This window comes from Notamacropus eugenii, chromosome 3 (genome assembly GCF_028372415.1).
Source record: "Notamacropus eugenii isolate mMacEug1 chromosome 3, mMacEug1.pri_v2, whole genome shotgun sequence".
Lineage (NCBI taxonomy): Eukaryota > Metazoa > Chordata > Mammalia > Diprotodontia > Macropodidae > Notamacropus > Notamacropus eugenii.
The window spans coordinates 288,679,237-288,938,338 of NC_092874.1; the positions used below are offsets into that span (position 1 = coordinate 288,679,237).

The 259,102-nt window shown below is 42.0% G+C and overlaps 2 protein-coding genes, 1 long non-coding RNA gene and 1 pseudogene across 7 annotated transcripts; 3 read left to right on the plus strand and 1 right to left on the minus strand.

The window, feature by feature from the left end:
• The first annotated feature begins 12,618 nt into the window (after positions 1-12,618).
• TCP11L2 (t-complex 11 like 2) lies at positions 12,619-62,487 on the plus strand. Of its 4 annotated transcripts, none has more exons than XM_072655816.1 (11): positions 12,632-12,774; positions 17,808-17,912; positions 26,190-26,379; positions 31,569-31,704; positions 32,950-33,070; positions 37,002-37,222; positions 40,354-40,490; positions 52,752-52,939; positions 54,547-54,728; positions 56,941-57,110; positions 62,037-62,487. In XM_072655816.1, the coding sequence occupies exons 3-11, from the start codon at positions 26,223-26,225 to the stop codon at positions 62,105-62,107; spliced, it is 1,383 nt and encodes a 460-aa protein (XP_072511917.1). In that variant the 5' UTR covers positions 12,632-12,774; positions 17,808-17,912; positions 26,190-26,222; the 3' UTR covers positions 62,108-62,487. The 4 variants fall into 4 exon arrangements, with proteins under 4 accessions (XP_072511918.1, XP_072511916.1, XP_072511917.1 ...); XM_072655814.1 differs by lacking the exon at positions 62,037-62,487 and adding an exon at positions 59,207-59,672 and having other exon boundaries at positions 12,639-12,774; XM_072655817.1 differs by lacking the exon at positions 17,808-17,912 and having other exon boundaries at positions 12,619-12,774.
• A 249-nt stretch (positions 62,488-62,736) lies between these two features.
• LOC140531545 (uncharacterized) lies at positions 62,737-64,385 on the plus strand. The gene is made up of 2 exons (XR_011976368.1): positions 62,737-62,819; positions 63,833-64,385. It is a non-coding gene; the product is annotated as an uncharacterized lncRNA (long non-coding RNA).
• A 1,544-nt stretch (positions 64,386-65,929) lies between these two features.
• POLR3B (RNA polymerase III subunit B) lies at positions 65,930-218,719 on the plus strand. 2 transcript variants are annotated; one of them, XM_072655818.1, is made up of 29 exons: positions 65,930-66,126; positions 69,914-69,946; positions 71,358-71,414; positions 71,505-71,569; positions 72,167-72,242; positions 78,711-78,811; positions 80,625-80,716; positions 82,437-82,554; positions 83,996-84,104; positions 104,776-104,898; positions 108,020-108,139; positions 112,248-112,382; positions 141,856-142,017; positions 149,247-149,447; positions 149,939-150,101; positions 150,966-151,119; positions 152,981-153,055; positions 155,545-155,643; positions 163,274-163,363; positions 165,080-165,207; positions 173,047-173,256; positions 176,308-176,466; positions 177,805-177,922; positions 179,515-179,657; positions 195,303-195,406; positions 204,109-204,275; positions 206,112-206,225; positions 209,064-209,237; positions 217,724-218,719. In XM_072655818.1, the coding sequence occupies exons 1-29, from the start codon at positions 66,055-66,057 to the stop codon at positions 217,851-217,853; spliced, it is 3,492 nt and encodes a 1,163-aa protein (XP_072511919.1). In that variant the 5' UTR covers positions 65,930-66,054; the 3' UTR covers positions 217,854-218,719. The 2 variants fall into 2 exon arrangements, with proteins under 2 accessions (XP_072511919.1, XP_072511920.1); XM_072655819.1 differs by lacking the exon at positions 163,274-163,363.
• Positions 118,699-128,429, minus strand: LOC140531107 (ubiquitin-conjugating enzyme E2 D3 pseudogene; annotated as a pseudogene).
• Positions 218,720-259,102: the final 40,383 nt, after the last annotated feature.

Sequence of the window (259,102 nt, forward strand, 5' to 3'; positions counted from 1 at the left end):
TTCTGATTATATAATCCTCTGATAATATCGTTTGCACACTTCTGCTGCATAATTTTGCATTGAAAATATCATGAAACCCACTCACACCCACCAAGGGCCTCTCCACTGCCATTTAGATGAATTTAATTCCTTGGAGAATGCTGACTAGTCACATGACCTCTCTAGAAGATGAAGGAGCCACGAGGTGGCACAGTGGATAGAATGTTAGATCCAGTCAGGAAGGGGTGAGTCTTTTTGGGGGGGAGGGGGGGAGGCAAGGGGACAAATGACTTACCTAGGGTCTCATATAGCTAGTGTCTGAGATTGGATTTGAACTCAGGTCCTCCTGACTCCAGGACTGGTGTTCTATTCACCGTGCCACCTAGTTGCCCCATGGCTGAGTCTTAATAAATGATAACTAGCTGGTTGACTGAATGTCTGGATTTATGTAAAATACAAATTAGGAATAAATTATTCCCTTTGCACACACATTCATGATCAGATTCTCCTTATAACAATTTCCCTCTCTTGTGCATTCAAATTAATTTATTTATAAAAAATTGGTATCAACAGAAATTTCCAGGAGTAACTCAGTTGTAGGGTCTTATTTGCCCTCAGTGTAAACAGCCTTTTCATTATATATAAGGACTTGAAGGTTCTTGAATTTCTTTATGAAAAAGAAGATAGTGTGATGTGGCAGGGGCCAGAGCCATCCTTGGTCTCAGAAGTAACTTAGGCAAGATTTGCCTCTTTTAGGATTAAAATATCCCAATTCTGTCCTCCTTTCCCCCCCCCTTTCCTCCCCTCTCTTCCCCCTTTCCTTTCTCTTCTCTCCCTTTCCCTTCCTTTTCCTTTCTCTACTTCTTTCCTCTCTTCCATTTCTCCCTTTACCTCTCTGCTCCCCCTCCCCTCTCCTTTCTTCTTTTTCTTCATCTTTCCTCTCCCCTCCATTTCTCCACTCCTCTCACCTCTCTCTTCTCCTCTCCCCTCTCTTCTCCTCTCTCCTCTGCTTCACTTTTTCTTTCTTCTCCTCTCCTTTTCTCTCCTCTCTTACCCTCTCCTCTTCTCTCCCCTCTCCTCTATTCTCATCTTCTTCCTTTTCTCTTCTTTCTTCCCCATCTTCTCTTTACCCCTCCCCTCCTTTTCTCTCCCCTCTTCTCATTTTCCTTATTCTCCCCTGCCCTGTTCTCCACTCCCTCTCTTTCTTTCTCCTTCCAGCTACTACGAAAACTACAGATGTGAACATTGGCAACGCCCATAATCTTAGGAAAACTGGCAGCATTCCATTCCCCTTGCTTTCCGGTAGATGGAGTCATCTGGACACATGGTCCAGGAATCCTTCCAAAACACAAAGGAATGTTTTCACAAATACTTTGGGTACTGATATTGGTGTGCATGGCTGTTGACACACCAGTCAAGCTAATTAGATAATAGCCAATAAGTAATGTTTTACATGTGATGCCACATGAATAGTGGAAGACTGAAAAAGACCCATCTGGGCTCCATTCATAGTCCAGTCAATGTCTAATCTTGGGATCACTTGCCATTTATACCACTACCTCTGAAGAAGAACACCGAGTTCTGCCCATGTTGAGTGTATCCTGGGAGCAAGTGATACAAACACTGGAAATATTAAAGGTCCTTCACATGTGATCAGCTGTCTGCCCTGGGGACATTTAGCCTGCAGAAGAGCTGTCTTCAAGTATTTTAAAGACCGTCTTATGGAAAAGGACTTGTTCTGCTTAGTCTGGAGGGCAGAAGCAGGCTTATGCTAGGACCATACTTCTCCTTCCCATCACTTTTCCCAGAAATGAGGATTAGTTTTCCCTAAAAGGTAACAAAGCTTCTCCTGGGACTTGTTTGGTGGCTGACCCAGTTGTCTGGTTATCTAAGGATATAAAAAGTCCCGACCATGTGGAGTAAGGGCCCCCCCAACCTGATGGATGTCTGAAAACCACTCTGGACATCATACCATGCTCTGTTGGCCAGATCAGGTTTCCTATGGAAATGAGGGAAGGTGAATGCTTTGCTGCATATCTTTGCAGCGCTGATTTCTTTTTTAAAACTTCAATGTCTTGCAAGTGCCTCGTCATCTCAACATCAAATCTGAACTCACTTTAAGTCCACCCTTAATAAAGACCAAGGGAGAAAACTGAGAAGACGCAAATGGAGGCTTGATGTTAGGAAAAATTTCCTAATAATGAAAATTATCCCAAAGTAAAGTGAGACATCTTAAACAGGGGAAGGAAACCTGCAGACTCAAGGCCACATGTGGCCTTCTAGGTCCTTGGGTTTAGCCTTTTGATGGAGTCCAAGTTTTATAGAAGAAATCCTTTTATTAAGGGGATTTGTTCTGTAAACTTTGGGTTCGGTCAAAGGGCCACTTGAGGATGTAGGGGGCCACATATGACCTTGAGGCCACAGGTTCCCCACCCCTGGACTAGATGATCCAGATCAAGTGGTCCTTTGTTATATCTCAGGAAGTCTGAATTTGGAGGGGGGAAAAGTACATTTCTTTACTTTCACACTGACCTCTGTCTGAAATGAAACAATCTCTTTGATTTTTTAACACACTTATTCTGAGAAGGGAACCACAGACTTCAGGAGATGACCAAAGGGGTCCAGGCCCCAGAAAAGGGCAGATGATTGTCTAAGTCCCAAGCAACACTAAATATAATAAGCCTGTGTTCTTCTAGTTCAGGATTCCTGCTGGAAAATTAGTTATTTAGGTTTAGGAGGAATGATCAGATTCTAGTCTGCCACCTTTGTTTTACAGAGGGGACACTGAGTACTAGAGAGGGGAAGAGTCTCCCCCAAGGTCATCCCACTTAGTTTGGGATAGTTTACTTCCCCTGGCTTCCAGTTCTAGACTCTTGGCCCTAAACCAAACCTCCTGTTAGGTTAGGTTAAGCCCCCAAATACTTAAGACAAAAGCAACTTTGTTTTGTAGCCCCAAAAGGATCCCTAGTAGTTGAAAGGGAAGAGAAGATTTGAATTTTAATTCTTTTTCTTTTTTTTCTATTAGGGTCAATATATTTGTCCAAAAATGGATGAGGTCACCAAGACCAGGAAAGAAGCTTCGGTTGCCCCAGGGCGTGGTGAGGTCACAGGACTCCTCAGATCATCAAGCTTTGCCAGTTCTCTCCAGCCTCAAAATACCAACATAGCAAGAGAGAAGTTTTCTGGGCTGTCTTTCAGGCCCCCATTGTCTTTGATCCTGCCTCCTGCTTTCTCAAGCCTGCACTTACAACTCACTTTGTGACCGAGGTAAGTGCCCACATGGCACCTTGGTTTGGAAGTGGTGCTTATCTCTGTGTGTGTGTGTGTGTGTGTGTGTGTGTGTGTGTGTGTGTGTGTGTGTGTGTGTGTATACAGGGTTGGACTGGAGTTCAGGCCTAGAAGAAGGTGTGACCAGCTGGCTAGAGCTTTCCACAAGTGAGGAGGGTATAGTGGAAACCTGGCCCTGTCTCCAACTTTTAGAAAATTGCTTGATCACTGAGCTACATGCACCTCACAGAGAAACACCAAAAACAGAGCCTGCCCACAAGGTCTAGTTAATGTTTGATTTTTCAGGACGTGGTGATGTAATTGCTGAAGGAGCCAGATCATGGGCAGGTCCTTTCTTATTGCCTGGTGACAGTTCCCTGCTCATTGGACCTTCCTAGAATCATAGATTTCAACCTATGGGGAGGGGACTTTATAAATTATTTAGTTCAAATCTGCACTCACTCCATATGAGGACACTGAGGCTGGCCCAAGGTCACCTACATAGCAAAGAGAAAAACTAGGATTTGAACCCACCTCCCAACTCCAAATATAGTTTTCTGTCCTGGTCTGGGGTTGCCCATTCTGTTGTTACTGGTTGATGTCAGTGGAGGGGCCTGCCCCAACAGCCTTCCCTGCACTGATAAAATCACAGGATCAGCCCCAAAGCAAACTCTCAGCCTCTGTCTTTGTCTCTGCCTCTTTTCTCTCTCTGTCTCTGAAGCTCTGACTCTGTCTCTTTCTAAACTACGTATACATCCTATACATATACGTGTGTATGTATATATGTGTGTGTTTATATATGCATATATGTATGTACATTTGCATGTATTCATAAACAGGTATGGTTTCTCAAAGTATCAAAGGTAGGAGCTGAATTGTTACAATAATTTCATTTAATACACAATTATATCTATAATAATTTCATATTTGCATTCCTCTTCTGACAAAAGCAGACTAGATGAGAATCAGATTTCTCAGTGTGGGAAAGTAAGTGTAGACTCTCCCTCCCCATGCAGATCAATAACAAAAGAATAGTAGCGTATGATATGATAGGAAACAATGCAACACTACATAACACAACATAAGAGCATAGATTTGTATGTTGCATAACATAATAAAATATGAATTGATATAAAATATCATGAAATATAATATAGCGAATATATTTACATACAGGTACATTTGTATGTTTATATAATTTGTTATATTTACATGTTTATATTATATTTATATACATGTATATTCATATACATAGACTACGATAATGTAGATGCATATACAGCCAAGTACTGTATTATATTTTATGTAATAAAATGTATTACAGTACAGAATAGTACTATATGATATACTAGGATATCACATAATATCTAATATTAAATCAACAGAATTAGTATAATAGAAGACTTCCATTTCTACTTTTGCTAGCCATTAGCTGTGGGTTACCATAGATAACTTATTTCTCTCCCTCCCCCACTCCCCCCCGTCTGGTACTCCCAGGCTACCCTATCAGATTACATGTTCCAGTGGAATCACTGACCTACGTCATTGGAGAAAGATTCCAAATCGGGACTTCTCCAAGTGAATGAAATCTCAGATCTGAAAAAAATCAAACAATAACCCAACAAATATAAATAAAAAGTTGCTGGTTGTTTTATAGGACAATTGTAGAAAAAGCACCCTGCAGATCTTAAAGAAGGAATTTTATGATTTTTGTATTCCTTTATTAAGTCCTAAAAGTGGCTAGAGAGCAGGCCATCAGGCTAGGAAGCTGGGGTGCTAGCTGGCATATGGTGTGACCCTGGGCAAGTCAGAGATCTAGGTGACTCTAACACTGAAGGTGGCAGAGAGAATTCTTGAATTGGCAGAGGGAATGTCCTCCCCAATCTTAATAAAATAACAGGCCCAGTCCTTATCCCCTCTCCAAAGCCTCATTGCACCTAAAGGTGAGCCTGTATTCTTGGCGTCTTGGCTAAGTGAGTCAGCAAGTCCTGGCAAGTCCTTCCAAACCAGAAAGTCTCCCAGGATGGGCTGGGAAATAAAGTCTACCTCTATCTTCTGAGATCCGTTCTTCTGGACTAATTTTCAGCTTCGCCATTGAGTGAGCCTGTCACCCCACAGTCATTTCTGTCTCTTACCATTTGGGGAGGTACCCATTTAATGGGTTGTGAGGTGAAAGCATATTGAGTTTCTAAAATCTTTAGCTTCATGTATAGTGCCCATGTCGGATAATTCATCACCTTGCTTGACCTGGCAATATAAATGACTCATATTCACCTACTCCGATGACCAAAATTCCACCTGACTTACTGATCTGTCAGTTCCTGGTACTATAGTTAGTTAACAGAGGAAGTAATTAAATCATTGTATCTGTCAACATTCTCAGTATTTTGTTTTGTCTTCATTGGAATCCTATGATCAGCCGGCCTGTGGAATCTGGAGGATTTTTTTTTTCATAATCTAAATGTGGGCAGGTGATGATAGAGAGGAAAGAACTCTGACTGTGAATACTGAAGACCTGGATTCAGATCCTACCCCCTGATACTTGTTACCTATGTGACCTTGGAAAAGTCACTGCAGTTTTCAGCACCAGCATTTCCTATCTGTAAAATGAGGAGGTTGGACTAGGTGGCTTCTGAGATCCCTGTCCAGCTTTACATTTGTAATCCCATTAATCTCTCTGTGCCTCAGTTTCCTCATCTTTAAGATGAGGGGGTTGAATTACATGACCTCTGAGGTCCCTTCCTGTTCTCCATCTATGATCCTGCAGTTCCAGGATCACAGAAGCCTTTTCTCTAGAGTTCTGACTGATTAGTAGAATTTTCATTTGGAGAAAAAAGAAATAGGTCAGCAGGTCAAGGTGATGTTCTCTGAGGTTATTTCCAGGCTCTGCTACAGACTAGCTGCATAACCTTTGCCCAATCAATCATCGGATCAGCAAGCGTTTATTAACTGTCTACAGTGTTCAGGGTTCTGTGCTAGAGACTGGGCATACAATAGAAAATGAAACAGTCTTTAATGTCTTCTGCATCTCACTTTCCTGTAAAATGATGTAAAGAAAAAATCACTGGAGAGGGAGCATAGCCCAAGAGAGTCTGTGAACTTGGAAGGAGAAAAAAAAATTGCATCTATATTTTCAACAATCTTTGGGGTCCTTTATTGCCCTGTGTATTTAATTTTGTTCATTTAAAATCATTATTTTGAGGAAGGGTTTGGAAGTTTCCTCAGACTGCCAGAGGAGTCCAGGACACAAATGAAGGTTAACCCCACCCCTAGTCCAAAGGGACAGGGGACTGAGCTTCAGCTCAATTGAACAAGAATTAATAAGTCCCTAAGATGTGCCAGCCATGTCCTAGGTGATGAAGACACAAAAATAAAAAAATGAACTTGTCTTTTCCTGCAAGAAACTCACATTCTAACGGGAGCAGGAGAAGTGTAAACAATGTATACATAGATGAATAAATACAAGGTAGTCTCTGGGTTAGGGGAGGGTGCTAGCAACCAGGGAAGGAGGAAATCATACAAAAAGACTCATGCTGTCTTGAACATGCACTTGCATGAGGACCACTGGCAAATCACGGGACCCGTTCAGCACTTGATCTAAGCAGTTCTGGACAGAGTTTCATGTATGGGGTATTTGAGCTGGTTGTATGTCCCTGGGCACATCATTTACTCTCTGTGCCCCAAGCAGCTTTCTGAGACCATAAGTCAGTTACTGAGAAGCTGCTGATTTGGGTCAGTGGTTAGTGAATGGCTTCCCCAAAGAGAGTGCCCCTCACAGGTCTGGCGAAAAGATTAAAAAAATCCCTTCTAGCTCAAATACATTTAGCCAAGACTGAGTAGAATAGAAGTAACATTAGGTAACTTTACCTAGCACATCAGGTTTTGAAAAGAGCTTTTACAAATGTCTTCTAATTTGATCCTCCCAAGAACGCTGGGAGGTAAATGCTATTATTATCCCTATTTTACCAATTGAGGCTGAGAAAAGTTGTTGTTATTTAGTAGTTTGACTCTTGGGGACCCCATTTGGGGTTTTCTTGGCAAAGATACTAGAGTACTTTGCCACTTTCTTCTCCAGCTCATTTTACAGATGAGGAAACAAAGGCATAGAGGGCTGAATGACTTGCCCAGGGTGACAGAGCTGGTAAGCCTCTGAGACTGGATTTGAACTCAGGTTCTCCTGATTCCAGGGCTGAGCTAGTAAATGTCTGGGGCAGGATTTATAGGAGAAGCAGAACAGGGTTGGACTTTTGAGGCACCTTCCATCTCTACATCTATGACACTTTGAGGTTATCTTAATTTCTCCAAATATGCACGGATAAACACACCAGCCCTTCCATCTGATCTAAGCGCAATCGTAACAAGAAAATCTATTATTTAATATATAAAATATTTATAAAACATGTAAAATATAATATATAAATATATACTATATTATCTATAAATATATGTAACATAGAACATATAACATATTTTAGATATTGCTTGTATATTAAATAGATATAAAATATAATAATAAAAAGTGTTGTCATCTATGGAAACAAACATTCCTCACATGGATGCATTCATGTTTCTATAAGGGGAGGGGGGCCTTCCCACAAGTAATTCACTACAAATAAGACACTGTAATTAGTGAAATGCTACTTTCCAATGGTAGGGAGAGGAGGAATATCTCCCTTCCCCACACCCACATGTGAGGCTGAAGGCAAACTGTCCACATGCTGCCCTCCACAAAATGGGTTATTTGAAATGAACCAGCTGTTTCAGCCACTCAAAGAGATTTTCAGTGCCAAGAACACTGGAGGAAAGAAAGGTATTTTCACAAATAAAATGCCTCAAATTTGAACATGGGGTACACCTAAAAGAAAAGGAAAGAAATAAGCACCTATTTCCTTAAAGCAGAATCAAGCACGAAAATATTTTGTGCCCCCTATGTGCCAGGTACTTTGCAAATAGGGTTAAGTGACTGCCTTAGGGTCACACAGCTAATAACTAAAGTATTGTGTTAAATACGTTTTTTATAAATATCCTGTTTGATCTTCACGACAATTGGGAGGTAAGTGCAATTATGACCCTCATTTTATGGTTGAGGAAACTGAGGCCAACAGAGATTAAGGGACTTGCCTAAAGTCACCTAGCTTGTAAGTATGTAGGGCTGGATTTGAACCTCAGGTCTTCCTGACCTTAGGTACAAGGCTCTATCCACTTTATCATCCATCTAGCTGGATCTGGGGGAATTACCCATCATGCCCTGATGCATATACTGAATGTGTTTTGCCCATGTGCAAATCTGGTTGTACATTTATGGGGAGATGTATGCTTGCAAACCCATAATCGATTGACTCTTTGAATGTGGGCATACAGTATGTGTGGTATATATATGTGTATACACATAGAAGTGTAGTGTGGTGGGGTGGGGAGGAGCTGTTCAGGATGAACAGAGCACTGATTTGGGATCCAGAGAACCTGAATTCAAATTAAGCCTTGGCTGCTTTCTAGCTCCATGATATGGATTTGGGGTTGGACAGCCTGGGGTCAGATCCTAACTCTTCTACTCAGGAGCTGAAAAGGACCTCAGAAGACACCTGGTTTGGTTCCACCCCTCCATTTTATGAATGAGGAAACCAGAGTGAAGTGACTAACCCAGAATCTTCTATTTCATAAGGGCAAGAGACAACATTTGAATCAGTGGTCTCTCACTCTCGTGTCAGGGCTTTTCCCACTGTCCACGTCGACTAGACTTTCTTACTGGGTACACTGGGATTGAAGAGGACTGGTTTCAAATCCTGAGTTTTATACTTTCTCCCTGTGTGACCTTGGATAAGTCAGCTAATAATTTTTCAAATAAAAGTAAGGGAGGACGGAAGGCAGGGCATTCAGAGTGTAAAAGGTTTAGAATGATCCCACTTTAAAATTTGCTCTTCAGTCATATCTGACTCTTTGTGACCCTATTGGGGTTTTCTTGGCAAAGATACTAGAGTGGTTTTGATAAGGGCTGGAAGTGGGGTGTGGTGAGACTCCCACAAAGACCAGGGAACCAGGGGCAGGTCGCCTAGAGAAGAATTCATGAACTCAAGCATTGAGTCAAGGTAAAGATTTATTTCGCTTTTCAGTGGGCAAGAGTTCTTAGAGAACCTGCAACCTTAAAGGGTTACAGGAAAAGTTTATATAGGATATTTTATAGGAAACTGCCAAATATGCTAACTAGGTGTTTTGGAGTGGGATTAGGAAGGGGTTAAGGAGTGGTCAGTTCTTAAAAGAACATGTACTTTTGGTATCTATTGTGCAGGTATTTTACCCAAAGTTCATCAGGAAATAGCCCAAGAGGGGAGGGGGTACCTGGAGGTGTGGTTTTAAGCCTGAAATGTCACTAAATCAACTAGCCATCAGGGCTGGCTCAGATATACCAGGTTGCTCTCATCAATGTCTTGTTAGACAGGATAAATGTAATGGAGTATAGGTATGTCTAAGTCTAGGATACATATGATTGGTCAGTGAGTAGTAAATGTCATTATGACCCAGTGCACATCCCGTTCAGCCAGTATACAGCTGGTTCAAACTAATCAATTCTATAGGTGCATCTGGCTGCTGTATCAGGAAGGGAGATAATGATAGGGCAGGCTGTGTCCTTGGGTTGGGAAGAAACTGCCTGGGATAGTGTTTTGAGGCTAGGGAGAAATGTGATTTTTAAAGAGAAATGTGATTTTAGAATTGGGGACCAAGCACATGTACCCAAGCACCCCATCAGTTTTTCATTACCTTCTCCAGCTCATCCAGGAAACAGAGGCAAATAGGGTTAAGTGACTTGCCCAGGGTCACACAGCTATTAGGTGTCTGAGGCCAAATTTGAACTCAGGTCTTCCTGTCTTCATTCCTGGTACACTATCCACTGCAGCACCACCTAGCTGCCATCCCACTTTAAAATAGTTCCTTCTCTGTGGATGTCCCAGTTTTAAAATACACAGAAGACTTTTAAAAAACTGGTACAAAATCTTACAGGTAATATTTTAAGAAAGAAAAATAATGCTTCTGCCTTCCCTCTGAACTGATTTCCAATTTACCCAGTATATGACCAGGATGGACATAGTTGTTTGCATGATGTCTCCCTAGTAGACTGGGAGCCACTTGAGGGCTTGATTTTTACTTTTCATTGTATGCCCAGCACTTAGCACAGTGCAAAGCCCTCCAGTATCTTTGCCAAGAAAACCTGGGGTCAACAAAGAGTCAAATAGGACTGAACCACAACAAATACATAACCGCTCCATTTATTACCTGTCAGTCTGTCACATTAGAATTGCAGTACTTTTGCAAAGCACTTTACATACATTATCTGATTTGGTTCTTTTGAGGTAGGTGTTATTATTGTCTATCTATCATTTATTAGATTAGGAAATGGAGACTGTGAAAGGTTCAGTGAATGGCCGGAGTTCAATCATTATCTATCCTGGGTGTGACTCAAACACAGGCTTCTCGATTTCAGGTGCAGGATTCTATCCAGTATATCACACTGCCTTTATGGCTAGAGGGTTGGGACTTGGAATAAGAAAGCTCTGGGAGCAAATCTTGTCATTGTGATCCTGAGCAAACCATTCACCTTCTAAAGTCTCAGTTTCCTCAAAGATAAAATTAGGATGATTCTTTTAAAAGTTCTACCTCATTTATAGTGAGGGTCAAATGAAATGAGAGATATAATGTGCTTTGCAAATCTTAAAGTGCTGTTTACATGTCATCCAATATTATTAAAATGTACACACAAGGCACCAGACCAACAAGGAAATAATACAGACATTTACACGGAGCTAATGCAGCTGTTGGAGTGCAACACACCGCGTGCATACATATACACACACATGCATCACACACACATCTCACATGCACACATATCACACACACACACACACACACACACACACACACACCCCAAAACAAGGCAACAGGCTAACAGAGAGCTAAGGCAGCTATTGGCACAGACACACTTCATGACACAGAAATCCAGGATGCTCTGTATACACACCATCCAGACACAAGACCAGCTCAAGGGACTGAAAGCGAACTAAAACAGCTGTTGGCATACTGGTGCCTAACATGGTTCTTGTGAAGCCCAAATCAGAAAACAGAGGTAATTCCCCATCCCACTTCCCCATCGCTGCACCACCACCCCGCCCCCTAAAAAACCCCACTTCTTTCCTTGTAAAGGTGGAGTACTATGGGTGTGGAAGGTTGCACATACTGTCAGATCCTGTGGATGGGCTGGCTGGTTTTTACGAACCGATCCTTTTTTGCCCCCCTTTTCTCATTCATTGTTACTAGGGATGGTTAGCTGGGTAGGGGGAAGCCTGGAAAGAAATAATCAGAAATGGATGTAACATAAAAAAGGATCTTTTTAAAGAAAAGACAGCCCCAAATTTTAAAATGCGCCCGTAAAGCAGGGTTTTCAAGCCTCATCTATGCAGCGATGTATCCTGAGCTGAATTTCTTTGAATAGAGGGAAACATTCCCTAAGTGTTTATACCATGTGCCAGCCACTACCCCAGTCCCTTCACAAATAGGATCTCCTCGCTCTAGTCTACCACCAGCTTCCTTTCTGTGGGCTGCGTTGCTTTGTGTCTGTGTGGTGGTGTCTACACAGCGCACCGAGTTTCTGAGTGTGCAATGACTGCCAAGTTTTATTAGCCTTCTTTTCGTAGATCGTGCTGTTGCTGTGTCTGTTGTGAATCTACACAACCTAGCACTGGGTTTCTGAGAATGCGGGGACTCTGCAAACAGATGAATTTTGGTAGCTGCGTGGACATCTAGCGGGTTGTGTGTCTACACACAGTGCGCTGGGCTCCCGGGCGTGCGTGCAGCGTCCTCAGGCCGACAGCAGCAGGGGATTCCTCTGGTCAGTTGCGTTGTGTTGGAGTCTAAGCAGAGCATGCGCGCGCAGGGTTGGCCCCACCTTCCACTCCTCAGCGGGGGCTCGCCAGCGTGCTCGCGCCCTAGGAGAAAGAGCGCACGCACAGGCCCCGCCCCCGCCTGCCCTGGCCCCGCCCCCGCCTCTCCGTCTCGGAGGACAGCGAGCAGTTCCGTAAACACATCTCTCTCCTCCCCAGCCCGGCTCGGACCGTACCACTTTTTGCCCGCGGGGAGAGTCCGCTCTCGTAGCCCTCTGCCGTCGAGGCCTCGAGGCCCACACTCCGGCCCTGCGCCGTCCTTTGTGGGTGTATGTTCTTGGCAGCGCCGCTTGGGCCTCACGTGGGGAGGGCGTCCAGGGGAGGGCGGGCCACGGGATGGGTCCCCCGGGCCCACACTCCCCCCCGGGGGCCGGGCGTGATGGGCGACGCCCTGGCTGGCTGCGCTGTCCCTCTGGGCCCTTTAAATACCGCGTGGGGCCGGGGGGAGGTTGGAGGGGGCTGGCTAGCGGCGCTGCGGGAGGGCCGTCCGGCAGGCCAGCGGCGAGCAGAGTGGAACCCAGCCGTGGCAGGACCGGCACGGACCGGACGGCACAGGACGGGACGGGAAGAGAGGCTGCCTCTCTCTACGCCCGGCTCGGTGGGTAGCCCACGGCTACGCACGGTAGGGGCGGGCAGCCAGCCTGCCTGAGGTTGGCATGGGCCATAGACTCCTTCTCGTTCCGCCCTCCTCCCATCCACAGGGATCCCGAGCCCCCCACTTAAGCCTTGGCTTTATTTCGGGGACGGGAAGGGAGGCAGCCTCCGCTTCGTGCCCGGGGACCTTCCCCGGTGCGTGTCTCACTTGTTTGTCCCCGAACCGCCGTCCCGCGTGGAAGCGGTGGGGAAGGAGAGGGGGCACTTGTGGGCGGCCCGGGATAAGCTGGCACCCCCGTCCCGAGTGGGAGCCCGGGTGCCTGGGGTTGTTTACGTCCGTGCTGGGCAGGTGCCAGCGTGTGCGCTCCGAACCAGCTTCCAAAAATACTCCTCGCGGAGGAGACAAGGGCAGGACTGGGGGCCCGGGGCACTTGTCAACCCCCACCCTAGGCCCCCCACATTGGGCATGCGGCACTTGCCTTTTTTCCCCAGATCGCGCTCCTGACCTGTCCACTCACCCTCCTTCCTTCCTGACTCCCCCATCCCTCCCAGAACTGGACAGGAGGCAGTTGTCCCTCCACCCCTCTCCTGACCTGTCCACTCTCCCTCTTCTCTTCTCGACCCTCCCCTCGGACTGGGCGGGGGGCACTAGTCACCCATTCGCCCCCTTCCTTCTCGAGTCTCTGATTCCCAGCTGTGGCCCCCCTCCCTCCAGAAACCCGAGCCTGAGCTTTGTGGGAGAAGGATGTGGGTTGTGGGAGATGGATGGATGTCTCTGTTTTGGGTTGGTTGCCTGGGCTTTCTCGGAGACGCCGCCTCTACCTCCGGTTCCTCTCCTCCCTCGGTTTTGTTTTGACAGGAAACGTGCTGCTTACAGGAGGGGAGGGGAGAGCAGGAGTCCAGAGCCCTAGGGTGGCTACGATCATTCAAGGCCACCTTCTCATTTTACACAGAGTTCAGGCAGGGGCAGGATTGGAACCTAGGATTCGAAACCCGATGTGCTTTCCAGCGCACCATCCTGTGGGGCTCCTGTGAGCTCTGAAATTGCATGGGAGGTCTGTAAATGAGGCAGTAATAGCTGCCTCTTGGGGAAGGACGATGGGACCCAGAACTGAAGGGAGGGCTGCCGTTTGTTGCAGCTGCCTAATTGCAGGGAGTGAGAGCTGGTACTCCCTGCACCTCCTTTCCCTTAGAAAGACTGGTGCCTTTCCATTAGAGAGGCTCTGAGCAGTCCCCCGAGGGACCTGACACACTTAGAGAAAGAGAAACCAGAGAAATACCAGGCTTCCTTCCTCATGTTCTCCCCGAGTCCCCAACTTGAAACTCCTGGTTTCCTCCGGGTTCTGAGAGGCTGCGTTTTTGTATGTGTTAACTAAGAGGATGGTTTTAGGATCTGGGTTTGAATCCTGTTAGTGACTTGACTTCTCTACCTGGGCCTCAGTTTCTTCTGTAAACATGGGATTGCACTGCTAGATGGTCTCTAAGGTCCCATCTGGTTCTAAATCCTGTGAGTATTTAAACCTGTTTCTTTTGTCAAATGAGGGGATTGGACTAGATAATCTCTTGAGACCCTTCCAGCACTAAATCTCATGATTTTGAATAATAACATCTTTTGGATCCAATACCAGTTTTCAATACCTGCCTACTCTTTCCTCCCTTTTGTAAGAATTACTTTTTGTTCACTTGTGTTTGACTCTTTGTGATCCTATTTAGGGTTTTCTTACTAAAGATACTGGAATGTTTTGCCATTTCCTTCTCCAGCTCATTTTCAGATGAGGAAACTGAGCAAACAGGGTTAAGTGACTTGCCCAGGGTCACACAGCTAGGAGATGCCTGAGGCTGGATTTGAACTCATATCTTCCTGGTTCCAGGCCTGGGTGCCCTATCCACTGTGTCACCTAGCTGCCACAAGAATTACTCTGCAGCTAATTCAGTATGTTAGTGGGTCCCCCATTAGGAGTTTCAGCAGCTCAGAATAGGACCAACGTGGAAGTAAATCTGTATGTGCTTGTGCTGAACCCTGGAAAAAAGGATTGTTAATAGGTAGGTGCTAGAAAAATAATAGGAAGTTGGAACAGTATGTTAGAATGTTAGGTTGGAGCTTTTCAAAGAGTCTCGCTTTCTAGAAATTGACCTCATTGATAGGGTCTAATCTAGCAGAGAATCCTACACAGTGATCAGAAGTATGAATTTCTCTACAGAGAATCCCTACAGTGATTATCCCCTTGGGCCAGGTGTTTAGCCCATTGGTGCCACCACTATATTGGTCTGGACTGAATGTAGAATGAGCAGTTTCTCCTACTTTCAGCACCCCGCTACCTTGCTGTCCCAAGTGCCTCGAGTCTTTTCGTGATCTGCGCCCAGGCATGACCCATGTCACAAAAATCGTTTTCTCTGTAACCCTGCCTCTGACCATTGTGCTTATGTTGTGAGTAGAGAGAAGTTGCTAAACAGGTCTTAAAGGTGGGCTCTAGGCCTGTTTTGCCCGTTCTGCTATTTACTAGCCGTATGACCTTGTATAAATAATTTCATCCCTCTTGGCCTCTGTTTCTTCCTCTGTAAAATGAGGTGGGGGAGGGGTGATTTCAGGAGTCCCTCTCAGTTCTAAATCCTATTATCTTGTGCAGTGACCTGCCCCAAGGCCATTAGTGGCCAGATAACACCTGTCTTCAGCCTTCTGGGTCATGTCTTTTGTCTTTCTCCTTCCCTTTCTTCCAAGCTTGTTTAAGCTGTGTAAGTCACACATCCAGTTCACTACAAGGTGTTAAAAACTGATAAGAGCTAGGACATTTGCATTTTAACTGGATACTGAAAAGTTATGACTTAAAAGATTAATTATCCTGTAACCATGGGTAAGTCACTTCCCCTTTGGATTGAGTAGTGCTTTCATCTGTAAAATGAGAGATCTGGACTCCATGACTTTTGAATTCCAACTCCAGAGTCTTGATCCCAGGATTGCATCATTTATCTGGGAGGATTCCTAAATGGAATAATTGTTTGGCTTCTCTAGTCAGCTGCTGGCGTGTTTCCTGTTTCCTTCTTTACATAGTGTTAGAGGACTTAGTCTTGGCATGTTTGTTTGATGTCATGTTGTAGTGCAGTGGTATCCATGTTACCACATTTGATGCCCAGGTTGTCAGGAACAGGTCAAAACAGAACTGTGAGAGGCTGGAGGATCTCCATGGAAGGACACCCGGGCCAGAGGAGCTTGATTGAACTAACCGAGGATGTTTAACTTGGAAAAGAGAAGATTTCAGGAACACTCGCAATAGCATGGTTCTATGAAGGATTGTCACATGGAAGGGTTTAGTTCAACTCCTTATGTACGTCCCCAAGGATCAGTGGGTAGAGGTGTGTTCATGGAGATAATTGAGGCTTAAAGTAAAGAACCATTGCTGCTGTGTTTTTTTTAAAAAAACAAAAACATTTAATTTTATTGTTATATTTTGGTTTACCTCATCTTAATTTCTGAATATATCCCTGGATAGAACAGCATCCCTCTCCAAAAAAGAGCTGTCTCTTATAATAAAAAGTAACAAAGAAAGAAGAGAGGGTGAATATGTTCAGCAAAACTAACCCACAGATCAAAGAAATCTGACATTTGTGTTACATTCCACACCTGTAATTCCCAACTTCTGGGAAGAAAAAAAGAGATGGAGATATATTCTCACATTTCTTTTTTTGAGGTCAAACTTGGTCATTATCAATCAACAATAATTTATTAATTGACTCTTTGTGCCCGCACCTTGCTAGGAGGTAGCAACATGTCTAGGGAGAGATACAACGATCCCCTCAGAACGATATAAAGAAAAAATGGAAACAATCTCTACTCTCAAGGAATTTCCATTTACCAGGCAAAACCTCTTTAAGCTGAGAAGTAGAATGGGGAACCTTGAGAATTAATGAGGTGCCCTTTACTGTAGAGCTCCAAGTTCTTGGAAGACTGGGGCTGGTTAGTTTCTTCATATCCTCAGCACTTAGCACAGCTATTCGTGTTTAATAATAAGTGCTTGTTGACTGATTGTTTATAATGAATACACTTGACCCCTTGAAGAAATATGAGAATGTTAACTCCCTCCCTTCTTTGTAGCACTAAAGGATGATGGGTGTGGAACACTGTATAAGATGTCAGATCTGGTTTCATCTGTTGACTAATTTTGTTGAACTGATTTCCTCTCACCCCTTTCTTTTTAATTCTGAAAAGAGGGCAGGAAGGAACAACTGGATGACTTTGTGGATTGTATTCCATGAAGAAGGGAATCCCCTTTCTTCTCTGGGTTAAGCTAAATGCATGTCCCTTTTTTATATGATCTCTTTGGGGTACAGACCTAGTAGTAGTATTGCTGGATCAATGGGTATGTATAGTTTGATTACCCTTTGGGCATAGTTCCATATTGCTCTCTAGAATGGTTTGATCAGTTCACAAGTTTACCAACGATACATTAGGCCCCAGTTTTCCCACATCTTCTCCAACATTTATCATTTTCCTTTTCTGTCCTATTTAGGCTAAATACTTCTCAAGAGGCCTTCCAGTGCTGAGATTCTGTGATTGAGACAGATTAGCCTTTTGATCACCCATAGAAGGTATTGGGCTACCAGGAGTTAGAGCAGGGCCTCTTACTTCAGCAGTTCAGAATTCAGTAGTGATTACTGTTACCAGACCAGGAGGCCTGGCCACATTTTACCTTTCTTTGGCCTGAAAGACTGAGGATGATCCATTTTTCAAGACAGTCTTCATTCATAAGCCAGCTCTAAGCACTTGAAGTTACTTCTCCCTGCAGAAATAAAATTTAGGCTGTAACACTCAGTAGCCTCCATAATGTGTGGAAGAGTCATTAACTTTTAGGGTCCTGCTGATTTGGTCATCAGGAAGTGCCCAATCAAATTTTCACATCCATTTCTTGACCTTTAAGATGACAAAGGATCCTACTGGGCTGGACCAAAGGGACAGTATTGTAATTCAGGATTTATTGTCAGAGAGAGGAGACTCCACTAGGAAAAATGTTTCTGTAACAGCTTTTCCTTTTCTTTGACCAGTGGTCTGGTGTAGTGTGTTGCTTGAGGTGATCTCCTGGCTCAGTAATGACTCTGAGACCTTCCTTCTGACCAGTAGTGGTGCTGAGTTCCAGTCTTCTCATACAGGTAGGCCAGAAAAATCACTCTGAAAAAACTCTCTTTTTTTGCCTGCTATCTAGAGCTAGAGGGATTCTTCCAGGTCAGCTAGTCCCACCCCTACATTTTATGAGCTTTTGACTTAGCCAAGGTCACAGAGGTCTCACCATGGGCCCAGAGTTCTAGGGTAGCAAGGACTTTGGAGATCACCAGTGAAGCCCAGAGAGGAGTAGGTTCATAGTCTTAGAACTCAAAGGTCACCCTCAGGAGTCACTGAGTACATCTTTGTCTTTTTTCGGGGGATGACACTTCAGTCCATAGAGGGGAAGCAGCTAGGGAGTAAATAGGGCTGGGCTCTGAGCCCAGGCCTCTGACTCTGACTCTCGGGCTGTTCCCACAACACCATCTTGTCTCCAGCTGTACATACAGTAAAGGTAATCTGTGTATACCAGGCCTTATCACTCAGAAAAACATGTCACTGAGAGGCTTTGCACCAATAAAACGGACTTTTAAAAAGTCTCAAAATTCTTTGGTGGGGGAGGGGGGATTTCCAAAATTCCTAAGAAAGCATTCATTTACTCTGAAGTTGACAGAGGTGCAATAGATTGTTGTAGAAGCCTGAGTGCCCATTGACAGTGTTTGGTTTTGATTTTTACAAAAACAAGATTTTAGGATGAAACTTTTTTCTGTAGAGGAGCCCAGGACTGGAGCTGCTTAGATTGGTTGGTATAGTAGAAGGAGCATTGAATTTGGAGTATTTGAGGTACAGTGTTACTGACCCGGTATTCTGGGTCAGAAGATTTGGGTTCAAATCTTGACTCTGCTACCAGCTACTATATCACCTTGGGCAAGTCACTTTTCCATATATCTCTAGTTCCTTTTCTGTAAGATGAGGGGGTTGAACTAGATGCCTCTGAGTGTCCTTCCAGCTCTAAGTCTATGATACTATGAAGTGGCTTAGCTTTTCTGGGCCTCAGTTTCTCCATTTGTAAAATGAGGGGATTGGACTAGATGCCTCTAAGGCCTCTTTCAGTCTAAGTCTGTGATCCTATGAAATGGCTTAACTTCTCTGGGCCTCAGTTTCCCTATCTGTAAAATGAGGGGGTTGGACTAGATGGTTCCTAAGGTCTCTTCCAGCTCAATGTATTTGATCCCATGAACCCTGCAACTTTCTAACTGTATCACTCTGGGCAGGTTACTTCCCCTGTTTGAGCCTCAGTTTCCTCACAGGTGAAATGGTGTGGTTAAAGTTGGTGACATCTCTTAGTTTCCTTCTAACTCTTGGTCAGTCTACCCAGTGATAAATCCATGATTCTCTTATGAGCTATACATAACTGAGAAGGCCTGGGGACAGGACTGAGTAATCAGTGTGGGAAAGAAAAGTGGGTGAAGAAGGAATGAATGAATAAGAATTGATTAAGCACCTGCTCTGTGCCTGGCACCACGCCAAGCTCTGGGGATACAAAAAGGCAAAAAATTATCCCTGCCCTCAAGGAGCTCAGTCTAATTACGGAGGTAGCATGCAAACGAATGTACAGGAAATAAACAATGTATAGGAGAAATAGGAAGTAATGGAAAGAGAAGGAGCTAGAATTAAGGGAAGGCTTCCAGTAAAAGATGGGATTTTCATTGGCACTGATAGGAAGAGGTCCATACTGGAATAAAGGATAGAGAGGGTTCCAGGCCTGACAGCCTGCCAGAGAGAATACCCAGAGCTGAGAATTGGAGTTGTTTAAGGACCAGCCAGGAGGCTGGTGTCGCTGGATCCGAGAGTGTGTGTTGAGGAGGAAGGTCTAAGAAGACCGAAAAAGTAGGAGGAGGCTCCATTATGAAGGGCATCGAATGTCCAACAGCATTTTATACTTGATCCTGGAGGGAATATGGTAGGGAGTTCACGTTATAGTAGAGCAAGTTAATGTATAAGGGAAGTTTTAGCTACAAGTCACAAGGAAAGGCCCTGTGGTCCTTAGAATATGGCAATAAAACAGATGACCTCAATGGTATCTTACGCACGGTACTTAAGCAAATTGGGAGTTATGAAATCATACTCTATAAGTAAAAACGGGATGTCCTGAATAATAATAGATGGAGTGTTCAGAAGTGATTATTTATCATCCATAAAGACAGCTTAGACAGTTTTTCAGCATGGAAGTAAAGTGATGGTGTTGGACTCAGTGACCTCTGAGGTCCCTTTCAGCTCTGAATATAGGATTTAGGTCTTCTTGGACACTGCCTGGTATAGACTTGATGTAAAGTGTATCTAAAAACCATCCAATGGGCCCTCCATTGATTTAGTCCCATGGCAAATGCATCTGAGACCAATAAAGGGTCCAGAACTGCAGAAGAGGAGGCTGGGATGTGTGTGAGTAATAGTATAAGGCTTATAGTGATGATGAGTTACTCCATGCTATTCCCTGGAAAAGAACAATCCATTTTTTCAAAGGCCAGTATTCTCCCAGTGATGCTCTCTATCTAGGAATCATGAAACATCACAGTCTCAGAAGAATAAGAATTGTGGGCAATCCATTGGATTGTGCAAGGGGAAAAATAATATTTTCAGAAGCAAACTTTCAGATCTTTAATAAGAGGCATCATGAGGGGTGGTAGGGAGAGAGCCAATCCCAGAGACAGCAAGACTTGAGTTTAGATCAGGCTGTGTATCCTTGGCAAGTAAGGTAAACTCAGTTACGGAGCCAGTGCTGATCTGCGTTGGTAGAGGGAGTTTCCTCATTGGGAATTCCTTATGCCAGTGAAATCACAGGACTTGTCCAATTAAAAAAATTAATATAAAAGTGTCAAAAGAAAAAAAAATTCTCAGACCAAGAAACTTGGATACTGGAGTGAAGTTTTTTATTCTAGAACTAGTGGTTTGTCTGAAACACAGGATCTTAGCTTGTAGAATTAGAGTCACAACCTTGAAAGTCTTTGTTACAGTCATTAGAAGATGTGCTTTGATTGAAACAAGGCCAACAGTGATTTGATGGATGATCAAAGACTTGAAAGAGAATTGGCAGGTCCCAGTGGGTAAAAATAATAGCTAGCATTTACCTGGTGTTTCAGAGTTTACAGAGTACTCAACAATCATCATCCCAATTGATCTCACCCTGACCCTGTGAGGTAGAAGCCACTGTTATTCCCATTTTCCAGATGAGCAAATCTGTGACTGTAATGAGAAGAATCATTGACTTTTGACCTTCATTCATAATTGAGCTCCAGTGAACCGTGGGGAATATAAAAGACAGTGGATTTGGATTTGAAGGACCAGGGTTCACTGTCTCTCTCCATTACTTATGCCCCTTGTGACCTTGGGCAAACTCTAACATCATCAGTCTCTATTTTCCGATCTGTAAAATGAGGGGTTGGTCTAGATGGTCTTTCCAGATTTAGATCTGTGGTCCTTCCTGAACCTCAGTTTCCTCATCTGCAAAGTGAAGAGACTAATTGGCCTCTGAAGTTCCTTCCAACCTTAGCTCTGTGAGCCTATGAATGATTGTCACTATTTATGATTTCATACTACATGCAAGGGCGGTTAGGGGGTGCCATAGTGCGTCTGGCCTGGAGTCAGGAAGACTCATCTTCTTGAGGTAAAATGTGGCCTCAGACACTTCCTACCTGGGTGACCCTGGGCAAGTCACTTAAACCTGTTGGCCTCAAGTTTCCTCATCTGTAAAATGAACTGCAGAAGGAAATGGCAAACTGCCCCAGTATCTCTGCCAAAAAAACCCCAAATGGGGTCACAAAAAGTCAGACACAACTAAACAAGTCACTTCACCCTGTCTACCTCAGTCTCCTCATCTGTAAAATGAGCTGGAGAAGGAAATGACAAACTTCTCTAGTATCTCTGCCAAGGAAACCCCAAATGGGGTCATGAAGAGTCAGACACAATTGAACAGCAGGAGTTGTCTGAAAATAGGACAGCCTGCCTTGGGAGAAAGGGTTCCGTTTCTCTGGAGGTGGAGGTGGGATGACATTATAGGAGGGGCTTCTTGATTGGATATGGATTGGCCCAGTTGACTTCTGGGATTCTTTCCATCTCTGAGAATTTCTGAAAAGGATCAAACGAATTTTCCTGGTCCCACCATGTTTTTACTTTCCTTATATTTCCAGGTCTTAGCCAGTGGTAGGCATATCGTAGACACTGGGTAAATGGTTCTTGACTGACTGATATATTGCCCCCTGAGGTTTTGTCTCATTTGATTCCCAAATACTATGGGATATTATGCTTTAATAACATGAATGCTTCCTTCCCACAGAAGCTCAATGGCTGCCTTTTCTCAGTCCCTCCAATTTGGGACTGGCTGGCTCTAACTCTTCAGCCTCCATCACAGATCACTCATGTTGCTCAGTTCAAAACTCTCTTCCCTTGGGATTTCTCCCCCACCTCTGACCTTGGCTTTTCCCCTCCCCTTCTTCCTGTTTTAGCTCCTTTTCCCCCCATAAAGTCTCTTTTTTAGAAGACAAACTTAGCAACATCAAGAGACAACAAATTGCAATGTACAAAGGAGAGAAAGTTGATTTCTGTTACGTCCAGCTTTTTATAAAAAACTATATATTAATTGGCTGGTGTGTGTATACATGTGGGTATACGAGCATTTATTAAGCACCTCTTGTGATTTATCACTGTGCTAAATGCTTACAAAGATCTCATTCGTGGGAATCTCTTCTGCTAGACGATACATATTTGTTATGAGGGTTTCTTTTTATTTTCTGATTGCTCATTGGTGGGCAGTGAGAGGGAGAGATAATAAATGCTTGTAAGAGTAAATAAATTTTTAAAAGATGAAAGGGAGGAAGATACATGAAATTGAATCCAGCAGGGAGTTCCAGTGCTGGCCTGCCTCCCTGTGTCCCCTTCTGACCTCATTCTGCTCTCTTCTGGGTTTTTAAGATGCTCTTTTTCCTTTCTTGAACCACTGTCACTGCCCACCCTGTTCCTGCTTCCCTAGCACGCCCTCTCCCCATACATCCACTCCTCTCCTGGGGTGGTTCCTTGTCCTTTTCCCACCCAGGGCTTCCTTGTGCATCTTTCCAAGGTCTCCTTCATAGCTACAGAGAAAATGCCCCTGTGTGTTTTCAGAGCCCTTCCTACAGGCTTTTCTTAAGTTTTGCTTATCACTGATATTCAGGATAGGAATTGGCCCTGTGATTTCACTGGAAGAGAGGACCTACCAGATAAGGAAACCCCTTCTACCTGTGCAGGTTGCCACCTTCTCTGCAACTTCTGTTTTCAGAGAGCTGGGGCACCCAGAGGAAAGTGACGTGCTCACGTTACACAGCCAGACTATGTCATGGGCAGGACAGAAATCTAGCTCTCCCTGACTCATGCCAGACAATAATAGTAACCCAATTCAGCAAGCATTCATTAAACATCCACTATGAATCTTAAAACAAGGATTGCTGTATGCTTAACACTGGGAATACAAAGAAAACCAAAAAAGGTAGATAGTGCCTGCCCTCAAGGAGCTTAGATTCTAAGAGAGGAAACAATAAAAGAAGATACAGAAAAAATGCATGGTAACTAGAGACATTAGCAGTGGGGAGCTTTATGCAGCTCCAGCTGAGTCTCGAAGGAATCACCCATCATGGAATGACAAACCATTCCAGTATCTTTGCCAAGAAAACCCCAAATGGGATCACTGAGTCAGACATGATTGAGACGACTGAACAGTTTAGCTAAAATGACATGATAGCGTCAGGATTCAAACCATCTCGACAGGCTTGGGACATTGAACAGAATAAAATAATGAAGTTCATTAAGGATAAATGGCAAATGTTGGACTTGGGTTTAAAAACTCAACAAGCCAGGTACAAGACGAGGCAAGGTGTGAGTGGATGGCAATTTTGTCTGGAAAAGATCAGAGGGCATTCTTTGATTAAAGCCTGAGTGGACAGTATGACAAGGTAGCCAAGATAGCAAATTCAATCCTGGACCCCATTAAGGGAGCCACGGAGACCAGGGGTTAGGGAGGTCATTGCCCTGCTGAACTCTCTTCTGGTCAGAGCATGTTGGAGCATTGGGTTGTGTTCTGACCGTGATGGTTTATGCTGAACAAAGATTCTTGGAAGGACTGAGGTGCTCAGCCTGTGGATGGGAAGTCTTAGGGAGCTTACTGGCCCACTCCAAGTATTTGAAGAGCTGTTTTATGGAAGAAAGATTGGCCCCAGTGGCCATGAGTAGGACCAAAGGGTAGAAGGTACAAAGAGGTAAATTTAGGCTGGATAGCATGGGGCAGGGGAGAGGAGAATTTCCTCATGATGAGAGGTATCCAAAGGTTGTGGAATGGGCTGCCCAGAGAAGTGTTGGCTTCTCCCCTCATGGGGCATTTCAAGCAGAGGTGAGAGGACCATTTTTCAGGGATCTTGTCAAGAGGATGCCCATTCAGAGATTGGACTAGATGATCCTCTGAGGTCCTTTCCAACTCTGAGACGTTGAGTCATTGGAACTGAGAACTCTCTGGAACATCCCCATTTGACAGATCATGTCAGAAGGTCAAAGAATTTAGAACTGGAAGGGAGAGGGACCTGAGGGATCAGCTAATACTGAGACTCAGAAATGGGAATTTGTTCAAGGTTACATTGGTAGTAAGTAGCAGAGCTGAGATTTGAACTCAGGTCTTTGAATTTCAAGTTCAAAACTCTGCCATATTATACAGTCCTCTCTGCTGATTTTACAGAAGAAGAAACTGAGGCTCCAGTGCAGTGTCCCAAATCTGCCTCCCGGGGGGGTAGTAGAATTCTATCTTCTTTCCACTCTTCTGTTCTGAGTTTTTACCAAGATGGTAGACAAAGCCCACTAGACATTGAAACCACTCTATCCTAACTATCTCCTGCCTAGGAATAGATGTTAATTAAAATGCTAATATTTCATTTATTACACAGTAAAAGTGAGACTTAGGGCAGGGGCATTTAGAGGGCTCTAACTGCATGTCTTTTTCCTGTAGAAACAACTGAGTTTAGCATTTAGTTAGTAAGAACAATGAGTTCCAATCATAAGCTGCCAGATGCTTCTCTTCCTCTTTCCCTCATATTGCCCACCCAACAGAGCTGATTCATTGACTGGCCCTGCTTAGCAGGGGTCTTCCCAGGGCTAGATTTGCCATTTTTCAGGTTGATCAGTGTAAGGGTGTTTATGTCCACTCCATACCATGGACCTCCTCATAAAACCAGAGCCTCGGAGGCCTTGCAATGCTTTCATTTACAGATGAGGAAAAAGAGTCACCCAGGTGATCTGTCACAGGGGCAGATTTGAACTCAGGTCCTGTGAGTCTATTACACTACACTTTCTCCTTGTATCCTGAAGCCCAAGGTGTCATTGCCCTCAAATACATTTCTGGGACTTGTCCAGAGCACTTACTGATATTGAGATCCTGGACGAGTCACCAAACCTCAGTTTCCTCATCTGCAAAATGGGGTTAAGAATTGCCCCCCCCAACCCTCAGGATTGTTGCAAGAATCAGGTAAGATAAGGTATGAGTCCTTTTGGAAATATTAAAGCATCATATAAGTGAGAGCTGTTGCTTTGGAGGTTGTTCTTATTGCAGAGGGCCCGTGGATGTTCACCTGGGTTGCTCAGCTCTGTCCCAGAGTACATTCACTGGTCAGCTGAGAAATCTCACCTTGCTTGAAATCCTTCGAAACAGAAGAGCCCCATTTGCTTTAACATAGGTGGTGTAATGGATAGAGTACTGGGCCTGGAGTCAGAAAGATCTGAGTTCAGATGTGACCTCAGATACTTCCTAGATGTGTGACCCTAGGCAAGTCACTTCACCCTGTTTGCCTCAGTTTCCTCATCTCTAAAATGAGTTGGAGAAGGAAATGGCAAACTCAGACACTTATAAGCAGTGTGACCCTGGACAAGTCACTTCACTCTGTTTGCCTTAGTTTCCTCATCTGTAAAATGATCTGGAGAAGGAAATGTCAGGCCTCTCCAGCATCTCTGCCAAGAAAACCCCAAATGGGGTCATGAGGAGTTGAACACAACTGAAAACTACTAAACAATAACAGGATTGTGGACTTTAGAGGGGACCACTGAGTCTCACCCCCTCATTTGGTAAATGAGGAAACTGAGTCACAGAGAAGTTAAACCACTTGCCAGGGTCACATAGGTAGATTTGAACCCAGGTCTTCCTGACTCCAGCTCCAAAACTCTGTAGTTCTGTCTCCAGGCAGGGGCGGTGGGCTCCACAATCTTTCCAGGGTCCCTTCTAGCCTTAGGTTCTCTAGCCATCAAGCTTTGCTAGACTCATTTTTCTATTATTCACTCCCTTTGCCCCCAAAAAACTGATTTGGGGGCTTTTGTCTGTGCAGGTGTCTCCATTTACTCTAAGACAGTGAAACAAAATGCCCTTTAATGATGAGAAGCGCTCAGTGAACGATGACCCCACAAGCGATTCAGACTCTTCAAGGATGTCAGAGAGCGCGGCTTCCCTCAGTGACTACGAGTGTTCTCGGCAGAGTTTCACAAGCGACTCCTCAAGCAAGTCCAGCTCTCCAGCCTGTAAGCAAATGGAGAAATCATTGGCCTTGGTCCCATCAAGCCTCCGTTGTACAGAGAGAGACCCCGAGGCCAAAGCCCACTCTCTTGTCATAGGAGGAAACAGGTCCAGAGCGAGGAAGGTCGCCTAGCTAGTAAATATAGGCCAAATACAGAGAGGGCCTCACTGGAATTATCCCCCCCTTTCCCAGCAACACTGTCCAAATGAGAGCAGCCACTTCAGTCACTCAGCTGACAGTAAGCACCTACTGTGTGCCAAGCTATACACTAACACTGGGGATATAAAGAGGCAAAAGACAGTTCCTGCTGTCATGAAGCTTATAGTCTGATGGGGGAAACGCCATACAAACAGCTGTCAATCAGTAAACATTTATTAAGTGCCGTTTGTGTGCCAGGCACTGTGCTAAACACTGGGGGTGCAAAGAGGCTAAAGACAGTCCCTACTCTCAGGAAACTCATAGTCTAATGGGGGAGACACCATACAAACAACTCTTGATCAGTAAACATTCAGTACCTACTGTGTGCCAGGGACAAAAGACAGCCTCTGCCCTCAAACATGCAAACAGGTATATACAAAGTAAGCTCTATGCAAATAGACTAGAATTAACTAAGAGAGGGAAAGCATAAAGTCCTTCCCATGAGGCACGTGACCTGGTGGCCAAATTCTCTGTAAAGGGGAAGCTGCTCCGGGAGCAAATTAATGTTTGTGCATTTTTTCCCCTTTGGTGAGATTTTTGAGTGTCTTTGAGTTGCATTGCCCAGAGCAGTGGTCCAGCCAGGAAGTGAAGTAACCAGAAGGTTTTCCTGGTGGTTTCAAAAATGGTTACATATCACCCCAGAGAGGCCCCAGCAAATGGAATCGGTTCAGTCAGCCTCACCAGCAGCAGCAGCAATTGTTTATTCCAAATTTCTGATTCCATCAGTGTAGGAGGTGATCCCCCAATCCTCAAGCCTGAAAGATTTGCTTGGGGCTTTGAGGGATCAAGCAACTTACCCAGGCTCACCCAGCCAGTAATGGGACTTGAACTCAGGTCTTTTTGACTCTGAAACTGGTTGTCTACTCACTGTTTACCACACTGCTTCTCAGCAGCAGTAGTATTAATGTCAGCATTAGCTGCTGACATTTATATAGTTCTCTTAGGCAAGTGGAGTGCTTCAGCTACATTATCTCATTTATCACTGGCTATAAGAAACAATTGAAAGAAAGTAATTTCTTGGGTGTCAGCTAACAAGGGTTTAATCATTTGTTTTTTCTTATTTATTTTTATTTGTTTATTTTGTTATTTCTTTTTAGTATTCATTTAAAAAATATTTTTAATATTTTAATTTAAAATTTTAAATATTTAATATTTTGAGTTCCATATTCTTTACCTTCCCCCTCTCCTCCCCATTGCAGGATGATATATCAGTTTAACATGTGAAGTCATGCAAAAGATATTCCCATATTGGCCATCCAAAAAGTATTTATTAAGTGCTTATTATGAGCTAGGCATCCAACTAAATGCTGGGGAGACAGAAAAAGGCGAAAACATGCTTCCTGCCTTCAAGGAGCTTACAGTTTGATGGGGGAGAAAACATGCAAGTGAATCCTATGTACATCCATAGACATATAGACAGTGTGAATGGAAGGAGGTCTCAGAGAGAGGACACCTTTTGTCCATCTTTATATGTTGTTAGGTCCTGAGGCTCATACACCATTGATTGGAGCCCAAAGAGATCTCTCAGGCCCTTCCTAGTCCTCATTTCACTGATCTGAAAACTCTGGCCTAGAATGGTTCAGGAGTCAAAGTATCACAAAGAAAAATGCCTTGAGATTCCAAAGAAAATTCTGAAAGAAAATTGAGACTGAGTATCCTAGACTTAGAAACCATAGAGGTGATTAAGACCAGTTCTTACATTTTACAGCAAATGAAGGCCCCAGTACCCGCTTAGCATGTAGAGCTGAAAGCGACCTTGGACATCATTTAGTCTAACCCACTCACAGTAAAGATGAGGCCCAGGGATGGGAAGTGATTTGCCTTACATCACTGTGAAGGAGTTTATTGACTGAGGCAAGATTGGAAACCAGGTCCTTTGACTTTGTCCCTCCAGAAAGTGCTTCATTAGCCGTAGAGTTTAGTCATTCAGGGGCTGTTATTTCCCTCTTATGGACCTTCTCTTTACCAATGCAGATCATGACTGCTGCAGGCCTGCATAGACAGTTTCATGAGTTTGTGTAGCTAAAAAAGGCATTCTCTGATCATTGCCACTCTGATGAGAAGGCTCAAGACTGAGCCGGCAGCTTCCTGTGTAGGAGTCGACAGCCTAGCTCAGCTACGTTGCACGTCCTCCCTTGTGAAATCAGACTTTAGGTGGTTAGCCTGAGACGATTAACTTTATTGGTATTTGGGGAAGGCCAATTTCAGCTCTTTAACACATAGACTTAAAAGCTGTCAACAAAACAGCTGAATAAATGTAAGGAAAATAAAAATTTTGGACTTAAACACCCAAAAGAGAGCATTTCTATAAACAAGTCATAACATAAAAAGATTCTATGAATCTCTGTTTCATGCCACTTGCTTTCAAATAAATGTGTGAGATACGGAATAAGACTTTATGTAAAACCTTTAACATTTAACAAAGTAGCCCCAAATAAAGCATGGTGATATCAGGGTATGCCTTGTTCTCCTGGTTCGGTTCCCTTCTCTCTGCATCAGTTCTTAGAGATCTTCCCAATCTCCTCTGAAAGTGTCTACTTTGTCATTTCTTATGGAGCAATAATACGTTATTGGTATGGTATATCATATTCTTATACCCCATATAGGATAGGGAAATATGGAAAATCCTTAAATGAATTCATACCACTTAAAACAGTGGGACCAGAACTACATATATGTGGCAACTAAATTGAAAATCCATACTCCATTTTCCAAAATTCGTGTATCACATAAAATATATGTATATAATTTGATACATGGAGATAGGCATATTATATTGCATATGATATATAGCATAATATATATATAACTATATACTTTTATATAGAGAAATAAAATTTGATATACCATACTATCCATGGTATAGCATTTTCATACAGCATAATTTGTATGTATATATAATTTGATATACATATATATAAAGAGAATTTGATATATCATACTCTACATGATACATTATCTTCATATAGTATACTTTGTACATGTATACATTTGATATTTAGAGAAATAGAATTTGACGTATTAGGTTGTTTAGGATATAATCATATAGCATAATTTGTGTATGTACCTATATACTTTGAGATATATGTATTTGTGTGTGTATATATATATATATATATATAATGTAATTTGATGCACTACACATGGTATATTCATATACCATAATATATAGAGATTATATGTCACATGCATCATGTTCTTATACTTTAATTTGTATGTATGTGCATGTGTATGCATACATATATATCTTGTTATAATAATATACTATAATGTGTGTGTGTGTAGCCATACCCCAATAAGATAATCACTCATCAAGTTCTATTAATTTTTTTATTTTTGCCGCTCTGAAAAGAGCTACTCTAAGCATTTTTGTATGTATGGTACTTTTTTTTTTTGCTTCAATCTCTTTGGGGATAAGTCTATATGATAAATTATATTGTCAGTAATTGTCAATAATAGAAATAAGTATTACTAATAATTATACTGTTGACAGTTTATATTATTACTACCACCGTGTAAATGATTGTCCTGCTTCTTCTTTATTTTGCTTCCTATCAGCTCGTTTGAGTCCTTCTAGCTTTTCCTTCTTTTCCTCATTTCTTATGGCTCGGTGATATTCCTTTACCTGCAGAGACTGCAGCTTTTTCAACCATTCTCCGTTAAATATATGGGCACCTACTTTATTATCAGTTTTTTTCCAAAACTTTTTTTTAGCCCATCCAAAGTAATAAAACAAAATTTAAATGAATAAAAAATCTAGTTTTATCATTTCCAAGCTCAATAAAGCAACATGTTACATAGTGGTAATCTCTTCCTTTTTTGATGTGACTCCCCAGCACTTATGTGTTTGGCACATAACAATTACTTAACTAGGTGACACAGTGGATAGAGTGTTGGACTTGGAGTCAAGAAGACCTGAGCTCAAAACTTGCCTCTGATACTTCCTAGTTGTGTGACTTATGGCAAGTCACTTAATCCTGTTTGCCTCAGTTTCCTCATTTGGAAAATTATCTGGTGAATGATCTTCACCAAGAAAACTCCAAAGGGGGGGGTCACGAAGAGTTGAACATGGCTGAAACAAATGAACAACAATAACAAAATACTTAATAAAGGTTTTTTCATTCATTCATGCATTCATTCCTTCATGGCTAGTCTTGGAATCAAAAAGACTAGGTTAAGTTTCCCCTGTGATACTTAGTAGCCATGTGCTTCCCTCCCAGCTCAGTTATCTTGTAGCTAACATGTGTATACTTTGTATCTATTTTTTGTACATATGTTTCTTTTCCACCAGTAAGAATATTAGCTCCTGAACAAAAGGACTATTTCCTCTTTGTCTTTGTAGCCCTGGTCCCCTGCCCAGTACTTTCATAAATTCTTGTGGATTGACTGATTGATTCAACCTCTGAATTGCATTGGTACAGGGAATTTCCACACTAGAAGTTCCCTACGTTGATGCAAACACAAGTTTAGGACACGTAAGAGAGATCAATCATTCAACAATCATTTCATTAAGTAATTATTAGACTCAGGCATTGGGCTAATAAGATAAAAAAAAATCCCTGCCCTCAAGAAATTTACATTTAGATGAAAGAGAAATACAGTACAAAGTATTATGTGAAGTTCACGGTGTAGGCAGCTAGGGACACAGCCCTAGATCTGGAGTCAGGAAGACCAGAATTCAAATCTGGCTTCGGACATTTAGTAGCTATGTGACCCTGGGCAAGTCACTTAACCTCCGTTTGACTCAGTTTCCTCAACTATAAAATGAGGGTCCTAATAGCACCTGTCTCCTGGGGTGGTTATGAGGATCAAACGAGATTATATTTGTGAAGCTCTTAGCATGTGTTAAGTGCCCAGTACATGCTTGTTATTATTTTAAAGAAGAAAGATTTCAGTCAGAATATAAGTGGTATCAGAATGTGGGAGGGTCAGGTGTGAGGTCACTACTCTCTAGAAGTGAGGCTCTGATTCATCTTGGACTTTTTGCCCCTTTAGCTACAAGCCCGCCCAGAGTGGTTACGTTTGATGAAGTAATGGCTGCTGCCAGGAATATCTCCAACATGACTCTGGCTCATGAGATCGCTGTCAATGAGAACTTTCACGTCCAACAGGGAGCCCTGCCAGAGAATAGGTGAGTTGGATGTGTGTCTGTGTCAGAAGCAAGTCACAGCAGAGGCCTTAAGTCCGAAGCTGGGCCCTGGATTCAGTTCCATGGTCATCGGGAATCCTCTCCCACTTGGGGACGTTTGATTCCATGAGAGGATGAGCTGCTTGCTTGCTTATGTCAGTGGTCAGATGTTTTGGTATGGGTGAGATTGGCTGCAGAGACTGGGAACTAAGTTCAGTACTGGGTGGCAGTGGAATATAGTGGATAGATTATTGGAGCAGGAGTCAGGAAGCCCTGGGAACAAATCCTGCCGCAGACACTTATTATTATTAACTGTGACCCTAGGGGAAAATCCCTTCTCTGCTTCAGTTTCCTCCTTTGTGAAATAAGAAGGTTGGGCCGCATGGCCTCTTGGTTCCCCTCTAGCCTCAAGAAAAATACCCACGGCAACCATTTCTGCATTGCTTTGATGTCTGCAAAGTGCTGTATACTATTATCTCACTTGAAGTTTTCAGCCACCTTATGAGGCTGCCTTCACAAGTATTGTGAGCCTCATTTTACAAGTGGGAAAACTGTGGCTCAGACAGGATCCTAGCTCTAGAACTGGGAGGGATCTTAGTGACCATCTAGTCAGACCCCCACGTTGTACAAAATAAGGAGACTGAGCAAGGGAAAGTAAGTGACTTCCTCAAGGTGTTATACAAGGAATACGTGTCAGTCAAGATTGGAACCCAGATCTCTGTGGCTCCCCAAAGCCTCAAGAACTACACTGCCTCCATGGCAAGGAGCAATTGCTTACTGCGACTGAATAAGGCATGATACCTTCAGATACACTGGTGGTTATAAGGAAAATTCTTTGGGGAGATGAATTTTCATCTCTCTTGGCACAGTTGATTATTTTATCTTTTTTCTTTCCCTTGTTAAGATTGTGAAATGTGCCAAGGGGAGAGGCAGAACTTGATGAGTGTTTTGTTGGATAGCCTATAGACTCTAGGCTTAGGAACACCTCCTCCAAGGAAATACCCCCCCCCCCCCCCCCCCAGTTTTGAGGGCAGGGCTGAAGCCATGGCAGCTTGCTGCCTTCCCACAGGAAGCCTCTGATTGGGGACTGGGCTGATTCAAACAGGTGCTGACACCTCTGAGCTGAGCTTGGCAAGCAGATGGGCATCCTCAGGGACCAGAGTCTCCTTTGGCTCAGGTTTGGAATTCTGGCCTTTGGGAAAGGTCAGTTTAGCCGATTCTCACACAGTGATCACTTCTTCCTCGTAGCCTGGCGGGTCGAGTCAAGCATATTGTTCACCAGGCTTTCTGGGACCACCTGGAGGCGGAACTCAATGAAGATCCTCCCGAATATGAACACGCCATCAAACTGTTTGAAGAAATAAGAGAGGCAAGTTGATAGTACTCTCTGTCCCTGTCCAACCCCATGATCAGCTCTCTCTCTCTCTCTCTCTCTCTCTCCTCCTGCTTCGCTGTCCTTCCCTCTCTCTTTTTTCTCACTCTCTTTCCCTCCATTCTTCTCTCTTTCCCTTCCTTTCTCATTTTATTTTCCCTCTCTTTCTCTCCTCTTTCCCTCCCTTTCCCTCCTCTCCCTTTTCTGTCCTTCCCTTCCTCTCTTTCCTTTCTCTCTCATCTCCCTGTATCTTTCTCTCCCTCTTCTTTCTTTTTTCCTCTCTTCCTCTCTCTTTTCTCTTCCTTTCTTTTTTCTCTCTTTGTCTCTCTGTCTCTTTCTCCCTTTTTCCCTTTTCTCTTTCCCCCCTTCTTCTCTTTATTTTTCTATTCCTTCATTTCTCTTTTTGTCTCTTTTTCTCTCCTCTCTCTGGCTTTCCCTCTCTCTCCCTCCCTACCTCTCCCTCTCCTTTTTCCTCCCTTGTTCTCTTTTTCTCTCCCTCCTTCCCTCTTTCTCCCCCTTCCTCTTATTCTCTCTCACTTTGTCTTCTTTTATTTTTGAAACTAACCAGTTGGATTAAGAGTCAGAGGATTTGAACTCCATCTCTGTCATTTACTGCCTACAAGTCTTTTCCCCTCCTTGGGCCTCAGTTTCCCTATCTGTAAAATGAAGGCATTGGACTAATTGGTCTCTGAGGTCCCTCCCAACCCTGGATCTGAGATCCTAAGTCACTTCCTATCTCTAGGTCTCAGTTTCCTTAGCTATGAAATGAGAAAGATGGAGTTGGCAACTTCTGAGGCCCCTTCCAGCTCTAAGACTGTTACCCACCCATCAGAGACTTTATTTTTGCTCCACATGGCAAAACTAGAAAGGAAATGTTGCTGCTTTTCATTTCTTCTCCCTCGCTCACCACCTCTCTTTTTCTCCCTTCTGGTCCTCACTTAGAGGTACCAGAAGCTTAACATATATAGTTCTTTAAAGTAGTGTTTCCCAGTCTCTACGTTGCAGACCCCTGGAGAGCCACAGAGTTATGGCAAAGGCTCGTCAAATCTATTTGACACCTTGCAGCATCATCCATCTATCCATCCATCCATTCATTCATCCATCCATCCATCCATTCATCCATCCATCTATTCATCCATCCATACATACATATATATCCACTTATCACACATATAATACGTGACTCCTATGTGTCTGTCAGTCTCTGTACTAGTTGCAAGGGATAAAAATTGAAACAAAAGCAACTTCTATCCTCAAGGAGCTTACATTTTATTAGGGAAAAAAACATATCCCCGTCCCGCCCAAAAGCAGGTACAAAGTAGACAGAAGAAGAGGCAAAGTGTCATTGTGATCTTTAGTTAGCAACTGTATCTTTTGACTTTGTGTTGTGTTCCTGTTTTTTGTTTTGGAGTGGAGTTTTGGCCCTCTGAATCTATCAGTGTGAACAGTTCCTTCCACTCATGGGTAACTCCTGCATTACTCAGAGCCTTCAAGGGGTCCTGAGAGGCTCAGACCTTGGAAGTGCCCTGCAGGCAGCAGGCAGGCCCACTGGCTCAGAACTCCAGAGCTGGAAGGGACCTCAGGAGCCATCTAGTCTAATGGATCCTGCTCCTAGAGAAACTTCCATTTGGTGGCACCTCAGATTCCAAACAAACACTGTTTGGAACCAAGACTTTTTGATTCCATGACCAGCCCTCTAGTACCATGCTGTAGATGACTGTAGATTGAATCAATCAACAAGCATTCAGTCCCTACCATGTGCCCTGCACTGGGCCAAGAGCTGGGGATATAAAGAGAGGTAAAAAGCACAACACAGTTTTTGCCCTCAAAGTGCTTATGTTCTAATGGGGGGAGACATAAATGGATACATACAAGATACATGGTGATAGGTATCAGTCAGGTAACTCATTATGTCTCAAAGGAAGGAAAATTGGAGAAGGAGAGAGTACCAGCTGCGGAATCTGCATCTCTTCTGTGGATTCCTCCAACCTGGTTTGTTGTGACTGCTACATAAATTATCCCATTTTCTGTCATAGCTTTAGAGCTGAAAGGGGCCATCTAATCTAGCCTCCTTATTTTACAGATTGAGGAAACTGAGGCTCAGGGTGGTGTAATTGACTACCCATGATCACACAGCTGGGAAATAACTGGACTGTTGTGAGAGGCAGTGTAGTGCAGTGGGTAAAGAGTCAGCCATAGGACCAGGAGCACCAGGGTTCAGTCCTGCCTTGGACATGTACTGACTGTGTTACCTTAGACAAGTCACTTCCTCTTTATGATCCTGTTTCCTCCTGTGAACAGTGGAGACAATCATTACACTTACCTCCCAGGATTTTAGTCAAGCTACAGAGAGATGACAGAAATAAAGTGTTTTTCAATCAGTAAAGTTCTACGAAATATCAGTTATCATAATCCCTATTTTATCTGTAAAGTGACTTTCCCAGGGTCATGCAGGTAGTAAATGCCATAGCCAAGGCATGTGACCCAAGGTCTGCCCTATACCCATTGAATAACATTGCCTTAGGAAACTACCTTGGTAGAAGAGGCTTGGCCTATCTGCCGTTCTCAGGACACCATGCCCTACAACCTGCCCTTCTGCTTCTGCCAGCTTATCTGCAAAGGTTTTGAAATGGTGCCAGGAACTCTGGGTGATCTGAGCCCTGCTGCTTTTAGGCCTGCTATATTGGGAATTTGCTGCAGGGAAAGCGTTTTAGTTCAGGAGAGAGGGGGGGAAGGGAAGAAAGATAGGAAGAGAAGAAAGGGAAGAGGTCTAGGGAGAGGAAGAGGAAGATGAAAGAGAGGGAGAGGAAAAAAGAAAAGGGATAGAGAGAGGAGCAGGGAGGAGAGATAAGAAAAGGAAGTAGGATCAGGACAGTGCCTTCTTTTGGAAGCTTTGGTACCCAAGGCCCTCCAGTCTGCTCCATAACTGGTTCCATCAGGACTGCTTACACCTGGAGTGAGCTGGCTCCCATGGGTACAGAGCTTTTCCCCCTTGGTACAAACCTGTGGTTTCACTGGTGTACAGTACTCCCAGGAAGGAATGCAGGTTCAGTGCAGATCAGCCCCATCTTTGCAACTCAATGTGAGGTAGTGAGGTCGACTTGGCCCCTTGCCTATAGGCTGTTTCACAGCTTCAGAGCTCCCCATCCAGCAGGGACCTCAGAGCCTGTCCCCTTACCAAGTCTCAGAAAGGCAAAGTAACCATAGAATTTAAGTGATTCAAGATCTATATCTAGAAGGCCTTGGAGGCCAACTAGTCCAACCGTCTGATTTCACAAATGGGGAAACTGAGGCCCAGGTGGTTGTAAGTGACTTGTCCCAGGTCACACAGGTGATAAATGGAAGAGGAGGATGTGAACCTTTTTCTTCAGTTGCCAAACCTGTCATTCTTCCTGCCTCCAGCTCCCACAGCTGGCATCCAGATGCCAATCACTTCGCAAACATTTATTAAACACACTCTGTGGGATAGGCACCGTACAAGGTGGGGGAAGAATGAAATAACCTCCCCGGAGAAGAGCAGACATCCCATCCTGACTGAGAGAGCCTGTCCCTTCACCAGACTGCACTGCCTCTTCTATTGTTTAATTGTTTTTTAATTTTCAACTTGACCAATGCTAGCACATTGAGCATTTCTATGTGCAAAGAATTGTTATTGTTATTATGCAAAGAGCAAAAAAAGCAGAGTGTACATGAAACCACAAATTTCCATTACATACTGATTTTTTTAAAGTAGGGTATACCACTTGCAGCATGTTAGTTCCAAGGTTGTCCCATTTGTCTCTCTCTCTGAACTTCCTTCTGTTCTATGTACATTTCTTTCTGTGTCATTTTCATTGCTTTGTTTAATTTAGGGAAAACCACTCACCCCTCAACCCTTAAATTCTCTTACCTGGGGTTTTCTCTTGCCTCTCTCCTCCCTCCCCCATAGACTCTTCTCTCTTTTCTGACTCCTGGTGGAAACCGACTCCGGACCCAGATCAGTGAAGTTCTGGATTCTGACCTTATCCGGCAGCAAGCTGAGCACAACGCTGTGGATATCCAGGGACTGGCCAGTTATGTCATCAGTACCATGGGTAAACTGTGTGCTCCTGTCCGGGATGATGACATCAAGGAACTCAGAGCCACTGGCAATATTGTGGAGCTCCTGAGGTTGGTGGTGGTGAGATTCTGTTCTGAGTACTGACCGTGTGCCAGGGTCCCATCCTCTCCTCTGGAAGATTAGGGAATTGTCCCTGTCCTCTGTCTAAGCTGACATTGTTCTGTTCCACTTGGATGGAACTCTTTCTTTCCAGCAAAGATTGTTGTTGATTGACTTTGTGACCCCCAAATGAGGTTTTCCGGGCAAAGACACTGGAATGATTCGCCATTTCTGTCTCCAGCCCATATTATCCTGTATTTATTTTCTATAAGCTCGTTTATGGATGTGCTGTCTCTTCTAACAGACCATAAGCCCTTGACGGCAGGAATCATTGGAACAGAAATTTTGAGCTGAAAGGAAACTCTCGCTCTAACTACTTCATCTTCCTCATTTTTCTGATGACAAAACTGAGGCCCAGAGAGGCCCATGACTTATCATAAGATTGTCGATTTAGAGTTGGAAGGGAATTTGGAGAGTCCCAGGGTGGGGTTGAATGACTTGTCCAAAGTCATACAGGCTGTATCAAAGGTGGAATTTGAGGCGAGGTCCCCTGACTCCAGAGGCAGGGCTCTTTCCACTGAAATATCCTGTTTTTGTCTTAATATTCACAGTGTCTAGGATAGTGGTGGGCATACAGGAGTGCTAAGTAAATGTTTATTGATTGATTTCAAAGGAGGAGGTAGTGGTGGGAAAGCCCCTCATACATCTCTCATCTTCAGATAGGCCCATACCATGGGTTCCCATTCTCCCCCACCCAACTACAAAGTCTCACCCAGTGCAAGGGCTAGAAGGGACGAAGTCTAACTTCAGAGGAGTCAACTGAGCCCCAGAGTGAAGTGACTTCCCCAAGTCACCTAGCAGACACATGCGTAGGCCCCAGCTTGAACCCAGGTCTTCTGACCATGAGTCTGTGTCTTGGCCCACTTAATGATGGCTGTTTGTTAAGTGACTTGAGATCTGAGTTTTAGAATGCTTGATCCAAGGGATCTGACTACATACAGAATACTTCACATGGGTAATGCATGGCCCCTTTTCCTTTCTATTTCAGTGTAAATGGAAGAGAATAGAAGCAGTATGCCAAGGAACCAGTTAGGCCCCTTGCTGATTTCTAGAGAAAAGTCTTAATTTGTTCTTAAAAAAAAAAAGTTTGGGAGCAGCTATAGGTGGTGCAGTGAGTAGAGCACTGGCTGGAGTCAGGAGGACCTGAGTTCAAATCTAACCTCAGACGCTTGACCTTTGGCAGGTCACCCATCCCCAATTGCCTTGCCTTGCCCCCTCAAAACAAAACAAAAAGTTTTCTTGATGCTTTTTTTTTTTTTAAACTCATCCTAATGGTCTGTCTATGGATGAGAATTACCCAAGATGGGTCTGCAGGGATAAACTCCAATCTGCATCGTTGGAGGAATTAGTCAGTCAACAAGCATTTCTCAGGTGTGAAATACTGGGAATTCAAAGAAAGGCCAGAAAAAAGTATCCCTGCTTCAGAGTGCTTACATTCTAATGAGAGAAAGAACCCATAGATAACTAGGTCCATACAAGATGCAAGCAGACTAGATGGAAAGCACTCAGGAAGGGGAAAAGACACTGGAATTGACAAGCTCTCATATTTTTTGGAGCTTATCAGCTCCCCTTCCACCACCACTCTACCACCACATAAAGCCATCTTTTGTACCAGATGGCACAGTTGGAAACAGGATGAAACAGTGGCTAGGACAATGGTTCTGGGAGTCAGGAAGGCCCAAGACATTCCTCTGTAATCCTGGCCAAGTCTGTTCACTTCTCTCCACCTTGTTTTTCTCATCTGTAAGATGGGAGGGTAGTCTCTAAGGTTCATCGTAGCTCTAAATCTGAGATCTTATGGAAAAAGAGTTGTTGAACAAATCAATATATTGGGCATGTACAACAACATCTAATTACTCCTTCCCCCTTTATCTTTATTTATTCATTTATGTGGTCTAATTCCTTTCTATGACTTGATGGAATGACTCACCTAGATATTTTATATCTTAAAACATTTCAAGGTATTTTAAAGTATAGAATACTTGTAGTCAATATGCTTACTTAGTACTTACATTTTGTATTTACATATAAAATATTTGATATTTGTATTTTATACTTAAGTATAAAATACTTATGCTGACATTCTTATAGTTGACGTACTTAATTTTTATATTTTATGCTTAAGTACAAAATACTTTTGTTTTATACTTAATATACTCAATACTTACATCCTGTAAATAAATATTTTACATATAAAATACTTTTAAATACCTAATACTTAAGGATATGTAATATATAATATAAAAATACTTCATACTTAAGTATAAACTGCTGAAAATACAATTTAACAATAAAACATTCATTATTAGTAAAAATTAATTTTAAATAAGATAGTATTTTATAATACTTTTAAATACCTGTTGGAATATATTGCCATAGAATTCTTTGGAGAATTGCTTCATTTTACTGGGCCAGATGTCATTTATACATTTTAAACATTGGTTTCTTTTTCTTTTAAAAAAATTTATTATATCTTTTGTCTTCATAGCAGTTTCATTTGCAAACATATCCTTCCCTCCCCCCTAACCTAGAGAACCATGCATATAGCAGCAAATAAAAAAGGGGAAAAAAGTCAGTTCAGCAAACCAAAGTGTCCGCCATGTCTGACGGCATGGTCAGTGTTCCACATCCAGAGTCTCTTTTGGCAAGAGGAAAAGGAGGACATTCCCTTCTGTCTTCGTCAAGGCCAACTTGGATCGTTATAATTACCCAGCACTCAGTTTTGATTAGTTTATTGCTGTCCTCCTCCCTCCCATTTAAGCTGTAGTTGTTTGTCATGCCTTATTTTCCTAGATCTTCCTTCTCTTTTTCTCTCTCCTTTCTCTCTCTCTCCCTCTCTCTCTCCTTCTCTCTCTCTCTCTTTCTCTCTCTTTTTCTCTCACATATATATGTGTGTGTGGATGCATATGTGTTTGTATATGTATATATACACATATGTGTGTAAGTATGTGTATAATATATTTTCCCCACATCTCCATCAGCCCATGCAATTTGGAAACCGAATTTCTTAAGCCAGGGCTTTGGTTTTTGCTTCTCCTTTTCCCCTTCCCTCTCTAACTCATTCTCATTCTGATTTTTAAAGACAAATATTCCATGTACTGGACCTCATGAAGATCGACATGGTCAATTTCACCATCAAGAGCCTCCGACCCCATCTTCAACGCCAGTTGGTGGACTATGAAAGGACAAAATTCCAGGAAATCTTAGAAGAGACTCCCAGTAAGTCCAGTGTTCGTGTATTGCCTCTTAAATCAGAGAAGTTAGCCATTTTCACTTGCTTGCCTCAGGAACGCGTGCCCCTGAAGGTTTTGTTGTCTCTAACTCTGATTTTGTGTGTCTGTCTCTGTCTGTGCCTCTGTCGATGTCTCCTTATCTTCCTTGCCATCTGTCTTTGGCTCTTCTCTGTCTTTCTTTGTCTTTGTGAATCTGTGTCTCTGTACAGATCTTTCTCTGTGGCTTTCTGTCTCTGTGTATGTGTCTCTACCTCTGTGAGCATGTCTTTTTCTGTGTGCCTGTATGTGTCCCTTTTTGTCTCTTTTTTACTGTCTCTGTGGCCCTCTATTTGTCTCTGTCCCTTGTGTGTGTGTATGTGTGTGTGTGTATGTGTCTCTGTGTATGTGTGAATCTCTGTGTCTCTTTTATCTCTCTGTCTCTCTCTGTCTTTTTGTCTCTGTCTCTAACTCAGTCTCTTTGGAACAAATATTTTTCTGTCTCCAGAATCTGAATCATTCTCTTGGTAACTTTTTTGGTTTCACTTACTAAGACTTGGCCAAAAACGTTTGTTTTCAAAGTTCAGCTCCAGGCCCTATGTAGTGTGATGGTGAGAGTTATGTGCCTGGGTTTGGATCTCAGTTATGTGACCTTGAGTCAGTCACTTATCTCCTAGAAGCTTTCTTGGTAAAATGAGGAAGATGATGCCTACGTGACCTGCCTTCTGAGGCTGTCATGGGGAGCAAAGGAGACCACAGGATGCTAGGGTGAGAGCGGAAAGGCCTGTCCTGGTGGGCAGGCACTGTGCTGAGCCTGGAAGTAAGAAGGACAGAAAGGGAGCTGCCAGGGTCCTGAAGCTTATCAACAGATAAATATGTGTGGTGTTATTTGAGGGCCTTTCCTTCTGTCTTTGCCTTCTGTGGAGAATGTGCCTAGCACTATTATTGCTGGATCAGTGTCCACAAGGTTTAGTGACTTTTCCAGTAGAAGTAAAAGATATCCAGGGACGGTGGGAAGATTGGAAGATCTAGGTTCAAATGCCTCCTCTGTCATTTACCAGCTAGGTGACCTTGAGGAGTCACTAAAGCCCTCTTGAGCATCGTTTCCTCATCTTGGAAATGAGGGAATTACCCTAGATGGGATTCTTGGAGGCTGTCTTCAGTTCTAGATCTGTGGTCCCTGTTCCAAACTATTCTCCAGAATAACCATCGGTATTGAATTTTGGGATGACACAAAGCTGGGAGGGATAGTTAATCTATTGTCTTGCACAACCAACCTTGGAAAAGTTGTCAACAATCCCAAAGAAAGGTGATGCAGTTTAATGGGGATGTGGCAGACCAAGGTTGAACAGCTCAATGGAGGTGGACCAAGTCAAAGAAAGCTAGCTTAGCAGCCATTCAAGAGATAAGAGATGGAGGGCACGAATGGACTGCAAATACACCCAGAAGGAATCACATCATGGTGGGCCCCAATAGGAAAAACTGAGCATCCCAGACAAGGGAGCTGAACCCCTTCCCTTCCCCATCAGACCCTCATCTAGAACACTTAGCTCAGTTCTGCTGGCCACCTCTTAAGAAAGGAATGGAGAAAACAGAGAAAAGCCTGCAGCCTGTGGCCAGGATAGCTCACAATGAGGAGTCATGTGGTGTGAACCTCCAGAAGGACCTGGGGATATTTGAACTGCAGAGAGGAGATTCCTTATTGAGGAAATCCAGCTCTCCCTTTCCGCTGGTTGGATCTCAGGGACAATCAAAATGTACACTGAATGTGAGTGCATATGAGCATGCTCTCTGTCCAGAAGTCCCTTACAAAGTGCAGAGGAGAGCTCTAGGTTATATCCATCAGGGTTGGAGCTGGTGCTAGTTTTTATTTGTATGTATGTGTTTGTATGTGTATTTTTTCTCCCTTTTAAAAAAAGGAAAAGCAGGCCAAGCAACTTAGTTTCTAAGAATTAACTTTTGCTCAAAGTCACCTCTTAATGTTCTGACCAACTGTTGCCCCTTGCTTGGTCTAATATGTGCCTCAGTCAAGACAGACATAGATGGCCAGATGTGCTTTTACTCCATTTCCACCAAGACAAAACAATTTTTCCTAAGGAATTAAGTCCCCTTTGTTTAAGTCTGGAAGACTCGAGGACTTACTTAGCTCTGCAACTGAGCTCCAGAAGTCTGCTTGATGGGAAACCATTGGTTTGTGGAGGTTTGTAACTGTATTTCCATAAAGTGATTTTCTTTGTAGTTCTATTTTATTTATTTAAAAATATTCTTCTGAGAAGGGGTCTGTGTGATTAGCTAGCATTGATATAGCAGTTTGAGTTTTTTAAAGTGCTTTATACTTACTGTTGTGCAGCAGAAAGTACCAGACCTGGAGTCAGGAAGACTCATCTTCCTGACTTCAAATACAGCCTCAGACATTTACTAGGTATGTGACCCTGGGCAAGTCATTTAACCGTTTGCCTCAGTTACTCATTTCTAAAATGAATCAGAGAAGGAAATAGCAAACCACTCCAGGATCTCTGCCAAGAAAACCCCAAATAGGGTCACACAGAGTGAGATACTACTAAACAATCGCAAATTACGTTTATTGTCTCATTCGATCCACACAGCAATCCTTTGAGGCAGATGCTATTACTACCCGCATTTTACAGATGAAGGAACTGAGGCAGAGAAAGGTTAAATGATCCTCCTAGGATGATGCCACCAAGAAAAGATGAGGAGCCCCTGGCTTCCAGCTGCAGGGGAACTCGGAGTTTGGAATCATAGAAATGGGACCCAGATTCAGGCTGTGCCACTTACTTCTTGCGTGGTTGTTCTTTCTGAGTTTGTTTCAGTTTCTGAAGCAAAGTGCCTATAAAATAACAAGTCTGGAGCAGAAGGGCCTCTAAGGTCCCTTCCTGGTCTAAATCTATGACCATGGGATCCTTGTCTGACCCTCTTATTTTACGCAGGAGGAAACTGAGGCCCAGAGAGGTTAAGTCACTTGCACCGAGTCACACAGGTGGGGAAGAGCAGAGCAGAAAATTCAGACCACAAGCATTGAGATGCTCACGAGGAAGCTGGGCTCAAGGTGGTGCTTGCGGAGTTTGATCTGCTCCAAGGAAAGGAAGACTTTTATTTGGCTCAAAGATTTTGTTTCCTTGACTTATGGTTGTGGTTGTGGGCCTGGAAGGGAGTTCAGAGATCATTTGCTTTAAGCCTGGCATTTGACAGATTAAGAAATTGAGGCCAAGAGGCCTAAAGTCGCCCAGAGTAGCAAAGTAAGGCTTGCCTCCTCCAGCTCCAAATCGCTTATTCCTTTTCCTTGTTCTCTTTTAGTGAAAGCAAGGGCAGAATGGCCTGGGAAGTCAGGTCTTTCTTTATAGCATGTAGCAACAAGGCATGAGATCCCACGCCATGTTAGAACAATTAGCAGGAATTGGAGATGGGTTTCCAGTCTTTGATCAGTCCGTGGGCTCATCCTTACCTGTGCAGTCACTCCCTTCACCTGTACAGGTTGGGACTCATCCACACTTTGTCCATTCAGTTCATTCTGACAAGCATTTCTTAAGTACCTATCATATGCCAGGCACTGTGCTAAGATACTGAAGATTCAAACACAAAAAAAGAAAAAAGCCAGTCAGCAGACACTTCTTAAGTACCTACTGTGTGCCAGGTACTGTGCTGAGTGCTGGGAACACAGAAATGAAGCTGGACAGTCCCTTCCCTCAGAGTGTTTACAGTCATTAGCCCATAGGAGGAAGCTGAAAAGGGGAGGATGGGGAGGGAAAGGTTCCACAGGCTGGGATGGGGTCCAGTGACTGGTGGGAAATAAGAGGTGACTGAGCTTGTGAACCCTCTTTAAATGGAGTCTTTGGGAGGAGTCCTTTGCTCTAGGCTGCCCTCTGGCTTTCCAGTCAGAGGGGCAGAGGGTGAATACTTCTGAGTATCGAGGCTGCTGTGTTTCCTAAGGGTATGATGGAGGAGAGCCAAATGGGAAACAAAGAGAGGGCTTGGCTCAGCCATATGCTCCAACCTCCTCATTTTACAGCTGAGGAAACTGAGGCCCTGGGAGGGCATGTCCTTGATGTCTTATTGATATAAAGTGTTGTTTTTTTAAAAATTGGGTCTAGATCTGTGATTTTATTAGCATAAGGAGATTCCAGTGAGAAAATCCTCTCTACCAATGCGTCAGCAACTGTTCTGCAGCTGGTGGTCATAGAGATTTTATTCAGAGTACTGAGATGGCCATGGCCCACCATGACCCACCCTACCACAGGTCAGAGGGAGGACTTAAAGCTAGCTGAGCCATAGTCTTGTTTGGCATCTTGCTGGGCCTCAATTTTTTCATCTGTAAAATGAGATTGAACTTCAAGGCCTGTGATATTCCTTTCAGCTTGAGTGAGTGGCCAGGCAGTTCAATAGGCAAATGCATCAAGTCAGAGGACTTGCACTCAAAGCCCAACATGATGACTTTACTGCCTGGAGAACCTCAGGCAAGCCCTACCTATTTTCTAGGTCCCAGTTTATTCCTCTGCAAAAAAGAAAAAAAGACATCAAGAAGATCCCTTCCATCTTGAAATCTATCTCATTCCTAGAAAGCTCTCAAACAAAAGGTCTTGTCCTCTTTCACAGTATTACTGTAGGGAGGAAGAGAGGAGATTGTTTGTACATGAAATTCCCATGACTTCCTTCACTGTGCACAATATAAAATGCAGGCCTTGTTACTCCTTCACAATGCAGCTACTCACATCTGCAGCTACTGTACATCTGTATACTTTGGACAAGATGGATTCTCTAGTACCTTCCAACTTGGGGAAAGTCTCTCATCTTAGCTTGAAAGGCACACCCTGATCTAGCCAGGAGTGGGGGAGGAAGGTCCCAACATGAGCCCCTCCTCTACATGGAGAAACTGAAACTCTGGGATTGATGTCCAGTGGCAGAGCCAAGATGGGATCTCTCAGAGACTGCTGCATCCCCCCTGAGCCTGAGCCGCTCCCCAAAGGGAAGCATACTTAGCTGGACCGGCTGGCTTTCCTTTTGTCCTTAGGTCGAAAGAAACTTTCTCTATAATTTGTTTGTTGTAAAGCAGGCGCTTAAAACGCAGATAGGCTTTATCTTGGCTGTGTAATTACAGATTTGGGGTGATTTCTACAAGCTATTTCAGTGAGGGCTCCATTTATTTCATTTTTTTTTTCTCCAAACAAAAGCTTAAAAGAAGACCGAAAAGTTGGGTTAACTGTGATGGAAACAAAGAACTGTGACATTTCATGGGTGGGGTTGGGCACAGAAATTCAACTTGACTCAGGGTTGGCAGAGATGGATTGCTCACAAGCTTAGGGGAGGGCTCTCTGTCTTTTTTGGCTAGCATTCTCAGAGGAGAGGGAGAGGGAGGGGGGAGAGAGAAAGGAGGAGAGAGAGAGAAAAGGGGGAGAGACAGAGAGGGAGGGGGAGAGGGAATGGGGAGGGAGAGAAAGGAGGAGAGAAAGGAGAAGGCGGGGGAGAGAAGGGGAGAGAGAGAAGAGGAGAGAGAGAAGGGGGAGGGAGAGAGAAGAAGAGAGAGAGAGAGAGAGAGAGAGAGAGAGAGAGAGAGAGAGAAGGAAAGAGAGGGAGAGAGAGGGAGGGAGGGGGGAGAGAGAGCACTGAGTTTGTGTGTGTTTTAATAAGCAATTATCCAGCAGTTGATACCATACAAATACCAGAAGCAGTCTGATTTTTTTTTCATAAGAAATTCTCGAAGTTAAGGCCCAGGGTTAGTGAATTCCCCTTAGAGGAAATAACACTGACAGCAATATTCTTCACTTTCTGGAACTTTTTTTTTTTAGTATTGATCAATCAGGAAGTAAGGTGCAACCTGTGCTAGACACCCCTGGGGACAATGCTAAGATGAGTACAAAGCAGCCTCTGTCCTCAAGGAACTTGACTTCTCCCGGGGTATCAGAGGATCCTGGACTTAGAAACCAACCCAACTGGTAGTCAGTCACCAAACATGTACTAATCCCCTGTTGTGTTGTGCTATCATATTGTATTCACTACCATGAACGCTGGCAGTAAAAAGACAAAAATGGCGCCATCTCAGTCCTTTAGGAACTTAGGTTGGGTCATAGACTTTAGAACTGGACAGGACATTTAACCAATCTCCAAGCTGGTATTAATGCTGCGTTCCAGGCATTGTGTTAGGAAGGGGGATTCAGTCGAAAATGATCATGTCCTTCTCCCAGAAAAGCTTAAATAAGTGACATTCCTAGGGCGATTTCGTGTTCTTTGAACCTCCTAAGTACCCTGAAGGTGGGAGCTGCTGGCACTGTCTTCATTTTACAGATGAGAAAATTCTGTTGTTGTACTGTGGTTTCAGACGTTTCTGACCCTTCGTGACCCCATTTGGGGTTTTCTTGGCAAAGATACTCGAGTGGTTTGCTATTTCCTTCTCTGGCTCATTTTACAGATGAGGAAACTGAGTCAGGCAGGATGAAGTGACTTGCTCAGGATCACCCAGCTAGTAAGTGTCTGAGGCCAGATGTAAACTCAGGAAGATGAGTCTTCCTGACTCCAGGCCCAGCCCTCTATATCTGCCTAGGTGAGAAAATACCAAGAAGTCATACAGCTAGCTTTTGAAATATCTCCTGACTCCAAGCCCTGTCTCTGTTATGTCAGAATGCCTTCTTAGGTTTTGAATTCTGGTCTTTCACTTACTCTGTGCCCACCGTCCCCCATTGTGCTAGGGATGAGGATAAAAAGACAGACTAAACCATCCCATGCACATGTAAGTAAATACAAAATATAAAAGGCAAATACAAAGTTGCAAGGGGATTGGGGGAGGAGCTTGCTGGTAGCTCAGATCACTTAGTCTGGGTAGAATGAGGCTTTTAAGCAACGCTGGCAATGAAGAGGTGCCAAGGTGCAGGGCTAGACTGGGAGATTTCTTTAGTCCTGTGTGATTCTGGACTAGTCATTCCCCCTCAGCTACATCATCTGTAAAATGAGGTTAGCTTGGGCGCTGCAGCTTAGGAAGGGCATTAATAAGGCATCAAGTGAGCAAAGGAGGATGACTATGATGGTGAATAAGCATTATTAAAGGTTTACTCTGTGCCAGGCACTGTCCTAACAGCTGGGGATGCTTTCTAGGAAAGTATTTCCATAGTCCCTACCTGGTGGTATCCTGTGCCCTGCTCATAGAGGAGCAAGGTAGGAGGGCATGGATGCACATTCAGCTAGGAGTTGGATTGGACGGCTCTCTGGAAGGGGGTGCTGCCTTCGGTGACCTGGAGCTCACTGGAAATGGTGGCTTTTTGTCCATGAAGTAATTCTAATCATGATTCAAGTGAAACAGAAGTGGTCAAAGTGACCTTCCTTATGCTGAAGCAAGATTTGGGCTCAAACAGACCAGGAGGTTGGAGTGTTCTCGGTTCTTGGGGCAACCTGTCAGTTTCAGGGGCCTTCTGCCAGCCTAGGGGCGGGGCCTGGCCTCCCTTCCCCTCCCTGCCCCCTCCCTGGGGTTTGCCAGTCAGAACTTGAACCTCTCCCAGACAAGACTCCTCTTATCCACAGCCCAGATGAGTCTACCTCTCCTACAAGGATTCCAGTGTTTGGGGGGCGGGAAGAACCATGGGTAGTGCTTCATTTTTCAGTGCTATTTTCTCTCTTCTCTCTTACCTGGCTTCTCCCTGTCACTTGCCATATTCAGTCAATCAACATTTATCAAGCACCTACTGTGTGCTGGTACAGTGCTAAGCCCTGGGAACACAAAGTAAAGTGGCTGCTGCCCTTTTGGAGAGCACTCTTTCTGGGGAAGCAAGTACATGTGAAGGTAAATGGGAAGTATATTAGAGGACAGGCCCCTTACACCCTGAAAAGTAGACACACCCTTCTTACCCCACCCAACAGGGCTAAATATAGAAGGAAATACAAGTTATTTTCAGTGTTGGTTAGATTTTTTTTCTGGTCGAGCTGCTTGTAGGTCTTCTCCCTTTCCTCTTCCTTCCTTCTTTTCTGCTTTCTTTCCTTACCTTGTCCCTCTCTCTCTCTCCTCCTCCCCCTCTTCTCTCCTCCCTCTCTCTTTCCTCCCCTCTCCCCTCCCTTTCCTCTCTTCTTTTCCTCCTTCCTCTCTCTCTTTCCTCCCTTCTCCCCTCCTTTTCCTCTCTCCTCCTCCTTCCTCTCTCTTTCTTCTCCTCCCCTCTCTCTCCTCCCCTTCCCTCTCCTCTCGCCTTACCCTCTTTCCTGCTTCTCCTCCTTCCTCTGTCTCTTTCCTCCCCTCTTTCCTCTCTCCTCCTCCTCTTATCCTCCCTGCCCCCTTTTCTGCTTTCATTGTGTTGTCTTACTCATTAGATTGTAAGGTCCTTGAGGACAGGGACTGTGTTTCTTTTTCATATTTGTATCTATCCTTAGTGCTTGGCACAGTGGCACATAGTAGGCTTTTTGATTATTTTATTTTCTTCTATGTTTTCTGCTTGACCCTCCCCTTCCCCTCTCTCCTTTCTCCCTTTCTTCTCCCCTTGCCTCCTCTTCTCCTCCTCCCTCTCCCCTTTCTCTCTCCTTCTATCCTTTCTCTTTTCTACCTCCCTTCTCTTGCCCATTGGAAGCTGGTCTCTCCATGCCCCATCTCTCTCCAAAGGTGCTCTATAAGTAAACCTTTTTTTGGGGGGGGGGGGAAGTGTCTTTGAGTAAAGATAGAATGAAAATGTGCAGATGCCACCAGGTTTGGAGAGATTATATTTCAAATGTTAGAACCAGGGAAATGGAGAATGAAGTACCATTCTCAGTAGTGATGAAAACAAATGACAGAATTCAGAGGAGGAGCCTCTTCCCCGGGCCTGCCAGCACCTTGCTCTCTCAGACTTAGCTGCTGTACCATCATGCCCCTTTCCAGGCGCTGGAATCTCTCTGGAACTGTATTCTTTCTCCAGTGCCCTTAAAACATGAAGTAAAGCATTTTTCAGGGACAACCTTTGGAGCCTCTGGGACCTAGAGACATTGGATGACGCTAAAAAGTCTGGGCTGTGAAAGTAAAATTGTCCAGCATGGTTCAGACTATTGTTCTTTGGGGTATGGATGACCAGACCTAGATGATCCATGGTATGGAAACACAGGGGCTAGAGTGTTAGACTTGGTGTTGGGAAGCTGTAGATTAAAATCCCACCTTGGACTAGCCAGAGGATCCTGGGATGGTCACTTAACCTTTGTTCTTGTACTCAAGGCATCGTTGGTGTGCTTGATTTTATTATTACTTAATGTCTCATGGAGCTATCAGCTTCCACTCAGACTTTTTAAAGGAGTTGTGTTCTTCAGTAATGTTTTGTGCTGTTTTTACCAAGCTGTTAACTCTCTTTTCAAACTTTTCTTGCATTGTTTTCTTTTCCCAATTTTCCCTTCACTTCCCTTCTTTGATTTTTAAAACTGCTGCAGGATTCAGTCACTATAGACTGCTGGAAAGTTCTACAGGATTAGAGTGAAATCCTGGCTTTCCACTGACCTCCTGGTTTCCACTGACCTGGGTCTGCTGCCACAATTATTCCATTGTAGGCTTATGTGAGGCCTGAAGGTCAGAATAGAATCCCCACTCTGCTGTTGGGTTCAGCATTGCACAGCTGTGGTTTTGGAACTTGCTCCTAGATCCATACCCAGCTCAAGTCTCTCTTGCTCACAGCTGCTCCTCTCCACCCTGGAATGGTAACCTGCAACTGGATAATGGGTAACAGATATGCCAACTGACCCTTGTTCCTGTTCCATGGCTAGTACAGGGATTCCTTGGGATCTCTTTCTGCCCTGGTGTTCAGTCTTAGCCTCTTCACTGCCCCAGGGCCTTAGGGTGCTTCCAGCTGCCTTCACTGCCACTGGACCACACTCCTGGCCAGTCTCTGCCCTAGTGTCCTCAGGCCTCTATGTTTGTCTTCCTAAGCTGCCCTGGGTTAGAAAAATGACTCCCTGTGACTTTTTCTTGACTTTCCCCATTAAAACCCAACCTGGCACGTTTTCTAGATCACTGTGGATGAGGAGGTTCACTGATTGAGTCAGGTAACACTACTTCTTCTCACACTTGCCATCTCAACTCTGCCCCCTCTTGGCTTACTATACTTGGAAAGAGCTGGTAAAGTTTTGACTGGGCCAGTTTCCATAGGCAGAGACATTCTTTGACTCCTTTTGACAGAGCAAGGTTGCATCATGGGATCACCAAATCATCAAATTAAGAGCTGGAAGGGGCCTTGGAACCCAGGCCCTCCATTTTATAATGGTGAAAACAGAGGGGAAGTGATTTTCCCCAGGTTAGTCAGTAGAGGATGTGGAGTTGGAACCCACGTGGACAGACTGGAGAGCTCTGTGCTCTTTCCACTGCCCTACCCTGCCTCACTTCTGGTATCCATTTTCTTCCTCTTTGTTTATAGTGTTTATCCCTTTTCTGATCATACACAGCAAATCCCTGCTACGGAACAATCCTCCACCGGACCGTCTCTGGTGCTCGTTTGCAGAGGCTTACGCGATGCTCTTATCAGTTACAATGAATGGAAAATATTTCTGCACCTCCTCAGAGCTGGGCTATGTTTGGCAAATACTAATTTTAGGAAGGGTACGCCGTGTGACGAGGAAGCAGTAGCTCTTTCCTTCATGCCTGGTCATGGGCTCCTCTCAGCCTTTGAGCAGAACATCTGTTGTGGCCAAGTGTGTGTTGGAGCTTTATCAGGAAGCAGTTCAGGGTGGGGGAGGGGATCAGGGAAAGCCACCATAAGACAGGACCCAGCCAGAGGACCTGGATTTGAATCCTGCCACCACTGCTTCCTGTCCTTGTGACCTCAGGTCACTTGACCTCATCTGTAAAATGAAGAGGTTGGGTGAGATGACCCCTGGGATCTGTTCTATCTCTAAATTCTTGATCTTATGATCAAAGACTAAACTTTTCTCTGTTCTGTGAAAATACAACAACACTTCGATACGTGCCTTCAGTAACTTTCAGGGTGGGGAACGTGTGACCTCAAGGCCACATATGGCCCCCTGGACCCTCAAGGGAGATCATTTGACTGAATTCCAACTTCGCAGAAAAAATCCTTTTTAAGAGTATTTAAGCCTTAGATAATCACTCATCCAGGACTTTTTTTTTGAGGGGACAGGGGGAGGCAACCAGGATTAAATGACTTGCCAGGGCCACATAGCTAGTAAGTGTCAAGTGTCTGAGGTTAGATTGGAACTCAGGTTCTCTTGACTCCAGGGCTGGTGCTCTGTTCACTGTACCACCTAGCTGCCCCTAGGATTTTTAAAGCACCTACTATGTATTGCCAGTACACTAAGCATCAGTGATTCAGAGATAAAGAATGAAGCAATGCCAATACTCATGAAGCTTTCATTCTATCAAGGAGATGACCTATGCATATATAAATGTAGACAGGATAATTCTAAACAGAACAAATGCAAGGTAAATATAAGGGAGCTTGGGAGGAGTGGAGCTAGTGTTTGGGGAGGTCAAGAAAGGTTTCATGTCGAAGGTGGGGCTTGAGCTGTTTCTTGAAGGAATAGAGGGATTCTCTGAGGTGCGGGTGAGGAGAGGGGGCAGCCTAGGCATGAGGGATGGTTAGTGCAAGGGTGTGAACTCTGGAGATACAGTGTCACATGTGAGGGAGAGAGAGAAAAGGCCGGTTTAACTGGATCTTGGAGTATGGGAGGAGTAATGTCCAATGAGGCAGGAAAGATAGGGTAAGACCAAGTCCTGTTATTCATTTGTGTCTGACTCTGTGACCCCATTTGGAATTTTCCTGTCAAAGATCCTGGAGGGTTTGCCACTTCCTTCTCCAACTCATTTTACAGATGAGGAAACTGAGGCAGACAGAGTGAAATGACTTTTCCAGCATCACACATCTAGTAAGGGTGGCTGAGGCTGGATTTGAACTCATGAAATTTGAGCCTTCCTGACTCCAGGCCCTGTGCTCTGTGCACTGTGGTGCCCCCTGCATGTAGTAGGAGTGTAATAAACAGTGACTGTCATTCCTCAGCTGGTCGGTAAATCTAGGGCTGGAAGGAGTCTCTGAAGCCTTCAGTCCTGCCCCCCTCACTTTGCAGACAGGGAAACTGAGACCCAAAGATGTGAAGGCCAAGGTTTTCAGTGGCAGAACCAGAATTTGAACTCAGAACCTCTTACCTCCAGCTCTGGCACTTTTACTAAGCTTCCTTCTCTGTGTGTTGGCTTCTGAAAGGCCGTTCTGTAAGATAACAACAACAGTGATGATGATGATGGTGGTGGTGACTATCATCCTTCTGGAGCTTTAGGGTTTGCACAACACTGTACATTCCTTATCTGACCATTCCCTCCCAGGTGCCCTGGATGTTACGAAGGAATGGATAAAGGAATCTGTCAATGAAGAATTGTTTTCTCTTTCGGAAAACGCCTCCTCTCCTGGGGCAGAGAGTAGCCCCAGACCCAGCCTGAGCCCAACCACGGTGCTGAACAACAGTTACTTGAAGCTGCTGCATTGGGATTATCGCAAGAAGGAATTACCCGAGGTAACCACCTCCCTGGGGTTTTCTGCATTTTAATCCTCTGGTTCCTGGGAATTTGATCATCTTCCATACATAAAATAGTGTCTAATTGATATCACTTGCCAAGATAATTGTAAGAACAGCTGATGTTTATTTACAAAGCACTTTCTCCTGCAGACTCCCACTATCCCATAGTAAGGACTAAGTCAGTGCTTTTGGTCTTACTGTGAGGGAAGTAGGGAAACTGAGGCCAGGAGGAGGGGATGTTAAGGGACTTGCCCAGGGTCACATAGCTAGGAAATATCTGTAACTTTTATGCCTATGATTTTGGTGACATTTGAACTCAGGTCTTTTTTACTTCATCCTCAGTACCCTACCCACTAGACCACAGTGCCTCTGAAATAAGTTCACATTTGCAAGTATAATATAGCATTGGAGAGGTAGTGGTAAGAGTGTAGGGGGTAAGAATCAGGCCATATGAGTTGGAGGTCTGCATTTGTTTCTCCAGCCTAGTAGGCATGAAGTAGGACCTTCCTAAAGGCTTGTTATGTGATTGCTTGATTATGTGACCCTAGGTTAGTCACTTCCTGTATCTGACCTTCAGTTTCCACATTGGTAAAAGAGAGAAAACATTCTTAAATTACTCATCTCACAAAGTTGTGGAAACAAATGAGACGTGAAGCCTTCTACCAATGACTCAGCAAGCATGTGTTCAGCACTTACTATGTGCTGGTTCTTGGGATACACAGAAAGGTAACAGATAATTCTTGCCCTCAGGTACCTTACAGGCTGATACTTAAAAAGCTGTTCTTATTATTACTGCTACCATGAATAATGTAAATGCTGGGTGCCAGCTGGGTGCTGGTAGGTACCGCATCCTCCTCCCAACTTCTCCCCTTGTTACGATAATAGTAATGAATGAAAGTATTTATTAAGTGCTTACTTTATACTAGGTCTTGGGGATACAAATAACAGAAGGGAAGACATGCCCTACCCTCACAGGCCCTACATTCTAATGCAGAGAGACCACATATTTTGGTTTGAAAAATTACTGAGATGGTCAGTGAAGTCATAGGGGAGTGGGCAAATATATCTCATAGAGTAACTAGGGTAGTATTGACTTGGTGATGGCTGTAGAACTGAAGTGAGGGCATGGGGGAGAAGGGCAAGAATATCCAGCAGCAAAATGGCTGGAAAGAAGGTAGCTGGACCCATAAAGTGAAGCTTAGCCCCATACAAGGGGTGACCCAGGCACTCACCACATAGATCACTACAGGGGCCCAGGGCAGGTATTGGAAAACAGAAAAGGGTTGTCTTCCAACAATATTAGCTGGCTGATCTGTAGCACATCTGTAGAGTTCCCAGAGTACTTTTCATCAAGTATCTCATTTAAGTCTTGAGACACTCTAGATCCTAGAAACATTATAATTAAATTTTGCATGTGAGATTTGAACTGAAAATCCAGTGCTAACCATCACACCACACTGCCTTGGGAAAGTCTTAACCTCCCTGGGTTTTAGTTTCCTCATCTCTGAATTGAGGAAATTGGATTAAATGCTGCATTGTGGGTCAGTCATTCGGCTGCGTTTTTTTAAAAATGATTTTTGTTTTGTTTTATTTTTATCGATCAGACACTAATGACAGATGGAACCCGTCTTCAGGAACTGACAGAAAGGCTAAATCAAATGAAGGTTATTGCGTGCCTGTCACTAATCACCAACAGTATGGTGGGCACTCTGATAGAAGGCTTGCCTGAGCTCTCAGATCGACTGAAAAGGATTTCCACCGTCTTACTTGAAGGAATGAACAAAGAGTAAGTTTGTGAAACCAATATGGGTTCACTTTATCCTGTAATTCTTCATGGAGTTTGGAAAGTATGAGCCCTCTGGGATTGCCAAGTGGGATTTTCGTGACTGTAACTTGGAGCATCTTACCTGATGTGTTTTTCTTCCTCCAGTGCCTTTTAATATTACTCAAAGCTTATCAGAGGTAGGCTACCTGCGGCCTCAAGACCATGGCCCTCAAGGTCCTCTAGTGTGGCTCTTTGACTGAATCCAGACTTCACAGAGCAGATCCCCTTCATAAAAGGATTTGTTCTGTGAAGTTTGGGTTTGATCTAAGGGCCTCACTTGAGGACCTCGAAGGCTGCTGCGGCTTCCCCACCCCTGGCTTGAATGTTCTTGGCCAAGGTAGGAAGAGGGATTTTCCATGGCTAGGACTAGGAAGGGTGCCATGTTTCCAGTTAGAATGAAGATGTTAGAACTCATCTTTGTGTTGTCTGAACAATGCCAAAAACCAAACCAAACCAAAAAACCCTGACTTGCAAAACTCAGTTCTGGAAAGCTGCTGTGAGTTGGGTTACCCTAAGGTACAGTGTACCTCCATCTTTGCTCTGGGTCCCTCCTCCCTTCTCTTTTTCCCTTTGTGCCTGCATTAATCTTATAGAAGGGAAACTTCTTCTGAGTAGCAATTATTTCATTCTTTGTATCCCCACACACAGTAAGTGATTAATATATGCTTGCTGATTGGGAGGCAAGTTTTGATACAGGGGAAGGAGTACCAACTCTCTCTGGAGTCAGGTGACCTGAGTTCACATCCCAGCTCAGATGACTTATGTGTTCCACCAGGAACTAGCTCACGAGTACAATTTTCACATTAACCTTACCCCTGTAACAAAATAATGACAACTATTTATTAAATGCCTATTATGTAGAAGGCACAAGTCCATTGCTCTCTCTAAGACTCAGTTTCCTTTTCTGTAAAATGAGGATGAAATGACATCTCCAACTTCATGAATTTGTTGTGGGGCTCAAATAAGATAAAACTGATGTAAAGTGCTTTTCAGGCTTTGGATTAGATGCCTTCTCTGGTCCTTTAGGGCTCTAAATCTTTGATCTTAGGATAAATCACATAATCTTGATTCAGTTTTCCCATCTGTTTAAGGGGTTGGGACTAGATGCCTAAAAGGAAACCCTTTCCGCTCTAGAGCCATTATCATAGCATCCCATGATGCTGTGTGTGAACATCAACCATTGTTATCATTGATGTGTCTTCATTTTTACCAAAAGGGAGCATGTGGATACAGAGCACTCTGTGAGTCAACAGGACCTGGGTTCGAGTCCCACCTGTGGTACTTAGAGGCAGTTAGGTGATATACTCGATAGAGTGCTGGACTTGGAAAAGGAGGGAGACATGAGTTGAATACTGTCTCAGACACTTAGAGTTGCATGTACCTGGGCAAGTGACTTAGTCTCTGTGCACCTCACTTTCCTCATCTGTAAAATGGGGATAATAAGATAACTTATGCAAAGTGCTTTACAAACCTTAAAGCATTATGAATGTTAGTTCTTATTAGTCATGCTGGATGTGCCACCCTGAGCAGGTCCTCAGACACCTCTTTGAGGTGAAGATGCCAATCTGCATTTGGAGGAGGAGAGTCCTCACCTTGTGCTAATGAAGTCACAGAACGAGAAGTAGAGGGCTGGGAACCCCGGAGTTTAGGTCCCCCCTTTGGCTGTGTGACCTTGGGCAAGTCACATGAACTGATGGGTCTCAAGGCATGCTGGTGGGTAAAATGAGCTGTTGAACTCAATGGCCTGTAAGCACAGCTTGTGTCTGTAGATCTGTGGTCCTGGGAGCCCTTGAACTGGAGAAGGTTCTGAAACCTACTGAAAGTGAGGGTATTGGATAAGGAAGGAGTAAGCTCCATTCACTGTACTGCTAGATGGAATTGTCAGAAGTGCTTTATCAGGGGGCAAAGAAGCACTGGGGAATTGCAAAGGAAATTGAAAAATTATAATATGTGAACCTAACTCTGCCTCTCTCCTTCCCCCTCCTCCTCCCTCTCCCCTCTCCTTCCCTTTCCCTCTCCTTCTCTTTCTCCTTCCTCTCCTCCTCCTCATCCTTCTCTCTCTCTCTTTCTCTCCCCCTCCCTCTTCCCTCTTTCTCCCTCTGTCCTTCCCTCTCTCTATACCTCTCTTTCCCATGGCCACTTTTCCCTTCTCTTTGCTACCTTCCCCCAAAAGAACTTTTAACCTCCAGGAGGCCTTGAATTCCATAGGCCTCCAGACTTGTGTAGAAGTCAACAAGTCCCTGGCAGAGAGAAGCTTATCCACGCTAAGTCCTGAGGTTCAGGCCAATCTCATGGGTCAGCTCTCCAGCATCGCCGAGGGCAACCCCATCTGCTCCCTGATTGGTGAGTCTGGGCCTTCTGGGATCTGGGTGATGAATGCTTGCTTCTTTCTTCAGGGAGCCCACAAAGAATGACCGAATGTCTTCAGCCACTCCCAGTATCTCTCCAAAGTAGCGTCATTTCATCTCAGCCAATGATTTTCAAGATTGCTTAAAGACCTTTTGTACTAGTTAAATGCATTTCATTGACTGAAGTGTTGTGACTTGAAGTTACTTTAAGGATGGACTGGTACTTCTACATTATTACTAATTACCATTATTATCACAACACAGACTTGCCGCTCTCTGTCAGTAGAGGTCACTTTTACACTGTTGAGATCACAGAGCCTTAGGATGTAGAAAATGCTAACATCCGCCAGCGTGGTCTTTCTCTCCCCTTTGGCGACGTTGAAAGAAGCCACAAGACATTGCAGAGGGCGGGCACTCCCTGTCTTGGCCATTTGCAGAGTCTTTGGTGCTCGTCACTTTCTTGTCTTGGTCTTCAGGCTCCAAAAGAAAACCATGTCCCCCTTCTTCTGTGTTCTTGAATTTCCCATTCAACCCCACAAGCCAACTCTTTGTTCCTACACAGTCTGGCTGGATGCCTATGAGCCAGGAGCAACCCCAGGCTTCTCTCCTATGAACTGCTGCTAAGCCTGTGTCCCTGTGCATTCAGGTTTAGGGGAACGGAAGGCAACAGAAGTGGGGTTGTGGAAAGTGATCTTTTCAAGGGCAGGATTTCTGGTGCCTAGTATGCAGTAGGTACTTAATAAATGCTTGGTGATTGCTGGATTGTACAGTTTCAGCTCCTTAAGGGCAGGGACTGGTTTTTTGGGGGAGGGGTTTCCCTTTGTCTTCCCAGTTCCTTGCTCTTGGTTGGTGCTTGTTTAACTCATTGAAGAAACAGGTTTTGTGGGTTAGTGGGACAAGCATTGCATCAAGAGTGTGAGGAACTGATTTCAGAGCTCATCTGGTCTGGCCCTTTCATTTTACAGATAGGGAAACTGAGGCTCTGAGAGGAGAGGAGACTCATCTGGGGTCAAACAGCTGGTTAGTAACTGAGGTGGGATTGAAATCCACCCTGACTCCACATCTATTTCTCCACCAGGTCACACACATCACCTCTCACATTCAGCGTTCTCACCAAGATGATAGGCATTGTGCATGTGTCAGTGTGGGTGTGAGTGTGTGTATATGTGTGTGGAGAGGAAAGGGAGCTGAATACACTGGAAAAGGGGAAGAGATAGATCCCAGGAAAGCTAAGCTTTGGAAAGACAGGACTTTGCACTTTGAAAGCTGGCAGATTTAGTTGGAATTTTACAACATTCCATTTGGAATGTCATTTTTTTCAGTGGAAATAAAGTGGTTATCTGGATGAAATCTGTTAATTTTTCAGAGTCAAAACTGACCATCCCTAACACTAGGAATATGGTGACTTGTCAAGATCAAACAACCAGGATGTGAAAAATCTATAACAAATGGTGCCTCTGTGTTAATGGACTATAAATTAATGGACTGAATGGATCGATGGATATTGTATATTGACCAGCCAGGTTTCTCACTGCCACCAACCCTCTCCCAAAAGTATTTTGGACTACTTTTTGTACTTAAAAACAAACCAAAAAAAAAAAGCATCTCATTTTTCCCCCTTGGTCAGTAGTTACTAAGGACTTGCTATGTTCCAAACACTGTAATATATTGGGGGTTCCAAGACAAAAGACCACAGCAGTCCCCCCCTTTGAGGGGTTTCCCCTCTACTGAGAAAAATAAAGAATAAATAAGGTGTCCTGGAGAAGTGGATAGCATCCCCTGAACTTGGAATCAAGATCTGTGTTCATATCTCACCTTTGACACTCACTGTGTGACACTGAGAAAAAAAAATGGACCTCAATTTTCTCATCTGTAAAATGAAGAGATTGGATTCAGTGGCTTCTAAGGTCGTTTCCAGCTCTGTGTCTGTGATCTTAGGTCACTAAGGTTTTCAGGGCCTCAGTTTCCTCATCTGTAAAATGATGGGGTTGTACTTGATGATTTCCAAGGTCTCTCCAATTTTAAATCTATGGTTCCATGAGGCGCAATTGCTTCCCTCATTCATGAAGCTTTCTGAATTTATTTTTTCAGATAAACGAATTCATCTGTATATGAAGAGTCTCCTCAGTCTTCCAAGCCATCAGAAATGCTTGCCCCCTGTGCCTGGGGGCCTCACCGTTATCCAGTCTGAGCTGGAGACTCTGGGCTCTCAGTATGCAACCATTGTAAACCTTAACAAACAAGTGTATGGACCCTTTTATGCAAATATTCTCCGAAAACTCCTCTTCCTCGAGGAGGGAGGTAGGACAGCAGGAACTGACCCTCCCAGCAACTAGTAATGAGCTGACATTGGAAAGAGGACTGGCCACGTGAGAACACCAGTGCCGGATTCTTTCCCTAAATACGCATTGCAAGGACTGTGGCATATTCCCTGTACCCCCGTCTGCCTTTCAGGGTTACCTGGGATCTGTGTAACTCCTTTCAAGCTAGTTACAGGGCATGTGCCTGTCACACACCTTGCCTCACACATTCTGTCCCTCTTTGAAAACTTATTGGAAAGAAACTGTGGTGGTTTTTTGTTTTTGTTTTTGTTTTTTAAAGAGAGACTTCTGAATGACAGGAAACAATTTATAATGGATTATATCACCTGTATGTGATGTTTTTGTTAAGGTTTCCTAATAGCATTAATATTAGTCTTAACTACTCAGATTCCTAGGCCAGGTATCGCTCCTCACTTGTCCCTTACAGAATTCAGTTTTTACTTTGGCACAACTTTTGAGAGGCTTATGGGTTGGGGAGTGGTGAGGACGGTCACTAAAGGGATGCCGACATCCCTCTCACGAAACGTGCTGGCAAAATGAAGTAAGTCATCACAATTGTAGCTGAAATATACAATTTGATTTTATTATTGCTAGGTAAGAGAAGCTTCCATGGGCTTTCCCACTTCCCTGGGATCTGAGTACTTTCCTGGAAAGATTTACCTGTCAAGTACCAAATCACTTGTCAGTATTTGTATCCTATTTGAAATCTTTAAAAGCCATGTTGTTAATGACATCATCGGAAAAACCACTAGGGTGTAGCTTGTTAGAAACCAATCACTTCCAAGAAATTTTATGCTGGAGGTTGCATCTTCTCTACGTGCAACTGATGGAGAAATTCACAAGGAGGCAACCTTCTCTGGGGTCTGAGTTTTGGGCAAGAGGCTCCTTGTAGATCTCAGCCAATCGGATGGAAAAATGGAAGAGCTGTTGCCTTTTAAAGGTACCTGGAAAAATGAAAGAGCTGTTGCCTTTTAAAGGTAGCTGGAAAAATGGAAGAGATGTTGCCTTTTAAAGGTAGCCGTGGATTAGAGGAAATTAGGTGTTCTTGGAAGAGAAAAAGAAAGAGGGAAACCTTGGGTTGTGTTTTTGTTTTTTTGGGGGGTTTTTTTAAATGAATTTTACATCTGAAAAGAGAAATAAAATGAACTGGAGCTTCTGTATCACTTAACCTTGATGTATACTAATCTACTGTGTGTGTCTCTTTTCTTGGTATTGTTAAGCATTCAGAGTACTTTGAGAAACTGAGCCCTCATGGACCTTGGTTTTTAAAGACAACTGCATGTTACAGAATTTTGCGTTGGTCTTCTTTGAGAATCAGGGAAATGCACCAGCATTAGGATGGTCCTGGGAGAGGGGAATCGCTCCTCTTCTATAAAACCATTTCTTGATGGATGATTTTCTTGGGCTCCATTGGGCACAGTTAACTTGATCAAACACATATTTTTTGTAGCTTAGTGGTTATTTATGTTTAAGAAGGGAGGTCTTCTTTAACTATTATGTTATTTCCCTCCTTCTCAAGTCTCTGTCCTCCCCACCACCACCACTGCTGTCCCCCTCCCCTCCAAAGCAACCTCATCTATTTGAGGATAAGACTCCTTTATGATTTTGAAAGTTAAAGAAAATGATAGGGTCAGTGGGATATCTCTGATCCTTGTATGCCCAAATCTGAGCATATTCACTTATTTCCTCCCTGAATGACCAATTAAAAATATACACCATCTACATGTGGACAGTGGTCTGAACAGAGCTCTGTTCCTGGGCACAACCAGGTACTGTGACACACCTGTCTCTGGCATAGCTTCCATTCAGTAAGGTGCTGAATATAACTTGGTGTTTCTCGAATTCTCTGTCCTGTTCTTTGCCCCCACATTAAGGGCTTAGAAGATACAGCTCCAGTAAATCACATTTCATCTCTTCCAGTAAGTGACCATCCTGTTTAAAACAGGGAGATAAAAGAAAAACATGTTTTTACCATAAAGTTTGAATCCAGTTGTGATTCTTTTATGCACTTAATTTATATCACAAGAAAAAATAACAATGTACACTTTTAAAAAAAATTACATTTTTAAATAAGGGCATTTTATTTTTTAAAAGTGACAAAATGAATTTATTTCTGGATTTAGGCAACTTGCATTGACGAAGGTGTCTCAGTCCCCGTCTTCCTGGATGTAGTTCATCCCAAGATTGCTTAAACATTGGCTTCCATTTTAAAGTTTCTTAACATGGTCAAGTTTTGCTATATAAGGTTTATTAAATGTAAAACTAATATTTTCATGTATTGCATAAATTCTGTTTTTGAAAATTTTGGCAAGAACCTGTTCCATGCAAGCTGGCAATGTTCTTTTTTTTTTTCAGTTAAATATTAAAGCATTGACTTAAAAAATGATTGGTATGTCTGTTTCATGGGGGGAGGGCTTTTCAGGGACTCATCCAATACTGCTGACCCTGAGGGACTTTAAGCCTCGGTTAATCAGGTAATCATCATCTTCCTGTTACGTAGACCACCAGGTTCTTCTCTGTTCTTTAAAATTTTATTTTTTTGTTATTTTATTTTTTTGTTTTAGTCATTTTTGGTTTTTTTGTTATTCTTTATTTGACAGATGCCAACAGTTGTGGATATTTCCATATACAGAAGAGAACAGAAAAAGGAGGATTGTATATGAAACTCTAAATCTCTTATATACAACTTGGTTTTTTAGAAAGTATGTCCTCAATCAGTCGTTTGTTAAGCACCAACTATTCTAGTTAAAAATACAGGTACAAAGACTGAAAAGATCCCTACTTGGAATGAGCTCACATTTTAAAATAATAAATTCCTTATGTAGTTTCAAAGCTGTCCTGCTCTCTGTGTCTTCCTCTGAATTTCCCTTGGTTCTCTTTTGTCTATTAAAAAAAATACTTCAATGGCCCTTTGTTTCTTTTTTCTTTTGGCCATAACACTTAGGAGCCCATTTCCTTGCTCTCCCCTTCCAGTTTAAAAAAATAAAATCAAAAACTTGTAATGAATAAGTATGATCAAACAAAATAAAAAATCTATGCCGTGGCAACGTCTGCAAATGTATGTCTCCTTCTGCATGCCCTTTTTGTCGAGAGGTGAGGAATCTGGTTCATCAGGAGTCTCATCTGCTGTTTTCCAAGTGACTCTCATCACGTGTCTCTGCTTTGGGGCTTGGGGTGGTGGGGACAGGGCTGGACTTAGGTCAGACCTAGGGTGCAATGGCATCTGTGCTGAGCACCTGCCTGGGTGCCTATGGTTGGGGTGGTTCGGGTGGTTCGGGGCGGGGGCGGGCACTCACCAACCAGGGAGAAATCAGTGAAGACTGTGGTAGTGGGTGAAACTTGAAGTGAATCATGCCAGGCCTCAGGGGTTCCAAGAAACCAAGGTGAGGAGGAACATTCCAGGTATGGACCCATGGGGGAGGAATAGGGGCTGAGCCTTATTGGACTTGGCCGAATTTTGTCCTTTGTTCAGTGCTATCTGACTTTCAGTGACTCCACTTAGGGTTTTCTCAGCAGAGATACTGGAATGATTGGCCATTTCCTTCTCCATCTCATTTTACAGATGAGGAAAGGGAGGCAAACGGTGAAATGACTTGCTCAGGGTCACCCAGCTAGCAAGTGTCTGAGGTTGGATTTGAACCCCAAATCCAGGGATCTGTGCACTGTGACATTAACTGCCTCAGTGTCATTAATTAGTAGGGGAGCATAAGCCACAAGTATGCAAGATTATGCAACAGCCTTGGAATAGATGAGAATGTAATGTAAGTATATGACTGCGTTGAAATGGCAAGGAGTATGGAAAAATCAAAGGAAGGATGAGCATTTTTCTAGTCATTTAAGATTTCCATAGCACTTTATATCTATTATCTCAATTCATTCCACATTGACCCTGGAAGGTAGGTGCCATTACGATTACCATTTTACAGTTGGGGAAATTGAGGTTAAGAGAGGTTAAATAACTTGTCTAAGGTCATGTAGCTAATAAGTGTCTGGGGCAGGATTGAAACTCCTCTTCTACCTGACTCCAAATCTAGCACATTGGTTTGTAATCAGAGGACCTGGGTTCGAATGCTGCCTCTTTCTACTGGTGTGACTTTGGGCAAGTCACTTAAATTTTTTTGGGCTCAGTTTACACATCTGTAGAATGAAGGAGCTGGACCAGATGACCTCCGCAGTCCTCTCTACCTTTGTGTCCATGATCTTATGCTTTGGAAGGGAGGAGGATGGAAATACTTTCTGATGGGGAGGGGGAAGAGAAATCAGGGAAGGCTTCTTGGAGGAGCTGGCATTTGAGTTGCAGCTTTACAGTTAGATGAGATTTCCAAAAGTCAAGACAGGATGGAGTTGGCAGCCTGTCATCTTTTCTGCTTTCTTTTCTTTATCCATAACATTCTAGATTCTATGGGAAAAGAGAACATCTGCAGATGTCTTGGGAATTTCTATAGTAAATGGATATCTTATTGATATTCGAAGACTTCCAGCCTCATCACCTTAAACCAAGATTTCCGTTTGACGGGAAACTCGTCAGGATGTTGGAGTGGGCCCCATGGAAAGAAGCCAATGATCATGGAGAGCTCCAGGAAATTCTTGAGTCACCCAAGGTCCTTTTAAACAAAAGCCTTTTTCAAAATCAGCCATGCAAGGAGAGGGAAATGAACTCATAGTTTTTCCTACCCAGACCCACAGATTCAATGGTTGGTACTTGGAGTTCTCCTTGGTAGGATTTCAAGAGTTTAAGTATACCTAGGAAAAAAAAGTCTCCCCAAGTGCTCACTGATACTTGAAATTCCATATTCAAGGTTGTTTACCCAACTCTATATTCTGTCTGGATTCAGCTACCCTAGACAGTAATCGTTACTGGAAGCGACCTGATTAAAGGAACCACATCTTTCTGTAGGCTCCAGTGAGGAACTGATGAGCCTTCAATAAATATTGGTTGGATCTAACCATCTAACCCATTGCTGTGACTGAATTGATCAGATATTTTTGGGAAGGCAGATTGTGGCAGAGAAGGCACGAGGCAAACCTTGATGATGTTGGGGGTGATGAAAGAGGCCAAGGCGCCCCCCTTTCCCCCAAAGGGAGGCTGTAGATTGAAAGACATCTTCCTTCATCATTTTACTCTAGGTCCATGCTGGAGAAGACATTCTGATGTGGTTTTCCATCTGTACCTCACGACAACATTGTTTTTCTAAACATTTTCAGAATGATGCTTAAAGAGCATGGCACAGCAAATTTCCATGGTCCTCAAATAATCAACAAACCTGTATTAAGTGTATGTCAGGCTTGAGGTGGGTGGGTGCTATTATTACCCCCATTTTACAGATGGAGAAACACAGTTATGTGTGTGAGGCTAGATTCGAACACAAGTTTGCCTTGGTATCTACTATGCACTTTGCCTTCAAGGAAGCCTAGCTGAAAGGCAGCTTAGAGGTGACTGAGAATAATGATTTCATTTACAGATGGGGAAACTGAAGCCCAGATAGATATTACATGTGAACATATATGTGTATATACACACAGCAGTAGAATATATGTAATATACATATATGTATAAGACACACATATACATACATTATACATGTATATATACACACATATCACCTGTCATACATATAACACAGACATATCTTACATATACTACACCATATTATTGTTATATATATTGTCATATAGTATAGCGTATATTATATGTATATATGCTCTATACACATACTATATATTAAACATAACATATATCTTACATTACACATTACATATATACATAATCTGACAATATATAATGTATATATGTACATACACAAATGTTCATAAACAGATCTATATTACATATATACATAGAGCTTGCACACATATTACACACCCCCTATATTATATTTATACATTTCACACGCACATTAGAGCAAACACATTACACACATCTTACATGTACTATAACTTTATTACAAAGTGCACATACGTGTCATTATTACACACACCTAGATCATATAGATTTCTCCCATGTCTTAGACATATATACACATACATATGTGAGGCATTATATTATATTACACACGGGCATACATTACACACATGTACATATTTTTATAAGTGACTTGTCCAGGGTCACCTTGGGGGGCACCTGGAGGTAGGGTTTGAACTCAGAACTTAGGGCTATTCATGATATATATTTATATTATAATCATCCACTACGTTCAGCTGGGAGAATGATGGGAAGGATGGGCCTCCTGGAGGCGCTGGCGTCTGGGCAGGACGAAAGGACGAAGTCTCCCTTTGCCGAAGTTTTTCTGGGAAAGGAGACGTAGCACTTAAGCCCAGACTGGGGACGCCACGTGGAAGGCTCCTCGCCCCTCCCCCTCCCCCTCCGCGCGTGCTCCCTGGAATGGGCGGGGCTTGTGACTTCATCAGGGGGCGGAGCTCCGCCGAAGACACATCCGGGTCCTGCCGATGACGCCATAGGGTCCCTAAAAGCAGGCGGAACCTTTTCGCCGTCAGGCGTGGTGCACTGGCCGAGGGGGAAAGGTTTGGGTGCTGCACTGCCGGGTGTTCACGCTCGTAGCGGTCCGCCCGCCGCCGTTAGGGTCGCAGAGGTGGGTGTAGCAGTGGCGACTGGAAGCCATGGACGTGCTAGCCGAGGAGTTCGGGAACTTGACTCCGGAGCAGGTGGCCGCTCCCATTCCTACAGTGGAGGTGAGTGAAGCGAAGGAGCCGGACGTGAGTGTTGCTTGGGGGCGTTCCCTCCTCGGGCGCCCGGGCTAGTCAGGGAATGTAGCTGGGGCTGTGCTCCAGGGCCTAGGGCGCATGCTCGGAGCACTCCGCCCCGCCCTCTACGGGCGTTGGGGCTCTGAGTGCGCCTGCGCCCACGCCCACACCTTTGCGCACGAGGTTTCTTCCCGGGCTGTCAGGCCCTAGTCAGTTGCTCGGGAGGCGGTGGAGACCTCGGACGCGTCCTGGTCCTGCCCCGTGGGGTGGAGCTGCACCTCCCGCAGGGTCGTCCTCCTGGACTTCCCAGCTTGAGGGGCATTTTCCTGGGTAGAAAAAGTGGAAGAAAAAATAACATGATCAGCTCAGCTTTCTCCTACTTCATTATCAGTTTTGTCTGAACCAAATCATTGATCTCTCTTTACCTTCAACGGAAAACTCGTTTTATCGACTTTGGGGCTCTCAATAAGTCTGTCAGGTCGAGGGACAAAGACAAAGTTTAGTCAAGGTTTCCTGCCCTTAAGACCTGAACTTAGATTTCCCTGATGTAGGAAACTACTGGATGAGACAGCTCCCACTACCACTGCAGGTTGGCTTCTTCCCTGCAGCTTGTAGTGTTTGAGAATTGAGTTTAAGTGATTTTAAGGCCACAACACTCAGGGTCAGAGGCAAGATGTTTTTGAATCCGGCCTCCTTTTTCAGGTTCCTAGGCTGTCTCTCTCCATCCTTCTTCTCAGTAGGGAGATGTGATACATAAATAACCTACACATAATGTGCTTAAGAGAAGAAAATAATGTTTGAAGTGGTTGGTGGGCAATTGTTTACCTACTTAGCTTCCCCAGGTTTGGAGAGTTCTCATTTAGAGAATTAAATTTAAAGTATGACTAAGAAGGCCTTAACTCCTTTGCATTTTTTACAGTCTCCTAGACTCTTTCTTCACCCCTTTCAGCTAATAAGCCCTTGCTGATCGCGTCATATTGGACGCATGTGTCACCAGGAGACCCGATCCATTTAGTTACAGCCTTAGTTGGTGTGTATGTTGACTTTAATAGAGTTGGTTGTTGTCCTTCGTTCTTGAAGAGGACCAAAATGACATCACCATGATAAAGTTCAATGTTGACTTCAATAGAGTACTATGAGGATGAATGAATAAAAAGACATTTTTTAAACACTTATAAAGTGCCAAGCACTATGCTAAGCCCTGAGGAGTCAAATACCATAATAATAGCTAGCAGTTACTATGTTCCAGGCACTGTGGTAAGCACTTTACAGATACCTCCTTTGATTCCCAAAACAGTGCTGGGGGGTAGGTGCTATTATTATCCCCATTTTACAGAGGAAGAAGGTTAACTACTGGCTAGCCCACTAGTTAAGTGTCTGAAACCAGATTAGAACTCAAATCTTCTGACCTCAGACCTAGCTTTATCCATTGAGCCACCTAGCTGCTTCCAAATACAAAAGCAAGGATGTGTTCACAGAGTTGCTTTACAAAAGATGAGTGGAAGTAGGGAATTAAGTAAGGCATTGCTGGGATTTGCTTGTCTACAATAGTTGGTCAGATGAGACAATCAGTGGAGACAGGGCAGTGTAATGTTTCTGCCTTAGAGGGCCAGGCTGCTGGGTAGGCTCTTGATAAGATAACTGGGTTGAGGGTTTTAGATCTGCTTTGTAAATCACTTGTTGGAACACCTGTTGAACTCTCAGTACACTGAGCTCCAAGGTGTTTTCAATAAGCTGTCTAGTGCCTCTCTCAGCCTGTACTTGTAGTGTCTCACGTTAGTCAGTCGACAGCCTGGTAAAAGGGATACAAAGGAATGAACTGGGTCTTGTTCTTAAGATATTACATTTTACAGGGGAGGAGGATGTGTACCCATTACCATGGTACTGATGTTAATTAAATAGACCATGGCCAAGGTTGGTGGTGGTTGTTGACCGTCATCTTTGAAGAGGACCAAAATGACATCACCATAGTAAAGTGAAATTTCAGTGTGTCCGACTGTGACTGATCAGACCAATATGAGCTCAGAATGCTCATCTGCAGGTTGGGCACAGATAGTCTGTGTGAATATTTGGGGTGGATATCCCAAATTTTTGCATCTTACATTTACTTTGTGCTGTCTCAGTTCTGCTTTGCTCAAAGAGCACAGCACCCTTTCTGATGTGGGCATGCCATGCTGAACAATCCTGTGCCAGTGTCTCCCATGTTGCATAATCAAATTCAAAGTTCTTGCGAGAGACCTTGAGAGTGTCCTGTGTTGCTTCTTCTGACCACCAGATGATCGTCTGCCCCATGCAAGTTCTTCATAAAATAGTCTTTTTGGCAAGCGTATTTTGCATTCGAACAGTGTGGCCAGCCCATTGGAGTTGTGCTCTTTGAAGCATAGTTTGAATATTTGACAGTTCATCTCGAGCAAGGAGTTAAGTGTCTGGTACCTTATCCTGCAGGTGATCCTCAGAATCTTCCTAAAACAGTTCAAATGGAAGAGATTCAGTTTCCTGGCATGACGCTGAGAGACTGTCCATGTTTCACAGGCATACAACAGTGAGGTCAGCACAGTGGCTCTGTAGACCTTCAGTTTGGTAGTCAGTCTAATACCTCTTCCCTCCCAAACTTTTCTTTGGAGCCTCCCAAACACTGAGCTAGCTCTGGCAATGTGTGCATCAACCTCATTGTCAATGTGTACATCCCTGGAAAGTACACTACCAAGGTAAGTGAACTTATCCACAGCATTCAAAACTTCTCCATTTGTTATAATCGATGGTTCCACATATGGATAGTGTGGTGGTGACTGATGGAGCTCCTGTGTTTTCTTGGGGTGTTCATGATTTGGCCAAAATTAGCCACTGATTAGGTGGTGGTGGGAGGCCTGCTCCATGACAGAGTACTTTCTAAGTTGCCATTATTAAATATCTTTATGGCCTGCCCATTAACCCAGCTTTGAATCCACCTAACTCCAACTATGTAGCTTATATCTTTCCATCTTTCCCAAAAGGATAGCACAAAAACTTTGTCAGATGTTTTCCTAAACTCTAGGTAAGCTACATGAACTAGCTTAACGCCTCCTTTTGAGTAAGCTTGAGGTAAGAAGTGAAGGAGGTTAACCAAGTGGGATGCCAGGGTGTGAGAAGTGTCATTGGCACGAATGGTGTGTCTCCCTTTGTTATCCTCGTTTGATGTCGATCCTAAGAGGTCCGTCGATTGCTCCTGACTTACTTTGTCTGATTTTACTGGAGGAGAGCGCCCTTTATTCTGGAGTAGAGTCTCAATGATAATAACAACAAAAGCTAGCGCTTTTTATAATGCCTACTGTATGCTAGGCCCTGGGCGAAGTGTAATTTAAAAAAACTGAACGTCTCATTTCCCCCCCACAAGCCTGAGAGGCAGGTGCTGTCATTACCTCCGTTTTACAATTGAAGAAACTGAGGGAGTAACACAGTCACTGGAGTCATCAGGAGAAGGGGAAACTAGATTCATTCCCCTTTAAAAAGGCAGGAAGTGTGTAATACATTTTAAAATGATTTCCATAAAAATGGTTAAGATGAACATAGTTTTGGTGCTTAAAGAAATGTTTCACATTTTTTTGGAAAAATTACTCATATGTACCTCACTTCTCTGATAATGCCTCAGGAGAACGAAATGACTATTATGACTTTAGTAGTGCTGGCCTAGCTCTCTTATGGTTCCATCATTCTTATTTATAATAATAACAGCTGAAAATCTTTGACTAAATGGCTAGTTTGTACAAATTCTAATTCTTAATGTTTTGTTTCACAGGAAAAATGGAGGCTGCTTCCAGCATTTCTAAAGGTCAGTGTTATACCTTTAATATTCATTCTCATGTTCTTATATGAGTCCATTTAATTTTCCTTTTTTTATAGTAAATCCTTGTCATTCGTATATTTTGACCAGTGCTGTGTGTCATGCCTGTTGCTAAGTAATAGGGACACCAAAAAAGGAAGGAGAGACCTGGATCCTGGCCCATAGGAGCTTGTGTTCTAGTTTGGGAGGCAGACCATATAGGTCATGTTAACTTAGGTTACATGTTCTAAAGGCCAGATGAGAAATAAAGCTAATGAGTGTCTGCCCCTGACATTTAGGGGAGGAACAGTGTTGGAGGAAAATCTGATGGAGGGCAGACATTGAGGTCTGGGTCTGGAGGTAACTGGAGAGTTGGGGAAAAGGTAAGAATAAGGTAAGACTGTTCCTTTTGAGTTGGAGCCAGTGTTGTTTATAGAGAAATGAGGATAGAGTAGACTCTGTGATTGAGTTGAAGCAATAGTGGGCCTTCTCCCTCTCTTGAGCATAACTGGTAGGGGGCTGTGGAGACTTCCGATGCAAGGATGGGCAAATGCCATGCCTGCAGTATTGATAGAACCCAGCTTGGAGATGAGGAAGGAGAGTAATGATAGGTAAGGTAAAGACATAAGTGGGGGCCAGCTTGTTGACAGTCTTGAGTTCCAGAAATTTAGGCTTTATCTCAGAGGCAGTAGGAAGCCTTTGAATGTATTTGAACTGGAAGTGATGTGTGCAGATTGAGATTTCATCCTATTGATCTGGTTGTGGTGTGTAGTATGGCTCAGAAAAATAGAAAATGGAAGTAGAGAGGAGACTGGTTGGAAGACTAGCCAAGTCCTTGGAGGAAGGTGGTAGATGTGGAATTGGAAGGAAAGTCCCTTTGCAAGAACTATGTGAAAGGCTCAGTGAAGGACTGGATGTGCCTGGAGCCTGCCAGGGTGGAGAAGTTCAGGGAATAGAGGCACTAAGGGAGCAGTTTTATCCTCAGGGAACTTAATTCTGCTGCTGCTTTGAGGAGCAGGCAGAGCCTCCTCACCCAATACTTGTCCAAGCCTTAGCTTCACCAGCTTCGTTAAGCTAAGCTCTCTGACCCATCAGGTCACGGTGGCCTGGAGGAGCTGCTCTTTGCCCAGTGGGAGACAAAGAGTGGGCTTAATGAACACAAGGTCAGCAGTCCTTGGCCACCCGAGAGTGGACCAGTATGAGGTCCTCTTCTGTGGCCCTTTCATTGCTCTCAGCTGGGTGATTTCTGGTTGTATAAACACAGATTTTAGCCACAGTGACATGTTTTTACTAAGCAAAATGTGGAGCTTTTCCAAAAGCTTTATCTTGAGGAAAGTTTGCCATCTTGTGATGGCCAGGGCTCAATTGCAGATGTTGCTCTTTTGGTGCTGATCCTGGGGCTTTTTTCTGACCCCTGTAGGTGAAAGGCCTCGTGAAGCAGCATATCGACTCCTTCAACTACTTCATCAACGTAGAGGTGAGTGTGCCGAGGGTGGGGCCCAAAAGCTGGGCATGAGAATTACCTGCAAGACTAAGATTTCTTTCCATCTTTTCATCTTGCCTGTAGATAAAGAAGATCATGAAAGCCAACGAAAAGGTCACCAGTGATGCTGACCCCATGTGGTACTTAAAGTAAGGAAAGGCTTTGTACAGTGTCTGTTCTTTCAGGAAACACAGTTGCTATTAAATAGGTTGTTCCAACCACTTAAAAACACAGCAGCCACATCTTTTAACCTTTCAGTCAGCTTGGTAAATAACCGATTTTAAAGTTCTTAAGCTGAACTCTGTATTAAAAGAGGAGACAGGCGATTTTCTTGGTCTTTGAAACTAACAGAAATTAGTCCAGTGCCCAGTAGAGTGACTAGTAAGTACTTAATATGCTCATTTCTAGTGCAGCACTTCTGCCTGCCATATTTTTATAGAAAGTTAAGAGGGACACTTTGATAATGTGCTCTCAAAGTTATTTAAACCCATGTCTTTTTTTTTAAAACTTCCATCCTCTTCTCCTGCAGGACAGTGCATTACACTTAGCAGGAGTTAGTACATGTTTGTTGAGTGGATGGATGAACACATTTGTGTAAATAAGAGAACCTCAGATTGAAGCTGTCCCTTTAGATTTCGTACTCTAACAACTTACCTGTGATCCTGATATGTTGGGTGAAGACAGACTGTTAGTTTTTCAAGTATTCCAAATAGAGAGAATTGATATTGGATTTATTTGCTTTTCAGATATCTTAATATTTACGTGGGCCTCCCTGACGTTGAAGAAAGCTTTAATGTGACAAGGCCTGTGTCTCCTCATGAGGTAATTGGGGAAGCTGCTTTTCTTTTTAGCTACAGGTATTCCCTGCCACATTTTTGGATGATAAACTTAGCTATCAACACAAATTCAAATATGTGAGCAAGGATAAGGGACAAGAACAAATAAATTGTAATTGGATAAATACTGTTTATTCAAAGGGATTTTGGAGGGGGAACGAACTAGGCCTGTGATCTCTTAGGTGTAGGGAACTCCTGGATTCTGTCAATGCAAAACTAAACTTTAGTGGTAACTTTAGAGTTGTCTGAGGTCCTGAGATGAAGGACTCTCTCAGGAACCAAGAACCAAGATGTGTCCTAGGCAAGATCTGCACCTAGGTCTTCCTGACCTGGAGGCCAGCTCTCTGCCCTCTACCACACTGCCTTTCGTTTGAAAAATGTGTGTATTAACTGTGTCCAGGTGTTGTTGTTCAGTTGTGTCTGTCTCTCTGTGACTCCATTTGGGGTTTTCATGGCAGAGATACTGGAGTGGTTTTCCATTGCCTTCTCCAGCTCATTTTACAGAGGAGGAAGTTGAATCAAGCAGGGTTAGGTTAGGTAGTAACAAAAGCAGTTTCTTTGTTTCCATGTCTCCTTCTGAATTTATATTTTTCTCTCTGTGTATCATTTTCCATACTAAAATGATGATGATAATGATGATGATAATCCATGTAGTAGTTTTAGGTTTACAGAGTATGTGTGAATATCATTTCCCCCATTTTATAGATGGGAAAATGGAAGTGCAGAGAAATTGACTGATTAGTTCAAGGTCAGCCAACTAGTAAGTGTCAGGTGAGATCTGAGCCCAGGTCTCCTGAGTTAGTCTAGTGCTCTTTCCCCTACTGCATGCTGCTGCCTACTGTACCCCATTTGGAGGGCCCAGCATGTGTCTGTCTCCAGCAAAGACTTTTCTTACTACTTCCTTACCTTGGACTTGTGATTTGGGCTTTTCACCATGTGTTTGCGTGCCTCACAATATTACCTGATGCTTTTCTTTGCATAAGTGACTTTGCTTGGCACAACAGCCTTAATAAGTGGGCAGTGCAGTTATTGTTTTCTTCCTGTTACAGATGAAGGAACTGAATATGAGTCTTGGAAAGGCTAAGTGACTTTTCCTGTGATTCCACAGCTAGTTAGTGTTGGAGCCAGGTCTAGAACCCAGACCCTCTGGGTTTAGAGTGAGACCATTTCCACTGTCCTATACTGCCTTTGATATTTATGTCTGTTCAGAGGTTTGGGAGTAAACCTGGCTCCTTCATCCTAGTCCTTGGTTTATTGCCTCAGAATTTCAGGTGACATTGGGTTATTTGGTCCATCATGTGATGTAATGATTTATGTGAGGATATCTCATTGAAACCTGGGACCTGAAAAAGGCATCCCACCTAGCCCATTTGTCACCTTTAGACACACTTGAACTTCATCCCTGGCTTCTTCATTTCTGCCTTCACCTTTCTTGGCCTCCTCTCTCCCTTTTTTTTAAACTTAAAGCTATTTATTTATTTATTTTTCGTTTTCACCATTCACTTACATAAGATTTTCAGTTCCACATTTTCTCCCCAAGCCTCCTCTCCCCCACCCAAAGACCCTCTGATACAGGCTCTATATATACATTAATGTTAGACATATTTTCACATTAGTCATGCTGTAAAAAAGAATTAGAAGCAATGAAAGAAACCATGAAAAAGAAGATCAAAAAAAAAGAGAGCAAATGTATGCTGCATTCAGACTCCATAGTTCTTTTTCTGGATATGGATGATATTTTCCTTCACAAGTCCTTTGGAGTTGTCTTAGGTCCTTGCATTGCTGAGAAGGGCTAAGTCCATCAAAATCAGTCCTTGTACACTGTGGCTGTTACAGTGTTACATGTGTACAATGTTACAATGTGTACAGTGTTCTCCTGGTTCTCCTCACCTCATTCAGCATCAGTTCATATAAGTCTTTCCAGGTTTTTCTGAAGTCCGCCTGCTCATCACTTCTTATTAGCACAATAGTATTCCATTACATTTCATATGCCACAGCATGTTCATCCATTCCCCAGTTGATGGGGATCCCCTCAATTTCCAATTCTTTGTCATCATTAAAAGAGCTGCTAAAAATATTTATGTACACGTGGGCCCTTTTCTCGTTTTTATTATCTCTTTGGGATACAGACCTAGCCAGAGGTATATTGCTGGGTCAAATGGTATTTGGCCTCCTGTCCTTGACCTCCTGCCTGTTGCTTCTTAACCTTGCTATCCCTGGGGTTGGCTCTTGCCCTTTTACACCAACCCAGTGTCCTGAGTGACTTACCCGGGCTCTGGTGTTAGTCAGGTTTGAGGGGAGCATTTGTCCCAGGTCTTCTCCTTCTGCCTTCTCTGCTGTCCTGGCTTCGTGTTGCCGTCTTGGGGAAGTGGTGATGGAGCAGGTGCCAGTTGGCAGATGTTAGGGGGACTGAGGTTGGGAAAGCTGATGTAGCTAGAGTTGTCCTGTTTGGGCATCTTGGCAGGGAAAAGAAGGAGGAAAAAGAGGACAGTGACTGGAGTGGGCAGTAAGGTCAGCAGATCTCTCTGTGCTTGAGTGGGGCAGATGGGAGTAGCCCAGGATTGGGAGGGCCAAGTCGACAATGGTGAAAGGGCAGGAAGATGAGTGTAGCTGAGATATGTCAGAGTGCCGAGGAAGCCAAGGGGGCTCCCGTGGAAGGGGTCGATACTTGTAACAAATGGAGGAAGGCCAAGGGGCAAGAGCTTATAGAAGGTGAAAAAGGTGGTGACTAGCCATTGTAGGGATGCTCTGGGATGGCAGGAGAGAGAAGTGAAAGGGGGTCAGCCTGTGTCAAAAGATGGAGCATATTGGGGCTAAGATGGGTCCGTTTTAGGTAGGATCCATCTGTAAAATGGGGATAATGCTCACAGCGCTGCCTAGTTCTCTGGGGGGGGTAGAGGTGTGTGTGTGTGGGGGGGAGGACACTATGAGCAAATGCTGTGTAAGTTGTAAAGCACATAAATGTATCTTACTACAGATACTGTTTCCTTGTTACCAGTGACCTCCCCTTTTCCACATCAATTGTCTCTTTGCTTGTCTTTATTCCATTCTGTGGCTCTCTGGCATTTGACACATGATCTGCCTCGTTTTTGAAAGTCTCTTTTCTCTTGGTTTCTCCCTTGACTGGTTACGTTCTTCTTTTTTCCCTCAGATAGCTTTGTTTTTTCTGCCTTCTTTCCTAATCCCATTTCATATGGAACCACCTCATTCTTCAGGGTTCTGTCTTTGGCCTTTTCTTTGCCCTGTTGCGTGATGAATTGATCTTGTTTCAGGCCTCTTTTATGGCCCTGGCCTTTCACCAAGCTTTGGTCCCATATCTTGATACCTCTAGGATGTCCTTTAATGGGCCTCTGTCACCTCAGACTCAGAGTATTCACAATCAGTGCTCATCTCCCCTTCGTGATCACCAGTGCTCCTTCCCCAGCTTCCTTCTTTCTGTCCTCATCATTACCTTTATCTCCATAGCCCATGTCTGTCTTTGACTCTTCCTTTTCCTTCTTGTGTCTCCAGCGAGTGACCCAGTCAGTCCATCCAATTCAGTAATTAAGTGTGGGCTAAATGCAGAGCCCTGGATTAGGTGCCACCAGGCAGAGACAGAAAGTGAAGCTGGTGCTGCCTTCTTGGAGTTCATTTTACAAATCTCTGGTGCTGCTTTTCAGGCAGCATCTCTCCTTTTCTCTTGTCCACTTCTGCTGTTGAAATCCTTCTTTCCCATCTGGATTATTCTGTGAACTTCCTCGGAGATCTCCTTGCCTCTGTCTCTCCCTCCCTGTGTATGTCACCATGGGACTAAATAACTATAACATTAGTTATTTTGGACATGGAGTCAGAGATCCTACATTCAACTCCTCACTTCCCCAGTTACTATATGCATGACTTTGGACAGGTCACCTATCTGTCTGGGTCACAGGGGTTTGGTTAGGTAACCTCTAAGACCTGCCAAGAAAGAAATCTGTGGTTCTGTGACTCCTTTCTCGTAAAGACTCGAATCTGGGGCAGTGGGGTGCAATGTGGGTCCTGCCCCCAGGGGTGCCACTTGCCAGCAGGAAGCAGGCCGAGTGAATGTTGCTGGGTACCCTGCAACAGAGCTGGTCATTATTATTCTGTACACTTGTGTGTGAGGATGAAGGAACAGGAGAGCCCCGCGACTCTGTCATCTATTTAATCTGTGTCCTTGTTTTAATTCCCAGGAGAATTTAGGCTCAAGGGCAGAGGCTCTTTTTTCTCTTTGTACAAGTGCAGTTTCTCACACTAAATGTTTGTGGAATGGAATTGAGCTTCCCCTCCCTAGTAGAAAACCTCTGGGCATGCTGGGTGGTCACCAGGATAAGGTCTTTATTCCTCAGCCTCTTGCTGACTACCCTCCACAGTCTGGTCCAGGCCTGTCTCCCGTTATCCTTTACCATGATTCCCGCTCTAGCCAAACCGCCCTTTTCACTTCTCCCTGAACACATGAAGTTGGAATCCTCAGTTCCAAGCTTTTGCTTCATGGGCTGTCGTTGTCATCTGCCTGTAGTTATAACTTGTGTTTGTGTAGAATTACAGTTAACATAATACTTTTCTCATAAACCCATAAAGTGTGGAGAGAGTGTTTTTGTCCTATCTGACAGGTGAAATGACTTATCCATGGTCACATGACTAGGAAGTGTTTGTTCCAGGACTTGAGGCCAGATCTTCTGACGTCTAAGCCAAGTGATTTTTCTGATCTTTTCTTTTTTAAGATTGGATTTCTCCATCTTGCCCAGCCTAGGAATGCAGGGACTACTCAGGGACCCCATCCCACTACTGATGGACATGGAAGCCTTGCCTTGTTTCCCTGTCTGGGTGACCTGGTGCCCTTTCTGGGGGCTCACCATGTTGATGATAACCCTGATTTAGCCTAGTCTGCTGCAGTTCTGAACTACAGAACCTCCCTGCTAGCAAGGGATCACTGGCATGGGCCACCAGCCTCAGCCCCAGGCTGTTCCTCCCATTACAGAGAGCCCAGCACATAGCCATCTCTCCACACCCTTCTCACATCAGCCTGGCTCATGATGATTTTCTACAGCACTATTCTCTGCCTCACATTCTGGCCCATAAGGGTGGACTGCCTTACATTGGAACTGAAATGTTTCCTGTGCAATTAACATTGTACGGGATCTCTTGCTGATTTTTTCCTGGTGGTTTTTTCCAGTTCTCATGTATCCCATTATTAGAGTTAAAAGGTACCTTTAAGAAGTCACAGAGTCCTCCCACCTGGTTTGACTTGCTTCAGTTTCTTGTGGCCCTCTTAATGCCTGGCTAAAGCTAAGTCATGAATTTGAAAATGGTTGTTGGCTGAGTACAGATCCCATTCTTTCCCGCGAAAGTTCTCCACCTAGTGGCTCTAGCTGTGAGGTGCATCAGAATGAAAATGATTTACTGACCTTCTTTCTGGTTTGCATCAAAAAAAGTTAAACTATACAGCAGGGGAAGGAGATATGGAAAATACTATTAAATAGCAAAGGGCGTTAGATCATAACATTTATTGAGCTAAGTAGCATAAGCAGCTGACTAGGAGCACATTTAAGATAAAGATTTTAGTTTTGAAAATGACATTATTTAAAAACTTGCTCTCGGAGCTGTCACCGTTTATCAGCTCTCTCCTGTGTCTGAGTACTTTGCTGGGATGTTTTAATGCAGTCAGAGGCACATAGAATATTATCCTTGTTCCCTCTCTAATAATCTAGTTATGGAAACAGTGAAAACACGTGAAACAGAATGCTTTACGGCCTACCTTTTTGGCACGGACTGTAATTTCCCTCAGAGTTCAAAGACAGATCCATGTGGGTTGGAGTGTTTGGAGAAAGTTGAGTCTGCATCTGTTACAAGGATGTGGGATGCTCAGCTTTATGAAATGGACAGATTTGTTTTTTGGTCTTTATGTTTGGAACTTCTGTCAGTCTATGTAATGTGATTATAGCCCCCAGGACGATCCTCAAGACTTATGTATTCAGTAGGATGGCTCCTTTCTCTTTCCTTTATCCCATGATTCAGTTGTTGATTTTTTAGCCTCTCATAAGTCCCCATTTTCTCCAGCATTGATAAATGAATCATTTTCTTTGACTTCAGTTTGTGAAGAACTTACTAGAGTAGGAAGACCTATGGGGTAATCGGTGGGAAAGCCATCTTTGGTGGGTTTAGTGGTGCCCATTGTCACTAAAGAGTGTGGTAAGGAAAAACTAGCAGGATTCTGATTTTCTGTTCCATCGTCGGACTACCAGGGCCCAGATGGGCTGTGGGGACAGTATCCGCTGTCCTTGGTCTAACTTTAGGTTTAGGGAGAGAGTGAGGCAATAGGTCAGTGGGTTAGTGTGGGATTGGTGCAAATGAAATGTGAGTTCCCTTCTTGCAGTGGAGAGGCTCTGGAGACAAGATGCCACAATTGGACCTTCCCTTCACTGAGAGAGGCTGTGTGTCTGTCTTTCTGTTGCAGTGCCGTTTGCGAGACATGACGTACTCAGCTCCCATTACAGTGGATATCGAATATACCCGGGGTAGCCAGAGGATTATTCGGAATGCTTTACCCATTGGCAGGTGAGAAAAATGAGTGTGTGTGTGTGTGTGTGTGTGTGTGTGTGTGTGTATGTGTGTGTATGTGTATGTGTGTGTGTGTGTGTGTGTGTGTGTTCATGTGTGAGTGCCCATTTTGTTTCCTGTGGTTCTAAATTTGAAATGACAGATGGAAAGTGAACAAAGGTTCTTTCTTCTGACCTGTTCTTGGCATTAACAAGGTAACACAAGCCTTTTGGGAAGATTTCCTTAGGCTAGCCTTCTTGCCAGAAGATTGCTGTATGGTTTTTTTTGCTATGAGCTTTTCTTTACTCTTCCAGAGTAGGTCTTAGCTGTCAGGTAGCCTGGTGCCTTAAGCAAGATTATTTGGAAGGCAAGGTAGGAAAGCTCCTGGCCCCACCAGCATCATCATTCTTTTTATAGGTTTCCTTCCTCAAGCAAGGAACGTCCAGGAACTCTTCTGCAGGATGTCGGTGGAAATAGGGAAGAGGCAGCTTTAGTCATGGTGCTGGGTTCTCAGGTTGACCTTCTTGGTTTCCATTCCAGTGGTTTGGGTGGTATTTGGAGTTACATGCACATTATTGCCTTGAGAGAGAAAGGTGGCATTTTCCTTGTTCTCTAGTCCATTTTATGGTAAATTTTACAATAAAAAGAATGGGCTTAGTCGGTGTGGAGAGTGTCTTTTGGAGCTGTCTGGTACATGCCAAGGACAACTCTGTCTTTCAGGGTGACTTTGCCCCTTCTCATTGGTGATCCCGGCAAAATGCTTCTGAAAACAGGGAGAAGGCTGTGGAGTTGGTGACAAAAAGCCAGGAAAGCCCTTTGGAAAAGGGAGGTTAGGTGCCAATATGGTGAGGAGAGCTGCTCCTTTGCCTTTTGGTCTGTGTGTCTGACTCATCTACTCTTCTCTGTGAAGGCAGGACCTTATCTCCTCCAATACTGAGCCCATTTGGTATTTAACAGATGCTTGTTGAATGGCTGGTGTTGGCTCATCTGTTCTTCAGGCACACATGAGAGTCTCTTGATGGTGCCCCTAGACAAAGGGCATTTCCTTGCAATTTGATGTCCCTCGGATTAAAATGATCACATATGTGGGAGATGGTCATTTTGACCTAGGCAATTTATGGGGCTGTTCTTTGATATAAGATGCAAGGACAAGAAAATGTTTGCAGCAGTCCTGGCTTCTTGGCTGCAGTGTCAGCAACTAAGAACAGCTGGGTCCCAAATTGGGCCTGTCCTGGTGCTGAGAAGCATGCTAAGGGGAATGAGCTCAAGATGATTCTGTTAATGTATCCCCATGTTAATCGGGGAATGAGTAACAATAAAAACTTTTTTGTTATGTTTGTTTTTTTTAATATCTAGTCTGCCTTTCTTTATACAAAGCATCCTAATTTTGGGGTGGTGGTGGGAATCTCTTTGTGGGATAATGCTCCCTGCTTATGTGGACATTACTTTCCTTCTTTACCCCCAGCAGTCCAGGAAAATGAGAGAACAGAATTATGACAGAAGCTGGGCTTACTTTAGCTAAAGACGTTTGCAAATATTCAAGTATTTCAATGAATGCTTAATCGCACGACTTCAAAAAACACTGAGTGATTTGACACCCTATTCTGAAGAAAGTAAAGCCTGTATTGTGGATTAGAACATGGAGAGTTAAAGAATTTTCATTTCTGTTTTGAGGATGGGCATCTTGGAATTTTTAAATAATGATTTAGAAGTTAAGAAGTTTAATTTTTTATTTGCTCTCAATCCTTACATGGTCATTTGTCTTTGAGAATGACTGTATTTTGTAGATACTCCATATGTGGTGTGATACCCTTTTCTTTTCTGAAAATAGAATGCCCATTATGCTTCGGAGCTCCAACTGTGTCCTTACAGGGAAGACTCCAGCTGAGTTTGCCAAGCTCAATGAATGCCCCTTAGATCCAGGTATGTTTTCATCCCCTGCTTTTTCTGTCTATTGCTCTTCCAATTTTTTTCCTTTTTTTAAAAATACATTTTTATTGATATCTTTTATTGCATTACCGCTCCACTAACAAATAATATTTTTTAAAGACAAAAAAGATAAGAAAAAGAAGCAGAAACAAAATGAACAAAACTAATTAATACATCAGAGAAGTCTGAAAACATGGGCTGCACTTGTTGAATCCTGCCTCTGCAAAGGGGTGGGATAGCAGTGTGTGCTTGTGGCGGGGAGCAGCTGTTCTTCTCCTCGTTGTAACCACTGCGTCTGCTGTTTTTCTTGGCTCTGCTTACTTCGTTCTGCATTGATTAATGGAGATCTTTCTACATTCCTCACACTCACCATTTCTTATTGCTCAGTGAGATTACATGACATTCCTCTACCTCAGTTTGTTTGGCCATTCCCCAACTGAAGGGCATCCACCTTGGTCCTTATTCTTTGCCATTTCAACAAGTGCTGTTATAAATAATTGGGTATTATGGACCTTCTTGGTGTATGTGCTCAGCGGAGTCTCTGGGTCAAAGGGCATGGATCTTTTAGTCACTTTATTTGCATAATTCCAAATTGCTTTCCAAAATGGTTGTACTGCTCCACAGCTTCACCAGCAGTGCATTAGCGTGCCTGTGTGCCTGTCTTCTCAACCCTTCCAACATCGAGCATTCTTGCCTTTTATCATCTTTGCCAATTTGCACAGGTGTGAGATACACTCCAGTTTTTAAAAAAGTGTAACATTTTCTGAAAAAACCTCAAACCTGAAGCTTTCCAGTTTACCATACACTGTTTTATCTCTATATGTCATTCATTGAATGATATTAAACACATTAGCAGGGTATTTTGAAGATTGACCCAATATTTGTTTATTTTTTTAGTACAAAAATCTAACAGCTTGATCTGTAGTTTTTTTCCTTCACGAGTACAATTTTGGTGACCCAAATGTTTATTCTCAGTTTCTTTATCTTTTGGTATACTTAAACAAAACAAAAACTGATCCCATGTTTTCTTCTAACCTAGATTGAAAAAATATTAAATAGATGGGCTAGAAACCATTTCAAAATACAAATGAGATGAAGAAATATGTCTATGTTCTCTAAATGGACATAGTGTTAAAATTCAGTTTCCTTTTCAAAGGAGGTAGTGATGTTTTGTTTTTTAATGCCTCAGACTTAGCATTTTTAGACTTTCTCAGTTCATTTAGCCCTTTTTCATTGATTAATTTTCTTTCTGATTGCCTTCATCTTGTTCCTATTTGGATGCATTGATGCAGAATTCCCAAAGATGTTGACAGGAAATGCCATTGAGTAAGTTTCATCAGGCCAAAACTATAGTGCCATCATGATGTAGAAGATGAATGTGACATTAAATCCCATCAGGAAGCGCCATTTTGTTTTTCTCTAAAAGCTGTTGGACGATTGAGGGACAATCTCGTCCTAGAACTGCTGCTCAGAAAGCTGGCTCTGGTGCAGCTGAGCCCTGATATGTGGGTGTGACTCCCTCAGTCCTCAGTAATGGTGGCATATGTGCTGGGCCTCTGCTGCGTACCATGCTGATGTGTTGACTGTTGTCGATGAGATGACTGGAATACACAGTGCAGCTGACAGATGGGCCTTGGAGTGCTTGGCCTTACCTGTCTGGACAGCACCTTTGTGAGGAGGACGCACAGAAGTTAACCTTGTGTTTTTGGAGCAGGTGGCTACTTTATAGTCAAAGGAGTGGAGAAGGTCATTCTCATTCAAGAGCAGTTATCAAAAAATAGAATCATTGTGGAAGCTGACAGAAAAGGCACCGTTGGGGCCTCCGTCACCAGGTAAGGAAAGTCTGTCAGGTCTCCCCATTTTCTAGGAAATGTTGGTGATCCTTCCTTAAGATTGTTTTAGTTAGAATATTCATGTTTGACTGAATATTCATGTAGCCCACATTTCATGGATGTTATGCAGTGAAAAGAATGGTAGTTAGTTGGTTCAGTGGGTGAAATGCAGGCCTAGAGTCAGGAGGGCTCATCTTCATGAGTTCAGATCTGACCTCGGACACTTTCTAGCTGGGCAGTTCACTTCACTCTGCTTGCCTCAGTTTCCTCATCTGTAAAGTGAGCTGGAGAAGGAAATGGCAAACTCAAATCTCTGCCAAGAAAACACTAAATATGATCGTGAAGAGTTGAACCCAATTGAAAAACAACTGAGCAACCACCAAAATGCAGTAAAAAGAATCGAAATGTCTTTCTTTATTTGCTGTGCATCAGAATGTGTCATCAGGGATCCCAGGTTAAAAGGCACGGGAGATGTGGGGTGAAAGGCCATCTTGGAGGATTCTGCATGCATGGAGTGTGAGAAACAGAAGTATCCTAGTGTGCAGGGCATTTCCGCTTGGCAGCGTCCTCCTCCTTGCCAGGCTCTGAGATGGCAGACTCACAGAGCTTTGATGGTTTAAGGCATGCACACTTAGGGACCAGAGCACATTGAAAACATAGAGTGTCCTTTTTGGAGGAACCTGGGATATTTTAGAAAACCTAAGCAGAGGGACTTTATGACTGAAAGCTTCAGGACTTGAATCTCCATGCCTTCTAGCTGGCTCCTGTGCTCTTTGACCTCGCTTCCACTAAAGACCAGAGGTGTTTGCTTTGCCAGTATTTTAAATGTGCAGATTTAGATCCTGGTGTGTTGTTAGTTATTTGTGATTCAGCAGATTGTTGTCAAAAGGCTGCTGTTGGATTTGGATTCAGAAAATGAATTCACATCTCACCTTTGCCATTTTACTTACTCTGGGCAAGTAATTTTCTGAGTGTGAGCCTTAGCCTCCCCATTTGCAGAATAAAGGAATTGGGCTGGAGAACCACCCAGAACCTTTGTAACCCTAAATCTGTGAGTCCTACTTTTAGTCTGCACTCATTTGTGAAGATTTGGTGGAGCTCCCACCCCAGGTCTTTCATTTCTAGGCAGATCTTGCCTAAATAGTGGTGCAGAAGTGGTGTGAGTAGAAGAGAATTATGCAGAAGGTGGAGAGGTGGGTTCATAGTGCTGCAGAGCAGCTCCAGCCAAGGTAAAAGAGTAATGGGTCAATGTGGGAAGTCCTCCGAGAATGTCTGGGAATGTGGAGATGGGGCAGGAGACACCTGGAAGTTAGCGCAAGTTCCCTTGTTCTCTGAGTGCTACTGTTATATATAGTTACTAACATGAACATCTCCCAAGATATACAAATGGGTGATTTGTCCTAGGCATGAGTGCATTTTAGTAACCTCCGTTTCCTTGTAGTTCAACCCATGAGAAGAAAAGCAGGACCAACATTGCTGTGAAGCAAGGCCGATTTTACCTGAGGCACAACACCTTGTCCGAAGACATTCCCATCGTGATCATCTTTAAGGTAGAGTAGAGATTGTCTCGTTGAAGCCTTCCCTGTGGTTTTCCTTCCCCACAGGCTGTGCCTGCTGCATGGAGCTTTCTCCTTGGTGTGGTCAGCAGTTCTCATGGCCTCTCTCTTGGCCCACCTGGGCCAAGCAGGGCCCTCGGAGCTGGAGCAGAGAAGAGCCAGGCTCTCTGGGTGTGGTGGTGGGAAAGCTACTCTTAGCATCAGCAAGAGTGAGGCATGTGAGCCCTGGTGTGAAGGATGGCCCACTGAGCTGAGTCTGAGAGAGGAGGACTCTGGTGGGATGGGGCCCAGCAGTCCAGGACATGGGCTTCATGGGATTCAGGCTTTCAGGAGGGATGGGACAGGGGCAGTGACCAGTGAAAAAATGGTTGTGAATGAGTTTCTGGAACATGGGGATAAATGGTGGGATGCAAATCTTAGCATGTGCCCTGCTTTAGGGATAGGGCTAGGGACGGAGTCCATGATTTGGCAGTGTAAGGAAGTCTTGGATGAGAAAACTCTGACTGAGCCCTAGACTGGTGTCCAGAAGCCTTTCCTTGTGTCCCTGGGAGATAGATAAACGCTCTTTGTGTTTGACTGAAGAGAAAGCTGAGACCTAACAAGGGGGATACCAGAGCTGGTCCCTGACTCCAGGGCCCTTTCCTCCCTCCTGTTGTCTTTGCCTTGTCAATAAAGGGTGTCAGGTTCCTAGGGTAGCCCCCAAATCCTTTAGCTTCATAGGGGCTTGGATCCATGAACTCATAACATAGGCAAAAAAGAGCACCACACATTTCTAATTTAAAACACAAAAAAGAAAATGAGGCTGTTCAGAGGATCTGGAGTTGGACCTGTGTGGCCAGTGTACTATAGAACCCAAGCCCTCCACCCTTGGCAACGTTCTTTCCCAAGTTGCTTTGACAAAAGCTTCATCCCCTGGTGCTGAGCACCTGCCTCCTGGTCTTTGGACTGCTGACTGGCCTCCTTGGAAGCATCTGCCCAAGTTGAGGCTTTGTGGCCTTGGAACCTGTGACCACCTCCGTACCAGGACGGCAGCAGAGGAGGAGGATTAGAGGATGTGAGCAATTAAATAAGGAGGGGAAAAGGAGAAAAGAAGCGAAGAGGGGCTCCTCGAGTGCTGATGCTCATGGGACAACGGCTGAGGGAAGCTGAGGAAGGAGCTGCGCTTCTCAGTTGGAATCCTGGGTCACAGGCTCTTGAGGGTGATTGCCCTGGTTCCTATCTCTGATTTCATTTTGAAATTTGTGACTCACCTTTGCCCTGGTACCAGTGTATCAGTAACACCACTCTTGCTTTTATCAGCCACAATTAAGGTTACTTTTTGGCTCACAAATGGAACAAAGGAAGGAAGACAGAGGGAAGAAAGGGAGAGGATTAACCAGGATTTGCCTATATGGGAAAAAGAGAATGCCTGAGGTGGAAGTAACTGAACTGTGAATGGTGAGAGAAGGGGGAGATGGCATGGGCTGTGCAGCTGATCCTCTGGAGAGGGAAGAAAGGAGGTCAGAGGAGTCCACAGACTCTCCCAGACTTCCATGGGTCCGTGACACAGAAGTTAATAATCCTTGCTTTGATGCTATCTTGGGAAAACACTTTGAGACATTTTGGTTGGTCAAAACAAAGTTTGAACTAAAATATTTTTTCCTCCATTACAAATTCAATATTCAGAGATTATGAAGTATCATTATTTAGGATAGAGTATTGTGATTGTCTTTTTCCTGAGTTCTCTTGGGAGAGAACAAGGAAATGTACTTAAGATGTATTATGAGGGCATTATGTTTCAAAGAATTTCCTGATAGGATAAGTTGGAAAATGGTTCAGTGAACTCGGATGACCGTGACTAGTTTTCTCTTGAAAGATAATCTATTTGACTTCATGAGCCTGTTTTAGAAAGCTGTAAGCTGGCCCTTGGCTCCCATCTTGGCTCTGTGTGTAGTAATAAAAGTCCTCTAGGTCCTCTATAGGTATTGGGGAGTGTCCTTGTGGTGAGGGGCAAATAGTGTAATGTGTGCAGAAGTCTTTTGTAAATTGTAGAGCCCTATCACAACGCAAGGTAGGATGAGTAGTGAGCTCTTGGAAATGTCTATGTTTGACTATGCCCCAAAGCCTCCCCTATTCTAGCAAGACTAAACACAATTTTACATCTCCCTTCTCGGTTTATGTTCTTCACAGCCAGTGTGGCCTGACCTTTCTTTATGACTTGGTGAAATTCTGATTTGTTGAATTCTGTAACCAGCCCTGGTGCAATTAGATGTCCAGGAGAGGGCAGCACATGCTCACACATCAGACCCATTGCATGACGGGCGTAGTCTCAGTAAGACAGAAATCAAAATGAGCATGTGTATGTGTATATACATTCTTATTTTTAAAATAAGTTTTTATTGATAACTTTGATTTTACATCGCTTGCACTTCCCCCTCTTATCCCTTGCTCTTTCCCCATCTGTTATTAATGTGTGCGTCTGCTGCTGATATCATTCAGGGGCCATAATTTTCCTCCTATAAAATGAAACATTTATGTCACAGGTATGCACATTTTCATGGCTGAGATTTTACCTTTTAAGGATATCATTGCACATCTATAGAGTCACACATGGGAAGAAAAAGGTCCAAGTAAAATTTGAGCTAAAGCAGTCTATTCCTTCTGAAGAGATCCTCTGAGGAAGCCAGGCTAATGAACTAGCCAGGACTGTATATGCATTGGCACACAATAACTTTCTTTCTAGTTCCTCAAGGGGACTAGCTTAATCTTAAATAATTATGCAGCTCTGGATCCAAAAATACTTGGAAATGATTCACAGTTGCAGAAGTTGTTGCTTAAGCTGGAAGAATCCTCCTTTTTCTCTCTAGCAGACATGAGTAGAAGCTTTGCCTACTTCTTGGATGTTCCAGAACATTTGTTAGAATTCATTTAAAAAGATATTTGTGAAGTCCCCTACAATTTACCAGGCTAAGTACCTCATCATTGGACGTTCAGGATAGAAGGGCCCTTAGAGATCACCCAGTCCCATGTCCTCATTGTATAGGTGTGGAAATGAAAGACTGGTCAGACAGTGATTGTCGGGCAAGCTCTTAGAAGCTCATTTCATTTGCTACCAGACACCAGGAAGAAGACAGCAATGATACATAAGCTTGCTCCTTTTCCTGTTGAGTGAGTCTGACGTAAATAGGTTGTTTCAGCAATTGGCTGAAAGGGATCGAACAAGAATCCTCCATGCTGTCTGAGTGTGACCAGTGGAGCTTTGAGCCCTGCATCAGCCGTGACTTGAGTCGTGACAAAGTTCTCATCCTGAACTTTTCCCGTTTTCCTTTTGTGTGCTCAACATTTGGGATATCTACTCTTCAGGGATTTTTGATGGCGTAGAATAAATTTGAAGTTTAGAGGAAGTTTGGTAGCAGAATGAGAAGCCAATTTTTACTTTTCAAAGGAAAACATCTTATTACAACTGATAACAGAGTACAGGTCTTGTTTTGTTTTTGCAATGAAAGATTCAGAGTAATCAATTTTAAAAGAAGACTGAGGTTCCTGTTTCTAAGGAACAGGGAAATGGGGACTTTTTACCCTGCATCTACTTAATATTTGTCAAGTCACTGCTATCCATTTGCATATCATCCTTTTCTTTTTAGGCATGCCTCCTTTGTGGCTACCATGGCAGAAAGGAAACTCCTTAGTGACCTTGTTGTAACAGTGATCAACTAATAAAACCCATGTTCTCGTAGCACTTTTTGAAATTTTCTTTCAGATCAACAAAGGTGCACAAAGTGCCTGCAGTTATTGCATTGGTTTTCTACCAAGAGTTTATTTAATTGCTTTGTATGGTACCGTATGTTCACCTTGGCACAGTGAAATTGAACAGTTTAGGAAATGAATTGATTTTTTAAAGAGAGGATGAATCACAAATTGTCAACCTTTATTTTTCTTCCATTAACTCCCCAGACTGTGTGCAAGCTTTTGTTGAAATAGGGTGGTAGTGCTGAGTCTTCATCTGGCTGTTATTTTACAAGTCATTAGTGAGGCAAAATGATTTGAGGTACCTGGAGTCCAGAGTGTCCCACATAAAACTGGTTTTTAGATGTCTAAGTTATGTCTGTGAGGTACGATAGTTGGGCATGTTGCTGAAGTTTCCATAGCAGTCCTCTCCATTTCTTTGTAACTCTCGCTTGATGGATAGCTAACGAGGTTATAAAGGAGGACTTTGGCTTTTGGAGTTGGAGAACTTTTGATGAGTCTGCCGCAGTCATCATCATTGCGGTCTGATGACCAAAGGGAGGAAGTGTTTGGTTCTTTTGGGCATTAACTCTGTTTTCTGAACATGTGGTGTCATTTATCAAACACCCTGCACATCTTGTCCTGAAAGCTTAAAAATACCTGGAAGGGCTGAGCTGTCCTTATGAAAGAGTGGTTTGGTCCAAAACCGAGAGGAGGGGAGGAGCGGCCTGTGGCCCATAAGGAAGGACTTCTTGACTAAGGTTAAACACTGGGACGTGCTGTCAAGGACACCAGAGGGATTTCTGCCTCTAGTCATTTTAAGATTTTTTCTTTATTGATGTTTTCTGTTTCTTACATCACCATGGTATCTCATGTATCCCTTCTCCTCCTCTTCCCTTCCCCCTCCTTGAGAGCGATTCCATATGACAAATAGCGTTTTTTTTTTAGAGAGGCGGGGTAAAAGCAGAGCTGATCAGTACATTGAGAAAGTCTGAAAACACATGCAAATTTGACTTGTGCACCTCTCACCTTCTCAAAGGGGTGTCTTCTCCTGTCTCTTCATTTGATCTTTATAATTTTGTCACATTTGTTTGGTGTCATGTCATTCTTCCCACTTAAATTGTTGTTAGGGTATATGTTGTGTTCTTGGCCTTGCTTACTTCACTCTGCATCAGTTCATAAAAAGTTTTTCATGCTTTTTTGTGTTCATCATGGCATCATTTCTTATAGCACAGTATTGCCTCTATAACTATTTTAAAGAACAAGAGATCTTTTTTAGAAGGCTCAAGTCAAGTGTGTGTGTGTGTGTGTGTGTGTGTGTGTGTGTGTGTGTGTGTGTGTACGTACAAACACCACTTTCCTATTAATATGATCTTCATCCATTGGAGTAATTGTTCCAAATCCTCACTGGAATTCTCCTTATAAATGAAAACAGATGTGAAGAAGTTAGACTTTTACAGTAGTCCCAGAAAAAAAGTGAGGTGGACCAGTGTGGTATGAGTGAAAAGGAATTGATAGAAGGGAGGAAACTGATGAAGCCATCAGACGTGGGATAGTACAGCATCCCCTCAGTGAGATCTACAGGCATCTGAAAGATATCAGCCTGGCCATCCATAGTGGAAAGCCCAAGTGGATGGAAGAGCATCCATTACCCACTGCATGAGCCAAACAGTAATATATCTTGGATTGACTCTGTAGATAGACAGTGAGCCAGAATTGAATGAGAGAAGAGATTGTACTGGCTTGCACTTGTGAAGTAGTTGTTTCAGAGATCTTAAGATCCTGTCTGCGAGAAACCTCCTTTTTCCCCCACAAACACCAATTTTATACTGGTGGTGCACTGTGGTTGCAGATTTCGAAACATACATCCCAAGAAGAATTGTCACTTAGCCAAAAGGTCATAGAAAGATATGTAGCAGGTATAAGGAGCTTATAGCAAATCTTGAAAGATAATATGCATATGCATCATGGTTTGAAATACCATGTATAATTGGAAAATGAGATGGAGTGATCATATAGCATGAGTGAGGGATACTGGGCAGCTCAGACCCTACGTCGATACCCATTCAGTAGGAAAAGAATGAATACAAGATCCCTGATGTGTTAGGTAGATAGTCCTATGGAGGATGTATAGAAGCACATTACTGATTATGATGGACAATATAAGAAGGCTTGGAGGCGCTGCTGTCTCTGCCAGTGGAAGGAGGAGTACCTTGTGGAAGTGTAGAAAAAGATAGCCTGAAGTGTAGAGACTTAATGGACCAGATGGCTCTTTAAAGATCATTGCAACTTTACGATTATCATTAAGATGCTTAATTCCTATTAGATTGACATGTGTTAGAACTCAGCTTTTCCTAACTCTGAGGCCTGCTCTCAGTTTCCATTGTGCCAGGGCTGCCTTTCATGTATGTGCATGTGTGAATTGACACAGCTTTGATTCTGCTGATTTCGTTCTGTTTCACTTTACATAGGCCTCTGTTTTCTGGTTTGCTTAATATTTAGAATTTTATGGCATTGTAATGTAATTCATTACATTAATGATCCGTAATTGATTTGGTCATTCTTCAATCTTGGACATACAGATTATTTCTAATTTTTTTGCTATTACTAGTGGAATAGCTATGATTATTTTTGTACATTTAGGTCCCGTTTATCTTGTTCTATTGTTTTGGGGGGTAAAATCCCACTAGAATACCTTCTCTTTTGTAGAGATAACTTGGGAGAGTGGACAGGGCTACATTTGGCTTCAGGAAGGTCTGGGTTCAAATCCCACCTCAGATATTTACAAGCTATGTGACAAGTCACTTAGCCCCTTTTGCCTCAGTTTCCTTATGTAAAAAGGAGAATCAAGAATAATATCTCAGTAGGCAGCTGTGAAGATCAAATGACATGCAATGTGAAGATCTTTTCTTGTGATTTGCTACCCATTCTTATTTCCTTTTTGTAAATTGTCTGTTCCTGTCCTTGAACCACTGCTCATTTGGAGGAGAGGAGGTGTGTAAAATACTAGTTTTACAGGTATTGGTACCTTTTAGATCTGCCATGGTAAAATCTGTTCTCCAAAGATTGTGAGCTTTCTCCATGTGAATTTGGTTGTAGAATTACTAGGTCTTCCTGTCACTGCAGAATCGGAAGATTGTGGTTGGAATGGTGTCTGTAATGACAGCCTTGTTCAATGTGTTGGTTAGTTTGATTGAGCCATTTCTCTGCCCCCTCCCCCCTTTTAAATACTTTGTTTTTAGACAGTTTGGAAATGAAGATGATATAAAAACAAGAGGTTAAGACAAACTCTTTTTAAGAGAACTTTTTAGCCAATTGCCCAGTAGGTACCATCCAGATTTCTAGTAGCCATATTAAGCCCAGCATATCCAAACATAACTCATATTTTCTCCTTAAATCCATATACATACATATATATGTACATATGCATATATACATGTATAGATATAGATGTATCTATCTATATGTATATGCATGTATATACATTCACATTTCTGTTCAGAGTAACATTGACCTTCCTGTCACTTGGGTTTTCAGACTTGGAGTCAGCCTTGTCTCTCCCTCCTCTCCCATATTCAATCCATTGCCTAGTCTTATCGATTCTACCTCTGCCACATAGCCACCGCAGTAATTCAGATCCTCATTACCTCTTTTGGACTACTGCAGTAACCTTTTTTTTTTAAGTGTTTATTGGACTTTTGTTTTTACATCATCATAGTTTTCCCCAACATTTCTCATCTCCCCAAAAGTCATCCCATAGAACAAATAGCTTTTTTTAAATGACAAAAAATAGAAGAGGAAAAATCAGCATAACTGACCAATGCATTGAGAAAGTCCAAAACCATGTGCTATGAGCAACCCCCATAGGCTTTCTGAAGTCTATGAAACTCAAAGTTTCAGGCTATGTTTGTACTTTATAATTTGGCACACTGAAGATTTTCTGTGAGTGAGTGTGTATGTGTGAGTGAGTGTGTGTGTGTGTGTGTGTGTGCACGTGTGTCTTCTTTCCATGTACACTGTTGTAGCCATTGTATCTGTGGTTCTCTTGGCTCTGCTTACTTGACTTGCATCAGTTCATGTAGACCTTCTCTGCTTCTCTCTGTTCCTCAGTGTTATCATGTTGTATATCCCAGAGGGATTCCATGATATTTGTGTACCACCGTGCCTTTAGCCATTCTCTAGTTGATGGGCACCTGCCTTGTTCTTACTTTCTTATTGTCACAGTAAGGGCTGCTGTGAGTATCTTGGTATCAGTGGTCTCCTGTGCATGTGAGCCCAATAGTGGAGTCTTTGGGTCAATGGGCATGGGCATTCTAGTCACTTCTTTGGTATAATCCCACATCTGCAATAGCCTTCTGGTTCTCTCCCTGCTCCTAGTCTCTGGCCAGCCTCCAAGTAGCAGCGTAGGTTGGTACTCCCGATACAGACCCGATCCCACCCCACTGTCCTCCCCTTTCCTGCACCTCATTATTTCATCCAGGATGAGAGACCCAGTGTTCAGCTTGGCCTTTCAGGACACACCTACCAGGTCCCCAGCAGGTCCCCACCTGCCTTAGCAGCTCTCTTTCCAATTCTCCCCTTCACACACTCTTTTATTCTGTCTAATCTGTTTGTTATTCCCTAGCAATACAATTCTGCCTTTCTCTCTCAGTGCACTGGTGAGTCTCTGTCTAGAATGTGTTCCTTTTTCATCTCTACCTTGTCAGAATTCTATTTTACTTCCAAATATATTTCCAGATATAGCTTAGGGGCAACTCCTTACATGGTGAAGTTCGGGGCCGTGGTAGGTCCTGGGAGTCAAAGGACCCAAGTTCAAGCTTCAGTCCTACCACCAAGGTCACCTGAGAGACAAGGTATTTCCCTTCCTCAGCCTCACTTTGCTTCTTCTTTAAAGCAAAGGGGTGAGACTAATTGGCCATTAAGGTCCCTTGATCCATAAGACCTTCGCTAGTCTAGTCACCCTCATCTCCCCTCATTAATGAGCTCTCTCTCTTGAAATTACACTGTGTTAATCTGTATTTACTTTATATTTATCTACACATATTTATTGTATCCCCTTTGTAGACTATCAGCTCCTTTGGGTGCAGGAATTGTTATTCTGTTTTTATCCTTGTATTCTGAGAGCCTTAGCACAGTGCTGCTCTAGAGTAGGTATTCAGGTGATTGGCATGAAATAGTTTTCTTTTTTCTTGATACTTTTTGGTTTAAATTGGACACCATCCACCATCATCAGTGCCACTGCCAATTTTCATGATTCCCTCTTGGTGTGGTAAGTTTTACAGTAACCCTTCATTTTTAGTCTGCTTCTAGCTTTCTAGATGAAATTGGTTTCCTGTAAGGAGGGTGTTGTTGGAACCTATTTTTGGACTCAGTCTTTGACGCTTGCATTTTGAGATGTATAGGGAGTTTAGCCTTTTTGAATTTGGTTATTATTGTTAGGTTTGTCTATTCTGCTGTCATTATACCAGATAAGAATGGATACTTTCTTGTTCCGTTATTAATTCAGACATCACAGAAGAGTTCCATACAGAATTCCTTTGCTTTAAATGAATAATTGTTAAGAAAATTATGAGTACTTTTCTATAATAATAACAAAATTCAGAGGGTAGTAATAAAAGGGGGTTTTCATCTAGAAAATCTACAAAATACTTAAAATATCCAAGAGTCAATCTCCCAGAGCTTGCTGAGTATCTTTAGAGATACAGTTATACAATCAGTGCTTCTTAAGGGAATAAAGAACAACCTGAAAAACCAGAGGACTTTTGGGGATTCCAGTTTGATCATAAAAGTGACAGTGCTGTCAAAGTTAATGTGCAGATTTACTGCTCTAAAATCAAGCTACCAAAGGGATATTTTACAGACTAGACACAAAACCAACAGCATTTATTTTGGAATGTAATAACATCTAGAAAGTAGAAGAGAACGATGAAAAAAGTAGAAATTAAGGGAGAATAGCACTTTCAGACCTCAAATTATATTATACAGCAGTAGATCGATGGAACAGATGAGGAAGAATAAGAAATAAACAAATTGAATAAATCAGCCTTTAATAAACTTGAAAACATATTAACTAGGAAAAAAACTCCTTATTTGACAGAAATTGCTGGGAAAATTGTAGAGTAATATAATAGAAATTAGGTTTAGACCAAATATTACACCATTATACATAGTAAATTCAAAATGAATATTTGATCTGAATATTAAAGATCATACTATTAAAAAATTAGAAGCAAAGCCAATCATATAACTTTCATGGTTCTGGGCAGGGCATGAACTCTTAACCAAACAAGGGATAGAAACAATAGCAAAAGGTGAAATAGTTAATTCTGGTTACATGTTATCTAGTTTTGCATGAACAAAATTAATGCAACTAGCATAAAGAGGGATGCAGTTGACTGGGAAAAACATCTTTATATCCAGTTGCTCTGATAAAGATCTGATATCCAAAATACATAAGCAGCTAACATAAATAAATAAAATCAAAAGCCATTCTCCAATGGATAATGGGTCAAAGGGTCAATATAAATCAAAAGAATCCTGAAGTTTTACCTCATACCCAGCAAATGGGCAAAGGTGACAAAAGATGAGTATAGTTATTATTGTAAGGGTTGTGGGAAGATGGGCACACCGATGCATTGTTGGTGGAGCTGTGAATTGAACCAGTCAGTAATTATACAAAGAAAATGACTAAAACATCCATACTCTTTGACCCAGAGAACTCATACCTAAGCATATATCCCAAGCAGATCGATAGCAAAGAGAAAGGCCCCATGTACACCAACGTATTTGTAGCAGCACTTTTTGTGCTAGGAAAGAACTGGAAACAAAAAAGATGCTTGTCAGTTGGGAAATGGCTGAGCAAAATGTGAGACATTCATTGTAATCATGTGTTTCTGTGCTATAAGTAATCTGTCTTAATGATTTAGCCAATATCATGAAGCTAAGGCCTCTTGGGATCCCATCTTGTTAGTAGATGCTTTATTTTGCTTGTTTTCATCACTTATCTTTCTGGCTAGATAGATTACTTGTTCAAAGACCTATAGGAATTATGTCTCAGAAATCCTTGTATTTTCAGAATCCTTAAATATCCATCTCCTATCTTAATAAAACAAGTTTTTGTGGTAGGTTGGTAATTCTAAGTTCATGGCCCAGTCTTCTTTTAAAATTTTTTTTATTGATAACTTTTTTTAATCTACAAATTGCCTAAATTTCCCCAAATATCCTCCCTTTGCCTTTCCCAGAGAGCCGTCACATTCTTAATTTTGAATCCATTCCAATAGCTTCTTAGCCCCAAAGTCAGCAGTCATCCTTGCTGGTTTTCCTTAATAAACTGCTACTTCTGGCACCTTATAGAATTTTTCCATATTTGTTACTGTGTTAGAGTTTAAATGTAATATGTCTAGACAGTTACATCTTTGTGAATGTCCTGTGGATTCTGTTTGCATTTCACTGGTTTTTACTAGTTATTGGGAATTACTAGTTACGGGGAATTTACTAGTTATGGGCAATTTTCTTTGGTAAGTTTTTAAAATATAGTGTCCAGATTCTTTTGTTTTTCCAAGTTTTTGATGTTATCAATGGTCTCAAATTTGCTGCATTGTTTTCTGTTTCCTAGGTCTGTCACTTTAGATCTCTATGTTTTTGTAATAGTCTTGACAGTTCCAGTGATTTTCTTCCCACTCTTTTGGAACTGTGCATTTAGATGCTCTGCGTCATGGGCAGTTTTTTCTGCTAGACTCAGCCTGCCCTTTGCTTTTTGGGATTTTGAAAAAAGGTTTTCTCTGCTCCATATTGGGCATTTTCTTCATTATTTCTTCTTGCTCTTTTTTTTTTTTTTTTTTGTTAGCATGCCCTGCTTCTCTGCCCTAGCACATCTCTTGGGATATCTAGTGTGGTTTCTCTTCACTGTCTGTTACTCATGGCATCTTAGCTGATTCAGTTCTAAAGAATTTAAAAACTTTATCAGCCCTGTTTGTTATTTTAAATTTTGTTTGGTTTTTACTTTCTTAATGTCTGTTTTTAGCTCTTTTTCTTCCCTTTGTTGGTTCTGTTTGTTATTTTCTCCGGTGAGGAACCTGACCTCCTTCTGTTCTTTCATTCTGCCATCTTGACACTTTCAGTGAAACTTTAGTGAATCTTTTTTAAGTAAAATTAAAAAAAAAAAAATTCTTTTCAGTGCCTGTATGGAAATGGTTTCAAGTATCAGAAAGCTGATTTTTTTTTTAATCTTATTTTATTTATAGATTCACTAATTTCAAAGCCAACAATTTGACAAACAGTCCAACTTACCTAACCTATTTAAAAGGCTGTGGATGCATGTTTGTCATAAATACATGCGAAAATGATTGATTCAGTCATCAGTCAACTAACGTTTATTAAGTGCCTATTATATGCCAGGTACTGTGCTGTGCTGTGGATAAAGGGAAAAAAAGGCAAAAACCAGTCTCTTCTCTCAGGGAACTCACAGTCTGATGGGGGAAAAAATGTACAGACAATTATGAACAAGCAAAATATGGATAGGATAAAGTGGAGAAAATCAGTAGAGGGAAGGTACTAGCATGAAAAAGGCTTGGAAAGGCTTGAAGGAAGCCAGGAGAGAGAGGTGAGTTTGAGGCACTGAAAGAGCCAGTGGAAGTCGTAGTTCTGGGAGCTCACCTCCTGGGATGCTTCGCACCAACTTTCGTTCTCCTTTATGTCAGTCAGTGTTTGGGGAATTATTTCTCTTCATCATATTTTTCTCTTTAAAAAACCCAAGATTTAGTTCTAAATTGCTTGTGTGCTATTTATGGTCTTACTGAAACATGAAACTGTTTTTAAAAAGTTGACAACATACACTCTATCCAGATTACCAGAAATAATTTCATATGATGAACATTTGTTAAAAATCACTGTGTGGAAGGTCATGTGACAGGCATGCAGATATAAAGATTAATGATAGTGAAGGCCCTTACATCAAAGAGTTCATGGTCTAAAGGGGCAATAGAATCTGCCCACACATCAGTATGATATGAGGCAGAGGATGGTGGAGTACAGGGAGAGATCCAGGAAAAATGCCACAAGAACATTGGAGGAGGAGGGAAAAGTGATTTTTTTTTTTTTTTTGGCTGTGGCATCAGGGAAGGGGGGACGCCTTATCTGAGGCTTGAAGGGAGAGAAGCGTTTAAAGAGGAGATGGAATATGCCACACGCCAGAGAGGCAGTGGATGAATCTGAGGAGATAAGAAGGGCAGACTGAAGTTGGAGAATAAAGAATAGTTTCATTTGGTTGGAATCCAGCTTTTGAAGGAAAACCAGTTGAAGTAAACCTGGTTTTGAAAGTAGATCAGATGCCGATTGTAGGCAGTCAGTACCACTCGAAGGTTTTTCTGTTTTATCCTTGGGCAGAGTGGAGGCCCTGATGGTTTCTGAATTCCAGAGCATCATTGTCAGCCACGTGCTTTAAGAAGATGAAGAGTTGAAGGTGAGCCGCGTTACAGTGGTCCAGCCAAGAGGATGAATGTAAGAGAGAGGGCAGAAGGACAGCACCTGGTGCCTTCTTTTCTTCAGGGGCCTGTCAGTTCTCTACCCTCTAGAAGGATGGTAGTGTGGATAGGGGAAGCAGTGCCAGTTTTGCTTGGGTTTCAGGGAGGGAAAAGATAATGGTTGTTTGGATTTTGAGGCAGTGGTTGGAGCCCTCCAGCTGAGGATGCCCATTGGAAGTGCTGATCACACAAGACTATATAGTCTGGGGAGTCGTTTGCATAGAACTGATAATTAAAGTCTTAAAAGTGAATTAGGTCACTAAGAGTTTAGAGAGAAAAGAAAAGAAGCCTTTGGGGGCACCCACACGTAGTATATGAATTGAGAAAGGGGAATCACTAACAGAGATGCCACAAGTGGTGCAAGTCAGAGAACCTGAAGAGGGCAGTGTCTCAAAAGCTGAGGGAGGACAGAGTAGCCAGATGTGGAGGGCGGTGGTCAACAGTGTCAGAGGCTTGAGAAAGGTCAAGGAGCATAAAGACCAAGAAAAGGCCATCGGATTGGGCAATTAAGAAGTCATTGGTGACCTTGGAGAGTGCTCTTAGGTAGAATGAGAACAGAAGGCATATTGCTGAGGGCTGAGATGGAGTGGGTGCTGAGGAAGTGACTGTAATAACCCTTGCCCAACCTGATACCCTCCCTGTGGAGGGTATCCTCTGCTGTGGAGGAGGGACGAAGTGGTCGCCTAAGGGCATGGGCGTATGTGTGTGTACATGTATATATACACATGTTTATATCTGTATCTATGTCTAGTTGTATGTGTTTGTTTTTGAGGCTTGTAGGTAGCAGGAAATGAATCAGTAGAGGAGAAACTGAGGGAGAGGGAAGATGGTAGAGGAAGGTCCTGGAAGAGCTGGAATGGGCCCAGATGAAGGATTAGCTCTAGCACAATGCAGGCTCCTTCTTCCTTTGAGACAAGATGGTGAAGAAAGCCACGAGGTAAAGCTCCCATGGAGAGATTCTGCCCCCTTTTTTGTTTTTCTTCTGTATCTGAAGTTCACACCTCAGTTATTTATTACTTTCTTACTTGGTTGATCTTTCCAGTTTTATTCAGTTATCCGATCATTAATACCCCCCTTAAAAAAGGTGAAGTAGAAAGAACATAGATGGATACATTATTTCTTTTATGTTTTTCAGAGAAAAACCAATAATAAACACTTTACCAAGTATTTTTTGACCAATAAGAAGACAACTTTTCCATTCTACACTTGCCACCACAGGAAGGGGTGGGTGAGCTTTCCTTTCTGTCCCTGTCTACAGTTCCAACCTTTGTCATCCTGCAGCCTCTTAAAATGCAGCATGGGACAGCAGAGTTCCGCAGAACAACTGTTAATAGGGGCTGAATTCATCTACCTGATGCAATACTAAAATTATTTGAAATAAAACATTTCCCCAAGTTTGATCTCATCAAAGTAAGTAAAGAGCAGGTTCCATACTTTTCTTTTATGCTTGTCCCTTCTAATTTGTGACTTTATATATCTTGGAGAATATTTCCTGCCCTCCTGGATCTTTAGTCCATTGGGTGTCCCACTTTGTCTGATTCACATCGCTAATTACTAGAGGAATACACATAAATAAGATCCAATGCTTGCTCTCTCAAAGTTTAGTGACTGCTAGAGGAGGCCACAGCACTATGCACCAGAGAGAGAAGATCAGTAAAATCAACTTATTCCTGGGGGAAAATTTGACCTGTTAAGAGAACAGAGTTGTTTTGGTTTAAAAATATGTGACCTCCTGCCGTATGCTGAATCAGTACTTCAGTTAACCAGAATCTCAGGAAATTTGTTGTTGTTGTTAACAGAATATTCCAGTTAATTCTCAGAATTCACCTTCATACTCTCCTTTTGTTGCAGACTTTGTTGAAGATCTCAAGTGTGTAAGCTCCTTTCCTGCCCTAGTAGGAAACAGGAAATATAGTGTGGCAGAAAGACATATATAATTAGACGCCCTCGTTGTGACACCTAGCACAGCCACTTCCCAAACTGCTGCTGGGGCCTTCATCTGGCTTGCTATCAGTTTCCTCTCTTCTGTAAAATAAGTTGGTTGAGGTGGATGATCTCTAAGATTCCTAGTTCTGGTTCTAAATCCTATGACCTGGATTCTCTTGCAGTGTGGAAGAGCATGTTTCAAATAATTGCAAGAAAAGGAAGAAAGCTGTTCTCCAGATCTTTATAGACGTGAATGTGTTTAGGCCCATTGTGCTTAGGTCTTTGTGTGAGTGACAACATGTGAAACTTCTTTCATTTAGTTTCATTTACTTTTTCCTCTTCCATAAATTAGCACATTTTTTTCTCCTTGCTCTTATTCTACACCTAGTGTAGTGGAAGCATGGTTTCTTATTTTTCACTGATATGGGATTTTATCATCAGTGCTTGCCATTGTGGATTAACTGATTACACGAAAGACTGCAGACCTGGTCAGGAAAAGATTGGAGATCTCTGACGCTGCTGTTCTTTTTTGTCCATACATACCCTATTGAACCAGTAAGGTCAGTGTTTGAACCCTTGAGGACTAGTAAGCTTTGTGCAGAGAGAGTCCCTTTTCTTCCAAAGCCAGAGATTCCCTTAACTGTGGCTTCTTGAATGTGACAAGTCACTGTGAGAACAGGTTCATCACTAGCATAGTAAAAAGTTAGGTTGCTTCTCCGGGATAGATACTTGATGGTGACTGTTTATTAATTTGAACCTAACCACTTCTGCATGGTCCGGTGACACATTCTGACTCGAGTACCCAGTAATGCCGAACGTTTCTCTTCTAAGATGCCTCATATTTGCACTTGTGAACTAAGACTGATTCCTTTTTATGTCTTGATCTTGAATTGACTTTATTAGGAACTGTATCAGGACCTTGAACTTGGAAGTTTTAGTGAGGTCTAAATTCGAGTTTTCACTTTTTCTAAAAAGTGTGTCTTCCAGACAGTCAGCATTTATTATGCACCTACCATGTGGTGGGCACTTAATAAATTAACAAGCATTTATTAACTATTGATTACTACAAGCCAGGCCCTGTGCTAAATGCTAGTGATACCAAGAAAGGCAATAGCAGTGGCTGCTGCCAAGGTGCTGGGAGTCCTACGTGTGCTAAGTCCTGAATATGATCTGTGTCCTTGCCGTCTCACCAGCGTGCTGTAAAAGGCCTGGCATTGGCTGCCTGTGATGATCTGTAATTTCTTTGGGGAGGGGTGGTTGATTTCTCAGATACATCCTCGTAGCACTTCAACTTGGTGACCAGAGAGGTTGTTGTCTTCATTTTCGTGCTTGCCTTACACAAAACTCACTTTCTCCAGATCTGCTGTTTGTTTAGGGGTGCTTTGGCTAGGGCTAACTTTTTGCTTACTAGCCTCTTTAATTTTTGGTAAGCTCATTTGTATGTGAAAAAGTTTCCACCAGCTCAGCTTATTTACTTGCTGTGAATAAACTGCACATTTCCCATCTATGTTTAGTAGTTTTCTTTTCTGAGTTGATCTTTATAAAAGAGATGAAGTATGCTGTGCTCCAGGGAATTTTGAATTCTGATCAAAACTGGCTTCTTTTTTTAAAACTCCCTTTCAGCTGAAGGTCCATGGGCATACATTGTTGCATATGCTGTTAAGGTGTTCGGTGTGGAAGGTGGTTTTATTTAACTTTATGCTTTGTACCAAAAGAATGTTCATTAGGTAAGGGAAGATGCTATATTTGGAAATGTGAACAGGTCATCTGTAAAACTAGAAAAAAAGTTTTGGGACAGATGAGAGTTGCACATCCATCTTTCACATCAATAACATTGAAATACTTGCTGTAAAACTAGCGTATTCTCATTTCGATTCCTCTTTCCCACTGCCAGTGTTGACTAAAGACATCTTGACCTCTCCTCTCCTTGGTCTTTAGCACTATGAAAATGTTACATGTTTGTGAGCAAGCAAGCTTTCCATGAGACCTTAAGAAATGTGCTGGATTTCAATAGTTTGAGCCCTCTGGCCTCTTGTGTGGCCTGGCACAATGCCTTGCATGCAGGAGGCATCTAATAAATACTTGCTTAGTTGAATCAAGCTGACTTTGTGCTTTTTGAGACTTTCCATTTACATAACAACAACCCTTGGAGGGAGGGACTGTTACACTTATTTACAGATGAGGAAACTGAAGTGGAGAGAGATTAAGTGAATGTTTATAGCTAGTTAGCGGGATTCTAAAACCCTTGAATGTTTTTTGTGATATCTGCCTGAACAGGTTCCATTAAAGATGTAAAGGCTTGTTCTCTCCACCAGCCTGTTGGTAGAATAACGGAGGAAGACAGTTAGGAATGGAGTTTCACGTTTTGAAAGACATCCACTATTTTTTATGAGCAAATGTTGTTATGATGACACTTTAAAGTTCTGAAAGCATTTTACATATTTTATCCTAGAAAAGGAATGTGGCATAGTAAGTCTAAGCATTTATTAAGCACTAACTGTGTGCCGAGAACCATGCTAAGTGCTGGGAATTCAGGAATGATAAGAACCCTGTCTCTCTCCTCCAGGACCTCAGAATCAAATGGCAAAAAACCAAAAAAAAACCAAGTAAAGAATTAGGGGAGAATTGAGCTGAGTTTTGAAGGAGGCCAAGGAAGCTGGGGATGAGGGAGAGGTATGGAGAACAGCCAAGGCAAAAGCATGGTGTGGGGGAAATGGAATGTCCTGTGTAAGGAACAGTAAGTGGATCAGTGTTATTGGGTAATTGAGTAAAGTGTAAGTGTAAGAAGACTTTGGTAAAGAGCTTTCATTGCCAACACAGAGGAGTTTATGTCTGATCCTGAAGGTAAATTGGGAGTTACTGGAGTTTCGCTATCATGGGAGCTGAGGAGAGTTCATATTGAAGTGAGGCATTGTAGGTGAACTGAAGTGCCCTCAGCAGCAATGGGAAAATTAGGAAGGAGGATGGGGTTTGGGGGAAAGGTGGCACCATGTTGAGTTTGAGAAATCCCAAAGGCAGTTGGTGATGGGAGCACAGCACTCAGAGAATTCTGGCCTGGATATGTGAGAGCAGGGAGTTGTCTCCATAGCGATCATTGACTCCTTGGAGCCCATGAGGTTTCTCCACAAATTAATCAGGGGCAGGGAACCTGCGACTTTAAGGCCACATGTGGTCTTTTAGATTCTGTCAAAGGGCTGCACTTGAGGACCCAGAGGACTACATGTGGCCTTGACGCTGCAGCTTCCCCACTCATAGAGTCTTAATCTTTTTTGTGTCATGGAGCCTCTTTGGAAGTTTGAAGTCGATTTGGATCCCTCTTCAGACAAAGAGTATAAAATGAATAAAATAGAATGCACAGGATTTTGAAAGATATCCTTTATATTGAAATTGTGGTTAGAATGCTAAAAACAAGTTCATGGACCCTAGGTTAAGAACTCTGGGAATAGAAGAAGGCCCAGAACATACCTGGTGCAATCTCCATGGTTAGTGCACCTGACCTGGAGGAAAATCCAGCAAGGGAGAGCGATTAGACAGTAGATCCAGGGAAGAATAGTGTCATGCAAACTTAGAGAATATCCAGCAGAGAAGTGATGGTTGACAGTCTTAGAGGCTACAGAGAGGTCAAGAAGGATGAGGATTGAGGAAAAAGCCATTAGATTTGACAGTTTTGGAGAGGGCAGTCAGTTGAATAATGAGGCCAGGAGCCAGATGACTGAGGATTTAAAATAAAGGCAGAAGAGATGGTTGTACTGACTGGGAGTTGGCTATAGGGCCAGCAAGATCTGGGTTGTTTAGTTCAACCTTTGACAGGTTGTATGATCCTGGGCAAGTTACTTACATTTGCTAAAATTATCCATTGAATAGAGGAGGCTGCTCTGTGTTAGCAGAAGGTGTTTCCTTCTATGCAAATCCCTTTATTAATGAAATCCCAGATCTAGCCCCATGTCTGTCTTGTCACTTCATTGGATCTTCCTAACAACTCTTTGATGTAACGATTGTTATCTTGTTCATCCCCATTTTCTAGGTGAAGTTGAATGACTTGCTCATTCACAAAGCTAATCAGTGCCCCAAGGCAGGATTTAAAGCCAGTTTTTCCTGACTCAAAGTCTGTTTCTACTGTATATTCTATTATACATAATACATTTATACATTCTAAGTTAATGAAGTTACTTTAAGTTTGTGAAAGGTTCTAGAAAAAAAATATTATATACATTGTGTATATTTCCAACATTTTTGTTTCTTTCCCCTCCCACAGCTTTAGAATTCCTATTAATTTTACATTTCCAATCTAAAAGAGAGCTCATGGCAAATTTGAGGAGGGAAAATCAGAGATGAAAGGAGAACCTTGGATGTAAGAGCTGGAAAAGACCTGAGAGATTATCTAGTAATCCAGCCTTTCCCCATTTCAGAGGAAGAGTTGGGGCTCTAGAAAGGGTCACCTGGAAGGATAGTCAGGCAGTCAGCACACATTTTTGAAGTGCCTACTGTGTACCAGGCTCTCTGATAAGTGCTCTGAACGGAAAGAGAGGCAAAATCTAGCACGTGGCAGAAACAGGAATACCCCTGCGAGTTCTGCCTGTGAGCCCATCCCATCAGAAGCATTTTGGTGCCAGCGTATGGAATAAGAGCTACCTTTTTCAAACCTTTTTAAAATGAAGCTTTTTTGGTTTGGTTTTATGTAGTCAGAAAACAGCAGTTACTGTATTTGGAAACTGGTCATATCCTGGCAAGTCTTTCCAGTCCAGCCTTTGCTCTCTTTCTCCAGAGGAAGAATTTGAATGCAAAGGGGAACTTTTGCCTGACTTCTGACAACCCCATTATTGCTCTACCTAGAGAGGTTTAGTGAACTCACTCCATTTCTTGATCTGGCAGAATTCCGGACAAATGTGCGCATGGACAAGCTTCGGCACCATCTGGAATTCACACAGACCTGCACTGCTGCTTGCCACCTTGAAACACTTACTGATAGAGATTCCCCTAAAGCTGTGAGGCACCTTCTTGGTGTCTAAAGCTCTTTTAAAAACTAAGATATTATAGAACCCCTATAGAATGATGAAGATAAAATGCTAGAATGTTCTACAAGTGGGATTCTTTCAGCTGTGTCATGAAATGAGGGGTGATGGCCTCCAGTAAAATTAATCATTGGGCTCTGTTTGTGATCCTTTATGCATCTTTCAGTAATAGTTAGTGCCTGAGATCACACCCTTTAACTAAGCAGTTTCAGCTTGTCTGTCACGGTGGCCGGTCTCCTCAACCTTCCTTCTGTATTAAGAATTTATACTAGGATATTTTAAAACTTTGCAAAATGTACTCAGAGCGCTTATTTTCCTCTCCTTATCAAGGTTCTTCCCAAGCTGGAGCATGTGCTGCCAATGCCAGATGGCACTGTTTCTGAGAGAAGAGCTGGCTTTTGCTTAGGAGTAACACGGGCAAACAATGCCAAATTAGCATAAGCAAATGTCAGCGAGTTAACACAAAGCCAAGCCTCTTTCTGCCTTTTCTTCCTTTCCTAGGCCATGGGTGTTGAGAGTGACCAAGAAATCGTGCAGATGATTGGCACTGAGGAGCACGTGATGGCTGCCTTTGGGCCCAGTTTGGAGGAGTGCCAGAAAGCTCAGATTTTCACCCAGATGCAGGTGTGTCTTTTCATATCTGTCCTTGGCCCTGACATTTGGTTGCAAACTCCACATTGCCCATTTACATAGGGACTGATGAAGCATCTCCTGTTGGGAGAAGTTGGGGGTGAGAGTTGAGAGAGCTTATGGGGGGAAGGGGTGGGAGAAGGGAGATGGAAGGAAAGAATGCATCTAGCGAGAGAACATGGCTGTGCAGGGTGTCCTGGGGAGCCAAGAAGCCCATTTCTCAGGTACTTGGACAGATCCTGCAGCTTCTCCCTGCTCTGAGTGGCTTTGCTTTGGTTGATGGTTTTTTCCCATGGCTTCCTCTCTTGACATCCCTATTCAGCCATCCCCCTCCTCTGGGGCCTCCCATCCAAGCATCCAGTTGTGTGTGGTCTCTGTCACTCCCCTGGAGCTTCCCCTAAGGGCCATCCCAACACTGAGATAGAGGGGTGACCTACTCTGGTGCAGCGGGACCTGCCAGCCATGCCTGACATTTGTCATTGGAAGATGATGCTGGGCTGTGCCCCTTGGCAGGACAGGGCCGTGGGGGTGCAGAACTAAATGCTCTTCTGGGACTTTTAGAACCAGCTTTTTTTTTCTTTTGAATAGTGAACGGATTAATTTTATAGAAAATATGAATGCCCTACTTTGCTTGGAGCTTGGTTCTTCCATAGAATATTTTGGGTTTTTATTCTAGGGCCATGTGGCATTTCAGTAAATATAAATGAATGATACTGAGTGCCCCTTTAGGATGCTGTGTATGTTAATTAGCAGAGAAGACTCTCTTTATTGATCTGTAGGGATCATTCATTTTATGGGACACTTGCATAAGATGGGAATGTCAGGCTAGCCTTGCCCCTTCGCTGATGTTTTTCAGGTCCTCCCCTCAGCCCATCATCTGGTATGTTCTGAGTGGAGACCAAGTGAGCTGACAAGTGCCTGCAGGTCTTCAAAAATTTGGTTGTTCTTCCTTTCTCTGGTCCCCTCAGCTGATAAAGAGAATTGGGGGCTGATGGATTATAATTATTGGGCGATTTTGAGAAAAATTACTTGAATTCTAGAGTACAGTGTTTCTATTTCCTATCACTAATTAAGGTTATTATTATTTTGGCCATTTAATAGTCCTTTGACCTGGAGCTTTTTTCTGGGCAGTCCTCAATCTCCTAATTCTAAGCTGAAAAAGCCCTGCCCAGATGCTTGAGCACATGAGGAGGGCTTGGGGAGAGGGCGTCTCTGGGGGATTAGGGAGTGAGTGGCTCACTCACAGTGTTGGGTTCTGGGCTGGCACAGTAGGCCAGGGAAGTGGGCCCTGCATCACTGACTACCTGCCAGTGCCACCAGCACCTCCAACCCAGAAGTGTGTCCAGAAGTGAGCCCATGGTCATCCCCGACAGCTAGCCATTTCCCTGTTTCTGATAATGGCATTTTCTAGACTGTCATCTGGGCTCAGGTTTTTAAAGGTGGCTGTATGTTAGCCTTTCTGGAGATTTATAGAAAGAGGGCTGAGAGCTCCTTTTTGATTATTTATGAGTAATCTTTCCTACGATGTGAGCTTGAGGGGTTCTCCAGGGTTGCCAAAATTCACCTGTTCAATTTTTTGACATCTTTAGTCCCTCTCTGCCAAGCACGGGCTTACTCCGTCATGTGATGTAATACACAGTCAGCGTAATGACTGGGTATAGGGAGAGGAGGCCTAACCTCGTCTATCAAAGGATGGCCTCAAAGTCACAAAGACCTGAAATCGTATCCTGCCTCTACACATTTTTACTCTATCACCATGGGCAGAAGTCACTTAACTTCTCAGTACCCAGGCATCTGTCTATGACTCACCTGACAAAAGGTCCCTGTTTGTATTTATGTATGGAGGTTCCATGTTGGAGATTTGGATGCTGTTCCTCCTCAAATAATTAAATATAGACACCTTCATATACATACATAGTGTCTGTGTCTTTATATCTCTGTCTCTCTGTCCTTTGGATGACATTATCTTTCCCCCCAGCTCCTCTCCCAGTTTCCTTATTAATGTCAAGGATACCACTGTCCTCCCCCTCAGCTAGGCTCTTTGTCGTCCTTGACTCTTGGCTTCCACTCAACCATGAATCCAGCGTGTTGCCAGAGCTTGTTTTTTCTACCTTGTCTTCTCTCCCAGAAGTCCCTATCTGTCCACTTTTACAGTGAACCACCTAGTTCTGTAGTTCCCACTAGTTCAGGGCCTCCTTACCTCCTGCCTGACTGTTGCAGTGGCTTTTAGTTGTTTTTCCTACCAGAAGTCTCTCCCCACTCCCGTGTGTTTGCCATTTAGCTGTCATGATGACTTTCTTAAGATGTTCTGACCATGTCATCTCTCTACTTAATGAATTCCAATGACTCCCTGTTTTCTCAAGGATCAGATATAAAGTCCTCTGTTTGGCTCAGAAATCTCTTCACAACCTGACCCTCCAGCCTTCCAGTCTGTCTACATTTTCCTCTCCTTCATGTACTCAGGGATTTAGCTTCATTGACCCATTTACTGTTCCATCACAGCATGACTCTCCAGCTCCTGTTTCTGGGCTTTTATACTGTCTGGCTGGCCCTCGTGTCTCAAATGTTTCCCTTGGATATTTGCTTCTTAATTTCCCTGACCTCCCTCAGGACTCAGTTCAAATCCCAGTATTTTCAGGAGACCTTCCCTGGTCCAAGAGATAGCTTATTTTCCACATGCTGTGAATATATATCTTGTTTGTACCTAGTTATTTAAATAATAATGACTGATAAAGTTAATTTTTAAAAGACGCATTGTGATTTAGTCAGTTTGCTTTGCGTTTTGTATAATCTAATAAAAGGTAATGACTAGCATACCCATTAATTAGTTCCTTGCAAATAGGATATTAGCAAACAACTTTCTGGGGGAAGTTATTTCCACAGAAATAAGATGGTGGTGATTGGCCAAATAATGATACAGCAGAATTTCACAGTGCCGCTGTGTGCTTTGGTTATGCTGTGTCAGTGAGGTAATTAAAGCTCCACTGTCCAGGGCAGTGCTATGTGGGTATGCCTGGGTCATCCATTTTCCACACACAGTTGCCTGATGAATGTCCTGATGCTCCCTGATGATAAAGTCCTTTGAACACCTCTATGGAATTAACTGGTTTTTCAGGCCCTGAAATATATAGGAAACAAAGTAAGAAGGCAAAGGATGTGGGGAGGCGGACCGAAGAAGACCAAGATGGAAGAGGCAAGAGAGCTGTTGGCTTCCACCATTCTCACTCATGTGCCAGTAAGTCATGCCTTTGAAACCTAATAAATAAATGCTAGAGTGTAACCCTTGGTCAGTGATATTTCTGTTGTAAAACTAAAAATAAATTTTTTTACTGTGACTCTAATTTTGGCACCTTTCCCTGAGAGAAGATCTTTACAATGGTCTCAGATGAGTTTTTGAGTATACTGGGGATGTCAGAGGGCACCTAGTGTCAGTCACTCGTTTTTAGCTGAAGAAACTGAGCTCCAGAGAGCGATTTGTCCAGAGTCACACAGGTAGATGATGATAGAGCCAGTGCTGGAGAGCCCAGGTCTCCTGACTCCTAGACCTTTGTTGTATCCAGTATCTTTGGTCCCTTCCTATTCATGGGCTCATGCCCTGCTGCTTACATGATTCCCCTCATCCTTAAAAAACCCAAACCTCACTCAATCCTGCTGTCCCTGGTGGTCCTCATCCTATGTCCTTCTTCCTCTTTGGAGCTAAACACTTTGAGAAAGTTGTCTACACTTGGCACTCCCACTTCCTTTCTTCTGACCTGACTTGACTTTATCCATCCGCTGCTGTCTGACATCTGACCTCATCATTTAACTGAAGCTGCTTTCTTTGAGTTACTGAAGATCTCTTAGTTGCCTAGTCTGAACAGTCTGTCCACATCCTTCCTGACCTCTGCAGGCTTTGATAAATCTTCTTCTCCTGGCTTCTCTGTCCTCCCCAGGATCTTGTGACTCTACGCTCCTGGTTCTCCTGCCAGTGGGGCGGCCCACTGGATGGAGCCTGGACCTGGAGTGAGATTCATGTGACCCGGGGCACATCTGGTACCCTCAGTCAGCCTCAGTTTCCTCATCCGTAGAACAGGGTATTCGCCCCTAGCCTTCAGGGTCATTATGAGGATCAGATAGGATTGCTCTCCCAGGTCACCAGCTTGGTGCAACCTTTCTCTGCTTCACACCTGGACTGTTGCAATGGCTTTCTATCCTTCACTCAGCTGCCTATGTGAGGCTCCTTAAGTACAGTCAAGTACCATGTCATGCCCTCCTCAGTAAACCATGATAAACTTCCCTATTGCCTCCTGGATCAAATATACATTTTTTTTGGCATTTAAAAGTCCTTTGCAGCTGACCTGTTCTGTCCTTCTTTGGTGATCCTCCCATCTGCTGGGCCTGGGACACCCTTTCAGCTCACCTCGCCTTCTTGACTTGTCTGCCGAGCCTCCTGGAAGATTCAGTTCAAATTTTATGACTTTTCCCAGTCTGTTCTATTCTCTGTCTTCCCTGTTCCCATATTTCCTCCTTGCCCTCTAAGATCCTTTACAATTTCTCTTCTCTCTAGCCTTTTTGTGCATGGTTGTTTGCATGTTTTCTCTCCCATTAAGCTGAACTCCTTGAGGACATGCTGTGTTTTTGCCCTTGTTTGCATCTGTAGCACTTAGCCACGGCTGCACATACAGTACGTGCTTTTGACTAACTGACTGGGCATTGTAGACGTTGCATCAGTAGACTGTTGGATAAACCAGCTGGTTTTGTATCTGGCCACAAAAAAGAGAAATTGACATACAAAGTAGCTCTAGTATTAAGTTATTTTGGTTTGATATGAAGCAGTGAAATTTCAGGCCTACAATGAGAGAATAGGCTAGAGAATTTTCCCTGGTGTGAACTGAGAATGAGTTTTGTTTCCAGATTGATTTAGCCCTCCTGTGTGTCTGGCACATAGTCAGAGCTTAGTAAACGCTAGCTGACTGACTAGGGAATGTTGTCAGGGCCCATTAGCTGTGAAATTACATGCATGCTGAGACCTTTCTCATGGCATACTGGTCTCCCTCTGTAGAATTCATTCTGGCTTCCTCAGCCTCAGGCCCATCTCTCATCCATAGTGACTTACTCCAGAGTTCAGAGTTCAAGTTCACTTTCTTTCAAAGAGCTGTCATCTGTGTGCCAGTGCATGCAAACAGCCCCTTAGCGTCCCCTAAGGATGCAAGGACATTGTTCTGGCATTCTGCTGGAGAGGTTGCCAGCTTTTGTCTTAGGTGAGAACAGCCTTTAAGGAATCAAAGAACGTCACTTTTCTATTTTGGTTCATTTGTAATGTTTGCTTCCCAACACTATAACTTTTGAAAGAGGAAAAAAGAATTAGAAACCAAGTATGTGATAAAGTGCAAAGGGAGACCTGTTGTGGTTAAAATGTCTGTACTCATCGCTGGTCACTTTTCAAAGCTCCCTGAGAACCTGCCCTGTTCACCAAAAGGAACAATGTGGAGTGACTTGATCTGGTTAATGCAGACTGCGTCATTTTTCCCAATTGATACAAAGTTGGATAATAGAATAGTGAGTCATTAGGAAGGTGCCAGCTTGCTGCACCTGCCGTCAGAAAAATAAAATGTAAATTAGATCAGACTGAGTAGGAGATTACATTGTCAAAATACCAAGTTTTTATTTAAATTGCCTTGGTTTTATACCACTTCTCAAAGCCTTTTTTCCCTTTCAATTGTGTTTGGATTATCATTTAGATGGAGAAGGCGAAGGACTTTTCTTTTTTAAAAGAACAAATAAAAACCCCATAATTTCTTCTGTCTCTTATTGATCCTCAATAGTCGTGGGTATACAAGATGACAGAGCAACTTTTAGCGTAGGATTTTTATTTTTACAAGTTTTAAAGTTCTCAGTAATTGAGTGTGTTAACCTAGCATGAAAACTGATCTCAACTTTATAGAACATATAAAGAATTTCTGGTATTATGTATTGTTTCTGATGTTCTTGGAAAAACCACATCCAAATAGAAGGGCCATCATCCTTTTTGATTCAGGTGGCTTGGCATTAAAAAGCCTTTCAACAAAAGTTCACCAAAAAGGAACTTACTAGAATTTTAATAAACATGGCAGCCAAGGCAGAAATACCTCATAATTTTGTTTGTTGTCCAATGAACTGCCTGTAAATAATCACTAGAAGCTGATGAGTACCTGGCAGCAACTTGAACCTTTTTGCATTCATTCTTGAGATTACTGAGCCGGTGTACTTGACTTACTGCTCAAGACTGCATAACCTCTTCTTGGCTGCTTGTCTTGGATGTTTGTACCTGTGTGCCCTAGCACTCCTTCAGAGGAGATCCATTTGGGGAGGTGATGTAAAGATAGGGAATTCCTCTTTGTTACTTAGGATTTGTCCTCCATGAAAACGTTTTCTGTATTCTTGTGCTACTGCCATGAAAGTGCAAGCACTTCTTAACCTGTTTGGAAGAACTTTAAGTCCATGCTTGGTGGGAGACTATGGATCACCCAAGGAACAAGTCACCATCATCACCAGATTGTCCACGGGACGATGCATTTTTTGGCTACAACACCTCTCAAAGATTATTTTGAGTGTGTGTGTTGTGTGTGTGTGTGTGTATGTTTCTGTTGTGGAACGGTAGGGAGAAAGTTGTATCTGTGATGGTCCAGGGTGAATGTCCACACTAGAGCTATAACTTGCTTTGGGCAAAGAGGACTTTTCTCTGGGGCCTTCATCTTCCAGGGGCAGAGGTGCATATCCTCTGCATGGATCGTAGGCCTCACATTTCACCCTACAGTCTTCTGTTGGCCTACTGTATCACCACTTTTGGTCTGAGAGCTTTTGTTGTGGTGCCACTGTCCTGAATCCTTCCTGCCCCCACCCCCAGCCCCATTAGGGTGAGGGCCAACCTCTTTGGGAAGTGAACTTCTCTCTCTCCCAGCATAAGTATGCCTATATCCCACCACTCAACTCAGCTAAGCTTACTCTTCATGGAACAATTCCTAAGCATAGTTCTAACTCACACTAATGAAATTACTGATCTTTGAAGTATTTCTGATTTATATCCCTCCTATTTCCAAAAAAGATCTGAAGTGATACATAGAATAGTTACTGTAAGTTATTGATTGAGGCTTTTAGTTGATAATCTGCTGTCTTACTACTATATTAAGCTTAGCTTCTCACCCTGCACAATGGCTTCTTAAAAGATAGGTGTCAAATTGAATTCAAAGTCATAAAATCATGATTTTTGTATATTTTCTTTCTCATATGCCATGCCATTAATGTTGTATCAGTAATGCATTTCTTCCTTTTCTTTCTTGAAATGTGTGTCTTCTCAAAATTTCCTTTTTTTTTTTGGAATATAGGTAAAGGAATTCAATTTCCGTGCAAAGTGTATCTACACTGCTGTGATGGTGCGCAGAGTGATTTTGGCCCAAGGAGATAATAAAGTTGATGACCGAGACTACTATGGTAACAAGCGTTTGGAATTGGCAGGACAAGTGAGTGAATTCTGTGTATTGAGTTTTGTGATTTATTTTTCCTCAAGAATGGTTTAGGTGGTATTTGCTTTTTGGAGGTCAGAATTGAAACAGCCATGCACATACACTACCCACACAGGGTAACTTCTCTGGTAGAACAAAGAGTACTTACAGTGATGAAAATATGCTGCTACATAATCAAATTACTTCCCTCAATATAAAATGTACTAACAGTACTTAACATTTATGTAGCGCCTTCCTCTGAAGTGAATCAGAACCATAGAATGGGAGAGCTGGAAGAACTTTAGGAACCATAGATGTGATCCCACCAGGTTGTGCTGCCTCCCCAACCTTGAGATGAGGGGGAGCATCAGAATTGAAAACCTTTCAGGTCTGGTTCCAGCTTAGCACTCCAGACTCATTCTGCACAATTTTCTGCCCTTTGCTGCTTTTTCTAGTTCAGCCTTGGCACTGGCTGTTACCTACGTCTGGAATATACTCTCCATGTTTGTTCCTTCGCAGTCAGCTCAAGTACCACCTCCTACTTGGACTTTTAATGATTCCCCCATTCACCTCTGCCTCTTCTGCTAGTGTCCTTCCTCCCAAAATAGTAGTAGTTGTAGTAGTCTCGTAGTAGTAGTAGTGATGATAATAATGGTAGTTCTTCCTGACTCCACAGTACCACCTAGCTGTCCTCAAACTACTTTGTATTTATTTTATATTATGATATATTAATATACGTGCATGTTGTCACCCCCAGTAGAAGGTTGATCCCTTAAGGGCAAGGGGTGTTTCGTCATTGTTGTTCAGTGGGCATTACCTCACCCTAAGTGAGTTCCCGAATAGACCTTGGCCTAAAGGGGTCTTGGTCTCCTATTGCATCCTGGGTCATCTCCAGTCATCCTGATGAATTTCTGGTCACTGGATTCAGATGGCTGTGGAGGAGAAGTGAGGCTGGTGACCTGCACAGCCCTCCCTCACTCAAAACAGTCAAGTACAAGTAATGTCATCATTTCTCTGATGGCATGGTCTTCTTTGGCAATGAAGGACAAACACAACAACAACACAACATCTTTACATCTGGAGTTCTTGGCATGATTCTTGTCATATAATAGGTGCTTAATAGATGTTTGTTAATTGATTAGTTGTTTTCTAGTGGTAAGGTGGGGTTGGGGTAGGGGGTGAGAGTAGCAACACTTATCAACCTGAGATTGACCTTGTCTGATGCTGAGATCAAACTCCTGCCCTGGAGGCTCTCTGCAGCTTTGTTTTTGGATTCCGTTTTATGAAACACTGTTATAGCAAGTTTATGTGATTACAGGTTTTCCTGTACTTTTGAACTTTGACCCACCCATTCTTTAGAATTAAGAGATTTAGTTTCCAATTAACTTTTGATTTTTGCCTTCAAGGCCCTTTTGTTGAATATAATTTTTATTGCATTATGGTCTGTAAAAGATGCTTTTAATTTGTCTGCTTTTTTGCCTTCGTTTGGGAGATTTTTATGCCCAGTACATGATTAGTTTTTGTGAAGGTGTTATAATTCTCAGCTGTGAAATAGGTATGCTTCTTTTTATTCCCTTTTAATCATCTTCAGAGGTGTGTCATGTCTAACTTTTTCTCAAACTCTTTTCCAGTTCTTCATTTCTTTTTTTCTTATTTTTGATTAGATTTATCAAAGTCTAAGAGAAGTATCTTTAGACCCACACTACTAAAGTTTTACTGCCTGTTTCTTCCTGTAACTCATTTGACTTTTCTTTTAAGAAATCAGGTGCTTGGTCATTTAGTGCATATATGTTTAGTATTGGTATTTATTGTCCATGGTACCTTTCAGCAAAATGTAGTTTTCTTTCTGTTTTAATTAGGTCCCTTTTTGCTATTGTTTTGTCTGAGATCATGATTGTCACCCCGGCCTTTTTAACTTCAGCTGAAGCTTAATAGTTTCTGCTCTGGCTCCTTATTTTTACTTTGCATGTATCTTAATGTTTCAAGTGTATCTTGTAAACAATATATTTTTGGATTCTAGTTTCTAATACCTTATATTGTCCTCTTCCATTTATGGGTGAATTCATCCCATTCACATTCACAGTTATGATTGTAAATTGTGTATTTCTCTTCTTCCTATTATCTTCTCCTTTTCCTTCTCTTTCTTTTCTGTCCTTTCTTCAAGAATTTGTTTTGCTTCTGACTGATGCCTCCCTTAATCCATCCTCCCCCTTATTACCCCTTTCATTTACCCTCTTTCCCTTCTGTTTCCTTGTTGAGTGAAATACATTTCTGTTCTTTGTCATTTGTGTGTGTATACATCTATTTTTCCCTCCTTTGACCTGTTCTGATGAAGGTGAGGTTCAAGTTTGGCCTATTCCCACCTCACATTATTCCTTGTTCCCGTAGAGTTTATACCCACCCCAATCATGTGAAATCATTTCCCCCATCCTTCTTCTCCCTTTCCTTCCCCCTACCCCCTGTGTAGTCATCCTCCTCTTCTATAACAGAATCACTCCTAAGTCTTCTACACTCTTGTGACCCTTGGTGGATAGAGTTCTGAGGGGACACATGTATAATCTCATATTTTTATGTGGGTGATTTTTTTCCTGTTTAATCCCTTATGAGTGTTCATGTTTACCTTTTTTATATTTCTCATAATTCCTTGGCATTTTAGAGCTTCTACTCAGCTCTAGTCTTTTTATCAGGAATGCTTGGGAGTCCTCTGTTTGATTAAAAATTTATTTTTTCCTTTGCAGAATTATATTTAGCTTTCTTGAGTAAGTTATTCTTGGCTGGAAACCTGTATCTTTTGCTGTCTAAAATGTCACATTATAAGCTTTCTGCTTCTTGAAAATGGTGGCTGCTAAATTTTATGTGATTCTTACTGTGGTTCTTTGGTACTTGAATTCTTTCTTTCCAGCTGCTTATAGAATTTTTTTTCTTTGACTTGGGAGACCTGGATTTTAACTATAATATTCCTGCAGGTTTTCATTTTAGGGTTTCTTTCAGAAGGTGAGTAGTGGATTCTTTCTGTTCCCATTTTGCTTTCTGGTTCTCAGAGATCTCAGTAGTTTTACAATTCCTTGAAATAGGATGTATAGGCTCTTTTTTTGGTAGTGGTGTTTAGGTAGTCTGATGATTCTTAATTTCTTTTTTCCTTGATCTGTTTTCTAGGTCATTTGTTTTCTCTATGAGGGTCCCTTCTCTTCCCTTCCCTTTGTTTGAATAATTCTTGTTGTCTCAAGTCATTTTCATCTTCAGGGAGTTTTTTTCTTCAGTAAGTTTTTGTTTCTCTTGTATCAAGTTAATTTCTCTTTCCATACCTTTCTTTCATGGCTCTTGTTTCTTTTACATTTTTTTCCTCTAGTACTTTGATTTTTTTCAAAACATTTTTAGCTTCTGCAGGAAATGTCTGAGTTGAACTTTTGCTTTGTTGGATCAGTCCTTCTGCTTCTTTCCTGGGGTATTATTGAATGTTGTATCATTCCAGAGTCTGAAGGGTAGCTCATGGTGGCACCTACTGGCCTTTAGAGGTCCCAGAGTGACACTGGAGTGAAGTCTGCTCACTACAGTCCTGGTCTGAGACCAGCAAGCTCCTGATCCAGGTTTGGGCCTGTTGACTTGTTTCTGGTTGGGAGGTCAGTAATTTATGATTGGACTTGGCTGCTATAAGCCGTCTGGGGTTCAGACATTTGTGGAGGGGTCTGTTCATTTCCCTCTGCCCTATTATTTTGATTCTGCTTCTGCTCCTCATACTTTTGAAAAACTAGTCCTCTTGGATTAGATCCAAAGGAGGTTGGCAAATTATAATAAATTCCATGCGTTCGCAGGACATTTGCAGTGAAACTTCTCTGTATTGTCATTTTAGAGGTGAGGAAATGTAATTTAAACCATGAGTGATTTTCCCCTATAATATTGTGAAACTTGGGTTGTTTTATCATTATAAGTTTAAAAAGTTAAGAATTTTATGAGGTTGTAATAAGAAGGAACAAGTGGTTTTTCTACCTCTTAAGTCTTTTGATTTTTTTTTTAAGTATTTACTTATTTGGGGCAGCATGTGCCTTTATTCCTTATAATTTTGTGCCTCACATGTCTATCAGATATAACCTTGATGTAAAAATGAACTGAGATCCAGACTCAGGCACATTCCTTTTGCAAAAGATTGACAGTTTGTAAATCACATTCCATATGCCCTCATTTGATTTGCCTGACATCTCTGGGAGGTAGGTGTTATCTCCTTGTCCAGAAGAGAAAATGAGGCTTAAAGAATCTTGGTGACTTAGCTGAGGGTCACACGACTCAATGTTAGTAACAGGGTTGAAACCAGTTTGTCTCCTGACCGTAAGATCAGTTTCCTTTCTACTCTACCATATTATTTTCTCTAGGGTTTTACATGTATGTTTTTTATGTTTTCCTTTATCCTACCCCCTTACTACCCTTTTGATAAATTCCAGAGGACAGGGACTATGTTCTCCTAAGGCTATCTAAAATCTGCAAAGTACAGTATTCACTGTCTTACATACAACCTATTTGTTGATTATGGTTTTTAGGAAAAAATACACCTTTAAAAACTGTTTCTGAGGAGGCTGCGGCTAGCAGGCTCTTGAATTGAACAGTCTTGAGCCAGGGAGGACTAAGCCATTTGTGTGTCCCCATTAAGTCCCGCACCAAGATGGTTTCTCTCCCCTCCCACCTGCCCCCAAGGAACTGGTTCAGTTTATAAACAGAGCAAGTCAAAGCTCCCAAGTCACTCAATAAGGGATTGAATCTGTGATTGGCCCCTCTCTCCAACCTGGGCAAGATAGGAAGATCCAGTCTCCACAAAAGGAGTTGTGCAGTTCTAAATTACAAAATTATAGAAACTATAAAGATGCTAGTTTAAGCTTAGGTTTATTCCAAACTTCAGTGGAGGTGATTGGGACAGCTCATTTGAGTTGGGTGCAGATTGCTTTTGGACAGTTCAGCACATTTGCAGCTAAGTGCCTTTCATCTTTACTGTGTAATGATCAGGGTCATTGTGTGATTGGTTATCAAATAGAAAATCCATGTCAATTTCACATTCATTGATTAAGCACCTGTAACATTCTTGGTGCTTAAAATGAAGCTTGGTGCTTAAAATGAAGACCTCAATTTCTGAGGTCTGTTGATTGACTTTGTTAGTTAAGCTTTAATTCTTTTGTTTAAATATGCACAAAGGTGTTTGGAGATCACTCCAAATCTGCCTTTGCTTCTTTCCAGACTTGATATCTTACGTTGTGTGGATAGGTCAAAAACGAGTGACCCAGAGGGAGGGGTGGGGTAGGGTGGGACTGGGCAGAGCAGGACTATCTTTGCAGGGTTTGATTTTCATTGAGGGGAAGAAATCATGACTTTTGAGTAGTAGGGAGTGGCTAAACAAGTTCTGGTGTATGTGATCATATTTGGAATACTACTACAGTGCTAGGGGAAATGATGATCTCCATGATCTTAGAAAAAGTGAAGAGCAGTTCATATTTTCTTAAAAGTTTTCAAAATTTTACTAGTAATAAAAGACTTTGTAAGTGGTTTTATGGACCAGAAAAGATGGGTACCTTTACCCCATTTTTGGTTCTTGTTCCAATCTTGTGGCTGTCTTTGGGTAGCTATCTTTTTCCCATGTCTAAAACTGGTATAATTCCCACCACTGATGACTGCCCATTGTGAAGTCCTTTCTATGGAGAAAATAAATGCAGACCAAATAAGCAGTGATAGGCCCTAGGAGGCAAGAGGCTTAACTCTTCTGGCCAAATAGTGCCATCATTAGCGCTTAATCATAGGGAAACTGGACCTGCAGGATAGAAGGTGATGTCTGTGAGCACAAGGGTGCACACACTCAGGAGCTGGCAGCTTTTCTTCCAGCTCCCCCAGTGTGCCACAATTGGAAGACAAAGTTTCTAGGAGGTTCTGGGGACTGACTCGGCCTGTTTGATCAAGGACTGAGCTTCCTTTTCCCTCTTCCTGTTTTCAGCCTAAGCTTGATGGGCAGCAGCAAGCCTAAATAAAGTGTTCCAGGCCTGGGGATTACACTGCATGCACCTCCTTCCCCCGGGATTGCAAGTGTTTTTGCAGTTGGGGAAAGTGTGCTTTTTGTAGGTCCTAGTTTTGCTTTCTGGACATCCTGGTTGTCAGGGAACTTGGCCTGGTGGAGTGGTTGGAGGGGGGATCCTGTTGCTTCAAAAACTGGACTTACAAAGAGTGTCCCTTGTGCAGGGAAAACATAGCTTTACAGACAATGTAAAGACATAAAAGACATTGTGTTGGCCAAGATGTGTGAAAACAATCGCTGCTAATTTCCCACCCCGTGGGACAGGCTGGCCTGAAATGTGCTGGTGCCTCAGATAAGGGCGGTGCGGGCCTGGCCAAGCTGGCTCTGCCGTGGAGGGCTGGGAGGCCAGCAGCCAGGAGAGGGGGTAGCGAAACCAGCCCATTCCAGGCTTAATCTTTTCACCTGCCTTTTCTTTTTCGCTAATGTGTTCATTATTTGCTGAGCAGTACTGTATTCTTTGTCTGGAAATTTTTTGTTTCTAATGCATCTTGCTTTGTCTGGGTGAGATATGGAGCAGCCCCACAATCCAGCACCCTGGAAAGCAAGGGATTTCTCCTCGGTGACAAAAGAAGGCCGCCTTGACTTCAGAGATTGCCTAATCCCAGCTGTTCTGATAATGTAATTAAGGCTGCCTAATGTCTTTAATTTTGCAACCAGTTTGTGTGAAAAGGAGAATTTGGCACTCTGAAGGCTTAAACTAAATAGCAATCTCTAGACGCCTAATTAGAATTCTCTGACATTAAGCTAATTGGTGAAACTGTATTTCAGCAGCTTAATTTCTTTATTAATTTTTTTTAGCATTTTCATTGAAAATCAATTGATGAGCTGTCAGCATTTTCCCCTTAAATATAATTTGCTCTTTAGTGCTCCTGTCTTAAGCAGGCTGAAAGGCCTGGACTAGCTGGAGAAGGCACTGAATATTATCACCAGCATTCCATCCCTTTCCTTTGAACCATTTTACTCTTGACCTAAATAATGTGCTTATTGTGTGACTGGGTCTTGCAGTCACTCGCAGCCCTGTTAGTGAGCTTGTGTGAATTGGGAAGCATTATTCTCTGGCCTCATTTGGAGTGCATTGAAAATAAGCAAAGTTGGGGGCTGAGAAATGTATTAATGAGTTTGTGAACTTGGGCTGTAAGTTCTGTCGATGGCACTTACTTTTTGCTCGCTTGGCTCAAAGGCCATTTTGTTGTGCTTGGCTCTGCCGGCTTCAGTGTACTCAGCTGAGAGCCAGTGCAGTCTTCTTGTTATAATTTGAAACCCAGAAGTGCCCTGGCATAGGGAGCGACTGAAGGGGTCAGGTGGCAGGGATGCTGCTTAGGGCTCTTGCTGCCATCATCCCATGGGTATCTTTCACCCTCTTCCAACTTTTCCCTCGGCTTCCCCAGTGCGGAGTTTTCACAGGTACAGATGCATGGGAGGGAGAGGGTAATTCTGAGGTCAGGGCTGCCTCCTCATAGAAGCAAAGGGTCCGTTTTACCCGCCTACGCTTTGTGGTCCCTGGGAGCTCACTGGGGACACTTAGACTGTGCTGAATTCTCCCTCACCCTGGTGCGGGCTTTACTGCTGATTTCTGTCAAAGGAGGATATGTCTGGTGGAAAAGAAAGTAGCCCAAAGCCAGATTCAGGTATTGGGACAGTTTTTGAAAACTGCGCAAGGATCCCTTCAAAAGGAGCATTCCCAGGGTTAGCTAGGAATAAAATCCATCTGCTTTTAATACTCAGCTCTACAAATACAATTTATTTAGAGAGGAAAAGAATGCCCAATTGACCTTCTAAAGAAATTTTGAATTTGATGATATTTAACCCTTGAAGTAGTATGTGCATAATTTATTTAAGAAGACTCCTATATTCACCAACTTCTTTTCCCCTGTGTTTATAGAGGCTGATTCATTAAAATATTTCACTTCATTAGCTGGGTTTTTTTTTCCTCTTGAGAGTGGGAACCTAGTATTGAAAACTTTTCATGACTGCATATTTCTATTTTATTTAGTTTTTGTTCTTTCTATTGGGTTTTTTTAATTCCTCTTTTTAAAAAAATTGTTTTATTCTGAACTTAAATATGCCCAGAATATTTCCATGTACACAGAACACAAAAAGATTGTATATGAATGCTTATCACTATTTATTATCTACTTTAAAAGTATCAAATTTTACCTTTTCTGAGTTTCAGTAACTTACTGTTGATAATGAAAAAATGATTAATTGTGAAATACTGAGACACTCAGTAACATTTTTGTGTTAAAAATTTTAAAGCGTGACTGTGCTTAGTTTGTACTATGTGCAAGACATTCTTGAGAAAAAAGAAGATGAAGATGCAGCTCTTACCACTGTTGTCATTTACTATCCTTCAAAGATCTCCCCTTTTGTGGGGGCAGTAATGGTTCCAGTACGCCAGAGAGGGAACTTGGACATTTTTTATGTCATCTTTGAAAAACTGAAGTGAAAAATTTTCTCTCTAAATTAATAGTGTCTAGACCAGGGGTCTTTTTCTTTTTCTGGACCCTTTTAGCAGTATAGTAAAACTTTTAGACCCTTTCTCAGACTACTAGTTTTAGATAAACCATATAATGTACATAGGATTACAAAGGAAACCAATTATATTGAAGTACACTTTCAAGATATTTCAAAAAATTCATGAATCCCTTGAAATCTATTCACCAACTCCAGATGAAGAGCTGCAATTCTGGATTATTTTGGAGATTTTTATGGTGGAGGTTCTTCTTAAGATGTTTTGATTATTCAGATCACAAGAACTTTTGTGGTTTTCCTTCAAAGCATATATTTTACTTTGACAAGGAATAAGTTAAAAGAACTGATAGGCAGAATTAAGGGACCATTGCTTTGGGATGCCACTTTATTTGACCAATAAAGTAGAATGCACTTACTTTATTAGTAAGTTTTCAGATGTTTTCAAACTTCCCCTCTCCCCCAACTAATTTCCTCCCCTTGGACCTATTTATCTTTTTTTGATTATTAGCAGCATTTAAAACTTAAAAGTGAATACTTTTTTAAAATGAATTTTTATTGATATAGTTTGTTTTAATCTACATTTTCTCTCTCCCAAAGAAAAATTCTTTAAAAAAAAAAAAAGAGAGAGAAAAGAGAAAAAAATTTAGCAAAACAAGCAATTCATAAAAAAAGCTTTCATGTCTTTAGCATTCCATCCCCATTGCCCTCCACCTTTGCAAAGATTTTGAGGGAAGTGCCTTCTCCTGGCTCGTCTTTAGCACCAAGCTTAGTTATTATACTTTTGCATCATTGGGTTTCTATTGTTTTCTTATTCTTTCTAAGTATATTTTTAAAAATTATTCCTAGCTTTTAAAAAATTATCATTTAGTTTTGAATTTAATCACCCCAAAAAGCATTTCCACATAATAGATTGTGTATAAAATTGTACATTTGCTTAAAAAAAAGACTGTGTGTATGTGTACATATATATACACACACATATTCTGCCTTATTTTATTTTCGAAGCTGCCTTATTTTATTTTCTCTTTTAAATTTCCATCTGTTCCCTTTTCTGCCCTTTAAGTCTCTCTTTAAAGTTTTATTTATTTATTTTTAGTTTTCAGCATTCATTTCCACAAGATTTGGAGTTCCAAATTTTCTCCCCATTTCTCCCCTCCCCCACCCCAAAATACCATGCATTCTGATTACCCCTTCCCCCAATCTGCTCTCCCTTCATACCCCTCCCTTCCCTTATCCCCATCTTCTCTCTTTTCTTGTAGGGCAAGATAGATTCTGTACCCCATTAACTGTATTTCTTATTTACCAGTTGTATGCAAAAGCAATTCTCAACATTCTTTCCTTAAACTTTGAGTTCTAACTTCTCTCCCTTCCTCCCTCCCCAGTGAGAAGGCAAGCAATTCCATATAGGCTATATATGTGTAGTTTTGCTAAAGCCATCCATAATAGTCATATTGTGAAAGACTCATTATATTTCCCTCCATCCTGTTCTGCCCCCTATTTATTCTGTTCTGTCTTTAAACCTTCTCCTTCCCCTAAAGTGATTACTTCTTATTACTCCCTCTTCCCATTTGCTCTCCCTTCTATCATCCCTCACCTCACTTATCCTCTTCTCCCCTATTTTCTTGTAGTGTAAGATAAGATTTTCATACCAAATTGAGTGTACATGTTATTCCCTCCTTAAGCCAAATGGAATGAGAGTAAGCTTCACTTTTTCCCTCTCCCCTTCTCCCTTTTCCCCTCCATTGAAAAGCTTTTTCTTGCCTCTTTTATGACAGATAATTTGCCCCATTCTATTTCTCCCTTTCTCTTTCCAATATATTCCTCACCCCTTAATTTTATTTTTTTAGATATCATCCCTTCCTATTCAACTCACCCTGTATCCTTTTTCTCTATGTTTATAATCCCTCCAACTACCCAAATACTGAGAAAAGTCTTAAGAGTTACAAATATTGTCTTTCCATGTAGGAATGTAAATAGTTCAACTTTAGTAAGTCCCTTATGATTTGTCTTTCCTGTTTACCTTTTCATGCTTCTCTTGATTCTTGTGTTTGAAAGTCAAATTTTCTATTTAGCTCTGGTCTTTTCATCAAGAGTGCTTGAAAGTCCTCTATTTCATTGAATGACAGTTTTTTTTCCCCTGAAGTATTATACTCAGTTTTGCTGGGTAAGTGGTTTTTGGTTTTAATCCTTGTTCCTTTGACTTCTGGAATATCACATTCCAGGCCTTTTGAGCCCTTAATGTAGCAGCTGCTAGATCTTGTGTTATCCTGATTGTATTTCCACAATACTTGAATTATTTATTTCTAGCTGCTTACAATATTTTCTCCTTGACCTGGAAACTCTGGAATTTGGCTATAATGTTCCTAGGAGTTTCTCTTTTTGGATCTCTTTCAGGAGGGGAGCGGTGGATTCTTTCAATATTTATTTTGCCCTCTAGTTCTAGAATATCAGGGCAGTTTTCCTTGATAATTTCATGAAAGATGATGTGTAGTCTCTTTTTTTGATGATGGCTTTCAGGTAGTCCTATAATTTTTAAATTGTGTCTCCTGGATCTATTTTCCAGGTCAGTTGTTTTTCCAATGAGAGATTTCACATTATCTTCTATTTTTTTTCTTTCTTTTGGTTTTGTTTTGTAATTTCTTGGTTTCTCATAAAGTCATTAGTTTCCATCTGTTCCATTCTCATTTTTAAGCATTTTCTTAATTGAGCTTTTGAACCTCCTTTTCCATTTGGCTAATTCTGATTTTTAAAGCATTCTTCTCCTCATTGGCTTTTTGGGCCTCTTCTGCCAATTGAGTTAGTCAATTTTTAAAGGTGTTATTTTCTTCAGCATTTTTTGGGTCTCTTTTAGCAAGTTGTTGACCCGCTTTTCATGCTTTTCTTGCAACCCTCTCATTTCTCTTCCCAATTTTTCCTCTACCTCTCTTACTTGATTTTCAAAGTCCTTTTTGAGCTCTTCCTTGGTCTGAGACTATTGCTTATTTATTTTGGAGGTTTTGGATGCAGAAGCCTTGACTTTCTTTGATGGTATGCATTGTTCTTCCTCATCTGAAATGATGGAAGAAAATACCTGTTCACCAAGAAAGTAACCTTCTCTAGTCTTATTTTTTTTTCCCTTTTTTTGGGCATTTTCCCAGCAAGTTACTTGACTTTTGAGTCCTTTGTCAAGAGGAGAGTATACTCTGGGGACCTGTAAGTTCTCAGTTTCTCCAGGGTGGCACAATCAAGAGAGAGCAATTTACTCCTCTCCTGGCCTGCACTGTGATCTGGAAGCTACCAAAGCTTTTCTGCCTAGGCTCTGCAAATAGAATTCCCTTTCCAGAACCTCCACCAGGTCTACCACACCAGCACTCTTCATCACCCCAGGGCCGTCACTCAGGGCTAAGACCCAGATCAGAGACTCAATTCCCTCAGGATCTTTAGGCCAAGGGCTTCAAAAATGAATGCTGCTGCTGCTACTGCCCATGTTGCTGCCCAGGGCCAGGGCTGGGGGAGGACCCTGCTCCCTTCTCACCCAGGTGAAAAAGTTTCCTCACTGACCTTTGAAGCTGTCTTTGGCATTTGTGGGTTGAGGAATTTGGGAACCACAACTGCTGCCTGTAATTCTGCCCCTGAGGCCTGCTCTTGTACTGTTCCTGCAGTGAGGCCAGGGCTGGACTGGGTTTTGTGGGCTGTGCTCCGCACCCCATGTGATAACCCTTCCTGTTGACCTTCCAAGCTGCCTTGGACTGGAAATCTCTTTCACTCTGTCATTTTGTGGTTTCTGCTGCTCTAGAATTTGTTTAGAGTCATTTTTTACAGGTATTTTATGGGCTGTGGAGGAAGAGCTACAGTAGGTGTATCTTTCTACTCTGCCATCTTGGCTCCACCCCCTTAAACCTCTTTTTTTGTGTCATCATTATATTACTAATCCCTTCTCTAGTAAGTTCCACCCTCTTTTTTCTCCTTTCTGTACCACTGTATTCCTCTTTTTATCCTCCATTCTCTTTCCCCTCTTAAAACCCTTCAGAACAGAACCAGTGTAACCTGCAGACTTCTCCTTTCCTCATTTAACTTCCTGTGTATTCTTTGAAAAAACTAAGGTATTTGAAGGTGAGCTTGTTTCTTCTCCCCTGTGAATATTAGCACTGTATCATCATAGAGTTCCTCCCCAAAATCTTCATATAACTTCTGTCTAGGTTTTTCTGGTTTCTCTGGTTGTATTTCAGAATTTCTATTCAGCTCTGGTCTTTTCATCAGAAATGCATGTGAAAATCCTCTTGCATTAATGTCCTGTTTTCCCCCTTGTAAGATTATACACTCAGACTTGCCGGATACATTCTTGGTCGGCATTCCAAGATTGCCTCTAGTTTATTATTAAAAGTGGCTAGGTCCTGAGTGATCCTGATTGTGATGCCTGGTACTCGACTTGCTTCTTTTATGATATTTTTTCTTTGATCGAGGAACTCTGAATTTTGGTTAGAATATTCCTGGAACTTTTTCTTTTAGGATTCCTTTTAAGAGATGATGGATGACTTTTTTCTATTTTTACTTGCCCCTTGGTTCTAATAGATTTAGGGAGTTCTCATTTATGATTTCTTGAAATATGGTGTCTCTAGTCTTTCAAAATCATAATTTTCAGGGAGCTCAATGATATTTAAATTCTCCCTCCTTCACCTATTGTTTAGGTCAGTTTTTTTTTTATAACTAACATATTACATTTTCTTTTTTTTCAGTCTTTTGATTTTCTTTTTGATTTCTTGTAGATTCCAGTTTTCAAAGGGTCTATCACTTGTGTAAGGTTTACCACTTTCTCTCAAGCTTTTTATTCTCCTTCTAATTCTTCCTGCCAGAACTTTTATCCCATCTTTTCTCTTGCTTCACTTCTTCTAGGTAGTCATGTAGTCTTTGTGGAAAATATTTTTTTTCCTTGGATTCACTACTTATCTGGGGACAACTATTTATTGGGGGGCAGGAATCTCTAGTTCTGCAATAATTTTAAATTTTGGTTAGTGTTTTCTTTTATTTATCTCTTCAGCTTTAGTACCTAAACTCAGACTTTATGAAAAGACCAGGCTACATCCTCTATTTCACTCTTAGATTAACCATAGCCAAGTTTTTGTATTGACCTCTACCTACAAGGTTTCAGCCCCTTCTGGATCTTTGAGTTTCAAAACCTTGTATTTTTAGGGTCCTTTGGTGTTCCAGGACAGCATTCTAAAGATCTTGGTTGGAGCCACTGGTCCTGGGGTATCCCTCTCTGACCACCATGACCACCCTGGACCTTTCTGATATTATCCAATCCTTCCTTCCCCCCTTAGAGTAGAAGAGTCTCCATTCTTCCTGTGCCCAGACAGAGAAGTCTGTGCTACAGGTGGCTTGGGAGGCTGAGTGCCTGGGTTCCTTTGCCTTTCCTGGCTCTCACTTTGCTGGAGGCCTCCTTTCCCTTTGCCACTGGAACAGCTGGCTGATTTTTTTGTGTAGGTCTAGGGAAGAAGCAGTTAGATTTCGTTGTCATTCAGTGTGGTGCAGCTTTCGTGTTTTTGCTGTAATATGTTACTGTGCATAGGAAGTTAGACGTGCTCTTCACCCCTCATTCCTCCCTTTTTTCTTTATTTCTCTTGGGATTCTAGATCTTTTGTTCCTTCAATTGCATTGCATTATTTTGTCTAGCTCTGAAAAGGATCTCTTTTGTACTTTGGTATTACTCTCAATCTGTTAACTTTGGTAATACTGTCATTTTTATTATTTTCACATGGCTCAGTTATGAATGCTAGGCGTTCTTCTAGTTACTCAGGTTGCTGTTTCTTTTAGAAGCATTTTATAATTGTTAGTCAGGATCTGTTGGATGTACTTGGGCAGGTAAACTCCCAAATATTTTATGCATTTGGTAGTTATTTTGAATGGAATTTCATTTTGTGTTATTGCCTTTTGGATTTTGTTATTGATATGCAGGAATGCTTTTAAATTGTTTGGTTTTATTTTGTAGACTGCAACTCTACCAAAGCTGTTAATTCAATTACTTTCTTTGCTGATTCCATGACTTTTACTAAGTAAACCATCATGTTATCAGCAAATAGGGATTTTGTTTTGTCCCATCTTTTCCTCTCTTATATCTTTTTTTTTAACCTTTTTACTATTGCCAGCATTTTTAGAATTATATTGAGTAACATCCGGATTGGGGGATAGGAGAAGGTAAGAAGACAACCTTGCCTTTGTTCCTATATTTATTGGGGAAACTTCTGGTGTTTCCTAATTGCGTTATAATGGTAGCTTTGGGTTTAAGATACTTTTTCTCATATTAATAAAAAGATCCTTTTGTGTCTTTTCTTTGTAGGGTTTTTATCACAAATGAATATTGTATTTTTTTTTTGGTTTATGCAACTTTATTAAAGAAAAATAAATCAATTTCTAGCAGAGCTATTAGTTGATCACTCATCCATTGAGAACTTGCATTATTTATTCACTGCTATATTAAACAATGTATTGGAAGATAGATTAACTAATACCTCCAAGCCTCCTAACAAAAGTGAAATGAAAATTACAAAACGTTCAAGACCCTATTTTGGAATACAAGGGGTGTTTGACTTCCAATTTCCATTCTCTGTAGAACAAGAACAGGTCATTCCTTTGTTGGCATGCATAAAATACATCATATTTTCTGTTCTGCTGAATCTATAAATTCAGTACCAATTCTCCAACCACATCAGTTATGAGCATAAAGTATATCATGAAAACCTCAAATCTCTAACAGTGGGAGGCTTAAACAAAATGGGTACAGTAATGTTGCTTGCTTTGATATGACAATTTTGCATCCATCTCCCTCCCTCCTCAGATGGTGTCTTCAGCATCTGTTAGAGCAGTGAGGAATGGTTTTAGTCTCACCACAAAGTTAGAGTGTGAAGACATTGGCTACATAATACACATGTTCCATTTTCTAAAACATTCTGAATCTTGGGCAGTTCTCTTGTAACTAAAAGCAGTTACTGTCTAAAGCTGGAAGAACTTAAGTCTTCTCAGATGAGTATGTGTGTAAATGGAGGGAGATAAACAAAAAATAAAACTAAAAAAGATGAGGTCTGATAGGGGAGCAGCTGGATAAGAACATCTGAAAAGGAATAGTACTTGAAAGTGTATTCCAGCTGTAATGCAGGTTATTCTGACTCTAAGGTACCATCGCATGGCTTACTTCAGGGTCCATTCTCGAGATATTCTGTTGTACTTGTCTCTATTTTATAGATCCGTGCAGTCTCTAGCACTAAGGGGTCTTCTAGGTTTGGATCACATAGCAGTGAACAAATGGATAAAGAAACTTTAGAAATAGTTAGAACAGGAGACCATTGTGATCTTAGAATATCGGTGACAAATGCTGCCATTACTGTTAATGTTTGGATGATAAGTTCTTGTTGTGAATGCAACCTTATGTGGTTTGAAGGGATAGTCTGTAGGGAAATGAATTGTCAAAAAGAATACACTGCCTTGATATGGGCTGTCATTAGGTCCTATAATTGTGACTTGCCAATGAAACATATCATCCCCAACTGGACCTGCAGAACACTGTGCTGGAGAATCATGGGCCGAATCGCTAAGTTCCTTATTAATTCTTTTCAGTGCCGTGGTGCGTGCTTCTTTCTGCCTGGTTCCGTACTCTCTTGGTGGGCAGAAAGGTCCGGCCAAAAACTGTGATTATCCCAGGTGGCAGGGAGGTGGCCTGCCCTTCCCCTAGTCGTCTATACCCACAAGTACAGAGGGCCCATGGCCTTCCTCAAACTGTGGCTTCGACCTCCTCCCCATGCAGCACCTTGAATATTATATTTTGTCAAAAGTTTTTTATATGTCCCTTGCCAAGCCTAGAGGCCTGTATTGGGCTACCCGAGTCTTTCTTACCTCACCTCCCGAGGTCTTCGGCTGGCCACGCTGGATGCACGTATGAGAGAAAGGACGTTCCAGAGTCAAACAGGGGTTGAGCTTTATTACAGGGTTTCGGTTACAAGTGCAGGGGGATCTTCTTTCTTAGGAGGAAGAGGGGGAGATTTCCTAAGGAGGCTAAGCTTAAGGGATTGGAAGTAGAAGTACAAGCGGGGAGAGAGGGGGAGGGGAGAGAGAAAAGAAAAGAAGCGGAGCCCTACTTTTCTCTTTGGCTCCACACGTGCTAAGAGAGTTTTTAGGCTTCCTCAATCCTACTTAATCTTCAGCCACACAGTTTGCATCTCAATACCGTGCTGTTAGGTAACTAGGTGTGCTCCAATCCGGGACGACCTTGAGGGCAGGGAGACTCCACCCATCAGGTATCTCCGGGGGAGAGGTGGAAATACCCGAGCTAGCCGAGCTAGCTCGGTCTGACCTTCTCGAACCCCCGCTGTTCATGGAGGGCCTCGTAAGACTCTAAGATTTAGAAGTCCCACTTTTACCTGCCCGAGACTGTCCACACGGAATTGAGCTTCCAGTCCCAACAGTCCCTTGATGTAGTTTGGGATTTTTAAAAATATAATTAATTATGTTGAGTCTAAGGTTGACTCATCCTTGCATGCCTGATATAAATCTGACTTGATCAGCGACTTTTTTTTTTTTTTTAGAAATTACTGTAGACTTTTGGACAGAATTTTATTTAAACATTTGGATCAGTATAAAAGTAAAGTCTTTGTTTCAGTATTTATTAATAAATTAACAGAAAAACATCTATTAAACCCTTCTTAAGTGCAGAGCACTTTGCTCAGTGCTGGGGTACAAACTGAAAAGTCAGACAACCTCTGTTCTGAGTCAGCTCATAGGAGCCTTCAGTTGCACATCGGTCAGGTGCTACCTTGGTGGGGGCTCCTAGGTGGCAGAGAGGCAAAGCAGGTGTTAATGCATCTTCTCAACAGTCATCTTCTTAATCAAGTCCTATCTGTCTGTTGTGTCACAAAGCCAAGGACCTTGGTGGCAAGAATCTCTCCCCCAGATGTTTAGTCGCTGTGGAGCCTGTAATATCTGCCATATTCAGAATGTGGTGCTGGGTCCCTGCCATGTAGAAGCTTCTATTTTTCTGGACTGAATACAACATGTACATAAGGATAAGATAAGGCGGATCAAGGTCAGAAATTCAAGAAGGTGACCACATCAGAAGAAGTCAAGGATGCTGAGAGGATGTGATGAGGAAGGAGGATGTGTCAGGTATGGAAGGTGAACACCACCCATGTGAAGAGACATGAGATAGGGCCCTGAGTTGAGGAGCGTTTACTCCCCTTTTTTATGTTCACATGAGTTCCAAACACAAGCTAAGAAGTTATTCATTGTGAAATGCCATAAGGCAACAACATCTTTTGTGTTGTTTTAATACATGAATTACAGCCTTGATTTCACTTAGTATGTTCACCTACTTAAGTTCAATATTTTTCACGTAAACCTTGGCCTTATCTCATGTTTGTTTTGCTCAGATAAAGTCATACATTTAACTCACTCGACATGTTAGAACAGGAAGGACCCTGGAACTATGATCAGGAGGACCAGGGGACTGGGGGGCGGGGGAAGGCCTGCTTCTTCTTAGTATCTGTGCTGTGCAGTCATAAGAAAGTCAGTCCTCCAGCCTTACGGCCCTTGTGTCTTTAAACTGGGTGTGGTCACGTTTGCCTGACTTATTTCATAGGGGTACCATTATGGGGCCATGTGAAATAAAGTATGTAAAGTGGTCAGTGTCAGCTGTTATTGTCTTTGGAAGAAGTAGGGAGAAGGGCACTTTTTAGCAAATAGTACAAAGATAGCAGCGCACAACTGTTTGACATGTATTCATGTATGTGTATACATATGGATTATATGACCTGTATAAAATATTGTAGTATCTCTACACATGTGTGATGTATTCCATATGTTATGTAGCCTTTTAACATTAATGTTTTAAAATAATATGGAAAAACATGTGAGCAGTGTTTGTATGCTGTAAAGCATTACAGTGCAAAGAATGCAGGAAGACAGTCACCTCATCTTATTTAAGACCCTTCATTCTTGAACATACACAGAGTTCACAAGTAAGACAAAACTTCCTGCTCCCGTCAGTTATTTTCCATGGCTTTTATCTTTTACTTTGAAAGTTCTTTTAATGGAAACAAAATATGAAGTATGAAGTAGACAGATTCCTAAGGTCACATGGGAAAGCAATCTGATTACCTTAGTTACATTTGATGTCTACATCAAGTAGTTCAATACCTTTAGCCTCAGTGATTACCCACTTAGCAGACAAGTTCACCTTCAGTTTTTCGTTTTGTACTTCTGTAGGCTCTTCATATGCCCTTTAAAAGTGAGACTTTTCCTGGATCTGGTTTCAGCAAACCCTTATGCATGGAGTAATCAGTGCTCAGTGGCTGCTTATGGAATTGGACTGAATTACTGTGTGTCAGATGTACTTTGCTAAGTCAAGTTTTTTTTTCAACATCTCTAAATGTTTAATACTGATTTCAGAAAAAGTAAACTGGAACATTTCATAAATGTACCCTCTCCAGGTTAAGCAGATCTAGTGTAACCTTGAATATGCCAATCAGAAATTAATGAGAAGACAAATATAGTGCCATAAATTCATTTTGTGGCACAAGGAGTGCTTATGGACTTGTCAGTCATGTTAACATTTTTTTTTCCTATTTATCCTTCTCTACCCACATCCTCCAATTTCCTTGAGGATATATCCAGTCTCAACAATCTATGTCAACCATCTCATTCTACATACTTGATTTTTTTGTGTGTGCTTTTTGAAATTCATTTTTAGTTTTCAACATTCATTTCCATAAGATTTTGAGTTCCAAATTTTCTCCCCATCTCTCCCTTCCCTCCATCCCAAGACACCGTGATTGCCGCTTACCCCAATCTGCCGTCCCTTTTATCACACCCCTCCCTTCCCTTATCTCTATCTCCTCTATTTTCTTGTAGGGCAAGATAGATTTCTGTACCCCATTACCTGTATTTCTTATTTCCCAGTTGCATGTAAAAACAATATTTACCACTTTGAGTTCCAGTTTCTCTCTCTTCTTCCTTTCCTACCCACTCTCATTGAGAAGGCAAGCAATTCTATGTAGTTACACAAAAGACTTCCATAAAAGTCATGTTGTGAAAGACTAACTATATTTGCCTCCATTCTATCCTGTTCCCCCATTTATTCTATTGTCTCTTTGACCTTGTCCCTCCCCAAAAGTGTTTACTTCTAATTACCCCCTCCTCCCATTTGCCCTCCCACTATCATCCCCCTACATACCCCACTTACCCCTTGCTCCCCTACTTTCCTGTAGTGTAAGACAGATTTTCATACCAAATTGAGTGTGCATGTTATTCCCTCCTTAAACCAGATATGATGAGAGTAAGCTTCACTTTTTCCCTCTCCCCTCCCCCTTTTTCCACTCTACTGAAAAAGCTTTTTCTTGCCTCTTTTATGAGAGATAATTTGCCCCATTCCATTTTTCCCTTTCTCCTCTCAATGTATCCCTCACCCCTTAATATTATTTTTTAGATATCATCCCTTCCTATTCAACTCACCCTGTGTCCTCAGTCTCTACATTTATAATCCCTCCAGCTACCCAAATACTGAGAAAAGTCTCAAGAGTTACAAATATTGTCTTTCCATGTAGGAATGTAAACAGTTCAACTTTAGTAAGTCCCTTATGATTTGTCTTTCCTGTTTACCTTTTCATGCTTCTCTTGATTCTTGTGTCTGAAAGTCAGATTTTCTATTTAGCTCTGGTCTTTTCATCAAGAATGCTTGAAAGTCCTCTTTCATTAAAATGACCATTTTTTTCTCCTGAAGTATTACACTCAGTTTTACTGGGTAGGTGATCCTTGGTTTTAATCCTACCTCCTTTGACTTCTGGAACATCATAATCCAAGCCCTTTGATCCCTTAATGTAGAAGCTGCTAGATCTTGTGTTATCCTGATTGTATTTCCACAATACTTGAATTGTTTCTTTCTGTCTGATTGCAGTATTTTCTCCTTGACCTGGGAACTCTGGAATTTGGCTACAATATTCCTAGGAGTTTTTCTTTTTGGATGTCTTTCAAGAGGTGACTGGTGAATTCTTTCAATATTTATTTTACCCTCTGGTTCTAGAATATCAGGGCAGTTTTCCTTGATAATTTCATGAAAGATGATGTTTAGGCTCTTTTTTTGATGATGGCTTTTAGGTAGTCATATAATTTTTAAATTGTCTCTCCTGGATCTATTTTCCAGGTCAGTTGTTTTTCCAGTGAGATATTTCTTATTGTCTGCCATTTTTTCTTTGCTTCAGTTTTGTTTTATTTTGATTTTTCATAAGGTATTAGCTTCCATCTGCTCCATTCTGATCTTTAAGGAATTATTTTCTTCAGTGAGCTTTTGCATTTCCTTTTCCATTTGGCCAATTCTGCTTTTTCAGGCATTCTTCTCCTCATTGGCTTTTTGAATCTCTTTTGTCATTTGGGTTGGTCAATTTTTTAAAGTGTTATTTTCTTCAGCATTTTTTTGGGTCTCCTTTAGCAAGGTGTTGACTCATTTTTCATGATTTTCTTGCATCACTCTCATTTCTCTTTCTAATTTTTGCTCAACTTCTCTTACTTGATTTTCAAAATCCTTTTTGAGCTCTTCTATGGCCTGAGACCAATTCTTATTTTTCTTGGCTTTACCACCAAATTCTATAGTCTGATTCTTTTTGCAGTTTTTGCTCATTTCCCCAGCCATTTACTTGACTTTTGAGCTCTTTGTCAAGATAGTTCTCTGCTTCCAATGGGAGTGGGGGCTGTACTGTCAGCCTCTCAATCCCCCCACAGTCTGTGGGTCTACAGCTCCAGAAGCAGTGGCTGCAGCTGCCCCTGCTGCTGCCGTGGCTACTGAGGATTCCTCTACCCTCTCCCCGTCTGCCACCCTGGGGCTGGGGCTAGACTACTCCGCTCTCCTGCACTGGTCCCACAGGCTTTTTCCACTGATCTTCCAATTTATCCTCAGCATTTTGGGGTCCTGAAGTCTGAAAACCACCACAGGTGTGAGAGATTCAGTCTCCCCAACACCTGCTCAGGTCCCCTCTGTGTACTCTGGCCCATGCTGGACTACACCCTGCCCCATGGCATGGCGTGATAAATACTTCCTGGCAATCTTCCAGGCTGTCTTGGGCTGGAGATTTGCTTCACTGTGTCATTCTGTGGGTTCTGCAGCTCCAGAATTTATTTAGAGTTATTTTTTATAGGTATTTGATTAGGCTTGGAGGGAACGTTCTAGAAAGGCTGTGCTGTTACTCCACCATCATCTTGCTAAGTCAAGTTTGTTTCCTCCTCATTGTGGTACTTGTATTATCCTGGGCTCTGGAAGCCTTAGCCCATGGAAGGCAGGCTCAGTCAGCATCTTCCAGGACTGACTGACTGGGAGCCAAAGTGTCAAAGGGGCCTCCCCAGCCAGATTAAAATGTGTTTGGAAAACATTTAACACAATAAATAAAACTACAGTAGAACATAGAGAATCTTTATATGTGGTTTTCTGAGTCAATATACTGCCCTGTAACTTTGGCAGCTCCCTTGTTGGTGAGGAGGAGGAGGAGCTCTTTATTGTTGGGAGAGCTCCTGGGACATCTCCTGGGGCAGAGGGGCTGTGCGAGCTCATCTGCCAACAAGACAGCAGGCCCTTGGGGTGCATGCAGGGAAAGCCAGGGGATACCATTTCTTTTGGCCAGGGTTACCTTACATAAAATGTGGGGGTTAGAAAAGATGCATTCTCTATGAATTAATACATTTCCTGGGTTATGGCAAAAATGTTTCTTTTATCACTGATTATCATATTTAATTTGGTCACCTTGAAGTTTATTGTCTCCATTTTTGATTATGATAACATCCCTGTTGTTTTCCACTGGTTTTCATTTTGTCTTCAGTCTTGCTCCATAGCACTCTTCCTTACAGGCTGTGCCAGTGGTCTGGTCAGGCCTCCCCTTGCTCCAGGGGCAGGTCCATTGGCGAGCTAGTCACGTTGAAGAGAGAGTGGCTCATCACTCAAAGCGACATGCCACATGCTCGATTTTCTAACAAGAGTTACTAATAAAACCATCTACTAACCATTACTAAAACCATCTGCCAATGTCTTCTAGACAGCTGCCATGTCACATTTCTAAGGCATAGCTTTGATCATGTCAGCTACCTGCTTTAGAAACTTCTGTTGTTCCCTGTTGTCTCTAAGATAAAATACAGCCTCCTTCATTTGACCTTTTGTAATCCTTCAGAGTCTAGCTGCAGTCTACCTTGCCAGGCTGATAACCTATTCTTCTCCCACTTAGATCAGCCAGCTTCCTGTTCCATAGATGAGTTTTCACTGTTGTCTCCATGCCTTTGCACAACCTGTCTTAGATACTTTCCCTCATCTTTGCCTCTTGGAACCCCTAGCACCCTTTTAAAGCTTTGCTCAAGTGCCATCCTTTTCCAGAAGCCCTTCCTCCTTCCACTAGTGGTTCCTTTTTCCTCCCTCCATATCTCTGCATTTGTTTTGTGTATATCCTGTGTTGACTTCTTTGGGAACACATTTTCTTCCCTCCATAGAGTATATGCTCCTTGAAGACATACATGCCTCACTCTTTTATTTGAATTCCTGGACTTAGCACCATGTCTCAAATATAAGAAGTACTAAATAAATGCTCATTGATTGATCTTATCTGCACCAGCATAGCAAGTACCTCCTGTCATCAAGTTTTGTATATTTGAAATAATGATAGGAATTTTACTTTTGTACATCTTCATCTCTGTTCTTGATATACTCTTCGGGGGTGGGGTTGTGTCTTAAAAAAAAAAACAAAACTTTGTATCCTTAGTGCCCTGGGTAGTAGCTTTCATGAAGTATTTATTTATTTTGTAAAAAATTACAGTTTTTGACTTGCCATCCTTTGCTGCTGTCTGTTTATTCTTTCTTAGTACGTATCCTCTTGTACAGCAGAAACCAGAAGGCAATGAGTTGTGAATATTTTCAGCCATTGGGATTGTCATTTCAAATAAATCCTTCAGAGTCCCTCGAAAACATTGACTTCACTTTCTCAGCCTTGATCCTTGGTTTGTGTCATTCTCTGTACCTGGAATGCTCTTCCCCACCTCTGCCTGTTAGAATGTTACCTATCACATCAGTCATCTTTTTCCAGATCCTCATGCTGTCAAGACAGTGTGGTTCCATGGAAAGAGCAGAGACTTGAGGATGCCCATCAATTGGGGAGTGACTGAACAAGTTATGGTATATGAATGTAATGGAATCCTGTTGTACTGTAAGAAATGATGAGGAGGCAGACTTCAGAAAAACATGGAAACACTTTATATGAACTGATGCTGAGTGAAGCGAGCAGAACCAGGAGAATATTGTACACAGTAGCAGCCACAGTGCGTGATAACTAACTTTGATAGACCTGGCTCTTCTCAGCAGTGTGAGGACCTAAAACATCCCCAAAGGACTCATGATACAAAATGCCATCCACGTCCAGAGAAAGAGCTATGGAGTCAGAATGCAGAATGAAGCAGACTATTTTCTCTTTTTATGTTTTGCTTGTTTGGTTTTTCTTGTGATTTCTCCCATTCGTTTTAATTCTTGTCTGCAACATTACTAATGTGAAAATGTGTTTAACGAGAAGATATGTGTTTAACACATAAGATTGTGTGCCGTTTTGGAGAGGTAGGGAGATAAAATTAAAAACTTATGCAAGTGATTGTTGAAAATTGAAAACAATAAGTAATAAGTTAACAAAAAAATTAATAAAAAAGAAATTACATTTACAAGTAAAAAGAAAGAGCAGAGGCTTGAGACTGAATCCTTGGAGATGGCTCTTACCACCCATGTGATCCTGGTGGTCATTTAACCCTTGCTGGATTTTTAATTTCCTTCTTTGTACAAAGAGGGAGTTAGATTATATGAACCATAAGGCACTTTTCAGTGCTAAATCTGAGACCTTCTGATGCTGTGAGCACTCCCTCATAGGAACATGGAACACAGACTGTTTAGTCTTTGCCTTGTTCGCAGAAATTTGAGGAGAAAAAAATCACTTTCATCTGGAGGATTAAGGCAAACTGTTGGAAGAAGTAGCATTTTAACTGAGCAAGGAAGGCAAGCATTTCTTTCTAAAAATCTTATTGATATTTTTATGTCACTTTCAGGTCTGAAGCTAGTTCTTTCCTTTCACCTACTTAGCCTTCCCTTAGAAGAAAGAATTTTTGTAGAAGTGGAGGGGAGGGAGAGAACCAGTTCAGGAAACCCAACCAACAAACCAACAGTCTGACCATAGAAGCATTGTTCCTTAGCCTTAGGCCCTTTTGTTTTTTTAAATTTTTTTTCTTAAATACTTATTTGTTTTCAATTTTGTACAGTCACTTCCATAAGTCTTAGTTTTCTCCCCCTCCCTCCCTCTCTGAGATGGCATGCAATCTTATATGGGTTCCACGCATACATTCTTATTAAACACATTTCCACATTACTCATGTTGCATGGAAGAATTAAAACGAATGGGAGAAACCATGAGAAAAACCAAAACGAAACATAGCACAAGAGAAAATTGCCTGCTTCATTCTGTGATCCAATTCCATAGTTCTTTCTCTGGATGTGGATGGCATTTTGCCTCAAGAGTCCATTGAGAATTTTTTAGGTCCTTGTACTGCTGCAAAGGGCTAAGTCTACCAGAAAAAATCCTCGCACACTGTGGTTGTTGCTGTGTACAGAGTTCTCCTGGTTCTGCTCCTTTCACTCAGCATCAGTGCATATACGACCTTCCAGCCCTCTCTGAAGTCTTCCTGTTTGTCATTTCTTACAGCACAATAGTATTCCATTACATTCATATACTTCAGCCATTCCCCAATGGATGAGCATCCCCTTGATTTTCAGTTCTTGGACACCACAAGGAGAGCTGCTATAAATAGACCTTTCCCTTTTCTATGATTTCTGTCCCTTTTCCCAGTAAAGGATGGAGGTGTGTAGAGAATTCTTCTCGGGGGCCAAGATAATCACATGGGATTCCGTTGGGGCCTTTTGTTCTATATTAGTGTATTTATTGTATTTGTTGGTTTTACTTTTAACATCAGATTGCTTTCTGGAATAATTGGACCCATTCTAAATTGTACCAACAATGTACTAGTAAATCTGGCTTTATTTTTTAATAAATATTTTATTTTTTTTCTAATTATACGTAGATATTTTTAATATTCATTTTTTAACAATTTAAGTTCTGAATTCTCTCCCCTCCCCCCTCATTGAGAGGGCAAGCAGTTTGATATAGGTTATAAATGTACAGTCCTGCAAAGTATTTCCATATTAGTCATGCTGTGAAGGAAAAAACAGACCAGAAATACCCCAAGAAAAATAAAGTTTAAAAAAAGGATGCTTCGATCTGTATTCAGACTCCAGTTCTTTTGTTGGAGGAGGATAGCATTTTTCATCATGAGACTTTTGAAAGTGTCTTAGATAATTGTATTGCTGAGAATAGATAAGTCATTCACTGATTATTAGACAGTATTGTTACTGTACACAGTTCTGGTTCTGTTCTGCTCACTTTGCATCAGTTCATGTAAATCTTTCCAGGTTTTTCTGAAACCATCTTGCTAGTCCTTTCTTATAGCATAATAGTATTCCATCACAGTCATATACCACACCTTGTTCAGCCATTCCCCAGGTGATGGGCATATCCTCAATTTTCAATTCTTTACCACCACAAGAGCTGCTATAAATATTTGTGTACATATAAATTCTTTTCCTTTTTGTTTTTTTTAAATCACTCTGGGATACAGACCTAGTATGGTATTGCTGGGTCAAAGGGCATGCATGATTTTATATCCCTTTGGGGATAGTTCCAAATTTCTCTACAGAATGATTGAATGAGTTCATAACTCCACCATTAGTGTCTCAATTTTCCCACATCCTTTCCAACATTTGTAATTTTCCTTTTCTGTCATATTAGCCAATCTGATAGATGTGAGGTTGTTTCAATTTGCATTTTTCTAATTGGTAGTGATTTAGAACATTTTTTTCATATGCCTACAGATAGCTTTGATTTCTTCATCTGAGAACTGCCTATTCATATCCTTTGACCATTTATCAGTTGGAGAATGACTTGTATTCTTATAAATTTGACTCAGTTCTCTATATATTTGAGAAATGAGGCCTTTATCAGAGAAACTTGCTGTAAAAAATTTTCTTTCCTCAGTTTACTGCTTTTCTTCTCATCTTGGCTTTACTGATTTTGTTTGTACAAAGTCTTTTTAATTTAATCAAAATTATCCATTTTACATCTTGTAATACTCTTTTGTTTGTTTATAAATTCTTCCCTTATCCATAGATTTGACAGGTAAACTAGTCCATACTCCCCTAATTGGCTTATCACCCTTTATGTTGAAATCACATACTGATTTTGAACTTATCTTGATATGCTGTGTAAAATGTTGGTCTATAGCTAATTTCTGCCTTCTTTCCAGTTTTCCCAGCTGTTTTTGTAAAATAATTCATTCTTGTACCAAAGATCTTCATTTTTATCAAACACTAGGTTCCTCTTGTGTACCTAATCTATTCCACTGATCTACCACTCTTTCTCTTGGCCAGTACTAAGTTATTTTGATTATCACCTCGTCACACAGTTTTAGATCTGCTGCTGCCAAGCCAACTTCCTTCACATCATTTTCATTGATTCCTTTGATATTCTTGACCTTTTGTTCTTCCAGATGAATTTTGTAATGATTTTTTTCCTAGAGCTATAAATAATTTTTGGCAATTGATTGATATGGTGCTGAATAAATTAATTTAGGTGGAATCTTATCTTTATTATATTGCTTCAGCCTACCCAAGCGCAACTAACATTTTTCCAGTTACTTATATCTGACTTTATTTGTGGGAAGAATATTTTGTAATTGCATTCGTATAGTTACTGAGTTTGTCTTGGCAGGTAGATTTCCAAATATTTTATGCGGTCTACACTTATTTTAAATATGATTTCTCTGTCTCTTGCTGCTGGACTTTGTTGGTAGCATACAGAAATGCTAATGATTTATATGCGTTTATTTTATGTCCTGCAACTTTGCTAATGTTGTTAATTATTTTAACTAGTTTTTTAGTTCTGTAGGGTTCTCTTAAGTATACTGTCATATCATCTGCAAAGAGTAATAGTTTTGTTTCCTCATTGCCTATTCTAATTTCTTCAATTTCTTTTTATTCCCTTATTGCTACAGCTCACATTTCTAATACAGTAGTGACTAATAGTGGTGATAATGGCATCCTTGCTTTACCTCGTGATCTTATTGGAAAGGCTTCTAGCTTATCCCCATTTTGATAAGGCTTTCTGATGGTTTTAGATAGATACTACTTATCATTTTAAGGAAAACACCATTAATTTCTATGCTTTCTAGTGTTTTTAATAGGAATGAGTGTTGTATTTTATCAAAGCTTTTTTTGCATCTATTGAGATAATCATATGATTTCTGTTGGCTTTTGGTATTGATATGGTCAGTCCTGCTAATTGTTTTCCTAACATTGAACCCGCCCTGCATTCCTGATATAAATCCCGCCTGGTCATAGTGTATGATCTTGTGACGTAGTGCTGTAATCTCCTTGCTAATATTTTATTTTAAGTCTTTGCATCAGTATTCATTAGGGAAATCGGTCTGTAGTTTTCTTTCCATTTTGGCTCTTCCTGTTTTTGGTATTAGCAGCATATGTGTCATAAAAGTAGTTTGGTAGGACTCCACCTTTGCCTGTTTTTTCAAATAGTATTGGGATTAATTGTTCTTTAAATGTTGATAGAATTCATTTGCAAATCCATCTGAACCTCGTGATTTTTTCTTAGGGAGCTCATTGATGCCTTTTAATGCCTCCTAATAGTTGTTTTAATTTCCTCTTCGTAGGTCATGAATTCACTCTTTTCATTTTTGATATCGGCGATTTGGTTTTCTTCTCTTTTAAAAAATCAAATTAACCAATGCTTTACCTGTTTCATTGTGTTTTTTTTAATATAAAACTATCTTATAGTTTTATTTATTAATTCAGTGTTTCTCTTTTAGTTTTATAGTTTCTCCTTTGATTTTCAGGATTTCCAATTTAGTGTTTAATTGAAGATTTTTAATTTGTTCTTTTTCTAGTTTTTAGTTGATTGCCCAGTCCACTCTTTCTTCTATTTTTTTGATGTGAGCATTTAGAGATATAAATTTTCCCGTCAGTACTGTTTTGGTTGCATCCCATAAATTTTGGTATATTGTCTCGTTGACATTCACTTCAATAAAATTATTGTTTCTGTGATTTGTTCTTTGACTTGTTCATTCTTTAGGATTTGATTATTTAGTTTCCAATTAATTTTTAGTCTGTGTTTCCACAAACCCTTATTGATGTAATTTCATTGCATCATGGTCTGAAAAGGATGTATTTAATGTTTCTGCTTTCCTGCATTTGAGAGTGAGGTTTTTCTAGCCTGATACATGGTCAATTTTTGTGAGAAAAAGGTATATTCCTTTCTATTCCCAATTCAGTTTTCTCCAGAGGACTATCATATCTAACTTTTCTAAAATTCTTTCATTTTCTTAACTTTTCATTATTTTTTTAAAGTTGAGGTCCCCTCTTAGTATAGTTTTGTTGTCTGTTTCCTCCTCTAACTCAACTTACCTTTCTCTTTAAGAATTTGGGTGCTGTGCCACTTGGTGTCTGTGTGTTTTATATTGATACTACTTTATTATCTATGGTACTTTTTTTTGCAAAACGTAGTTTTCTTGATTATCTTATTAAATATTATTATTAAAAGATTGGCTCTATTTTTGTTTTTGCTTTGTCCGAGATCATGATTGTTACCCAAGCTTTTTTTTTTTACTTCAGCTGAAGCATAATAGATTCTGCTCCAGCCCTTTACCTTTACTCTGTGCATGTCTCTCTGTGTTTCTTGTAAACAACATATTGTGGGATTCTGTTTTTTAGTCCACTTTTATCTGCTGCCATTTTTTGCCTGAATTCATCCCATTCACATTCACTGTATGGGAGAACAAAAAAAAATGTTTTTAAAAAGGTATTTTCTGTTTTTGTGCTTTTATTTGCAGCTTCTCTCTCTTCTCTTTGAAGACTTATTCAAAAAATTTAATTCTGAAATGAAGAAGATTGCTGACCAAGTGATCCCCAAACAGAGGGCTGCCCAGTTTGATGTGGTGAAACACATGCGCCAAGATCAGATCACCAATGGCATGGTGAACGCCATCTCCACTGTAAGTAGCCATTTGACCTTAGCTGGAAGCTTGTTACTGTGCTTGGTGGTTTTTTTCATTTTTCTTTCAGAAGAATGAAATGTACAGTTGATCTTTTCACTGGAATTCTTTCACTTTTCTGTTTTTAAGAGTAAATCAGCATTCTAGAAGTTATTAAGAATTTTCTTCTATTTTGAAAGGAAACAAATATTTTTATTTTGTCTCTTGCTTTTGCCATAAATAACGCCCTTCTTCTTCTCTTCTCTTAGTGACACTCTTTTGGGGAGCGTTAACATAAAACTGAGATAGCATCAACTCATTTAAGTCTATTGATTGTACAGCTGTTGTCCAAAACAATGTAACTTCCATTTTACTGCAGGTGGAAGGTCTTTAGCTGCTGTGTCCATTTGTGAGTTCAGCCTGTGGCGGCTGCCGTGTTTAGGAGCATTCCTTCCATTCAGAAGGCTTTATCACAGATGTTTTCTGTCTTAAAAAAAATGTAGAAGTTTATCAGTTAAAACTTAGTTAACTTTTCGTACACCTCACATAAAATTAGCTTTACAGATAAGATTTTACTACCACTGACAAGGCACACTATGATATCTCACCTTGGTTCCTTTAATAATGAGAGAGTCAAGAGCAGACTTGTTGGCCCAAGACAGGAAATCCCCTGTGGTTGTAGTCCTTACAATGAGATCCCTGTCCAGCCTTCTGTGAGTTGGGCCAGGTGAAGCCTTGGTCTATGACACATCAGCCTGCTCCATGGTTCAGGTCTAAGGACTGACAGAAGACTGAGAAAGAACTCATGACATCTCCATAACTCCTTTCAGCAGACTTCAAACTAACCAGGGAAAGGAAGAAAAAGAAAATTTTCTGGAGCAGGTTCTTCATGGAATCATAGCTGGTGGTAAATTAAACCAGTAGTGGAATTTTTGGTTTTGTTGCTTTTTAAAAATGTCTAGCAGCCTTTTTTTTTTTTTTTTTTAGGAAATCCGTAAGAGACAGTAACATAAATTCTTCCTAAATGAACCCTTCCCTTTGATTGACCTGCAGTCAGTCAGTAAGCTCCCACTACGTACAAGGCATTGGGAATACAAAGACCGACAAGAAAACTCTGCCCTCTGGGAGCTGAAGTCCTACCCATGCAATCAGAGCAAAGAGCAGCTTTGGGAAACCACCTGCTCAGATATATTCAGAGAAAAGTCTTTGGACTCACTCTTGGTTTCTCCTCTGCCATTTCTGGACTGCCCACTGCAGCGCACTAGAACAGTCACCCACATATCCTTCTATGGCGATCTTAGCTCTCGCACCCTATCCCCTCTTGGTTTGTGCCAGACATTTCTCCTATCTTTAATTCCCATTTCTGAGGCCTTCTGCCAATGACCAGGGACCTGAAAGGGTGAATGAGAGGAACATGCTGTAGCAGGCAGCCCCTGGGGAGTCCTCGTGATCGTGTTTCATATTCTTTAAATGTTGTTTTTCTGAGATTCATGTAATCCTGAAAAAAGTCCATTATAGCTTTCTGTTTCCCCTGCCTGGTACCAGACATGCTTTCTTGAACCTAGGCTTCTTTCTTCAATTTTTACAATTTTGGCAGTTACATACTGGTACATATATTTATATATTTGTGGGTAAAAAAAGAATCATCACTGTCTCTTGGTTTCTTAGTGGTATATGTTTGTTATAATGATTGCCTTATACTAAACTTTATGAAAGGATTCCCAAAACAGGTTGCAATGTTCAGTTCAAACTATCTTGAAAGGATCAATCTACTAGTGGGGTTTTTTCCCTTTGTTGTTGTTAAGTCATTTTCAGTTGTGTCCAACTCTCTGGGACCTCATTTGGAGCTTTCTTGGCAAAGATACTGGAGTGATTTGTCATTTCTTTTTTAGCTCATTTTACAGATGAGGGACTGAGGCAAATACGGTTAAATGACTTGCCCAGGGTCACACAGCTAGGCAGTGTCTGAGGCCAGATTTGAACTCATAAAGATGAGTCTTCCTGACTCAAGACCTTACACTCTATCCACGAAGCCACCTAGCTGCCCTTTTTCCCTCTGCTATCACTGCTAGTTTTTCCTCCTTGTTTAGTTTCGCTTTATGTTTAAAGACTAAATTCCTTATCTCTTTCAGGTTGGAAGTGCAGGAGTGTTTCAGACACACAATTCCACTGTTTGACCCATATGCCCCTCTTTAGGTAACCTCTTGGTAGTTCCCTGCCTCTCCCTGTTCTTAGGAGCTCCCCATATTAATGTTCAACCTGATGAGCATCACCCCTGCAGCTCAGCTCTCCTAAGCCCAGGAAATCCACCAGCCTTCTCCTGCCTAGTAGCAGGGGTTACAAGCATATGCCAACATACCCAGTTTAGTTTTTCTCTTTAAACTGAGAGAACTCAGTATGTCAGCCACTTCTTTTAAGACAGCGATTTTCATCTCATTTTTGCAGTTTTATTTCAGTTACTATGCAAGCAGTTTTAAAAATCTGCCCTTAATCTTTGAAAGTATTTTCCTTAGGAAGACAATGTACCCATTTTTGGAGATGAAGTAAATTCAGCGTTCAAAATGAATTTTATATGAGTATGTTGTCAGAAAGTTCTGAATGCCAGAATAGCCATGGAGCATATGTAAATGCTTGAAGACTCACAAAGATTTAATTCTTGGATTCCTCAAAGCCTCCATGAATAAGTCCGCAGCTCTTTCTTATCCCACATAACAAATACAAGCTCATTTTTCTGCTCTTGCAAAGCATCCCTAAGACCCGTTTTTGCTGTCGTTTCACTGGGACATCTGCAGGGCTTAGCACCTTAGTCATAGCTGTTTCTGCTCTAGAGCCACGGGAAAAATCATCTCTTTTTGGAGAGTTGCCAGACCTCCGAAGAACATGTTTAGATCCAGTGTGGTCCAGTGCAAAGAGTTTGGGATTCAGAATCAGAGAAGAGTGACTCAGATTCCAACTCTGCTGCCTCTTCCATCTTGGGCACACACTTTCCCTTTTGGGACCCCAGGGTCCTCATCTGTAAAATGAGGAGGTTTAATGGTCCACAGGGTCCCCCCTTGGCTCTAAATGCCTGATCCTCCTATCCATGCCCATTTCATGCCATTCACAAGTGGTACCTCTTACCAGGAATGCAGTTTGAAGCTGAGGACTGCATTTTTGGCCAGTACAGTCACAAAATCACAGAATTAGAGAGGTTCAGGTAGCCATTTCAGCCCATACTGAAAGGAATCCTTACTCTCATGTTCCCAACAAATGGACATCCAGCCTCTGCGATTTCGGGCAAAAGGGAACCAACCCACCACCTCCTGAGATAAGCCCTTCTGCTCTTGACAGTTTGAGCTGTTAGCAAGCTTTTCTTGACACCTTGCCTAAAAGGCAGCCCCCCTATTTCCACCCCCTCCACCTCCCAGCTTTGTTGCTTGGTCTGCCTTCTGAAGCCAAATAGAGAGCATCTCACTTTTGGTGGATTGATTTTCCACAGGACAGCCTTTCAGTCATGTGAAGATGGCTGTTGCGCTCAGACCCAAGGTTCCCATGACCTCACTCTGCCCAGTCCTTTTAACTGGGCCTCATGGGCCTTGGACTTTGGTCATCCTGAGTGCCTTCCTCCGAACCTTCTCGGGCCTATCAGTGTCCTTGTTACACTGTCGTGCCCCACACTGAACACAGTTTGCCAGGCAAGGTACAGCGGGACTGTTACCACCCTAGTCCTGGCAGCTGTGCGTTCCTCACTGCTGCCCACGATTGCCTCGCCTCTCCTGACAGTCACTTCACCTATCAGGCTTGTGGCGCGCTAACCTTCCCCTAAACTGATGCCAAGCCATTTCTCCCCTCTTGTACGGGTGAGGCTGGGGGCTTTTTGGGGAGAAATACCCAAGTGTGAAACTTGGCATTTATTGTCCCCTGTGGTATTTCATTTCATTCTCAGCTCTGCTCTCTACTGGGTCATATTTTCCTCTTGGTTTTTGTGTCCTCTGCCAGTTTGATGAGCATGCCGTCTATGCCTTTTTCTGATTCACTGGTAAGAATGTTACAGTGCAAGTACAGGGCCAAGCACAGATTCTAAGGGTGCACCTGTGGAGCCTGCCTGCATATTGACTGAATCACCAGTCATTGAATTAGTTCTGGATTTGTCTCATTGCATTATTATCTGTTCCATGTGTTGCTAGCTTCTCTCCAAGAATAGGAGCTACTTTATAGGAAGTCCTGCTACTATCTAGTAAACCATATCTGCAGTTTTCCCTTCCTGTGCCAGTTCAGTAGCAAAGTTAGAGTGGCATGACCGTCTCTGTTGTCCTTACCTTCACTCTCCAACCTCAACTTGTTCTGAACTTTTGTGGTCCTGATGCTCTTTTCCTAGAACCATATGCTCTCTGGTCTTCATCATCTGTACCTTTCTTTTCACATTCTAAGTCAGTGATTGAGTTTCCTGTGCATCCATTGGCCTGTTAGAACAATTTCTTTATTTCCTCTTCACTGAAATGATTTCCCTTTATGTCTTAGGAATTTCATTCTCAGTCATTTCCTGTCCCTCATGGGCTAACATTCCCTTGTAGGATCCTGCCTGCGCTTTCTTTGATTCCTTTAAAATATTGCGTTCCCCGTATCTAAAATGTGTGTCAAACTATTCCTGGACCTCTCCTTCATCACAAGCTTTAGGAGGGAGTGGTAACCTCCCTACAGGGTTCTCCTCACTTCTTTCCTAGCAGTCAGGTCAGTGGAAATCAGATCCAAGATAGTTTTCCCTTGTTGGTGTAGTTTTTTGACTAAGGATGACGTATTCCACATTTCCATGGGTGGTCTCTTGTGAAAGTCTTGGTGCTGAGAATGAGGAAGGAGGCACCACTTGCTTTGTTAAGTTGCATTGAGCCCCAGGGGCCATTTATATAGAGGCATGAGTAGTCAGGAATCTTGAAGCCTATCCTTGTCACTTAACCAACCAGCTGTTTGACCCTGGGCAAGTCCTTACTGAGCTTCCACTTTTTAAAAAATCTGTAAAATGGGTATCATAATAATAAGGTATCTGTCTCACCCCATGCAGCTGGCAAATCTTAAAATGTTATTATCTAAATGCCAGCAATGTTTGTAAAGTAGATTTTAATGGCTGTCTTTTGTTTTTAAGTGAGCTTAGTCTTCCTGTGTCCCATCTCTTTTTGCTTCCAGAGAACCATCCCATATTTAAAAAAAAAAAGGAAAAAAGAGAAGGAAGGAATAATAATTCCTCAAAGTGATAATGACTCAACAAGATCCCCTTCAGGCTTATAATGGCAGTTTTGTTAATCATCATTAGCAACAGTCTCATACCCTTTTTTGGCTTGTGACGTGCACACTGAAATGACTGGTGGGTTTTTCAGTGGCTGCTGGCTGCCCTTCTCAAAGGGCAGATTTTGTAAAAGGTAACCATAGGCTATTGGCACTTCATTCTCCTGATTTTACTTTACCACCTCAAAGATTTGTGGTCTTGTCCCTGTGAGGGCTCATTCCTCTGGCGCCGAATGTCTCCTTATGTCTTAGTAGCTTACAGGGCTGAGAAACTCATTTCCTCGTGCCCAGCTCAGGGCCGAATCTCTTTGAAATGATTCTGGTCTTTAGACAGCCAGCATAGGGCTCACTCCCAAGGCAAGCCTTACAGGAAGCTTTTCCCACTTAACGATGTCATGGTCTTCTTCAAAAATGAAGGACCAACACAAAACAAAAGTTAAAAAAATTAAGGGAAAGTTCAGAGCCTGCAGTCAGGAAGACCTCAGCTCAACCCCCCCCAGACACTCTCTAGCTGTGTGATACAGAGAAAGTCACTTTACCTGTCTCAGCCTCGGTTTCCTCATCTGAAAAAAAAGAAGGAAATAATCTCACCTCCCTTACAGAATCGCTGTGAGGTCCAATTGAAATAATAAATGTAAAGTGCTTTCCAAATCTTATGGGGCTTTGAAGATGTTAGCTAGTGGGAGGACCACTGGCCAAGTCTGTGAGCATCCAGAGCCCCTTCCATGCCACAAGGAAGCTCTGGAGAAGGACCTTTGTGGAAGCCCCTCATTTTAGATACATCTAATTATCATTATTGGAATCAGTTAAGCACCAATAATACTTATGCAGTACAGAAGCCGTATAAAAAGAAGTGATAAAATGAGACAAGATTCTTTGGGGAGAAGTCAAAGTTTCTCTCCAATAAGGGGTCTCTTTTAATGGTTCTTTTGTGCTTCCCCTTTTCTCATGGCTACCAGTGGCTTTTTGTTATTCAAATTCTCCTAAACTCCTTTCTCTTTTTACTTCTATCCCCTCAAACTCTTCATTTACAGACAGGATCATAGTTAAAACTACTATCCTCCATTTTTATCAGTGACTTGGATATTGATTCAGTTTGCTTGTGAAAGGGAACTGGAAGGAATAATATGTTAAGTGACAAGTGTTGATGTGAAAAAATCTTGACGGGTTTCCAGAATATATTTGGCAAATATGGAGACCCGTAATTGGCTTCAGAAAGTCACAGTCACATGTGCAGGCCGGGAGGTGCTGTTGGTTACCAGTTGGCATTTGGGGACCTTCATGAGCTCGGTCTAGAATCAGCCTGGCCATGGGGCACTCCAAAGCACAATTTAATGACTTCAGCTTTGTTAATAGGAAGGCTTGAGTCCTGCTAATTGTCTCTGCTTCTGGGGGATTAATAAACTGAAGCACATCCCAAGAACAGCTGCCAGGAGAAGGGGCAGAGGACGTTTGGTCCGGGAGAGGAAAAGACTGAGGGAAACTTGATAGGGAGTTGTTGTCTAATGTTTGTGAGTTGTCATGAGGAAGTAGAGTAAGATTGATTCTGTTTGGCTTTGGCCAGAGAACTGGCACCAAAGGGTGGGAATTATGGGAAGGTAGATTTCAGCTGTCTGACCAATGAGAGCTGTCCAGAAACACGGACCACCCTGGCAGGGCCCAAGGTTGAAGAACAATCAGGATATTCCCTGCAAGAGACATAAACTGGCTACTTTGTGCTCAGCTCTGTGATCTAGAGGGAAGGATGGGATTGGAGGACCAGCAGGCCTTTCCAGATCAACTATTCTGTCATTCCTTGTGGTCCTGTAGCAGGCTGAGAATCGTTCTATAAGATCATCCCCAGCAGCTTGTCCAGCTGGACATTTCATTAGGGCATTTGACTTGAGTGGGGTATGAGGTTCAGTGACAGCCATCAAGAGTCTCCACAGCTGTCCAGTGGAGAAAGCCAGCCATGTGCAATTCTAGCACCTCAGCTGCTTTTCCTCCTCTAGGGAAATTGGTCTCTGAAGAGATTTAAGATGGACCGCCAGGGAGTGACCCAGGTGCTCTCTCGCCTGTCCTATATATCTGCTCTTGGCATGATGACAAGAATCTCGTCACAGTTTGAGAAGACCAGGAAAGTGAGTGGTCCTCGCTCGCTGCAGCCTTCTCAGTGGGGAATGCTCTGTCCTTCTGATACTCCTGAAGGAGAGGTAAGGAGCTGATGGATTCTCTGTACTCCTCACCCCACTCTGCTGGGTACTGCTTGACATCCCTCCTGCTCTTCTGTGAAACACCTGACCAGACTCTGCTGGGGCTAAGGGCAGTGGAGCTCATGCTTAGATGGGGACACAAGATAGTTCTGCATTTCTATATGTTTGAAGAATACTTTGACTTATTGAAAAGTAATTCATAGCAGTATGTGATTAGAACAACAGAAAAATAAAAAAAGTCAAAGGAAAAACTGGTAGGGTGGGGATGGGGAGAAAGTTTGGAGGGAGGCTTAGTCTTGAGGAGACCTCCCTGTATTCAAGTCTCCCACATTTTTGTTAGCTTTGTCTTTTCTCTCTCTTTTAATAGCCATTTTGCTTTAAATTTAGAAGCAGTATCCTTTGTAGTTGGGGTACATCACTTTGGCAGAAATGAACTTTGTGATATTTGTGTCTGTTCTCAAGAATGATTTATATCTCTGTTTGTTTTTAAGGCTTGTGGTTTGGTAAAAAACCTGGCTCTGATGACACACATTACTACTGACATGGAAGATGGCCCCATTGTTAAACTAGCCAGTAACCTGGGTGTAGAGGACGTTAACCTCCTCTGTGGAGAAGAGCTCTCTTACCCAAATGTGTTTCTTGTCTTCCTCAATGGTTGGTACTCTTAACACAGACTTTTACTGTTGAATCATAATTTATGAAGGACAAATTGCTATTTGACAAGCGGATGTACCATAATTTTTAGGGTATAAATTGACTTTGTAATTAAATTTTTAAAAATAAATCATCCCACATACTCAGTCCTCCCCACTCTGGTTCCTAAGTGGCTGTTGATGTCAGGACCAGGAGTGTAGGAGATCTGACCTCTGCAGATTAGCAGTTGTTGGGTATGGCAGTAAGAGGACTATCAGTTTATGCAGTGGTACAAGTCAAAGATCTCAGTGTTATGTGGAAAAATTCAAATCGGTCTATATAGTTAGTTGATATAACCATACCATTTGGGGATAATAAATAAAATTTGTTTTTTGATGTATTATTATTCTTTTAATAGTATTAAATATTTCAATTTGCATTTGGAGGCCAGAATATTGATTTATAAATTACAAGTTCTATTGACTTGATTTTAGTTTCTCACTTTGTTTGTTCTTTGTATTTTTATGTTATTATTTGTATACATTTCCAATTATATCCCTCCCTTTCCCCCTACTTGTCAAGCTTTCCCTTATAACAAAGATTTTAAAAGGGAAAAAGAAACCAGTTCAGTAAAACCAACCAGGGCATCTATCTGATATCATATCTGATATTATATGCAGTTTTTCAGGGCCAATCATTTATTAATCTTTAATTTAGATAGTGACTTCTTTATTAGTTGAATCAAAGAGGGCTATGGAGGTGCTGAGAACAGGATTTGTAAAAGGTTTTATAGTTTTGCTTAAAATTCATATGTTAGGAAAGAGACTTTCTGGATTTATTTAAGGAGATATCTCTATTTTCAAGTATGGTACCCCTTGTATTTAGGCAACATCCTGGGTGTCATTCGAGATCATAAGAAACTAGTGAATACGTTTCGGCTCATGCGAAGGGCTGGTTATATCAACGAATTTGTCTCAATCTCAACAAACCTCACTGATAGATGTGTCTACATTTCCTCAGATGGTGGAAGGTTGTGCAGGTACGTGTGGTTGTAACACTTCCTTGGGGGTAGGGATCTGGGTGCAAAGATTTCTCTTTGCCAGCTTTAATTTCACCATTAGACAGCATTGGGCTCCAGTACCCATCCCTTGGAGATTTCCTCCCCCAACTTGGAATGTTCTTCAACCTTCCCTTGTCCTTCTTTAGCTAAATTTCTTCAGACCCTTTGGGAGTGCCCTAGTTAGGTGGCAGATTGGATAGAGGGCTGGGACCCAGGAAGACCTGAGTTCAAATCCTGCCTCAGACCCTGGGCCATTGTGAAAATTATATATATATATATATATATATATATATAGAGCACTTGGCAAACTATTCAGTGACAGATAAGGATGCGTCTTTCTTCCTCTTCCAATTTTAATTTACATTATTATCAACATTAATGATAACTGTAATAGTAATAATAGAGGTTGGCATTTGTACAGCTGCTTTAAGGTTTGCAAAGCACTTTACAAATATTATCTCATTGGATCTTCATGACAACCATGGAGGGTGTGTGCCACTATTATTACCCTCATTTTACAGATGAGCGAACTGAGGCAGACAGAGGTCAAGTGACTTGCCCAGGGTCACAAAACTGGTGTCTGAGGCTGAATCTGAACTCAAGTCTTCCAGACTCCATCTGATGCACTTTATCTGCTCTGCCATAGTGTCTCTCAGGGAAGTATGAAGGAGTATACCAGGCCATTTTGCCCTTGAGGAGCTACTTGCTAGCTTCTGATGCAGTCTGACCTCTTCAAGAGGGACCATGTCTGTCTTTCCAGCCATCTCTTATGAAGTCAGGAATTCGGTGTTATGCAGAGAAGGAGGGGCATTTCAGCCATGCAGCCAGTGACTTCCTCCCCTTCCATCCAGTTTGCCTCCTTTTTCCTCCCTTTGCATCCTCTCAGGCAGGCTGAGCTGCAGCTGTGGTGAGAGATGTCCTCCCCCAGACAGGAGAGGCAAGATGGCAGAGTTGTGTGGATTTCCATGGAAAGCACACCCATCTCCCTCTCAGTAGCTTGTTTCTCCCTTTGTGATTGTGCAAAGTGCTCATTAGTCCCTAGACGGTTCTTTGGGCTCTGGGGCAGAATGCGCAAGTGTCTTGTATTGGTTGCACTCTGTAAGAGCTGCTTGTCCAAATAGTAGCAACCCTTGACGTTTTGATCTCACATGCCTTCTTTGTGGGGATGTTTCCCTGTAGTGCAGAGTCCTCAGACACAAGTCAGCCCTGACAGTTATAGGTCAATCGAATAGGACCTGGAGCCTGAGCACTTTTTATACCTTAGGCCTGTCAGACAACTGATAAAGCAGGGCCAGAGTAGTATCCCCCTCCCCCTCCTCACACACACTTAAAGCCCTCCCTTTGGAAGATGCAGCTGAGAGAGCCCAGCATCTTCCTGATCCAGTTATATTTGCTTAAGCTGAGATGCCCTGTCAAAAGCAAGATCTCTGCTTTGAACTCAGCTGGGTTAAAATGCCCTGGGTATTCTTGGGGGGTCTTTTTTGTTGGCCTGACCACTCCATGAATTGTACACAGGATCCTTGCCCCAGCTAGGTGTCACCTATGGGGATAGGAGAAGGGGTTAGTCAGTTTGGGGAAAGTTAGAAATGAAAGAAAAATCCAGTTTTTTCCTTGAATAGCTGTGATTGAAGAGACCACCAGTGACCTGAACTTCATGCCTTATTTAGGGCTGGGTGTTTCCTTAATGACTGTACATGCACATTAAAGAGAAATGGGGTGTGTGTGTATGTATGGGTGGGTGAGTGGGTGCGGGTGACGGATCTTTTTCCATTGCATGTCAGTTATCATATCTGCTAGCTTTTGTATCCCGTCTCCCTGCATCTTTCCTTTTCCACCGTAGACCATACATCATTGTGAAGAAGCAAAAGCCTGCTGTGACAGACAAGCACATGGAAGAGCTGGCCCAGGGCTACAGGTAGTAACGAGGCTTAAAGGAAAGCCATTAACTTCTTACTTTTTTCAAATAAAAGCAGTTTCAGTGCTTTTCATTCCTGGAAGTGTTCCCTGAGTTGTTCTACTCATGAAGGCATAGTCTTAGTTGGGTTGGTTGACTGCTGTCCCTCGGGCCCTCGTCTTTCAGTCAGATTCCTTTTGATAGAATTTTAACCATGTCCTATTTTCAGTAAGCCATCCTGCAGTTTAGCTTTATTAACTGAAAAATAGAAGCCTACTTAAAGTTTTAAAAACATTTGATTCTCAGTCGTGAAGGTATTTTAGATACAAGTTGAAACAAACATAGTATATAAGGTTGGTGAGAGGCAGGATGATAGAGTGGATAGAGGGCTGGGGTCACAGCCAGAAAGGCATGATGATGGTTCCAGTGTAGTCTTGCACCTTGTTTTACATATGGGAAAACTGAGTCTTGGAGAGGGGATGTCACTTGCCCAGGTTGCTGCAGCTATTTAATTCAGTAAGCAGTTATTAAGTTCCTGCTGTATGGAAGACACTGTGATGGGGATCAGGAATTCAGAGATCAATATGTGAGACAGATTCTACCCTCCAGGAGTGGTAGAGGAGCAAAATCCTCACCCCTACCTATCCCCCATGCAAGTTAGGCTGTTTTTTCCTGAAAAGGTATTGAATCTTGGTTGGCTAAGGAGACCTGAGGTTTTGGCCATTGACATAATTTTTTCATTGCTTGAGTATAAAGCCACCTCAAGGGTCTACCTCTATGAGGCCCTCTTAGGCTTGGCTGCTGGATCTCAGCTTGGTCATCTTGTGCCATCTTCATGGCCTCTCTTTCTTCTATGATGGAACCCTTCTTTTGTTCAATATTGAACAACCTATGAAGGTCTCATTTTATTCCAGCCTCCAACTCAAACTACTGGGTGATGAGGTCTGATGTGCCAGGCCATGTTCCAGGGATGCAGAAATAAAGCAAGAAACAGTCCCTGCTCTAAGAACTCCTGTCCTTCTCTGCACTGGGGACAGCTGTGGTCTGTGCACAGTCCAGGCCATTCCAAATGCTAGGCCAGTCTGGAGGTGGGAGAAGTTTCCTGAAACTGCAAGCTCAGGGTGGCAATTAGTGAAGGTTTCATGGAGCACCAAGGCTGGGAGGGGCCTTCAGCACGTGAAGGTGGTGGGAGGTCCAGGCTTGGGGGATGGGCAGGGGAATGGAAGTATAATGGAACTGTGATGTAGAATCCCAGAAGGGAAGTCACTGGAGACCAAGCTCAGGGAGATAGCTGCATACTAGAGCTTTGGGGGCCTCTGTAAGGAGAGCTGGGCAGCTTGAGGGGTCACAGTGCATACCGTGTTGAGTTTGAAATTAGGAAGACTGAAATTCAAATCTGGTCTCAGACTCCTACAAGCTGTGGGACTCTGAGCAAGTCACTTAAGTGATGGTAAAATGGAAGGATTGGTCTTAAGGGCTTCTAAGGGCACCTGTAGTTCCAGATCTAGAACCCTATGATTCCTGCTGCTGGGCTCCAACTCTAAGGATGGGAAACTAAAAGTAAGCTTAGTTATTGTAATTCAGATAGCTACACATCGTCTGAATCTGACCACAACTTTGTAGCTGGGGCGTCACAGTGGATAGAGCACTGGGTCTGAAGTCAGGAAGGATCTGAGTTCAAATCCAGGCTCAGACACTTATTAGCTGTGTGAACTTGGGCAAGTCATTTAACCACAGTCTGTCTCGGTTTCCTCAGCTGTAAAATGAGGATCATATTACCACCTGCTTCCCAGGGTGGTTGTGAGAATCCAACAAGACAATACTTGCAAAGCACATAGCATAGTTCCTGACAAATAGAAGTGCTATATCAATTCTTCTTCCTTCCCCCCTTATTACCCAGTTTTGGGGTGTGTTCTATGTGGCTTTGGAGCCCCTGTGTACTACAGTGGTCACACCAAGGAGGATCTGGGCTCCAGCAAGGCAGATGCCATGGACACAAAGTCTCTTTGAGCACTACTGACCTTTTCTTGTATTTCTTCCATCTCCTATTACATATAGGCCAACTTGATCCCAGAAACCTCAGCGTCCTTCAAACATTCTGGTGGAGGTAGAGGTCCAGAGAGCTGCCACTCTCTTCTGCAGTTTGTGGCAGCTCCTAGGCACTAAGAATATCCAAGGGGATTCTCTCTTGCATTTAACAGAGTTGCATCCCCATTCCCCTCAGTGCCTCGCAGTATTACCTTCTCCTGACTGACTCACAAAAGGCCAGACAGGTAGATTGGAGCTGCATTTTAGAGAGCCCTGAATGCCAGGATTAGAGTCAGTGGTCTTACAATAAGAGTGGTATGAGCTTTACAGATCAACTTTCTTGTTATGTTTTCTGTTTGCAGGGTTTTAAAAGTTTGCCTTGTAAGAAAACCAGTATCTTATTTTATTTTCAGTTATCTGATACTTAGAAAGTAATTATTTTCATGGAGAAATGTTTTAACACATCTCTGATGCATTTTTAGAAATTTTGAAGATTTTCTACATGAGAGCCTGGTTGAATATTTGGATGTGAATGAAGAAAATGATTGTAACATCGCATTGTATGAACATACAATTAACAAGTAAGTAATGTCCAGCCAACAACTTGAAAACCTGTTGTGCTTAGAATCTACCTCCTCTTGGTCCATGAACATCTTTTGTTGTCCTCTTATCCATTTGGAAAGAACTATGCTTAGGCTGCCATTTTGTGTGAGATCTTCGAGTGGATCCATCATCTCATCCATATGGGCCTCCCTCCATGACTGTGAGTGCTGCCCCACCAGGGTCCTCCATTTTCTGTGATTCTTCTCTATGTCCTTCCATCCATTCCCCACAGCGAGGGTCCACCTAAGGCTCTTCAAGGCTTCTTTACTCTCTAGGTGCTGAGTACATTTTCTCTGTGTCCCTACTCTCTGTGTAACCTGCTCACAGCTGTTTCCAGTTTTCATCTTCACTGAGACCATACCACATGACAACATTTTTCTCATTAGGAGATAACCCCATACAACCCTGTGTTCTGTGCACTTCTCAGTCTTTCATATAACACTTGGAGATCAGATCTACTCTGGAAAATGGTTTGCAAAAGGCTTGCTCTTGTTTTCTTCAAATTTTCATCAAGGATGTCTTCATGAAGTCATTCATATAGAGTTTATAACAGTAAGAAAGCAACAGAAGGCTTAGTAATTATTCTGCCACTTCAGTGGCTTTTTTTTAAAATATCACTTATAATTATTTCCATTCTCTTGGAAGTTTTCCTCCCCATTCCCCTAACCAGATACATATATATATAGATATAGATATATATAGAGAGATATCTATATCTGTCTATCTATTTTAAAACACGTTTTCGCATTGGTCATGTTACGTAGAAGAATTAAAGTGAATGGGATAAACCATGAGAAAAAATAAAAGAAAAAAACCAAATCATAACACAAGAAAAATATTCTGCTTCATTCTGTGATCCAAATACATAGCTCTTTCTCTGAATGTGGAAGACATTTTGCCTCAAGAGTCCATTGGGAATTTTTTAGATCCTTGCATTGCATTGCTAAGTCTACCAAAAAAATTCCTCACACACTGTGGTTGTTGCTGTGTACAAAGTTTTCCTGGTTCTGCTCCTTTCACTCAGCATCAGTTCATATAAGTCCTTCCAGGTCTCTCTGAAGTCTTCCTGTTCATCATTTCTCATAGCACAGTAGTATTCCATTACGTTCATATACCACAACTTGTTCAGCCATTCCCCGATGGATGGGCATCCCCTTGATTTCCAGTTCTTGGTCACCACAAAGAAAGCTGCTATAAATATTTTTGTACAGGTGGGACCCTTTCCCATTTTCATGATCTCTTTGGAATATGGTCCTAGAAGTAATATTGCTGGATCAAAGGGTATGCACATTTTTGTAGCCCTTTGGGCATAGTTCCAAATTACTCTCCAGAATGGTTGGATCAGGTCACAGGTTCACCAACGATGTATTAATGTTCCAGCTCTCCCACTTGTTCTTCAACATTTGTCATCTTCCTGTTTTGTCATGTTAGCCAGTCTGAAAGGTGTGATGTGGTACCTCAGAGTTGTTCTGATTTGCATCTCTCTAATCAATAGGGATTTAGAGCATTTTTTCATATGACTATAGATAACTTTAATTTCTTCCTCTGAAAACTGTCTGTTCATATCCTTTGACTATCAATTGGGAAATAAGTTATATTTTTGTACATTTGGCTCAGTTCTCTATATATTTTTAAAATGAGGCCTTTATCACAGACACTAGTTGCAAAAATTCTTTCCCAGTTTTCTGCTTCCCTTCTAATATTGGTTGCATTGGGTTTGCTTATGCAAAAACATTTCAATTTAATGTAATCAAAATGATCCATTTTGCACTTCATAATGTTCTCTGTCTCGTTTGGTTATAAATTTCTCTATTCTCCATAAATCTGACAAATACACTATTCCTTGCTCCCCTAATTTGTTTATAATATCAATCTTTATACCTAGATCATGTATCCATTTGGACTTCATTCTTGTGTACAGTGTTAGACATTGGTCTATGCCCAGTTTGCACCACACTCAGAGATATTTTGCAAAAGAATTCTTCATTGCTTTCAAAATCATGTTACATCTAATATAGATTTCTTGTGATATTGCAGACCAGGGTATTAGAAGCCAAATATATTGTCTCACTGTTGTTGGCTTTGAAAATGGATTTAGAAACATTGACCTGTTATCAGTGTCTGGTGGTTGTCTTTCCACTCTTCATTTAAGGTGCTCTTGATAGTATATGACTTAGGTCGCACTTCAAGCTTTCTGCTGACTCCCCATCTCCCATTGTTCTCTGTGATGCTTTTCACGTGAGTTTGCCTTCTTAACTGGTGTGGTCCTGGGCTGTCATCTTGGGTCTTCTCTGTCTCTGACAGTCTGGGCTCTTACGGCTTCCTTCTTTTGTTGACTTCATTGATTAGGCTTCTTTTTAAAATAGTGACCATGAAAACCATTATCTTTTACCTTTTTTATATTCCATTTTTTGGGCATCAGTAAGTTTGTTTTGACTAGGGCATGTTGAAACCGTTAATTGTATATGCTCTTCTCTTTTCATCTGTAACCTTCTAGTTTGGTATTGATTTTAATCTTTCTAATAAGTATACTTTTTGTATGTAAATACAAATGAGCATCTGTCTTCCTTACCATACCATCCTGTCTCTGTGTGGGCCCCCTTCGTGCCTCCCCTTGATGTGTCCTCTTCCCCATCAGAACATAAGCTCTTGGAGGTCAGGCCCCATTTTGCTCACTTGTGTTGTAGCCTCAGAGCTTGGCACAGTGCCTGAAGCAATTAACAAATGCTTTGTCACACCTCCATTCCAATTTAATTGTCCTCTTCTTTTTTGTGACACTTCTGTTTGTCCTAAAATGAGAATGGCTTTTCTTCTGACCTCTGACCTCTGCCAGATTCTGATCCAGTGCCTGGGCCTTTAAAGAAGAATCTGAGCAAGTTTCATACTGTGGATCTTTTGAATTCCTCAACATGTAAAGTCAGGGGCATCACTGAATTCTTGTTCCTCTTTAAAACCCAGGAACAGTGGAACACTCCTTCAGGGCTCCTTCAGGGGCAGTAGTGTTTTAGGGGTGTCTGTTTACATTGTCATCATGTCCTGGAAATATGATGCAGTAATTGCTATGGAGTTTGTTGCCATGGTACTAAAAGCAGGTGAGAAAAGCTGACTTGAACTCTCAGGTGTCTGTACCCCAAGGCCAGGGGGCCCAAGGCAGTTTCTGAGGCTGTCCTGAGGTGCTTAGTTCAGGGTGGTTGGCACTTCAGCAGTCTTCAGGCAGAGCAGGAGCTTTTTTCTTCAGTCAAGAGCTGTTTGACACTGGGCTGCTGAGACTGTGGAATGGTGCCGTTAAAGTCTTCACTGAGGTTCTCTCTTGACACATCAACAAACATGTTGAATGAACCTTGAAACTGGGCAGCTAATACACTGGCATTGTTCAGTTGTGTCTTATGTACTGAGCATCTTAGTAGCCTGCTGCTGAAGTGGCCTCCCAGGAGAGACTTAACTGTCTTATCCAGTGGCCAAGAGTTTGGTAGTATTCCTGAACATTTAAATGGAATGCCCGTTATGTATTACGTTAGTCATTGGTTTATTATTTATGTATTATGCTTTACTAGATGATAATGCACTTTAAAATTTCAAAGTGATTTGCTTGCAGTAACTCTATGAGGTAGCTAATAAAAGTGTTATTAGACCCATTTTGCAAATAAGGTAATTGAGACCTGGAGAGGCAAAGCCACTCTTCCATAATCATCTAATTGGAAAGCATTAGAGTTTGCATTTGAAAACCAAGTCTTCTTGTCTTTGTAGAATGATCTCATTTCACTGACAAGTTGAGATTCTGAAAAAAATTATTTAACAGAATGTTTTATTTTGGTCTTGTTGATAATACCTTATTTCCCATTGACTTTCTTTACCCATAATAGAACCTGCTCTTGTAACAAAGAAATACAAAGAAGGAAATTCACTGATTGGTTAAGTCAAACAACACATTCCTCATTCCACACGTAGAGTTGGAAGCCAAGAGTGGGCACTCTGCTGATCTGAGTTTTCGGGACTTTCATGTTGTTTTCCTCTCAGTTTTCTGTGGCATTCTAGTTCTTTCCTGATTCTGGTTAGCCTTACCCTGAAGTCTTTACTTGGTGGTGGTTTCTTTGGTGGTGTAACATTCCATGACACCCATCCCAATTATTTGATTCACGTGGGACCATTCCTTTTCTTTGGCCTCCTCCAAGCACTGAGATTGCTGGGTGGGGTAGTTTTGCAGTTTTTCTAGCACAATCTGAAATGGTTTCTAGAACTGCTGGATCCTTTCATAGTTTCATCATACACATGTCAGTGATTCATGTTCAGGAAAGCTTCTTGTTTTGAATGGCTAAAGAAGAGGTTTGTTGGGGTTTTTTTCTTCCTTCAGGAGACGGTTATTGATCAGTTTTGCGATGAATTGCACTGTTTCACCCTTGTCAGTGAGTAGCTCAGTAGTGCGTATCTTGCAAGGATTTTCGCTTAGCTGGCTGCAGGGAAAAAGGAGAAAGTGAACAGAAAGACCAGACCTTTTCTCAGGTGGGAGGTGATTCATTTAGAAGTTGTACAGTAAGAAAAGGCAGTTGGAACGCAGACATTATCCATCATGATCATCCCAAGATCACAACGGTGAGTATAAGGGGTTTCCACAGCTCTTAGAGGCCAGAGTGAGGAATGGCTTACCTGTGGTCCTCCAGCTGGCAAGGAGAGGTGGGATTGGAGGTGGGCTCTCTGACATCAAACCCATCTCGCTTCCTTTACATCACTCTCTTAACATAAATTGGACCTAAGAGAGAAGTAGTTTAATCAGTACCAGGGAAGTGGACTGCCAGAGTATTTGGGGAAATGTCCTTAATTCCATTTAGTTTTGTCCAATATTATCAGAGCACCTTGGAAAAATTTTTAGGTGTGTAGCCTTTGGTAAGGCTCAGTTCTCACTCCTTTTCAAGTGGGAAAATATCCTGTAACTTTTTGGTCGTTTAAAGAGCATTCTGCCTCCTTTCTTTTTAAAAACAAAATCTAGCATATTTCATTGGGGCATTTACAGGTGTACTGTGTGAATATATATTCTTACTGATGTTTTTATGTTCAAAACCCTGAGAATAATGAGATCATCCTATAGGTCTCCCTTTCTCTGTTTCTCTTTTTTTTCAATCTGCCCTGTTTTCTGCAGTTGAAAAGGGTCCGTTGCCCTTTTCTCCCCATGAAGAATGCTAACTGCTGAATTTCATTTGTTGGTATTTAAACAAGGGGTGGGAGGGGAGTACATTTCAAACAAATACCATTCTGACTCAGGCTATAAATGGGACTTTAAGAGGACTTCATTTTAAAACGGGGTGCCAAGCATCAGTAAAACCAGCATTCCCTGTGGAAAAAGAGGGCTTCATTGTGACTACCTGCTGTGCCTTCAGATGTGGGTCTTGCCAAAAATCCCTGTTGTATGAGACTGAATGAAGATGATCACTAAACCAAGAATGAGAGCTATGTGGAAAACCTTCTCTTCCACTGAGATTAAAACTGAAGAGTTAATTAATTGTCACAAGGATGTATGATTCTGCATTCTTTCTGTGTATCACAAATTAAAATCAATACCTTTAGAAGCCCTTGGAGAAGAATAGGAAGTCCAGACTGTAAGACATGAGCTTGATAAGTCTACTTTGTTGAAACCCAGCAGGCCAGCAGCTCATTGGATTCTGTTCCAACTGTAATGTGTCGTGAAGCTTGCAGTGTGACTTTTGAGTTTGACTTGAGTTCCCCTCTCTTTGGCAAGATATAATACAATACTGTATAGTACAGTACAATACACATTTATTAAGCTCCTACTGTGTGCTAATAGCTACATAATACTTGTCAAGTACCAGGGATGCAGATAGGAAAAGGAAAGAGTCCCTGTCCTTAAGGAGTTTACAGACTAATGGAGGAAGAAGACACAAGTGGCAGGTGGGTCAGGAGGGTGCTGGGATGGACTTCAAAGAGTGCAGCTGGTGGGAAATGAAGAGTTCCCAGAACTATGAAGTCAAGTCATGTTTTCGATTTCTATATATTCTGAAAGGAAGAAATTGATTTTTCTCATATAATGGCAGAGAAAGTATAGGGGAAGCGGTTCTCACATCTGGAAATGTGGTGTAAAAGAGGGAGTGCACATTCCACACCCATCCCTTGCTTTGGCTTTTCAGTGACATTGAGGCTATTTCAGAGTTGATATCCTCCTCCTCACTGTAGCCCCTGGCATGGCACAGGGCATCCAGAAGTGGCCGTGCAGCTGAGTAGGGGGCAGGGGGCAGATCCCACGGCCTCGGAGGAGGCCAAATCTTGTTTGCTCTGTTGTTCTTATCATTTGAAGCTAAAATCAAAATTTTTCTTTTTTTTCTTTATTTATTTTTACTTTTCAACATTCATTTCCACAAGATGTTGAGTTCCAAATTTTCTCCCCATCTCTCCCCTCCCCGTACCCCAAAATGCTGTGCATTCTGATTACACCTTTCCCCAATCTGCCCTCCCTTCTATCATACCCCTCCCCTCCTTTATCCCCATCTTCTCTCTTTTCTTGTAGGGCAGGATAGATTTCTATACCCTATTACCTGTATTTCTTATTTCCCAATTGCATGCAAAAACAGTTCTCAACATTTATTCCTAAAACTTTGAGTTCCAGCTTCTCTTCCTTCCTCCCTCCCCACCCATCCCGACTGAGAAGGCAAGCAATTCCATATAGGCTATATATGTGTAGTTTTGCTAAAGACTTCCATAATAGTCATGTTGTGGAAGATTAAATATATTCCCCTCCATCCTATCCTGCCACCTATTTATTCTATTCTGTCCTTAAACCTTGTCCCTCCCCTAAAGTGATTACTTCTTATTACTCCCCCCTCCCATTTACCCTCTCTTCTATCATCCCCCCCACCCCACTTATCCCCTTCTCCCCTACTTTCCTGTAGCGTAAGATAGATTTTCATACCCAGTTGAGTGTGCATGTTATCCCCTCCTTAAGCCAAATGTGATGAGAGTAAGCTTCACTTTTTCCCTCTCACCTCCCCCTTTTCCCTTCCATTGAAAAAGCTTTTTCTTGCCTTTTCTTTGAGAGATAATTTGCCCCATTCTATTTCTCCGTTTCTCTTCTCAATATATTCCTCTCTCACACCTTAATTTATATATTTTTATATATCATCCCTTCCTATTCAACTCACCCCATGCACTCTGTCTCTGTGTGTTTGTGTATAAATATATGTATGTATGTATATAAAATTCCTCCAACTACTCAAATACTGAGAATAGTTTCAAGAGTTACAAATATTATCCTCTCATGTAGGAATGTAAGCAGTTCAACTTTAGTAAGTCTCTTATGATTTCTCTTTCCTGTTTACCTTTTCATGCTTCTCTTGATTCTTGTGTTTGAAAGTCAAATTTTCTTTTCAGCTCTGGTCTTTTCATCAAGAATGCTTGAAAATCCCCTATTTCATTGAATGATCATTTTTGTCCCCTGAAGTATTATATTCAGTTTTGCTGAGTAGGTGGTTCTTGGTTTTAATCCTAGTTCTTTTGACTTCTGGAATATCACATTCCAGGCCTTTTGATCCCTTAATGTAGAAGCTGCTAGATCTTGGGTTATCCTGATTGTATTTTCACAATACTTGAATTGTTTCTTTCTAGCTGCTTGCAATATTTTCTCCTTGACCTGGGAACTCTGGAATTTGGCTACAACATTCCTAGGAGTTTCTCTTTTTGGATCTCTTTCAGGAGGTGACTGGTAAATTCTTTCAATATTTATTTTGCCTTCTGGTTCTAGAATCTCAGGGCAGTTTTCCTTGATAATTTCATGAAAGATGATGTGTAGTCTTTTTTTTTGACGATGGCTTTCAAGTAGTCCCATAATTTTTAAATTGTCTCTCCTGGATATATTTTCCAGGTCAGTTGTTTTTCCAATGAGAGATTTCACATTATCTTCTATTTTTTTCATTCTTTTGGTTTTGTTTTGTAATTTCTTGGTTTCCCACAAAGTCATTAGCTTACATGTGCTCCATTCTAATTTTTAAAGAACTATTTTCTTCAGTGAGTTTTTGAACCTCCTTTTTCATTTGGCTAATTCTGCTTTTTAAAGCATTCTTCTCCTCATTGGCTTTTTAAACCTCTTCTGCCAGTTGAGTTAGCCTATTTTTAAAGATGTTATTTTCTTCAGCATTTTTTTGGGTCTCCTTTAGCAAGCTGTTGACTCACTTTTCATGAATTTCTTGCATCTCTTTCATTTCTCTTCCCAATGTTTCCTCCACCTCTCTTACTTGATTTTCAAAATCCTTTTTGAGCTTTTTCATGACCTGAGACCATTGCATAGTTATTTTGGAGGTTTTGGATGCAGAAGCCTTGACTTTTAGGTCTTCCTCTGATGGTATGCATTGTTCTTCCTTATCTGAAAGGATGGAAGAAAACACCTGTTCACCAAGAAAGTAGCCTTCTATAGTCTTATTTTTTTTTTCCCTTTTTTGGGCATTTTCTAAACCAGTTACTTGACTTTTGAGTCCTTTGTCAAGAGGAGGGTATACTCTGGGGACCTGTAAGTTCTCAGTTCCTCCAGTGTGGCACAATCAAGGCCTTCATTTTGATCTAGGAGTTACCAAAGCTTCTCTGCTCAGGATCTGCAGATAGAATTCCCTTTCCAGAGCCTCCACGAGCTCTACCACACCCACAAGAACTCTTCCTCACCAGGGCCACCACTCAGGGATGAGACCCAGATTAGCGGCTCAGTTCCCCCAGGATCTTTAGGCTGAGGGCTCCAAAAATGAATGCTGCTGCTGCTGCTGCTGCTGCTGCCGCACCCTGGGTCAGGGGCTAGGGGAGGACCCTGCTTCCTTCTCATCTAGGTGAAAAAGCTTTCTCACTGACTTTTGAAGCTGTCTTTGGCATTTGTTGGTTGAGGAATCTGGGAATCACAACTGCTGCCTGTGATTCTGCTCCTGAGGCCTGCTCAGGTCCTGTTTCTGCCAGTGTTGCATGGCCAAGGCTGGGCTGGGCTCTGTGGGCTGTGTTCTGCTCCATGCCCCGTGCGATAAGACTTTTCTTGTTGGCCTTCCAGGCCACCTTGGGCTGGAAATCTCTTTCACTCTGTCATTTTGTGGCTTTTGCTGCTCTAGAATTTGTTTAGAGTCATTTTTTACAGGTATTTTATGGGCTGTGGGGGAAGAGCAAGACTATGTGCATCTTTCTACTCTGCCATTTTGGCTCCACCACCCCCCCCCCCCCAATCAAATTTTTAATAAAACTCAACATATTTTCTCATTAGATTTTATCTTCTGTCATTCATGTTATATTTATTTGCAAATGTTACTGTATATGTTCTTTTCTATAATATTTGCCTGTATTTGCTATGGTATTTAACTGAATAGAAGAAAAGAATGGTATTTTCTTGCCTAAGTACTCTTATTTATTTGTTCATTTATTTATTTAACTATTTTTTATTTTTAGGGATACCACTCACTTGGAGATTGAACCCTTCACACTTCTTGGTGTCTGTGCTGGGCTTATCCCATACCCTCACCATAACCAGTCCCCCAGGAACACTTACCAGTGTGCTATGGGGAAACAAGCCATGGGTAAGCTTTTCCTTCTTGCACTTTGGAGTGGCACTAAAATAATTTCAAATATTTTTAAAAATCCTTGTCATTTTTTCTCATTTCACTAGTAATTTCATTTCTATACCAGAAAAATCTGCAATCTCTTGCAATCTGAAGAGCTACCAATAGAGTTAAGCGTTGGGGACTCCACTGGTATACCTAAAGGCATAAACAAGAGAAAAAGAATGAAGGAAAAAGAGAGTAGAAAAGGAATGAAACTATCTTTAAAATGCCGACTGGGTGCCAGTTCTTTACAAATATCTCATTTGTTCCTCGCAAAAACCCTGGGAGATGGAGGGGAGGTGCTATTATGATCCCTGTTTTATAGTTGAGGAAACTGAGGCAAACAGAAGTTAAGTGACTTGCCCAGTCACCAGGCCAGTAAGTGTCTGAGGCTAGACTTGAACTCAGATCTTCCTGACTCCAGGCCCCCATGTTCTGTCCACCACCTTGCTTCCCAAAGAGGAAGGGAAGAATAAAGAAATAAGAAAATAGAATGGTGGAGGTGAACATGGTAGGTAGTAAGGCCTGGCCCACATTGAATACCTGATAAATGTTTGTTGATTGATTTGTAGTTGGTGCCTCAGGCCCAGGTGAGTCATTAAGTGACACTTAGCATCCACCTCATTTATTCATTTTGGCTGTAGTTAGTGAGCTTCCTAGTTCTTTTTTAACCTCAGGAACAGTGAGACACTGAGATTATTATAAAAGTAGATTATTTACTTTTGAAAAGGAAATGAGACTTATTTGAGTTGTCTTCCCATTTTCTCATGTTTAACACATATGCACCCTGTTCCTGCTGCCACTTGGATGTTTGAACTGAACAAGATCTGGCCTGGGGAAGAGGGAGGTGGATTATTTTTTAATTCTGTAATTCATCAAGGCCCATGGTGGAGGGGAATAATTACAAGGCTTGGTGTGAGAAGACCTGGGTTCAAATCCTGGTTGTGCTGTTCAGTATCCCTGTGACCTTGGGTAAATCTTATCCTGTCTGGACTACAGTTTCTTCATCTAAGGACTAGATGACACCTGGGGCTCTCCCACGCAGCTCTGAATCTGTGATCCTCTAATCCATGAAGGACCATCACCGCCAACAAAGTCCTTCCAAAAAACAAAACAAAAAAGCCCAGTCTTGGCTCAGACTCAGACCCTCAAAGTTGGCCTTCCCTGTTAAGTTTCTGCTGTGTGGTGCCACGGTCTTAAGTCACTGACATTCTGGTAAACAGCCCATGTGGCTTTTGTATTTCTGTTGCTTCTCCCATCCCCCACCTCCATTCTGCTCTGATGTCTCTTCTGAGTGCAGAGGTGAAGCCTGCCTTTTTTTCTCCTGACTCTGGGTTATTGAAGGCTCTGCCGGTGGAGCACAAGGGTTTTCATCCTCTTGGGCAGCAAAAGCTTCGAATTTGGACCCAGCCATGGACTTTGCATCTTTCAGCCAAGTACCAGCTAGGCTCAGTTTAAAAAAAAAAAGCTCACTCCCAGAAAGCTGGCCATCATCAGGTGGTGGAAGTTTTGCCGATAGCCCCTGAAGATGATTAGGCATGGAGAGAATGTCCACAGTGATATTGAAATCACAGATCTTCTTAAGAAGTTGATGGGGAATCCTTTAGAAAGAAAACTGAAAATGGTTAAGGGAAGGTAGAGGCATCCCTTTTAGGGAACAACTAGGAGATTCAGTTCTCCATTATTTTTTAGAATTGTAAACTGAGTGTTGCTTGTATAATGGAGGAGTTCCAGATCCATCCTGGATTTTCTTCTGTTCAGTATCCCCATTTACCTGCCTTCTGTCATTTACCTGAATGATGTAATGCCTTGTCAATTCACAGTCACTCCCAAAGGAAAAAGCTCAATAGCAGCTCATCAATTTGTCTTTCCCATTCATCCTTCAGCAGCAATGAGGCTGGTTTCCCATTTTGTGTTTCTGACTTGCTAACAAGTTGAAATATACAGTAGTGAGCCCTACATGTCATGAAAGGCCTATCTCTTCTATTGGGTTAACCAAACCATTTTGTTCTGGGATGTGAATTCTGCCCGGAACAATACACCTTTTGTGCGAGACCTCCTGCAGAATTAAGGAGGGAGGAATCACCTCATCACTGATTCTGCTCTTTCAGATGTGTGAGAAAATGTCACCAAAGGGGTGGGGCAAGGGGAAAGACATCCTCTACCTTGTGGTTCCTTAAAAACAAAATTTAAAGAAGATACTTGAAGTAAAAACACAACACTTGTATTCTTACAGTTGTCTCCCTGTAGCCCAAATCTTTGTTTTGTGACTGAGTAGTATGTGGATGCTGGGCTAGTTACCGCACACAGCTAAGCAGGATCACTGTGTACAGAAAGCCAGTTCAGTGTCTGTGGAGTTCTTTTGTAGTTTGCTGTGTGAAGGGTTTTTTTCTGGTTTTGTTTTGAGTGTCATTTGCAATTCATTGTCTGTGTTTTCTGAGGTTGGTGTATTCAGCTGCATTGACCCTGGGTCCTGCACATTTAGCTCCTTGGATACACTCTTCTGACGTTACTGCTGACGCTGGGAAGACAAAAGCCACTGAATATCTTTAGCAGTAAAAAAAGAAAAGCTTTTGTTTCTATTTGTTGTTACTGAACACCTGACTCTAAAGAAAATCCCTGAGATAAAACTACATTTTATAAGTTGGCGCATGACATGGCTGTATTTCACTCTGGACACAGAAATAGCTGCAAAAAGACTGAAGCCAGTCTGTATTAAAAATTGAAAAGATAAGGGAGAGCTGGGGGACAGAGGGAAGCAACCCAGGAGGCAGCCCAGGGGCTGGCCTCTCGAGGCCTGTCCTCCCTTTGAAGCTTAAACGAAGGTGCTTATTTCTGTGGATGGCTAGTGTAGAAAACTTGCATTCTATCCCATTTAACAATTGAATAATAACTGAAAAACAGATTAAATATCTTAGCTGATTTGTTTGGTTTATTTTGGATCATGGGGGTCATTTTTTGGGACAAGAAGACCTCATTTGCTGCCATTCTAATTATGTTTTCTGTAATGTGGCAAATGCAACTCTTTAACCCAGTTTCACTGAATGTTAATTACACAGTGTTTCTGGGGAGAAATCACCTTCCACTGCTTAGTACCAGTCCTGTCTGACAGCTTATAGAAATCCGACTCTCTCGATTTCAGAGAGAGTCCAACCTTGACCATCACTGGTGACAAACAGTAATTTAGAGCAGCAACATTGATAGGGAGGTGGGTGAAGAAAGAGGCCATGGCCAAGGCTCCTTCCCTCACTTTTTAACATCACGTTCATAGACTTTCCACCCTCTTCCCTTTCCCTACCAGTGAATCGTCTCTTTTGCCAAAGATTTAAAAAGAGAGTGGGGAAGAAGCAGTTCAGCAAACCACTGACTGCATCTCAGGGTATTGATAGGACAGGGTGTGCCAAAAGCATTAGTGCAATCTGCTATTAAAACTTAAGTCTTAATAAAGTCTTAAGTTTTAAGAGCTTAAAATTGCACTAATGACCTTTGAGACACCCTCTATATATATTCCCCACCCCACCAGTGGTCTGTTTCTGCAGTGAAGAGAGAAGGCATATATATTTTCAGGACCAAGATTGGTCATTAGGATTCAACGATCAGTGGTAGTGGTGATTTTTCTGTATCCGTTGTTTCCCTTGATCTGGATCAGTTCATGTAAACTTTCCCGTGCTTCTCCGAATTCTTCCAGTCCCTTGTTTTACTTGACACAGTAACATCCTGCTACGTTAATGTCCCATAATTGGTTTTGTCATTGATGGAAATCTGCTTTTGTTTCTAATTTGCTACACATGTGGGAAGAAAGCAGCTCTGGATTGTGTTGGTGTCAAAGTACCTTCTTTTTTGCAATGAAGTGAGTGAATGAAAGCTGGATTTTTTTTTTAAAACAGTATTAAGTGCGCATTTATGTAGCACCTACTGTGTGCCAGGTACCTTGCTAAATGCTTTGTAAGTATGGTCTATTTCATTGGATCTTCCCATCAACCTTATGAAGTAGGTAGCATTATTACCCCTTTTTACAGTTGAGGAAACTGTGGCAAGCAGAGATTTGTGACTTTTTTCCACCTGATTTCCTTCCCGAACAGTGAGTTATCATTTGAGCAGTGGGTGCCAACCTTGCTTAGCTTTCACTCACTCTGTTGTTGTGTTACAAGGATAACTTCTTCCTCAAAGAACGTGATGAGAAGAATGAGTCAGGTAAACATGAGCAAATGGGTGTCCTCTCCAGATGGAGCTACAGAAGTAGTGCTGGGCAGGGAGGCCAGGCTCACGTCTCCTACCCTGTCTACTTTAGTAATTATTTAAAGGGATCATGCTGCGCCATCAGCTGTAATGATGAATATGCATCACTTCTCCTTGTCTCACAGACTGATTGCTAGGGCCTTTTTTCCCCCAGATGTGGCCCAAGCTTGGTTTCCTCATGAATTCTATGCCTAAAGCAAGTACTAGGGGGTGAGAGACAGAGACATGGAGACGGAGAGAGAGGGAGAGGAAGAAAGGGGACAGATAGCAAGAGGGAGGGAAGGAAGACAGAGGGAGAGAGAGGAACAGACAGAGCAAGGTGGGGAGAGAGAAAGGAGGGATGGAGGAGAGAGACAGAGAGACAGAGACAGAGAGAGAGAGAGAGAATTGCTCTCTGATTATCACTTCATCTCATTTTTCTCTGTGTGAATTTGCCAGACCACCTCAGCCTCCTCCTCTTCTCCCTCCTACCTTGATGTACCCTCTGCTTCTGAAAGGAGTTCTTAATTCTCCTAATGGATCCCATGTGCATTGATGGTAACAAGCTTCCCCCTCAGACTTCCCATAATATGCTGATGCCCTTGTCCTGTCATATCACCTTTTCTTGCTGTTTGTGCTGTGACTTGAGGTCCCCTCCTTAAGCAGGGGCCTGCTCTCGATCCTTCATCTTTCCTAGCATGCAGCACAGTGCTTCACACAGTAGGCACTTCCTCCATGCTTCTTGTACACACTAGATCACACATGCATACTAGAATGCTACTAGACTTGGAATCTGGAAGACTCTGATCTTGGCTGTTTGTATGATCTTGGGCAAGTCAGCAACCTCTTGTGCTTCTGACAGTCTTCTAAGATTTATTTGCGCTGGTTGTGATCTATATTTACATACAGTTTTAACCGCCTTCTCATGTAGACATCATTTTTATCTTCATTATATAGATGAGGAAACTGAGACTAATTTGAACTCTGCTGCTCCAAATTCCTTGTCCAGTGCTGCATCCACTGAACCATGCTGGGCATTCCCTGCTAGAAGCTCCCTACACTGGTGTCCTTTGCATGCCACATGTAAAGTGAATATACTGAAACTTTTGTAAATAACCAGGAGAGGAGGGAGGAGAATGTGGGCTCAGCTTCCACATTCCAAGAGCTCCAGGGATGGTGTGCTCAGATCATGTCTAAATCATCACTATGAAGTCATCCTCATATCGGTGCTGCATTCCAGTGTTGAATTCTTAGATGATAAATGTTTGGGAATAACTTGCCATTGACATAGAGACTTTGCCTTTTATGATTTTTAACATTTACAAAATTGTAGGGAAGCATTTTTTTGCAAATTAAATAATGACTAAGAGAGTCTTGGGAGGGGGTGGTGTAGAACATGGTGTTTAAAGCGACCATCGAAGTCCATTCCTTTATTACCCAGTCCTGTTGAAGCAGAGTTGATGGGATGCAGACATTACATTAATAAGTACTTTTTAACTTTCAATAAATGTTTAATCCTATTTTTAAAAAACTACCCAAGTTACTAAAAGACTTGAATGGGAGAATGACCGTGAGATCATAAACACAGAACACATCTTCATTCTTTTTAGTGTTTGGTTTGGTCAGTGGTCCCTTGTAATGACTGAGAACTGTGATCGCACCAGGCGAGGTAGTACAATTTATGGCAGGGTCCGGTCGCTGGGGCCGTGGTTTCTCTGCTTGGCCATTTGTGTTTCCCTGTCACTTAGTGATGCCTTCTGGGACTTCAGAAGACATTTTTGGCAGCCTGGTGGGACATTGCCTCAATCCTTGTCTCAAGCTGGGGAAAGGCTCACAATTGGAGGTGAAATCTGCCCATAAATTTTCAGTGATCCCACGTAAAAGGACACACTTATTGTGAGTGAACTTTTACCACAGGCCTCACAGCAGTAATTCTGTTACTGCACAATGAAGGTTTCAGTGCCACACTAGATCACCCCCTTTGTGATGCCATATCAACATACATTAATTGGTGATTTATAGAGCAACCTCCGTAAGCCTCAGGTGGCTCTTGGTTTTCAGACCAGCCTTGGAGATTTAGCCAGAGTTGCTGGAATAAATCCATGTGGTTGGGCAGAGTACCTTGGAATTCCTGACAACCTTCAAAGATCTGATGGTGTTTTTACGGTGAAAATCCTTTGTTCTTCTCTCTATGATTGTTTTCTTCCAGAATCAGAACTAACATTAACAACAAAACTAATTCCTGTGTGTTAAGAGCTTAGAGATTCTGCATGTCGAGGTAGGAGGTTATGATATGAAACTTCAGTGTCTCTTGCCAGTTTACAAATACTATTTTGCGGAAATAAAATTAAATTTAATGGAGGATCCCTGCATCTGTGCTGGATCACTTTAGGATGGAAGAACATTAATGAGGTTCTAGTTCGTACACGTACTAGTCATTATTTCTTGTCTGATTTTTATCCCACCTGCCTTCTCTTCTTGGCCTTTTGAAACAAAAAATTTTATGGGGGGAGGTCAGATAAGTGACATGGGAGGACTAGAATATACTTCAGATCCTAATCTAGAACCATCTGGTTCAGATTTGGGATTCCTCTGAGTTACAGGGAATATTTATTGTATGTCTAGGCTAGAATTCAGGCTCCTTTCTTTCAATTCCTTGGGCTAAAAATAAAGTACTTTTACCTGGTAAGGCAAATAATCCTACTGAGAGGAGAAAAGAAGTGGCTGCAGAGAAGCGGTTCATTGGCCAATGGCCCTGCTCTCACTCTGCCTGGGACCTCTCCAGGCACCAGTCGGAAGGCCTGAGAGCTGAGGTGGGACTCCAGCAGTGCCATGACTGGGAGAAGCTCAGGAAAGGACACAGTGGACTGTGCTCCACAGTGGAGCTTTTTGTTGTCCAGCACCAAGTGCTGAAATGGAAGACGATTTCAACACTTGTTTCTTCTTTTCTTTCTGTGTTTTTCCTTCTGTTTCCCCATTATTTTTTTTGCCCTCTACTGATCATATCATTTCCATGTTGTTGTTCTTTCAAAAAGGTCATTGTACGTATGTATGTATATATATGTATGTCTATATGTATATATGTGTGTATATGTACATATATATGTATATGTGTGTGTATATATGTATATGTTTTTCCCAAATCTCAAATTCCCCCAGATATTTTACTGTACAGTTCCAGTGAATTAAAGATTAATTTGGGTTTCTTGGCTTTCAAATGTTGTTGAACAAAATGTGCAAAAATGTATTATTAGCTTTATAGACTGTATTTTAACATTTATATTTGTGAAAGTTTTCTGATCTTTGCAGTGACCTCTTTCAGATGCCTCTCCTCCCATCCCCCTAGGCTTAAAGTAATCTTTTCCTTTCCTGAATTCACCCTTATACCACTTTTTACCTGTCTTGAGGGCAAGGATGAAATCTTACTCATCCCTGTAGAGACTATTACACCTAGCACAGACTTCTGCTTACAGTCGACCCTGAATAAATATTTGTGGAGTGAATAAATGAAATGCATTTTTAATCATCTCTGTTTTTGACCAGTTATTTCAAATACTAAAATAAGTGTTTTTTTTCCTTCCCCCATTACCAATAAAGGTACTATTGGATATAATCAACGGAACAGAATTGATACTCTCATGTACCTACTGGCCTATCCACAAAAGCCAATGGTGAAAACAAAAACCATTGAACTGATAGAATTTGAGAAGCTCCCCGCTGGGCAGAATGCCACGGTTGCCGTGATGAGCTACAGTGGCTACGATATTGAAGATGCATTAGTCCTCAACAAGGCCTCCCTGGACAGAGGTAAGAAGCAAGCGTGCCAGTGGAGGCCAGTAGATTCTTAGAACATGTCTCCACACGCATGCACACACAGCCTAAGCGTGTCTAGACTCGATTTATCCAAGACTGCATGGCGGAGTGGGTAGGACGCTGGACTGGATGAGGAGCCAGAAGGGCCAGCTTTCAGGCACAGTGCCATCACTTCTGGGCAGGGGGACCTGCCTCAGCATGGCCATCTCTGAATCTGTAAGATGGGGCTGCCTCCTGCTTCAGAGCACCCTTGGATAATTGAGATCATGGAGGTGAAAATGCTCTCTGCAGAATGTGGCAGTCCAGGCTAGGGAGAAGGCTTCAGTCAATCTGTAGTTGTTGAGTATAGCAGTTGTTTGAAATTCCTGGCTGACTTCTGTTACCCAAACACAAGCCTGTTTAGGATTAAGGTTTTCTGTTGACATTAGATACAACAGATTTCTAGCCTAGTGGCAGAACCCTTACTCTTTTACACCAACAGTAACTTGGATGTTAACATATCATAAGAGCAGTCTCAGGTCAGTCTCAGGCACTTTGCTGTTATTGGTCTTAAAATCAGTCTGGTTTGTTATGACTGTAAATCTGCTGACTGAGGCAGTGGTGATTTGGGACCTAAAAGGTCATGTGTTTGCATGAGACTTTGGGCGTTGTTGGGTATATCATCCCAGGAATGCACAGTAAACTTTGTTCAGCGAGGTGATGAACAGCAGTAAGGATAGTCATAATAAGGAATTCTTTTCTCTAAATTTGTGGGGAGCTGACCGTGAACCACCTGAGATGAAAACTGATCTCTTTATTCCTGGTCTCTCCGCACCATCCGCCTTCCTTGGCATTGCCCGCTGGGCTTTCCCCACTCTCCTGCTAGTTGCTAGGCAGCAGTAACAGTACTGCTAGACATGTGTCTTTGGCATTAATGTCGGCTGCACTTAATTTATGCTTCTTTTTCTCCCCAAACGACAACAACCATGCTTTAAAACTAGATGTTTTCCTTTCTGATTAACTGGTAACGTTTATGTGGAAACCTGAAGACTTTGTGATGTCTGTCAGAAACTGTGCAGTGCCTTTAATGACTTAGGATTGCTGCCCCTGACTTTATGGCAACCACTTGTGAATAAAATGATAATTTACACTGAGAAGAGAATCCTACCTTGACAAAATTCTGTTACACTGGTATCCATTTCTGTTAATTACATTACAAGCCATTTGTAGATCCTGTAATGCTCTCCCAAGGAGCTGGAGCTCCTCTCTAGGCCCAGTACTGCCAGGGCAATATTGTCCTGGGGTTTACAGTGGAGGACAGTGAAAAATGAGATGATGTGAGGCCCTGAAATGTTCTTCTTTGTGTTACTAGCTGCTTCAGATTTGCTTAATCTGCTGGTTTGGGGACTATTTAGATACTTGCTTTCATTTTTATTTAGCCTGTCTTACCCAGATTCCCAGGTTTTCCAGAGAAGTTGGACTTTAGGTAAGTATATTGAGAACTGACATTTATTTCACCAGTTATAAAGCTCATTTCTAATGTTGAAATATTTTTTTATTTAAATTTCTTCTGACATGTTAGTATATCTTGGAAAGAGATTTTTCCAGTAAACAGATTATAGAGGTCAAAGGACCATTCATTTCATTTTAGTCTCCAGTATATATTATGCTTCACACAAAGTGGGTACTCAATAAATGTTTATTGAAATAAATTTAATTACAGAGTATATCAAGTTAAAAGTAAATTTGGCAAAGAAATAAACAGCAGCCCAGATTTGAAGCTCTGGAATCTTGTGTCTTGAGGAGCAGCGTTTTGGGTGAAAATGTACTTGATGAATCCAGTTGGAGCCAATGGTCACATCTTCTCCCTCCCCAGATATTTCAAGTACGCCTTGTGTTTCTCCCAGTTAGTCTCCGAACAGTCAGTTCATCTCATTTTCTGGTCGTCTGTTAACTAAAACTTATTAACTCTTAAAGTAGCATTCTTTCTCCATTCTCATCAGTGTGAAGGGGAAAAGTGGGTCTGCATAAGCCCGAGACCCGCCGTACGTTGTTACGTGGTCTGTGGGCCAGCCTGCTGGGGATGGGCCTTTCCCTACAGGCCTCCCTGGTCTGGCCAACAGACCCTGAGCTGGAAACCTCCCCAGACTGGTGGAGCCTCCCAGGACTTGCACCCCTCAGGTAGCACCTGTAAGGCCTTGGTGTGGCTGCCCCATATCATAGTAAAGGAGCTTGTGTTGGCAGTTTCATGAAAGATGTCATTGAGGCTGTGGAAGCCTAGAAAGGGGCACGTCACAAATGGGCGGCCAAAGGGCTGACTACCCTGATAATGTTAACAGATACAAGTCAAAGCTTCTTGAGGTGGTGGGGTTTATTGATGGATGTAGCATGAGATGAGAGGTCATGGAAGGAGGATCTTTGTAGGTGGGGTCGTCAAGCTAGTGAAATGCTGAAGTATTGCACCTCTGCCTCCTCGTCATGAGGGCCTTGTCATAGCAAGACTGGGGCTGGAATGAAGGAGTGGAGGGGCGAAGCATTTATGAGGTGTGAAGTGCTATGATGAGCATTGGGGAAGCAAGCAGGAAAACAAGACAGTCCCTGCCCCAAAGAGCTCACATTCTAGGAGGGAACTAATTTCATCTCCCCAAAAAGGACTCCTAGAGTCTTTGAGAGGGTAGGAGTAGGAGGGTGGAGTTTCCTTTGCCTCATCTGGATCAAAGTCCTATCCTGTAATGAACATGCATCTTCCAAGGGAGGGTGACAGGGCTGGGCTGTGCTCAGAGGCCACATCATATGGTGGGAAGAGCCCTAGACTCAGGACAGGGGACTTGTGTCTCGACCTCTGACTGGTGAGGAGGCGTGTGAACTGAACCAGCATGGAGGTCATTTCCAGGTTGGAAATTCTGTCGTTGGATCTGATTAAACTCCAGGGTCACTTTTTATCCTGTCTTCCCAGTTGCTTCCCACAGGCCAGGTGGTTACCCACTGCCATTGCATTATAAACCAGGCTTTCCTGTGAGGGTGGTGCGAAGGGTGGTTCTCATACCTGACTGGGTTTCATTTTAGGCTTTGGACGATGCCTTGTGTACAAGAATGCCAAGTGCACGTTGAAACGATATACCAACCAAACTTTCGATAAGGTGATGGGACCGATGCTGGATGCAGCAACAAGGAAGCCGATCTGGCGGCATGAAATTTTGGATGCAGATGGCATTTGTTCTCCAGGTAAGAGCCGCTTTGGAAATGCTTTTTCTCATGTGTGCTGATGGGACACTTGTCCCATACTGGTATACACAGGGTTGCACAGTACAGGTCAGAGGCAAGACTATGCTAGGCTGCCTTTCTACCACCTCTTTGATCTAAGGCAGATTGCTTAACTTCTCATGTCCCCATGGAGAAGCCCTGGCACTATGAAAGTCCAAGCTCCTGTTCTCCTCAGCCCTGGCACTTTTCCAGTGAAAAAGGACAAGGTCATATCCTGTCTGCTGCTTAATTTTAATTGAGGATTCATGCTGTGGGTGGAGAGGAGCAGGGAGGTTAAAGGTTTGGGAAGTGAACTTCTCTGTGAAGAGGTGTGTTGGAATGGACAGTGGTATTAGGATTTATAATGTGACATAAGTTGACTGCATCAGATTCTAACGGCACGTGACTGTTTTGTGATTTGAAAGTTGGATTGGAAGGTCCCTTCCCGCTCTCCAGTCTAGGGCTGTGGCAGATCCATCATGATGTGATGACCAGCCTTAGTATGACAGTGACTAGCAGCCCAGACTTGAACCTGGAACCCTGCAAAGAGGAGGAGGGTCCTCTGCAGGCCCTGGTCCTGGGAAGTGGGACTGCAGAGAGTGCCACCGGAAACATGTGTGACTGGTAAATGATCCCTGCACAAAGAAAGAGCACAAGCGTTTTCTTGGTCTGAAAATAAAACTGGGACGTGCTGCTAGCAGAAAACCTTTTATTTTGCTGATATGCTCCAAGTTGCCTTACTGGATTGCTGTTATTTGAAGAAATAGCATCATTCTTATCATTCACCATCAGGTTTGGAACATTCACTGAAGGCTGCTTTGTCTTCCTTTACTGAACGGCTGCTGTTGCCCAGTCAGTTTTAGTCATGTTTGACTCTTCATTGACCGCATCTGGGGTTTTCTTGGCAAAGATGCTGGAGTGTTTTGCCATTTCCTTCTCCAGATGAGGAAACTGAGGCAATAAGAGTGAAGTGACTTGCCCAGGGTCACACAGCTAGGAAGTGTCTGAGGCCAGATTTGAACTCAGGAAGATGCATCTTCCTGGCTTCAGCGCTATATGCACTGCACCACTAAATGACAATACTGTTTAATATAGCCTTGAATCCTTGCCTGAGAGTTGCTGCTGTGGGTGTGAGATCCTGTACTCTTATCCTAATTCATTGTTAGAACAGTAGAGTGAGAAGCACAGCCCCTTGGGTCAGACCCACTTGTGGAGTCTCCTTCCTTACATTAACTAGTCTGACCAGAACTTCCTGTTTCACTGACCTCTGCATTTTCAAGAAGGTGGGATGCAAGCTTAATATTATTCTGGTTTTCTTAGGTGAGAAAGTTGAAAACAAGCAAGTGCTTGTGAACAAGTCAATGCCAACAGTCACCCAGATTCCCCTGGAGGGGAGCAGCGTGCCTCAGCAGCCTCAGTATAAAGATGTCCCAATAACGTAAGTGTCTGTGTGCCACCATCTTGGCAAGAGGGCAGAGAAAGGAAGAGTTGTAGGGGTCAGGCTTTGGGGGCAAAGGGAAAACAGAAGCAGTTGCTCTTGGGTTGTGGTGATAATCCTCATGGGATGACTTGGTGGTGGGATTCTGAGCCCCCCAGTGCTCACTGTGCACAGATCAGTGCTGAAGAGAGAGGTAAAGACGTGGTGTGTGTATTGTCCCTGCATGCGCATGCGTGCGTGCACACGCACACACACACATACACACCTGTCTGATACAAAATAGTGCATGCTGAGTCCATAGCAGAGGCACAGTCCCAGTGCCATATGAGGTCCCAGGGAGAAGAAAGGCTATTGGAGTGAGCAGGCTTTTAGTGGTCTGAGAGAGAAGTGTGTGTGCGTGTGTGTGGTGTATGTGTGTCTGTGTGTGTGTGGTGTATGTGTGGTGTGTCTGTAAGTCTGTGTGTGTGTCTCTGTGCATCTCTGTGTGTGTGTGTGTGTGTGGTGTGTATGTGTCTGTGTCTCTGTGTGTGTGTGTGTTTGTGTGTGTCTGTGTCTGTGTGTGTCTCTGTGTGTGTGCGTGTGTTGTCTCGGGGTGGGGAGTGGGGAGAGAAGCACACTGGACCCTGCACGTGCACCACCAGTTCTCTTTACAAAGTACTTCAGCAGAGGTAAGGAAAGACAGGAGGGATGGAGCACGTGGAAATGTAACTTCTGTTCTTCTGGAAAAACGAAACTAGAATTACATGCCGGCTTTTGTACTACTTTGCTCTACTCTTTGGGAAGTTATATTTTATGGAGGAATTAGTTGGTAGTTGAGGCTGTCATTCTTAGGCTAGCAAAATAAAGCTTATCAATAAAAATTTGTAGAAAGTAAAATTAACTTGCAGGGTTTAAGTATATATCATATGTCTGTGTGTGTGGATACACACACACACACACACACACACACACACACACACACACACACACACACACACACACACACACAGTACCTAGCACATAGTAGGTACTTAATGGAGGGTTGATTACTGCCCTTGGGACATAGTGTTTGTAAATGCGTTATCTAAAGAAATAATCACGTGCTAATGCTCAGCTTCTGTATTTCCTTTTTGTGGCTTTCAGTGAGTTATTTCTATGTCAGGGGAGGCATTTGGAGATGACAGCACATGTCTCTGTGCCTCAGTTAAAATAAAGACAGTCCTTCAGACTGCACAGAAGGCATCATGAAGCGTTCTGTAACCTGTGCGGACGCTCTGTTTTTTAAAAGCCAGAATTCCACGTTCCCTTTGGCTTCAAAGACACTCTAACAGCAAACTGCTGCTCTTAGGTGGATGAGAGCACCCCAAAGGGATCGGATAGGTTCCCAGAAGAGTCATTGGGGGAAAAAATGAAGTCTGGTTCAAAACGTCTTTGGGAGAGACAGGGTAGCCTAAGAGGAAAAGAATGCTGTGTGTCTTGGGGAGACTGGGTCTGTCGGGATTGTAAGAGTCATCATGGCCTGAACTTGCTGGGGAAGGGAAGCAGCCAGTGGGCTCTGTTTGGTGCTCTGGAAGTTAGTGTGCGAAAACATTTTATTTCTCTCTTTTCCTTAGTTACAAAGGTGCAACAGATTCCTACATCGAAAAAGTAATGATATCCTCAAATGCAGAGGATGCTTTTCTCATCAAAATGCTGTTAAGACAGACGAGACGTCCGGAAATTGGAGACAAATTCAGTAGTCGCCATGGACAGAAAGGTAAACTGCATTCTTTAAAAAACTTACAAAATGAACTTGTTGAAATAGATTTCTGCCTTCCTGGTGAGTACTTTTATATCTGTCCTCTTTAAAATGATTTTTTTAGTCATTCGTTTTGTTATTGAAAAGATGTGTTCTCACATTAATCTTTTTCTAAGACACTGAATGGTGTGACTGTTGCATATTCCGGAATTGCTTTCAAACCCAAGACTGACCCAGCTGATGGTCAGTAAATCATGTCATGTGTATATTCCTGGCCTTTTGTTTCATTACCTGTTAAGGGAATGTTTCTGTATATTCTGGTAACCAAGAATGATCCTCATCCTTTTAGAACCTGACCTATTTCCCACCCCTCCGTCCCCCTCCCCCACCCCGACTACCTTGAACAAATAACTAAAGTTCTCAAAATCGTATTTCGGTTTTCTGACCTGAGTTTCCTCTTTTCTCCCACGTCCGTAGTTCAGACTGCTCTCCCTGACTCATAGGTAGATGTTCCTATTTACACCTCAGAGCATCATCATTGTCCTTTGTCTCTCCTAGGGATACCTTCTAGGCCCAAGGATTATAACCTAAACCACCCTGATTGCCTAAAGCCCCCAAACTGCGTTTTAGGAAATGGCAATTGGCTCCCAAAGGAGTAAACAGAATAGACAGAAAAACAGCAGAAACCACAAATTCCTCAAACCAGACCCTAACAGCATTAGTTAGTGGAGCATATTAAATGAAGGAGCATCTGTCTGGCTTTGCACAGTTAGGATAAGGTCAGGAACAAGCCATGACTTAGGCAGTTGTGTTCTGCTGATTGAATAAGTTTCATTGATAACAATAATGACCTTTACATTGGGGGGCCAGAGTTGCACAGCACTTTATATCCATTATATAGGTAATATTATACCCATTTACAGGTGAAGAAATGAGATTCTTCTAGAGGTAAAGGGATTTGTCCAGTTCTGGTCAGTCAGTCCGTGTTTACTGTGTTCCAAACACTACCTAAGTGCTGATGATGCAAAGAAAATCAGAAGCCCTGTTCCTGCCCTCACAGAGCTCCCATTCTAATGGGGAGAACAGTATCTCACTAGCTAGGTACCGACAAGAGGCAGACGGCAGGTGGAAGGTCTCTGAGGGTCACATAGCTAGTCAGTGACTAAGGCAGGATCGGGACGTGGGTCCTTCTTGACTCCAAAGCCAGCCTTCTTCCTATGCTCCACCCTGACCCAGACATAGCTCAAACTACAGCTCTGGAGGGAAAGGCCAGCATGTCTTGGGGTCCTAGCCGTGGCTCAGCTGGGCTGAGGAAAGGGATGAAGGCTCATTGACAGAGGCCTTCCCTGCCTTCCCCATCTTGCAAAGAATCTAAAGAAAGAGAATCTCACAGACAGATTTTGTTTTAGGGGGAGGGTAACTGGTACATCTCTGTGGAACCAAATGAAAGACATTCTCTTGGGCTTTGATGACCTTTCAATTGTACTAAGGAGTTTGTCTTTCTAGTTTTCCTTTTCCAGATGGCTTTTAATCCAAGGGTAAAAATCCTCTGATTAATCGGGATTCCCTTGTTAGTCTTCCATGACAACTTCATCAGATTTATTGGAAGGGGGTAAAAAGGCAGGTAGCCGAGCTTTTGTGAAATGGCAGGTGGGGGCACATGGGGACTTCACTTTAGACATACTCTTCTCCTAATTACATGTAAAGCTTGACTGTGTTATAGAGACCTAGTCTTAGCCAGCCTCACCTCGCCTCGCCTCTCAATCTAGTTTGATACGTAGGTTTTGTGTATAAACTAAAATAGCTAAAAATTCAAAAATATATGTTTTTAAAAAATTATTATGCAGTTGATTGCTGCAGTAAAATATTCAGAAAGTGAAAGCTTATTGCTTTACTTAATTAACTAAATTATAATCCCATTTATGGTAGGAGCCTTGTCATATTTTTTTGTGTCTACTCACAATGACTTGTAGGTCAACAAGCATTTATTAAGCACCTACTATGTGCCAGTCTTGTGTAGACTTGTACATAGTGCTATATGAACATTCATTGAAAATGAAATGAATTTAAGTGCTCCTTTTTGGCGGCTTTTCAATTAAATGCATATAGCATGTTATATTAACATATAATAGTCTTCTTTGTGATATCAAGAAAACTAGATGATAAGCTTATTAGGGGTACGGACCTTTTATTTCTTTGTTTCCATCCACAGCAGATTGTTCTTCTAATGAATTATCTCTCTAATATTCAGAATTCCCCAAATCAAGTCAACAAACATTTGTTAAGTATTCACTGCTTGCCAGGCACTGTGCTAAAACCTGGGGTTACAGAGACTGGGGTAGGTGGGAGGGGGAAGGAGGAAGCCCAGTATCTGCTCCAAGAAAGCTTAGATTAAATTATTGCAGATGAAATAATGTGAGTGCTTTTTGGAAAGGGCTCTGATTTTTCTGGTACAGTAGACTGGAAAAGTGGTGGTACCACTCTTAGATGTGTGGCAGTTGGGAAGGGGAGAAAAATGATGAGTTGTGTTAATGGACATGTTGTTTAAAATAATAGTGAAATATCTGTAGGTATTTGGGAAGGATATGTTTTATAATTTTATAATAAGAATGTATGTTTTATAATGATCAACAAGAACATAATCTTGGTAGAAAACAGTGATTAAAATCAAGTGTTCCTGGTAAGTGATTGGAACTAAATTCTCCAATTAGTGATTTAAATAATAATTTAAATCAGTGGTCTCCAGACTTTTTGGATTATACTTTCCCATCTAGAAATTTTTGAGCATGATACGTTCCCAATCTATATATTTACTCATTCTTAAATTATTATTATGTGTATTATAAAACCTATACAAAATGAAAATTTTAAAAGGATGAAATAAATTTGATCCCAAAGTCATGGGAAACATTGGAGTTGACTGAGTAGTTGACTGGTCAGAAATTTACCGTATTAGCAACTTCAGCTGTTTCCATGGTCTAAGACAGCAAGAATCCAAAAGGAAAAAACCAAACTCCAAAACCCATAAACTGGTGCTTGCTTAGCCTGAGCTCACGCAGCACCCCTTCCATACTATAAGGCTGCACTAGCAGACCCAAGGATACAACTGAACCTTACATCAAAACTCTTCCCTACACCCTGATTCTTCTCCCCCCTACTTCCCCTTTCCAGTGCTATAGAGCCCTGGCTCTAGGCTCTGGAACTTCTGTTAGGCCTCAGCAACTGTTTTTGGCTATAGTCCTTCTGTAGCAAAAGGCTATTGGGGGCCAAAACCTGGAAGCACCCATCGCAGTGCCAGGGGAAGCATCCTCTACTAGTGCCATGATAAGCAGGCTGTGGACTGTTCATGACTGGCCAGAGAGCTAAAAAACAGAGGGAGTGGGACGGGTCACCAGGATAGTACATTGTACATGTAATAGACTGTGCAGAACTCTACCAAGCCTGAGGGGAAAGTACAGCATCTAGCTGGGGCCAGTTCTCACCATCCAAAAGTCATTTGAGGCAGAAATCTAGACTGGTTGAACTGTGAATTGCCCAATGTGGGAGGAAGCTGAGACCTGTTGAAATCTCAAGGAAAACACAATCAAAGTGGAAGGAGTCAGAAATGCATCATAAGGAAAATAAGGGCAGGGGAGGGGGAAGGCTAAAAGTACCTAAGATTCTAGGACAAGAAATATCAGAGACTTTTAACATAAATAGATAATAGTAAAAACAGTAGCACCAGGAAGAAATATGATCTGTTGAATGAAGAATACAGAGAAAAGAGAGAGACTGGAGGATTGTAGGAGTCATGAATTGAGAATGCAGGTCCAAAATAAACAGAAAGAGAAGATGGGTAATGAAGAGAATGAAAAAAAATCCTTTTAAAAAGGAAGACAAAAAAATGGGGGGAAAAGCCCACCAACTAATGAGCTTCAGCTAGCTGAAGAGGAAATCTACCTCACTGAGAAAAAAGAAGAGGAGGAGAAATATATAAGCAGAAGAGAGGGACCAATAAACAAAGCCCCAAGGGAAAAAGATGACAAATGAGAGGAAGGGCTTCAGGGAGGAGAAGACAATGAGAACAGGGCCACTTCTTAAAAAAAGTTTAAAGTAACTGAAGGAACTGGTTTTATAGCAGAAGAAAGGGGAAAATCATAAACTTTTAAAAGTCCCCAATTTTAGAGATAGAAAAAATACAAAACTCATTCTAAATGCGAATGGATTAAACAATCCAATAAATGAAAAAGAGTAAACATTGGATTAAAAAATTAAATTTTCTACAAGAAATACACTCTTTTAAAAAAATGCACAAAATAAAACAGAATAGAAAAAATTTACTATGCATAAAATAGATTTTTATAAAAGGTATTGCCATCATGCCATCTGATAGATGAAGCAAAAACATTCAAAAAATAAAAAGATAAAAACAAAAAAACTACATATTATGCTGAAAGAAACCTTAGGCAACAAATCAATATCAATAGTGAACTTCTATCTTCCAAATGCCTTTGCATCCAAATTGATAAAGGAAACATTGTCTGAGTGTCAAGAAGACATAGACAGTAATACAATGGTGACAGGAGACTTCGGTATCCTTATGTTGGTTTTGGCAAGCCTTACAGAAAGATGAAAGGGAAAATATGGAACTCAGATTTCTGGTGAAACTAGAGTTAAAAGACTTGATATCTTCTAAATGGGACAGTGGAAGAATGTACATATTACTCTATCACATGGAACTTTTACAAAAATTGACGATGGAGTGCGGTACGGGGATATTGCAAAGCAAGACGACGATGATAAAATGACGGTGATGAAACAGCGCACCTAAGTTTCTGGGATGTGGCTGCAGCAGGCCTTGGGGGGATCCTATCCATACGTCATACGCTAACAAAACAGAAAAGATAGAAGATTAGTGAACTGAACACGCATTTTAGAAATCAGAAAACCAACAAGCACACAGAAAAGAGGGAGGACAGCTCCGAGGTAAGTATCATGACAGCCCAGAGAGGACAGAGTATGCAAGCCCGAGGAAAGGGTGACCAAATGTCGTGGGCTACAAACCAGAAAGAACAGTGAGGACTGAGGAAAGATCATCAGCTGTGGCAATGAAGAGACCGCTGATAACTTTGAGGAGTCATGGATGATGAGATTGAGAGCCTGGGAGCCTGAAATAGTAGTAGTGATGATAACATTTATTTAGTGCCTTGTCTGATTTGGTTTTCACAATAATTGGAGGAGGTACTGTTATTATCCTCATTTTACAGATAAGGACACTAAGGCAAAGAGAGGTTGAGTGACTTACCTAGGGTCACATACCTAGTAAGTATATGAGGCTGAATTAGAATTCAGATCTTTGAAATTCCAAGTGCAGCTCTCTACTACTTCAGAAAGGCATATTTGGAGGGGTGTGTGTGCGTGTGTGTGTTTGTGGGGGTGTGTGTGTGGGTGTGTATATGGGTGTGTGTGGGTGTGGAGGTATATGTGTGGGGGGGTTGTGTATGTGGGTGTGGGGATGTGTATGTGTGTGGGGGGGTGTGTATGTGTGGGTGGGTGTGTGTAGATTAGAAGCTTATTGAAGTTGGGGTAATTGGGGTGGGGGGGCCAGTACTGAGGTGGGAGGATGCAGGGTGAGGAATTTTGCCTGCCCAGCTCCTGTGGGTGTCTGTGTTGGGTGAGGTAATCATCTCCCAGAGGGGCCCCCAAGGGAGACTTGCTACAAGAGGGGACCAAGTGAGAATGAGTAGGAGATAAGCCTATAATTAACCTTTCAGGGTGGGGGAGTAGAGGGGACACCTCCCCCAGGTGTGCGACACATCTTCCTATCCTCTGATTGGTCGATCACATACCCCACTCCACAGCCGCCACTGGAGACCACAGCTTAAAGTTCACTTTGTCAAGGGAGCACCTTGATAGTCAGTGGATTTTTGTTTGGACTTGGGATTTTATCAATAGAGGAAACTCCTGGTCTGAAAATTCTCCACCCAAGGAACTTCTAGTCTTAGAAAGTTGCCCAGGGCAGTGAATTGCCCATGGTCACTACGTGTCAGGAGGAGGACTTGAACCCAGATCTTCCTGACTCAAGGCTTCCCTGCTGACTCCTGAGCTACTGTTATTTGTCTTTTTAGATATGATGTACTGAGATACAAGTGGAAAGATACAGCAGGCAACTGGAAGTAGAGGACTAGAGAGGTCCAGGGCTTCAAACAAGGATTTTGAGGTCATCTTCATAGAATAGATGAGTCCTAAGACAGAATGATTTTTGTACATTGATTCATGGTTGCTTTGAAGCATTCAGCCTGGAATACCAGGCATTGGCAAGATTTACTCAATGTAACCATTCCAGTTAAGCCTCCTGACCTAGGCAGTTGTTGACCATGCAGTCTTTTGGACTGTTTGTTGACAGACACACACATATGTGTCCACACACAAGACAGAACAAGGGTTGTAGTGAATTCGGTTAGTGTTTGCCTCCTTCATTGTGGAGTACTTGAGTGATGGGTGTTCGCTCTGTGGTGAGAATACCTTCAGGTTGCCACCTTCCCCAGCGTTCGTTTTAGAAGGATCTACATTTCGAGCTTGTGTTAGCTTGTTTCTTAAAGCTTATTTCACATTTCTTTTGTTAGTCTGTGTCCCTCTGCTCTACCTGCTCCCCTGGATTTCCCAATTAAGTCTTGCACTTAAAAGTATAACATAAAGCTGCTGTCAGAGATTCCTCCTGAATTCCAAGACAGTGTAAATTGTATTGTTTGTTTTCCATACCCCTTACTATATTCCCTCCAAGTGTTACAAAAATGAAAAAAAAATCATGGTTACAACAACTCTGTTTCACAGTCATTGGCAGGGTGGCAAGATAACGTGTAGGTACGTGAAGCAGTGTGAAGGGGAATCTAACCAGATAGTTCCATGTGTGGGGGAAAGAATATAAATGCATGTAAAAGTTATTTTTAAAAATTTTAGGAAAAAGACTGAAGATGAGAGATTGAGTGGGTAAAGTGAAGCAAGAGAATGAATAGTAGTTAGTGGGGAATCAGCAAAAGAGCAGTGTAATTACTGGGCTGGGAAAGAGTGAAAGTGTTTTATCAGTAGCTGTTTAAGAATGTAGGAAGACACAGTACAGCAGAATCACCTTCTGTGACTCAGAAATGGAGGAGGATTGATCCGGGAGCTGAGGGATGAAGGAAAGCCAGAAGGAAAGCATTTCTGTTAAAGAAACCAGCAGGTTGAACAGAAAGGCAGATCAGGGAGTTAGCACTGGGCAGTATTCCTTCCCAGCCTGCTTCTTAGATCCAGGAACTAGAACAAGCCATTTCTCATTCTTTAAATCTTCTGATGAGACATTTGGAGAGCTCCGAAGAGCCTCGGTTCTTCTTGCCTTTGTGAGTTCAGTTATGGATCTCAGGCATAAATGTGTGACCAGCTGTTAGCCTGAGAAAGAGTGCTGTGGGGGAGACTTTGTTCAAGATTCTCAAGCAAATCGTCCTTTAGATGATGCCAGTTGTACTGCACGCCCAACAACCCCACCACACAATGCTGCATTTATTATTTTATTTTGACGAAGGGATTTTTCTCTTTTTTTCTTTTTTTTAGTTCAGCTGGGAAAAAATACTGTATTTAGAGCTCTGAACTGTTGATCCACTCTAAAGTTTTCCATGCAGCTTCCAAGTCTTTAGAATGGAGATGTGACTTACCTGATTGCTGTGCCATGACAGGCCAAAGGAGCATGTGAGACCAGGATGTCCGGTGGCCTGTGTCTCTTCGCTCACTTTCCCCATCAGCATTTAGCTCGAGAGTTCTAAAGACTATACCAAGTGAAAAGGGGTGATCCTTGACATGTCATGTGAGATAAAATGACATTGAAGTGGCTTGTTATGTTAAGCCATGTGTTTCTCTCACACTCTGATATATATTCTACAGGTAGAGAAGGTACCCAAAAAAAAAAAAAAAAAAGACGTTATAAGCCTTTTGTTTCCAAAGTAGGTGATGTATTTATTTAGAAGGTAAGCAGACTTTTTGCTCTACTTTTTTCTTAAATTCTTTGGTGAAATTGTCTGTTGACCCAAAGGATGAAGAGGAAGAACTCAAATAAAGTTTCATCTGTGTGCCAAGCAAACCAAATTATTCTATTTCCACGTTTTCCCATATTTTCTCTGCTGAAGAGGCAATGAGAAAGGAAAAAATTGGACTCCTTTGATGTGAGGAGGGAGAAAAAGCAATATGTCACTTCTGAAAGACCATTTCTCAGCCTCTCATGTGAAAAAGGATTAACACCTCCAGCAGAGGTCATGCGGGTCACAGACCTGAGAAGCCAGCCTGACAGCAGCCCGAGAGGAGAAAAACTGTATTTAATTCTGGTTGTCGGAACCCAGAAGCTTTTGAATGGCTGCAGACCTGAGATGATGGTTCAAACCTTCTTGCAGCATCCACATGTAAATTCTTCAAGAAAAGGAAGCTTGTTTCAATTAAATAAAGGCAGCATTTGTGTTTGTGAATGCGTGCATGTTCTCATCTGAACAGCAGTTTCTCCCTGGGATGGTTCAGTGCAGCAAACTTCAGCTGACATTGTTTTGCTCTTTTGGGGTCTTCTTGATCAAGGGAAATTCCATTTCCTGGGTTTTTCTTCTTCTGGTTAACCCTTAGGAGGGAGTTTAGGGGGGAGCGCACTTAAGAAGCTGCTCCATTTGTTTCCAAAAAAAAAATCTTTTTGATGAATTATTGGACAGAAAGAGGGAAAAAACCCTGCTTTCCTCACCTGTGAAAGAATTCTTATTTCATAGAGATGTTCTCAAGAAAGCACATTGTGAATTTTGAAGAAGCTTTTTGTAAAGAGATCGTGGAAAGGAAAGAATAATACTTCATGTGTGAAAGTGCTAATGTCTCCAGGCCTTCATTTTTCTGTTTTCCTTTTTTATGTCTGGAAGTCTTTAAAAATTGAGTCCATCTTAAAAAAAAGTTAACGAGCAGATAATTATTAATAACAACACCTCAAAATTCTATAGCGCTTTGTGCTTTTGAAAGCACTTCCTGCCAGTCTGATGGTGGAAACAGCCCCCTGTTCTGTTGGTCTGACTTGGGGTGTCTCCTCTGTTTGATCCTGCTCTAATAAAAGCCCCCAGGGCGAGGGGAAGAAAAGGAGCTAGCGCAGGGCAATCAGTCTATGATCTTCCCAGGCTTTTACCAGAAAAGAAATTTGGCAGCTCTGGCACAAATATTAAAATTCAGCACTTTTTGGTGCAGACAGACAGATCCCTCGTTGGGCTGAGGCATTATTTAACTTGCTGTTTACAGGACAAAATTTGGGGTAAACAGTTAGCAAGCAACCTCTTGACCTTTCAGTAAATACCCAAATAAACCTTTGAAACTGGGTGGTTAGCTGTTTTATGGCATAGAATAAAAATCTCCAATTGGGTTACCTAGTAGTGGACCTTGAACACATTTGATTAAGCTCTTGCCACTTTGGGTGCTGTGTGTTTGGTGAAGTTCCTGTGGCTCTTGTTTTACAGTTGTGCCTTCCAGGACCATTGTAGGGGTTTCAATTAATTAGCCCTTTGTGTGCTTCAGACTATGCAAATTTATCACATCAAACCATTCCCCAGCTCATGGGAAAGCCATGTAAAAAACAGCATTGTCTTCTAGCGCCTCCTCTCATTTAGAGTGATGGTTTAATAAGAAAGCTAATCAAGTTTTCCTATGCATTATTTATTTGTTAACATGTAAGGAGGAACTGAATTAAAATTATGTCAACCAGGATGTGCCTAGCGATGTGATCGATCTAGAAATGATTCAGCTGCAGGACAAAGCTAATATGATCCAACAATTTTTGTCCTCCCTTTTGGGATTGTTTGGGGGTGGTGATGTGTAGGGAACAATGGTTAACTTGATAACGAGTGTTGGTAGAGGGAAAGGGGAGAAGGAGGAACACTTCATCGGGATTCACATTTTCATGTAGAGATCCTGATTTCTGATTATTTAAAGGTTCATAAGAGATAAGTTTATTCTAGACAAAACGTTTCTTCCACCATAATGACACTGGTTTGAAAGCTTTCATGCCCTTCTTCTGGCCTAGTCCCTTCTTAGCAACATGTTCCTCAGTCGTAAACATTCTATCAGGTTTTACAGAATATCAGCCCTGGCCATGATGAGGCTAAAGTTATAAGAAAGGCTCTCTTAATAATGACAAAGGACCTGAACAGATCCATCCAGGATGGGTCTTCTCTTTTCACCTTCAGTAAAAATCAATAACACTGCTGCTGCATCCGTTCGCTAACTTATTCCCTTCTATACCAGTATCCTTCCTGCTGGGTCATTAGGTTTGTTAATAATAATGATGGTGATGATGATAATTATACTACCTTGTATTTATAAGGTGCTTTCTGCCAAGGACCTCCGAGTACCCTATAGGCATTAGCTGGTCTTTTCTTCCAATACTGAAAATAGGTAGATAGTTACTCCCACTTCAGAAAGCAAGAAACTAAGGCCCATCAAAGTGAAAGAGAGTTTTATCCATTATCATACAGAAAATCTTTTAAAGAGGGTCATCAGTCTCACTTGTCTGGTTCAGAATAATTTCCATTCCACAATATCATATAACATGCCCTCTTATTCTTCTTAGAATTAGATGACCTAGAAAATCGGGTGTAGACTGTTTTAGATTTAGATTGTTATTAATAGGGTCCTAAAGAAAAGGAGTTTTCCTGACTAGAGGAAACTTTTTTTTTTTAATTTTGTAATGTTTAACAATCACTGCCATACAATTGCGATTTTATCCCTCCCCACCTACTCCCCACTACCCCCCTCCCTCCCCACGACTGCATACAATTCTGTATAGATTCTACATATACTTTCCTATTGAGTATATTTTCACTATAGTCATGCTATGTAGTCACACTAAGATAAATGAAAGAAATCGTATAACAAATCAGAACATGATACACAAACACATACACACATACACAAACATGATCTGCTACAATGTGTGAGTGACTTCCATATTTAGAGGAAACTTTTACCCCTAAAAGATGTATTAAGTGAAAGGAGAGGATGTATTTCATTATAGAAAAGCAACCCAGAGAAACTCTAAATTCAGTGGAGAAGAATGTCTTGAATGAAGGTGTAGTGATAAATTCTGTAAAAAAGTCATCTTTTCCCAGATTGATCAATTGAATTTTTTTCATGGAACTTGGTAAGAGGATATGTTCTGGAGCTGCTGTCCTTTGCCAACCACCCAGCCTCATCCTGTGTAGTAAGTGATGTTAAAACCTCCACAAGATGACTTCAGCCCAGCCCTCGGTACCAAGTGGTTTGGCTCTGGGGGACAAGATCCTTCACCACACTTAGAGTGAGCAGAAGATGTGGCCAGGCTGTAGGGAGCAAGCTTCTCAGTCTGGCTCGGTGGAATAACGGTATGGCTTGCTAGGCAGTGTCTCACCAGGAGCCTCAGAAAGCATCTGAACCTCTGATTGTTGTTGTCTGTTTTGGAAATATTTCTAATGAAATGATCGGCCCGTGGGATAAGCAGCAGTGAAGAACCCCACAGCCTGGTGCAGGCGATGGGGATGGTGGTGGGCTCTGCTTGTTCCTGATTTCTCTCTGATGTGGGCCCTGGAATTTACCTCTGATTCCTCACCTGGAAAGGGCTGGGGAGGAGCCAATAACATGAAACAACCTTATTAGCATAAGTCCTGTGCAGATGGGTGAATAATAATAGCATTTTTATAGCACTTTAAAATGTGCAGGTGTTCTACTAATAATGTTTTATTCTCACAGCAGCCCTGAAAGGTGCTAATATATCATCCTCATTTTACAGATAATGCAGAAGTTAAGGGACTTGCCCAGTGTCACAAAATTAACAACTATCTGAAGCTGAATTTGAATTCAGGCCTTTCTGACTCCAGGTCCAACAGTCTTAACACTCTAAGTAATAAGGGTAAATAATAAAACACTGGGGGCCAGTACTTAGATTAGGGTTGGTTGTCAGTAAAATAATAAATTATCTCGTGTTCAACAGATGTTTTTTTCTTTTTTCTCTTAATTTTGATGATTATAATCAGATTAAAATAGGACCCCAAACTAATCCTTTACATCAGTGTTGGAGGGTTTAAAAAATATCAAAAGTGATAAAGAAGTTGTAGCTGGCCATGCTTCCTGGGAGAATCAAAGGGTTCCCTGGATCACAAGAAGGGTGTGGGGCAGACTCAGTGCACTTAGAAACGTATGGTTTGCCACCAAAACAGACTTGATAGATTAGCACAAGCATCTGATTGAGGATAGCCACTGAAGAAGCCCTTTGGTTTGCTTTTTCTGGGTGCAGACTAGCCCTTGGACTGAGGTACTTTTAGTTTCCTATTTGCTTTCATCTTTATAAACTCAGTATTAAGATTGGTGACATCAGAATGACACTTTTAATGATGGAAAAGTTTTCTTTGTTGCCAATTTTCTGTGTTTTAGAAGCTCCCCTAGTTGGAGTCCTTAGTGCACGGTTAGCTGGCTTATTGAATGTTTTTAGGCATATTAACCCAGTGTATTTGCATTTCACTGCCAGGAGGTTGTGCTCTAAACAGTGGTGTTAAGAAACCAGCATGAGCCAGAGACTGAGATTTTATTTTAAAATATGAAATGCTGTGTAAGCATCCCAGCTATGAATTGGTAATTGTCTCACAACATTTTCCATTTGATATGGTTTATTTGTCGCCCATCCTCTTTTCGGGCCTTCAGGAAAGTATTAACACATTGAAACGAACTGCATATCATTTACATTTTTAAACCAATGTTAGAGGAAAATGACCATAACATTTAAGAGTTTAAATATCGGGAGAAATTTTACACCCCAGTCCCTAGAGAAAATACAGATTTACTGTTTTGTGTGAAGGATGAAGAGAAGCTTTGCTATTATGATTAGAGGCATGAGTGATTCTGAAACTGAAGAAAGGGTTGGGTTTTTTTGGTTGTTTTTTAAGAAGATATCTACGATGGAGAAGTTTTTGTTGGAAGCTGAACTTTTCCACTGGCCAAGCTCATTTGAGATCATCAGATTCTGTCTAAATATTTTGTTTTAACTTCTAAGCTCATTATGCCCTCTTTGTGTTAACTTGTATTAAAATCTGTCAGCTATGACTGGTCTCATAAGCACAGTCAGCGGACCAGAATAAGTTAATTATTTACTTGTGGCACTAGTGCTCTTCATTTAATGAAATGCACAGCTGTGTTAGATCTGCGGTGGGATGTGTAGCCGCCATTGTTCTCCAAGTCAGCAGAGGGTAGAAGCCGCGATGATGGAGAGCCCTCGGCCCTTTCTGCTGTTCTGCCTTTCTGTGTCGATTTCATGGATCTTTTATCATTCACTTTCACACAAAACAAACAACACAGAGCTGTCTGCTATGGGAACCATCTTGGCACAGAAAAGGGTCTTCAGAGCCTAAAGTAATTTTAAGTTAGGGAAGATTTAATTTTTGGCTTACAGGTGCCTTTGGTACCGATGCAGGGTAGGGATTTCCTAAAAGTGAGTGGAAGAAAAAACCCTAAAAGTTTCATTTTTATATTTCAAAAAAGTCCTATAAGAAAAGAGTCTTCAGAAAGGGAGTTGTGGTCTCAATTTCAGTCAGATTTCAGTTAACAGTCATAAGAAATTGAGATTTAAGAATTTGTCTCATCCTGATAACCAGACTGCCTTTGTGAATAAAAACCTCAGCTCAAACTTGAAATGGGAGAGTGTGTTATCTTTCTGCCCTTCCCCTCTCCAGGAGTATTTCATGCTCAGTCCCTTCAGTTCATGCACCTATTTCCCCACACCCCCACTTTCTCTTCTTAGAGGGTGGACAAGAAGCTCCCTCCTGAGTAGACGCCAGCACCCCCCTGTGAACTGACTGGTGAAGGGGGTGCCTGCTTTTTGTTTTGGGGTTTGAGATTTTTTTTTGGTTTGGATTTTTTTTTAAGGGATACAACTACATCAGTCATCTCCCAGCACTCTCACTAATCCAAAATTATATTCCTTCTGGAGAGGAGTCACGGGGCCAGCCTTCTCACCAACTTTTTTTTTTTTTTTTAACATTTTTGTGTCCTAACAGGCAGTGTTTGTGTCTGTGAACCTAGATTTACTATTTGATCCCTTTCAGACCAGCCTTCCTGGTAGTCCCAGTGTTTTGCCAGCAAAAATGGATTTTTAGCGCAGGGTGAGGAAGGATTAAACCTGACTGTAGCATAGATAAGAATGTACTCAACTAGCTAACCTCCTGCTAAAGCCTGCTAACTTTGCCATCTGTAGATTTGATGGGGGTGCTTTAGTGTTAGAAACATTAGAAACCCAATGATAATGCAAGTACCCTAACATTCAGCTTCTCAGACTTGATGACTCTGCATTCAGCCTCCCAGAAATCTGAGTACTCTTAAGCAAGTAGTTTTCTCCCCTCTGCGCCCCCACCCCACCACATTTTAGCATTTTAGAAAATTTATATATAATTTTAGACTTTAAGCCATGGCTTAAAAAAATAATGGTTTTCAATTCTAACTTGATGATCATCAGACCAAAAGAATGAGTGATGATGATGCACCAAACATTTCTTACAGAATCACTTCTTTTTCAATGTTTTGATGATTTAATCCATTTCTGAATATAATATAAAAAACATGGAACAGTTTTATGAGACTTTCAGGTTGACAGAGCCATTTTCCATGCGTTATCTGGTTCCAGCCTCACAGTGACCCTGGGAGGTAGAGCAGATGAAAGGTTGGCATCCTTCTACTGAAATAAGAACATTTTCATCATTTTACTTGTCCTTGACCAGTTTTATTGTGAACCAATTTTCCCACACTAAATCATATTCGTTATTTGTATTCTAATAACTGGGAAGTCAAAGTAAGAAAATAAACCAAACCCAGCCTCTCATTTATTAACATCATTCTCATTTCTAAAAGATACGGATGCTAGGATAATTCTGAGTTTACTTCACAAAATTTAGAAAACCTGTGCCTTTTTTATGAGGTTTGGTTTTTGTCTTGGGAATCCTGACATCCTCATTCATAGTTATTGCCTTGAATGCTGGAAATAGTGCAGGAGTTGATTTTTACACTTTTACACATTACACTTTGAGCCTACAACAAACCATTGACTGTATGTTACCCTGATAGATCGACATTGTAATTCCTTGAGGCAGTTTAGGCTCAGCCAGAGGAACCTTGGACAAACAAAAGAGCTGAGTATTTGCAACTGTGTACACAGACCTGTGAGCACATCAGAGACAAATTAGCCCTTGTTATTTGAAATTTGAATCCTAAACTTCTCCCTGGTTTAATTGCACATCAGCTATGTACAATAAAGGTGGGGGAGGGTCTCTAATTAGAAAACTGTCCCTGGAACTTTGTTGGGGGAGGGAATTATAGGCTCCTGACATTGCCCTCAAAGGGGTGAGATTGTTACTGGGAGGGGGTCGTAAGTGAAACCTCCAGTATTCACTCAGATCTGATGCATCAAGTTGGAGGAGCACACCGTCAGTGCGTTGCTTTTAGCTGCCACCTGCCGGGAATTATTGATCTACCAGACTCCCTACAGATCTGTTGGAAACTGCTTTGGTGAATGAGATTAGGGAAGTTGGGGTGATAGTTGGGGGCAGGGTGGGAAGATTTAAGTGCAGGCCCTCCATTCTGCCATTGGGCTCATTGTCTTTTCACTCCCCATCTTTCTTCCCCCAGGTGTTTGTGGGTTGATCGTCCCTCAGGAAGACATGCCGTTTTGTGATTCTGGAATCTGCCCCGACATCATAATGAACCCTCATGGTTTCCCATCACGTATGACGGTCAGTTTTCTTGACTTTTCTTTAGCAAGTGCTCCTTTTTAGAGAAAGGTTGGGCAGGTGGTTTTGTCCCAGTCACTGGAGGAATTAAAAACGTGAGACTTTGAAGGAAAGATTTTAGACAGTGTTGTCTTGTCCTCTGTCACCTGGGAAATAAGCAAATACCTATTGTTCTGCTGTAGCCACCTCTTTACCCCCACATACTGAAGCTCATTGGTTGGGATTTAAGCTTAAGTAGAGACAAGGGAGATTTTTTAAACTTTCCTTTGTAGATCAGAGTCACTTGAGTAACTGGTCTTCAGCAGATGGGCCCTTTGCATATGTAGAGGGTGTTTTACAGAGTCTTTTCATTCCCTGTTAGTGCACTACTAGTGTCCCTTCTTGGTTTAGCAATACTGGGCATTCTCAGGGAGGGGTTTTCCCCATAGTCCCCCTACCATAAGGTCCTTATTAGCCTTTGGGCTTCCAAAGGCAGACCTGGGATGTTTTAGACAGTAATTCTGATATTCATATCTGTGCTGTCCTGGCCAGTACAATTTGTAAAAAGTACCTTAGTGCCGCTTATGATGGTGGAATTCTTCAGGATGTGTGTGTGTGTGTGAATTCTTATATCTTTCCAAAGTGATCTCATTTTGGGAGTAGTGTCTGTTTGGGGACAGACCATATTCAGACTAATATGGTGCACTTTTGATCAGAAGAATGATAATCTTGTGAGGCACTGTTTAGTGAACTGCCAGATCTTGGTGTTAAATCTTTTTTCCTGTTAGCCCATCAGTATATACAGTATTGGTAGACTCAGATAAGTTTATTTATGACACTCAATGGCACATCTATTGCGAACATATCCAGGTGTGTTTGTCTCTCTACCTGCTTGCCTCCCTACATAAATAAACACAAAGTATATGTGGTGCCATCCTCACATTCTTACTTAGGGTTGATTGTGCCCAGCTCTTTCCGTTGCCAAACAAAATAAAATTAAAAAGCACCTGGTCCAATGTAAACACAGAATTTTTGAACAGAGAGACTTTCATCATAGAGTCATGAGAAGAAATCATTCGAGTGTCTTCTCACTTGGAAGGCTGAGAATTCCTAATGTCCCATCAAAGTTCTCCCTGCTCTGATTCTCTGCTTTTGCTGGTATTTTGCAGATACTGAAAATAACTGATCATCATTCCCCTGATCAAATCCTTTTAAATATTGAAGAGAGCAGGGAGGTTGAAAATAAATAATAATCCAAACAGTGCAAACACAGGCTAAGGACGGGCTGACTAGATCAGACACAGCTCTCTTCTCCTCCCTCCCCACCCAGTTAGAAAAGCAGAGTCATAGCTGATCACAAGGTAATAGGAGTGAGTGGCATGCTGCTGTTGTTACTGTTATTCAAACTAAAATTATAACATTGTATTAAAATGAACCTGATAGACGTGGTCCAGGAAATAATCTTTCGTTACGTTCTACACTAGATCAACCTTCCTGACGGTATTAGGGCTAGTTTGGGTTATCATATTTCCAAAAGGATTTGAGGAAACAGGAGAGAATATAGAGGACACCAAGAATGATTCCTCTGGGAAAAGGTCCTGTGAGGAAAAGCGTTAAAGGGATTGAGGCAGTTTCGCCAGAGGAGAGCTAGCTGAAAGCTGAATTAGAATCGTAGAATCTTAAAATAATTTTTTTCAATTTGTCAGGCATTTTTTTCTCCCTTCCATTTCTCCCTCCACACACATTGAAAATAAAACAGGGAAGAAAGGAAGGAAGAAAAGGAGAGAGAAAAGAAGGAAGAGAAGAAGGGAAGGGGAAAGGAAAAAAGAAGGAAGGAGAAAAGACAAATTCACATGCATCCAAAAGTATTTTTCTCACTCTTATTAGTCCATCGTCTCTCCACCATGGGGTGTACAGTATTCTTCTTAATCAGCTCTCTAGAATCATGGTTGATAATGTCATTGATCAGAATTGTTAAGCTTTTCAGAATTGTCTGTTTTTACAATATTGATCTTATATAAATTGTTCTCTTGGGTCTGCTCACTTCTCTCTCCATCAGTTTGTACCGATCTTCCCAGGTGTCTCTGGAACCATCTTTTGCTTCATTTCTCACAGCACAATGGTATTCCATTACATTCACATACTGTAATTTATTCCCCATATCCTACTTGATGAGTGTACCTCCTTGTTAGTTTTTAGTTCTTTTGGCCATAGAAGGAACTGCTAACTTTTTTGTAGACAGAGTTCTTTTTCCTCTTTCTTTTAGTTCTTAGGGTTATAGGTCCAGTAGTGTATTCCTGGGTCCTAGGGCATGCACACTTTAGTAACTTTGGGCCATAATTCCAACGTGTCTTTCCTGAATCATTGTACCAGTTCCCAGCTTCATGAACAGTGTGTCAATGTGCCTGTTTTCCTGTAGCTCTCAACATTTGTCATTTTCTCTTTTTTGTCAGCTTTGCCAACATCTAATGAGTGTTAGTTGTTTTGATTTCCATTTCTGTAACTATAAGTGATTTAGAGCATGTTTTCACGTGACTGTTGAGAGCTTGATTTCTTCCTTTGGAAATTGCCTGTTCATCATCTTTTGATCATTTATCAATGAGAGTGGTCCTTATTCTTACTAAGCTGAATGAGTTCTTGGAAAGGGGATCATTATCAGAGAAATTTGCTGCAAAGATTTTTCCCCCAGTTAATTTTTGCCTTGTAATCTTAGCTGCCTTCAACTTCTACCCTCTTTTTCTCAATCTCTTTCTTCCTTTTCCTAGTTGCACTAATTTTGTCCATGCCAAAAATTTTCAGTTACATATAATCAAGCAGCTTATGGTTTTCCATTTACTTTATTTTCCAAGCATGGATGACCAGGCTGATTTCTTTTTAGCCATAGCATTCAAGTGTGCTGTGGGTTGAACTGGTTCTTGGGGGATAATTTGGGGACCTAAGTACATTTTCTTTATGGGAAAATGTGTTCTGAGTTCTAGATATGCGACTGACAGACGGGCTTTTAGGCTTTAACCTGTTTGTCAGTTGGAGACTGTTGACATGCCCCTTTAATCACTGTTGGATACTGAGACCCTGTTGATTCTCCACATGCTGCCTCCTTCAACCCACTTCTGGCATTTTCCCCCCATAAAAGTAACTAATTTGTTCTTGTTGTCATCAAAGGAAATTGTGAGTACACTTTCCCATATACTCCTTAATTTTTCATATAAAAATTAGTCAATATTGTATTTTAATTAAGGCAAGAGATGTCTTTTTTTTGTCAAAACCAAATAAATTTTATTTGACAAAACAAGATTTCTAACACCTTTTTTTAATATATTCATTTTATTTCTTTTTAATGCTCTGCAATCACTACTATAAAACTTAAATTTTTTCCCCCACCTATCCTCTACAACCCCAACACCCCCCCAAGACAGCATACAATTCTATATAAAATCTACACATATGTTCCTATTGAATACATTTTCATTATAGTCATGGTGTGTAGAAGAACTAAAATAAATGGGAGAAATCATATAACAACCCAAAATATAATACACACACACACACACACACACACACACACAAAATCATCTGCTACATTCTGCGATTGAATCCCATAGTTCTTTTTCTGAATGTGGAAGGCATTTTGCCTTAGAAGACTGTTGGGAATTATTTTTTTAATGTCCTTGCATTGCTATGAAGATCCAGGTCCACCAGAAAAAACTCTCGCACACTGTGGTCATTGCTGTGCACGAAATTCTCCTGGTTCTGCTCCTTTCGCTCAGCATCAGATCGTATAAGTTTTTCCAGGTCTCTCTGAAGTCTTCTTGTTCATCATTTCATATACCATAATTTATTCAGCCAATTCCCAATTGATGGGCATTGAAAGGGCATCCCTTCGATTTCCAGTTTTTGGCCACTACAAAGAGTGCTGCTATAAGTATTTTTGTACATGTGGGACCCTTTCCCATTTTTATGCTCTCTTGGGGATACAATCCTAGAAGCGATATTTCTGGGTCAAAGGGTATGCACATTTTTGTAGCCCTTTGGGCATAGTTCCAAACCACTCTCCAGAATGGTTGGATGAGCTCACAGCTCCACCAACAATGAATTAGTGTTCCAACTCTCCCACATCCTGTCCAACATTTATCATTTTCCTGTTCTGTCATGTAATTGGTGTGATGTGGTACCTCAGAGTTGTTTTAATTTACATCTCTCTAATCAGTAGTGATTTAGAGCATTTTTTCATATGACTATAGATATCTTTAATTCCTTCCTCTGAAAATTGCCTGTTAATATCCTTTGACCATTTATCAATTGGGGAATGATTTGTATTGCTGTACATTTGACTCAGTTCTCTATATATTCTAGAAATGAGGCCTTTATCCCCGAGATTAGCTATAAAAATTTTTTTCCCAATATACTACATCCCTCCGAATTTTGGTTGCATTGGGTTTGGTTGTACAAAAACTTTTCAGTTTAATGTAATCAAAATTATCCATCTTGCACTTCATAATGCTTTCTATCTCTTCTTTAGTCAAAAATTCTTTCCTTCTCTATAAATCTGATAAATACACTATCCCTTGCTCCTCCAGTTTGTCCATGATATCAGTCTTTATACCTAGATCTTGTACCCATTTGGACTTTATTCTTATGTAGGGTGTCAGGCATGGGTCTATGCCTAGTTTCTGCCACATTGTTATCCAGTTTTCCCAGCAATTTTTGTCAAACAGTGAGTTCTTATCCCAGAAGCTTGGGTCCTTTGGATTTATCAAACAGGAGAGTGCTATGTTCATTACCTACTGTGTCTTGAGTACCTAGCCTATTCCACTGGTCTACCCTTCTGTTTCTTAGCTAGTACCAAGTGGTTTTGATAATTGCTGCTTTATAATACAGTTTGAGATCTGGTAGTGCTAGGCCACCTTCCCTAACATTTCTTTTCATTCATCCCTTTGATATTCTGGACCTTTTGTTCTTCCAGATGAATTTTGATATTATTTTATCCAGCTCTAGAAAATAATTATCTGATAGTTTAATTGGTATGGTACTAAATAAGTAAATTAGGTAGAATTGTCATTTTTATTATATTGGCTCGGCCTACCTATGAGCAACTGATGTTTTTCCACTTACTTATCTCTGACTTTATTTGTACAAAAAATGTCTTGTAATTGTGTTCATATAGTCCCTGGGTTTGTTTTGGCAGGTAAACTCCCAAATATTTTATAGTGTCTACCCTAGCATTAAATGGGATTTCTCTTTCTATCTCTTGCTGTTGGACTTTGTTATTAATATATAGGAATGCAGAAGATTTGTGTGGGTTTATTTTGTAATCTGCAACTTTGCCAAAGTTGTTTATTATTTCAAGTAGTTTTTTACTTGAATCTCTGGGATCCTCCAAGTATATGGTCATATCATCTGCGAAGAGTGATAACTTAGTTTCTTCTTTGCCTATTCTTATTCTTTCAATTTCTTTATCTTGTCTAATTGCTACAGCTAATATTTCTAGTACCATATTGAATAATAAGAGATGTCTTTTTTTTAAGTTGAAGCTCTCTATGCCACCCAATAGGACCACACTTTGTCAGATGTACTTATGCCTCCTCTCATATTCCCATCACTTTTATGAAGATGAACCCTGGATATGAGGCTCATGTTTTTTCTCATAATTTTGAAAATGAGAGAGAAAGCTTTTTTTTTTTTAAAAAAAAAGCAATGTCCATTTTAAAAGAAAGTGCTTCTCTTCATGGCACCAAAAGACCAGAAACAGGAGACTCTCAGCTGTTGATTGGGGGATGATAAAACAAGGAATGGTGTATGAACAGGATGGCAGATCACTGTGCTTTGAGAAATGAAGACATGCTAAATGCAAATAAGCATAGAAGGCTGTGAACTGATGAAAAAAAACCATTAGAAGCAGGAAAACAAAACAATGACAATTAAAAAAAATGAATGCTGCAAAATTGTCATGACCATGCTGTGCCTCAAAGAGAGAGGAGAAGACAGTTCTCTCTATTCTTTGCAGAAGTCAAGAACACTGAAGATGTGAGACTTTTTGTTGCTTTGGTCTTTTGTTCAATTGCTTTTTTAAAATTTTTACCATTATAAAGAATAGCTCTCTCAAAGGGAGTAAGATGGAGCTGCATTGAGAAATGTAAGTTCTGTAGAAATAAAAAATCAATAAGAATGTATTTTAATGAAAAATAGTGCTGTAACAATATGATCATTTACTTATAATAAATCTTACCCACTAGCCTGGAGGGATCTGTTGCTTGAATGCATATCATGAACTTAATGAATTTTACTCGTAAATCTTAATTGGCCAAAGCAAAAATCCAGGCCCATGAGAAGCAGAAACCAGGTGCCTTGGACTTCTGGCTAACTTTGTGAAAGGTAACAAAACCCAGAGATTTTTGTGCAGAAGATCATATTCATCTCTTCCAGAAGAAAGCATGTAGAGACTGTCAGTAGTTGAGACTCAAGTCATAGAGTCTCAACTTTATTAGGAAGCTCAGAGGTCAAGCCTGCTCCCCCAAAAGAAATCCCTACCAGATGCTTAACAGGTGGTTATTTGTCCTTTGAAGAACTCTAGCAAGTGACCACCACCTGTGCCTGCTTATTCTACTCTCAGATGGCTGGATTAGGGAGGAAGTTTTTCCTGGGGATAACTAGGCAGTGCAGTGGTCAGAACACTGGCCCTGGAGTCAAGAGGGAGTGGCTGAGTTCAAATCTGGCCTCAGGCACTTATTATCATTGTGACCCTGGGCATATCACTTAACCCCAGTTACCTGCCCCCAAAGGAAAGTTTTTCTTGACATGCAGCCTAAATATACCCTTTGCAGCTTTCATCCACTGCTTCTGGTGTGGCCTGGGGCCCCAGGTGGTCTGCAGAAGTCTGCAGATGTTTGAAGAGCTTAGTCAGTGACCTTGTAGGGTGGTGCCAGGTTTCTGTTTAAAAATCCAGGATTGGTCACTGAGTTCTCCTGTACCTTCATCAGCCTCTCCAGCTTCCCTGTTTTCTCTTCTTTGGAATTGTTTTTCTTCACGCCTTCAGAATATCATTCTTGAAAGTTTCCCATCTCTCGTGCACTGACTTAGCATGTAGAATTTTATTCCATGAGAATCCTACCTGTCTTTTCTCTGAACTTTTTGAAATCAGCTCTCAGATATGTAATGTACATGTCATACTGTGCCTGGTTTCCCTCTCTTTATCACCTCCTGGCCTGGCAAATTTCCTATCATTTTCTCTTTCCTTTTGTAAAAATTAGGGTGTGAATATCAGTTGTTCCTTCCCATGCCCATTCAGTGGTTCCTTAGCCTTTTAAAAACATCAAATTATCATTAAAGCAAGCTAGAGAATTGGGAAGTGTTTAACTTTTAGCAGAGAAAAAACCTGCAACAGGTGTCCGGATGTTTGGATTTACATGACTGCTATACATGCTTCTGAGTAGGGTTTCTCACCTGTTCCTTTCTGCTGCAGTTGTCTGTCAGGTAACTTATAGGTAATACTACTTTTGTTTCTGTTTCAGTTGACCTTTCCCTCAGTATTCTCTGCCTTACTTCCCCCATCTGGTCCTGGATTTCTCCTAGGAGTAAATCTACTTAATATCCAGTGTTCTTCCACCTCATCTTTCATATGCTCAATTTAATTTAAGTCGTTGTGAGTCCCAACATACCAAATCCCAGTTTTACCTCCGAAGTCAGAGTTTGTCTTCTTAAGATTTCTAAATCCTTTTGTGTGATAGCGCATGTTTTTGTATGTTTATATATCTGCACCTGATACCGTGACTAAATATGGAGAAGCTTCAGCTCAGAACTGGACAGGACCTCCGAATGTCATTTAGTCCAACCCTCTTATCTGACAAAGGAGGAAACTGAAACTCCCTGATTGATCTGAGGTCACCCAGATTGTAGCAGCTGAGTTTAGATTGGAACCCATGTCTCGGATCCCAGATTCCTTGCTTCTTGTTATTGCCACCTCCTTTTTCCAATTTGATCTCGTGTGAATCTCTGGATGTTTTTATTACTGCTTTAAACTGTCAAGGGGATTTACCTTGTATAGTGCCCAACACCAAGAGTTCTCTAAGGGACTGTGATCCTGCTGTGTACTCAAAATATATCAGCTGGTTTTAATTTTAATGAAATTATCCTAAGAAGTAAGCATAAATAATATGCCTGAATTATTAGTATGTAAAGTACCTAGTGAAGTCCAGTATTCTCATTACCTGTGTATGTGCTCAGTACCTACACTGGACCACGAAGGTGCATCTCACCCTGCATTTTTAGCTTTATACTTTGTGTATTGTAAATGTTTAATGAAAATAAGTGACAAAGGTTCTTCACTCTCACTGTAAGGCATCCCTTTGAAATAGACTCCTCCCCCATTGATTCGAAATGTGATTCTGCTCCCACTGCGTATTTTAGGAACATCTCCGCCAGGTAAGGCCCCAGGATCATGAATCCTTGAACCTCTCACGTACTGAAACTTCAGAAGTCAGTCCACTTGATTGTTTTGCAGATTGCAAACATGTACATACATATGTAAATAATTGCGTGTACAATATGCATTTCACTTTTATTATACACACACACACACTCATGCGTGCACACAGATAGATATTAGGCCAAGTCGTGTTTGACATTTGATTTCTTAAATGTCCTGTGAGCTCTCGTATATTTAGGTATGATAAAGGGACCTGGATAGACATACGAATCCAGAAGACCTTTCGTTTGTTTACATGATGCAGGTGGGAAAGCTGATTGAGTTGTTGGCTGGGAAGGCTGGCGTGCTCGATGGCAAGTTTCACTATGGGACAGCTTTTGGAGGCAGCAAAGTGAAGGATGTGTGTGAAGATCTTGTTCGTCACGGTTATAACTACTTGGGAAAAGACTACGTAACATCTGGCATCACCGGGTAAGCAGATTCTGACCTGCACTGGAACTCTTGAAAGGAATGGGGTGCTGTTGTTGAGGTGAGTGAGGGAACTGCTCTGGATTTCATGTCCTGAATTCTGTTTCAGTAAGCAGAAATTCAAATTTTGGAAACATGTACTAGGAGGATGCTTATTCCCATTCCAAAGATTCTTCATTTCACAAAAGTTTCCTTGAGCGGACTTTCATATTACATTTGAATGTATTTTCAGACTATGGAGAAAGACTAAGGGACAGAAAATCTGAAAGTTAAAGTAGTATAACATCAGTCAGTTGGGAACCATTCCAGCTTATGGCAAGTTTATGTATACATCAGTTGCATAAAAGCAGTTGCCAAATATAATTAAGCTTCAGTGTACAGTATTCTTTTAAGTATTTAAATCTCTTGAATGTTAGTGGAAAATCTCTTAAAAGTGGAAATATGAAACACTTACTGCTTTTGACAGACTTGAAAGTGCTAGATAAATAAGGAATCCTGATCAGTATTGTTGAGCATTGTGTGTTCTAACCTCATCATCTGTGCAGACTAAATCAAGCAGATGTCATTGAAGGGCTGCTCTCTGTTTTTTCCAGAATAACACCTGAAGTGTTAGAGCAGATATTTTAGGAAACAAGTGTGTATCTGCTTCAAAATCACCTTTGTGGACATGGCAGCAGTTTGAGCCTGGAAATCCTTTTCTCCTTCCACCCAGACAACCTGAAACATTCTGATCTGGCTTGCTGATGCCTTATTGGCTGAGTAGAATACATTGAATAAAACTGTTTTTCTTTGATGATGGAATTACAGTATCTTAGAGCAGTTCTTGAACTTTTTCATCTCAGGAGCCCCTTAATGTTCTTAAATTAAAACATCTTAGCATTATAATGAAAATAGTTTTGACCTCATAGATGCCCTGAAAGGGTCTCAGGAGGCCCCAGACCCCACCATGAGGACTGTGGGTTTAGAGAAACTGGGGAACGGTAGAAAGAGCCCCAGACTTAGTTGTCAGATAACCTAGATCCAGATCTCAGCTCCACTGCTTACTACCAATGTTGCCATGGCCAAGGAAGTCACATCATCTCAGTCTCAGCTCCCCTAACTGTAAAAATGGGGATAGTAATCATAACGTGACTTCCTGCCTGTTAACAGTTGATGCAAGGACAGCCTTTTGTGAGTGTCAAAGGACCCTCGGTGAATTTCTGGTGGTCATGTTGCTGAGCTGCCCAGCATCCTCCAACCAATTGAATTGAAAATGAAGCTTCCCAGGGGCATCCTTACCTGTGAGCACTGAAGGCAGAATTTGGTTACTCTTGTTGCAGATGCAGAAAATAAGAATCTTAGTACTGGAAGGGGCCTCCCCAGTTATCTGATCCAATTCCTACCCAAAGCAACAGCTGTTTCTACCAGATTGCTCTCAAGGAGTTATCTTTTCCTTAATTGTAGACCGTTGTGACTTTGGACAGCCCTTTCCATTTGGGGCCTGTTTGAGTAGGCAGGTTTTCCTTACATGGAGCTGAATTTGGTTTCCTGGGTGCTTATGAGTCCTCCTTCTGCTCTCTGGGGCCAAATAGTTTCTATTACTTTCCCACAATTTAAAGCCCCGGTAGCCTAATTACCTGTATTGTGCACCAGCTTTCAAAGGGACCTCTGTCGTTTTTTAGCTTATTGGCTAGTCTGTCACTGGCTTAACCTTCATCCTGTGCTCGGGCTGAAAATCATAAACTATCCATTCAATTTGTCACAGACCTCTCTATGACCAAGTTAAGACCAGCTTTTGCCATTGTTTTCACATAGACTGGGATGTCTTTCATGTGGACCAAAATCTCTGCTTCTTCATAGGGAACCTTTGGAAGCCTATATCTATTTTGGACCTGTATACTATCAGAAATTAAAGCACATGGTACTGGATAAGATGCACGCTAGAGCAAGAGGACCACGTGCTGTCCTTACCAGGTAATTGAGTTTGAGGATGTCTCTTAGGCATCTGCTGAATGGATGTGACCACGCTAGGAAATGAGGATTCGGAAAGAGCAGTGAAAGCCCCTGCTTTTGAAGAATGACTCTGTGTGTAATTATGACCCAAGAGAGACTGCACTAAGTGTTTAAGTGAAATAGAGGAGAGAGCCACCCAAGGGCTTGGAGAAGAATTCACTTTTCTGTTCAGAGTCAAGGTGAAATTCCCAGGCTGCTGTGTTGCTCTGTGTGTGTGTGTCTGTGTGTCTGCTTTGTTTCAGGCAAGATGGGTAAGTACCAGCACAGAAGGGCAAATATTGAAGAGGGAGATATCAAAAAGTAGATCATTACATGGACACATGGCAAGAACCACTTTAGGTGTTGTCGGTGGTCTTTTAACAACGCTTTTTACTCTCATTCCCACGCCTTGTAATGGACCAGCCTTAGTTGTAGACCGGCCATCCCCATGGAGTCGGAGCTGGAAGGGCTGGGAGTATAGTCCTGGTGTCAGACTGACTGTTTTATGTCCAGGGCCCAGGGTACCTGATAGAAGAGGTGCATCTCTCATAGGCTGGCCATGAGGTAATGACAGATCTGAGGTAGGTCAGAGTGGCAGGAAGCGAGCCCTCTCCTCAGCTGTCTTGTGCAGTGTTCTCTGTACACTTCTCAACCAGCCCTTTCAGGGAAGATGTGCACAGATTGGAAGCTCTCCAGAAGAGGACACGTGGGATGATAAAGAAGACTGGAATACATCCGTATGAGCATCACCAGAAGGAGCAGCTAGCAGGGCCATGATGGCCATCTCCAAGTAGTTGAAGAATTGTTATATGGAAAAGAGAATAGACCCCAAAGTGCAGAAGTAGGAAGAAGAGGGGGAGACTGCCAAGGACTGAACATCAGGAGAACACTTCCTACGAGGGGGCTGCCTCCTCCCCCCAGAGGCACAGGGTCCCTCTGGGGACTCATCCAACGAGCCCTTGTCTGGGCCAAGGTTCTACTCAGTCAGTGTCTGTGGATCTCCATCCCAGCCCTTGGATTCTGGGGTGAATTCTCTGGCTATGATGACTATTCAGCAGTGTAATTACTGAAGGAACATGTATTACACATTAATCAGAAGTTCAGTTGTACAGCATATTTTCAAATGCTAATAGCCTAGTTCAATTAAATTCAGTTCCTTATTGAGGACTGTTTGCATGATATATTCAGTCTTTTTACAGCAGTAGGAGGGAGGAAAATGAAGCAGCTGTTTTTTACAATAGAAGAGGTGTGGATGACTCAATCCTTTGACCCTTTAATATAAAGCAAATGCGTACATCTATTGAAATGATAGACACATGTGCTCTGGAGATGTAGGAGCGGGGAGGAAAGCAGAGATTCTGAAGCCCATAACTCCCTACAAAGAGACCCTGACAGGCCAGGTCTGGCTCTTTCTTCTGTGATGTTCTTCCTTCCCTTTAAATAAGTTACAACAGTCAGAAACTATGTAAGGGCAACATAAATGTCAAGGCACTTACTGCCCAGGCTTGGTTTGGTTGTGTAGAAGGGGAGTTATGTAGTACTTTTAGTATCATGCTTTTTAAAAGGTTTCCTTACAAACGAGCCCTGGGCAGTTATCTCTGTTAGAGCAGTGGTCGCTAACCTTTTCCATTTATAAGAACCCTCTTAAAACCTCACGTTTGAGGGACCCTCATGCTAAGAGTTGTGTGCTCTTGTTATTATTTTATAAAATATATATATAGGTACAGAAGCTAGGGTGAATTCAGAACCACTTGTAAATGTATATATTTTATTCTCCACAACAGCCCCTACATACATTTGAAACAGTTGTACATATCTGAATGAAGCATTATTCAGTCTTCCCATAGCACAGTTGATTATGATGAAATGGATCCTAACTGTGGCCTTCCAGGGGCCGGAGGCTCAGAGGTCAGGAAGTACTGAAGGAGGTCATGCCAAGTATGGGCCAGGTGATTTCTGTCTAGTAGCCCCAGCCTGCACTGTTAGCCTTGCTAGACACCTTACAGAGGCTCGTGATTGGGCAGAAGAGGGGCTGACTGTTATATGACCCCAAAAGGTAGAAGTGGGAAGGAGAGGGAGAGGCTGCCGAGCTATCTCCTTGTTTGGCAAGGGATGGGGCAGGGGGGCGGTGTGAAGGATGGTGTGCTATATGCCTTCAAATGCAGCATGCATACACATTCAGCCCCATTTAGTTGATTTTCAGATATTGTCAGGAACCGTGAGAACATCCTATAAACTTTATTTGCAACTAAAACTTTTATTTCTGACAATAATCCATGAGATATTTCCCCTGAGTTGATTTATAGTGAAATAATTTAGTGACTTGAATGAGAAAAGCAATATACCAGCACCATGTATCTGTGTATATGTAACATGACAGGTCAGTGTGCTCATGAAGGACCCAGGGTGGAATAGTGGGATGGAAAGCTTGGGTTGGGACCCAGCTCTATCCATTGCTGTGGAACCTTGGGCGAGTTCCTGTATCTCTCTGGACCTGTTTTTCTCATCTGTTCGTTATGGATGATAATATATTTTATATCCTTTAAATTATATATGGATGTGTATAGTCTTTCTTAGTTCCCCAATTTTTGACCTTTTTACATGACAGTTTCTTTCACCTGGGTCTATTCTCCTGTGAGCACTGGCAGCACCTTTGGGGAGGCTTGGATTATCTTCCTTGTTCCATTTCTCTTATCTTTAAAGTAAGGGCAAGCTGTGTCCTCGACAGGATGCTTCTGTTCCTTATTCATCGGATGTTTTTCACTAATTTGAGATCTTTTCATCTCGTGTACCACATTTGTCTAATGGTCTGTTTTCAAGGCAGCCCACAGAAGGCCGATCCCGTGATGGTGGTCTGCGTCTTGGAGAGATGGAACGCGACTGCCTGATCGGTTACGGAGCCAGCATGCTTCTGCTGGAGAGATTGATGATTTCAAGTGATGCCTTTGAGGTCGACGTCTGCGGGCAGTGTGGACTTCTGGGATATTCTGGCTGGTAAGTTGATACTGTATGTATGTATTTTGTGCCTTGTTTAAAGTTTCTCACCCAACAAACCTTTACCCATTGTCCTTCTTTCTATTGCTCCTTTCTTAAAATAGATAGTCCTGAATCCATTTGACAGCCTCTCGTGACAATGTTGTGGATGAGGCACTCAAATGAATGAATGCATGAGGTGGCATTTGTTAAACACTTGCCAGAGACGCAGGCACAGAAAGCAAGAGCTTATGTTCTCCCAGAAGACAGACAACAAAATGAGCAATAGTTTAATGTTCACTGAGTGACCACCCTGAATAATTTCAGTTTCGAAGGCGTTCTTCAGAGGTTTGCACCGGCGTTCTCTGGGGCCATCCCAGTGCCTTGTGTTTTTGTACCATGTCATTCCAGCCGTGTGTCTGTAGCCTGCCTCACTGCAGTTCTGACCCATGGAAGAGGCCCGCTCTGACCCTGCAGGGTCTCCTTATCTGCTGTCTGCCATCCAGCTCCACAGCCCCAACACCTACTAGAGCTTCATAAAGGTCATGGCGGTCGGCACTCTTTCCACTCACACTCCTGTAGACGCTACTCATGTTGCCCTTGCAGGTCTACACCCCTTCATATGCACCTGCCCGCATCTCTCTGAATTCTTCATAAGCTTTTTTCTTTGGCTACAGGAGTATTCCATTCCATTCATATACCACAGTTTATTCAAGTATTCTCTACTCAATGGGCACCCATTTTTCCCCCCAAATTTCACTCGCACAGAAGTATTGCTCACTATCTTGGTGCATATTGGGCCTTTCTGTATATGTTTTCCCCTTCCCGTTAGCTCACTCATGAGCACAATTATCTTAAGTACAACTACTTATTTACTGCATACATTTAGTACAGTTCAGATTTATCTCTTTCTGGAATTTTTCTAATTCTTGTATTTGTCTGTACCAGATTCATGTTAGTTACATGATGATCTGTCTTGTTTCCTACAAGAAGTTAGCATCACACGAGGCGAGATAAGACCTGGCTATATTTCTTAGTATGTACTGTTCACCTTCAGTAAGTGCTTGGTTGATTCCCTGACCACAGAGTAGACCCCTGTGCAGTGGCTGACCAGTGCTTTCTCCTGATTCAGTGGTAATGTAGAGCAGGAAGCAGCCAATGTAGACCAGAGATTCTGAGTCCAAGGACAAGAAACACCAAGAGGGTCCCCTTCTTCCCAGCTTCCTAATGGTAGGGCTTCCTTTTATTTGGGCTGGATTTTAAGAACCTTCTTTTAAAAAGCAGAAGGAACCCTGAAGCTGGGGGCCTGGACCTCAGTTTGTGTTCTGCAGGGATCATGTGATCATGGGCAAATCAATTCACAGAACATCCCCGTTGGGAGTTACTTCAGGGGTCATTTGATCTCTGCTTGAAAATCTCCAGTGATAGGTACCTCAGTTTCCATCCTCACCCTAATCATCAAACAGCTTTTACTTATCTGAAGCCCAAACTAGTCTCCCTCAGTCTGTCCTTTGGGGTCAGTCAGAGCAATTCTAATCTTTCTTTCACATCATGACCCTTCAGACACAGAAGACAGCCTGCTAAAAGTCCTCTTCTATAAGCTCTGTAGGAGCCATCATTTTTACACCTGACAGTCACATGATATAGTCCCTGCAAGTGTGACATCACCCATCCATGGTGAACTGCCTCTTAGTGGTCACTGCTTTCCATTCCTGGAGCCCACAGCTTTTCTTATTATTTTCTAAAATTCTGGTAGGAACCAAAGACAAGGAACTTCAGAACAAGTTCTTGTTCTGAAGAACCAACTCCTTATTCTGAGGGGAGGAGGTGAGAATTCACCTTGTGCCTGGCTCCAGCTCCAGCACTTCTCTCATTCTCCAGTTTTTCCAAGGTCATTGGTAACAATTCAGCCTTTCTTATTTTCCATTCTTTTTAGTCCCCTGGAATATCATTCAGCCTGGTCTAATAACTGGAATTCACAGGAGCAATAAGGGCTTCCTTACCACCCTCGCACTTACTTGGAGTTTCAACTTCTTATACATCAGTTCTGTCCTTCTCTGTGGTGGAGAAAACAGAAGTCAATTGAGAGTTAAGTAGTCTGCTGTCCTTTATCATTATTCCAGCCATCCTCAGCCAGTAAACCCATTCTGCTTCTGATTTTTCCTTTGCCCCCTGGGTACCCACAAAAGGGTTTTCGGGTATTCACCACCAGCCTCCTCTCCTCAACTTTAGTGCTCCAGATGCCCTTCTGACAGGCCTGCCCCATTCTTTCATATTTGCCCTCAGCTCCCTGTACTTACTTCCATCTTCTCTAATTTTTTTTTTAAGACCCCCCCTTCAGAATTCATATTCTTCTCTGGTGAAATGAGAGGGCTTAACCAAATGGTCCCAGTTCTTCAGCCCTCTGAACATGGAAGGGACGTTGAGAAACGTGACTTAATGACTTGCTCACTGGGTAGCATTGCAGTCTCCTGCTATCTGAATAAAACAGTCCACGCATCAGAACGGTGGGCCTTTGCCCAGCCTAGAGGACCTGCACCTGGTGGCCGCTGTTTCCTGTTCTGCCCAGACGGAGGAGGTGGTGATGTCCACCAGTGAGGCTGTATCATCCTAGTTGAGTGGCATCAGCTTGCTGCAGTTGATGTCTTTCATCAGACTGCGTGATTAGGGGATAGTATTCTGGGAGTAAGCCTTGGCTGTTTGGTGTAGGAATGAGAAGGGGCCTTTCTGGTTTGCTTCAGTGCTAGGATATCTATTCATCTTTGAGATGTACTTGAGGACAAGCTAAAGAATACCTTCAGTTTACATTTTCGTCTTTGTAAGGGAACAGGAACTCAATCCTGTCTGACTTGATGTAGGGTTTTTCTAGTTTAACTTTGGAAAGGGAGCACAGGTCAGTGCCATAGGTAGGAGAAAAAAGCTTCATGGAGGGTTTCCTCTTTAGCTCAGTGAGTCTGATTCACATGGGACATGCTCTTTAGCAAAGCACAAAGAAACAGGTATGGATTATAAGATATTCTATTGAAATCTGACATGTCCTTGTTTATTATTGGGTAGAGTTTTCCTTGTATTTTGTAGTCTGTGTTGTCTGTGTTCTATTGACCGTCCTTTGAGGCAGCATAAAATCAGGTAGCGATGCTTGAGCATCTTGTGTCTAGCTGTGTAGGCCTGAATATGCTGTAGGGAATTGGAGTAGTCTGTTCCTGCTGTGGTTGTGAGGAGGAGGAAGATTCCTAGTCCATGCTGACCTCCTTGCAGGCTTCTTGTGAAATTGCCTTCTGGCTGAGGGATCTAATGATGCTGCCATTTCTGCAGCCTGGCTGTCCCTGATGTGGGAGGGGGCCTGGTTTTCAATGAGCAGCACAATGGAGTCCAGGCAATTAGAGCCACTGAGGACCTCCACACCAGCCCTTCGTCAGTGACTTGCACATTGGGGAGGCATTGCTATGGGGAGATTTACAGCAGCACTGTTGTTCTCCAGAAGACGTAGGGGCAGCAGTCACAGAAAGAAAGGGCCCACAGGGAAACTCGCTATGAAAGAAAGTCCCTATTAAGATAAATATCTAATAGGCAAGGTTTAATTTCTCTTGTGCTTTTGCGATCCGTCTGTTTTCATGGTATTCATTTGGGGATGATTCATTCAGGGGCCCAAGGTCATTTGGAAAAGCTTGTCAGTAGAGGTGGACTTGTTCCAGCCTCTGAGATCAGGATGCTTTCTGATTATACAAGTGTGTGGAGGAAAACTGCAAATCAGTTTTCTTGGATGGAGGACATGGAATAATGTGTTTATATAGAAGAAGAATATGGGCATTAGAACAGATCAGAGGCTCTCCTTTTTAGTAGGACAGATTAGACTTAGTCACCAAGTGACCCAGACCAGTTCAGATGTGTAGTAAGAAAGGTCTAAAATTGAGGTCGTGTGAGAGGTCTCAATTCAGGCTGTGATCGAAGGGAAAAATAGCACAGTGACCAATTCCAAATTTATTGTTGGAGGGGGAAACAAGGTAAAACCCTTTGACAGATATTTATTTGGAGTCCAGTGCCACGTGGGATGCCACACAAATTACACAGTGGGTGGAAATTAGCTCTGTGTGTATCAGTTGCCCTCTGCCATACCTGTACCTCTTGGTATATTCATGAATACCATCTCTGCCAGAAGTTGTAGCAATGGAAAGATAAAATCTTTTAAGAGGAAGACCAGAAATCCAGAAGAATATTAGAGGAATCTACTAAAAGAAAAAGCAAGAGCTGTCTCTTGTCTCCTGAAATCTCCTTCCCCAGCATCTCCAAGGCTTCTGGGTACCTTGGGGTTCTGGACTGAATCCTTGGTCTCTGTTGTCACTGGCCCCTAGTATCCCCTCAGCTTCCGGTGAGAGTGGTCTTAGGATCAGCCTGGGAAGGGGACCATTCCCTTCCATTGTGCTTATCAGTTTCACATCCATAGCCATTAATCTGTGAACATAAATACAAAGCATGTGAATGAAAGCGTATACTAAGTAGTTTAAGGGAAGATGGCTAGCAGCTGAGGTCAGAAGAACTTTGTATGAGGTGGAAGGAGAGAAGAAGCACATTCTAGGCAGAAGAGAGATCTAGTGTGAGGGTACTAAGACCCCAAAGGGAGTGAGGGTTGTATGTGATAGTCAGAGAGAATGACAGCCAACATTTATATAGCACCAACGCTTTGCCAAGCACTTTGCTAAGGGCTTTACAGTGATTATTTTAGCCTCATAACAACCCTAAGAGGTAAATGTTATTATCCTCATTTTACAGATGGGGCAACAGAGGTAGCAGAGGTGAAGTGATTTGACCAGGGTCACCTAGCTAGTGTCTGAGGCTGGAATTAAGCTCAGGTCTCTTTGACTATAAGCCTGGTGCTCTACCCACTGTACCACCTGGCTGGATCACAGTATATGGAAGAAAGAGTGATGTCCAGTGAAGCTAGAAAGGTTGGAACCAGGTTGTTTGAGGCTTTAAAAGACAAATTGGAGTTTGTCCTCCGTAATTGATTGAGTAGGGGAGTCATATGGTCAGCTCTCTGCTCTAGTAGCACCAAGTAGGAGGATTTGGGATGGTAAGGGTACTGGGAGGCTGCTGCAATTATCTAGGCCAAAGTTGATGACCTGAATGAAGGATGCAGGTGTGGGAATATGGAGAAGAGCTCAGGTGAGAGAGGTATCATGGAGGCAGAAATGACAGCATTTGGAAATGGATTGACCATGGGGTGGTGGGGGAGAGTAGAGTCCAGCAGAATGCAGAGGTGACAGATCTGGGAAAAGGGCAGCTTCTTCAGCAGAAAGAGGTGGATTTGAAAAAGAGTGAGAATGAGGTGTTCTAGCCAGATTGGATTTGAGGCATGTCCAGGACACACAGCTTGAAATATCCAATAGGTACTAAGTCCGTGTCATAGGAAGGGATATTTAATTTGACAAAGACTCAGGATACGAGATGCTTGCTTTCAAATATTTGAGGGGCTGTCATATGCCAAAGGGATTAAACTTGTCCATTTTGGGCCCAGTGGGGAGAACCAGGAATGATGGGTGGCAAGTGCAGAGAAGATGTTAGGAAAGCCTTTCTGACAATTGAAATGATCCACAAGTGGGAGGGGGCTGCCTGTGGAGATGGCAGTCTCTGCCACTGGAGATCTTCAAGCAGACACTGAAAGACCACTCATCAGAGACATTACTCTGGGGATTTCCTTCAGGCATGGGTTGGACTGGTGGCTGCAGAGACTTTCTTGCCTTGGTCATCTTGCTTGCTGAGGCAGGGGAAAGAAAAAGGAAAAGTTCATAGGAATATTCAAACTTCAAGCCCACTAGAAAATTATGTAGTCCCAGATTATACTCTCTCTACATAATTCTTAGTTGAGTTAATTTTTTTCTATCCAGATTATAATTTCTTCTAGGATAGAGCTGCAACCTATATTTATCTTATGTACTCCATAGGACCCAGGAGACTGCATAATTAATTGGTATTTAGTGATTAAATAGATTTGAAATATTTCTCAGGAATATAAATCCAAATTTCAAGAAATTGCCAATTCTCATGAATGCAGAGTAATTTCAGAAAGGATTCATGACACTGTATTTGAGTGAATTTCAGAAGAAAAAATCTGAAAGTGAAGAAACATTTAAGTCACTTCAGCGATTAAAATAAAACTGTCAATTAAACTTGTAAAATTGTATGAATACAGTTTAACTCAGCTCACTGTAAGATAACTCCCCAAACCTAAATTACCTAGGAAAGAATTCCTTGATTGATGAGAATTTCTATAAAGCTCAAAAGCAGTTTCAATCCATGACTTAAATACTAAAGGCCATTTAAAAAAAATTAGAAGAGAACCAGATCAGATACTTTTTACTAAAGGGAGAATTCTTAACCAAGCAAGGGATAGAGGTAGCTATAAAAGATAAATTAGATAATTTCAGTTACCTAAAATTAATGCAACTAGGAGAAGAAGGTGGGAGATTGACTACAAAAAAGTCTTTTTATTAAATATTTGCGGCAGTTAGGTGGTACAGTGGATAGAGTGTTGGACCTGGAGGCAGGAAGACCTGAGTTCAAATCTGGCCTCAAACACTTACTTGCTTTGTGACCCTGGACAAGTCACTTCACTCTGCCTCAGTTTTCTAATCTGTAAAATGATCTGGAGAAGCAAATGGTAAATAATTCCTTCGTCTCTGCCAAGAAAATCCAAATGGGATCACAAAGAAGTCAGACATGATTAAAAAACAACTAAAAAACATCAAATATTTGTAATAAGGGTTTGATATCCAAGATAGATAGGCAATCAAAAGAAATATCCAAAAATTCATTTCCCAGTAGGTAAATGGTCAAAAGGATATCAATAAATAGTTCTCAAAACTATATTACAAGCATTTAACAATAATGTGAATGTCTTAAATCACCACTGGTGAAAGAAATATAAATCAAAACAGTTTTCAGGTTTCGTGCACAGCCCCACAGATGGACAAAGATGACTGAAGAACAGAATGGTCACTGGTGAATGGATTATGTAAAAATGGGCATGAATACATTATTGTGTACAGGCTGTGAGTTTATCCAACCATTGTGGTTTTTAGCATATAACTTTACTTTTTAGTCTTAATATAATGTGGAAAAGAAATTTTCATGAAGTTACTCATTCTGTGGGTTGTTGAAATGCTAAAATTAACATGAATAGGGATGTTGAACAGTTAGACAAAAAATATGCCCAAAGTAAAAGTTGAAATCCAGTCTTTAATAGGAGTTTAAAAACTTAAGTTCATTATATTGTTTTATTTTCTTATACTTGACCCTTTACTTGAGGTGAATTTTAGCTTTAATAAAAGAACATTTAACAATCTTGATAGCTTATTTGTTGCTTTGTTTGCTGCTGATCCTTTTGTATTATTTCATGCTGGCAAATAATTTCTTCTGCTGTTTACTCCATTTTCTCTAAATTTTTGATTGAGAGATTTTATCCATAGCTTAAAAGATGATTGCCCTAGTTTAGGAAGGATTTCCTAGAAGGCTGACTTCCTTTCTGCCGTACCTCAATTGCTGCACGCTGCATCTTTATTTTCTTTTGGGTCCCAGCTCTACCCAGGTCTGTATGCCCCTGAGGGGTAGCAGCGGTGGCAGCTTTAGATTCCTTCTGGTTCCAACTGGAAAGGCTTTTTTGTGATCAGGACAGAACTCCGGACTCCCAACAGTCTAGCCATCCAGGAAGGCAGTGGAATTATGTGAAGAAAGTGACTCAGAGAGTCCACTGATAGGCATATACATGCTGTGCCCCCATGAGGTTAGTGATGCAAAGAAAGGTCCCACATACACCAGAGTAGCTAGAGAAGCAGTTTTGTGGTAACAGAGCAGAACTGGAAGCAAATTAGATGGCTATGGATTAGGAAAATGCAAAGTTAAATGTGTAGGAACATGACTGTGCTTTGAGAAAGAAACACTGATGGATGCAGAGAAACATGGGAAGACTTAGACACGAACAGATGCCAGATGAGGGAAGCAGCACCTGGAGAACACCAGACACAGCGAGAGCCACAGTGGTGCCCGTGGAGACAGAATGAAAAGAGAATGCTGGAAAGTTTTCAGGAAAGCAGAGAGAAGAGAAGGCATCTCCCTCCCTTCTGTGCAGGGCAGGGGCTTATGACTGGGGAACACTACAGATTAAGGCAGGCTTTTTCAGGGGCTGCGCTGATTTTGCTGAACTGGCTTTTGATTTTCTTTTTCTTCCTTTTTGGCTTTCTGGGTAGAAGAGAAGGAAGGGACATGTTGAGAAATGCAAGTGATCTCAAAAGCAAAAATCAATAAAATTTATTTTTAAAAATAAATAGCATTTTAAAAAACATTTTATGGAGCTCTTCTCTTTCTATTCGTGTATTATGTACCGGACAGTAAAGAAACATTTTCAGGACAAAGGGGGGTGATGGAAGAATTGGGTAGAAAGCCACCTTCTCTTTTACAATGCTCCTTGCTGATGCAGACACTGACCTCGTGTGTTCTGATTTGTGCTTCAGGTGCCATTACTGCAAATCGTCCTGTCATGTGTCTTCTTTGAGAATCCCTTATGCCTGCAAACTGCTCTTCCAAGAGCTGCAGTCAATGAACATTATCCCCAGGCTAAAACTATCCAAGTACAATGAGTGAAGATGGAAGTAAAACACATCTAGTTGTAAAAACAAGAGGCCCATTCATTGCACCAGGAGGGACTTCAGTGAAAAGCAATGATGAGAAAGGACTGGGACTCCTGAGGAATTTCCTGGGCTGTTTTACCTGCCAATTTTTTTAAACTGATGGAGTTTTTCTGTACAATAAAGGATAAGAGAAATATTCTCAAATTCACCCAAAAACTTTAATACTTGATTTAAAAAAACAAAACTGAAGCAACATAATAGATCAATAAAGATTCCTTTATGTTACCAGGACTTGGACTTTGCTTATTAGAAGGCACCACTATTGGGAAAAAGAGTGGGACAAGGAACTGAGCTAAACTTGGTGCAATTTGTCCTTGGAATCAAACCTGGGATGTTTCCCTGTTGGGGGGAGTTCATTTTGCCTTTTCATGTATTAAAAGAATACAAGGAGACTGCATAACTCTTACACTAGATAAGGTTAATACTTCGTTCAGCATCATTGGTTCAACATGGTTTTGCACATAAGTGAATTTTCCTTCTAAGTGAAAATGAATGTCTTGAGTACCAGACCCTTTTTTGTAAAAATATTTTTCCCTTTCTAAAATATATTGCTCCTAAGAGTGTCTAAGAATGATGAGAAATGTTGCCTTGTCTGTCAGACACAGTGGATGTATTGGTTGTTTCTTTTCCAATCTTTTCCAATCTTTGCTCTGAGGGTTAGTTTGCTGGGTCAGGGAGGAGAGGACGAGCAATGTACGAAGAAATGAAGGTGATACAGGAGCAAAAGATCTCGATAATTTTTTTTCGTTTGTTTTTAAAATTGTGTTAAGTCTCATTGAGATGTTGACTGGGAGCTTCAATAAAGTGAATCACTTTTAATCCCCCAGCATCATTTGTGATGATTGTGGGTATTTCTATCAGTTGAGGGCTCTTGCAGAGAATTAAGAAGAGTTGAGGTTATAGGAAGGCTAGCTTCTAAATAAATGGGTTATTACTGAACTTAAAGTCTTAGAGTTGGGGAAGACCTTAGTCCAACCTCTTCTACCTAGTCTTAAAACCACATTATGCATCCTGATGGATAACCAGTCAGCCTGTCTACTTGTAGGAAGTTCACTCCCTCCAAAGAGCCCTTTCATTTTGGGGAGCAGGCTGGCCACAGTTAGTGTCAGAGGTCATGTTGAGAGGCAGTGATTTTTAGCTTTCACCCACTGATCTTTACTTATGGCCCTCTAAACACCCATAGTGAGGATAACTCACATTTCTCTACTGTTTTAAACACTGACAGATTGGTTCCTTCATGCCAGTTATTTAAGTATTTGGAAGCAGCAGCCATCTCTCTTGTTTGTTTTCTAACCTCAGTTTTTGTCATCTAGATTTCACGCATGACAGTGCCAGTAGCCATTTGGAACTCACCAAAGATTCGCACCTTCTCTCTTTGGTCAGAGGTCACAGGTTTTCATTTTAGTTGACCTTAATGAGCATTTGAGTGTCTGCTGTGTGCCAGGTACCGTCCTTAGTGCTGCGGATACAAGAAGTATAGGAATCCAGAAGATGTAGATTCAAATTCTGCCTCATACACTAGCTGTGTGACCCTAGACAAGTCAGTTCATCCCTTTAAGCCTCAGTGTGCCGGTCTGTAAAATAAAGGTAATAGCACCCACCTCCCAGAGTTGTCGTGAAGATCAAAAGAGGGAACATTTGTAAAGCCCTTTGTAAACTTTAAGTCACTATACAAATGCTCGCTATCAAAAAACAAAAAAGGAAATGACCCCATGACCTCAAGAAGCTTATACATTGTGCTGGAGCCTACATTTTATTCTTGTGTGTTTTGCATTCATGAAAAGTGACAGCTTTTACCATTTGACTCAAAGCTATTGCAACGTCTCCCTAGTAGATAATTTAAAATCACCTTCAGTGGATCTTGCCATTGAAAAGAAATCCTCTTCCATTTCAACTTCCAGGAGAAGCCTATTAAACTTTGAAAACACAGAAAAATTGGTTGAAGGCTGAAAAGATTTGTTAGAAATAGGATGTAAGTTAAAAGAACAAGCAGATCTTCCATGTAGCTGTTTACTCCTAAGCAGGAGCATGCCACAGTAGAAGAGGCACCAAGATCTATTCTATCATGAAGAAACCCAATTAAAGTTTTTAGACAAACTGGCCCTTAGAGCATCGATCCTTCTTGGTGAGTTGCAAGGGACTCTGATAACTGTCCTCTATGAAATCTAGTCCATGAAATGAATTCATCTAAGAGGAGATGTTGTTACTGCTTTCAAACTAAAGGATTGTTGCCTAGAATAGGGAGCAGTCTCATCTTAAGTTTAAATCTAGAGCTGGAAGGCCAAGTTCCTCTTTTTGTGAAAGAAATAACTCACCCAGCTTCACATGGGTAGATAAAGAGCCAGGATTTGAACCTACCCTTCCCCACCTCCAGATCCAGCACACTTGGCCTGATACTGGTGCCATGTTGCCTTGTTGGGCCTTTGTTTCAGCACAGAAGCATGGGGCAGTTTCCCTGGGAAACTGGTGTTTACGAAGCTAGGACAAAAGGCATAAGTGTCAGGGTTTGGAGAATGCTGCTTTGCCAAGATGGTGAGGAAAAGTAGTAGAAGGTGGAAGAAAATGTTTGCCTGGAGCAGCTGGCCATTCCCTTCCGACATCAAAGTGAAACCTGTTCTGAGCCACTGGAGCCGATGGAACAGCTTCATGGAGCCAGCAGAACCAGCCTTCAAAATGCTTCCATGTGGCCGAAGTCGAGGGATGAATGAAAAGGGCCTGATTGGGTGCTACATCACAGAATCGTTTTCAGCTGTTTCAGCATTTTTGGGGGCCCAACACCTTTATCTTCAGTAATGAGTCACACTAGGGTGATAAGTATTTTGGGCTCTGGATGGGCCCTTCCATTTCTTGGCAGTCTGAGTAACAGAGAAGCTCATTTTTTTGAGAGCCCTATAAATAATTCAGTTGTGAAACTGATGGTCAGAAAAGTGACTGTAAAAGTCGCACCTCTTTTACTGTCCATATTTACTCCATATGTGGCTTGTGAACAGTTGGTTTCGTTTGCTGACCAAAAGTAGGTTTTTATTGCCTTGGGCCCCACTAGTGGTGGGGAAAATGAGCTGCATCCTAAAGAAAGCAAGTGGTGATTCGAGGCAGTATATTCTTTGTGACGGAAGCCAACCTTCTAATTTGAGTTTCAGGTACAGACCCCAGACGGCAATTAGGAGAATAGCACTTTTGCAAGTTAACCCTAATCTGATCAGGATGTCACAAAAGAATTGAATCCAGACCAATCTGAAGTTCTTCTTTTTTACCTGTAGCTTTAAAAACTCCACGATAAAAGGCAGAAGATCTGGAGGGTTTTTAAATCCACTGCAAAGGCTCTCTCCTGTGCATGCTTTGGTGTCTTGATGGAGACATGGTCTTGTTTATACACACAAATTGCAGCTGATCCACATCTCCTACTGTGCAGTTCATGTTTCTGCCCTTCCACAAATTCTCCCTATGACCGAATGTGTTGGAGGCCCTACTCTTGAGTCATTTGTAAATAGGAGAGGTGCTCTACTTCCTCTGGGAAGTCCTTCCCAATCCATCTTATTTCCTGTGCCTTATCTCTGTTAATTTTTTTCAGATTTTCCTATAATTTTATGCATAATTATTTGCATGCTTCCTCCCCCATAAGGTTGTGAGCTTCTCAAGTGCATCTCTTAGTATTTACTGCTTAGTTCTTGGCACAGTACCTGGCACACAGTAAGTGCTTAATAAGTATTTATCATATTATGTTGGAGTATTTGCCTGGAACTGCACATAACTAGGTTAGAGGGTAAGAACAGTAAAATCACTTTTCTCCCATAATTCCAAATTGTTTTCTCAAATGTTGAAGCCATTCACAGCTCCACGAAAAGTGTATTATAATGTATTATTATGTATTAGTGTATAATTATTATTAGACTCTTTCTACAATCCCTCCAGTGTTGATTGTTCAGTTTTTTGTCATATATTACAAATTGCAGAGAGGGGGTGTAAAACAGGAAAATTGTTTTAATTTGGAATTCTTTTAGTTATATGGAACATGTTTTAATATTGTTTTTGAGAATTTGCAAGTATTCCTTGGAAAGCAATTTGTTTATATCGTTTGACCCTTTATTGTAATCTTATATGTCATTCTCATATGTGAAGTGTTTTATAGTTGGATATCAGACTTGACAGTGATACATGATAGAAAAACTTTGCCCTATTTGGTCATTTCTGTTGTTTGTACAAAAGCTTTATAATTTTATCTTCAAAACCAGTTTTTTTTTTCTTGCCTTCTCAATAGGGTTTGGGATGGGAAGTTTCAGAACTGAAAATAAAACAATTGAATTAAGAAAAGAGGTTGTTGTTCAGTTGTTTCATTCATGTCTGACTCTTCCTGTTTGAGGGTTTTTTAGCAGAGACACTGAAGTGGTCTGTCATTTCTTTCTCCAGCTCATTTTCCAGATGATGAAACTGAGGCAAACAGGGTTAAGTGACTTGCCCAGGGTCACACAGCTAATAAGTATCTGAGGCCAGATTTGAACTCAGGAAATGAATTTGACTTCAGGCTTGGCACTATATCCTCTATACCACTTAGCTGCCCAAGGAAAGAGATTTATATGTTTTATGATGGTTGTGCTAAGTCTTTTCCTTCTATTTTCCCTTGATTTGAAAAAGAAAAGTAATCTAATCTTTTGCATTCCCATATCCATCAGGTGCTTGTTGTACTGTATAATATAAGGTGCCGGTCTAAACCAAATTTCTGCCAAACTGCTTTCCAGTTTTCTCAGTAATTCTTGTCACATGCAGAGAACTTCTTTCAATAACGTTTGTATATTAGAGTTTATTAAAGACTCATTTACTGTTTCTGTTTGTTTCAGGGCCGTTCCATTTTTAGATAGCCTTTAGTGTTAAGAACGTTTTCCTCATATTGAGCCAAAATCTGACTCCTTGTGACTTCGATGCATTGGTCCTAGCTTTTCCCTCCAGCACCAGAAAAAATGAGACCAATCTTCATCCTACATAATAATCCTTAAAATAGTTGGAAAGTTATTATGTTCTCTGTATGTCTTCTGTTCTCCTGACTAAGCATTCATAGTTCTTTCAACCAAACATCACATGATCTAGTCAAAAAACATTTAGTTTCTCCAGTGTATCAGACACTGTGGTAAGTTGGGGAGCGGGGATACAAAGATAGGCATAAAACAATCCTTGCCCTCAAGGAGCCCACAATCTAATGAAGGAAGACATGACAGAAAAAGAAGCTGAAAGGGTGTGGGGAGGGTACCTGATTCAGAGGCAGAATGAGTCCTGCAGCTGGGGTTGGGGATGGGAGATGCTTTGAGGAGGTGTGAGTTACAGAGTTGAATTTATCTTGCAAAATGATGAGTTTCTGGAGATGGTAAAGTCCAGGAGAGTGGACAGGTGGGAAAAGATGATATAAATTCCCTGAGCCCCCTCCTTAATTGATGAAGGAGTTGGAAGAAGCTCTCCAATGTCTGCCCTCCACCTTTTCTAATCAAAATGAAGGGACACTAGGGCCAGGAGCTGCTGAAGAGATAGGAGTTTCAGAATTGATTTCATCTTGGAGAATGATAAGTTTCAGAGATCATGAAATCCAGGAGAACAACTAGGTGAGAAATGATGAAGTGAATTCTCCAGGTTCCCTCAGGTTCCAGTCAGTTCCCTCACTATCCTGATGGTTCTTCTCTAGAAGAAAATGATCTAATATTTCATTAAGTCAGTGAGAGTTTATTTAGCACCTACTATGTGGGAGACACTGTATTACAATAATAGAGATATGGCATAATGAAAAACAGCCCCTTACATTTTATTGACATATTCAGTATCCTTTCTAAAATGTGTCACCAGGAACTGGATACAATAGTCTAGATAACAATAGCTGGCATTTATAAAGTACCATAACGTTTGTAAAGGACTTTCCATATGTTAATCTCATTTGATCCTCACAACAACCCTGTAAGTTAGATGCTATTATTATCAACATTTTTACAGGTAAAGAAACTGAGGCAGAGAGAGGTTAAGTGACTTGCCCACATCCCACAGCTAGTGTTGGGAGACAGAATTTGACTGACTCAGAGGCCAGCATTCCATCCACTGCACTACTTGTCAGCTTCTCAGATGTGGTCTGATATGGCGAAAGTATATTGGAACTAACATCTCTTGTTCTGGATACTAATCCTATTAACACAGCATAAGACACTGTTAACTCCTTTAATGGTCATATCACACTTCTGACTTGGGTAGGGAGATAGAAAAGGACTTGAGTCAATAATGATGTGACTTGGATGGGTCTGGACCAGTGGGTCAGAGGTTGAATCTGAAGAAGAAAAATAAAAAAATTTTCAAGAGTGATCTCCCTGACAAGATCCTGGTCCAGATTTTATTTCTGGGCTGAAAGAGAAAGATGATCAAAGGCAATTAAGGAGGATATGAACAGATTAAAGAGGATCAAAAAGAGAGAAGACCCTGAGGAAATGGACTCAAGAAAGAGAAGGTAGTTGGCAAGACAAATTCAGGTAAGGAAGTAATGATTAGTGGAACCACTGGAGGGTAAGTAAATTGATGAAGACGTTGTTAGGTTGGCATTTTGGGGAAAGTGATCAAAGTATGGTGAAATGCTGAAGGGGAGGTAATGTGGACTGTGGAGTTGTTGACTCAAAGGAAAGGAATTTGAAAAGTTGTTGAATTATTAAGAGGTGATAATTGCTGGGAAGTTTTGACTACGTGCTTAGGGTTGAGGTGTAAATACCCAGAAGTATTTTTTTTTAACTGATGCTTAAAATCTCAACCATTTTGGAGAATAGGGAAAATCATCATGATTTGAGTCAAATATGTTACTTGTGTTGTAAGAATATGATGAAATCCCTCTTGGAGGAGAAAAGGAAGAGACTCGAAGAATGCCTTTCCACTTTTGAAATTATAAGAGAGAATTAATCATTCTTTTTTTAAATTGATTTAGATGAGGCTTCACTATAACAACTTTAATCATTTTCCTCTTACAGAAGTTTACAAAATGTTTTCCCCTGTTTACATTTAATTTTACAATAAACTTTGGTATGTGAGTTGGTGCATGTGTCTTGCCACTTTGAATGAATAAAATCAGTCATACAAAACAGAACCCTTCCACATTTTATGAGTTTCCTTTTTTCTTTCTAAAATTTTTTCCCAATTTATTTTAAGTTTTTAACATTCATTTTCACAAAATTTTGAGTTCCAAATTTTCTCCCCATCTCTACTCTCCCCCTACCCCAAAATGCTGTGCATTCTGATTACCCCTTTGCCCAGTCTACTCTCCTTTCTATCACATCCCTTCCTTCCCTTATCCCCATCTTCTCTCTTTTCTTGTAGGGTAAGATAGATTTCTATACCCCATTACATGTATTTCATATTTCCCAGTTACATGCAAAAACAATTCTCAACGTTCATCCCTAAAATTTTGAGTTCCAACTTCTCTCCCTTCCTCCCTCCCCACCCATCCCCACTGCGAAAGCCAGCAATTCAATATAGGCTATATATGTGTAGTTTTGCTAAAAACTTCCATAATAGCCATGTTGTGAAAGACTACCTATATTTCCCTCCTTCCTATCCTGACCCCCCCCATTTATTCTATTCTCTCTTTTGACTTTATCCCTCTGCAAAAGTGTTAATTTCTAATTACCCCCTCCTCTCATTTGCTCTCCCTTCTATCATCCTCCCCACACTCCACTTATCTCATTCTCCCTACTTTCCTGTAGTGTAAGATAGATTTTCATACCAAATTGAGTGTACATGTTATTCCTTCCTTAAGCCAAATGTGATGAGAGTAAGTTTCACTTTTTCCCTGTCACCTTACCCTTTTCCCATCCATTGAAAAAGCTGGTTTATGCCTTTTTTATGAGAGATAATTTGCCCCATTCCATTTCTTCCTTTCTCCTCCCAATATATTCCTCTCTCACCCCTTAATTTTATTTTTTTTAGATATCATCCCTTCCTATACAGCTCACCCCATACCCTCTGTTTATGTGTGTGTGTGTGTGTGTGTGTGTGTGTGTGTGTGTGTGTGTGTGTATAATCCCTCTAACTACACAAATACTGAGAAAAGTTTGAAGAGTTACAAATATTATCTTTCCATATAGGAATGTTCAGCTTTAGTAAGTCCCTTATGATTTCTCTTTCCTGTTTACCTTTTCATGCTTCTCTTGATTCTTGAGTTTGAAAGTTAAATTTTCTATTCAGCTCTGGTCTTTCATCAAGAATGCTTGAAAGTCCTCTATTTCATTGAATGACCATTTTTTCCCTTGAAGAATTATACTTAGTTTTGCTGGGTAGGTGATTCTTGGTTTTAGTCCTAGTTCCTTTGACTTCTGGAATATCATACTCTAAGCCCTTCAATACCTTAATGTAGAAGCTGCCAGATCCTGTGTTATCCTGATTGTATGTACACAATACTTGAATTGTTTCTTTCTAGTTGCTTGCAATATTTTCTCTTTGACCTGGGAACCATGGAATTTGGCTACAATATTCCTAGGAGTTTCTCCTTTTGGATCTCTTTCGGAAAGTTATCAGTGAATTCTTCCAATTTATGGAAGATTGGCATAATGAAAAGATTATCATCATTATTGACTCAAGTCCTTCTCTAGCTTCCTACCCAAGTCAGAAGTGTGATCAAATGGACTATCAAAGGAGCTAACAGTGTCTTAGATTGCGTTAATAGAATTAATATCCAGAACAAGAGATATTAGTTCCAATATACTTTTGGCCATATCAGACCACATCTGAGAAGCTGACAGGTAGTGCAGTGGATAGAATGCTGGCCTCTGAGTCAGGAAGATGAGTTCAAATCCTGTCTCCCAACACTAGCTGTGGGATGTGGGCAAACTAAGAGAAATCATATGATTATTTCAATAGACGCAGAAAAAGCTTTTGACAAAATACAACACCCATTCCTATTAAAAACACTGGAGAACACAGGAATAAATGGAACTTTCCATAAAATAATAATCAGTATCTACCTAAAACCTTCAGCAAGCATTATGTGCAATGGAGATAAGCTAGATGGATTTCCGATAAGATCAGGGGTGAAACAAGGATATCCATTATCACCACTATTATTCAATATGGTACTAGAAATGTTACCTGTAGCAATAAGAAAAGAAAATGAAATTAAAGGAATTAGAATAGGCAAAGAAGAAACTAAGTTATCACTCTTTGCAGATGATATGATGATCTACTTAGAGAATCCCAGAGAATCAAGTAAAAAACTACTTGAAATAATAAACAACTTTGGCAAAGTTGCAGGTTACAAAATAAACCCACACAAATCTTCTGCATTTCTATATATTACTAACAAAGCCCAACAACAAGAGAAAGAAAGAGAAGTCCCATTTAAAGCTAGGGTAGACACTATAAAATATTTAAGAGTCTACCTGCCAAACAAATCCAGGGACTATATGAACACAATTACAAGATGCTTTTTGCACAAATAAAGTCAGATCTAAGTAAGTGGAAAAATATCAGTTGCTCGTGGGTAGGCTGAACCGATATAATAAAAGTGACAATTCTACCTAAATTAATTTACTTATTCAGTGCCATACTAATCAAACTATCAGATAATTATTTTCCAGAGCTCGAAAAAATAATATCAAAATTCATCTGGAAGAACAAAAGGTCCAGAATATCAAGGGAACTTATGAAAAGAAATGCAAGGGAAGGTGGCCTACCTCTACCAGATATCAAATTCCATTATAAAGCAGCAATTATCAAAACCACTTGGTACTTGCTGAGAAACAGGGGTAGACCAGTGGAATAGGCTAGGTACTCAAGACACAGTAGTCAATGAATGTAGCAATCTACTGTTTGATAAACCCAAGGACCCCAGCTTCTGGGATACGAGCTTACTGTTTGACAAAAATTCCTGGGAAAGCTGGATAACAGTGTGGCAGAAACTGGGCATAGACCAATGCCTGATACCATATACAAGAATAAAGACCAAATGGATATTTGGACATGATCTAGGTATAAAGACTGGTACTATAAACAAATTAGGGGCACAAGATTTATGGAGAATGGAGAAATTTTTGACTAAACAAAAGATAGAAAACATTATGAAGTGCAAAATGGATAATTTTGATTACATTAAATTGAAAAGTTTTTGCTCTGGGAAAGAATTTTTGCAACTAGTGTCTGTGATAAAGGCTTCATTTCTAAAATATATAGAGAACTGAGTCAAGTGTACAAGAACGTCATTCCCCAATTGATAAATGGTCAAAGGATATGAACAGGCAGTTTTCAGAGGAAGAAATTAAAGCTATCTGTAATCATATAAAAAATGCTCTAAATCACTATTGATTAGAGAGATGCAAATCAAAACAACTCTGAGGTACCACATCACACCTATCTGATTGGCTAACATGATAAAACAGGAAGATGATAAATGTTGGAGAAGATGTGGGAGAGTTGGAACACTAATTCATTGTTGGTGGAGCTGTGAACTGATTCAACCATTCTGGAGTTTTGTAATTGTGTTCATATAGTCCCTGGGTTTGTTTTGGCAGGTAGACTCCTAGATATTTTATGGTTTCTATCTTAACTTTAAACGGGATTTCTCTTTCTATCTCTTACTGTTGGACTTTGTTAGTAATGTATAGGAATGCAGGTGATTTTCTGGATTTATTTTGTAACCTGCAGTTTTGCCAAAGTTGTTTATTATTTCAAGCAGTTTTTTACTTGATTCTCAGGGATTGTCTAAGTATATCATCATATCATCTGCAAAGAGTAATAACTTAGTTTCTTCTTTGCCTATTCTAATTAAGGCCTATTCTATTTCTTGCCCTGAACACAGAAATAGAGAGATCTGAGATCTCAGGAAATGTTTCCCAAGATATGAGAACCTTCTAAAATTTATCAAAATGGAGGATAATTCCTAGCTTGTGAAAGTTCAGATGAAAGCAAGTGACACTTCCAGGAGGAACCTAAAAATATTGCTAACAACTATGATGTCTTGGGTAAGAAAACGAAGACCACAGCCCATGAAAAGAAAGATGCACAAGAGAAAATTTAATTTGAGAAGTGAACAGCTGACTGGTGAATGGGATTTAGATTTCCAGACCACAACACACAATGGAAAATAATAGATTCCTTACCAGAGATGTAGTCTACCTAACAAAGGCTGGTGATGATGTGTTTGCCAGGTGTCTTGCATCTAAAGGGCTTTAAAAGAAAAGGAATGGGAGAACATTGCCTATTTATAGCCCCCAAGTTAGATACTCTGGGGAGTAACCACAAAGAAGGAAGAAAAATAACATCAGAGACAGCCTGAAACTATAGGAGGCAGAATCTAATTCAAAAGACCAAAGTTTAGGCAACAAGCAAGAGGATCAAATTGGATGACATAGTTGTCCCTGCAACTTAATGGGATGAGTCCCATGGCTGGATCATCCCTGTGAATGTTTCCATCCTATTCAAAAGCAATGAGGTAGATAAAAGGTGGGAAGAGAGCACCATTGCATGTCAAGAAGGTGTCCTCATGAAGAAATCCAGAAACCAAAGTGGAGAAGCATGCCAAGTATTTGGGTGAAGGTCAAATGAGGGAGAAATGAGTGCTCTTTATCTTTGGCTTGTATGACAGACCACCTGAACAAAAGAAAAAATAGATGAGTTTGGCTAAAAGATTACAAACCTGGCACAAAGGCATGATGTAGTAATGGTGGGGGTCTCCAGTTATCCAGACACCTCTTGGAACTTTCTCTTGCCAAAAGCAAAACAGCTACGAATATCTTGACTTGTCTTGGTGATAATTTTATCCTTCCCCTAACAAGGTAGTATTCTGTTCTGAATTTTATTCTCATTAACATGGAGGAATTGGTTGCTAGGGTGGAGGTGATTGGAGTCTTGAGGGAAAGTAACCACCCCATTCTGGAATTTGTGATAAGGGAGAGGAAATCCAAGCATAGACTGATGTGTGTCCTAGGTTTTAAGAAAGCAAATTTCAGATTTCAAAAGGTCTAGGGAAATATAGGTAAAGTCCTGTGGGCTAAAATTCTTCAAAGGAAGACTTCCTGGAAGGGATGGGAGATGCTCAAGAATGAAATTTTGGACACAAAGGTAAGTCATTTGAATGAAGGAAAATAATACTCAACTGAAGAAATTGATGCAGACACACAGGGAACTCACCAACCAACTTAGATTTAAATGAGAAATATACAGAATGTGGAACATGGCCAGGTGACAGAAAATGAATATTAGAGTATGGTATGGTCCTAAAAGAATATTGATAGGAATGCTAAAAATAAGGACAACAGAATTTTAAATTTATATTGGTAAAGAATGGAGAATCAAAGAAAGGATAGGATCTTTGCTTGGGGTGGATCGGGTGATAACTAACAACATGAAACAGAGCTGCTCAGTCCTTTTTAAATTTGTTTTCTTGGCAAATGTGAACATTCCCTCCCTGGAAATAAGAGAGTGAAATTGACTACCAAGGAGTTGAGGCCCAGGATAAGGAAAGACATAGTAGAAATTACTTTGCTGCTCTGGGTGAATTCCATTCTGAGGTCCTGAAGAGCTGGAAGATGGGATGGCTAATCCACTGTCTGTGATACTTGAAAGATCATTGAAAACAGGAGAGTGACCATAAGATTAGAGAAGGGCAAATGTAGTCCTGATGCTCAAAAAAGGAAAGGAATCAGTCTACACACTAGCTGGTGGGCTTGACTCCAATTCTTATGAAAATTTTAGCATAGATCACAGAAGAGATGGTTAATGAACCTCCATAAAGGGAAGTGGTGATTACAGAGAGCCAGCGTGACTTCATCAAAGACAGGTCCTCTTTGGTAAGATTACTGAAGTCATCAAATTCACTTGAAAAGTTGATCGAGTTACCCCATACTAGATGGAGAAGTATGGACTAGAAAATAATAACATCAGGTGGGTTTTCAGTTGATTAGATGGCTGTATTTATGGCAGGAAGACTCCTGTGAGCTCTGTGCTGCTTTTCATTTTTGTCACTGTCTTGGATAAAGATGTATAGATGCTGTGCTTATAAAATTTGCAGAGAGAACCCCTGGAAGGATAATTAAAGCACTGAATGGTAGAATCAGAATCCAAAAGGATCTTGACAGATTGGATCATTGAGATGAATATAAGGTAAAATTCAATACAAATAAATATAAAGTCTTAGGATACAACAAATCAACTTGACAACTACAAAATGGAGAAGACATGATTAGATAGGAATTCTGGGAAAAATCTATGGGGTTTTAGTGGACTACAAGCTCAATCAGCAGTGCAATGTAGCAGCCACAAAAGCTGAAGTGATCTTGAGCCATGTTAAGAGACTTGGCTTCCAGGAATAGGGAAGCAATGATTTTTCTGTGCTCTGCACTCATCCCCATCAGGAGCATTGTGTTCAATTCAGGATGGCATAGGTTAAGACCTGGAGAGTGACCAGAGGAGGGCAACCAGAATAACGAAGGACCTTCAGTGACTGACACGGCCAATAGACAAATTGGATGACTTGTGTGAGGAGGAATCTTCTGGCTCATGTGCAAAGAAAAATCTTCCCTGAAAAATTCCAGGACTTATGCGTTTAGCAGATACTCATATCCATAGAAACAGTCATTGGTAATTAGAGAACTGCCCAGAGATCTGAGGCAGATGCCAGCACATGAAACAGAAAGGGCTTGTGAAGATTATCTCTTTCTATCTCTGAGTTATGGGAAGTAGAGGCTGCACTCTTCCTGCCTCCAAGCTGGTCTGAGCTTTTCATGGAGGGAGCTAACTCCTAGGGCCTTTTATGCACCAGAGTTTGGGGGCTTACCCCTTCTCATGTGAATGAAATTCACCCTTGACTTTCGATACAGATATCTGTTTAATGTATTACACATGTACAGCAGCCTAAGAGGTGTGCCCCTTACCACAAAAGAGCCCCCACTCTGGACTCCCATGGACCAAGTTCAGTCCTCAGGGAGCCTGATTCCAGAGAGTTGACTTTACCTATTTCCTCTCACTCTCTGGCGTATTGTGCCTGTACACTGGAATCCAGGGGAAAATCGCTGAAGTAATACTGAAATATAGCTCACCTTGAGAGTCTTTTTTTTCCCTTTTTTTTTTTAATTTATTTACTTAACTTTTAACATTCATTTTCACAAAATTTTGGGTTCCAAATTTTCTCCCCATTTGTCCTCTCCCCCCACCACAAAACACCGAGCAGTCTAATTGCCCCTATCACCAATCTGCCCTCTCTTCTATCATCCCTCCCTTTCCTTGTCCCCATCTTCTCTTTTGTCCTGTAGGGCCAGATAACTTTCTATACCCCTTTACCTGTATTTCTTATTTCCTAGTAGCAAGAACAGTACTCGACAGTTGATCCTAAAACTTTGAGTTCCAACTTCTGTTCATCCCTCCCTCCCCACCCATTCCCTTTGGAAGGCAAGCAATTCAACATAGGCCATATCTGTGCAGTTTTGCAAATGACTTCCATAATAGTCATGTTGTGTAAGACTAACTATATTTCCCTCCATCCTATCCTGCCCCCCATTGCTTCTGTTCTCTCTTTTGATCCTGTCCCTCCTCAAGAGTGTTGACTTCAAATTGCTCCCTCCTCCCATTGCCCTCCCTTCCATCCTCCCCCCCACCCTACTTATCCCCTTCTCCCCCATTTTCCTGTATTGTAAGATAGGTTTTCATACCAAAATGAGTGTGCATTTTATTCCTTCCTTTAGTCGAATGTGATGAGAGTAAACTTCATGATTTTCTCTCACCTCCCCTCTTTTGCCCTCCACTAAAAAGTCTTTTGCTTGCCTCTTTTATGAGAGATAATTTGCCCCATTCCATTTCTCCCTCTCTCCTCCCAATATATTTCTCTCTCACTGCTTAATTTCATTTTTTTATGATCCCATCCTATTCAGTTCACTCTGTGCTCTCTGTCTCTCTGTGTGTGTGCATGTGTGTGTGTGTGTGTGTGTGTGTGTGTGTGTGTGTGTGTGTGTGTGTAATCCCACCAACTACCCAGATACTGAGAAGTTTCAAGAGTTACAAATATTGTCTTTCCATGTAGGAATGTAAACAGTTCAACTTTAGTAAGTCCCTTATGACTTCTCTTTGCTGTTTACCTTTTCATGCTTCTCTTCATTCTTGTGTTTGAAAGTCAAATTTTCTTTTCAGCTCTGGTCTTTTCATCAAGAATGCTTAAAGTCCTCTATTTCATTGAAAGACAATTTTTTCCCTGTAGGTGATTCTTGGTTTTAGTCCTAGTTCCTTTGACTTCTGGAATATCATATTCCATGCCCTTTGATCCCTTAATGTAGAAGCTGCTAGATCTTGTGTTATCCTGATTGTATTTCCACAATACTTGAATTGTTTCTTTCTAGCTGCTTGCAATATTTTCTCCTTGACCAGGGAACTCTGGAATTTGGCCACAATGTTCCTAGCAGTTTCTCTTTTTGGATCTCTTTCAGGCAGCGATCAGTGGATTCTTTCAATACTTATTTTGCCCTCTGGTTCTAGAATATCAGGGCAGTTTTCCTTGATAATTTCATGAAAGATGATGTCTAGGCTCTTTTTTTGATTACGGCTTTCAGGCAGTCCCATAATTTTTTAATTGTCTCTCCTGGATCTATTTTCCAGATCAGTTGTTTTTCCAATGAGATATTTCACATTATCTTCCATTTTTTCATTCTTTGGGTTTTGTTTTGTGATTTCTTGGTTTTTCATAAAGTCATTAGCCTCCATCTGTTCCATTCTAATTTTGAAAGAACTATTTTCTTCAGTGAGATTTTGGACCTCCTTTTCCATTTGGCTAATTCTGCTTTTTAAACCATTCTTCTCCTCATTGACTTTTTGAACCTCTTTTGCCAATTGAGTTAGCCTATTTTTCAAGGTGTTATTTTCTTCAGCATTTTTTTGGGTCTCCTTTAGCAAGGTGTTGACCTGTTTTTCATGCTTCTTGCATCTCTCTCATTTCTCTTCCCAGTTTTTCCTCCACTTCTCTAACTTGATTTTCAAAATCCTTTTTGAGCTCTTCCATGGCCTGAGCCCATTGAATATTTATTTTGGATGTTTGGGATACAGAAGCCTTGACATCTATGTCTTTCTCTGATGGTAAGCATTGTTCTTCCTTATCAGAAAGGAAGGGAGGAGATATCTGTTTACTAAGAAAGTAGCCTTCTATGGTCTTATTTTTTTTTCCCTTTTCTGGGCGTTTTCCCAGCCAGTGACTTGACTTCTGAGTTTCCTTTCCACACCCACCTTGCCTCCAGATCTGCCCAGCCAGTGTTTGGGGGCTGAGATTCAAATGCTGCTTCCCAGCCTCAGGGCTTTGGGCAGGGGCGGGGCTGCTATTCAGTGTGAGATTAAGTTCAGGTGCTCAGGTGGGGGTAGGGCCGCCACATGGGGCTCAGTTCCCTCAGGGGGGTTTATGCTGAGACCTTCAACAATGGATCTGAGCTCCTGCCTGCTTTGGGAGCCCTTGTCTGCTGCCGCCTCCACTGCTGCCTCCCCAGGGGGCCTGAGTTATGGAGACACCCTGCTCCCCTCTCAGCAAGCTGAAAAGACCCTCTCACTGACCTTTGGTGCCTGTGGGTGGAGGGACCTGTGCTGCTGCTGGAGATTCTGCCCCTGAAGCCTGCTCATATCTGCTCCTCTTGGTGCCACGCAGCTGAGGCAGGGCTGGGCTCTGCTCCGGGTCCAGGGCGCAATGGAACTTTCGTGTCAGTTTTTCAGGTCTCTCTGGAACAGAAATCTCCACTCCATTGTTGTGTGGCTTCTGCTGCTCCAGAATTTATTGGGAGTTCTTCTTTACAGGTATTTTATGGGCTGTGGGTTCAGAGCTAGCATATGTGTATTTTTCTACTCTGCCATCTTGGCTCCTCCCCCTCGAGAGTCTTTCCAAAGATGAACAGAGTGCCATCTAGAAAAGTACTCACTATACAAAAAGGTGGACATCAGCTGGTTGATATCAGCCTTAGGACAGCTTTTTCCTCCACCATGGAAGAATTGCTCAAACACAAGTCAGACAGCCACATGAACACATACTTAAAACTTGAAACTCTTATCCACTACCCCTGTTATACTTTCCCATGAACTTTCATTTCCAAGATGATCTTATCAATGGTCATTGCCTCTTCTGAGAAGTACAGTCACAAGAAGCACCTGTCTCCCCTGCCCCCACAGACAAGCTGCAGGGACAACTTCTCAAACTCGTGAGGTGGTCACCAGGACTAGACACATACATTTCACTTTTGGTGAGCCAAGTGCAGTCATTCTCTTTGCTAGGAGTGTGTGGGGGGGGGGGGCGTGGAATGGAAGGGAGGAAGGAGAGAAGTCTCCTCTCCTCCTTGCTGGAAGTCCAAGAGAGACCTTGTGTTGTCCATGTTCCAACAGAAAAGCCATCTTGAGAGTGGAAAGACTCAGTCACCAATTCTCTTGGGGACAGCCCCCTGTCACAGGGTTCAAAAAACCAACCAGCAGCCCCTTTAGCAAAGAGCCAGAAGATGTGTAGCCTTTCTTTGGGAGCCAAAATGTCATGTCAAGGACTCTAGCCTTCTTTCTCTAAATGTAATAAAGTCCAGAATGGTTCTCCATACCTTTAAAGGGATAGAGGCATGGAAATGGGTCTTTCCATGAAGAATAACTTCAGTCTTCTCAAGGAGAGCTTTCTGTCCATCCCCTTTTATCACACTCACCTCATTCAAGAATCTGTTTTAGGTCAAATATGAAAACACTGAATCCATAGAATCTTCCTCTACCACCTTATCATGATATGGAGCGACCCCCTGTGCTAAGAAGATTTTAGCGGGAACCTGTGATTTCACTGGTATGGGAACTCCTAGAGAGGAAATAACCCCAATGATACATAACAGCAGCCTATTTACAATTTACTAGAGAGCTGTTTGTGGCCTCTGAGAGATTTGGTGACATACTGCTACTACTACTACCATCACCACCACTGCTGCTGCTACTACTGCTGACACTACTGCTGCTACTGATTCTACTACTGCTACTAGAGTTTATGTAGCTACTTAAAGTTTTCAAAGTGGTTTATCTTATTTGAGCCTTGGAGGGAGGTATTGTTATTATCTCCGTTTTGCTGAGGCTGAGGGGACTTGCCAGGACACCCAGCTAACAAGTGAGGGAGGCTGGACTCTGGTCTCTTTGACTCCAGGTCCCAGACTGCACCACCTACGGTCATGAGTAAATACCATTATCTATCATATGGAAAGTGCAATACTGTCTACAGAACCCAGTATGTAGGTCAGTTTGACTGGAAGGTAAAGCACCCGAATTAGGATAGTTTGAAGTGAGCCTGGACAGGCAGGCTAGAGGCAAATGACAAGGGGCTGTCAAACCAGAAGAGTTTGTTTTATCCTGGAGACAAGAGGGACCCATTGTGCCTGGGATCAGCATAGGAGTGAGCAGTCAGGCTTGTGCTATGGAAGTCACTTTGGCAACTAGTGGAAGATGGATTGGGAGAGGAGAGAGGCTGGAAGCAAGGAGGCTAATTGGGCGGCTATTAGTGTTCTAGTTGAGAAGTGGAGGGAAGGGGCAGAGATGAGATATATTGTGGAGAAAACACAAAACATTTGGGTGACTGGAAAGATTTCTTCACAGAAATGGAGAAGTTATGGAGAGAAAAGGATTTGAAGGAAAAGATAACGTATTCTGTTTTGGTCATGTTGCATTTCAGATGCTTCCAGGAGTAGCAGTGGAGTTCGTGATGTTAGACCACAGGTCAGGGGAGAGACTGGGGGCTGGCTGTAGTCTACATAGAGATGATAGTTGAACCCGTGGGAATTGATATCACCTGGAGAGAAGCAAGCAAATAAGCATTTATTAAGTGCCTACTATGTTCCTCGCACCTATTAAGGAACCTGCTGTGCCAAGTACCTGCCAGGGAGTGTAGAGAGAGAACAGAAAGCCCAGAACAGAAACCTGGAATCTATCCACAATTAGTGTGCCTGGATGATGCTCTAGCAATAGAGACTGAAAAGTAGCAGCCAAAGAGGTAGGAAGAAAGAACAGTGTCATAAAATCCATGAAGGAGAGGGTGAAGAAAATATGATGATGCTGAGAACTCTAGCCTCCGTCCGAGGGTAGGAGCTGCTATTTTAGAAAGTCTCTGAATTATACAGTACCTTCTCCTGAAAAGTTAGGAGCTTCACATCTTAAATAACCATGATGATGAAATGGGATTCCTCCCTTATTTCTTCCTGACTTTCATGAATGTATTGAGTTCTAAATGTCTATAGGACACAGTAGGTAGGTCAGTTTGGCTGGAATGTAATGGGGAGAGCAGCAGGCTAGCCTCTTGGGTTTAAATTCTACCTCAGCTGCCCCCCAAAATTTCCTATCACACAGGAACTCTGTTGGTTTTGCATTGAACCAAGAACAAAGGGACCCAAACTTGGAATGAACCCCATGTCTTGCCTTTGTTCTGTTTTTCCTTTCTCTTTGCCCAGACACCCAATCCAATAAACATTTGTTAAAGTGTCTACTCTGCGTTACACTGTGCTAAATGCTGAGGATGCAATTAACAAAAAGACAATCCTTACCTTCAACAAACTCATAGTCTAAAGGGGGAGACAACAGATCAAAAAGAGGTGGGGAAGCAAGGTGGAGGGAGGGGGAAAACCCCAAGGTATCTTCCCATGGAGTTGAAACCAGGCAGGGTAGCACATGTAAGATGAAATCAGGGGAGTGTTCAGGTCTTGCCTTCTATAAAGAAAGGCATTAGGAGGAGTTTGGTGCTCTGCCTTCCATCCCTCCAATCAGAAGGGAGAAGAGGCTAAGGAAGGTACCATTAATAAAGCTTGAGTTAACCATGTGATGGTGAGTTTAAAAGTGACGAGCTTATCCAGGGAGGGGCATCCTGAACATAGGTTTGAAAACAGGCAGGGCAGCAGATGCAAAGGAGAGATTTCCCTGCCTCATGCTCTCTGCCTTTTCCCCTTTAGTAAAGTACCTTTAATCTAGGGTCACAGAGCCATAGATTTAGAACTGTGTAGGACATCATAGATCCTATTTTCCAATCCCCTTATTTTATAGAAAAGGAAACGGGTTAACAGAACTCAGTTTCTCCAAGGCAGAGCCTATATTTGAACTCAGGTCCTCTGACTCCCAAATCCAGTGGGCTTTCTCCTATACCATTGTTTAAAGGTTCAGTCTCAACCTTTTCACAACTTTATTAACTTATCAGATCTGAACTCTGTGGGAAGAAAGTTACTTTTGAGGAGGTCAAGAAGGGGGATATTTGCTACAGAACTGAGCAGGATTGTCAATGTAAAAGCTTATCAACTGGGAGATTGAAGGTCTATGTTAACACAGATCAATTTTCAGAAATGTGTGACCTCACAACGTTAACCTACACTATTGTTTTAAAAAATTACAATACAAAGTCACGTAGTGAGCCACAAAGCCAATGTGGATTTGATCCAGTATGAGTCATCAGAGAAACCTTGGTTACCTCAGGCATGCTGAATTCTATTGCTTTCTGCTTATATCACTTTTACTGAAGTGAAATAATGACAACAAGAATTTATTAAGTACCTACAGTGGGCAAGGTACTCTACCAGGCTCTGGAGCTACAAAGACCAAAGCAAAACAAAACAAAAAATCCAGGCCCTCTCTTCCAGAATATTCTACCTCATAGGAGACATGCTGAATGAAGTAAATGCAGTGCAGTTTGGAGAGAGACCTTGGATTAGTTGTAATCATACCACTGACTTGTTTAAGTAGAGATCAAAATTAGTATGAAGCTAGAAAGAGAAAGAGAAAGAAGAAAAAATGTATAGTTGTATGATATGCATTTGAACTAGCATAATCCTGACCCTCAAAATGGTGAATAATGAAGAGAAGGATTTTGGATGGAAGAAAGGACAAAGATGTTCTATAATAATTTCATAGATACTTTTAGGTGATTTAAATCAGTTGCCCTGTGAAGTAACCCAAAAGGGCCTAAAAAGCTTTTTCAAAATCCTTCATTTACATGTAACATGGAGACTGGTGGCTGCCCAAGACAACACTATCTGAGGATATAATTCCGTTGTAAAACCTTATGCAAAAAAATTTGTGGAGAAGGATGATGGAAGATTACAAATTATGTTGCTTCAAAAAACAAAGAGAAATTGAGAGTAAGACTAGTTTAAAGAAAGTTTGGCAAGAAACCTTATTAAGCCAAAATTGTACTGAAGGCATTTGAACATGCACATAGAAGAAATAGAACCAAAGAAAAATGGGAAATATCTACAAAGAGTTTTCTGACAAATTTTCTTCCCCATTATGGACAATAAGAGCCACCTCACTTGGCTTCCTAACATCATGGTTTGTTTATATACAAATGAAACTAAAGAGAATGAATTAGGGAATAGGAGATATATTAGACAAGTACATAGAGAAAAGATCTATGCTATAAGTAAGTCATCTGTGAAGATGGGAAAGGATCAATTCACAAGGTATCTAAAGCAGAGAAAGATATTAAACAAAAAGCGTGGAAAATTCTCAAATCTAATATTTAAAAAAGTGACTAAGAGAATAGTGACATCTGCCAACTAATATACCTACCATCCTAGCTTTAGGAAATGTTTCTGAGAAACACCAATACACATGATGAGACAATAGGGAACAGACAGGCTTTCACAATAGATGTTCCATGGTAGACCCCATATCCATCACACAATTGAGTGAAGGATGTAAAAAAAGATACATGATTCCACTTATTGTTTCTTGTTTATGAGAGAGAATTTGATTCAGAAGAGCAAATTACCACTTGAAGTTCTTTTTCAGAAAGGTATCTTCCATCCATTTTTGCTATTGTCCATTTTCCATTCATGCTTGACTCTTCCTGACCTCATTTTGAGGCTTTCTTGGCAAAGATACTGGAGTCGTTTGCCATTTCCTTCTCCCCGTCATTTTCCAGATGAGGAAATGGAGGAAAACAGGGTTAAGTGTTTAACAGCTCATGTCTGAGGCCACATTTGAACTCAGGAAGATGAGTCTTCCTGACTCTAGCCCCAGCACTTCCCCATCCATTTTTCATCCCTACATCAATATTATTCAAGATTATTTGAAAGATACAACAACAGAGACATAGCCTTGTTCATCCCTTTTGTCATAAATATCAGAAGTCATAAAACTGAACAACAGGCTCACCACAGTGTCATGAAGGAGATCCAGTGCAAGGAGTCCAACATGAAAGGGCATTCCCTGTAAATGACAAGGGTTACATCATACCAGCAGAGCATTGCAGAAAATCCAGAGTGGGGGAGGGAGAAAGAGAGAGGGTAAAGGAGAGGAAAGGGAGAGAGGCAGAGGGAGAGAAGAGGAGGGATAGATGGAGAGAAAGAGATGGAGAGAGAAAGAGAGAGATCCATGAGCCCTCAAAAGAGTTCAGTCTGATGATCCAGAGTAAAAACCATACATTAAAAAATGTCGGTTATCCAGATTACAGCCTGCAGTGAAATATACAATTTAGAGGAGCTTATCCATCAATAGATATTTCTTGCCCAGACAATACAATGGATGATGATTTGGGTGCAGAATTAAACACTATTCACCATGAGGCTGGAAATGCCTTCTCTCTAAGGACATGTCCTCTCAGCTATATGCAAGCACATTTCTACCTCTGGCATGTTCTTTACAGTTCTCTTGACCCTCTGTCTGCTGCCATATCTCAGGCAGATAAAGTTTATTCCTAGAAAAAAGTTTCTGGTCTGTGGTTCTAGAAGAAAATAGAAAGGCAGGAGTCATCGGGTCTCCAGTCACTAGAATCCAATCAAGAGGGCTCCTAGGATCTTAGTTCTAGAACAAGAAAGAACCTCGGGAGCCATTGAGTCCAACCTTTTCATTTTACAGCAGAGGAAGCAGAGGCTCGGCGACAACTCTCTCTGCTTTTTCTTCTGTGTTTCCTTAAGTTAGAAGTAGTTCTAGGCACCTGAGGAGACAAAGAAAACAGTCTTCTTGGGAAATTTTTTATCACTGAAAAGGTGCCTAAGGCAGTCTGGTACAATAGAAGGACTGTTGATTCTGAGGTTGGACGACCAAGGTGCAAAATCTATCCCTGATTCTTGCTGTCTTGGGCAAGTCATCTTACTTTCTTAGGCCTCAGTTTCCTCATTCCTCAAATAAGAGGGTTGTACCAAATGACGTACAAGGTCCCCCCATCTCTCTCTCTCTCTCTCTCTCTCTCTCTCTCTCTCTCTCTCTCTCTCTCTCTCTCTCTCTCTCTCTCTCTCTCTCACACACACACACACACACACACACACACACACACACACACACACACACACACACACACAGACGTGCATCATTGGAACTTGACTGTGAGAATCATGATACTGGCTTTCTTTCATATACAGACCCCCTAACTGTTGCCCTGTTCCACTCCCACAGCCTTCTTCCTTTCTCTCATAACTGACTTTGGAAAATACCACAGGAATTGGCTGTTTCAGCTGTGGCGGACAGATAGTGACCCAAGTCTTAAAGAGGGGGTGGTGACTTTAAAGAAAAGAAGCCTTTGGTTCCCAGCAATGGCTACTTGGCAAATTCCCTCAGATTTTTCACACTCTCATTTCTTGACTGAATGGGGTCAATCTTACTCCATCTTAAAAAAAAACCTCTGCCCTTACAGCCCAAGACACACCCATCAAAAACCAATTACTGGGGGAAAAGCATTGAGTGACAATCGTTTTGTCTCTCTGCACATGGGGGCTTTGGGGTTGCCTTCTCCCTTCTTTTCTTCTTAAACAATCTTCACCAGTTTGGCACCAAGTCTGAACTTTAGATCCATAGGGCTGCCCAGTCCTATCCCTCCCCTGCTGCCTCTAACACAAAGCTCTCATCACCTTTTCCGTAGTTATCTCTTGGACTCAGTTCATTAATGAATGAATTCATGAACCTGAACCCCTCCATCCTCTCTAAGCCTCTAGCAGTGACCAGCACTATGTGCTACGTACCCAGGAGGCTACTCGGAAAATCAATTCACCCGGAGGATGGCAGCATTCAGAAGTGTAGTAAATGAGTCTAAGACTGGGCATCAGAAGTCTTGAGTTCAGGGGCCATTTTACTCGCTGGATAAGATCTCAATTTCCTCATTGGCAAAATGAGAATATAGTGTTTGTGCTACATTCTTCCTAGGTTCAGAAAGATTTTTTATGCTTTGTTATTTAACACCGATATGCTGCCAATATTGTTGTAAGACTAGGAGGCATCGGAAACTAGGACAAATTCCAGAGCATTCCAAAGTATCTCATGGAGAGTGGGATGGTAGGTGTACGATTCAGGATATATCAAGTAAGGAATTTCAGGGAAAGACAGAAGGTCTTCAGCTTTTATTGTGACATGTCCCCTGCTGCCTCTAATACAAAACCCTCAATCCACAGGCATTTATGAAACATTGACCATGGCATTGCCCATGTGCCAGGTACTGTGCTAAGTACTGGGGAGAGAGGGGCAAAAATGAACAAGTCCCTGCCCCCAAGGAGCTTGCTTGTTGTCCTTCATTCCGAAGAGGACCAAAATGACATCACCATTATAAAGTGAAGTTTCAATGTGTCTGAGTGTGGCTGATCAGACCAATACGGGCTTGGAATGCTCTACCACAGATTGGGCACAGATAGTCCGTGTGAATATGTGGAGTGGATACTCCAAATTTTTGCATCCTTTGTTTACCTTGTGCTGTTTCAATTCTGCTTTGCTCATAGAGCACAGTACCTTTTCTGATGTGGGCACACCATGCTGAGTGGTCCTGTGCCAGTGTCTCCCATGTCACACAATCAAATCCAAAGTTCTTGAGAGTGTCCTTGTGTCCCTTCTTCTGATCACCATGTGATCACCCGCCCCATGTGAGTTCTGCATAAAATAGTCTTTTTGGCAAGCATACATTTTGCATTCAAACATCATGGCCACCCCATTGGAGCTGGGCTCTCTGAAGCATAGTTTGAATGTTTGACAGTTTAGTTCAAGCAAGGACCTCAGTGTCTAGTACCTTATCCTGCCAAGTGATCTTCAGAATCTTCCTGAGACAGTTCAAATGGAAGCGATTCAGTTTCCTGGCATGGTGCTGGTAGACTGTCCACGTTTCACAGGCATATAACAATGAGGTCAGCACAACGACTCTGTAGAGATGTTACTTCAGTAACTTCAGTTTGGTAGTCAGTCTAATACCTCTTCTCTCCCAAACTTTTCTTTGGAGCCTCCCAAACACTGGACTAGCTCTGGAAATGTGTGTGTCAACCTCATTGTCAATGTGTACATCCCTAGAAAGTACACTACCAAGGTAAGTGAGCTTATCTACAGCATCCAAAACTTCTCCATTTGTTGTAACTGCTGGTTCCACGTATAGATGGTGGTGGTGGCTGATGTAGCACCTGTGTTTCCTTGGTGTTGATTATTATGCCAAAATTAGTGCAGACAGCAGAGAATTAATCCACGCTTTGTTGCATCTCAGCTTCAGAGGCTGAATTGAGTGCACAATTATCTACAAATAGAAAGTCATGGACAAACACTCCCTCCACTTTGGTCTTGGCTTGTAGCCTTTTCAAATTGAAGAACTTACCATCAGTACGGTAGTTGAGCTTGATACACCCTCACGGAAAGCATTTGACAACATGACTGAAAAAATGCTAAAAAGCATGGGAGCAAGCACACAGCCCTGTTTCATTCCACTGGAGACTGGGAAGGCATGAGAACATTGTCCACTATCCAGAACCCATGAAATTGACATACAATGCTGATAAACTTCTCTGGGCAACCAAATTTTGACACAATTTTCCATAAGCCCTCATGACTAACAGTGTCAAAGGTCTTTTTTCAGATCTACAAACTGTGTACAGAAAGACCTCTGTTCTGCTCCTGGCATTTCTCCTGGAGTTGTCAGGCAGCAAACACCATATTGACTGTTCCTCTGCCCTTTCTGAAGTCACACTGATTCTCAGGTAGATGACTATCTTCCAAGTGAAGGATCAACCTCTTAAGAAGGACTCTAGCAAGAATCTTGCCAGCAATGACTAAGAGAGAGATTGTCACAGGACCATCTATTCCCTTTACCTTCATAGAGATGGATGGGGCAGCTAGGTGGTGCAGTCGATAGAGCACCAGTGCAGGAGTCAAGAGGACCTGAGTTCAAATCACTTGACACTCACTAGCTGTGTGACCTTGGGCAAGTCACTTAACCCCAATTGCCTCATCCTGGGTCATCTCCAGTCATCCTGATGAATATCTGGTCACTGGATTCAGATGTTCTGGAGGAGAAGTGAGGCTGGTGACCTGCACAGCCCTCCCTCACTCAAAAACAAAGTCAAGTGCAAGTCATATCATTATTTCTCTGATGGCATGATCTTCTTTGGCAACGAAGGATGAACACATAGAGATGGACAATGGAAGCATCCTTGAACTCCTGGGGGACAACCTCCAAAGTAGATAGAGCCCTGAGTCTGCAATTTGTAAGACTCATCTTCCTGAGTTAAAATGTAGCCCCAGATACTTCCTAGCTGTGTGACCCTGGCCAAGTCACTTTGCCCTGTTTGCTTCAATTTCCTCATCTGGAAATGGCAAACCATTCCCTATGGAGCTTATAGTGAAGATAACTGATCACTGGATTGGAATACAGATACTCAACATGGCCCATTATGTTGGAGCCCAACCTATGAAGAGGCACAGTAGGATGACACCTGATGTGATCTGAGGAATTCCAAGAGATGTATCTGCTCCGAAGTATCTTTCCTATTGGCCTTCCTTGGCATCTGAATTCCTTGACATTGTAACATGTCATTAACATGTATAAGGAAATGTCTCCAGAAGGTCCCTCTTAAGACTATTTAAGAAGGGCAAGTTATTAAATACTTCATTCCCATAAGCAGGGATTCATTTTTCAGTTTATCTAAGCCTCTAAGAATGGTTCTGGAAGATTTGGACATTGTCTAGATCTCCTTGAAGAGGAAAGACAACATTAGGAAGGGGATGTTAGAAAGGACTGCATTGGTAGAGACAAGGAAGAGGAAGAGATTGTGCTGCACTGGAGGTCCTTAGGCAGAAGAAAGGATGCTGGATAGGGGGTGAGGAAATAAGTTAATCAAAGGGACCAAGAGGTGCCAAACAAAAGGGAGGGAGTGCACATGTGGGTAAGTCTCTACAGACATCTCCTTTCAGATCCTGCACTGACCATCACAGTATCCTCCCACACACACAACTAGGGAGAGAGTCTTTGATATTCCTCCAAAATATCGTTGCCTTGTGGACAACTTAGCTAAGAGCCTCTCCAGACTTAATCTGATCCTAAGACCCATGGTCCATTGCCTATTTCATAGCCAGACTTATCTTCGTGGTAAGATCATACTACCAGAGCTTGTGTACCACTTGCATAGTATTTAAGAACCCTGGGCCACCTGTGTGCCCCAAGAGAGCATCAAAGAACTTGGATGGAGGGGTGTGAGGTGAGGGACAGAGAAAGAGGAAAGAAAAGGAGAGAGGGAGAAAGAGAAAGAGAAGGGGGAGAGAGATAAGCAGGGAAGGAGAGGAAGGAAGAGGGGAAGAAGAGAGGGAAAACACAATTATCCTTTCTGATGGAATGGGAGAGGTGGGATTGTAAGCTTTTTGAGGGTAGGGACCATGTCTTGAAACTTTTTGTATCCCTTGCAGGATCTGTTCCTTACACACAGAACCAGTATATTCTTGGTTCAGGCCATCCATTCATTTATCCAAAAACATTTATTACTTAAAGTACTTAAGTACTTTACTTAAAGTACATTAAGTACTTGCTGTGTACAATGCATTGAACTGCATAGGCACTGAGAAAGATACCAATTTAAATGTGTTTCTGTTGTCCCACTAAATTTGGAGGCCATCATGGTTTGAGCCCCCATCGTGTGTTTACTCTACTCTGTCCTGGACAGGAATCACAAATTAAAGAGCAGAAATAACACTTAGCATTTATATCACAATCTAAAGTTGGCAAACAGTTTAGGCACAGTGTAAATAACTGAATCAGGCAGAAAGATCATTCTTCGCGCCTGTGCACAAGCCAGTGCAATCCCTCCCACACTCAAGCACCAGTGGGGAGGGGAGTCAATCCCCAGAAATAGATGATCTGAGGTGGATAAGAGGCTTCAGTTCCATAGCCCTTGTATCACAGCTGGGAAAACTTCTCCCACCTGAGTTCTCTTGGCTCTCTCTCCTGATGGCTGACTAGGAGTGCTACTCTCATCATTCCCTGCATCTCCACCTTCTTATCCTGCTTTCTGCTAGTGCTCCCCCCACACACAGATACCACTGCCTCCCACCATATACATGCATGCATACACACACTGCTCCCCTCTCCCCACTTGCCTATTATGCTGCTGCTTTGGAGAAGAGTCATTGCTTTATCCAAATGAGATCACCCAGGCTGCCTGCTCCTGAGGTAGTCAACACGTTTTCAACTCCATCTTTTAACTGTCCTCATGTCTCTGCCCTAGCTGTTGCACCAAAGAGCCATTCAGGAAAATCTCTCAGCAGAAAATGCCCATCTTTTAGTCTTAGCTAAGTTAGGGCAAATGAATCCCTTTTCCCACTGCAGGCTAGGAGCAGGTCATCCACACATGGTGCCCCTTCCACTGAGTACTTTTGAGCATGGGGATAGATGCACACAGCCCTTTTCATTTGCCCTGCACCCCCTTCCTCATTAGTACCATCACACATCTGTGTGAATTGGCCTGAAATTTGGTGATCCTCCACTGGAGGGGAAGGGGCACAAGCTGGAAGCATCAGCTTTTGTGCTCTTAAAAGAAATAACTCATATTTATACAGTGCTTTAAGCTGTACAAAGTGCCTTCCTCTCAACAACCACACGAGGTAAGCAATACATGTAGTATTTCCCTTGGGATGCTGGGGTCCACCAGGATGAAGAGTTTGTTTGAGGTCATGGGACTCATGAAGTGTGAGATCCAGGAGTGACACCCTCCCCCCATCTCCCAGGTCTTCTGATCCTAAATCTAAAGCTTTCTCCAGCCACATCTGTCTCTCTCAAGGAGCTTAAAACTAAGATTGCTGAGCAAAACAAAAGTAAGCAAACACCTGCCAAGCCCAAAGCATCCCATGATACCTCAGGAAGTAGCTTCATGGGAGGAGAGTACCAGTTGGGGCTATATGTGGCTATTTCTATAGAACTCGATCTGGTTGTGTGTCAGGGGCTAAGCTTTTTCTTGTCTGACTTTTTGTCATGTGACCAAAGCTTTCCTCAGGGTATGGCAGTAATCTTGGGTCCTGGGTTTGGGGAATCAGGCCACTGGGGCTACATGTGGTGGACCACAGGGCTGAGGGAGGAAGAGGGGAGACCGTGCATTGAAGTACAATGCATGTCATCCTTGTCAGCACCTGGCCAGGGCTAATGGGGAAGGCCAGGGGAGTGAGCTATCAGCACTAAAGCAAGGGACAATTTTAAATCGCTCACGGCTCAGTTATGGTGCACCAGAATTAATTAGGGGGTACCAAGATGGGTGGTAGCATAGGTAGAAAAGAACAGTGTATGATAGGCCACATAAAAACAAAAAGTAAGACTGGGACTTTACTGCTGATATTCGTGGACCCATAACCAGTATAGCATTTCATAGAATCACAGAAAGTGATTCAGACCTAGATGAGCCTCTTGAATTTAAGAAGGTAGCTGCTACATCTTCAGGGTTCCCAAGAACCTCTAGTGACTGATCTTGTCTCGGCATGTCTCTCCTGGGATACCTACACTATGGGAAGACAACCAAGAGAACCGTGTAGCTATCTGCCCCTGACCCCCACCCCACTTTTGTTCCTGTACAGGATCTATACTTTGTACCATCTGGTCTCAGATATTCCTAACATTTAACTGAGACTGTGTCCCATATCCAACTAGGGATCATCTTAATTCAAACACAATAGGTAGAAAACATCTTGCGAGGATTGAGGTGGCACATGAAGTTTCAGTCTCCCAGTATTTAATGTGTCTGTGATGATCATGCCTTCTGAGCCATCCCTGGCTATACCTGTGACAGGGCACCTATCTGAGCGAGACTCAACCTTGAGAAATGGTTTGAGGGCCCTAGATATAACAATCAACCCCTCCCTGCCTTTCATTTATTTAGGCTGCCCCCTGCTGACTTCCAATCCAAATCCATAATCTTCCAAAGGTTTCTTCCTCTGTCAGTGCAGTAGAAGCAAGTTGGTAGCCGCACACTGGCATTTGGGGACAGCTGGCCCCAACTGGAACCTTTCCAACCCCCCAACTCCATCACTTATGAGAGAGACCCTAAATAGTCCTCTGAGGGTCATGAAATTTCACTGTTGCCTTGATGTTTTCAGAGCAGCTAGCTCTTTTCATCCACAAACCATTCCTGAGATTTCTATTGATAAATCAGTGTAGAGTAGAATGAGGAGGTTGAAGGCTCTACTACATAGTGAATTAACTTTATGTTTGCTGCCATTGGCTAGTTGAGCTGCCAATATGCATCAGGCCAGACAGTGATTGAATAACAACCAATTAAAACCTTCATTGACTGGTCTCATACTGATAGACAGCTCAGCTGGCCAGTGATAATATTGTTAGGATAGCCTTTCCTTTCTGGGAGCTCTTACTTTTAGCTGGGGATAGGGCTCACAACTTTACTCTTAGTCAAGACTAAACTAGTTTAGAGCCAGTGTTCACCTGTGGTTGCTTCGCCTTGTAAACTAACCACATTGAACTAGCAGATTTCATTCATGCCACCACCCATCCCATGCAGATTAGGAGCATCCCTCCAAAGAAGCTACATTTTTCCAGGGTCACAGAAGATGAGACTCATCTTCTCTGGAATAAAGTCGAAGGTGCTGACCCAGTGGGAAAAACACCTACTTTTAAACAACAGGAAGGTACAGATTCAAAGGGAGCTTTCCTCTGGGTACCAGAGCCTGCACTTTTCACACGCACACACACACACACACACACACACACACACACACACACACACACACACACACACACACACACATGCACACCATGTACTCTTCACTCTAGGGACCCTAACCTTCTCGCTGTTTCTTGTACTAGACCCTCCATCCCCTACCAGGGGCATTTTCACTTGTCTGCTCCCCAGGCCTGAATCCCTCCAGCTCCTACTTTCTCTGTCTACCTTTAAGTCTCAGCTCAAGTCCTACCTTCTGCAAGAAGGCATTTAATAGTATTGCCTTCCCCTTAGTTGCTTATCTCCAATTTCTTCCACATATATCTTGTTTGTACATATTGTTTGCCATTGTTGCGTTCTCAGGGCATAGTCAAGTGCCCGGCACATAGTAGGTGCTTAATAAATGCTTATTGATCTGCATTTAACTCTCCATCAGCATGGGAAAAGGGTGATCAAGAACCACTAGTCCCTCTGCTGGCTCTAACAGCAACACTCTGTACTTTCTGATTAGGGACTGCTCCTGATTTGGTAAAATAATGCCTTCTGTGAGTCCGAGGAAGCAGTTTTACAAATGTCAGTGGCCTACTCAGTGGTCTAGGACCTCTTTTGCAAAATTCTCTTTTGATTGTTTTGTGGTGGTTCTTTCCATTTACATTCTAGTAGGCCACTATTCATATTCATCTGGCTTTGCAGACTTGGCTTCAGTTTGTGTAAATCTTTCCGTTCTTCTGTATTCATTATAGTCATCACTTCATACATTCACAGTGATATTCCATTGCATTGCTGTATCACAGTGAGTTTAACCTTTCTTCAACTGATGGGCATCTACTTTGTTTTTAATTCTCAGCTATCACAAAAAGTTCTACTTTAAATATTTTAGTGCATATAATAACTTTCTTCTTATAGTGGCTTCCTTAGGTCATAAACTTTGTAGTGAAATTGTTGGATCAAAAGTTTCTTTGATTTTAGTCACTTTATTTGCATAATCCAAATGGCTTTCCACAATGGTCATACTGATTCACAGCCCTACCAACAATGCATTAGCTTGCCTGTCTTTCTCACAATCCCTCCAACATTCCTTTTTTTGGTCATCTTTGCCAATTTGCAGCACGTGAAGTGAAATTTCAGGATTGTTTGGATTTGCATTTCTCTTATTATTATTCATGATTTGGAGTAGTTTACAATTCTTTTGAGAACTATTTATATTCTTTGAATATTTTTCTATTGAAGAATGGGGGGGAGGAGCCAAGATGGTGGAGTAGAAAGACACACATATGCTGGCTCCGAACCCACAGCCCATGGAATGTCTGTGGAGAAGAGCTCCCAACAAATTTTGGAGCAGCAGGGACCACAGGGCAATTGAGCAGAGGGGATTTCTGTTCCAGAGAGCCTTGAAGGCTTGACTCGAAGGGTCCATCACAAACTGGACCAGAGCAGAGCCCAGCCCAGCCTTGGCCATGAGGCACCGAGAGGAGCAGGTCCGAGCAGGCTTTAGGGACGGAGTCTCCAGCGGCCGCGCGGGTCCCTCCACCCACAGGTGGCAAGGGTTGGTGAGAGAGTCTTTTTGGGTGGCTGACGGGGGAGTGGGGTGTCCCTGTAGCTTGGGCCCCCTCGGGAGGCAGCAGTCGAGGAGGCAGCAGACAGGGGCTCCCAAAGCAGGTAGGAACTCGGATCCATTGTTGAAGGTCTCTGCATAAACCCCCTGAGGGAACTGAGCCCCATGTGGCGGCCCTACCCCAACCTGAGCACCTGAACTTAATCTCACACTGAATAGCAGCCCTGCCCCTGCCCAAAGCCCTGAGGCTGGGAAGCAGCATTTGAATCTCAGACCCCAAGCACTGGCTGGGTGGATCTGGAGGCAAGGTGGGTGTGGAGAGGAAACTCAGAAGTCAAGTCACTGGCTGGGAAAATGCCCAGAAAAGGGAAAAAAAATAAGACCATAGAAGGTTACTTTCTTGGTGAACAGATATTTCCTCCCTTCCTTTCTGACGTGGAAGAACAATGCTACCATCAGGGAAAGACACAGAAGTCAAGGCTTCTGTATTCCACACATCCAAAATAAATATTCAGTGGGCTCAGGCCATGGAAGTACTCAAAAAGGATTTTGAAAATGAAGTTAGAGAGATGGAGGAAAAACCGGAAAGAGAAACGAGAGAGCTGCAAGAAAAGTATGAAAAGCGGGTCCACACTTTGCTAAAGGAGACCCAAAAAAATGCTGAAGAAAATAACACCTTGAAAAATAGGCTAACTCAATTGGCAACAGAGGTTCAAAAAGCCAATGAGGAGAAGAATGGTTTAAAAAGCAGAATTAGCCAAATGGAAAAGGAGGTTCAAAAGCTCACTGAAGAAAATAGTTCTTTCAAAATTAGAATGGAACAGATGGAGGCTAATGACTTTATGAGAAACCAAGAAATCACAAAACAAAACCCAAAGAATGAAAAAATGGAAGATAATGTGAAATATCTCATTGGAAAAACAACTGATCTGGAAAATAGATCCAGGAGAGACAATTAAAAAATTATGGGACTGCCTGAAAGCCGTAATCAAAAAAAGAGCCTAGACATCATCTTTCATGAAATTATCAAGGAAAACTGCCCTGATATTCTAGAACCAGAGGGCAAAATAAGTATTGAAAGAATCCACTGATCACTGCCTGAAAGAGATCCAAAAAGAGAAACTGCTAGGAACATTGTGGCCAAATTCCAGAGTTCCCAGGTCAAGGAGAAAATATTGCAAGCAGCTAGAAAGAAACAATTCAAGTATTGTGGAAATACAATCAGGATAACACAAGATCTAGCAGCTTCTACATTAAGGGATCAAAGGGCATGGAATATGATATTCCGGAAGTCAAAGGAACTAGAACTAAAACCAAGAATCACCTACCCAGCAAAACTGAGTATGATACTTCAGAGGAATGGGCTATTGGTTTTATATATATGTATGTGTGTGTACATATATATGGATATATGTGTATAAATATATATGTAAATTATGTATATATCTTGGATATCAAGATTGGTATGTCTTGAGAGAAATTTGTTGTATCAGAGATATTTAATTTTTCCCCTATTTGCTTTCCTTCTCATCCTAGATACATTGTGTTTATGCAAAAGTTTTTCAATAGAATCAAAATTCTACATTTTCTATATGTTGCAATTGCCTCTATCTCTTCTTTGGTGAATAACACGTCTCCTATTAGTAAAGGTATATGATTTGTTTCTCTTATACTTTTTTTTCTGTAATGCTCTTAATATTAAGACCATGTAACCACTTAAAATGTACTTAAGTGTGGGTCTACAGATAATTTCTGTCATACCACTTTCCAGGTTTCCCAGAAGTTTTTATCAACTAGAGAGGTTTTTTTCCTATGTCATTTAGATTTTCTCATTTATTTTCAAGAAGTTTTTGAGTTCAGTATTTCTTATTCTCCCTTGTCTTGTCTGTTTCTTTGCTGGCTCTAAGCCATTTTTTAAAAGTGAATAGACCAAGGGCAGAGTGCTGGGTCACTCTGCCAGAAATCTTTCTTCAGGTTGACATCAAGCCATCAATCGCCATTGCTTAGGTCTAGCCAATCAATCAGATTCCAATCTGTCTAACTTTACTATAGTTTATACCATATCTCTTTATTTTCAATCAAAAAATAGCATGAAACTTTATCAAATGCCATCTTGTAATTATATGGTAAAAGATATCAAGAGGTAATAAGTGGAGTTGGGAGTACTGTATCTAAAATTAGATTTGAATTCCACCTCTGACTCTTACCAGTCATGTGACTAGCAGCAAATTGCTTCCCCTCTCTGAGCTTCAGTTTATTCACTTAGATAATGGGGCAATGATGGAGCATGGCATGATGGATAAAATGGACAATCTGGTTTCAAATCCTTCCTTTGATAGTTCTTAGCAGATATTTGTTTCTAGGCAAATCTCTCTCTGAACTTCCATTAAATTATTTGTAAAGGTAAATTGAGGCTAATGATACCTGTGGTACAGTATTACCACAGAGTTGTAGAGAGGGTCAAAAGAGATAAGAGTGAAAAGGCATGATAGACGAAAGGAAAAAAATGGTAATCTATCCATCACCACCTGAAATAATGATCTGAATCACTAACAGTAGGAGAAATGTGAATGGCAATGACTGACATTTCACTGCAGGCTCTCAAAGTGGCAAAGATGATAAGATGGAAATGGCCCTAGAGGAAGACCAACACATTCATCATTCTTGTATCCCATTCCACTGCTGGACATGGGGAAATGGCTCTCCTCGATGTGACCTAGGATCCTTTAACTGGTAGAGCCAATAAAGGGCCGCTTATCAGCTCTCACTTCCTGTAGACCACCTTTTCCTCCTGAACATTCCTGCCTTTGGTGGCTGAGTCATTGCTTTATCTCACTTCTCCTGTTTGACTGCTTCTTGGTCTCTTATGTATGCTGGATCATCTCTCTGCTCCTGTCCACCAGCTGGAGGCAACCCCCACAGCTCTATCCTGATGTCTCAAGAATTTCTCCACTTCCTCATTCTCTACCACAGTTGTTGGTATGTAGGAGCGATCGATTTCATGGTGCTCTTTTTGCAAATACTTATTGGGAGCACCGCAGTAGATCCCCAAATGTTTCCAGATATGATGATTCAGATTCATGTTGCATTAGGATACATGATAAAAACCAACTCTGCCAACTCCTTTCTTTGCTTCTCCAAGGAGACCCAGGAAACCTCCTTCCATTCAGCTGGACCTTCCTGATTCCTGATTTTACTTATGAGGATGTCAAGATAGTAACAATTCTTTTCCTCCAGGAGACAGTACATTTGTTAGTCAGCTGAGGCATCTGAGTGGACCCATGAAGAGAGCACTGGTCAGAAAGACCTGAATTCAAAGCAATTCTCAGACACTAGCTGTGTGACCCAGGGAAAGTCACTTAATCTCTTTCTGCCTCAGTTCCCCCAATAATAAAATAGGAGTGATAATAGCGCCTGTTTCCCAAGTTTGTTGTAAGGATAAAATGAGATAATATTTATAAAGCACTTAGCACAGTGCATGGCACATAGTAGGCACTTAATATAGCATCATAGTGTCTGAAAAGTTTCTTTCCTCCCTCATTGAACGAGGAGCTGTCATTTGTTGTCCTAACGGCTGAATTTGTAGATTGTCACATTGTGACCATCACATGCTCTTGGATGTCATGAACAGATGCTCAGTTATCCAAGTCATCAAATGTTGGGTTGACTTGGGTGTGATGGAATCACACAGTTCCTATTGCTCAGATTTAGAAATAGGAGGTGCCTCAGTTCATCTAATTTTCCCTGGTAGATAATAGTCACTGGCATTTATATGGCATTTTAAGGTTTGCAAAATGCTTTACAAATAATCTCTTGTTTGACTTAATCCCTCTGTGGTAGGTAATGTTGTTTTTCCATTTTATAGATGAGGAAACTGAGGCTGGGAGAGGTGAAGTGACTTGTTTGGAGTCACACAACTAGGAAATGTTTAAGGTGGAATTTGAACTCAGAGCTTCTTGAGTCCATACCTAACACTACCTGGTTAGTAAAGAAACCAAGGGCCAAAGAGGTTCAGGAATTTGCCCGCGTTTGTCTTCAGATCTAGTGATCTTTTCTCTACACTAACAGGAGAGGACACATTTCCATAAGACAGGTCCTGCCTTCAAAGAACTTCCAATCTAGAGGTGGTCCACAGAGCAGAAATCCACAGAAGAGCCTACAAGAGTGGCCACGTCATTCTTGACTGACCTCGCTGGCTTCTGGGGTCTCTTCCAGCTCAAAATCTATGATGCTGTGAATTCCATGGTGGGCATTCCCAGGTGTGTACACCTGTGCACTAGGGAGGGAGAAGGTGCGCGAGTTTCAAGAGACATTCTCCTGGCAGGGTTGTTTGCTGCCGCCCCTGGGTGGCACAACATCACAGAAATAATATATGAAACCCTGCCCTGCACTGCATGCCAGGGAAACCAGAAAAGGCAAAAGCAGTAAGAAGATCATGGGTCATTTGAGTCATAAATGTTAGAGCTACTTTTTCCCCAACCACATTTTACAGAGGAGGAAACTAAGGCCCAGAGAGGTAAAAGCACTTGCCTAGACTCACACAGCTAGAAGTGACAGAGCTGAGATTCAAATCCAGGTCCTCTGATACTGCCTCACCTGTGTAATGGAGGGGTGGGTTACATGGTCACTAAGGTCCTTAGCTGCTGGGTCATCCTCAATGACCACCATGGGACCTGATGTCCTCTGATCAATATATTTGATCTCATGATCTGGGTTCATGTCAGCTCAGTTCTTACTAAACCTAAATTGTGACCTGGAGAGAGAGAGAGAGAGAGAGAGAGGGAGAGAGAGAGAGAGAGAGAGAGAGAGAGAGAGAGAGAGAGAGAGAGAGAGAGAGAGAGGAGAAGAAGAAGAAGAAGAAGAGAAAAAGAAAAAAGAAAGAAGGAGGAGGGAGAGAGAGAAGGGGAGGGGAGTGGAGAAAAAGGGGGAGGAAGGGAGAAAAGGAGAGAGATAAGAACAAAAACAGAGACACAGAGAAAAAGGAAAAGAGGAGGAAGAGGGGAAGCATTTAATATTTATAATGTGTCTAGTACAGTGCTGAGAGGTAGTGATATAATTGGATGAATGGATGAGCATTTGTTGACTTGAATTTGTTATTAGGAGTAGAGTCCTTATTGTTTGAGGTCTCTGGACAAACCCTGATAGCTTGCAGTGCTGAGATGGCCAGACCACTTGTGTGACCCTGTGATTCATGATGGCAGTTCTTAAATCTTTAGGAAATGCCCCACACTTCTCCTGGGGAGTGGGGGAGGAGGAGTGTTGGAGGATGAGTTACTGAGGTTACAGATGGTCCTAGAGGGCTATCTCCATTGATGCAGGGGATTGAGGGTGATAGGATGGGATTCTATAGAAGAGACCTGTCAGGGCTGGGGACCAGACTGCGGGAGAACTGAGGAAGACAAAGAGTTGAAGGTCCCCAGAGCCCTAGTCCTGAGGATCTGGAAATCTGGCACTGATCTGTGATGGTGGGAAAACCCACCTCCCTCATTTTACAAACAAATAAACTGAGGCACAGGGAAGAGCCTTGCTCCTCTCTACTGAAAAGATGACAGCAAAGTGCAGTGGATAATGACAACTGCCATTTAGAAAATGATTAGCAGAAGAGTGCTTCACAGTTCTGATCTCCTGTGAGTTTCACACCATCCCTGGAAAGTAGGGACTGCAGTGATTACAAATCCCCATTTCACAGGTGGGCAAAGCAGTGATTTGCCCAGAGGGTGAACAGTTAAGAGATGAGATTCAAATTGTCTTCTGGTCTCCAAGCACTGAACTCTCAATCTGGGGATTTTGGATAGAGTGGGAAAAGACCTGAGTCTGCAATCAAAAAGCCTTGGGTTCAAATCCCCACCTTTGATCCTTACTAACTGTAACCATGGGCAAATTAGTTACCCTCTCAGCTTCACTTTATTCATCTGCAAAATAGGTATAATCAGTTTTGTAGCTCCTGAAACCTCAAGTGAGGTACTGAATTACAATGAAGTGATATATGACCCAGAGACAGAAAGATTTGAGTTCAGCTCCATCTATCTGGGTGACCATGAGCAAGTCACTTCACCCTGTTTGCCTCAGTTTCCTCATCTGTAAAATGAACTGGAGAAAATGCCAAACCACTCTAGTCTCTTTGCCAAGAAAAAAACCTAAATGCGATCACGAAGAGTCAGAGATGACTGACAAATGACTGAACAACATATACACATTGAAGGGACAGGGTCTAGCAGCTGGGGACATTAATATAGACTTCCTGTAGTAGTACTTGAGCTGAGTTTTGAGGTAAACAAGGGATTCTTTGAGCAGAAAGGAAAAGGAGGGCTTTCTAGGCATAGGCACAGCCAGTGCAAAGGCATGGAGTTGGGAGATAGGATGTTCCCTTCAGGAAACAACAAATGGACCAGTCTGGGTGAAACCACAAAAGTACAACTCTTTAGCTCGAAAGGACCTGGGAAACTATCTAGCTGAACCCCCTCATTTTACAGATGAGGAAACTGATTCCCAGAGAGAGGGAGGGATTGCCCAAGGTGATCATCAAAGGCAGGATTTGAGCTGAGGTCCTCCGACTTTGTAAGTCACCAGAGTTACTTTTGTTGTACTATGTTGCCTCCAAAAGCCTTATGGCAACAAGTCTGGGACAGCGGAATGACGGGTAGGAAGATAGAGCCAACTTGATATACTTGGTAAAGAATTGGCCTTTTCTGGCCTACCCTGATTCAAGTTCTGCCCTGGACACATAACTGCCCCTGTAACTCTGGGCAGGTCATTTAACGCTGCATCTATCTAGGCAACTCCTAGAGGATGTGCTGACCTGGATTTATAGAGAGATTTTCCTCACTTGGGAGTTGTATACTCCGCTAGTGAAGTCAGGTGCAGTTCTTACTGCTGTTGAACTGACTAAGGAAAATCAAAGACTCTGAGCACCTGGTGCGGTCACTAGGCACCACTGGACTGTCCTTCCTAGTCCACTCAGTTATGCAATGAAGGCAGCTAGATGATGCAGTGGATAGAGCACCAATGCAGGAGTCAGGAGGACCTGAGTTCAAATCTCACCTCAGATACTTGACACTCACTGTGTGATCTTGGGCAAGTCACTTAACCCCAACTGCCTCATCCTGGGTCATCTCCAGTCATCCTGATGAATATCTGGTCACTGGATTCAGATGGCTCTGGAGGAGAAGTGAGGCTGGTGACCTGCACAGCCCTCCCTCACTCAAAACAAAGTGCAAGTCATGCCATCATTTCTCTGATGGCATGATCTTCTTCGGCGATGAATGACGAACACACGCAGTTATGCAATGACCCATATAAACACACATACACGCACACATCCCATCCCTCTCACTTGCCCTGTCTGTGGTTGGGCCTGAGGAATAGAGATGGGGAGGGGGAGCAGGGGGGACAGCCACTGGCCAAAACTGCAGGGTCAGTCTGAGTCAAGCTGATTTTGCAGGAGAGGAAAGTGAGGCACAGAGATTAAAGCCTTGTGCTGGGGTCCCTTAGGTATGTATGAGAGCCTGAAGGGGTTTTAGAGATAATCTAGTCTAAGCTCCTGGTTTTGTAATTAGGGAACCAAGTCCCAGACACAGGATGCTCGTAAAGTCAAGATTGGAACCCAGGTCCCTAGTCTTCATCCAGGCTCAGGGCACTTGAATTGAAACTAGGCTGCCTTTCGGGGTTAGCAAACGGATTAAAAACAATTGGTGACTTGCTAAATTCCCAACTCCCTTTTCTCTCTCTCCAGTTACCCCTCCCCCAAATCACCTCTGCTCCTAAATTCTCATTCTCTCTCTCTCTCTCTCTCTCTCTCTCTCTCTCTCTCTCTCTCTCTCTCTCTCTCTCTCTCTCTCTCTCTCTCTCTCTCTCTCTCTCACACACACACACACACACACACACTTTCTCCTCTTTTCTTTTCTCTCCCTCTCCCCTCCTCCTCCTCTTCCTCTCCTCTCCTTTATATTTTTTTCTTCTTTCTTCTCTTCTTTCTTCTCCATCCTTTCTCCTCTCCTCTCCTCTCTCTGTCTCTCCCTCTCTCCTCCTCCTTTCTCTCCTCTCCTCCTCTTTTCTTTCTATTCTTTTTTCTTCTTTCCTCTCCCTTCTCCTCTTTCTTCTCTCTCCTCTCTCCTCTCCTCTCCCTCTCTTCTCCTCTCTCCTCTCTTCTTTTCTCCTCTTTCCTCTCTCGTTTTTTCTTCTCTCTCCTCTCTCTTCTCTCCTCTGTCTCTGTCTGTCTCTGTGTCTCTCTGTGTATGTCTGTCTGTCTCTCTCTCTTCCTGTTTAGCGGCAGCAAGGGGCTCTGTTTTGCTGGGTTGGGGTTTGGGTGCTTCCCTCTTCCCCCCAACCCTCCCCCCTTCTCTTCCTTTTTATTCGAGGGCGGAGGCGGGCGGGGTGGGGGGAGAGTCTGGGGCCCTAGAAAACGTTGCCTCTGTCCATGGTCAAAGTAATTCAGCTGTAATCCCCTTTCTCTTCCTCTCCTGGGGCTCTATTCATATTCTAATCACAGCTTTCCCTTCCCTAAAACAGCCACTTTATCCTAGGCTGCAGAGATCCCGGCTTTGCACTTTGCTTCCACTTCCAGCATGTACCACCCCCCCCCCCCCTCCTTTTCCCCTACCCGGCCCGGCCCAAGCCCTCCCCCCAGCCCCTTTTCTGCACATTCAACTCCTGGAGCCCGACTCGCTGAGCTGGGCAGGGGAGGGGGAAGGGGAGGAGGGGGGAGAAGAGAAGGGGGGGAGGGAGGCAGCCAGTGCCAGTGCCTGGGAAACCCTCCTCCCCACTTAAGGTAACGGTCCGGGCTCCTTACAAACTTCTACACTGAGCGCGGGGGCG

Bases quoted from the DNA above. Each gene is read 5' to 3' on its own strand.
- TCP11L2 (XM_072655815.1), top strand. From the start codon at position 26,223: ATGCCCTTTAATGATGAGAAGCGCTCAGTGAACGATGACCCCACAAGC. The intron at 52,940-54,546 runs GTAACCACCTCC...TTTATCGATCAG, and splicing joins GCAAGAAGGAATTACCCGAG to ACACTAATGACAGATGGAAC. The intron at 57,111-59,206 runs GTGAGTCTGGGC...TTATTTTTTCAG, and splicing joins CCCCATCTGCTCCCTGATTG to ATAAACGAATTCATCTGTAT.
- POLR3B (XM_072655818.1), top strand. From the start codon at position 66,055: ATGGACGTGCTAGCCGAGGAGTTCGGGAACTTGACTCCGGAGCAGGTG. The intron at 78,812-80,624 runs GTGAGAAAAATG...TTCTGAAAATAG, and splicing joins AATGCTTTACCCATTGGCAG to AATGCCCATTATGCTTCGGA. The intron at 82,555-83,995 runs GTAAGGAAAGTC...GTTTCCTTGTAG, and splicing joins GTTGGGGCCTCCGTCACCAG to TTCAACCCATGAGAAGAAAA.